General features: G+C 34.3%; 3 protein-coding genes and 1 long non-coding RNA gene across 7 annotated transcripts; 1 reads left to right on the top strand and 3 right to left on the bottom strand.

Annotated features, from left to right (window-relative positions):
- Window positions 1-6,679: 6,679 nt before the first annotated feature.
- On the bottom strand, window positions 6,680-8,155 carry LOC141539335 (uncharacterized). The gene is made up of 2 exons (XR_012481267.1): window positions 8,008-8,155; window positions 6,680-7,148 (listed from the first exon to the last, which is right to left on the bottom strand). It is a non-coding gene; the product is annotated as an uncharacterized LOC141539335 (long non-coding RNA).
- A 15,809-nt stretch (window positions 8,156-23,964) lies between these two features.
- Window positions 23,965-148,033, bottom strand: VMP1 (vacuole membrane protein 1). Of its 2 annotated transcripts, XM_074261965.1 has the most exons (12): window positions 147,915-148,033; window positions 118,230-118,331; window positions 115,811-115,946; window positions 114,736-114,826; window positions 112,776-112,886; window positions 93,136-93,303; window positions 87,330-87,461; window positions 56,747-56,827; window positions 54,360-54,476; window positions 46,460-46,521; window positions 26,138-26,240; window positions 23,965-24,836 (listed from the first exon to the last, which is right to left on the bottom strand). In XM_074261965.1, the coding sequence occupies exons 2-12, from the start codon at window positions 118,303-118,305 to the stop codon at window positions 24,693-24,695; spliced, it is 1,221 nt and encodes a 406-aa protein (XP_074118066.1). In that variant the 5' UTR covers window positions 118,306-118,331; window positions 147,915-148,033; the 3' UTR covers window positions 23,965-24,692. The 2 variants fall into 2 exon arrangements, with proteins under 2 accessions (XP_074118066.1, XP_074118067.1); XM_074261966.1 differs by lacking the exons at window positions 112,776-112,886; window positions 114,736-114,826; window positions 115,811-115,946; window positions 118,230-118,331; window positions 147,915-148,033 and adding an exon at window positions 96,486-96,607.
- A 1,823-nt stretch (window positions 148,034-149,856) lies between these two features.
- Window positions 149,857-160,362, top strand: PTRH2 (peptidyl-tRNA hydrolase 2). 3 transcript variants are annotated; one of them, XM_074261967.1, is made up of 2 exons: window positions 149,857-150,024; window positions 159,671-160,362. In XM_074261967.1, exons 1-2 carry the CDS (start codon window positions 149,915-149,917, stop codon window positions 160,227-160,229), a joined length of 669 nt encoding a protein of 222 aa, XP_074118068.1. In that variant the 5' UTR covers window positions 149,857-149,914; the 3' UTR covers window positions 160,230-160,362. The 3 variants fall into 3 exon arrangements, with proteins under 3 accessions (XP_074118068.1, XP_074118069.1, XP_074118070.1); XM_074261968.1 differs by lacking the exon at window positions 149,857-150,024 and adding an exon at window positions 150,310-150,437; XM_074261969.1 differs by lacking the exon at window positions 149,857-150,024 and adding an exon at window positions 154,381-154,504.
- A 3,231-nt stretch (window positions 160,363-163,593) lies between these two features.
- Window positions 163,594-239,997, bottom strand: CLTC (clathrin heavy chain). Its single transcript, XM_074261964.1, has 32 exons — window positions 239,503-239,997; window positions 213,838-214,045; window positions 211,386-211,654; window positions 210,149-210,310; window positions 208,810-208,923; window positions 208,045-208,218; window positions 205,343-205,540; window positions 203,464-203,664; window positions 198,577-198,729; window positions 194,936-195,058; window positions 194,341-194,478; window positions 190,705-190,869; window positions 190,220-190,400; window positions 187,518-187,681; window positions 181,964-182,089; window positions 181,108-181,250; window positions 178,283-178,517; window positions 177,887-178,009; window positions 177,632-177,777; window positions 177,119-177,302; window positions 176,732-176,924; window positions 175,958-176,115; window positions 175,645-175,809; window positions 175,368-175,475; window positions 175,113-175,280; window positions 174,850-174,999; window positions 174,618-174,749; window positions 174,399-174,509; window positions 173,228-173,398; window positions 172,345-172,566; window positions 166,921-166,996; window positions 163,594-164,650 (listed from the first exon to the last, which is right to left on the bottom strand). The coding sequence occupies exons 1-32, from the start codon at window positions 239,542-239,544 to the stop codon at window positions 164,526-164,528; spliced, it is 5,028 nt and encodes a 1,675-aa protein (XP_074118065.1). The 5' UTR covers window positions 239,545-239,997; the 3' UTR covers window positions 163,594-164,525.
- Between the last annotated feature and the right edge of the window lie 22,174 nt (window positions 239,998-262,171).

The raw sequence follows: 262,171 nt of genomic DNA, 5'->3' as shown, positions 1-262,171 counted from the left end.
TCTAATCAAAATGCACAATGTTTCTACCTAAAGCATTCCCACTTTTATGAATTTCTGACATCATCCTACCTGCCTGCAACAATTTTTTCCACTAAGACTAATGGCAATCAAATAAGTATAAAGTTTCCTTAGAACATATGGCACCCCAGTCCATGTTTTGTAATTATTCAATTCTTCCCAAGTATACTGTACTTTCCCTCAAGTAAGACCCCTTTTAGCTGTATGATTCAGTGCTCCCAGTCTCATGTATGCATCTTACATCACATGCATTTTAAGGACTGAATTATGATAACTTTTTCTTCCTACATCTAAAATTTATCAAGAATCTTTTCACCAAAAAAATGAAAACAAATGTTCAAAATTAAGATTGATTTGAATTCTTTCCAATAAGATCACAAATGAAAAGATGGCTAATTTGTTTTCAATTTACATCTGAACTATAAACCTGTTTAAATTCAGTTCTGACCACCATACTTATCACACTTGAACTTCTGTCTAAAAATCTGCCTTGAGGCTTTCTCCATATATTCATATCCACTTTTTCTTCTGTTATCCAAGTTTTAAGCAGCCAGTGTCTGTCTTGTTCTGGCACAAGGGATTCTATCTGGCTTACCAATGAAATCAGAATTTCAGTCACACGAAGTTCTGTTCTAAGAAATAATTCCACTTAAAAGATAGTATTATTCCCTAAAATATATTTGAAATCACAAGGATGTGGGATAGAAGATTTCTTGTTTTTAAATACTTTTCTATTCTGCAACTTCTTAGATGATGCAATGTTAACCTTATTTATTATGGCTATTACAGACTGAATCAGAACTTTTTCAACAGCAGGAAGGATTGCACAAGAGGTTAAAGCAAACAATGCAAATGCTTCTAGTTTCTAGGGAACTGAGTACAAAAGGCAGTATGGCCTCCAAGATATGGAAAAGAGACAATAAAAAGAGGGGAATGCCTTATTCTTTTAGAGAGCCAGTGAGGCAATAAGATAACAACAGAACTGCTAATAATTAAAAAAAAAAAAAACAAAAACAAAAAAAACAAACTAGCAGTTTGTTCCTGTTCCAGGAATCCTTTTTTAATCATGCCAGGAATTTAGAACACTTCTTAGGTTGTTTTTTTGTTTAATTTCTTAAAGGGGTGTTTTCTCAAGGACACAGTGAGTTGAATTGTTGTCACTGTGTAAATTGTCTACTGATCCCCATTATCTCAAAATTAATACTTCCAGTAGAACCTAAGCTCTCTTTGGGTGATGATTTTGTCTTTGTATCAGTCGCACCAAACACATAATAGATATTTAATAAATGTTTATTAAATGGAAATGAATTTAACGGATTCTTGCCTGTGGTAAAACAAACATGACAAATGGCCTTTCCCACTTTAATTTATCTAATTTCCATAGCAAGTAAACAAAGATTCTAAATGTTTGGGGACAAAATGTTGGAAATCATTGAGGCTGGGAACAGACAAAGCAGCCTATCTCTACTGGAAGGCAGGGCATAGAAACTTAATATTAGAATATATGTCATAAAGCAAATATGAGTATTTTCTTCATGAATGAAGTCAGATCTAGGTGGTCAGTAAGAATGAGACAGGATGTGAATTCCAAAGGATGAATAACAGCTATTTGAAATGGTAAGCAGATGATAGAGCTTGAGTATTAGGAGCACAATACAAGCGAACAAAGATTTCACATGGGCAAAGTAGAATACCCTCATATATTTAGGTAAAGGCTGAGAAAACAACACTGGATCCATGATTTCATCATGCACATTTCCTGGAATGATTGCAAGTTATTCTCACCACCTAATGTTTTTTACATATTTTTAAAATTTTAATGTATTTCTTTATACATAACTGAAAGTGATGTTATAGTACATGTTATTTACAACTGTGCAGTAATACATTGCAGAATAAATTATCTAGAAGGCAGCAATGTATTTTAAAAGTATAGCATTTATGGAATACATTTTTATATGAAAATTGGCTCTATAGTTTTTTCAAGTTATATTCTCAAAAAGAGAAAATATTAAAGAAAAAAATATATAAACACATGGATTTGATTCCATTAAAAACACAATTGGAGGAATCCCAGCCTTGGGTCACCACTTGCCTCCCAACTTCTGCAGAGGTTGGATGGTGCTGCCTGGGCCCTTGTTCAATATAAATGTCCACAACTCTGCTTCTGAAGGAAAAAAAAACAAAAAAAACAAAACCCAGGGACCAGTGTCTGTCTGTCCTGGGATTTGGTTCTACCCCCATTATACTTTTGTCCATGAAAAGTGGCTCATTATCTAGACTTGAGCTATTCTTGTCTGTATTTTTCCATAAGCTCTTTAAAGAAGTTTTACTCAACATGAAGGACATTAAGTAGGTCCCAGTACACCTTTGGCTAACTGTTTGTCACCCTCTTATTTGTACATATAACCAGCCCATCTCCTTTTCTGATCATACTTTTTTTTAAAAAAACCAATATCTAGATCTAAAGCCTAGGGATCTGAATATAGAGAAATGAAATTATACAAGGCTTGTTCTTGATTGTAAACTATAAATTTTGTAATTTAAAAAAAGTACTAAGTAACCCTACCCTCCAAAACAGACCTGAAAGATAATCAATCCACATTTAATTTTTTAAAAAAGGGACAGCATAAACCTCTGGCATACTCCATTGATACCACCTCTGTCCCCAAACCTACAAGACCATAGAATTTCAGGCACTACTGAAGCATCAGGCACATACCTGAAGATGTACTCAGTTCAAGGGGGCAAAGAATAAGATAGAAATAGGCAAGAAGATAAGAAGTACAAAAAGTTTCATTTTGGTCCAGTAAAAACAAAAGATTCAGGATGTAGCCTCAAAGAACAACCCACTGAAGGAAGCAAAGTGATTTAGTTCTAGAGTTGAGAGCCACAGAAGTTAGAAAAGCAGAAAGTTAGCTGTGGGGTATCAACGGATTTCAATGGACTAAGAAGAAAAATACAACTTTAAAAGACTATGGAACGTTTGAAAAGTAAAAGAAATACATGTTAAATGATGATGATACATCTCCCTGCTTGGTAGTTTGTGCAGACCTGAACAGCCAACTTGGCTCCAACCTTTTAGGAACAAAAATCTTCTGGAGATTACAAAGGGGAAGCATTAGTGGCGTTGAACTGCCACTGTTGGGAACAACTGTCTTTGAACTGCCAGCATGGAGCCAAAGAACTGAGGAACAGAAGGAATGGGATGGGACTCGAGGACAGGACACAGTGCATGTGAGGGACAATACAGCACTCCACCAAGCCTGAGGGAAAATGCACAGCATCCAACTGGAGCTAGTTTTGACCACCCAAAACTCAGTGGGGCAGTGATCTTAACTGGTGAACCACAAATTGCCCAGTGAGTGAATGAGATGCTTTAAGATTCTGTGCTCAAGGAAACCACAATCAGGGGGAAGGGAGTCAGGAAGTAAGAGATAAGCAAAACAAGGAAAGGAAAAACTAAAAGTACTAAATATTTTAGGAAGAAATCTCAAAGACTTTAAGAATAAACAGATAAATTAAGAAGGAAAATAGTGACAACAAAAGGACATAAGACCTCCTGATCCATAAATGAGTTCAGGCATCTATAAATAAATACTGAAAAAATAAAGAAAATGACCTAAAACTTCATGAGTTAGAAATCCTTGTAGAACTTGAGAACATATTATTATAACACATTGAACCTGAGTGAATTAAAAGAGACATGAGAATTAGAGCAAAAATAAGGATCAAAATAGAAAAACTGTTCTGTGCAATGGCAAATCTCACCAAATAAACAAAAGAGAATACAATAGATTGGCAATACAGATGTACTGATATGAAGAGCAACCTAGAAGAGAAGCAAAAAATGTAACATTGAAAAAAAATATGTTCATTGTGCAAGCAAAACATATTGATCTCGAAGGATGTATAGAAACAATCTAGGATCATGGGTTTCCTAGAAGACTCAACAGAATAAAAAACTTAAGGCCACAATGAAGGAAACAATAGAAGATAATTTTCCAGAACTTCAGAACACAGAAAATGAAATTTCAGTTGAAAGAATTCATAGATTACCTCTGGGGGAAAAAATACTCATGTGCAAACTCCCAAGATACATAGTGGCTAAATTTAATAATTAAACTCAAAACCAAAAATTCTGAAAACCATCAGGAAAAAGACCTTCAACTATAAAAGAAAAAAACATTAAAATAATGCCACTTCATCCTGGGGACTTATGCTGCAAATTAGGGGGAAATAGATAAATTAGAAATAGAATAATAAAACTAAACTTGATTCTTTGAAAAGATGAATAAAATTGGAAACTTGACTAAAAAGAATAAAATGGAAAATCAAATCAATAAAATAGCAAATGAACCAAATGAAATCACAGCAAAGCCAAAGAAATAAAAAGAATAATCAGAATATATTGTGCCCAGTTATATAATAATAAAACTGAAAGCACAAAAGAAATAGAATACATTAAAAAATATAAAATACCAAACTATCAAAAGACCAGATAGAGATCTTAAATAACACAATCTCAGAAAAGGAAATAGATCTACTTAAAAAGTAGCTACCAAAGGGAGGAAAAATAACTCTTCATTCTGATGCATTCGTAGGAGAATTCTATCAAACTTTTAAAGAACAGCTAGTACCCATACTTCAGCAAATATTCTCAACAACTGAGGGAAGAGTTCTATCAAAATCTTTTATGAGACAAATATAAATATGAGACAAAAATAATACTTAAACCAAGGAAGGACAAATCATGGAAAGAAAACTATAGGTTAATATTTTTAATGAACATTGACTCAAAAAATTTTAAACAACATCCTAGCAAATAGATTATAGTGATTTATCCAAGAAATCATTCATTATGATAATGTGGGATTTATATCAGGGATGCAATGATGGTTTAATATTAGGAAAATAATCAACATAAGTAATCATATTAAAAACCAAAACATTCCAAAGCATATGGTCATCTCAATAGATGCAGACCATGAAGACTGATCTCATCTCATTGCCCTAAAATTTTTCAAAAAAAAAAAAGAAAAAGATAAAAAGATGCCAATAGTGAGCATTTGAGAGGTTGTGGAATGATGGGCACATTAATATATTGGAGTAGAGCAATGCAATAGTACAACCATTTTGGAATGTTATTTGGAATTATGCAAATAAAATGATTAAGTGTTCATACCTTTTGAACTAGAGATTACATCATTGAGCTTATACCCCAAGGAAGCCATCAGTAAGAAAATAGTTCCCATGAACTCCAAAATATTTATAGCATATAGCAAAAATATTCATTTGGTTTTTGTGATGGCTGAGAATTGGGGAATGACTAAACAACTTATGGTAAATAAATAGAATATTACTGTGCTTTAAGAAATTTTGTAGGGACAGCTAGGTGGCTTAGTGGATAGGGCACCAGCCCTGAAGTCAGAAGGATATGAATTCAAATTTTATTTCAGACACTTAATCCGTCCTAACTGTGTGACCCTGGGCAAGTCACTTACCCCCAATTGTCTCAGAAAAAAAAAAATTGTGCATAATGATACAAGAAGCATGGGAAGATTCAGAGTGAAGAAAGCAGAGCAAAGAAAACAACATATACAGCAAATACAATAATAAATATAGAGAGATCAATGACATACCAAAAAATCAAAAGTAAATCTAACAAAATTAAAGATCAAATGGTACTTAAAGAGAAACAAGAAGCTACCCTCACCTCGTTGTTTAAGTGAGAGGTATTCAGGAACTTTGTACATGTTTTTTGACTTATTCAAGTTATTGATCAATTGTACTCATTTTTTTTAATCTGCTAAAAAATTAATGTTTGTCATATTGGACAGTTCTTGAGGAGGGGGAAAGAAGGAGTAGATGGGATACTATGGCATTGTAAAAAACAAAATATCAATATCTTATTGGAAAAAAGGGGGAGCTGCTTTCATTTGGCTTCCTCTAATACTAGGTTCAATACATGCTTCAATAAATTAAATCTTGGTTTTTGAGGTTGTCTAGGCAGACCCACTGTTTAAATGAGGCAATGTGACCACAATTATTCCATTCACCAGCAATACCATAGCTAAGATGGGGAGACTTCCTTGTATGATAACCACATAGTGGAGACTTGAAAAAATTGAGTGTCCTGGAGCTAGAATCTTCACAGCACTGGAAAGAGGAGGGGAGGGGGGAATCAGGGTGTAATGTTGGGTTTTGATGTAAGCCTGTGTCATGTCCTTAGATTGGCTAGTGTATCCTTGCTGCCAGTAGCATGGGATCTAGGGGAGATATGCTGAGTAGCTCAGGATTAGTGAGCCAGTAACCTGCATTTTGGATTTTTTTTTAAACCTTCTTTTGGATTCTGGGTATCCAAATCACGGGAACAGCTGAAATTGCTCTATTTTTGGACCACAATTTCTGTTTTGGAAAGGTTTGGGAGGCCATGGAGCACTGAAGTAAATATCTAGTCCATCATCCTTTTGCTCACATGAGCTGGTTGTAGCAGACCTTACTCTACAGACAAAGGAAGGTACAATAAAGCCCTGACATTGTCTTCTGGTTTGTTAAAAAGCATTAGTGGAGTTATCATTTAAGTCTCACTTAGCAGCCATTACTAAGTTGGCCCAGTTGGGATTTCACATGGTAATGTAGGAAAAGACCACTCTCAAACTTATCCTTCCCATCCAAGTTGGGAGGGGCACATGTTTATTCCAGCTCCTGGTCTCAGCAACAGCCAGTGGTGGTGCAGTCTATTGTCACCTAGTAAACTGCATCCAGGTTCTAGAGAGGGTAGTAGATTAAGGTTTGGCTAGAGCACCCAGAGATGAACAGAAGGATCACAGGAAAGTTATTAGACAAGGTCAGACCTGAATGTTTTTATTTATCCATCCAAACAGCTGTATATACATCCTTACGTAGTCCATCCATCCATCCATCCATCCATCATCCATCCATCCATCCATCCATCCATCCATCATCCATCCATCATCCATCCATCCATCATCCATCCATCCATCTGTTTCAGGCCCATATATGGGAGTGAAATTACAAGCAGATCATGTTAAGGGCATACTCTGGGTTCTATTCTCAGCTCAGCCATTTGTAGCCTCTTCATGTCATCTAGCCTCTCCACACCTCATCTGTAAAATGCAAAAAATTCCTTTTATATTCTGATGAATTCATGATCAGTCGCATTAATTTGCTTATTTCCTGCACTGTTGCAGATCTCAACTCCATAACATCTTCATATCCTGAAGTCTTTGTTTATAGCTTTTCTGTAATTCATATTATGAGCACAATAGGACAGAGTACTGGAGTTGGAGTGAGGAAGAAGTGCATTCAAATCCCAGCTTGAACACCTGCTAGTTATATGATCCTAACTGTGCTTGTTTCCTCATCTATAAAATGAAGGAGTTGGGTTCATTATAAATGGATAAATTACCACATGGTCCTCCTGGCAAGAAGGCAATCTCTTTATACTTCCCTATTTGAATGGCTATCTTAACACCACAATTGCTATTCCAGACTTTTCATCCTTTCTTAAACTTCTGCAAATGTCCCCTGCCCCATCTTAACTACTGAAAAAAATGATGAGACCATTTGCTCAGCGTTCCCTCTTTCTCTCCTCTTCCTCATTTTAAATCTCTCACATCACTGTCTACCACGTCCTCTTTCAGATATTTAGTTTCAGATAAACAGGTGGCCCTTTGACTTGCCAATGAAAACGTCTCTACATTTGTCCTTTATCCCATTGCCTCCTCACTTCTCCAAGCAAATTGCCCCCAATATTCTCCCCACCCTTTCTTATCTTTAATGTCTCCCTATCTATTGGCTCCTTCTCTGCCTTTTACAAACATGATAAAGTGCCCAATGTCCTAAAAAAAAAAAAATCCCAAACCCAACCCTCCTTTGATTTGACTAACCCTGCTGGTTATCTATCTTCTATCTCTGCTTCTTTCTTATAATAATAAAAAAAAAAAATCTATGGGCCTTCCTTACCTTCACTTCCTCTTCACACTCTTCTAAAAGTTTTGCAATCTGGCTTTTCACCTCGTTATTCAACTGAAATTGCTCTCTCCCAAGGCAGGCAGTCATTAAGCATTTTATTACATGCCTACCATGTTGGAGGCATTCTGTAAAGTAGGCACTGGCAACAGAGAAAAAGGCAGAGGCCAGACGGTCAGAATCAAAGGGGGAGGCAATCAAATAACTAAGTACAAGCCAAGCCAGGAAAAACGGGCGAGAACTAACACAGGTTAAGCACTGGAATTAAGAAAGACCAGGGAAGGCTTCCTGTACAAGGGAGGGGGGTGTTAGCTGGGATTGGAAGGAAGCCAGGGAAGTCCCGAGGCAGAGAGGGGAAAGAGTGAACCAGGTATGAGGGAAAGCCAAAGGGAATAGGAGAGGTGGGATGTTGTGTGCTGGTGGGAGCCGAGAGTCCATGAGATAGGGAAGTGATGAGGGGTGAAAAGACTGGGGTGTATTTGTCTTTGTGTGTGTGTGTGTGTGTGTGTGTGTGTGTGTGTGTGTGTGTGTGTGTGGTGTGTGTGTGGGGGCGGGGGTATGTGGGTATATGGCCTGTGTGAGGAGGGTGTGATTATGAAATGAAGAGCTCTGATAACCTAACAGCCCTGATCCTTCTTGTCCCTTTTCTCGCCTTTGACCCTACTGATGGACTCCTTGCCTTTCTTAGTTTTCATCAGATTGTTTGCTCCTCTAACTCTCCTTTTCCTTCAAGGCTTCCTCATCAATCTCTCTGACTGGATTTTAGCTGAGTCACTTCCTCTAACCAAAGTTGTTTCCCAGGGGCCCTCTTCTTTTCTCCCTCTGTACTGATTCACTTGGTGATTTCATCAGCTTCCATGGATTCAATCACCATCTTTATGAAGATGATTCTCAGTCCTGAACTCCAGGCAAAAATCAGTTGTTTTTTGAATATCTTAAATTGGATGTCTCATCAGCCACTCAAATGTGTAATATCCAAAAATGACTTACCTTTCCCAATCTTTTTCCCTTTCTAACTTTGTTATTCCTTTCAAGGAATATCTTTTGTTTTCCCCTGAGGAAATCTGGGTTAAGTGACTTGCCCAGGGTCACACAGCCAGGAAGTGTTAAGTGTCTGAGGCCAGATTTGAACTCAGGTCCACCTGACTGCAGGGCTCTATCCACTGGGTTACCTAGCTGCCTCAGATACTGCTCTCTATAAGATACCCAGGTCACCAATGTCAGTGCCATCTCTGATTCCTCACATACAAACAATCAGCACACTCATAGCAGATCTTGATGTTTCTACCTATCTATAAAATAGTAAATATATTCTCTTATCTCTACTCACATTGCCATTTCCTCTTTTAGAAAGGGCCACCATCACCTTACATCACATCTAGACTTCGATTGCCCCGTTTGACAACTCTAACCCTTCTCTCTCCACTCCAAATCATCCTCCATTCAGCTGCCGAAATGATTTTTATGTATAGATTTGACTGTCACCCTGATCTACTCCCCTAATACTTAAGAAATCCTTGTGACTCTATTCCCTTCAGGATCAAATACAAAACATTCCGCTTGGTATCGGCAGCCCTTCATAACCTGTCCCCTCCTATCTTAACAGTCTTATATTTACTGTCCTCCAAATGCCATGTTCCAACTGTATCAGCCTTCCTGCTCTTCTCACATACCAAACTCCATATTTCCACTCCATATCTTTGTACTAATTAAATCCCCCGTGCCTGGAATGCTTTCTGTCCTCCCCTATGCCTCTTTGCTTCCCTGACTTCCGTCAAGAATTTTATTTTACCCATTCTCTTAGAGCTCTCTACAATTCTCCATCACCTTTCTTCTGAAAGCGTCTTTCATTCACACTGTACATATCATGTATGTACATGTTGTCTCCTTTGGCATGACATTTGCATATTGTTGTTAAAATGTGATCTCAATAGCACCTCATACTTATTAGATTGGCTAAGAAGAAAAAAAAAACCCAAACAAAAAATAATAAATGTTGGAGGGAACATGGGAAAACTGAGACACTAATGCATTGTTGGTGGAGTTGTGAGTTGATCCAAACATTCTGGAGAGCAATCGGGAATTATACATATAACTTTGATCCAGCAGTGTCTCTACTGGGCCTGTAGCCCAAAGAGATCATAAAAAAGGGAAAGGGACCCACGTATGCAAAAATGTTTGTGGCAGCCCCTTTTGTAGTAGCCATAAAATGGAAACCGAGTGGATGCCCATCAATTGGAGAATGGCTGAATAAGTTGTGATGTATGAATGTTATGGAATATTATTGTTCTGTGAGCAATGACCAGCAGGAGGATTTCAGAAAGGCCTGGAGAGACTTGCATGAACTGACGCTGAGTAAAGTAGGTAAAGCCAGAACTCTGTACACAGTTAACAGCGAGATTATATGATGATCAATCATATTAGACTTGGCCCTTCTCAGCAATATAGTGATCCAAGATGATTCCAACAAACTTGTGATGAAAAAATGCCATCTGCTTCCAGACAGAGAGAGAGCTATGGAGACTGAATGCAGATGGAAGCTTACTATTTTCACCTTTTTTTGTTTCTTTGTTTGTTTGTTTGTTTTTTCCCTAGTGGTTTTTTCCTTTTGTTCTGATTTTTCTTTCACAACACTTGAAATGATTGAATGCTTGAAATGATTGTACATATATAACCTATATCAGATTGCTTACTGTCTTGGGGAATGGGGAGGAGGAAAAAAATTGGAACACAAAAATCTTACAAAAATGGATGTTGAATATTATCTTTACATGTAATTGGAAAAACAATAAAATACTATCGAGGAAAAAAAAGTGACTTTAAGAGCAGAGAGAAACTGGTGTTTGCATCTTTCTTAGTATCTTAGTATCATTTAGCCCAGTGCCTGAAACATAAATAAATGCTTATTGACTGACAGATTTGATGATCTCCTTCTCTCTAACTCTTAATTTATAATTCCATAATTCTCCATTGACCAGGGGTTCTTAACCTTTGGTTTACAGATGATTTCAGGGAGTCCATGAATTTTATTATAAGAAAGTTTGGCAAAGAAATCCAGTTGAAATGACTTGCTCAGAATCACACGGCTAATGTCAAGTGTGTGAGGCTAGATTTGAACTCAGGTTCTGCTAACTCTGCTGTGCCACCTACGTGCCCCACGTTAATTTGTTTTTAAAACTGATTGTGATCATTCTTTTTCAATTTAATTGGGTTAAATTTTTTTTGTCTCTTATCTTGTTTTATACATTAAAAAAATTTTTTTGGAGAATGGATCCATAGTTTTACCATACCATCAGAGGGATAATGATAAACAAAAAAAGAATCTAAGCTAAAAATATTGCCAAAACACTTTTGGGTTTTGTTAAAATTTCATTAGTATAGCAGCACATAGGCTGTCCATCTCTTATTTTATCATTGACCCATTTCTTTTTCTAGTCATGTATTTGCCTATGATATCTCTTGCAGTTTATTTTACCACTCTACATTTTTCCCCATGGTCATTTGAGGCATTATGATTATGATTTTAAGAGCTTAGTGTCATTTAACAGCCTTGTGGTATCTCTGGTAGAATTCTGTTATTAAAAAATTAAATATTTCTGCTGTTAAAAAGGAAAGCGCTTCCACAGAAATGATCAAATATGAATTATTTGAAAGTGCTATACAATATTCCAACGCTGAGCTATCCCACTAGTTTTCATTCTGGGCCTATCTAGTCTGTATGGGGGTATAAGTACAAGATATTTCTATCTACCCAATAGATTACAATCTCCTGGACAGCAAAGATTGTTTTTGTCTTCTTATTCTTAGCATTTAACATAATGCCTTGCATATAGTTGGTGCTTATTAAATGCCTGTTGGATTGAGAATGGATCAGAACAACTCTAATTTGACTATCCAAACATCTCATTGTGTTTTTATTGTTTTTCAAAAATATTGCTGTAAATTTCCATTGCCTTCCCCTCTCTCAATAGAACTCTTCCAAATTATACATTTGAACATGAACGAACTATTCTGTCCCTCTTGTATATCATCTTTATGCTGAGAGGTATGCTTCCTTATTAATCTTCTGAAGTAATGATCAGTCACTATATATATCAGAGTTTTGAAGTCTTTGCTGTTTTCTTTTAGATTGTGGACATTTGTGTATAATGTTCTCCAGGTTCATACCAATATATAAAATACTTATCAATTTATTTTTCCTGAATTTGTCTTTTTTTTTTTAAGCAGTATAATAATATTCCATTACATTTTTCTTTGTCCAGCCACTCCCTCAACTTCTGGCTATTCACTTCTTTTTCCCCCCCAGTAGGGGGTTATGTTTTTTTTTTCCCTACTCTGAAGAAGATTGGCATATTTTTGCATATAGGGGAAATTAGTCTTTGTATTTTACTTCTTTAGGTTATGGGTATAATTGGGGCACTGCTAAGTCAAAGGATCTTTAGAACTTAATGGTTTTAAAAACCAATTCTCAGCTCCAAGTGCATGTCTTATTTATCTTCTAACCCTTCTGACTTTTTTTTTTTTTTTTCATTTTTGCCAATGTAATGAGAGATGAAACCTCAGAGTACTTTTGGTTTTAAAATTTCTCTTACTAATAATTTCTTTTGAATTTCTCTTATCAGTAATTTGGACTGCACCTACTTATGTTCAATTGCTTATGTTTCTTATTTTGAAAACTGACTTATTTATTAGGAAATGGTTCTTGTTTTTATATATTTACAGCAATTTCCTATTATCTCTTGGATAGCACTATTTTTCAGTAAATATTTTAAATTTTTTTTTGTTCTTAACACCAAAAAAGCATTTCCTTATACATAGGGGAAAATGCAAAAAAGAGGATTCTACAGGAAACCATGAATCTCTATCTCATATTATAAATTTTTTAAAAGTATATATTACTTTTACTTTTTAAAGCTGTCCTGCTTGAATGTGCTGTCTTCAGAATTTTCTTCGGTTCTCTTCTGTGAATTTAAAAAAAAAAGTTTCAATGGCCTACTATCGCTAATCCTATCTTCCCCTTCATCTCCTACCTCCTACAAATGAAAAGTCTAGAAAAAGACGAAAAAATTCCTTATAACAAATAAGCAAAGTTAAGAAAACAAAACTATATAGCTGTCATGGCCAAAAATGTATGCCTCTTTCCATACCTTTTTCAAAATCACCTCTCTCTCAGAGGTAGGCATCTTACATCCTCATAGGTCCTCTGGAGACAAAATTTAACTGTTCTGCTTATTTTATTCTGCATCAGTTTGTGTCTTACCATTTTCACATGACATAGTAATATTCCATTATATTCATATACAATTATTTTTTGCAGCCATTCCTCAATTGTCTAAGAGGCAAAGGTACCCCTTAGAATCTAACCCATCTCCTCTCTTCCCCCCTTCTCCCCTTTGTTAATCCTTTCTGAATTAGTAAATTCATTTTGCTAGCAACTACTTGTTCCCTTAATATCACCCTTCTTAACCAAAGCCCAGGGCTTTTTCCTGCCTATTTTCCTGTTGAATTTGATAAATTTCTACATCACACTATATTCACGTGTGTGTTCAACACTTCTTTGTCCATTTTAGATGAAGTACATTTGATGTCCAACTCCCTCTCACCCCTTTCTCCATATTTATATGTCTCTTCTCACACACGTATGAGAATTAGTAGGTTTTATTCTCTTCTCCCTTCTTTGTACATTCAAATCTGTAAAACATCACAACTGATCCTCAGATTGTGTTTTTCTTATTTAATTCCCTCAGTACTCTTTGAAGACATTAAGGTTTTGAAGGGACACATTTCCTCTCTATTTTTTAATAGATTAATAATTAATAAATAATTGCACTGTATCATTGTATGGCTTCTTCCAATTGCTTCAGTAAATTTATTTTGTTAGGTTTCTATAGACTCCTGTGTTTATATTTTCAAATTTTTTTCTCAGCTGTTAGGATTACTAAGTGAGAACTCGGGTTGTCTGGATAGTGACGAGGTGAGACACGGTCCTGATTCCAGTGGAAAAGCTTCCGATCTAGATCTCAGTCTCTCTGACCCAGAACCGTGAGTAACGAGGAAACTTTGTTAAAGATTAAGTGAGCGTGCTAATAGATAAATAAGGAACTTAACTTGTTAAGGGCTAAACCAGGAATCTCTTATAGCTGAAATGGGGCAGATGTTAGCTATATTCAATCCCTGGACCTCAGCCGACTCAACCCCAGCCCCAGAAGCAACCTCAGCTCCACCCCCATTCAGGAGTGGTACTATAGAGAGTATAATCAAGATAATTGAGGAGCAGAGTTTACTTGTAACCTGGGTACAGATTGCTAAACTCTTGGCTGCATTAAGACGCACATCCCCTTGGTTCTTAGAGGAAGAAAAGATAGATGTAGATAAATGGAAGCTAGTGGGATATGAAATGAAAGAATTTCAAGCAAAAAATGGGCCTCGTTCAATTTCTGCAGAAGTATTTTATATCTACAAGATAGTTCAATTAGCCTTAAACTATCAAGCAAGTTGTAGAAGGAAAAGTTCTAAAAATGAACAGAGGAGGAAGTGTGAGGAAAAAAGGAAAGATCAAGATCTTTCCCTAGAGCAAGAGGATTTAAATGAGGAATTATGGTATGATTCTCTTGAAGAAGCTTCAACCCTGCCTAGAGAACAGATTATTGACAGGCCCACATCAACCCCACCTTCAGAGATGGAGGAAGAAAGAGGGGAAGAGGCAGAAACACAAACAGAATTGCCTGTGAAGCAGCCTAAGCCTATGACAAGATTAGAAAAAGCATTGGTTAAAGCTAAGAGAGAAGGACAGGATATAAGTGATTTTATACATGCATATCCTGTGATTGAAGAGATTGACTCTGTAGGTAAAAAAAGGAGAAAATATGCACCTTTAGATTTGAATAAAATTAAGGATTTGAAAAAAGGTTGTACCCTTTATGGGGCTACATCAGCTTATGTCAAAATGTTACTAGATGGTTTGTCTTATGAAGTCCTAACCCCGAATGATTGGAAATCCATAGCAAGGACATGTCTGGAACCTGGAGAAAATTTATTATGGCTTGCAGAATTTCATGAATTATGTAAAATTCAAGTCAGATGCAATTTGGAAATAGGAGTTAACACACAATTCACTTTTGAGCACTTAGCTGGTGAAGGTCAGTATGGAGAGAATTCAGAACAGACTGATTATACCATGACAATATATGAACAAATTGCTAAGGCTGCAATAAAAGCTTGGGGTGTCCTTCCTGGACAGAAAGATCGTGGAGAGGCTTTCACTAAAATACAGCAAGGTCCCAATGAACCTTTTGCAGATTTTGTGGGACGTTTGCAAACTGCTGTCAAAAGAACTATTGGAGAAAATTCAGCTACAGAAATAATGACCAGACATCTGGCTAAGGAAAATGCCAATGAGATTTGCAAAAGAATTATATGGGGATTAGACAAAGATGCTCCTTTAGAGGAGATCATAAGACGCTGTGCTACAGTGGGAACAAATGCTTTTTACACCCGGACAATGATGAACGTGGAAAGACAGGGTCCCTCCTGGCAAGGGACTTCTAGAGAAACTCGGCGATGTTTTCAATGTGGAAAAATTGGGCATCTAAGAGCTCAGTGTAGATATGGAGATACAGTGAGAAGACAGGGTGAGAGAAGACCTAAAACTCCATGTCCAAAATGCAACAGAGGACTCCATTGGGCATCAGAGTGTAGAATAATTCAGGGAAATGGGATGAGGGGCCCAGGTCCAGGGCCCCAGGCAAAAAAGACTTGGGGCATGATGGCAGCTGATGTTATACCCAAAGAATCTTTAGAAGGCCAGGACTCTGATTTAATCAACCAGCAGAAAAGCAATCACATGGCAGAAAGGGATTACCCAATCAGTCAGCCAAAAGGCAATCAGATTGCAAAAATGGATTACACTTGGGGAGAATACAGGCCTTTTAAACCAACAGGGCTGTGTCCAGTGCAAACAATTCCAATGTAATTGCCAGATGATGAGAAGAGATTTAGAAAGTGGTAAATAGAAGGAAATTAGATAGGTTAACTGCCTGGGAGAGAGGGTTTGCTTGTATTTCTTCAGCAGGAGAAGGAATCAGATGGGTGCCAACGAGTCATATTCGCCTTGTCCATCAGAGAGAGACAGAAAAAGAGAAAGACCTCAAAATAAAGGAGAAGATCTAAGAAACATCTGACACTGAAAGAGCATGGATAATAAGAAGACTGTTAAAGAACTTTAAAACCAGCAGGAATCATTGGACTTCCTCACACAAGATGAGACTAATGGACAATGGACTTATGGACATTTATAAATTTTCAATTTATGATTATGTTATATACTTCTAGCATGTGTTATGTTACTATGTTACTATATGCTTATGTAATTTATGTAATTATCTGTAATACTTCCCATATTGATGGATTTATGTTTCAAGGTTATTTATGTAATTATCTGTAATACTTCCCATATTGATGGATTTATGTTTCAAGGTCATGACTGTCCTATGTTCTAAATCAAAAGAAAGGGGGAGATGTTAGGATTACTAAGTGAGAACTCGGGTTGTCTGGATAGTGACAAGGTGAGAATTCAGGTTGGACAATTACAAGGTGAGAACTCAGGTTGACTTGATGGAAGGAGCAGGCTCATTGGCTGAGGTGGTTCTTCCCAGAAGCCCTTGCATTATCCCACGCCCATTCTCTGGGAGAATAAAAGAGAGGACTCCCAGAGATAAAAAGAAGACTCTGAATTGCATCAGGCTTGACGGGGCTCTCTGCAGGAAGGGAAGTCACTTCTTTGGACAAGAGTTAACAGCAACTGCCTGGAGACAACGGTTCGTTACAGGAAGAAGAATCTGTCTGAGAGATTTGAGTAGACACAGCAGATCTCTTCCCAGAGAGCGATCCAGCAGCTTCTGGAGACGACAGCTCGTTACACTCAGCCCTTGTCTTTTCATCAGAAATATTTCCATTAAAGGTTCATCATTTTCTCCCTGTAGGATTATACTCTGATTGCTTTGTAGGATAAGTCATACTCGGTTGTAAGGCAGAGTCTTTGCCTTTTGGAACATAGCATTCCAAAATTTCTTGTTTATAGTAGAAACCGCCGGATCTTGTGTGATCTTGACTCTGGTTCTTTGGTTCCTGAACTGTTTCTTTCTGGATCCATGCAGTATTTTTTCTTGGACAAGGGAGCTCTAAATATTGGCTATATCATTCCTGAGATTTTTTTTTTTCCCTCCAGAATGTAATTAGTAGTAAATTCTATCTTTACTCTGCACCCTGATTCTAATAGAGCTGGAAAGTTTTCATTTGTGACTTTTAAAAATAATGTATCCAGGCTTTATTTTAATTCATGGCTTTTAAGGAGCCCAATTTAAAAATTAAATCTTGACCTATTTTCCAAGTTAGTTCCTTTTGATATCCAATATATTACTTTTCCTTCCAATTTTCAATCGTTCCAATATTTTTAATATTTCTTGTCTCATGGAATCACAGATTTCTGTTTTGTCTAGTTTTGGGGGGATTCCTTTAGGTAAAATTTCTTACACTCTCTTTGATTCGTTAAATCAATTTTTTTAAACCTCTCGCTTTATTTCTTCTAGGTATTCATGTAGTTCTGGAAAATTGAGTCTGCTCATATTATTATTCCCTTCTTAGAGATCTTTAGATCTACATTTTTAAAATTATTATTATTTATAGGGACTGGCACACTCATCTCTCTAGTAATAGTATCTAAATTGAGTTTTTGTCCTAGTTCCAGTAGATAAGATTGTTAGGCCTTCTTGGTCTCACCATGGATCACCTGGGTTCCTGTACTAATCTTCTCTTCCCAGAATACATTATGATCAAATCATCTCTTATTCTTAACTATGCTAATTAACTAGGAAAATTAACTAGTTTCTAGTTAATTTTTCCTATTTTTTTTTAAATGATGTGACATTTTAGGTTTAAATCACGTATCTGTTTAGAGCTTATTGTAGCATATGTTAAGCTTCAAAAAGATAACAGATGCAGCTAGTGGTTCAGTGGCTACAGTATTGGGTCTGAAATCAGGAAAAACCTTTCAAATGAAGCATCAGATATTTCCTAACTATGTGACCATGCGCTTAACCTCTGATTGACTGACAGAAAGGATCCGATGGAGAAGAAAATGGCAAATCACTCCAGTATTGTTGCCAAGAAAACCCCAAATGGGGTCACGAAGGGTAGGACATTACTGAAAAACATGGTATATCTTACATGTTTAGAACTAATTTCTGCTGGATTGTTTTCTAGTTTTCCCAACATTTTTTGTCAATTACTAGTTGTCAGTATCCTTGGGGTTATGGGGCACTCGGCTAATATATTCAATCTGGTTCTAACCTATTGTTACATTGATCACATTTTCTTATTTTAAACTGGTACCAAATAATTTTGAATAAATATACTATTTTAGAGTAGTTTGCATTCTGCTAATGCCATGCCCACTCACTTTCATTTTTCATTGTCTCTTGAGATTCTTGTCTTTCTCTAGATTAATTTGTTTAGTTCTATAAAGTAATCCTTTGGTAATTAAATCAGTACTAAGTCTATAAATTAATTTAGTATTTTCACCGGGCTTAGGATGACCCATTCTTTTATTTCTGTAAAGTGTATTTTGTAGTTGTCCTTAGAGAAGTCCTGAGTGGGTGCTTAGTTTTTCCAGTAAGAATGATTTTTTAAAATGAATCTTCCCTTAATATTTTATTAGGATATTGAAAGGATAAAATAACAGATGTATGGTTACACGTGGTGGGGCTGGGAGGAGGAAAAAGACAAAGGGAACATAATATTGCAAACTCAAGTACTGAGAATCTGCCTGTCTGCTCCTCTATTAAGCTTTAGTATTGTAAGACTTTTGGGATACCCTGTATATAGGAATGGCAAAGATCCTAGTAGGGTTTTCCCAACTCCGAGATTCTAAATAAGGAAAGCACAAAATCCTGGCATCCATCTGACATGCAGGACCTCAAATGACCTTATCTCCAAGCTAGTCACACTTTTTCTCCCTTGGCTATTAGTAACATAGTGTGGACCACAACTTCAGAATTTAGGATAGCATAAAGATCAACAAGGAGGGAATATAGAGCCAAGGTGGCTTGAAAAGGGAATAAGAGAAGAGTTGGATTAAGCGTGAGGCTAACTTGGCTGCTAAAAAAAGAGATTCTAACAATTATGGATAAATGTCAGATGAAGGCAGCAAAACACAGCTACCGGAGAGGTGAAAGGCCCCTCAGAATTCCATGGAGGTCTTTTTTTTGTTTGTTTTAAATAACAGAAGGCAGGGTCGTGAAAAACAATCCTCTCTGGGATATGTGCGCTAGGCTCCAGGAGCTCAGCCAAGAACTGCGAACCTGAGCTGCTTGTTTCCAAAGGGGTAGAGGAGCCAAGTAAAGCTGACAACAGTCTAAACCAGTCATTCCTGAAACTCCAGGGAAAGACCCACCCATTTGGGACAATCCACAGTGGTCCCCTCCCCCTGCCCCTCCCCTCTTTCCCCCAGCATTAAGCAACTGTGTCCAGCTGGGTCAAAAGCTGCTTGAAGCTAGGAAGGAGAAAGCTTCCCCCACAGGAGGGATAGCCCGAAGGGTGAACCTTTGCCCTGCTACATAGAAGGGGGAGGGCAGGTGTCCAATGTGGACTCTTTCAGTGAGCCAGGCTGTAACCTCAAAATTCATTAAGAGTCATTCATAGAGTTTCCTTAGCTTCTTGGGAGCCTCTTAGTACCAGTCATAAGTCTCTGACCAGTGAGTTCATCATCTACTTTGAACATCCAATTTTCAAGGCTCAATTTACTTCACTGAGTGTTAAGTGCCTACTTTTGTAAAGTCAGTTATGAGATTAAAGAAGGGAATCCAGTGAAAAGGAGTCTCTACTCTCAGGGAGCTAACTTTCCATTAATGGATATATTTGCAGATAACAAAATCCAAGGTGATTTGAGAAGGAAGAGAGCACAAAAGGAATCACTGATTCAACCAAAGCCACTCCCAAAAAATTGGGAATACTTTTTTTATTCCCCAAATCAACATTAACTTGAGAAAGTTATAGACACTGGAGTATAGAGCCACACGTACACACACACAGTTTTTCTCTCTGTCCTTTGTTTTGACTTATTTGGAAAATGTTTTTAACAAATGGGTTGCTCAGGAAGTAGCAGAATAGGACACCTGGGCTGGTTATTTTATCAAGGGAATTTCCTTGTACACCCTATAATGTATAAAGTTGTTCCCCTTTTGGTTCTCCATTCGTAACCCAAAGCATTTCTGTGCTATCTCAAACTCACACTAAAACCATCTTCCCAGGTCTGACTTGAAACTTCCTAAAGCTAAGAGAAACAACGGCACTGCGATTGGCTTTCACAATAACCACAAAATCGGGCAACTTCATGATTCTTTAAATTTATTTTAAACTATGAGGAACGGAGGTCCTATATTTCAAAAGCGGTGGATAACTTGTGAATCTGGCTGATGAGGCTCTCTCTATGCTGTTTTATTCCTGTTTCCATGACTAGCTACTTCCTATTCTGATCGACCTTACTTTCTTTTGAGTTGAGGATTAGGGAAAGGATCTTATCCCTCAAATCCAACAGTTCAGAAGATATCAAGTATGTCTGGGTAGAGGGTGGGGACAATTTAAAAAATTTTGACTCATCATGTGTCAACAACCACAAAACAAACTGTCCAAAGCTACTGGGTCAAAAGAAATGAGAAAATGGTTGGCACATAACTACCACAAAGCGTTTCTAAAGAGATGAGTAAGCAGCTACCCAAGAAAAGTTTTTCTATAATCCCTTGTAGGAGTATTATAAAAATATGCAAATATATACAGGTTATTTGCTTAGATTCAATGTTTCACCAAAAAAGGCAAATCAGCTACCTTAACTGAACTTTCTCCCCCTCCCCCCCATGGAAAGCAGGAAAAAGGACCTTAGACCATCTTACAATGTTTTCTCTTTAATTGCTTCTAGGGAGCTCAATATGGAATACTTACCACTGGAAACTCTCAATACAACTTTCTTAAAAGAAGGCTGGATACAAGAAGTGGATCTCTCTGCTTCAGAGAACAGAGGAGAATATTAAGTCTCCTTGTTATGTCCAACTCTTCATAATGCTATTTGGGATTTTCTTGGCAAAGGTACTGGGGTGGTTTGCCATTTCCTTCTCAGGCTCATTTTATAAATGGTCAAGTGACTTGTTCAGGGCTACCCAGTAAATATCTGGGCCAAATATGAACACAGGAAGTCTTCAGTGGAGCACTGAAGTGCTTCAGTTGCAGCACTCTATCCACTACAAGACCTATTATACCTCTAACATGGACCATATAAACAGGACCAACTCTGGGCTCCTATAAAAGGTGTTTTGAATGGATTTGTCCCTCAAGAATTACTTTCCTTCTAATCCTGTCCCAAAAGTCTACATTAATTATTATTCTCTACTTGCCTTTCAAAGTTTCCCGAATACTTGCAAATGACAGGGTTGACATTTGGCACCATTTGGACCAGGCCAGTGGAAGACAAAACCAAATAAAGTTCAACTTTCACTTCAGGAATCATTAAGAGTACAGGATTAAGCAATTTATCTCAAAACTACTGAGTCTTCATGAGTTTTTGTGACTATGTTCCTCAAAAGTTCAGATTATAAGAAAACTGAATTGCTTTGAAGTCCAACATACTCTTCTCCCCAAAAGGAAGGTTACTATTCATCTACTCTGTAGGCTTTTTGTTTGTCCCTATTTACTTACAAGTTATCTGCCCCATTATACATATACATACATACATATATATATAGATAGTGAGTTCCCTGAAGGTAGGACCTGTTTTTGCCTTTCTAGGTACTTAAGGGCTTAGCATACAATTTTTAAGACATACAGATTTATTAATATATATATATTTTTTTTTCTTTCTTGGGATATTAAGTGAGAGTCACATAGCTAGGAAGTGTTAAGTGTCTGAGGATAGAAGTCAGGAAGACCTGGTGCTCTATTCACTGGGTCAACTACCTGCCCGAACAATATTTTTCTACAAATGACTTTCATTGCATTGGAAGATTCTCTGTGATTTCTTTGATGTGTTGTTTTAATACCTTTGTTTGAACATGACAGGATTTAAATGTGTGGGATATGAACAAAAATTTGTAGACTGATGCATGAAAAGGAACAGGAATGGAACAGACTTCATATGAATGAGTCACAAACAAATTTCCATAGATGCCGTCAAGTTCTTATTTTAATTTGTACAGATATAAAAGCCATCCATTTGTAAACCTCTCTTCCCACTAAGTTAGTGGGACATCCTCCTCTGCTTGTTGGTAAAAGAAAATCCAGGGACCACTTTTAATTTGTCTATTTTAGTGAACAGGACACCATAGTTTCTGAGAGGAACTAGGCAAGGAAATTAAATGATTTAGAACTGGGACATCTGATCATTTACTGATTATGAAGGGAGCAATTATTGGATTCAAAAGTGATTCATTTGGATTAGCCATCTAACACTTTCCAGGCAGTTCTGGAAAACTTAAAAGTTGTCACTACAGAATCCACCTCCTCAAATCCTGCAAGTTGATGGGTACACATGCAAATGGAATTTCTTGCCTTCTGAAAGTATACTCAAATTCATATGAATGAGACTTTCAAGGACTAGAAAATGCTTTAGGTAAAGAAAAAACTAACAGAAAACCTTCTTGACAAGTGACCAAAATCTGAATGTAAACAATGGGCCACTTGGAAAATAACAACAAAAATCCAAACCTTCACTTTTATAGATAAGTATCTAATCCCTATAGTTATTATGTGACTTTAGACAAATCCTTAAATCTTTCTCTGGCCCTCAGTGATCAGACATCCCAGTTCTGCTCAAGTGTTCTTGCTGGTTCCACCATGGCGTAATGATATCCCTTTGGATAGTTCTTTAATACACCAGAAGACTTCTTTTTTATCTATATTTAAGACCCAATACAAATAATTACACTTCAAAAAAATTCCTTGGAGGAAAACATGCACAGTAAGAAAGCAACAGCCCTTCCAAAACCACAAACTTGACTTTGGATAGTCAAAAAGGAAGCTATCTTCTTGCACAATAAACCTCTTAACTTATTTACTGAGTTGGGTCATGGAAGATATCAAAAATCTTCCAAACAATACTGTCTCCCTTAATGCTGCTCCACTGTGGCATGAAAGTGTTGCCATGTACTCAAATTCTGGATTTAAACCATGATGCTGGCTGATGTTTGAATGGGAACAAAGTTTGATGTGGATGGTCTGATGAAAGATACCAAAATGTCAGACAGCCCATCGACTGCTGTTGCCATGAGATCCAACAGTCAACATCAGTCTGATAAGCTATCTGACAGGACGGTACAGCCATGGAGATGTCACAGACGATGAGAGGTACAAAGTGGATATTCAAGCAGGATTGATGGAACATACATTGATCAATTTCACTTGAAATGAGCCTGAGGGAAAATATGATCTGTTGTTTGGTTAAAACCCAAATTCCATTCTAAACAAATAACCCGGATTACTTTTCCTAAAGGAAAAAAGAATGATCATTTCCCTCAAAGTTAATATGAAAGGACTAGGTCTCATTTGCCAGAAATTTCTGGGAACAACATTGGAAATAGTTAGACAAAGACACAAATTCATATTTGTTAGAATCAGAGCTTATGGTAATTTAAAGAAACAAAGGTGTGGCATTAAAAACAAAAATGATCTGATATCATGAAAGCAAATTTCATTCCTGGTCAGCCTGACATTTTTTCTATTTAAGTGAATCAGCAACCATTTCAAACTTTGAGCACTATTATCTAGGTTGGGTTAGTTGGAGATATCAAACACAGCAGGACAAGGCAGCCAGTCAGGTGGTAAAAGCTAAAAGACTGGGGGGGAAAAAAAACAAAAAACGAACCAAAAAAAAAAAAAAAAAAAAACAACTCAAGAAGACAGACACAATTCTGGAATGATCAAAGATGACTTTATATATAAAGTTTTTTTTGTTTTTGTGTGTGTGTGACTTCATTCTAAATATACAGAATAAAAAATGATGCCAGTTCACTTATGAGGCACCAGCCAGATTTTGCTTACACTGTTTTAAAATGTAAAAAGGCACCCCAGAGGTGTGCAAAGCATCATAAAATGACATTTTTTTTCTGGGTGGGTGAGGAAGGAGGGCTGGGCAGGATGGAATTTTAAATATCACCATGATAGGCATGCAAAGCTGTTATCCAATCTATTATCATTTATATACATTTTGATGATTTAGAAAAGAAAATGTACACTTATGTCAAGCCAAATAAACTTGATATATTTAGTGAAAAAAAAATTTTTTGAGGGAGGTGGCTTGAAGTATCTAATTGTATTGTTGTTCATTAATTTTGGAAGTAACTTAAGAGGAAATTAAATGCCACACACCATCCAACTCAGAAAACCCAACTCAGATTCAATTAAGAAAACTATATATCTTACCTTTACATATAAGCCTGTCAATTAAAAGTATGGACTAAATGCTTTCAAAAACAATTTTTTTTTCCAATACTGCCCCCAAGTCTCCCAGAAAAAAAATTATTAGTTTGGAAAAGGGGCAATTTTCCCCCTCTTTTCTCTGTTTACAATAATGCCAATTTAGTTAGAACCCATCAATTAATTATAGCTTCTGTGAATGGGCATGTCAAGTTGTATCAGCCTCATTTAGTTTTTTCCTCTGAGTACATTTGCTGCTGGATTCGCTTGGCATAACTTTGTGCCATGGAATTGACAATGGATAGGATGAAGTAGCACACCATGATAATGACTAGTTTTTCAAACATCCAGGACAACCAGTTTTCCCCCTGTAGGAATAAACAGAGAAAAAAAAAAAAAAAAAAAAAAAGCAAGAAAAGCTTTGTTAGTGGAGGGCAATAGAAAAAAGAATAAGAACTCTGAGCCTACGTTTCTACAAACATGAGCATTGGAACAACCTGAAATACAAATGGATACTAATTCATTACCTCTCCTGAGCTTGTGTCCACATGACCGTTATTCAGGCTCAAAGTAAGTGGCAAGGATCTGAGCCTAAAAAGGCCTGTGATGATGACCAGCAGCCATTTGGCCAAAGCCTTAATTCTACTCTCATTAACTTGTTATTGGGTTGGAAATAAAGCAAGTGTGAAATCATTTTATGTCATTCACTAAGCAAATGAGAAGTCATTATTCTTATACAGAACAGTTCAATTATAATGGAATTATCTGCAAATATAAAACTGAGAAGGCTGTAGGGGTTTTGCTCTTACTCCAGTATTTCTTTCACAGTAGATTGCTGAAGGAGACTCAAAAACATACTTTAAACAATCTAGTTCTGTCGAATGAGGGCAGCAAAGGACAACATGATGATTCTTTCAAATGCACTAAATCCAAGTTTCTAGTTCCTGTTTTATTCAGTCATCTTTTATAAGAAATTGGATGCATTAAATCCAAGTTTTTTCCCCCTAGTTTCTCATTCCTGTTCTATTCAGTCATCTTTTACAAGAAGTTGGATGTTTTCCCCCTTTCGAAAACTACTACTATGATTTCAACAGTTAAAGATCAGAGTCTTATCATAGTGCCTTGTGATTTATTTAATAATCAAGGGCTTGGTAAACAAAAACAAAAACATCTTTATTGCTTCCTTATTAGCCAAGTGAAACCTTAAGAATGAAAAAGAGCCACTTTTATTAATTACAATTACATTCAACACATTACCCAAGGCTGTGGGTTTTTATGTAATGTATTCAGAATGAATTTTTTAGCATTCTTATTTTTTTTATTATAGGTCCATTCAAGAAAAACAAAAATAGTTCTACTATAAGCTGATTTACCTCCTATGAACTCTTATCTGAGAATGAAAAACAAAGCAGAAGCAACTTTCTTTGGATAAACAACACTAATTTACATAAGAGCAAAGATAAATTCAAAATTCAGTGTCAAGAAACTTATATAAGAGATAAAAAGAATTCTTAACCTAGTTATAAAACAACCCCCATATTAATATCTAAAACAGGCAACTTTTTCTCTTCAGATTGTCTCCTTTCTATTAAGGATGCCGTGGCAAATATGTTCTGGTTAAAAATGCTTTGGCAGAGGTAAGAAGAAGGGAATGAGTTAAAAGTCTCACCTGTGGTATACCCTCCTCTGTCTTGTGGTGAAGCTTCTGCCGCTGAGCCTCCAAGTATTCTTGGAAAGGTTTCTGCAGAGAAGGACCTAGACTGGGGACAGCCCTGAAAGTAGGGTACAACCCACAGAAAGAAAAACATTTGGGGAGAAAGCAGAAAAAGATTTTTAAAGATCTGTTCTATTTACCACGCAGGCTTAAAAAGATAAAAGGAAAACCACAGAACACAGAAGAAAGATGAGTTAAGAAAAGCCAAGGCACAAAGAACTGATGCTATTATCTCTCTTTTCTGGAAAGGAAAAAGTTCTCTCTCACAAAAAGAGGCGAGAAAAACTGCTCCCAGCAAACCGATAGTGAGAAAGAAGGAAATGCATACTGGGAACACATTCTAATCTGACATTGTTCCTGCTGTTTCTTGAGAGAGAAAGAGAGAAAGACACACACAGAAAGATAAAGAGGAAGAGGGAAAGAGACAGCCGGAAAGGGAGAGAGATCTGCGGAGGACGTACACTACTGTAGTACAGAGAATAAAATGAATGACTTCTGAGAAGCCCCACATTTATCACCACCAGTTCCTGTAAGAACTGGTTTGAACCGATTAATAAGGAAATGACTTATGCTTGTGTCATCCCCAGTTAAAAAAGAAACTGCCCGCCCTCTCTCGGACTTGCCCCATCTTCTCAGAGGGGGCGGCCCTTTTCTCAAACTAAGTCCTTATTAGGACAATCTGTGCGTCATCCTTATCCAAAAAGAATGCATTAGCAAATTTAGGGGCACCTCCCACTAGTCAGAAGTCAGTCATTAACAAAGGAACAAAGAAGGAACTGTGAACCTTGAATCACTCCAAGCTTTATGGTGGATGATTTGCACAGAAACTACAGTACATTGCTAAACACCTTGTTCAGAGATGATTTGGATAGCGATCTCTGATAAGTTTATGTACTCTGAGCTCCCTCTCACCCATAATATGTGGAGGTAGTGCTGCTAAACCAGTTCAACAACTTATCAACCCAGTTCCTATTTTGTACACATGCTTGAGGGCATTTTGAAAATGGTAACTTGGGGTCACTTGAAATATAAAATATTTCTTTATTTTGTATTCCCCCTTTGATTTCCAAGACAAAAATAATCTTTCCCTTTGCAGAGGAAAGGGCATTCTATTATATAAATAGAATGTTTAATGCTCTCCCAATGTTTTTTAGCAGAAGACTCCCTTATTTTCTACACCTCTAAAAGGTGTGAAAAGTGGATTTAACTAGACATAACATCCACCAAAGAGGGAGGGAAAACCTTTGCCACCACTGACCAAAAGGCAACATATTTCTAACAATTCTATTATCTAATTCTAACTTTTTGTTTGATCTATATGATCAAACAATAAGTTATCTGTTGAACTCTTACTGAGTGCCTGGAACCATGTACTTTGGGAGACTGAAAAATTGAGAAAGATACAATCTCTGCCTAGGAGGAGAATTCAGATGAGGATTTTAATTGGGGGTGATAAGACACATTTACATGAAGCATTTCATGAACAAGACATATAATACAGTGCTGTGTAGTACCATATAAAGAGGTGTAGGCAAAATAGAAGGTGCTAACTTTGTAGTACTGAATAGCTGGTGGTCAGAAAAAGTAAGAACATTTTTAAGAAAGGTGAAGAGAACAGCAAAAACCCAGGAATGCCCGGGTAGTGAAGGGGTGTGAATGTGTATAAGTAACAGAAAGAAGATTGCATATTCATTCACTTAGTCTCTTTTCTAACTCTCAAGACAGTAGATTTTAAACCCTTCTTCCATTCTGCTAGCTACAACAGAAGAGGAAGAAATCTGACTGAGATGATCTGCTCCTTTATCAGTAGTGTCTCTTATTACAATGACAGAAACTGTAAATTTTCCTTCTAAGAGGATATATTTTTCACACAAGAAAAAGTAATTGCAATAAAATACATGTATAAGAGACTCTGAAAAAAACTGAGCCCTGTAAGATATTTCCTTTGGGAGCTGATTCATTCACTGGCTAAAAAAAAATTCTACTGAATGACTCGCAGGCAGAGTCATTCTAAACTTTGGGGAAACCCAGAGGAAGGAGATCATTTAAGGAGTAAATTATAAACCAAGACTGAATGCTAGGAAAGGTAAAATTATCAAATGGACTTTCTGGGGGGGTGGGAGAGATGAGAAGTCACATTAGGGATAAAGAAGGAAAAGTACACAGAATGGATAATGATCATTTAAAAATTGGACTAAGTACAATGTTTTAACATCTTCAGAGTTACATTAAAGTGTTGCAGAACATTATAGAAACATACTCAAGGAACAGCTTTAGAAGAAATATACTTGGACCAAAAATTATTAACTTTTCATACAAAGAGATACTGTCTATGATTCTATTTGGGGAGAAGGTAGATCATTATAAAAACTCTTTAAAGTACTAACTTAAGGCTTTCTTAATAAGTTAATGGTCAAAACTTCAATGTTTTCAAATCTATACATAAATCTAAAAAAGAATGAACTGAAATCTCTATTTAAGCTAGTAGATGTTGAATAACTTTATAAACTATTTCATCTTGCAGCTCCCCTTAAGTCCTTTGGTTAATATTAGCTAAATAATTTGACAATATAACTGGTTACTCTCATTTCTGAGCTGAAATCCTTGGTATATCAACAGCACTTTTGCATCAATGTTTTCTTCATTACTTTAAAAACTAGTTTAGTAATGGACTATAAAATGCCTGAAATTACAGCGCTTCCCCCTTCCCCCAATTGCTAAGGTGTTATTTAGGCAAACAATATATCCGTTCTTCAACCTCTTCCTTCCAAAGTAATTGTAAAGCCACAAATAGAAGCTAAAATGAATAGAAGGATTAGGGATTACAGCTTTAAGACTAACTGAAAATAGAAGCTGAGTTTGCTTATAAGTCATTTCTATCAGTGCATAATTGGTTTAGGCTATAGCTCAAGTGACATTTTGTAGAGAGTAGGGAACCTCCTGAGTAGGGTTGAGAAGATAACCTGCCTTATTCCATGTGGATGAGTTACTCTATCTGCCCATCAAAGGCAGTTTTGAGACAATCTGGAGAAAGACATACAGAGAGCTATTTTTTGGTTATATGTCATACTAAAAATACACTTAGATCACCCTGGCAAATAACCACTTGCCCTGGAAAAGCAACAATTTAGGAATAAACAAATTTGATATAACTTATTTTATTCCCTGTGTATCTTCCTAGGCTAGGAAAACATCTTTCAAATGAGTAAATTTTTAGCTTGGGAATAGTTTAATTTGGATAAATCTATCTCCTTCAGTAAATATTCTTTTGGTAACAATATAATGGGGCTTAAAACTGGGGAAAAGAGTTCCCCCCCCCTTTTTTGATGCCCATCACTGAATTAGCTGATAAAACAAAATTTTCTAAAAAACCAAAGACTTCTATCTATGGAAACTTTTAGAATGAGACACTGATACCAAGCAATCTTTGGGAAGAATACTATAATTCTTCCAGAGGTCTACTTATTTTCATACCTTGTCTATTGTAGCTCAGGTTTTTGTTATATACTACTCTCTGCTTGTGGGAAAAATTCATTGCTATTAACTCTTTGTATAATTGCTCATTCTTACTTAAAGCTTACTTTATTCTTCATATCCAGGAAAGGCTTAAAATCTTCCTGAGAACTATTCACAATTGGCAGAGGAGGTATGGTGAGTGGGTGGAATGATTAACTACTTGTGTTTTTCACAATACTTAATTTTTCATTCATTTTTTAATCCCAAGTACACACCCAATCCAAGCATGTCTAGAATTCATGGCTGCTCTTATTTTGATTTTTCAAGAGACTTTTCTTGCCTCTTATAACTCATTTAAGAATTATAATGCATTTAAGCATTCATTTAGTATTTTAAAAATAACAGTAAGAAACCATCACAACCTTAATACAAACCTCTTTTTTGGGATAAAGATATCAATATCAGCTGACTTGCCAGAAGTCTCCCTTGATTTGTTAGATTCAGTTTGGATTTTTCTGAGAGGTCTGAGCTTTATGCCAGTAAATGTCCCATAAAACATAGGAAACAATCCTTACTAAGAAATATACTGAATTCTGACATTTGTCTTATTTTTCTGACTTCCCAGGGTAGAGACACATAAAAATACCTCCTCATTGCCCCCCTACCCCATATCAAAGTGTGTCTAGGAAGGCAGAACAATTAAAATGTCTAAAATAACAAGGCAATTCAGGAACAAGTAAAACAATTTCTCTTGAATGCAAGCTTTGCTCTGACTCTGCTAGTCGCTCTTCAAAATACTGGGGTATCTATCAATATAGTTAGACAATTTACAATAGTTTTCCTGAAAAAAATGTTCCATGGGATATGCTCATGTCAATTCAAAGACAGGCTAAGTTTTGAGTCTTTTTCAATCTAAAGAAAAGCCATCAGAGCATCATTACAAATTAGAATTGTAGTCCAACTCGCTCAACTTACAATGAGTAAAATGAAGCCTGAAGAGGTTAACTTGCCTCAAAGAATTTAGATAACAAAACTGATTCAAAGCTAAATTCTTTGACTCCAGTTTCAGTCTTCTACTAGACATGGCACGATGTGTCTGGGTAATGGATTTTTAACTTTTTACTTGGAAGCCCCTTTATCATGCACTACTTTTTGAGTATTCATCTGAAAATTTGAATATGATTGATTCTATACTGTGAAGGATGAGGACACCAAAAGAATGAAAAAATAGATTAAAAATATATATATGGGGGGATGGGCAGCTGGGTGGCGCAGTGGATAGAGCACCAGCCCTGAATTCAGGAGGATTGGAGTTCAAATCTGGTCTCAGACACTTAACACTTCCTAGCTGTGTGACCCTGGGCAAGTCACTTAACCCCAGCCTGGGGTGGGGGAGGGGATATATATATATATAGAATCAGAATGCTCCTATCCAAAGTTGGATTTTATTATTTTTTAAAAAAGGATAAAATATTATTTTAATAAAATAATTTCCCAGCAGAAAATAATTAAAATAAAATTAATAAAATTAACTTTTTAGTCAAGAAGTATAAATAAAATAATAAATTAGATTATGATAAATAATTATCATAATCAAACAAGCAGAAAGAACACAGGATTTGAAGTGCTAGTTAAAATCCTCCATTTCCTTATCTATAAGTTATGAAGGTTGGACTAAGAGTATCTTTAAAATTCCTTCTTTCCATTCAAATCTATGAACCTATGAGAGAGTAATAGGGAGAACTAAAAAACCATAAGCATAAAAGTGATATAGGGATAACACAGAACATAGTTATTAAAGTAATGAATTCTCTGTTGAAAACACATACTGTCCCTTGGTATCAAGCATTTGGTAGAAGCAGAACAGTCAAGAACAGGGAGCAGACTACTAAGGGGTCTATAATGTGCCAGCCACTATACTAAGAGCTGGGGATATAAAGAAAGGCAAAACCAGCCCTGGCTCTCAAGAAGGTCCCAGTCTCATGGAAGAGACAAATATTCAAATAACTATAATTAATCAAACTACATACAATATAAATAAGAGATAATCTCAAAGGAAGGCACTAAGATTAAGGTGTGTTAGGAAAGGCTTGTTGCAGAAGGTTGGGTTTCAGTTGAGACTTTAAGAAAACCAAGAGGCTGTGAAGACAATGGCTCTAAAAACTCTACTAGCCTTAAAAATGGTTATATATATTTTTTAAAAGTGAAGGTGACTGACTTATTGTTAGAACAGAAGTTCCCCCCCCCAAAAAAAATCTTATTACATCAAAGGGAAGTCCTTATTCTTTCCTATCATTTCCCAACTTCTCCCCATATGTTCCTTATTTTATCATAAAGAAAAAATTATAAAAATGAGTCCTGTGTCTATGTCTCAGTGTTTTAAGCTTTGTTGTTTCCTTTGAATTAGAATTGCCATGGTACACAGGGATAGAACATTGAACTTGTAAGTCAAGAGAGATGGGTTTCAGTCCTGTTTCTGACATTTACTAGAAGACTATCCTTAGAACTCACATATACAAAAATGTTTATAGAAACTCTTTTGTGGTAGCAAGGATCTGAAAATTGGGTGGATGTCTATCAGTTGGGGAATAGCTGGATAAGTATGGTATATGAAGGTAATGGTTCTATAAGAAATAATGAACAGGCTGATTTGAAGGGGGAGGGAAACTGTTCCCTTCACTGAAACTGTGCTCCCTTATTATCACTGTGAAACTGTATTTCTTTTTGATCTCTGATCCCTTTTGGAGTCTCAGCCCCTCCTGGGGAAGGCATATGCCCCCCAGACAAGTTATCTTTCAGGGAAGCCAGAGCCTTTGATTCAATTAGAAATCTTGGTCAAAAAGCATCCCTTTGAATAGAAGATCTGGGCCGGATACTGAAAAGCATCTAAGCCTGGGAACCTTGGCTTCCTGAAGCCTCAAGACTCCTATTAAAGGGCAGTTACTGGACTCACTCCTTGAAGAGTCCCAAGCAGTTTGCTAGGACCCTGCCCACTGAAAAGGCATTCTCTTCTCAGTGCCAGATTCCATTTCCCTAATAGGACTTTGCCACTATAGAAATCAGTTTCTTAGCAAACTGGTTTATTATCCAATAATAAACTTTCATTTTTGTCAATTAGTAATTCGGAATTAAGTGAATTCTTTCACTTTGAACCTGCAGGCTGAACAAAAGGGGATTTTAACAACTTTCTTATTCCACTAATCTCATCACCACCAGAATCTAGGGGATACAAACCTTATCACAATGACAGCAGGATTATGTGATGATCAACTATGATAGATTTGGAAGAAGAGCACCATAGGGAAAATCATTTTCTTCAGATAAGGACAGATACCTGAGTACCTACTATATACTATGTTGTGACAAAAGAGATTTATAAATTGTGAAGTTTGTATGTGAACATACTTGAGACCCACAGTTCTTGTATACTCAGCTATGAATTTGACAAAACTGTTTCACAAGGGTATTAACACAATGCAAAGAAAGATATAGTATTACTTAGTAGCTACTGTGAAAAGTCATATGGTCTCCTCACTGAAGATCAGACTTTCAGGGCTCAGAAATAGCTGAAAGGCACATTAAAGACCATCTAGTCCAACTCTTTGAATTTGCAAACAAGGGAAATTAGAGCCCACAGAGATTAAGTCACACAAGCTTAAAGATAGAAGAGTTGGAATTTGAACTTAAGTTTTTCTGGCTTTATTTAAATCTTGTATCCTCAATTTTATACCAAAATGCACTTATCCATAAGTACATCAAGTTTCATATAAACTAGACTGAGTGTCACAGCATAAGATTTCTCCTTATTTCCTCTTCTAATTTTACAAGCTTTTCTGGGAGTGAAGCAAAATTTACAGCCAGGATGTAAGCTATGGAAGTCAAAAAGTATTTTAATGGAAATGCTGACATTTTTGTGCTGTTTTGGTCTTAGTGGGCACTACAGATTATGGAGCTGGAATCCCACTGCTGAACAAATTTATAGCTGATAAACCCATCTCAAAGTTTTACAAATCCTCTTTTCTGTTCCTTTAGCACATTTTAATCTTAAATCTAAATCCTTCAAAGAGTAAACTTCCTCTATTTCTCCCCTCCCCCTCCATCTAAATGTGTTTTAACGGTTAGTATTTTAATGACTTGTCATTTCCTGTGCTGATAAAGATTCTCACAGTATTTAACCATCAGTTTTCCTGGGGCTCAACCAATACCAGGGTATTATTCATGGGTGACTCAGAATGGACCTCAGACTCTTTGCCTGACTCAACTGAGATAGATTATCCTCCAAGTGAAACTGGACTCCCTACCAAGGTAGGATAGATAACTCAAGAGACAAAGAGAGGATTTATCATTCAATCTTTCTGAAGACATCAAATCTGGCTCTCATTAACATTTATGATCTTACATTTTAGGGTCTAAATAAAAATATATTTTAAAAAACTTAAGCCTCTGTTTAACCCAGAATAAAGTAACAAACCAAGAGTTAGAGATAACAGTAAACATCAACCTGTATTTCATATATAAATGCAAAACTGAATTAAAGTGTTAATTTCTCTCCTGACCTAGTGAGAACCTACTATTCCATACAGTGTTCCTGATACTGAAACGACTAAAATCTTAGCACTAACATGAAAATTTAAGGAACTAGCAGCTGAGAAACTATTTTTTTTTTTTTTAAAGTTCAGAAATGTGGTGATAATTCAAACCAAGGTAATGCAGAACCTGGGAGGGAAAAAAAAAGGTTATAGACTTGTCCAAGATCTGTTTGTTCAACTAGGGATAAGAGGTGGGAAATATTCTATTTTATTTTTAAAAGTTAAATAGTTTTCAAATATACTTGAAAGGTGTGAGTTTATAATTTCTGTTACTTTAAAAAATGTGATTTAACTGCAAGTTTTAGGATCAAAACATCTTAAATTTCATTTGCATCTGTGCCTCTTTCAAATAATTAAAACCTTCTTTATGTTGGAACTAGCCTATTGTGTATGATAGGGTATTAAAAACACAACACCAAAGATTTCTCAGGATTTTATGAGGACGGGATTCTTCTATAGCTTTATTTGGAGATGCCAGGTGTATTATTGTCCTTGCTTAGAACACTTCTAAAATAAGCTCTTTCAAAACAGTTCTTAGACAACCCTATTCGTAGCCATTTGAATTTAATTTTTATGAAATTAAAATGAAGACAAGACTTCCTACTGGAAGCAACAGGCTCCAGAAAATAGAGAAGAGCAGCAAACGACAAGAGTGTAGATATTTATAAAAGGTAAAGAATGGGCTCAGAGCAAAGCTAGCACTAATAACCAACTGAAAGAAACTGGCAGCTGGGTGTAATAAAGCTCTGTTAAAAATCAACTGAATTCTGTTATATAAAATAAAGGTCAGGGATCTTGTGCCAGCTCAACTGGGACACAGACGAAGATTAATTTCTCCCTATCGGGGCTTTTTGGCTTAGGTAGAGGAAGCTACTTTCTGAATGTGAGCTCCTCTACAATTCTGAGGGGGACCTATAAGAGATGAAGGAGCCAACAGAAATCAAAGAACAAGGAAAATACAGAGCATAATTTGTTATATGGTAAATTTAAAGCAGGATAAGGTACCTAGTTTATTGTAGTGAGACATAAGGTGAGACAACTAATGGAAAAAGCACTGAATTTGAAAACAGAATCTTGCTCTGCCATTTACTAGCTGTGACTGGTTAGGCAACTCACTCAAACTCCCTGAGGATTGGCTCCTTTTCTATAAAATGTGGACAATTATTGTGGACAATTAATGTGGACAAGTATTGTCTGCCTCACAGGATTGTTGTGAAAAAGGAAAACACTTTGAAAACTGAAAAGCACCATATAAATAAGTGAGTTATAGTTAATAAAATAATTATTACTTAATAGGGTGAAAGGAGGGAGTTCTCACAGGAATTTATCCCTACTTTAGGACAATTCCATTGTCCCAGAACCCAAGTTAGCTAGATGGATACTTAACATTGAGGTGCTCCTGGAGTTTAGAAAGGAAGAGAAGGCAATGAATTTACAGTTTAAAAATGAGACAAGCTTAAGAGAGATAAATTATACTTAAATATATGTGACAAAAACATACCATATATGAACATGTAGAGGATAATGGGATCAGACCTCAGATGATGAATAACAACAGAGATATGCCCAAGCTTAAAAAATAAAAAGGGCAAAGCAAAAGGATGAGCTAAATAATGACTGAAGCCAGTAAGGGAAGGAGACAGAAGCCTAATTTAGTAAAGGTTTTCATGGTGGACATAAGTCTTAAATGAAGTTTTGACAAAGAAGAGAGAAGGCTTTTTGGGGTACCTTGTACAATGGCTCTGAGGAAGTTTGGATGAACTATTATGTGGGATAGTAAGCTTTCTTTTAGCCAGAAATATACTAGGTAGAGACCACACAAAGACTAATCTAATCAGAGATTGATCGTATAGGGCAGGGATTCGTAACCTTTTTTGTGTATCTTGGATGCTTGCGCAGTCTGGTGAAGCTTATAGACTCCTCAGAATAATGTTTTAAAATGCATAAATATATATATATATATATATGTATATATATATATATATATATAGCAAAGGAAACCTAAACATACCAAAATATAGTTATTAAAAAAAAAAAGTGCATAGACCCTAGGTCCATGTTTCACTCTCCCCCTCCCCCCATTTGTATTTGGACATACTTCTCCAAATTGAAGATTTCAGGGAAGACAATGAAAATCATGACAAGAATTTGTGAGTAAACACATAAACCTAAACAATGATGCTACTTTTTTTTTTAAACAACCATTTGTATCAGTCTGAGATAGAAATGAAATATAATACATGAAAATATTCTCTGTAAATTTGAGAAGGGTATGAAATATTCACAAGTGAGATGTGGAATCAGCTGATGCTTAAAGCCAACATCAAATGTTTCCTTTATTGTAAAGAAATAGGTTGTTAAATTCACCAGCATATGTTCCTTAAATCTCAACTCAAAACTTCATATTCATAATGGTCCAAGTGACAAAAAGATTTCTAACAGAGAATTAGTACAGAAATTGACTACAGAACGGGCAAAGTTTGATTTTAAACTTTAGGGTTTCCATATCAGGTAGGCAATTCCTGTTAATGTAAAATTTTTCTATTTTCCACATCCAATTTAAACTACGAAAGAGAGCCAAATTAAAGATCTGTAGGCACCATGTAGAATTTACAATCTTGTCTTTGATCTCCAACCGTTTCCTCGGCCCATATACGTTTTATAATTATCCTCACTCAAAAGGCATTTTATGTTTAGAGGGTGGGTCAAGAACTAGTAGTAAAAGGTTCACATAGTTCATTCTGACCACTTGCCCTGCTGTGAGGACCAAATGATACAGAGACATTCAGCTGCAAGGGGCTACTCACTGGTAAAGATGATTTATCTTGCCACAGGCAAACCTCAACCTTTGAGGTCAAATGCAAGAAAGTTACTCAACAGCACTAGAGGGCTAAGGAGAAACTGGAACATTCTGTATGTGGTTTAAAGTCCCTCCTCCTTCCTCCACTCCCATCCTTTCCATGTTCAATGATTAAGTTATGGAAACAGTTTCTTGGTATGGTAAAATAAAACTGTGGACTTTGTCTTCCAATAAGATCTTGGCAATCTGACAATGTGCCAGTGTTCTGCCTATGTTACTTTGAGAAATAGCCCTACAATTTTGTTCTGGAAATTTCTACTTTATATTTAAATTTTGGAAACTCATTTCCATCAACATTTCAAAGTTGAATCTGCATGTGTTCTCTAAGATAATATCAAATGATCTTCCAATGAATGTTTTTGCTAAAGAGGGCTTGAGAATTCTGCTGAAAGATTTTTAAAGGATTCTTAATATTTGAAACAAGATAGGTCATTGATTTTATCCTTTGATTAGATCTGTGCCAAGTAAATAATATCAGTGCCAATCCATGTTGTTTGGAAATGAGTTCAACACTCCCCTTCCTTTCCCTTCCAATACTCCAGATTGCTTTAATTCCCTTGGATAGTGTTAATTGGACATTCTTCCACACTATTCATTTGATAATACAGCAAACCCAATTTTGTGGAAGGGAAGAGTTCAGGTATTTTTTCATTTGCTAATGAAAAGAATTCTTTCAATTGTAGAAACAACAAAGACAAATATTGTGTTTTCAGAATTTCATATGTGAGATATCAGCAAAAGAGAAAATCTATCTTGAACATCTAACAAGAAGGATTTAGTTCTCCATGAGGAAGCTTTCTCTTCCCAGAGCCCCTCTAATGACAGGCAACAGTACAGTCAGCACTCTATGGTAGAGAAACCAGAGTCAAACACTCAAGGAATAACCTAGTTGCAATGCCTCCTACCTCTCAGCAGAGAGTAGGTAGACTAGAGGTATGAAAGGGAAATTTTCATATATGGCCAGTGTACCGATCTGTTGACTTATTTTGCTTGACTATACTTTATTATTGGGAGGAATGCGAATTATTATTACCAAGGGGTAAGTGGTAGGAGTGTCAATGGGAAATGGCAGTGACATGAAAAAATCAATTAAAAAAAAAAAAAAACAACAACAAAAACAAGATTCTGTTCAGTCCAACAGCTTCATCTCCCATTCACCAAAATAGCTTCTTTTTGGGGGTTACTCCTTAGTTTCCTTAGCTATTCCTTGCCTTTTCTGAGTATAAACCTGGATTCAATACAACCAAATCTTGGTTATTTGGAAAGCTCAGTATCATATTAACTTGGGCAATGTTTTCCCCCATATAATGAAGAAGCTTTTCTTCAACCTAATGACAACCTTTTTCTTTCTTTTCTTTTTCTTCATTACATTCTGGCAATAAACTTTTATTTATTGTTTTTAGATTATACAAGTACAATCATAGTAATCATACTTCCACATTAGTCATATTGTGAAGGAAGACAAAAAAGTGAAAATAGTATGCTTTGATATGCATTCAGACTCCAGAGTTTTTTCTCTAGATGTGGATAGCATTTTCCACCATGCAGTTTTTGAATTTATCTTGGATTATTTATTGCTGAGAAAAGCTATCTATCACAGCTGATGATCACACAATTTTGCTGTTATGATGTACAATGTTTCCTGGTTCGGCTTACTTCAGTCAGCATTAGTTTATACAAGTCTTTCCAGATTTTTCTGAAATTGGCTTGCTCATCATTTCTTACAGCACAATAGTATTTTATTATATGCATATACTACAACTTGTTCAGCTGTTCTCCAATTGATGGGCATCCACTCAATTTCCAATTCTTTACTACCACAAAAAGAGATGCTGTAAATATTTATGTACACGTGGGTGCTTTTTTGATTTTTTATGATCTCTTTGGGATACAGACCTAGTAGTGGTATTGCTGGATCAAAGGGTAAGCATAGTTTTATAGCCCTTTGGGCATAATTTCAAATCACTTTCCAGAATGACTGAATCAGTTCACAGCTCCATCAACAATGCATTAGTGTTACAATTTCTCCACATCTTCTCCAACATTTATATTATTCCTTTTCTGTCGTATAACCAAACAAATTTTCTTTCTAGATAGATATTCCAAAAAAACTGCATTCCTTATATTTATCTTCTTAGATTATGTAAAAAGGGACTGTTCATCATCCATGTGTACAAAACCTATTTCATCAAGATCTATATCCTTCCCTGTACTCTTAGAAATGACTTTTATAGGGGGCAGCGAGGTGGCGCAGTGGATGGAGCACCAGCCTTGAATTCAGGAGGACCCGAGTTCAAATCTGGTCTCGAGACTTAACACTTCCTAGCTGTGTGACCCTGGGCAAGTCACTTAACCCCAGCCTCAGGAAAAAATAAAAGAAATGACTTTTATAGACAATTTCTTTTTTAAAAATAACCATATATACTGGAAGGCCAGCTAAAGGTGTTCTAAAAATTACATTTAGTTCTGATCACTTCTTACTTTAAGAACATCAGTTTTGTAAGGCTGGGTATTTTCTTCTTTATTTTGCATGGTATTTAGCATATTAGAAAATCACATGTTCACCTAAGAACACCAGAACTATGATTAATGTTATTCATTACAAAAGTGTCAGTGGTTCATTTTTCCCCCTGCCACCTAGGGGGAGTAGGAAGCTAGAACTCAGCTTACAGGATATCCTTAGTATAAATACTCTTCGGCAATTACCATATTCTGATGGTAAGTGAAGTAAAATGTCAGCCTATGGTGTTGTATTGTTGTTTTTTGACCTTTTGACCAACCTTCATGCTTCTAATAATTGCATATTTTCTCTGATGCCCTACAAGTAGTAAAACTTGTTTCAGGATAAAGGTTTGATATGCTATTGACATTTAATTATAAATTTAAGACCCCCTCTAGGAAATATTTTTATTTTAAGCCTTATTTCTTGATTTTAATTTCATTATAAGAATTTCTGATAATAGGTAAGAAGGTAGTGGCTCATTTTACAGATGAGGCAAGGTTTGGGTTTCTTTTTTGTTTGTTTGTTTGTTCAATTGAAGGGCTTCTTATCCCAATGACATCTTTAAAAAAAATAAAATTGTAAGAGATAGTCTACTATACTTAATAGTGGTCCCCCCTGACTTTTCAGAGTTATAAGTAGACAACTACAATTCATGTATGTAGGATAATGCTAGCTTTCATAGGGCTTATTGTTGCAATTAAATGAAACATAAAAATGTTAATCGAGCATATTTTAGTGATATGCATAATCATTGTTTAGTTGTAGTAACTAAGTATAAATGCTAAACATCTCACACTTTTTTGTAATTGGTGCTATTTTTATAGAAGCAAATAAAATTTTTTTCATTTTGTTAGTTTTCTGGTAACTCAGGTCACTAAGGTGAAGGGTTTTCTATTAATAATTTGATCATCAGTCTAAAATTTAAGTATGTTAAAAAACAAAACTCCTAGGTTGTGTCCTGTGATTTATATATTGTTGTCTGACCAATCTTTTTTGAGCATCACTGCCTCATCACAAACTATGCCTAACTACCCTTCTAAACTATAAAGTTTCAGCCTGCCTAGGGATATGCAGGAGGAGGTTTGAGAGCCAGAGAATTAAAGCAGCTGATTAAAAAAGACAGCAGAGATGGTACAGAAGAATCAAATCTGGATGTTTAGCTTCAGAAATTCTTAAGGCAGAAGCATGGAGAACAACCAATTGAAAAAATGGCTCTTGAGGACAGCTAGATGGAGCATTGGATAAAGTACCAGCCCTGAATTCAGGAAGACCTGAGTTCAAATTTGGCCTCAGACACTTACTATTTACTAAATGTGTAACCCCTAACAAGTCATTTAACCCCAATTGACTTACCAAAAAGAAAACAAACCAACAAACAAAAATCCCCCCCCCCCCAAAAAAAAAAGAAGAATTGCTTTTGATAGTAAGGCAGGAAATGGCAATACTTATAAACTTCATCCTTTCTGGGTGGGATGAATTTGGGGGGAATAAAAGGAATAAGAAGTTACATCACTCCTGCCTGTCTCAATAAAATGGGCATTCTTAAACATTTTGGGGGAATGGTGTCAGGTAAAGCCTATATATGAACTCCTTAGCATGTATGAAAATGCATAAAATAAAATTCATAGGGTTGCAAAGAGAGTTAATTATACTGAAATAAAGTTATCTAAATATTGTTTTAACAAGTTCACAGACACCAAGTTAAGGATCCCTGCCCTAAAACAACAGGTTCATCTCCAGTAGTTAACCTTAGACATAATGCAATTTCAGATCAAAGAAGAGATTTCTTTCCTTTCCAAATATATCTCCCCACCTAGATTTTCAAAATGCAGCTACTATAGAATTAACACAATGTTGTAAATTACTTTTAATTCAAGCATGAATTAGGTTATCAGATTCCTTAAGGGTGTTAAAAAGACTTGGAGAACTAGAAGGCACATTACATTGCATTGAGAAGAACAAGAGAAACAAGAGAAAAGGAAAAGTGATTACCACGGAAGGGGAAAATGGACAGTAGAAACAAAGCTCACCAACTTTTCAGTTTTGTTATCAAGACTGCACTGTTTTTATCTCTAGCAGTGCTAGACAAGCAGAATTTGTGCATAAAAGGAACTTTTTGCAATGTGTGGGGTAATCATGCAAGTTTAAATCTTACTGTGATTTCCTGTCAGATTGGCTAAGATGACAGGAACAAATAACGATGAATGTTGGAGGGGCCGTGGGAAAATTGGGACACTGATGCATTGTTGGTGGAGTTGTGAAAGAATCCAACCATTCTGGAGAGCAATCTGGAATTATGCCCAAAAAGTTATCAAAATGTGCATACCCTTTGACCCAGCCGTACTACTACTGGGCTTATACCCCAAGGAACTACTAAAGAAGGGAAAGGGGCCTGTATGTGCCAAAATGTTTCTGGCAGCTCTTTTCATAGTGGCTAGAAACTGGAAAATGAATGGATGTCCATCAACTGGAGAATGGTTGGGTAAATTATGGTATATGAAGGTTATGGAATATTATTGTTCTGTAAGAAATGACCAACAGGAGGAATACAGAGAGGCTTGGAGAGACTTATATCAACTGATGCTGAGTGAAACGAGCAGAACTAGGGGATCATTATACACTTCAACAATGATACTGCACGAGGATGTATTCTGATGGAAGTGGATATCTTCAACATAGAGAAGAGCTAATCCAATTCCAATTGATCAATGATGGACAGAATCAGCTACATCCAGAAAAGGAACACTGGGAAATGAGTGTAACTTATGAGCATTGTTTCTTTGTTTTGTTTTGTTTTGTTTCTCTTCCCAGATTATTTTTACCTTGCGATTACAATCCTTCCTTTGCAACAACAACAAAATTCGGTTCTGCACGTATATATTGTACCTAGGATATAGTATAAGATATTTAATATGTATGGGAATGCCTGCCATCTAGGGGAGGGGGTGGAGGGAAGGAGGGGAAAAACTTGGAACAGAAGGGAGTACAAGGGATAATGTTGTAAAAAAAATAAAAAAATAAAAAAAAATTTACCTATGCATATGTACTGTCAAAGAAAATGTTATAATTATAAAAATTAATTTAAAAAAAAAAAAGAAAAAGAAAAGGAAAAAAAAGGAAAAAAAAAATCTTACTGTGATTTTAACTGTGGGAACTATGGTTCTAGGTGTTCTCTTGGGCAGAGGCTAGCTAACTGTGATAGCCAAAATTACCTTTTTCTATCAGAGACTAGATTGAAATTATACAAAAAGTGTCATCATTCCATCCTCCTCTTGAGACTGACCTTCTTCTTTGCATTCTCCTTTCTAATATGAACTAATTATTTGCTTTCCATTGCTTCAACATTTATTTCTCTCTGCTATATCTTGGGAAATATTATGCAAAAAATGACAAGTTAAAAAATGTGGTTTTTTATTTACAAAAAAGATTTTTAGCTGGAATGAAGAAATATTTTCTTTGCATTACCAAGGATCAGTACCTTTGCCAACCCTTAAAATTTACAATGAAACCTAAATGATGAAGTAATTAATATTTGTTTTTTCTAAAATGAAAATTTTATCTCCTAATAAATGCAGAATGGGATAAGGGGAAAAAAATAAATGAATCCTCAGAAATGAAGTATTCAACAAGTTAGAGATTTGAGATTACCCAAGGGGAGAGTTTGTGAGGGTTATTAGGACAGACAACTTTATTCCAATTAGTATTCTACTTTTATAAGCATTATTTTCAATTAAGTTAAGTATTTTATCTGGTAATAAAAAGTAGACTATTTCCTCATTTTCCTTTCTGGAAGAGAATACTTCATCTATTTATCAGAACTGGGTCAAGGATATGAAATCACAAGTTCAGGCCTCCTATAACTCATCTTCTGTGTCAACTAAATCTCTAGCATTGGTGAGTCTGCTCACTAATTTTTAACATTTATGTTTCAAAAATCTAAGAAAAATCAACTGTTTTAAACAAGAATAATGGAGACAATATGATTTAGAAATGCTATTACTGCCTTAAAGATTAAAAAAGATATTGTTTGTAATTTAGTAATGAAGAACTAAGTGAAACAGCCAAGTTGGGCTGTTTATAATGTTTTATATACTATGTAACAAAAAAAAAAAAAAAAAAAAAAAAAAAAAAAAAAGATGAGGTAATCCCAGCAGACAGTGCTGGGGAAAAGTTGAGGATACCAGGACATTCCGACATCTGACTCCTGAGAACATTGTTAAACCATGACATCAACCATCTAATTTAATAAAAATCTGAATCTAGTAAGTCTTGAATATGTTAAAGTAACTTGATGAAAAACTATGTCCAGACAGTAGGAACACTGCATATTTGGAGGGGAAGGGAAGTATGGGGGAAGGGAGAGAACAACAACTAGTATGGAAAAGCATTCTTAAATGGAATTGAGTGTTGGTAGAAGAATGAAGAAGAATGTGATCAATTTAATTCTACACAAATTCAGGGAGCAAAGCCTGAGCTCTACCAATGCTTTGTTTAATGATGTATGGCAAAATATCTCTGTCTTTTTTATTTATGAGAAAGGAATCATGATAGCTTTCTCCATATGACTCTCACAAATGTAGTTAGTATAATAATTCTGTTAGTATAAAATAGATAGCAGTTATTTATTTTTGTATAATTGTTCAGTAAGACTGTGATATAAAATATCAACTAAAGCCTCCCTCAGTTGTCTCGTCATTAAGCAGCTTTCCCCCATTAGAATGGGAACTCCTTGACACCATGGACCTTGTCTTTCTTTGTATTTCTCCAGTGCTTAACACAAATGCCCAGTCCACTGTAGGGATTTATTAAAAAGTCTGTTGACTTTTAATTGTGGCAAAAGCAGAAAAACCTGAATGTCACATCCCTCTTTTATTAGTGTAAATAGCAGGTTTTCCAAGGTTCTATCACAAGGCAGAACAACAATTCCCTGAAAACACAGCATGGACCTTTCTTTGTGCCAAAAAACAGAGTATGGGCTTGATTCCTAGATAGAATAATTGAAGAGGCAAGGATGATTCACCTTTCTCCTTTCTAAAGTCAGTTAGTATACTCTTTTCTGTGGAGGAAGATTGTAAATTCCATACCATTTTTTCTTTACAGGGAAAGGGAACTAGCTACCAAATCATTTAATAACTTATTTCTCATAAAACCCTAGTCCCCAACTTCAAGACAGGTACATGTCCCAATGAATACAATAAGTGCTTCCCAAAATGATCTAATATTGAAAAAAGATAAGATACAAATTATTATCCATGCTTCTAATCTGCAGTTTAGGGAGTAATAAACTTGATGATAATTCTGAAAAAAGTATATAGTTCCTCAGACATGCCTTGTGAAACACCACTTTCAGACATATATATATTAAAAGTTACATTATTTTACATGTTAAGCAGTTCCAGAAATGAATGCATGGTTCATCAATTGCTTTTAAGAAAGTTTTTCCTAGAAAGACTTAAACTAATGCAAAATGAAGTGAGCAGAATCAGGAGACCATTATACACAGTAAAAGCAATATTGTACAACGATCTGATCAACTGTGAATGATAACTCTTCTCAGCAATACAATGATCAAAAAGAATTCTAAGGGACTCAAGATGAAAAATGCTATTCACATCAAAGAAAGAAGTGATGGGAGTCTGAATGCAGATTTAAGCACATGATTTTTCAATTTAGTTTTTATTTCCCTTTTGGGTCTACGTTTTCTTTCACAAATGATTAACAAAGAAATATGTTTTCCATGATGGTAGAGATATAACACATAAAACTGCTTACTATCTCAAAGAGGGGAGAACTGGGGAAGGGAAAAAATATGGAACTCAAAAAAAAAAAAAAAGTGTTAAAAATTGTCTTCATGTATAATTAGGAAAAAATACCTATCAAAAAGGGTAAGCTTTTAAGATAACTATGGTTACCTCTAAATATTAAATATTGTTTTCATATCAATTGTATAATCAAAGTCAGATGAATTATTCAACTAAACAAAATAAGTAGCTTTACTAAGCTGTTTTATTAAAATTAAGCCTATGCTACAGTGACAGAGTCACTTAGACTATACACTGAAGTTTGTCTGGCTCACTTTCTCATGTTAAAAGACTAGAAAATAAAAGTATTTGTTCAGGAAAGATATAGTTTATCTTCTAAAAATAAGAATTTTCAATGTTGTCTCAATACAGTATTAATTATGTGATATACAGATATCTTTTAGAAACAAAGATTTTTTTTCCCATTTATTTTATTTATACTCAATGTCTAGAACAGTGCCTACTATATAGTAGGTACTTAAAAAAATCTTTGTTGATTACTAATATGAGTTTGTACATTACAAAATTTATAAGAAAAATGGATGTGGGAAAAGGAGCTAGATTCATATGCCACAAATATAAGTTCCTCTTTCACTGGAATTATGTAGGTTTTATAATTTTGTAATTATCAAACATATTTATAAACCTTCAAGATTATTTCAAGTAACATGACTAGATGAAAAAGTAGCCAGAATAAATTTAAATAAATACTTGAATTTCACACTACTCTGCTGCAGGATAAAAGGGGGTAGGAGCTTTTTTATAAAATCTAAATCACTTCAACTGTTATCTAGAATTTATTTATTGAGGGCAGCCAAGGTATTATGCTAGGTATTGTGGGTAATACAAAGAATAAAAAAAAAAAAATTAAGTCCTTGCCCTCACAAAGCTTATAGTTTGGTAAAAGATGTAAGTTATACACAAAGCAACATAATTAGTTCTTTGCCAAAAAGCCTTTTGCAATTCCACAAATAAAAGTTTTCACAAAACCATTATCTCATTTTTCCTTTCTGCATGTTTCTTCTCATTCAAACAGTAAATATTATTATTAGTCTTATAATTACTCACCCAATGAGTGCCACCATTTGTTCTACTATGTGCTTGCTGAAAGTTATAATAACGAAGAGTTTCTGTAAGAAAGAAAACTTTGGTCAAAGGAATATTTACTCTATCAAAAGACATGATATCACAACTTTCAATGCTTTCTGTTAGCACTATTGAAAAGCAAGGATCCTCCCAAGAACTTTCCTAATTCTTCTTTTTAAATAATTTAACAGGCAAAAATAAATATGGGCAAGTGCTACATATCTATGATTTCTCATTTTACTCTTAATATTTCAACATTCTAAGAATTCCCCCCCCCCCCAAATGCTAGGAAATTTCCTTCCAAGCCAAATCAAGGTTATTCCCATATCTGGATGGGAAAACATGAGTCATTAAACCAAAGAGTGGAAAGAGCTTTTGCTGGACATCCATGGCATGACTCCTAATCAAAAAAAAAAAAAAAAAAAAAAAAAAAAAAAAGGAAAATGGGTTATATCCCACTCCTCCCCAAATAAAACTCTTACTTTCCCCCCTTTATTTATTATCACCTAACATCCTCTTACTCTAACTCTTCTTGCTACTGGTCTCCCATGATTGTGTAAGCTTACCACAACTAACTCACACCAAAAGCAGCTAAATTTCCCTTGTCCCTAGTGCATACACATCTTGTTCCCCATATCACCATCTGGCACCTCTCAGTGGACTTTGCACTCTAGGACATTGATCCATAAGTAAGAGCCCAATCTCCTGTTTTAAATAGGATCAAGAATGAATCACACAGAAAGATGATGCATGGATAGGTTGATCTGCACTATAGGCATTATTATATTTCCTCCCTCAACCCCTATAATCCTATAAACTTTCCTATTCAGATTAAAGGTATCACTATTCTTTCAGTCATTCAGATTCACAACTTAAATGTCATCTTCAGCTTCTTATTCTTCCTTATCCCACATATCCAATCATTGAGTAATACCAATCTATTTTACTTTTATAACATCTTTTTTTATCCATCCCATTGTCTCCAAACCTTAGAGTTATGACTCTCATTCAGACCTTTATCACCTTTCATCAGGACTAGAGTCTCTTAATTTGTGTCTCTGTCTTGAAACTCCAGTGGCTCTCTACTGATTTTAGGAGACAAGACAGCTTTATTTACCATCACAAATCCTGAAGAATGGAAGTAGTTTTTATTTAGTCTGAAAGAACATGTAAAAATCTCGTATTCAAACCTATAAACAGTGAATTTGAGTGCTCTTTCCTTTGTGTAGCTCTGTCTTACTTGAATCTAAGTCAAGACATCATTTGTGACGTCACAGGTCTTCTTTAAGAATGAAGCATGAACATCACACAACAACAACATTTAGGATCAAATATTTTATCTTTCTTTAACTTCTATAATACATATAATTACTTGTACAATAGCATATATGCATATGTGTGTGTTAATAAGCACAGACACATACGTGCCTATTTGTGAATAAGTAAATATACGTAGACTGGGGGTACAAGCATTTCTGAAGTACCAACTTATTCCAGAAAATCCAAATTATGGATATAATCCAAATGCCTTGACAAGTCATATAAATTAAATCCATAGAGCCTTTATAATACTAAAATGGAATATTGGTCTCTTTGGCTGAGGAGATATTAGGAAATACCTAACAAGTACTTCAGGATTTTTAGACCCATATTCTAAACTAGCTTAGAGTCATGGGTATAAATGAAAGTCATCTTTCTTAGGTGTGTGGTTCCAAATGTTTGCTACTTTTGCCATGTAATAAGGAGATATAAAAAGCTGCTATGACATTTTAAGTCACTTAGTGGAATCAGTCCGGGTCTGATAAATTTTTACTTATAGGTGTTTTCCTACAAGTATCCCTTCTGGTCCACCTTACAGACTTTAGACCTAATGAGAGTAATTCTAGATTTTTAGCTAAAGTAAGCTTGCCAACTATTAAAACCAAAACAAAACCCCTTATAAATCCATAAAAAAAAATGATTGTCCAAGCATAAGGTATTTTTAAAAATTATTATTCACTCCATATCAGAGATTATTTTTAAGGATGGATTAGCACATACTTATTACATATAGAAAAAAATTAGTAAAATAACAAAGGTTTAAAAATCTCTCCTAGAATTGAGAAATATATAAGCTATGAAACTCCCTTTACTAATGTAAATTAGCACCTGTTCAGCAATTTATAGCCTTAGAGAATTGTTTGGAACCGAGATTAATTGGATAGCTCTATAACTGACGAAGTATGCAAAAAAATTGTACAAGAAAATAAAATTAGGCCAAAGAATTCAATGACTACATTCTTGAGGTTTATGTGTGTATATTCAAATCAGACACATAAAAAATATTTAACTACTAGTTCTCTCTGTTCAATTATTATGCAAAAATATGAGAGTAGTGGAAGAATAATGATTTTTATCAACTAAGGCATATAAGTGACAATATCACAAAAAACAAGGAGATTATGGATTAAATAAAGATCATTTATGTGAAAGACTTCCTAGTACATTAAAAGCCTGCTAACTAAAACTATAAATCTTCCACGAATAAACATACTTAATGATCTTGCTACTTAATTTTACTTTCTCCAATCTATTCTACCATCATTATTTAATATTCAAAATATAGTGAGATATAGATCATGGCACAATTTCATCTCTCAAATACAACATAGTATTTTATCTTTCTCATAGCAGCCTGAATATTCATTGTGCTGGATATGATAAAATGATGTTTCAGACATGAAAGAATATGTCTCCCAGAGTCTCTTATATTTGAAGTCCAAATGGGGTTACTATAAAATAAACATAAGGCAAAAAAGCTGTCAAAACAGCTACATTCAATCACTTAAAAGTACACATGGTACATAGGAAAGGGAGTATAAAGGAGAATAAGGAGAATAAAGAAGCAGAAGAGCACAAACTAATGGAAGTGAACAGGTCTGCAAACCCTAGTGCAAGAAGCAGTCTTGAATAGTTCTTAGGGTAAGTGCTAATTAGGTAAAAGTTCTTATTTTGATCACTAACTGGAGAAAGTCAATGGCTGTCCTTAAAAGTTCAATGAACAAGTAGAGAACAGAAGGGAAAGAAGTATTTTTCCCTAGCATGAACCTAAGTCAACTAGTATTTTTCAGGAGAGGGATAACAGCTGGCAAAAGGTATCAATGCAAACTGCTTAATGCATTTATCAGAAAATTGTCTTAATTTAAGCTAAGGAAAAACATAAGGAACAAGAGGGGGGGAAATGAAGAAGTAGGTAGATTGCTTGAACACCAAAAAAATTTTTTTATTATTTCTTTTATTATCCAAGTAATGGTTAAAGATGTTTATAATATCAACTAAAATTGCTTACCAAGTACTGAGAAATGTTTGTTGCCTAAGCTACATCTGGATGTACATCAAGTTACATGCCTTTATGGAGTATGTAACTATGATACAACAGAACATAACAAACATACCCAATTTGCCTTAATGTAGGAGAAAAGTTAAATAAGATTCTTCCCCTTCAATGACAAAATGGTGTTAGGCTTTTACCCATATGGGCAAATGAATGATAATCTTTTAATAATCTTAAAACAATTACATGAATAAATGTCATGTTCTCTAATACAGGATGCTTTTGGATTACATTGATTTTAACAGTTTGTAGAAAAAAGGTAACTACATTGAAAAAGTGTTTAAAAAAGGACAAGTAAATAGCTGAGGTAGAGAAATCTGTGGTATGAAGGAAAGATATTATTTAGAAACAACTTGATGTTATTGTTGCAATTCAAGAGGTTTAAAACCACTCTCTTTAAAAAGTATCTTTGATAGGAGGATGGAAGGAATGGATAGGAGGTGGTGCAAGGGAAACTGAGAAAGAGCATCACATACCAACAACCTTTTATTGTAAGAAATCATAAATCAAACTGCCTAAATTTGATTGAATTAAGAGAGAGGAAAGTAAAAATAGAAGAAATTCATCAATTACCTCCTGAAGAAACCCTAAAGGAAAGGAGTCTGGAATATTATAGCCAAAATTCAGAGCTCCCATATAAAAGAAAAAATTACTTAAGTATCCAGAAAGAGTAGTTCATGGACCAAGAAACAGTATCATATAAGACCTGGAAACTTCTATTAAAAACAAGAGATATTGGAATATAAAATTCCAAAAGGAAAACAATACAGGCTTACAACCAACAAATACCTTTGTCTTCAAAGTGAAGGGTAATTATTGTATAGAAGAAAATAATGATTCTTTACTGGACTACTGAACTTTCAAATATTTCTGATGAAAAGACCAATATCAGCCAATCAACAGATATTGTTTGCTATGGGACTGGCAGTATGTTAAGCACTGAAGACTAAAAAAAAAAAAAAAAAAAAAAAATTAGGGAAAAAAGTTAAACATTTTTGCTCTCGAGAGACTCAAAGTCTTAATGGAGAAGACAACATGCAAATATACACTAAAACAAGCTACATACAGGAGAAATAGAAAACAATTAAAAAAGGGAAGGCCCTAGAATTAAGAGGGGTTCAGAGGTTCAGAAAGGCTTCCTACAGAAAACATTTTTTTTTGGTTGGGAGCTAAAGGAAGCTAAAGAAGGCAACAGGATAAGATAAATGAGAGAAAACATTCTGGGAATGATGGATAGGCAGAGAAAATGTCTGAGGCCAAAAGATAGTTTTGTTTCAGAAACAGACAGGGGACTAGTAGTGTCAATGGATCAAAGAATATGTGCTGAGAACTAACATGTAAGAATACTGAAAAGACACAAGAAGGATGAGAGTGTGAAGGGCTTTGAACATCAGAGGGCTTTAGGTAGAGCTTAAGCTGAGGCTAAGAAGGAGCTAAGATGCCAGACACATTAGTAGGGTTTATGAAATATGAATTTAAGAGTCCAGAGAAATCTGGAAAGGTAAATTTATTTGAGCAACTGGAAGAAGCTATATGATGATATAGTGCTAATATTCTAATAGAGGAAGAAATAAGTGTCCCTTCAGAACCTTAATGTCTTTGTAAGTTACAAAACATAGAGGGCCTAAGGGGAGGGACAGACTGGTTTTGTTAAGACGGTTTGGAGAAGAAAAAGAAGGAAAGGCAAAAGGAATGTGGATGGAGAAGACAAGGTTGGGATGTGCTATTTCTCATATTTGGAATGGATGAGGAGAGCATATAAGCATGGAAAAAGGGATGATTGATGGAAGAGGACTTTGGATGAACCTCATTCTTATTTAAAACAAATAGGTTAAACACATAGTTTGGTGTAAAAACACAACTAACTCAACCTGAAGGGTGGGGAAAAGGGAGAACAACACTGAGGTAAAAACCTTTGGCAAACAACTTCCTAATCCTGAAGGATGAATTAAAAAGGGGGATGGGATGTTGTTGATGGAAGAACTATAATTAAAAGGGTAAGGAAGGAGGAGGTTCATCATTTGATGGCTAAACAAAATGTGGTATATGAATATAACTAAATATTATTTTGTCATGAAAAAATGACCAAAAAAGACAACTTCTGAAAATCCTGTGTAGTATGAACTTCAGCTGAATTAGAAGATCAATTTATATAAGAATGACATTGAACTCTGATCAACACAGTAAACAAACCACATTTCCAGAAGACTCAGGATGAAATATCTATCCCACACACTTCCTCACAGATTCAAAGTACAGTAAGAACCGTAAATTTTTGACATGGCCTGTATTTACTTTGTCTGACTATATTTATTTGTAAGAGGTATTAGTTTTTTTCTTGTTCTCAAATTTTTTTTTTTTTAATGGAGAGAGATTTTCATGTTAATAGGGGAATATCTAATCCGACTTACTTGAAGGGATATTATAAAATTTAGATTATGGTGTTTCAGTTCTATTTCTTCACCTTCACTCTCTCTTTAAATTCTAATTAAATCTTTATTTCCTTGTATCCTTTATGTCCTGATAATTTCTCATTTTTTAAAATTTATTAAGATAGATTTTTTTCATTATTTAAAAAATAACCCCTAAATATGGGGTAATTTCTTCATTACTTTTTTTGGAGGCAACTACTTATTTACTTTTTAAAAAATGAAATCTGAAGTATTTGCAAGGCAAATATTTTATTGATATCTATTTTGCAGGAATACCTGTGAATATTTGTTCCTAGAACAAATTTTTTTCTAACAAGCTCTATATTCTGTATGAAACCCTTTCCACATTCGTTATAGTGATAAGATTTCTCTGTAGAATGAATTGTCTGATGGACAAAAGGATTATTTTTGGCTGGAGAATTTAGCACATTGCATTCATAAGATTTCTCTTCAGCATGTACTCTTTGATCTATAATAAGGGATGAGTGTTCATTAACAACTTTATGGCAACTAATGGCATTCATGAGGTTTCTTTTCAATATGAATTTTCTTATGGGCATGCATGAAGGCCTCATAATCATCTGCATAAGGTTTCTCATCAAAATGAATTCTCTGATGGTAAATAAGCTTTAAAGTTCTCATTAATGGCTTCCTCTAATTCACTGAGTACACTTGGATGAATTTCTGACATATCTTTCAAGTCTTATTTCATACTTCTAGTCTTCACCAAAAGAGAAATAACTAAATACTAAGCAATATAGATCAATGGTGTCAAATGCAATAGAAACAGTTCTTTATGGGTTGCATATTGACTTAAAAAAACCCACAAATTAATATTATGTTTTGATACATTTTTATTTTGTTAAGTATTTTCCAATTACATTTTAATATGGTTCAGTTTACATCTGGGAGTTTTGTGGGCAATGTACAGCCCAGGTAAGTTTGATACCTCTGATCTAGATGAGCTGTTCTACGTGAATTCAATATTCCATCTTTATCTATGTGTATTTTTCAGAAAACATCCCCCAGGTCTGGAATATACTCTATATGTCTATCTTTCAGAATCTATCTCTTGCTTCAAACCTCAATTCAGATACCTTGTCTGTGAGTCCTCTCCCTAAGCTCCCCATTGTTAAGGGCTTTCTAACTCATAGAATTACCTTTATTTACAGATTATGACCTGAATCCCTAAGGAAAAACTCCCTGAGGTCTGGACATTTTTTTTTTTCTTTAAATTCTAGAGCCTTGCATAGAGTATTTTAAAATATATTTATTCAATGAATTTTGCTTGCTAATAGAAAATGTTCATAGTACAATGCAAGACATACATTAAGAAAAAATCAGCAGAAAAGGATGACTACATTAACATAGGAAATCCTTTCTATCTACCCCATCTACCTTTATTTTCACAGCAGCCATTCCTAATGTCTCCTTATTTCCCTCCACTATCAGTTAGATCCACTGTCTGGTCTTTGTTTTGTTGTTGTATTTTCTTCCTTTTCTTCCCCCTGTTCCCCTTTATCGAACTTTATTTTAACAATAGTTTTGGCACAAGTATATTCTCACTTCTCTAACCACAGCCCACATCTTCTGGGCCAAATGGTAATTTTTTTTCTTCACCATTCTCCCAACACTAATATCTAGCTGGTTTTCAGTAAAGGATTTTGGTGCCATGGCAGGAAGTGCTAAATAGAATATATGTAAAAAAATGAATGTTACTGAAAGAAAATAGGCTCTCAGTTTATATCTGGTAAACATGACTCCTTAGGTAACATTTGTGGCCCCCAGTGGAACATTTCCAAATTACCAAAGATTCTAGGTAGATGAATTGACTTAATCACTAAGATCTGCAGTGGCCTTAGTGAATGGGTTTTAAACAAGGGGAAAAATAAGTTGAGGCATGTACTTTTAAAATAAGGAAAACTTTCCAGAAATTTACTTTCCTTTAGAGTACCTTAAAATTTCCAAGAACTCCATTATTCAACAGAAGATAGAATACTAACTTACCAAAGGGACTAGGGAAAGTACACTTCAGGTTTCTGTTTGGTCTTATGGACTAACACATACAGATACTTACCTGGATGTGCATTTTAACTACTGCTTTCCCAATAAGAGTTGCACCAAAGAATGTCCAAAAGGGAACAAGGAAATGTCCACATGTTATTCCTGCCAGATCAAACAGAGGGTTTGGAATCTAAGAAGGAAGAATGGGGGAAAATTGATAAAAGTAAAAAGCTCACACCTAAAATAACCAAAAAGGCATGCATTTGAATGTCTCTTTATAATTTCAAATCTATTCCATCTAAATCACACACACACACACACACACACACACACACACACACACACACATACACTTTCTGGTATTTAATATTACTTTGAAGTTATGAATTAGGTCAACAATAAGGTAGGATTTAAAAAACATTTCTACTAATAATATAGTACTAACATTTTTAGCTCTAAGCAAGAATATGACTTGATAGAATTTATAACTTTTTAGGTATTATAATTTATCTGTTCAAAAAAGATGCAATTCAACACACAAATACAGAGATAAGTTTACTGATACTTGTTCAGCTGCAAAATGGCTATTTAATTCTGTAAACTGTAAGACTTTATGGTTACAGGACATATTTTGAAATACTGTCAAGTATGATATTACAGCCCACAACTTCAGATACACCTTGAAAAGATGGTTCCAAGAAAGACTAATCATATCATACCTTTCCCAAATTTCAGAAGGCTAAAAGATGTTAATGAACAGAAATCAAAAACAGTTTTTGATCACTCTTCAAGAAGTTTACAGTCCTTTTGAGTGTAGGGTTAACCACTAGAATGTTCATGAAATCAAGTAATTTTCTTCTAAAATATAGGCAGAATAGAGTTAACTGGTTTAAAAAAGATGTCTGGGCAAATATTTTCAAAAATAAAGTACAACTATATCACAATTCAAGTATTATTTTACTAATACTAAAATTTAAAAAGCATTTTTCTTCTTTTTCAATCTTCATTGCTTCACATCATTACATCAGACAGAGTTACTGAATGTTTGACATAGAAAAGGACTTAAGAGTTTATCTAGTCTACTCCTTTTCAAATGACATGAAGAAACTGAAGTATAAAGACTTTAAACCAAGGTCTCATGTCTAGTATACTGGTGGCAGAGATCGTCTTATTTCCACAATCCTATATTCCCTTTAAATTCTTCACATTTATGCTACTGCCAGTTTACTAAGAACTAAAATGAACTTTAAGATATAATCTGGTTTAAAAAAAAAATCATAATTGGAATTTCACAATATTCACAATTCACAATTTTGTAGTCAGTGAGAGTCTCTGCTTTGGATGAGAAGTTATGGTCAAATAATTAAACTGCTTGGCATATATACTACCTATTCTCTTGGTAACTTTATAACTAAAAAAAAAAATAAAATTAGATTTTAGAAAACCTTTAAAGCTATATTTGAACCTCTAGGATTTTTATTTTTCTTGGCTTAGTGGAAGATTAAAGTAATTAGCAGAACTTACTTTCATTTGAAGCTCAATATGTGAACTCTTCTCTAAATATCATACTCAATAGGTAGAAAAAGCACACTTTACTAAGGTCATGATATGTGCACACAGTTCAGTACTAAACACTGGTGATAAAAATTAAAAGTCCACATCCTCAAGAAGTTTAAATTAAGGAAGAGAAGATCACATATAAATAAATATTTATATAAAATAGATACAAGACAATTTGGAAGAAAAGGTAGTATTTGAACTGATCACTGAAGATGCTAGGATTTGAAGGACAGAGGTCAGGAAAATGTACATTATAGATAAGGGAGACGAGAGCCTGTTGTGAAGAACAATAAACCATCATTCTGTGCTATTACTAGATGGTGGCTCAAATGTATATATTTGTTTTCGAATCTGTCAATCAAAAAAATACACGTATTTAAACCATTAATTAAATTTTACATGATTACTTTGTAATGGCTAAAAAGTCTTTCTCAACTACAGGCATTCCTAATAGACAATAACCACTTAAAACAAGTTACACTGTACCAATCTAGTTTTACCATGGAATGAACCAAACATTAGAAAATGGGCATAAAAGAGTCCATCTATACAACACCATGGAAAACACAAAGCTGCCACTACTTGATTAAAAGAAAGTTATTATAAATTCTTCATGGGGAAGATGCATTTTGACTCTTCTGCTCTCAATGAGGAAAACTATTTAAGTCTGAATTCATCATTATGTCATTGATGGAATGCGAAAATGTCAATAAACAAGACATCATTTCACCCCACAGAAAATAACTCATTTAATAAGCAAGAGGAATGATTAACTAAGGCAGAACTGGAGGCATAAAGAGAAGTTATTTATTTTCATTCTGTAGTATATCTTTAAAAGAAAATAAAATCAACACAAATCCCCATTATTGAAATTTCTCATTTTAAATAAAATTCACTTACTGAAGCACAGGCCAAAATTCCAAAAAATCCAACCTTCTGCACCATCTTCTGAACTGCTAACTTAGTCCGAGATGCTAAGTCCTAAAAAATATTTTTAATATTAGTGGATAATACGAGAAAAGACCACTCTTTGTTCAGTATGCTAATATCACTTCATTACATCTGTTATATACCATGTCAGGGAATACTGCCTTTCAACTTTGATGTTATCTGGACAGGGAAGATGTAATAAGATCTGATGAAATCTTCAAGATTCAAATTTAATAAAAGAACTTTAGTTCACAGTTTAAAGAACGGAAAGAAACTATATAATATCAACCTTTTATACTAAATATTCAATATATTTTAAAATATGGAAATTCTATTTTGACTATTTAGTATATTTATTTTTATAAACATCAAATTGAGAATGAACTTCACTATTCTGAAAATATAACTTGTCAGAATTTTGTGTTTATGAACATTTCTCCTAACAAGGTTCAAAAGTGTAGGTTTCTCTATTTCTCTAGTATTTTTATTAAGTCACTTTTGCTGATGGTTGGCAGTGATATAAACATCTCAAAACACTTGGCATGTGAACATTTCTAGGTTTCTATTAATATAACATAAAACATCATAGAATTCTAATTATTCTTATCAATTAAGATACCATTAAAGCCCCATTTTTAAAAGAACAAATATGAAATTTAAAAAATGATTTGTTAATACATGAACAGTTTTATTGTGTCATCACATTTACAAATGTTTAAAGAATCTTTTCCCCCTTATGGCCCAATAACTTAACAAAGACTCCAATCTTACTAGGATCCAATGATCAGCATATTTCAACTAGTCAGATCAAGGAAGACAGATAGCTAATTTAATCCCAAACCACAAGAAGGATGTCTGAATCCCATCCTTCAACAACAATGCTCAGAACTTACTTTAAAATTTTCAAGCTAGAATCTGATAAAGGATAGAGAAGGTCCACAAGGAAAAGTGTCTATGCATAGGGTACCAATACACTGTAGTTATATGGAATATTTAAAGAGAAAGAATACAGCAGTGACTTAGTGGTTCTCTGGGATACGAATTTAAAAATTCCCAGAAATTGACTTTAAATACAAAAAGACTAATGAATAAAAAGTAAACTTTATAACCATAGATTTTATTGCTTATAGATGTAGGTGACAAAGGATTTGTATTTCCACAGTAGAATTGGTGTTTATAAGAATAAAAATACAATCTGCCTTTTAAAAAGGCAGATTTAATAGTTTATTTTTTCCATGAATATTTCTTATAAAACAACAAATGGAAGATAGGCAATATTGGATATCAGAAACATTTTTTCCCAATTCACAAAAGACAACAAAAATCACCACATATACCTAATGAAACTTATATTTCCTTTAATTAATTAATTAATTTGATTTTTACAATAATTTTAAGCATAGGTAATTTTCAAACATTGACAATTGCAAAACCTTGTTTCAACGTTTCCCCTTCTTCCCCCCACCCCTTCCCCCAGATGGCAAGTTGACCAATGCATGCTAAATATGTTAAAATATAAGTTAAATAGAATATATGTAGATGTGTCCAAACAGTTATTTTGCTTTACAAAAAGAATCGGATTTTGAAACAGTGTACAATTAGCCTGTGAAGGAAATAAAAAATGTAAGTAGATAAAAATATAGGGATTGGGAATTCTATGTAATGGTTCATTGAAACGTATTTCTATGAAGACTTAATAAAATAGGTACCCTTACTTTAAAAAAAAAAAAAAAACCAACTCTTAAGAACTATAATAGCATTTATTTGTAAAACACCATCACAATAACAAAGGCAGAAATTATTCCTTCTTCTGTTCTTTTGATGGTAGTCAGAAAATCAAAGAGAATTCAAACTATTCTCTGAAATTGCTATTCAACTAAGAAAAACATTTTCAGGTTCTAAATTATAGCATCTAAAAGTTAATCATTAACTTAATCCTTCAATGTAGTTTTATTACTTGTAATTTATTTCCAAGAGGAAATAAATTATCTTTTCTTGAAGAACAAAGATGCACTTTTTTGAAATAAAATATACATATACTTCATATAAAAAGTTTTATTATATTTATATTCTCTCAAAAACACAATGAAATTAAAATCCCTTTATTATTTTAACGTGTCAATATTTAGTGGGAAATACAATTCTAAAAGATTATGTGAAATCCATAAATTGCTTAATCCTTGAATTTTAAAAGAAATGAATTATTTTAAAAAACATCTAAAAGTAATGGAATTGTTATAAAAGGGTTTCAAAACAAAATATATTCTAAACAATACTTAAGGGGCAAAGACAATTTTCTCTGACATTTCCAGATTCAAGATAAAAGCTATGTTACTAAATAATTTCAGTTGAATACTTTAATATTTTGAAAAGAAAATATTATTAAAAGTACTTCTACAAATAAGAAAGCTTCTCTTGCCATATTTTAAAAAAATTCTTGTTTTTATGCTTGCCAATCTGTACTGGTATATCATAGAATAGTTACTAAATATATTCTGATATAGAGATATTTCAGTTTGAAGTTATTTAAATTAATCAAATAGCAGTTTCAAGTAAATAGAAAATACAAGTACTAAATTTTAATCATTAATTCAAAAACTAAAAGTACAAATTTAAAGAAACGTCTTTCTCATTTATACCCCTTAAAAGTAATTTGTAATAGATGCTCTTGTGATGTCAATTGATTTAAGCAGCAAAATATTATAAAATTCTCACTTTTGAAATGATGACTATATTTATTAACTAGATATAATAAGTCATCAAGACATCCACAAGATTAAAAATACTCTTTTTCAGCGATTACAAAGAATAAACACAAAAAAAGAAAAAAATGTTCAATAAGGCAAACATTATTAAGAAAACCAAGTGGTAAGGGGACTATTTCTCTTCTTTGGTGTATAATCCTTTTTTAACTTAAAAGAAATAAAAGGATCACAAAGGAAAATACAATCTTTGTCCTTTGGATACACCCTTGTTTATGACTACACTGCCCATAAATTAATTCCCTTCCCTTCTTTGTAAAAGTGGGAGAACTATATGAAGTTATACATAATGTCATACATGGTTGATATACTGGTTAGTTTTGTTGAATGGGTTTTATTCCTCTCTATTTTTGTTATGAGGATGGTGGCTCTTTTGGAAGAGAAGGGAGATGTATAAAAACAAAAAAATTTTGAAGAAAAAATACTTTTAGCTGAGAGACAAAAATTAAACTAGAGATCCAAGACAAGCTAGGTAGAAATATTTTGCCTTAAAAAAAAAAAAAAAAAAAAAAAAAAAAAGAAAGGAAAAAAAAAAAGTTGAATCTCCTTCTAAAGAAAGTTCAGTGGCTTTTTAATTGAGTCTTTTACTTTTATAAGGAAAAGGCTACTAGGAGAAGGACCTGCTAATAAAGGGATTTCATAAATTTAATTCTGCATTTAACATATACTAACTGGGACTTTCAGTTCCTATAACATTTTGCTAGCTGTTACATAATGCTCTGAAATTTAAAGTTATATTTGCATACTAAATGATGGAAGAACATTTTAAAAATATAATATTATATTAATATAAATTATAATGTAAAATTATAACATAAAACCTGTAAAGTTCTCATAAAAAAGCAAATATATTATTTTTCATTCAAACTTATTTTAGTAAATTTTAATAAACCCAAAAATGTTCTAGATGAAGAAACTATTAATTCTCATTATTAAAAAGCTAATTTTAATTTGATGACATATTTAACTTAAAACTTAAACTTAAAACCTTTTTATTGTTTAACTTAAAACCTTTTTATTGAAAACCTTTTTCTCTTATTACCTAAATGCAATAAGTACTTTATTTTTATTTGCAGGCTAATAAATTTTAAACTATTTTTCATAAAATGATTTCAGTACTTTATATATATATATATGGGTGTGTGTGTGTATATATAGGTAGCCTCTGTATTATAGTTCTTATCAGTGCTAATTTCCAGAGAAGTATTTCATATCTATGATCATACATACTCTTATTAGTCTCATCAACTTATCTAAAGATCAAAAAGAATTATTTTAAGTATATGCTTTTCAAATTAAATAAGCTAAGGAATAAAAGATAATGGCATTATCTACATTATACAGCATTAAAATATTATAATCATAGTATTTAATACAATAGTATCAAAAATATTTAGGTGGAATAGGTTGTTAGGCTTATCTATACTTATAATAAGGGAGCAGTATAACCAAATCAAGTTGATTACTTCCTCAATTTACATTCCCCAATTCTTCAAAAATCTTGACAAAATTTTTTTTAAAGTTAGTAAAATAATCTAATTTCTCAGGATGCATAAGCCAGTTTCACAACTTTCATCTATTTCACAACTAAAGTGCCTGAGAAGAAAGTAATACTAACAAAGTCTATATTTAACGATACATTCTTTTACAGTTAGCAATTCATACCCCCTTCTACATGTTTTATAGAAATTAAAATGCAGTTACTTACAGGTAAATAATCTCTCTCCCTCCCTCACAATATTATGATTCTAGCCTTTCTTCTCATGTCTTTATTTACGACTCATTTTCCCTAAACTTTTCCCTCCATGTCACCATACTTGAGATTTTAAGGGTGGGGGATTCCAGCAACATACTTCCTTTGACTACAAGAAAATTTGGCCTGAGGAAAATTACTATATAAATACTTATTGGTTAGGATTAATTATCAGATTTCAAAATGATGACAAAAACCAGACAAGTAAGGTCTGAAAACTAGGACTATTACTACATACTATTACTTCACATGTGTTTTAGCTAAGAATTGGATTTCTGGTTAAATAGGCAAAAAATAGGATTAAAATTATTAGGTTAATATAGGGTTTTCATTAAAAGAATTAGGATATTTACTTAATATTGAAATTCTACAGAAAATAAACAAGCTTTGGAAAAATGTTTTAAATTGAACTATTTTTAGAAAATAACTTCTACAAGGTCAATTTGGGTTCTATTGTACCACTAATGCATTTTCTTGACTACTTCATGGAAGTCTATTCATTCTTTTTAAAATTCCCATATTTTAAAGTTCATGTCATTAGTTTTACAAAATATCAAGATATAGTAGAAAAAGCATTGAACTGGAAACAACAAATCCTGTGAATCAGAGCCAAAAGGAAACCTTTAGTCATCAAGTCTAGTCCCTTTATTATTGTAGATGGGAAAACTGAGACCTTGCTGAGAATTCCCACTCATTCACTTAACATTTAGCAACCTAACTTCTCTGAAGTATTTCATCCATAAAATGATTAACAGTAATCATATTACCCACATCATAAGCTTACTGCAGAGAAAAATACTCTATATAAATATGTGCAATGCTATGGTTATCATTATAGTGTTTCCTTTCCCCAAAAAGGAAGGTGAAAATTTTATTTTTATACTAAGGATACATACGTTATAGTCATTTCATCCAAACTACTCTCCAAAAAATACTTTAATATATTCATCCAAATACTTTAATATATTCATTGGATGAAAGAAAAAGTTAAGATTCATTATACCATTCGTGTCTAAAACATAAAATTTTTGCAAAGCATAATTTCTGCATTTCAAAGTATAACATTTGAGCTGCATGAATAAGTGAAAGAATACATTTGCCATATTACAAAAATATTCATGTCAAGCTCTTACATTCATGAGAAGTACGGCTGTAAAAACCAACACTGCTTGGAAAGCATTAAGAAATTCCTGATCTTTTTTTTCAAATAATTTCTAGTCAATCGTATGTGTATAAATATTTCCTAAGTCAGGGCTATCTTGAAACATTCTGAAATTTGAGAGAGAAGGATAATGGCCAAGATTTGGGGAAATTACCTGTCTTTTCCCATTACACAATGGTTCTTCTGCTGAGCCAGCAGAACAGGTGCTGGGTAATTTTTCTGGAGAAATCAGTAATGTCAATTAATGGCAAAAGCAAATAGCAAAGACAAACTGGTTCAATGCAGAATTATTGGTTATAAAAATTTTATGGGGAGCAGGCAGATGGCACAGTGGATAGAACACCAGCCCTAAAGTCAGGAGGACCTGAGTTCAAATCTGATCTCATATACTTAACATTCCTAGCTGTGTGACTCAAACTCAACTGCCTCAGCCAAAAAAAAAAAAAAGAAGAAGAAGAAGAAGAAATATATGGCCATTTTGTCCATGTCATGATAGAGATACCATTCAAAATGTTAGATTGCTTCCTAATTGTATACTTATAGATTACTTTAGAGCTAGAGAAAATGGCTAAAATAGTAATTTGTAGCAAACTATGACAATAATGTCATTTTAATGTCAATTTAAGCATTTCAACAATGAAAGCATATGAGACTTATACAAGCTATAGAACTGTATATAATTGTTCTTTGCTAATACTTGTAATAAAACAATATATAATATTGTGTTATCTCTCCTTAGAAGGCATGTTTAAAAAATTCTTAGCTTTCATTTTCCTCCCCCTTATTAAGGTTATAAGATCAATTTCACAGTCATGTTAGTTTTAATTCACAATCACTTTTAAATATGCATTTTTCCCTCTGAGAACTAACTCCTAAAATACATCAACATCATTTAAAATTATTACAAAGACAGGCTGGAATTTAGTCTGAAAATGGGAGGTTTTCTTTAAATACTTGAAGCTCAGATTTAAAAAGAGCCAAACAAGGACTTCATTGGTTTTTGAAAATTTTTATATTACAATGGACCTAAACACACTTAGAGGATAAAGACTGTTTGTAGCTAGGCATCAAGTTCTAGAGTTTCAGTGACCATTGTAAGACATTAACTTGATAGAATAAAATGCCTGTGATAATAAAGTAGAAAAAAAAAAAAAAAAAGTTAAAGCTTTGTTACCAATAAGTTGTAGAATATAAAGTATGCACATGTCAAATGAAAACAATTAGAAAATGACCTATGCATCAAGCCATGGAAAGAAATGAAACTTTAAAATTCTATTAGTTTTCATATTATTTAATGAAATTACTGAGGCTTTTCTTACATATTAATAAGCCATTGCATAAATTTTCAACTGCTTAAAAGGAGTAACTTTCATATTACTTTAACAGTAACTTTAGTTATCACAATAATAGCAAATAATTTTAATATTACTACATCTCAGAAATAAATGCTTAGCAACATTACTGTGAAAACAATTTCCATTCATTATATAATTATAATTATAAATATAAAAAATCTGCTTCATCTGTGTAGTAAAAAAACTCCTCACAAATATACAAGCAATTGAAAATGAGATACAAATAAAGACTTAATTGTTCTTTAAAGTAGCAAGAAATTCCTATCTTGCCGATTGAATTTAATAAATAGTATAAAATACTGTCAATAGCCTAAAAACAAAATTCAGATTTTTTTCCCTGATTTACACATATCTTCTAATATCTGAAAAAACTTATCTTTGTGGTAGACCATATGGCATTCCTGTCACATCTATCCCACCAAAAAACTATGTGAGATATGCCCCAAAATAGTTTCTTTTACTTTTAAAAAAATTAAATTTAGAAAAACTCAAATCTCTGTGAGCAAAATAGATTTTATTGTTCTGCCAAAACAAGGTGGCTGTGACTCCCTTTGGATAATATGCAGGAATAGATGGGTTTCCAGATAGAATGATATATTTAGATAACCAAATTAATTTTCAACATTATTTTCATGTTATTAGTAGACAGTGACATTTCTCAAACCCAGACAATAGTTTGGATTTCACAGGAAAATATTAACGCTTTAACTTCCTGAGAGCTTAATGGAATTATATGCAGGACAATTAGCAACTTGATAATAACTTGGATTTAGTACCCCCAAGGGGGAAAAAACGCAGGTTCAATAAATTCCATTGAAAAGAAAAACTTTGTTTTTTATAACAAGATGTTCATTCCACTGCAACTAATTTCCACATCTTTTCCCCTTAACAGGTTAACAGAAGAAGAAGAAATGACTTCTTAGAAGAAAAAGATCAACAACTATTATTCCAGAATGAGATTTAAGGAAAATAACATCAGAACTTTACTCTGAAATAAGAATTATTATCTGGAAGCAGTTGTACCAAATTGCTTAGACTAGTTTTGCAAATCTCAATACGTACACTATGACATCCACTACATTAATATATCTGATTACGTGAATTTTCAGTGTTGATTATGAACTCATATCTGGCAGAAATCCCCAAAGAACCTTGGATTTCTAAATATTAAAAATGTTTCATATAAGGCAACTAGGTGGCACAGTGGATAGAGGATCTGAGTTCAAATATAATCTCTGACACTTAACACTTTATAGCTGTGTGACACCAGGCAAGTCACTTAACCCCAATTGCCTCAGGAAAATTAAAAAAAAAAAAAAAAAAATTATGAGGTAAAAAATTTAAATCAAAGGAGTCAAAGCAGCAGAAGCATTACATTTCAAACATTTATTGGATTCTTTCTTCAGAATATATATTTTATATATTCTATAAATATATTTTATAGTTTATTGCATCCTTTGCAATACTGGTTCTTAGATAGTTAACCTTAACACTAAGAAGAAAAAAAGAGGAAATTCTTAAAATGCTGCCTAAATAAAGCTAATTACAAATATATTAAGTGCCAAATATTATGCCCAATATAGAAGATATGTATCTTTTAGATAGTTTGGAAATAAAGACTGAAGACTGTCTGCTTTATTAGCAGGGCATTAAAATTGTTACTTGTTTGATCTATGGATAATGGAAGCGTTTATGACCTAACAATAAAGATAGAGAATAGATAGAGATAAAGAGGAACACAGGAAAGTAAAATGTGTAATTTTGATTATATGAAATTCTCAAACATAACCATGCAACCAAAATTAAAAGGAAAGCAGTAGGGGCAGCAAGATGGTAAAGTGGATAGAGTACCAGCCCTAAAATTATGAGGACCTGAGTTCAAATCTAGCTTACACTTAACACTTCCTAGCTGTGTGACACTAGGCAAATCACTTAACCCCATTTAACTCAGAAAAAAAAAAAAAAAAAAAAAAGCAAGCAGGGAAATGAAGAAAGAGGTTTACAGTAAGTTTTTCTGATAAAAGCTTCATATCTCAATAGGGAACTGAGTCAAATTTTTAAAAATTAAGAGCCAATTCCCAATTGATAGTCAAAGGATATAAAGTTTTCAGAAGAAAAAAAAATCAAGATATCAATACACAAATACCACTACTACTTGGAGAAATGCAAATTAAAGTAACTCTGAGGCCCTATCTCACATCTATCAGATTGGTAAAATTACAGAAAGGAAAATGACAAATACTAAAGGAAATGTAGAAAAACTGGGACACTAATGCACTATTGGTGGAGATATGAACTTGTCCAACCATTTTGGAAAACAATTTGGACTTGTGTCCCAAAATGTTTATTCCTTTTCACCTAGCAATACTTGTACTAGGTATGTATTCCAAAGACATGAAAGAAAAGGGGAAAAGACCCATATGTACAAAAATATTTAGAGTAGCTCTTTTTGGAAAGTAAAGAATAAAATTTGAGGATTGGACAATCATTTGAGAAATGGCTGTGCAAATACTATTGCATTATAAAAAATGATAAACAAAATGCTTTCAGAAAAACCTAGGAAGAATTATTTGAACTGATGAAGTGAAGTAAGTAGAACCAGGAAACTATTTTACATAGTACCAACAATGATCATCTGAAAAAGACTCAGTTACTTTAAAAAACAATTATCTAAGATAATTCTGTAGTATTCATGATGAAAAATGCCATCCACAGGGGTAGCTAGTTTGTGCAGTGGATACAGCACCAGTCCTGAAGTCAGGAGGACCTAAGTTCAAATCTGGCCTCAGCCATTTAACACTTCAAATTTGTGTGACCCTGGGCAAGTCACTTAACTCCAACTGTCTCAGGAAAAAAAAAAAATGCTATCTACCTCCAGATGCTTGAACTCTGGAAATAAACTGATTGCAAATTGAAGTATACTTTTTTTTTTTGCTGAGGCAATTGGGATTATACAGGGTCTTTCAGCTTGAAGTATACTTTTTTTAAACTTTATTTTTTCTTGCTGGTTTTTGTTGTTGTTATTGTTGCAACATGACTAATATGGGGATGTGTTTTGCATGATTTCACATGTACAAATGATAAGCATTTATATAGTAACTACTATGAGGCAGCACTGTGCTAAACACTTTACAAGTATTAAATCAGTTGAGCTTCACAATTGTATGAAGTAGGTACTATTATTACTCTCATTTTATAGTTGAAGAGTCAACCAATAGAGGTCATATGACTTGCCCAGGGTCACATAGCTAACAAATGCCTGAGGCCACATTTGATCTAAGATCATCTTGATTTTAGGCTTAGCACTCTCTTCCCACACTATGTAACTGCCCTTCAGGGTGACACATACCCCCCCCCCAAAATAACCAGAAAAAGGTTTTCTAAAGGCAGAGTACCTAGATTCAATTCATACTTTGATGCTTATTACATAACTTCGGGTACTCAACCTTCACCTTCAATATAAAATAAAATAAAGGGATAATACCACAATAAAATGAAGGAACTGAACTAGATAGTCTCTAGGATCCATTCCAACTCTAGATCTATGAGCCTATAACCCAAAGTTATAATTATACTAATTAAATCTGATGGGTGCCTAGATTTTTTTTAAACCTGTGATTGTTGTTTTATTACAATAAAAGCTCCCAATAAAAAAGTAACTTTCATTACATTTGTAAAGAAGTTGATGTCAACTCATCATTAGGAATATGTAAAATATCAAAATATCCCTACAGTTTCTAATGAGCATTGAAATAGGGTTCTTTCTCTTGCCTAGGAATATCAGTAGTGACTACCTAATACTAAAGTCTCATATAATTTCATATATAAGATCTAATCAGAATTAACATTTCAAAAGCTATATGAAATAATAAATGCATTTTCTTTTTTTTTTCTGGATAAAGCAAAAAATTTTCCATGATTCATAATGTCCCAACAGAAAAACAATTTTCTATACTTTAGGAGATCAAATTTTAAAAAACATGTTTTGTGGGTCTTTTTTTTTTAAAGTCTTTACTCACTGAGTATTTACTTGTCACAATTAACAAATAGCTAGATTTTCTGATCGTCTGACTGATTGTTTTTGAATCTAAAGTGCAGGTGGTTGAATCTGCAAGTCCATAAAACACAATTTACAATAGTTACAGTATGGGGGAAATAAAAAGTTAAAAGACTGGTGATGAACTTGAAAGAAATATTAAAGGTTACTAAAACTGAGTCATTATGGGATTTGGTCAATTGTTTTGTCATGGATAGGAAACTTAGAGAAAGATAATGGAAAACTGAGATACATGGAAACCTTTTTAGGTGAATAAGTATAAATTTTGGGATTTTTCAAGAATCGGTAAGGATCAACTTTATTTATTAAAAAAATCCCAACTTTGTACATAGTGAAATTTCCATATACATGATATTAACTATTAGGATACTACAGAGATGGATAGAAAAATCAGTAAGTTGAGTTTTAGTGTAAGCTAATGTTGTTAGGGGGAAATAATCCAAACAAACTACAAATTATGGTTATAAGAAACCAATTAAGACCTAAAACAAGGATTATAGGGTGGTTTCCTGAATCATCAGTTCAATGTCCTAGAAGTCAAAACAATAGTTATTAGCAAGAAAGACACTGCAATACATGAAAAAAAAATCTGACCATTGACAAAATCACATTGTTTCTGCATCTAAAAATCCTGTATTCTAGTCAACATAATTCACCAAAGATATAATGGAACTGGCAAAGATGCATAGAAAAGTATTATGTGATCAAGAAAATGAAAGGTAATTAAAAGAAATTGGATTTGGGGGGATAGCTAACCTCTGAGATCAACATGGGATAGGACAAACATATCAAGTCATAACATATGTCTTGGTGCCTGTGACATAGAATGACTGGCTGGACAGATAAGTTATAAGTACACTACCACATGAGCATTCTTGTTTCCACTGTTAAGTTTACTTCTTCACAAAAGGTTAAAATGACCTTAAGAATTGTTTAAGAGTTTTCTCATAGAAATTTGAGAAACCTCAGGATAGGACAAAACAAATATTTGGATGATTAAAACATTAGATCTTCCTAAACTGTGCCTTTTATGTTACCTTCATGTTTATCAGTGTTATTCAAAAACAACTTACGTAATTAGATATGAATTGCATTTTTTTTTTTTAATTTACTCTGCTTCAGCTGAACGTACACTGCAATTGTCCCACCTTAGACTTGGGCCCTAGAACAGATGTTTGGGAGTACTCAAGCAGTTTTAATAGTGAGTAAGTCTGTATTCAGTATATTACTCATCTGCAGACTCAAGAACATAGGAAGTACAAGAGTTGGTTTGCCCAAGTTTCAGTAAAAGAAGCTTTTCTAAATTCATTTTACAAAAGGTCCTTGAAACACAAACCTGAAAAACTTCTTTAAGTTAGTTTAACAAAGGTAACCTAATGCAGCCCAATGCTTATTTTTTCCATATCTGTAAACAGGTGTGGAAATGAATAGAACAAAGCAAGCATAAAACTCTTATAAGTCAGTTGCCAATGTCTAAAGCAATCTAGCAAGAAAAATTTTAAATATTTATTACTAACACCTCTGTTAATCTTTTGTATTAACCCTTTGTTGTATTTTAAAGAGCATAATTTAATTTCTAACTTTAAATTGCTTTAATATACATAAACATTCTTTTAATTTAGTCATTCAGGGAGTCAATGGAGATATATTGATTAAAACTTTAAAATATCTTATTTAACAACTCCATTGGTCTTTCCCATGAAAAGGAACTGGTTCATTTCTTCATTCATTAAATATTCACATTCTCTTGTCACTCCTGTTACCTAAATTTATCATTTAAAACCAGGAAGTTCTAAAATATAACTTTAATGAAGTTTAAATTCCACTAGATTTTGTTTTAAGTTACCACATTTTGGCCTAAGATAACAGAGTTTTTAAATGGAAATGCACACATAGAAACAACTGGATGCTTCAGACTTCAGGAATGTATAATGTACAGACAAGTCTCCTGGTGGCCACCCATTTAATGAGCTGTATGAAATATCAAGTCTTTCTTTGTCCAGCCTGTTAACAGCAAAGAAATTAAATGATTTGAAAAGGAAAATGAGTGACAACTCAAGAAATAAAATAGTGGTATTCAAATGAGGTAATATTTTTAGAGTACTTAGCACAGTGCTTGGCACATAGTAAGCACTTAATAAATGCTTGTTCCATTTCCCTCCAAAATATAGTAAAACTTTCCTTTGGATTGGAAGCATCAAGGTTTTCACCATAAATAATGTCCTTGTGCTTCTTAGTCAATCAACTTAATTCATTAAATAGTTGCTATTTGTTAGGCACTGTATGTAGTACTGACAATAGAGAGGTCTTTAAAAAAAAAAAAAAAAAAAAAAAAAAAAAAAAAAAAAAAAAAGGCTCTGCTCATAAGAGCTCAAGTCTAATGGGGAGACAATACCCATACAAATATAAACTAATAAGATATAGACAAAATAAACTGGAGGTAGTCTCAGAAGGAAGGTGCTATATAATGGGCAGGTTTTGTTTTTTTTTTTAAACTACTAATACAAGCATAGAGTTGAAATATCCTGGTTTTTTAAAATCGTATTCATTATTCTATCCCTAAAAGAAACAAAGTTTTGTAGAGCGGGAAGAGATTGAAAAGTTGCTTTGGTCTAAATGCCTTATTTTTACTAAAGGAGGCATAAAAAAGGGTGTCAACTAAGTAGTTCGTTACAGAGCTGGTAGAACCCAAATTCAAAAAGTATGACTACAATGAAACTTCTGGGCAACAAAAACTATAATATATAGCACAACATAGAACTAGTAGTTCTATGTGCCACTGCTATAGATTCTGAATTAGTCTGGATTGTGTGAAGTATTCCTGTTCTATGGCTACACTGAAAAAGAAAAGAGCATGTCTGCCTGTGACTGGGTGTGGTGGCCAAAAGGGTGATCTAGTCCTTTGTTTCTGAAAAGAGAAACCCTGGTAAAGCTATCTCCCTTGGACAGAGTCTTAAAGTAATGCTAGAAAGATGTGTTTAACATGTGTCACCAATGCTCACTTACCAAAGTTCATCAGTTTAACTCTTTGCAAACAAGTGAATGATCTGTTCCCAATGACAGGAAGTTGTTCTATGGAACCAAAGCAGTTACAGCCAAGTTTAATACAAACCCTCTAGAGTCCACGTTGACAAATTCTTGAACAAGCCCTGTGGTTACAGGGAAGCTGGTTTCACTCTGACTCACTCCTGTTCAAACAGTTTACTGGAAATGGAGGGGAGGGGGAATTTTCAGAGAAATCATGTGATGGCCAGACAAACCACAACCAGTAAAGGTTCAGCAGAGTCAAAAACAGGTCCCAGCAACAACTGACACTCATGCCTTCATATGACACTTGATTTGAAAATGAGAACTGTTTTATCTCAGAACTTCTTCTACATTATTAACTATTTTCAAAGTTTATGCTTCTTTGAGGAAATAGGGAAATAACAAAGGAAATCAAGCAAAAGCAACAAGTAGGGTAATGAGGGCAAATGGCAAGTTATTTTTTGCAGTCAAATTGTGTTCTTTGCATAGATAACTATGAAAAAGCAAATTCTAAAGCACTTAATTAAGAAATAAATATATAAACTACTTCCTAAATGCTTCATTGAAATTTCTACATTCAAAAATCAAACTCAAATTCTTCAATTATCAGACATCTTAAAAATTCATTATTATCATCTAACACAGAAAGATAGGGTTGGGAATAGAGTGAATATGGCCTGGAGAATAGTTACTGTAATGCAGCTAAAGGAAAATTCAATAATCTTAAGGATAGGGAAAGGGGAGGAAAGGAGGAGAAAGGTAGGCTAGTCTGTAATGGCATCAGTAGTTACATTTTCATTGATAAAATGTCACTTGACACTTTAAACTCCTAAAAAGAATTTTTAAAAAATCTTATTAGATTTAACGTAGGTGTTTTTTTCCCTTTAGGCTGAGTTACAAAACAGCTGAGTTATAAATGGTTTTTAAATTTGCAAATATGAAGCTTCAAGATATGTTAAGTAGAAAGTTTTAATTATTTACAATATTAAATCCTAAATAGAACTTGAATAAAAATCCCTGGAAATAGGATTTAAAATCCAGAATTATACTACTTTATCATTTTGAATAATGAATTCAGACAGAGATCCAGTCTGGATTTATGTTTTCCAAAGTACAGGGAACTAACTTCAAAAATGAAGAAACTCCTTTTCAATAGAGGTCAATACCTTCTATTCTACAACTTGTAGTCTTGAATAATCATCTAAAGTGTTTCCATAGGCCGAAAGGTTAAACAACTTGTTCAAGGTCATACAGGCAGTACATGTCAGAAGGCAGAACTTTATGGCTTCCAGGACAGAATTGTAACCAGTATTGTCATGCTCCCTTCAATCAACCAAGAGAAAATTTCAAACACTTAATTCTAGGTATTTCTTTACCACATATCACAATATCTTATATTCTAGAACACTACCACAAAGAGTAAGATACCATAAAGGGGAAAAAAAATAACATGGCTTCAAGTAATGAATATTAAGTCAAATTGATGAAAAGAGATTATATTTACATTTCAGTTTTGTGATTTACTAAATAGAACAAGAAGTATACCAGCAAGAAATCAACAATTTATTATACCATTTTAAAAAATTGTTCTCCTTAACCAAGTTACTCAGAATGAATTTTTATGATCAAATAGGTTAAAGAATATATCCTTCAAGATAAAAACATATAACATTTTTTTACTCAATTATCTAAACTTTAAATTTAAAAAGAAAATTCTCCCCCCCCCAAAAAAAAACTTTATAAACAACCCAATCCTCCAACCAAACAAAATTACAGGGGAATTTAACTGGTTTGAGAATGTGGCGTCAATTTTTTGCAATAAATTACACAGTCTTTTATTCTTTATTGAATTCTTTTATCCCTGCATTTTTCTAATGCAGGGTTGACTTTAATAGACTACCTAAAGAGTCCCCAAAGAAGTATTACATAGATCAACGCTATATTTTATTTTATTTTTTTTATTATAGCTTTTTATTTACAAGATATATGCATGGGTAATTTTTCAGCATTGACAATTGCAAAACCTTTTGTTCTAATTTTTCCCCTCCTTCCCCCTACCCCCTCCCCTAGATGGCAGGTAGACCAATACATGTTAAATATGTTAAAGTACATATTAAATACAATATATGTATACATATCCATATAGTTACTTTGTTATGCAAGAAGAATCGGATTTTGAAATAATGTTACAATTAACCTGTGAATGAAATAAAAAATGGAAGTGGACAAAAACAGAGGGATTGGAAATGCTATGTAGTGGTTCACACTCATTTCTCAGAGTTCTTTGCTGGGTGTAGCTGGTTCTATTCATTACTGAAGAGAGTCACATCCATAGAATTGATCATCATATGGTATTTCAAAACAATATTTTACAGAGTATACCTTTAGCTCCTACTTTCAAATGATTATAAAACTCAGATATTTTAATCAATCCTTATAAATCTTGGATATTATATCTATATTCAACTGTTCTTGTCATAATTATAATTTTCTAAAAGAATAAGTTTCAAAATTAAGAAAATATTCCTAATGTAATATTTACAATATTAAATTCTCTAAGACTAGCCTCAAACACTTAATACTTTCTGGCTGTGTGACCCTGGGCAAGTCACTTTATCCCAATTGCCTCAGCAAAAAACAAAACAAAACAAAACAAAAAAAAAAAACCCTCTAAGACCACTAGATTTGGAGTCAGGAGAGCTAAATTTATATCTTTCATTTATAATGGGTCACCTTCACTTGTGGTTTCCTTCTCTGTACATACAACAAGAAGTTTGGACTAGATGATCTAAGGTTCCTTCAAGTTCTAAATCTATGATACTATTTCATTATTATTGTTATTATAGGTATTATTAATATAATATATAATTCAATAATCATCTTAAGAATAATTAAAATATTTACCTAGTGGCAAGCATGAAATGCCAAAACAGATCTACACCTCATTTAAAAATTGTTAGATTTGCTCAAAATCACTGATAGCCACAACGATATTTATTCCTAACAAAGAGATAATTCAAACACAGTAGAGAAAGCCAAACTATATTTTAAAAAATAAAAGAGCTCTACCAAATCAGGTTTCCTATAAGAATCAAGACCACAAATAATGTTTACTTTCCCTAACAAAATCAGAGATGTCCTTTACCATATGGTAAAGAAATGATAGCAAATTTTCCCCCTGACTTTTGCTCACTGCTATTAAAGTGGTCCTTACCTTCAAGAATCCAACATATACTTTCTAAAATTACTCACATATTACACTCACTCAGATGCAACCAATGACTGGTAAACCATTATTACCTATTAAATAATAAGTAGCAGAATATTTATAAAAGCAATATTGAAGGACTATGCCAAATAATCTGTAATGTTTTCTAATGTATAGAATATATATACTATACTATGAAACTAAATATACCTAGAGCAAAGTACAGGCCCTAGGAGTTTTGTTTTGTTTTGTTTTGTTTTGTTTTGTTTTGTTTTGTTTTGCAGGGGTGGGGGAGGTGGGGGGGCTAAGTGAAAGGATGAGAATCCTTCCTTCCTTCAAGTCTCAAGAAATATTTCTTTTTTAGTCTTAGTGCCTTCATTTCTCTTCCAATAAGGATGTGCGCCCTGGGAGAAATAGGATCATTCAGATTTTCTAGTTATATCTATGTGGCTTAGCAATTTTCATGGTGGTTAGTAAATACTTTTTATTTCATTCATTCAGGACATATCTTCAGACATCTGAATATGGTAATCATGTGTCTTAACAAAATTGTTTCTAGGTTAAAATATATCTAGGGGAAAAATGTTTGCATCAAATTATCACTTATAGGTTTCTGATAACCAATAACAAGTAAAAGAAGCTTTTAAAAAGAAATACTCTAGATTAAAAGTCAGTCTCCAGTGGGGAAATGGTCAAAATATATGAGCAAACAATTTTCAAAAGAAGAACTGAAAACCATTAACAACAATACAAAGGAATGTACTAAGTCACCAATAATAAAAGGGATGAAAATCATATCTCATAGTTAGCAAACTGAAAAAGATGAAAAAAGATATGACAATTAATGAAGGAGGAATTGCGGAAAGATAAATCACTCTAATATGAAGTTGGGAATTGTTACAAATAATTTGCAAAGCATTTTTTGAATCATAGTAAGAATTCCAATGCTAGGATATATATATATATATATATATATATATATACACACACCAAGGACAATAATGGGAAAAAGGAGGTTTTTAAATATATCTAATATATATAGTGACACTTTTTGTGGTAGCAAAGAACAAAATAGATGCTGATTAAATTGTCTAATGACTAAATAAGCTGTCACATGCATGTAATGAAAGAAAAAGCATGGGAAGACTTTTATGAACTGATACAAAACCAAAGTACCAGGAAAACTATACAGAATTATTAAAACAATTTAAATGGGAAGAATAACAACAACAAAATGACAGAAGCTGAATGTGTAACATCACAATAACCAAGTATGGATGCAAAGAAGAGCTATAAGACTACCTCACCTCATTTCTTTACAGAACTGAACAGGTATAGATATAGAATACTGTATATAATATCATTCTCTTTCAATGTCAGTTTTGCTGAACTATTTTCTTTCTTCTTTTCTATTCTTATATGAACTGAAGAAGAGAAATGCGAAATGTAGGTAATATAAAAACAAAAGAATAATACAATTTATTAAAAATTTAAAAAATATAAACCCTCAATTTCTGAATGCTTCACTATTCTGATAGTTCTCTGAATATGCTCTAGTTTAGCAAAAATCAAGTAATGAAAGCAATTTGGAACTATGCCCAAAGGGCTATAAAATTCTACATACCCTTTGACCCCATTCTGTATCACAAGGAAATCATAAAAGAGAGAAAAGAACCCACATATGCAAAAATGTTTTTAGCAGTTCTTTTTGTAGTGGCAAAGAACTGGAAACTGAGTGGATGCCCATCAATTGTGGAATAGTTGAATAAGTTATGATATTTGAAAGTAATGGGGAATGAAAAAAATGATGAACAAGCTTATTTTAGAAAGGCCTGGAAGGATTTACATGAACGAATGATGAGCAAAACAAATAGAATCAGGAATACACTGTACACAGTATGAGCAAGATTACGCAATGATCAACTATAAAAGACATGGCTCTTTTTGGTGGTTCTGTGATCCAAGGCAATCCCAATAAATTTTGGATGGAAAACACAATCTGAAGAGAGACCTATAGAGACTGATGTAAATCAATACATACATACTATGTTCACTTTTTTCTTTTTCTTCTGTTTTTTTTTTCTTTCTCATGATTTTTCCCTTTAGTTCTGATTTTTCTTACTCAATATGATTCATAAGAAAATGTGTTTTTTAAAAAATGTTTAAACATGTATTGGATTACCTGCAGTCTAGGGGAGGAGCTGGATGGAAGAAGGGAGAAAAAAACTTTGGAACACAAGGCTTTGCAAGGATGAATGTTGAAAACTGTGCATACTTTAAATAGTTTAAATGCATTTTTTAGATTAAAAAAAAAAAAAAAAAAAAAAAGGAGGGGCAGCTAGATGGCACAGTGGATAGAACACAGTCCTGAAGTCAGGAGGACCTGAGTTCAAATCTGGCCTCAGAAACTTAATATTTCCTAGCTGTGTGATCCTGGCAACTCCCAATTGCCTCAGGAAAAAAACAAACAAAAAAACCCCACATGTATAACCAGGAAAAAAAAAAAGAAAGAAAGAAAAAGATGTTCCTTTTAAAATAGCGTATCTAGGATTAAATGAAATATCTATTTCATATGTACATATTCATATGTATTTCAAGCCAGGGTTCTTCCATCCTGTCCTTGCATAATTGATTAAAAAAAAAAAAAAAAAAAGCCAGAAATTGGGGTGTTCATATTTATCTTCAGCAGCTAGGTGGTGTAGTATCAATAGAATGCCAGTCTTGAGTCAGAAAGACTGGTCTTTATTAGTTCAAATCTGGCTTCAGACATTTATTAGTTGTGCGACCCTGGGCTAGTCACTTAACTTTGCCTCAGTTCCCTCATCTGGAAAAGGAAATGGCAAACCACTCCAGTGTCTTTGCCAAAAAAAATTCCAAATAGGGTCACAAAGAATCAAACCAGATTTAAAAGACTGAACAATAACAATTGTCTCATAAAACATTCAGAAGCAGTGAAGGGGAAAAGAGATTTCCAGAAAGCCTTGGCAAAGATTCAACTAAGCCAGAACATCTCACATAAAGGCCTTTGACTCAGTAAAGGTAGAATGTACATAGACAAGTAGGTAAATTTCAGAGAAGAAGGAATAGTTGGTGCAATAAGGAAAAGCTTCATTATAAAAAAAATGTTCAGACTTATATTCTACCCTTGAAAAACCAAATGCATAAATGCCTTCCATTTTCTACAACTATGATATGCAACTGGATAGATAATTCCTAAAGCTGGTGTCTATCTTTTATAAATACTGAGAATGGACAACAAATTGGACCCAAAATTAAGTAGGAAAAAAAAAATGAGATGAATTACATTTGGAAAACTTTATCATATTTTTTACTCAAACTGAAACTGAATCTTCTCTCCAGAAACCCTTCTCTCTTTCTCATTTCTTTATTGCTGATGAGGATGCCACCATCCTCCTAGTCACCCAGGCTTGTAATCTTGGTAGCATCTTGGATTCCTTGCCCTCTCAATTACCAAGTCTAATCTGTTGCTATGGTCTATTGATTTCACCTTCATAACATCTCTCCCCTGATGCTGCCACCACCCTAATGCAGGCCTTCACCATCTTACATTTGGACCACTGCAATAGCCTGCTGGTGAGTTGGTCTACCTCCAATCTCTTTCTCTACTCATCCTCCCCTCAGCTGTCAAACTGATCTTCTTAAACTGCATGCTCAATTTAATAACTTATCATTTCCTCCTGGGTTCTGTGGGTTCCTTCAAGTCTTAGTTAAAGTCTACTTTCTGCAAAAAACCTTCCTCAGGTCTCCTTAATCTCAGTGTCCTGCCATGAGACATCCCCAATTTCTATGTGTTTTGTGTGTGACTATCTCGTTTCTGCATAGCTGTTTACATGACATTTCTGTTAGACTATGAGAGCCTTCCTTTTTCAGTCTGTTTCCTTCTGTGCACAATGGAGATGATAATAGCAGTTATCACACAGGATAAGTTGTGCAGAAGAAATGAGAAAATATACATAAAGAGCCATATTAGTGCTAATGACTGTGACATCACCAAAAAGAAATGATGTAATATAACAGAAAGTTGGCCTTTGTATCAGGAATACCTGAGTTCAACTTCTGCATGGAACAGAGATACTGCCAAGTCATTTCACTTTTCCATGTTCTAGAAGGTACTACCAATCCTCTTATCTAGGAGTTCCCTATAACAATGAAATAACAGGCCAAACTCTATATTCTATATTATCAAAGAGAGAGTATTGTGTAGAATACATGAAAAGGACATCATCAGAAGCTTTATGCTAAGACAAAAAGGTGGGCCAGCTCAAGAGGGAAGAATATCAGATAGAACCTCCTTTGATCCAAATGTATATCCAAAATGCAAAAAACAAAACAAAACAAAAAAACAAAACTAGGAGAGAATCCCTTAGTAGTACCTTGGATGGACCCCTTGTTGAGGATGTTATAGGTGCATATAGAAAAGGATCATATAAAATGAAGATAGTGTAGGAGAGGGGGGAGTATTTCCAACTATATTATTGGAGGAAAGACCTACATGGATGAGATCAGAACCTTTCAAATAAAGGTCATCTAGTTCACCATTACAACTTCTTGAATCTTAATTCTGACAATCAGTATAAAAGCTACTCTCCCCACTGCATATGATTTGCAAAAGTGGCAAACAAAACTTTTTTAAACTGAGTTATTTTACTGCTCTCTAACTGGAGAGGATCAGCAAATGATATCATCTTAGAATGCCTCATTGGAAGTAACATCGGGACACTCTTTTAGAGAGCAGTGTGCTAGTCCTGTGGTAAGATGTAGTTGAGATAAGACATAATCCTTGCTGTTAAAAGTAAGAAGGGAGAATTGACACAAATTATTAAAATACAAAATAACATAAATGTATAAATGTATCTAACATTATAAAATTGTTTCCTTTGAGGCAGAAAGTATAAGTATTATCCCCCTTTATTGATGAGGAAATTCAAATCACAAGAGTTAAAGTGATTTGCCATGGTCACATAGCTATGAAGCAGGAAGTATCAGAAAAAATATCTGAATCTTGGTTTCCTTACTTTAAATCTAGCTTCCTTTCCACAATACCATGTTACCTCTCAATGATAAATCCCTAACAGGGATTTAAATAAAGTGTTATAGGAGGTGTGGTAGAGAGGAGAGAAGGCATTACCAATTGTGAGGTAATCAAGAAGGCTTTAAGAAGAAAGGCATTAATTAAGTTTTAAATTATAGGAAGGAATTAAGTGATGATTGGGATGAAGAATATTTTTGGCACAGGAAACAGTGGAATCAAATGTAAATGGGAAAAGTACAAGATATATTTGCAAGAAAAAACTACTGCAGTTTAAGCTAGAAAAGTAGCAGAACAAACATGGAGAGCACAAAGTCCATTTTTTTTTTTTGTTTTATTTTCTTATTTATTAAGTAAGAGGGAACTATGACAAGTTTTTGAACAAAGGAAAGATATGATCACATGCAGGCAAAGAAAGAACATAGGAAGGGAGGTTTCAAGCATGGAGAGAGAAGAGAGAGATTGGAAGCCTGTTAGCAAGAAAGCTGTTATGATATTCCTAGCAAAAATGAGGGCCTCTATTAGGGTGAGAATAATGAAAATGGAAAGGAGGGAACTGATGTGAAAGGTGTCACAGAGGTAAGAATGTTAGGATTTGATTACTGACTGGATTTAAGAGCTGAGTGAAATGGAAGATAAAAGTTTCAAACATCAGAGACTAGGTAAAAATGATAATACTACAACAAAATAGGAGGAAGGGGGAATATATTAAGCTTGATTTGAAATATATTGAGTTTGAGATGTCTTGCATACATGTTGAGTTTGAGGAACCAGAAGGGCATCTAAGTAGAGTTGCAGATCAAGAATTCTACAATGAGGTGAAAGCCAAAGATAGATATCTGGTAGTAATCTGGATAGAGCTGTTCATTGATGCTACCAGAGAAACCAAAGTTTCTAAGAGAGAGACTAGAAAAGAAAAATAGAAAAGGCAAAAACCTGAAGAAACAACCAATTTAAGAATTGAGAAGATAAGAAGCTAAAGAAAATAGCAAAAGAATAATTAAGAATAATTAGAAAGTCAGGAAAGAATAATGTGGTATTTTGGAAGCCAAAAGAAAGAAAATACACATTAAAAAAAGGGTGGTCAATGATGCTACAGAAGAGTGAAATAGATAACTGAATCTAACACAGAGAGATCCCCTTATTAGAAGCAAAGAAATTACCTTTCAGATCTTTGTATACAGGAAGCATTTTGATTAAAAAAAAAAAAAAAAGGAAAGAGGGAATCCCAAAAGATAAAAATGGCAATTTTGAATATATAAAATGTAAAAGTTCTTGCAACAAAAAGTGATGTACCTAATTTTTTTTAAAAGGGAAAAAGATATCCTGGAAAAATATTTAGGAATGAAACGTCTGATAAGATTCTCATTTCTTCTAAGAGATAGAAGGAACCTATTAAAAAAACAAACAAACAAACAAACAAAAAAAAAAAACAAACTTACATGCTGAGACCTTTTGTCAGTTAGTCAATAAATATTTACGAAGGAAAGAGGAAAAGCAAATTGTTAAGTCTTAAAAATGAAAAGGGAGAACTCACCACTAATGAAGAGGAAATTAGAACAATAGTTAGGAGCTACTTTACTCAACTTTATGCCAAAAAATTCAATAACTTAAATGAAATGGAAGAATATCTTCAAAAATATAGCTTGCCCAGATTAACAGAGGAAGAAGTAAATAGTCCCATTTCAGAAAAAGAAATAGAACAAGCTATTAACCAACTCCCTAAGAAAAAATCCTCAGGACCAGATGGATTTACATGTGAATTCTACCAAACATTTAAAGAACTAACTCCAATGCTATATAAACTATCTGAAAAAATAGGGACTGAAGGAGTCCTACCAAATTCCTTTTATGATACAGACATGGTACTGATACCTAAACCAGGTAGCCTGAAAACAGAGAAAGAAAATTATAGACCAATCTCCCTAATGAATATTGATGCTAAAATCTTAATAAAATATTAGCAAAAAGACTACAGAAAATCATACCCAGGATAATACACTATGACCAAGTGGGATTTATACCAGGAATGGAGGGCTGGTTCAATATTACAAAACTATTAGTATAATTGACCATATTAATAATCAAATTAATATAAACCATATGATCATCTCAATAGATGCAGAAAAAGCATTTGATAAAATCCAACATCCATTCCTACTAAAAACACTTGAGAGTATAGGAATAAATGGACTATTCCTTAAAATAATGAGCATATATTTAAAACCATCGGTAAGCATAATATGTAATGGCGATAAACTGGAACCTTTCCCGGTAAGATCAGGAGTGAAACAAGGTTGCCCACTATCACCATTACTATTCAATATAGTACTAGAAACGTTAGCCTTGGCAATAAGAGCCGAGAAAGAGATTCAAGGAATTAGAGTAGGAAATGAGGAAACCAAACTATCACTCTTTGCAGATGATATGATGGTATACTTAGAGAATCCCAAAGATCTGCTAAAAAGCTATTAGAAATAATGTAGAACTGTAGCAAAGTTGAAGGATACAAAATAAATCCACATAAATCCTCAACATTTTTATACATTATAAACACAATCCAACAGCAAGAGATACAAAGAGAAATTCCATTTAAAATAATGGTCGATTGTATAAAATATTTGGGAATATGTCTACCAAAGGAAAGTCAGGAATTATATGAGCAAAATTACAAAACATTTGCCACAAAAATAAAGTCAGATTTAAATAATTGGAAAGACATTAAGTGCTTTTGGATAGGCCGAGCGAATATAATCAAGATTTAATACTATACCAATCAGACTCCCAAGAAACTATTTTAATGACCTAGAAAAAAACAACAAAATTCATATGGAAGAACAAAAGGTCGAGAATTTCAAGGGAAGTAATAAAAAAAAAAAAAAAAAAAAAATCAAATGAAGGTGGTCTAGCTGTACCTGATCTAGAACTATATTATAAAGCAGCAGTCACCAAAACCATTTGGTATTGGCTAAGAAATAGATTAGTCGATCAGTGGAATAGATTAGTTTCACAGGCCAAGATAGTGAATAAAAATAGCAATCTAGTGTTTGACAAACCCAAAGATCCCAACTTTTGGGATAAGAATTCATTATTTGACAAAAACTGCTGGGAAAACTGGAAATTAGTATGGCAGAAACTAGGCATGGACCCATATTTAACACCACATACTAGGATAAGATCAAAATGGCTCCATGATTTAGGCATAAAGAATGAGATCATAAATAAATTAAGAGGAACATAGGATAGTTTACCTCTCAGACTTGTGGAGGAGGAAGGAATTTGTGACCAAAGGAGAACTAGAGATCATTATTGATCACAAAATAGAAAATTTTGATTACATCAAATTAAAAAGCTTTTGTACAAACAAAACTAATGCAAACAAGATTAGAAGGGAAGTAACAAATTGGGAAAACATTTTTTTACAGCTAAAAGTTCTGATAAAAGCCTCATCTCCGAAATATACAGAGAATTGACTCTAATTTATAAGAAATCAAGCCATTCTCCAAATGATAAATGGTCAAAGGATACGAACAGACAATTTTCAGATGATGAAATTGAAACTATTTCCACTCATATGAGTGTTCCAAATCACTATTGATCAGAGAAATGCAAATTAAGACAACTCTGAGATACCACTACACACCTGTCAGATTGGCTAAGATGACAGGAACAAATAATGATGAATGTTGGCGGGGATGTGGGAAAACTGGGACACTGATGCATTGTTGGTGGAGTTGTGAAAGAATCCAACCATTCTGGAGAGCAATCTGGAACTATGCCCAAAAAGTTATCAAAATGTGCATACCCTTTGATCCAGCAGTGCTACTATTGGGCTTATATCCCAAGGAAATACTAAAGAAGGGAAAGGGACCTGTATGTGCCAAAATGTTTCTGGCAGCCCTTTTTGTAGTGGTTAGAAATTGGAAAATGCCCATCAAATGGAGAATGGTTGGGTAAATTATGGTATATGAATGTTATGGAATATTATTGTTCTGCAAGAAATGACCAACAGGAGGAATAAGAGAGGCTTGGAGAGATTTACATCAACTGATGCTGAGTGAAACGAACAGAACTAGGAGATCATTATACACTTCAACAATGATACTACATGAAGATGTATTTTGATGGAAGTGGATATCTTCAACACAGAGAAGAGCTAATCCAATTCCAATTGATCAATGATGGACAGAATCAGTTACACCCAGAAAAGGAACACTGGGAAATGAGTGTAAACTGTTAGCATTTTTTGTTTTTCTCCCCAGATTTTTACCTTCCGAATCCAATTCTTCCTTTGCAACAACAACAACAACAACAAAATTCGGTTCTACACATATATATTGTACCTAGAATATACTATAACATATTTAATATATATGGGAATGCCTGCCATCTAGGAGAGGGGGTGGAAGGAAAGAGGGGAAAAATTCAGAATAGAAGGGAGTACAAGGGATAATGTTGTAAAAAATTACCAATGCATACGTACTGTCAAAAAAAGTTATAATCATAAAATTAATAAAAATAAATAAATATTTGCAAAGTGCTTATATGTCAGACACTATGCTAAACATTGGGATCCTGGGATTATAACAATTCCTATCTTTAAACTACTTGCATTTTAATGGGGGAGACAACATATAAACAACTATGTATAATAAGCTATACACAGGATATATTGGAAGTAATCAACAGAGTAGGCACTAGAATTAAGGGAGATCTATAAAGGACTTCTGGAGAAGGTGGAATTTCAGTTGGTACTTAAAGAAAGTCAGGAGGTGGAGATAAAGAGAGAGAGTATTCCAGACATGGGGGGGGATGGTGAGGGAAAAAGCCTAGAATTTGGAAAATAGGATATCTTGTTTGAGAAACAAGAAATTTCTAGTTAATATCACTAGATTATGAAATGTTGGGGGGGGGAAGACGGGAGGATTTTTGAAGGGGGTGCTGCATGCATAGGACAGAGTACCATCTGTAGATATAGGAAGACTAAAATGGTGGATATGTGTGCATGCGGGTATGGGGGTAAATTATAAAGGACATTGAATACCACAGTGTTATGAGCCAGAACTCTGAAACAAGGATTCTTACAAGGTGTTAAATGGAATTGATAAAGACAGTGGTTATCTAGTTAAGCATGGTGCTTAATAGTTCTCTTAAGTTCAGTATGATTGATTTAATCTTACAACAAATAATGGTTTCCTATGATATAATGATTGATTTATACTCAGTGTAGAGCTTATAAGATAGGAGGCAGAGCCAGATTCAGTTTACTGTTCACTTTTGTGGTGGCTGGAGGCTGAAGCACAAACCCTTGGACTCAGACTCACTTCATCTCACACCACCATGGTAGCCTTTCCTCCTGGATTTTCTGAAGCCACTGAAACCAAGTCTCATCTGAAGGCCACAAGAAAGCTAGCTGAGCAACCAGGCAAAGGAGACAAAGACTTTTGGACTTTAACACCTGGTTATTCTTGTGGTGATTAATCTGCTGAAAGGAAGGCTGCCCCAAGATCTCCAAAAAACCAAACCAAGAACTTACATGATAGGATTTTATATTTGACAGGGTACACTCAAGTGTACTTGGGAGATAAAGGGATGCACTATGATCAGATTGTGATTTAGGAAGATCACTCTGACAGCTGAATGGAGAATGGATTGGTGTGGGGAGAAAAATCTGATGCAGGATAACCCAGGACAGGCTACTGAAACAGTCAAGGTGAAAAATGATGAGGTCTGCATTTAACTGAAAAGTTAAGTGACTTGCTCAGACACATAGAATCAGTACATAAATGAGGTGTGACCTGAATCCAGGTTTTCCTGACTCTAAGGCTAGCTCTCTATTCCTGATGCCTTTTGTTGAGAAGATCAGGTGACAAATGCAGGTAGACATGCTTTGTCAATTATAATGTTCAATTAAGATGATTGGTATCATTATGACTTCATAAAAAACTGATGAGCAAATTCAAAGAATACCTGATTTTAACCGAGCAAAAAAAAGTGTATGAACTGCTCAAGAGTAACAGGGAACTTAACTGCTTGTACAAGAACTAATATCAGACCTCTTCCCTACTTACAATAGTTTGTTCCTAAATTTTCCCCCCCTTTGCTTCAGCAAGCACATTTTGAAAGCAAATATTTTCTTCTATTAGAAAATATAATTACCCTTGGCTTAATTCCAACCAGTACCCTTTTAAATTCTGTTTGACTGAAAAGGATGTCATTTATATTATAAACAGTTACATGGAATTCTGATTACATTTTGTTAAAGTTACTTTTCTGTATCATATCCCCTATGCTAGAATGGAAGCTGCATAAAAACATAAAACAATCTTTTATTTAAACTTTAAAAGAATATATCCCTTACTATCTGGCACAAAGTTGCATATGAGATACATATATAATATCTGTTGGATCAAATCCTGAATTTTTCAAGGAATGGTTAATATATTTAGATTACCTCTAGCTGTTTCTTAATTCTCTTGCTACCTTTTTCTGTAATCATTTCTTTGCTTATTAACATTGCCATCACATTCATGAATACCGAGATAGAGGAAGGGACAGCATGTTCCAGAATGTTTTACACAAATAGTAAAACATTCATTGTTAGTACAACATTCAGAACACTGAGATAGAGGCAGAAACAAAAAGTCTGTGTTCTGTTCTAAAAAGCCTCAGTCATCATGATCTGGTTGGCCTAATTTAAAAACTTATATTTTCTCCCAGTTTTTATCTTAGTCTATCTCCAATTAGTATAGAATTGTTCTGGGACAGCAATTTGAACAAATCATAAGTCTTGGCAAACTTTCACTAATTTGATATATTCAAGGAAAAGACAACTGAAATCAGCAAAGTTACAGAAAGTATACATGTACATAGAAATATGTGAGCATACACACATTCTCTCACTCTCTCTGTCTCTCTCTCTCTCAGTCTCATAAACCTAGGAAGATTTTTCATGACATTGAATCCAACTCTCTTACTTTGTAGATAAAACAGCCTGAGGCTAAATGAGTTAAGTGACTTGCTCACAGTCACACAGCAGTAAGTATCTGATGCAGATTTGAACCTATCTCTCCTTGACTCCCAAGTCTAATTCTCTATCCACACTGCCTCTCATTTTAAGGTTTGCAAAGCATTTCATGAATATTTTCACATGTGAATGCATTTTTAAAGGAAATAAATACAGATTGATTGTTTTCAAGTACATTTAGCAACTCTGACAAATGTTGTTAAACAGATCTCTTAGTCAATTCATTAATGAATATTTAAAAATAGTGAATGTTTATGAGTAACTAGATGGTGAAGTGGTGAGCTATTTATGTGTAGTGAGATGCTTCAACAATTTTTTTTTTAAAGCTCCTTTGAAAATGTGAAGACAGACTTTCCCAGAATAATATTTAGTCTGTAATTAATTTGCTTAGAAAAGACTATTTTCCCCAGATGGCTCAAAAATAAACTTGGGCTCAGTCAATGTAACAAAAATTAACCAAGCACCTACTATATTCAAGGTGATGTTTAAGTGCTGGGGATACAAAGACAAAAAGAAAAGCCCTTACCCTTAAGAATCTTAAATTCTATTAGGTAAGACAAAAGATCCAAGCAACAAACCTAAATTTAGTTCAAAAAGTCTGATCCTATACACTTGCAACTTCAAACATAAACTGAAGCATTTGTACTCTTCTTAAAATCAGCTTTGTTATATTATCCTATGAAACAATCTAGGACAAACAAACCATCCTGTCCTTGTCTTGGCATATTGAAATTGAGCATAGGATTAATGAGGAGGAGGTCTGGGTTTGCTTCTTGACACTATTTTTGACTCTGATTTTTAAGAAATAAATTCACAAACTCCACTGTTAAATAATCAGAATCTGATTCTTTTCGTTTATTGAAGACTAACCTTACTCACTTTGATAAATAGTGTAGCATTAAGTTGCTCTGCTTTCTAACAGTGCTTGTCTTAGCTTACTTGACATTTTTAAAATGGTCCTTCCTTATTTCTTTATTCTAAGAGCAAGATGCTTGTTAAGTTTCAAGTGTATAATAGTCCCTCCTGAGACACATTTCCTTCTTTTTCTTCAGTAACTTTCTTTTTCAGAACTATTGTTGATAGTTTCACCTTCATTAACCTTTTGAGATAATTAGACTTTTTTTGATTTTCTTTTTTTAAAAGTATTCTTACTTGTGCAGAATCTGCATGTTCCAGCATCTCTTCAAATTCCTGATACTCCTCATCATCAGGTTCAGCACCTGACAATCGAGCTGCCCTGGCCATGAAATAAGGGGGAAGCTCTCCAATGGCTGTTCCAGCTCCCTGGGGGGGAAAAACACACATACATACATACAAAAAATATGAAATTCTGTTCTTTATATCACAGATAAAATTATATTTAAAGAACACCACTAGCAGAATTCTCTACCTGACTAAAAACACCAACCAGTAGACAACCTATAAGTAAAGCTAACTAGTATAACAAGTCTTAGGGCAGTAGAACATATATAAAATGTTGATGTTGACAACATTATCTCTTATAATAACCAACTTTGTAAAAAAAACAAAAACAAAAAAAAAAAAACAACTCTTATGTGTTTTACTGAACTCTACACCTATACCTATATACTCTGTGGTTATGGTAGCATTCTTTCATACATGTACTTTCATACATGAAAGTTCCTCAGACAATATTATAGGTTAAATATTTTCTAGAAAGCTTCCTGATCTCTTTGATACTCTTTAAACTCTCCTGCTCTTTGATATGGTTTAAAAACTGTTGACAAATTGTGCTCCGGAAGCTCAAGGAATATGAACATTACAATGCACAATCCTTTTCACCAGAGGAAAAAAATGTTTATTTCCTGAGGGCAATGAATGAATCACGATCCTATCTTCAGTTTTTCAAGTAATTTTTAAAAAAATCCACAATGCAAATTTACATGAAGGTACAAAACAATTAATAAAATAGCAACTTCAATTTGAATCCTTAAAAAACAAGGTGTCTAAAAAGTTTTGGTGCAGTTTTAAACTTAGTAGCTTCTTCTTATACTTATGATAATTCCTGAGCCATAATTAATTTTGTTTTGTTATTGTTAATTTTGTTATTATTATTATTGTTTGTTACTATTAATATTGCTTTGTTAGCCTACAGATCCTTCCATAAGGATTATCAGATGGTATGAATGTTATGCTTAAATATCTGGTTTTATGTGTTCAAATGCCTACTACACCACTTGCAGCTTCCCTTGTATAATCAATCATGCCATCATATTCCAAGCCATTCCTGTGTATCCATAAGTTAAATAAGACCTTTGAACAAAAACATGTTACTGTGCAAAAAAGATAAGCTAATACTTTGAGGGGAAGGTGGGAAGGAAAAAGAGGAGAAATTGGTGAAATATATTAAAGACAATATAGTAACATGGAAAAACAAATCACATTTTGCCCAGTAAAACTAGGACCAAAGTTAACTGCCACATTTTGCCTAAGGAAAAAAAAAAAAAGATAAAAGTTGTAAGAATAAACTAAACTTCTCTTGAAACTTGCTAAGTCACATATTTAACAGATCTGGAATTAAATTCTATGATTCATTTTAGGCTAATTGTCATTTTCTTAATGTAAGAAAAAAAGCATTAAATGGATTCTAGCAGCTGTTAACTGTCTTTCAAATCTGAATAACCATATTTATTGTTAGATTTCATTTTGCTCATGTTCTCCTATGGCAGCAAGGAAAAAGAATGGCAGCTACTAATCAGCATTCTTTTTATATGCAAATAAATAAAAAGGAAGTTAGTCATCCAGGCACCAATCTGAGAACACAATGTATCCAAAGCATGGAAGATTTTATTTAGTCCACTGTCTCAGTTCAGGATGTGCTAGCACTCATCATTGTATAATTCAAGCAACAGATTTTGGTTGTTTTATTTTTGTATTTTTTTTTTTTTTTGCAAAAATACAAAAAGATTTTTTAAAGTATGGTTCAAATGAAAGGTAATACGCTGAGAGGAAAAAAACTTCCTCAGTTCCAACCTATGTGATATAGAGACAACTGCAGTTAAACTTACAAGCTATAGTCTTAAAACCAAAAAAATCACAGTCAATTTATTATACTATTTGCAGTTAGTCTCCTTTCGTAAAACTTTATCCAGAGAGAAACTTAAGTAAAGTTTAAAAGATATACCACTCATTCATGGAATTTAAAAGGGTTATATTTTATATTATTTAAACATATGTATAATATGTATGTTATACATAACCAACACATACATACACACCAACATAACAAAATTAAATATTTTATATTATTAACAAAACTTCCTACTCCTTGAGCACACTTAGGAGTCAACCAAATCATTCTTCTGACCATCTGGCAGGACCAGGATCTATCTGCTCCTGTTGCCCCATCCCATCCATAGTGGTCAAGTACAAATACACATCATTTTAATGTGCTTTACAGATTTTGCTTACAAATTGAAGACTGGTGGCAATCCTGTGTTTAACAAGTCTATTGGCACCATTTTTTCCAATAGCATGTGCTTACGTTATATCTTTGTGTCACATTTTGATAATTCTTGCAATGTTTCAAATGTTTTCATTATTATTATTTCAATTATGGTAATCTGTGACCATTGATCTGACTGTTCCACTGACAGGTCTTTCTTCTCTCCTTCTGTCTTCAGACCTCCCTATTCTCTGAGTCATTAGGCCAATCTAATAACTCTACAATGGCCTCTAAGTCTTCTAGTGAAAGGAAAAGTCAATTGCTTTGATAATTTTTTTTATTGTCTCATTTTAAGAAATTGTCAGTCACCCCAAATTTCAGCAACTATCACCCTTATCAATCAGCAGTCATCAACACTGAGGCAAGACCCTCTATCTATGACTTGCTGAAAGCTCAGATGATGGCTAACATTTTTTTTTTTTTTTAAGCAATAAAATATTTTTAAATTAAGGTGTGGACAATTTTTTTTGGACATAATGCTTTTGTACACTTAATAGGCATAAACATAACTTTAATACGACACTGGAAAACTGAAAAAAATAATTGCTTTATTGCAATTTTTGCTTTACTATGGTAGTCTGGAATCCAAAACTAAAGACTTTCCTGCTTATTTCCTACACATCAAAACGTACATGCCCAGAAGAAATTAATGTGCTCAATGATGAAATAGGCCTCAGGTCAAAGCAAATCTGACTTAATGAATTAGAGGAGTACTTCAACCACATCTCACTCCTTAAATCCATGCCTTTCTCTCCATTCACCACAGCTGCACTAATTTAGGTGCTCCTTCACCTCTTATGTAGATTATTACAAGAGTCTTCTAACTGGCCTCACAGTATCCTGCCTTTCCATTGTCCAATTCATCCTTCTATAATAGATATCTGATGCATGAAAAGAGTGCCTAGGATAGTATCTCTCAACATACAATGATAGATAAGGGGACTGCAATAAAGAGACTATGGAACATGTGGAGCCATTCTATAAGAAATTCCATTTGGTTACGCATGTGGTAAAGAAAAGAAGAGGTTCTTTGACTGGGAATGGTGAGATTTAAAAAGGCCTGAGGATATTAATCACTTCCTTTTTATCTCATTTAATCTTTTAGCTACATTTGTGAACTCCTTAGCTCATAGCATACTATGAAAGACTCTGATGTAAGGGAAAAAGTCTTGGGACCTTCTTCCTTTCTGGGACCATATGACATGTGCATTTTGGTGGGCTCAATACTATATAGAAACTGAGTTAAAATTTGCATCTACTTCATCCTAGAGACCAAGGGAGAATAAGGCTTTAATGTTGGGGGGTAAACAGTATATTTATTGTTGCTCTATATATGGCTAAATGGAACTGGAGTACTAACAGATAGTTAGAAGGAACATATGTAATGATATGGAGACTGAAACTGATGGCAGAGAAGAGATGTACCCCACAAACCCCTCAAAAATAAGCTGCAGCATGTCTAGCTCTGGGAGTGCAAGTTAACAATACATTCCAAAAAGCTGCCAAGTGGATACACCTAAATCATAGGTATGACTATGTCACTTCACTTATCAAAAAGCCCCAGCAGTTCCCAATTGCCTATAGGATCAAATTAAAACTCCTGTTTCACTTCTAAACCTCTTCACAATTCAGCCCTAGCCTATTTTTCCTAGATTTAACACTTCCAACACAAAGCCTGTTCAGATCTCTACAAACTGTTGTAGCATGCCTCTGTCTATCTACCTATCATTTCACTTTATATATAAATATATATGTTTCCCTCCACCTCTCAGAGAATGAAATGTCCTAAAAGGAGAGATGGTTTTGTTTTGTCTTTGTAATGCTTGCTAAATGAATGAACCCATGTTCCAAGCTCTTTAACAGAACTTGGGTATCTCTATTACTATACTACTATACTTAAAGTAGTTATTCTATCTTCTTCCTGCAAAAGTTTAAAAAAAGACTCATCTTAAAAACTGAAAAAGCATTTTCTAAGCATTTTCGAAACCTGAGAGGGATTGTGAGATGTGGGAAGGCAAAAAGAATCTAGCAATGTAAAGAACTCTAGAATCAGGAGTATGGAGTTCAAAGCATGGCTTTGTCAGTTACTAGTGGTATGACCTTGGGGAAATGTGTTTTGTGTGTGTGTGTGTGTGTCTGTTTTAAAAGAGACATAAAAAAACAAAAAAAACAAACCTGTTTTTCTTTTTCTTATAATGTTTTTTTCTGTTATAGCCAATACCAGAGTTCAGTGTTTTCCAGCAGTATAGGAAAAAGTACTGTTATTTTTGGGAAGACTGAGGGGGAACAGTAGTAATTTTTCATTCTCATAACCTCCTAGGTAGATATGAACATGAGAAATTTTCATCAGACCCATTTCTGGGAAATCAAAATTTCAGTCACATGAACCTCTTACTTCCCTATACCATATTTGTGAAAGACTTTTAAAAATTAATACTATGGCCAATAGCTACCAAAGATTCTTTTTTTTAGTAGCTCTTTAGAAATTAATGTGTACAACCAATCAAAAAGCATTTATTGTTTTGGCCAAGCAATATGCTATGTGATAGACAAAGAGAACTCTACCCTTAAGATTGGGTTGTTAAAAAGTCTTGTTATTAGAAACAAGTGATCCTAGGAAATTGATACATTAAGAAGTTTATCTTTGGGATTCAAAGTCAATGAATTTCTAGCACTTCTGTAACAGATGGACTAAAATGCTTTAAGTAGTTTATCTATAGAGTATGAAATAGGTCCCCAAATTAGAATTACAAGAAAGTTAACTATCCATTTTGTAACAAGAAGACTTTCTCAACTTTGAAAACCTAAGCAACTTTCAAGAATCTAATGATGTCAGAGAGGAAACTTGGAAGGGTGGTATCAGAATGTGGAAATATCAGAAAAAGAAAGGAATCTGAATGGTACTTAGAAAGCAGCAAAGAAGTATTGAAAATTTTTGAGCAAAGGAATGATATGACTATACCTCATCAAATTTGAAGATGACAAAGAGCTGGGAGTAATAATTTAACACACTAGAGAACAAAGTCAGGCTCTAAAAAGATCTAGATAGGCCAGGACACCTTTGCTTTAGGAAGTTCTCTGTGATTATAAATTGAAGACAAGTAACCTGCATTGTTAAATTTCTTCAACTATGAATTCCCTCTGTCAATGAAATCACAGGTCTGGGGAAGCCTTTCCTAGTCTGTAATCCTATCAATTAGTAAACAGTGCAGAAAGCCCCCTCACATAACTGTGCTTTTATTCCCAAAGTCAGGATGAGTAGGAGACACTTTCCGTTCTATCCCTTCTTTGACCCTTTATTTCCTCAAAGCTATGATTTCACAGTCCTCTCCCACGCAGAGCAAGTTTTTTGTTTTTTTTTTGAGACTGTTCTTGTGACTTCATGAGTAATACTTCTGAAACAAATTTAGATATCTTTATTTTATTTCAAACTGAAACAAAAGTAGCAAACTAGCTTGGTTAGTTTTAGATAACAATAAATAGATATCTTACCCACATACAGGCTTCAAGCCTAACTTTTGAGATGATGGTCCATAAAGAAATAGATCCTTCAATACCCTCTTCATCTGGACAAATAATCTGATCAGGATATGGTGGCTCTGGGAAATTAACTGAGTTGCATTCATAAGCAGCTAGTGTAACTGAAGCTATATGTGGGCCCTGAAAAAAAAAAAAAATTTAAGCATGAAACAAAATAAGATGAATTTAAATATACACCACACCAATGACTTTCTAGGGCTACTTTTGTGCCTTCTTAGGTGTTACACTTTTATCCACTGAAGCTTCAGGCAACAGCTGGTTGCTTAGCTCCTTCCACTGTGGAGATGGAAAATCAGTATTTTACCCTTTATCTTCTGAATTGATTAAAAAAAACAAAACAAAACTGCATATTGTAACTTTAAAAGGAATTATGTCTCGGAGATGAACCACTACATAGAATTCCCAATCCCTCCATTTTTGTTTGCCTGCATTTTTTATTTCCTTCACAGGCTAATTGTACATTATTTCAAAGTCTGATTCTTTTTGTACAGCAAAACAACTGTTTGGACATGTTTACATATATTGTATTTGACTTATACTTTAACATATTTGACTTGTATTGGTCAACCTGCCATCTTGGGAGGGGGGGGGGAAGGAGGGGAAAAATTGGAACAAAAGGTTTGGCAATTGTCAATGTTATAAAATTACCCATGCATATATCTGGTAAATAAAAACTATTTAAAAAAAAAAAAAAAAAAAAAAAAAAAGGAATTATGGACATACTATAAAATGGACACCTGAACCTGAAAGAAAAAATCATCACTGATTCTATTTCTCAGTATAATAAAATTCAAAATGATCATATTTTAAATAAAAGAATTGAAATTTTTACCTCTATTATATACTAGACTCATAAACACAGTATAGCACTGTTATACAACAAACACATGAAGAAACTTCTGTGTCAAGTCAACTGTCTGGGCAAGTTTGTTTCCCTTTCTGTGTTTCAGTTCTATACAAAACAGGAATATAAGTAAGGACCTCTTGGCAAAACACCTAACATAGAATGGGTGGTAGAAGTTAGCCTAAGAAGACTTCAGTTCTAATCCTCACTCTGACATTAATTAGTTCTATGATACTGAGCAAATAATTTACTCCTCTTGATCTCAACTTCCTGATTTACAAATTGAGGCAACTGCACTAGAGGATATCGAAAATTCATTATTTCTAGGAGTCTTTGACCCTAAGGTTAAAGTGTAATACATCAGAAATAAATATATCATCAATTCAAGTATCAAAAAATGTATGTTTTAACACTAGATTTATTGACTGACATATTTTATTTTGCAACAATAGACATTTCCCAAATATTTGGAGAAAATGATTAATTAGCATAAAGAACTGACAGATCCTTAAACTTTAAGAGCATTATTAACACTGAATAGTTTGTTGTTTATCAAAGCATTTAACATGTTGTTGTATCTATTATTCTTTTGAGCTTGTTTTTTTACTCTGAATCATGCCATACAAGTCACCCCAGGTTTCTATGAATCCTTCCTCTGTCAATTCTTATAGTATAGTAATAATGCATGCAATTCATAACATAATTTGGTCAGCTACTCCCAACTGTTGGGCACATATGTTGTTTCCTGCCTTCTGCTATGACAAATTGCTATTAAGAAGATTTTTGTACACCTGTCTTTTCTTAACATAATACCATGAAAAATTTTATGGTTTTTTTTTTTTTGCACAGTTCCCAACTGTTTTCCAGAAGTGTCAAAAAGTAGTGAATTAGCAGATATTATACAATGTTTTAGTGACTTGTTTATGTACCATATATACATTTCTGCAGTTGAATTATTTAAATAACTTGTATAAAATTACTTTAAAAGTCCTTGGATATGCTGAGAATAGAAATCACATCTCTTCTATTTCATATATAATTCTTGTTCCTCATTTATAGTCACATATTTTAGGAAATCTTTAGATATATTTTCATATATACATTATGAGCTTTTGTGAATATATTTGAAAAGATCATTTCCCCATATTCTACAAGTTTAATTAAATTCTTATAAATGAAAATTGCTTATTGACAAATAAAATTAAGTGGCAATCAAATTAAAAGTAGAAAACTTGCTTATACAAAAATCTAATTTACTTATGTGCTGCTATAACATTTTACATATTACTATATTTATTTTAAGTGCATACCAAAAATAAATGAAGTTTTCAACTAAAATCTGCATACATGAATTAAGAAAAATTGAGAGCGTCATTTTATTAATAATTGAAACATATGAAGGGCTTTTTGGTGGAAATATCTCAAAAGATTCTTCCTATGATTTTTCATAAATGAATCAGTCTCTGAGAAGAGTAAGTGGTCTCTGTGTAAAAGAAAATCTCTGATCACACATGAAAGAATATATGGTTCCAATAATTCTTTAAAACTAAAAAAGGCCAGGCAGTGAAAGTAAGTATGATCCTATATTAATACTTAAAAGCATGTCCAAAAATATAAGCTATATTTCTTTCCTGAACTATGCCCAGGATTTTGTGGGATTAAATTTTTTTAAATGTGGTTTACCATTTAGTATTAGACCAATTAATTATTATTAATAGGTTATTTCATTTTAGTCTATGATGTGGATTTTATGCTTTTTCAAAGATTGTGAAATTTGAGAAACTATAAACTTATTACAACATAGAAATGTTATAAAGAATTAACAATGTATATTAAAAATAAACTTACAAAAAAAATTAACAAATTTTTATCAGTTCATAAGTATTCAATACTTCATATGTCAGAAACAGGCTTTTTAAAAAATCCAGCTCAAGAGGGATAACCAGAGTTAGATTATATTCATATTTTATAGGTATATACATGAAGCAAAAAGATTTTTACTGCACTATTATGCAGAAATTAGAAAAATTTGTGAGCTTATTATTTGTCCTACAGTAACCTGTATTACAAGTAAAAATACATAAAGCTTTTTTTTTTTTAAAAATTATAATCCCTTAAAAATGTTTTTAATGCATAAATTTCTTTTTAAATGCTATCTCTTTATGGGTAGGAAATACCAAACAAAATAGTGATGGATGTAGTAAAAATGAGAGTAAAATATATATGAAAATCCAATTATAAACAAATAGCTATAGGGCTCCAAAAGCTGAGAAGACATATATAAAATTCTCACAATGAACAAGTGCTAAATTGCCATTTATCAGGCTTCCATATGCTGGATTAATAGAATCCATGAAATAAGAAATGACTACTTTTCAATTACCCAAAGAAATAAACTGTTACCTTTTAGTTTTTATTTAAAAATTAGTAACATAAAAATATTTTACATCTCCCCTACCTTCCTCTGGACCTTTCATTCATTGAACTGAACAGACGTGCATATTTTCCCACAACTATTCTAATAAGTCAAGTCATGATTACTCAGCCTTATAATTAGATGTGGTGTTTCACAGGCAAAATGAGAACACTAATAACTCAGTCTCTTGTTCTTTGTTTTCCTAATAGGCCATTTAGCTGTCTGCTCAGCATTTGAGTTTGAACTTTGGCAGTTATATGGGTTGTCCAGGAAATTCTTCTTAACACAATAGAACAATGTTCTAAAACACAACATTTTAACCTATACAAAACAAATTCAAAAATAAACAAAACAAAACAAAACAAAAACCTTTGGAAATTAAAATGGTAACAGGAAAAGGGAATTTAGAAATGTTATATAAGCTCAAAATATTCAAGGACTAAACTTTTACTTTCAACTTATTTTCAGGACCATAATAATTTCAAAACAGACTAAAGAGACAAACAAATCACTTTATTTCCAATAAAATTGTAACATCTTAGTAGAGTTCATAGTATCTTGTGATCCTTCTGTGTTGCTCAGTATAGTGATTGTAAATAAAATCTACTCCATAAGCTCATTGACTGCCTATTTGTGACATATCTGACAACTGGTTCTGTTTCAGTTCAAAAGCCTGTATATTTATTCTCAAGAGCTATGTTAAATTATAATTTCCAAAGTTTTGATTTTGGAATAATTTTGCCTTGCCTAGCACAGAAGATGTAGTCCTTGGCCAAGCCATAATATGTTTGGGTGAAAAAAAAAAACAAACCATGATTAGATCGTGAGGTAAGATTTTGAATAAGGGTAAAAGGTATAACTGTTTTATGAAAAAAAATAACTTTACTGTATTTGGCTATTTTGGTTATATAGACAAAAATGTTATATTTCCAAAGGTTATCTTTTTGCATATATATGAGATATGGAAATTGAATATTTATTGACTGAAATAATTTAAGTAATAAGAAAAATCTGTGAAATTAATTTTGTTATTTTCAAAAATATATTGTGAGTTCTGGCTGGTAAAAGTTACTTGAGAATAGCTAATTTTCTATTCTAAATAAGTAGATATATCTGTCCTGTCTTAAATCACACCCAACAAGTCTGGAAATGAAGAGTCAAATTAGCAAGTACAAAGTGCCAGGCTCTCTCTTGAAAGTTTGGAAATACAAACATAAGCAGAAAGAGATCTTGCCCTCTCTGAGTTATGAAAAGGGAGAGGAAGGAAAAAGGGACAATGGTCTGAGAAAATTTGGGAGCCAGCAGAATGAAGAATTAAGACATAACTGGTTTGGGTTTGTTTTAAAACAGAGTTTCTGGGAGCCAATCAAAAGGAAAAGAGACAGAGGCTGACTTTATGATGTTGAGGGATGGATGAATTTTAAGGGTCAAAAGTTACTGAGACATTTTAAGAAGGACTGCAAGTTAGGAGTGTAAAACAAGTATGGTAGTAGAGAGGTCCTTATTAGGTCTGGCCACTAGAAGGAGTACAATTTATATTTCTATCCTTTTACTTGTTACCTATTCTGTCAGGCGATAGCTGGACAATGCTAATGGCAACTTCCCATGTTCAGGCAAAAGAGGCCTGGTTTCTACCAAAATAAATTTAGGGTCCTAACAAGGATGTGAGAAACTATGGTATTCTTAGTAACTCCATGTCTTCACTCATTGAAAAATATTTACTACATTATTGGGACAAAACAATAACAAAAAGAGTGAAAATGCTATGCTGTGATCCAGTCAGTTCCCACAGTCCTCTCTTGGTGTAGATGACTTTCTTCATGACAAGACTACTGGAACTGGCCTGAATCATCTCATTGTTGAAAAAAGCCAAGTCCATCAGAATTGATCTTCGGATAATCTTCTTGTTGCCATGTATAATGTTCTCCTGATTCTACTCACTTCACTTAGCATCAATTCATGTAAGTCTTTTCCAGGCCTCTCTAAAATCATCCTGCTGATCATTTCATATAGAACAGTAAGATTCCATAACATTCACATACTATAAGTTATTCAGCCATTCTCCAACTAATGAGCATCCACTCAGTTCCCAGTTTCTTGCCACTACAAAAAGGGCTGCCACAAACACTTGCACATCTGGATCCCTTTCCCTCCTTTATCATTTTTTTGGGATACAGTTCTATTAGAGACATTGCTGGATCAAAGACTATGCACTTTTTGATAGTCCTTTGGCCATAGTTCCAAATTGCTCTCCAGAATGGTTGAATCCGTTCACAACTCCACCAACAATGTATCAGTGTCCCAGTTTTTGCCACACTCCCTCCAACTTTCATCATTATCTTTTCCTGTCATCTTAGCCAATCTGAGAGTTTTGTAGCAGTACCTCAGAATGGTCTTAATTTGCATTTCTTTGATTAATAGTGATTTAGAACACCTTTTCACATCTGAAAATTGTCTGTTCATATCCTTTGACCATATGTCAACTGGAGAATGACTTGTATCCTCATAAATTTCAGTCAATTCTCTATATATTTAGAAAATATATTTTAGAAACGAGGCCTGTATCAGAAGCCTTGAATATAAATTCCCCCCCCCCAATTTACTGCTTCCCTTCTAGTCTTATCTGCATTGGTTTTGTTTCTACAAAATCTTTTAAACTTAATATAATGAAAATTATCAATTTTGCATTCCATAATATATTCCAGTTCTTCTTTGCCCATAAATTCCTTCCTTCTCCACAAATCTGAGAAACAGACTATCCTTTGTTCTTCTAATTTGCTTATAGTATCACTCTTTATGTCCAAAACCTTGCTCTCAAGAATTTAACACATAAAAAGAAGCTGAAAAAGAAGTTGAAGGAAAAAAAGGGAGAAGAGAACTCAGCCTAGGGTCCCAATGAGCCAGGGGCACAAAATTATTTAAGGAAGCAAGAATTATTGTTGATTTTATCTTGTAGGATGATTAGTTTTTTTGGAGCTCATAAAGTTCAGGTGGGAAATGATGAGATAAAAACAGAGTACAAATTCAAACCAAAGATATGGGAAAAATTCTCCTATATCCACACTCTATGTCCTCCAGTGGAAAGGAAGGGTCCTAATGACAAGGAGTACAAATCCATCCTTTTTTGCATCCACAGTACTATTCCTTTCAGTCATCCAAGTTTGCAATCTCAGTCATTTTCTATTCCTCACTCCCCAAATGTTACATTTAAAATTGGTCGCCAAATCTCGTTTTTATTCCCACAATATCTCTTGCAGGTATCCCCTTCTGTACACTCACATGGCCATCATCTTAGCTCAGGCCCTTATTACTATTTGACTAGATTACCGAAACAGACTTCTAATTGAATTCTCCAATTCGAAAATCTCCACATCATATCCTTCACAAAACTGTCAGACTGATTTTCCTATAATGTAGCTCCCTATTACCTTCTCTGTCTGTCATTTAAAGTTTTTTACTACCTGGGCCCAGGTTACCCTTCTAGTTTTATGACACAATATTCCCTTTTAAAAATTCTATAGTCTAGTCAAATTAGCCTTTTCTTCATAGGTGACCTTCTATTTTTCATCTCCATGCCTTTGTACTACCAAGCTCTGATGCCTGGAATGTATTCTCTCACCATTTCTGCTCATAACAAGAATTAAGCTCTCAAAGACAAGGATATGTTAATATAAGTATATAATTATGTATTGTCTGATTAACTAGAAACATGTATATGGCTGATTATATTATATATTGGATTAATTCTAAACTGCCTCTATTGACAAGGAATTCATGAAACTGAAAGTTCTGATTTTATTTTTCCATCCTATCTAAAAATCATAAGGAATTGAAAAACCACCAGAAAGAAGGGAACATAGAGCAATTTTAGGTTCCTTTCTTGCAAGGTATCTGCTTAAAAACAAAAAAACAAAACAAAACAAACCCTAAAATCAGGTCATATTAATAAGGAGTTTTTACTTACTTAAGCTTTTACTTTACTTAATATGTATAACATATTCTATGTTTCATATTATTTACTACAAGCATACTATCAAAACTATATATTTGAATTTTTATAATATCAACTTATAATCTGATCCATCCATACACAGAAATCAAGCAATTTCTCAAGGATAAAAAGTCCTGATCAGATTCTTTTAAGAGTAATGATATGCAATCAGAATCCTGTGAAGGATAAAAAACATTTGTTTGTCATATTCCATCACTAAAAACTAGGGATTTGTTAACTTCAGAATACAATTAATTAAGACTATTTAGGCAGTAAATAAAATGATTTACAGACAACTGTTTGATTTTGTAAATTATAAATCATATTGTTCTTTTTTTTAAGGAAGTTTGAGAAATTTGGAAATTTGATGCAAATAGACTGTAAATTTAAAATCTTTTTAATGTAATGTTTTCTTCTATCAAGATCAGAATAGAATTTCATAAAGATTCCATTTTGCAGTGAATAATTCTAAAAGAATAGAACAAAAAAGTTTTAAAATTCTAAAAGGGAGTTAAAAGTTTAGCCCATGTACAGTAGAAAAAACACTTAAGTATCCTCAATCAGAAATATGGTTTAAGTTCCCCTTTCATCACTTATCTTAATAAGATCAAAGCTATCTTCTAATCCTTAATTTTATTTTATTATATGTAAAATAGGGGCAATAAAACAACTTTCTCAACAGGTTGGATACTAGGTGATCAAATGGAAGCAAGGAATAAAAAAGTACTTTGTGAGTACAAATAATTGCTTTTGTTTGTAATTTCTTGATGTCATGACATGCAAGTGAATTAGAGGTAAGTGAGAAGGGCTATGCAAAGTCACCTGCTTTACTTTTTCCTCCAGAGCCATCTGTGTCCAGTGGCCAGATATAGATCAGAATGATTATAGATGGCCCTGAATGCAAATTATATAATTATATAAAAGGTACTACTATTATTGAAAAAGAGATCATAGAAAACTGTTACACTAAAACATTTTTGGTGAAGTAGTGAATTGATCTAACTATCTTGGAGAGCAATTTGAAACTATGTCCAAAGGGCTATCAGACTATGTATCCTTTGATCCAGCAGTGTCTCTACTGGGTCTACATCCCAAAGAGATCATAATGGAGAGAAAGGGATGCAGATATGCAAAAATGTTTGTAGTAGCCATTTTTGCAGTGGCAAGAAAATGGCAATTGAATAGATGTTCATCAGTTGGAGAATGGCTGAATATGTTATGGTATATAAATGTTATGGAATATTATTGTGCTAAGATGATTGAGCAGGATGATTTCAGAAAACCCTGAAAAGACTTACATGAAGTGATACTAAGTGAAGTGAATAGAACCAAGAAAACATTGTACATAACAACAAGATTATGTGAGGGACCACAATGAGGTGATTCAGGCCAGTTCCAATGGTCTTATGATGAACAGATCCAGCTGCACCCAGAGACAGGACTGCGGGAACTAACTGTAGATCACAATATAATATTTTCACCTTTTTTGTTGTTGTTTACTTGCATTTTGTCTTCTTTCTCACTTTTTCCCCTTTTGATCTGATTTTTCTTGCGTAGCATGATAATTATGGAGATATGTATAGAAGAATTATACATGTTTAACACATTTTGGATTACTTGCTGTCTAAGGGAGGAAGTGAAGGAGAAAATATTTGAAATACAAGATTTTGCAAGGGTGAATGTTGAAAACTATTTTTGCATGTAGTTAAGAAAAATTAAGAATTATTAAAGAAATTCTAGCTGTGGAGGAGAAAACCAGAAAATGTCAGGATTCTAGTCATTTGACCCTGGGTCAGTCTTTTAGTCTACCTAGATTCTAACCTATAAAGTCGAGTTAATATCACTTGTTTTATCTATGCCATAAAACAGAAAAAATTAAAGACTATATTTATGTACCTTCTAAAAAGCTTATAACATTATACAAACATAAGATATTAATGATGTAAATTTAACATTACCACAATTCAAGTACATAAGGATTTCCTAATAAACGATAATATCCAGAGGTCACTATTTCAGGAAGTAGTTTTCTCACATTAAATCATCACTTGTTTGATATGTGGTAGGGAGGAATTACTGTTAAAGTATAAGGGCTAGATAAGATGACTTCTGGGGTCTTTTTCTGTTCTGGCAGTCTAGCAGACCATAAATATTATACTTCAGATTATTTTCATAATAAAAGTATAATGTTTAGAAATCAGGCCAGACTACTGGTGAACTCTAATCTCTTTAAATCTACACAAAATTTACCCATAAAATGACTATGACGATTGACAAAAAAGAAATTCAAGAGAAAGACAACACCAAAGGGCACAACAACCAACAATTAAGTAAAAGAATGGCAGGAATTAGTTTCCCCTTGCTAAATAAAATCTTCCCCAACATCCCAGGGAGTTTTGGTTTCATTTTTTGACATCATGATGCCTTGCTCTCAATATGCAAAAATTAATATCTCTGGCATTTCTTAGAAGTTGAGAAGAAAGGTCTGATTTCATAATTAGACAAAAAAAATAAACACAGGAGGTGACTTCTCATTTTGCAATGCTTATTCACCTTTCTAGGAGTAGTAAAGTCATTGCATGCTTATCAGAGTCAGACAGAAAGCAAGATCAACATAGCATCACCTCTTTCTCTTTTTTCCTTCTTCTCATTACAGAAGTATTAATTGTACTTTAAACTAATAAGGATCTTTTGTGCTCAGACAAATTCCATGGCTTTCTGACCCCAAAGGGACAGAAAAATGAACATATAACAAGCATAAAGGATAGAAGTCAATCAATATAATTACATCTTACATCTTAAATCATTATAAAAGAACTGTCTGTCCAAATTAAAATGCATGACACCTGAGAAGAGAAGTGGGTTCTTGTTTACTATGGTATGAACAATTATTACAGTGTGATGATTGAAGTTATTTGAGATTATTTCATGTTTAGTTAAATACTTTTTCCTCTGTCCACATAGGCCAAGTTAAAGAGAATTCAAGAAATGTTTACATCACAAAAAAACAAAGCACTTAATAATCAAGTGAAGTAACCAACACATGTTTATTAAACAGCTATGTAGTAGGTAGGCACTGTGCTGGTAGGGATACAAAGTAAAATTGAAAGTCCTTCCCTTCTAAAGAGATTTACATTAAATCGATAATTACATATATGTACATGTAGCATAAAATACACATACATAATGTATATATAGTAAATACAGAGTAATGTAAGCAACTATGTACCAGGGAATTAGGAAAAGCATTATATAAAAGGTGTTTAAGCTGAGTTTTGAAGGAAGCCCAGAATTTGAAAGAAGTGAAGAAGGAAAAAACAGGAAATGGACTGCTTATGAAAAATAGTAGAAAGGCTGGTCCATATAGTATGAGAAAGAGTGCTTTAAAGGCCAAAAGAACAAAGTTTGTACTTGATCACAAAGATAATAGGAAGCTACTAGAATTTACAAATTAGGGAGTATCAGACCTGTGATTTAGGAATTTAGAGAAATATCTGTTTCTTATAAAGAAACCACAATGTCATATACTGGTTTTCAATGAATAGTATATAGTGATAATGAAGTCATCCAATGGCATGTTTCAATGACAAAATAACTATAACTAAAAAAAGGGAACGGTTCCAAGCCCTATACAGCATGTTAAATTTAGTTACACAAATACCTATTACTTAGCAATGTAATGAATACCTTCTCACATATCTAAATTTAGCATATTACTTTTTATATACTTTGGAGAGAAATATTTAAATGTTGATACATGCTTTCTGGTAAACAAGAGAATGTAGCTAATTACTATACTTAGAAAGTTACTGGATAGATAAATGCTTTGCCTCCCCCTTCTTTCTTGAACTGGTACAGCTGTGTCCAGAAGGGCCTTCCCAGTTGCTACCCACAATTATGAATAAAAATCAATCCAAATTCCCCATAGTTTTTGCTGATATCAATGGTAACAGAAAAGACAGCTAGGGACTCTTTTAAACCTATCCATTTTTTCAGTAACCTTTAAAGCTAGCTAGAAAACACAGTAAACAGAGTTCTAGCCTGGAGATGTGACAACCTAAATCCAAATCTGCTATCAGACACACAGTAGCTAAGTAACCCCTTACAAAGTCACTTTAATCTCTATCTCAGTCTCCTCAATTGCAACATGAGAATTATAAAAAGATGTACTTTGAAGAGCTGTTGTGAGGATTAAAAGAGATATCTGTGTAATATCTGTAATACATTTAACACAGTGCCTGACACAGCAGATGCTTAATACATACATCTTTTCTCCTTATTAATATTAAGGAACAGACAAGAAAAACAGCTACTTTAGAAATGTGTTTTCCATATGCTTAGGGATAAATATTTCAAGTATGAAAAATATTTTACCCCTTGATGTCCAAAGAAACTGAAAATCATTTTATATCTATTTAAAAAGATATTTCAAGAAGATGCTAGGCTACAAATGAAGAAGCCAGTAGACTAAGTTTCTTTAAGTTAAAAAACAAGATGTAAATTACAAGTATTGGAGCAAGTTTTTCTCAATTTTTATTTTTACAGTGATACTGACATTGTTAATATTTTTCATCTGGATGAAAAAGATAAAAATCAGTAAAAAATTGAAGATCTTATTAGTTACCTTAACCCAGAATAAAATTAAGTAATTTCAGCATGAGTAAAATTCATTGAGGCTTTCATTGTGTACTCAATGATGCCCGATTTATTTCCCATGTAATCATAGGATGGCAGACTTAAAAGTTATTTTGCAAGATCACTTAGTCCTGAAAGCTAACTTTCTCAGAAGCATTTGTTATGAATGCTTATATAGACTACATTTGAGGAATTTCAATGATATAAAATTCCCTATTCTTCTAGGATGGCCCATTTTACTTTCACACATCTTTAATTATTAGGAAGCTTTCATTCAGGCTAAACAAAAATCTCTGTTAACTGATTACCTGAAAGTTAAGCAACATTAAGTAATTCATGTTTCCCTACTATATGATTCCCTTGACTTATTGATTTTCAGATGTGACAGACAGAATTCACAATGAGAAAAATTGCAATCTAGAGAGGTAAGCTACCCTTACACAACTTGACTCTGTTTATCACTCACAGTTTCTTCTTTTCTTTGCAGTTCCTTTGCAGGAGTGGTGGGATAAATTGGAAAACAGGATACAAGGGAATTTAATTTTCAGGAGCCCTTCACAAATCCTAAACCAGGCAATGTCTCCATCTAGCGTCCAAATAGATTCACTGCATTGTACTTGAAAGCCAACTGAATTTAAAAGTGAGATCAATCTACTTAATAGGGATTTTTAGATAGGACAGAACCTGGTCATTTTCCTGTCTTGCAACTTAGTGATTCACTGTTATAATTTGAGTCTATAAACAGGATATCATGTGTTAATTTTCTTAGAACAAAGCCATAGTAGTTTTAAAAATAAAACACTCTGGTTCACCTTGTTGGTGGTTCACAGTTCCAATAGAAGAGAATTTTATTATAGGAAGGATCCCCACGGTTTCAAAATTTAACTTTAATCTTTAGAATTTGGAAAAATCCTTCCAGAAAAGTCAAACAGTGAATTGTAAGTTCTGATATATTCTCCCCAAACTGGGAAATCTTTGATTATAATCTCAGAAAGAGATTGCTACTTTTAAGTAAGAGCTAGCCAGATTATGTACCAGTAGGTTTGCTACTAGGTGATAAGTGTTTGTCATGGCTATCTATAAAATAAAGGTAAAATGTCTGTCTAAATCAATGGTTCTCAAACTTTTTGGTCTCAGCACCTCTATCCACTCAATAATTACAGAAGACCTTCCAAAAATACTTTTGTTTATGTGGGTTATATCTACTAACTTTTGCAGTTTTAGAAATTCAAATATTTTAGTATTATTAGGAAAATAATTTTGACCATGAGAACTCCTTGAATGGATCTCAAGAACTCTCAGGGACACTGGATTACATTTTGAGAACTTTTTTCACTAAGAAATAAGGAGCCACTGAGCATTAGAAACCTAACTACATAGATTTATGTGTAAGTAAGATTTATCTGTCAGCAGGATAAAAGTTAGATTAGAGACTAGCAGCAGAAAGGAAGACTCAGGTTGGTGAAAATCCAGGTTCATGATAATGAATGAATATTAATATGTGAGAACCTCTGTTGTAGAGGAAGATTACCATAAGTTTATTTCTTTTCTTCCCCTCAATGGGTAGTGTTAATAATGAAAAATAGGAACTACTACCAATCATGTAACCTTACGTCAAAGGTTCTCCCAAAGACCAGAATAAATTTCTTCTCTCATTTGGCAGCTAATTTACAACTTGCTGGATTTTTCCTCTACTCAAGTGGGGTTAAAATGACTTGCCCAGGGTCACACAGCTAGGAAGTATTAAGCGTCTGAGGTCAGATTTGAACTCAGGTCCTCCTGAATTCAGGGCTGGTGCTCTATTCATTTCTTAACCCATAAACTGATTCCTTTCTTTCTTTCTCAAGCACTAATGCCATGGTATATTATCTTCAAATATAATAAACAATAATAATTTATTTAATAATTTTTAATTTTTATAAAGATTTCTCCAGGTATGTTAAGCCTAACTACTTCTTGCTCTGTAAAGTTATGACCCAATCATCTGGCAAATGGATGAACATGAGTAAAACAGACAATAGGCAAAAGTCTAGATGACACACCATATATTAAAGTTCTTAGTTTTACTGGCACAATGTCTCACTTCAGGGACCTCTAATAGGCTGTGAGACTCCAAATAATTTCAGATAAGATTTTACAATTTTATACATCTGGTGATAAAACTGGAACTGAGGGAAGGAACACTTTTTACCCTGAGCATGACTTTTACTAGGCCAACAAACATTCCTGTAACATTCATGTTCCAGCTCTGCTGAAAGGAAACACAATGTACGTTTGCCAAGAAGATGATGGATCAGTTCATAGATTTATCGGAATTTACATGTAATAGAGGAAGAATATAATTTTTCTGGATGTTTTTACAAACAAATAAAAATTTATCAATCCCAAAAATCTTTTTAACCAACTGTCCCAAGGTAAAGCATGTACCTAATACAATAAATCAGTAGTCCTTGCTACCTGCTAGGCATAACTTCTCTGCCTGTAAGATTTAACAACAAAAACAAATAATAAAAAGACACATTTGTATTAGAGATACCAGCTTCAAAAATTCTTTGAATTTTCTAAGCTGTCACCTAATGGGGACATTTCCTCCCAAAAGGAAAAAAAAAGATGGAAAATGAAATGGAGAGAGCAACATGCTTTTCCTCTCTGCTCTATCTGTAAATCTGGCTACTAATTACAATCATTTTGCAGCCCTCCCTCTCCTATATTTGTAGCTGCTTTGACTAACCTTCAAGTAACTCTCCTAATTTTATCAATTATTTTAGTACCTGGTTTAGAGATTTCATCCCCATCTCGTTATCTTTGTCATCCTTTTTGAAATGTCAATATTAATGTTGACAACTTCCTAAAATATTTGATTATATACAATTACTTCACCAAAATTCCAGAGATCTCTTTCTCTTTCCTCCCTCTTCCAATCCACTTCAATCATACACCTATATGGTCATACCTTGGACCTTACATTTCAACTGCATCACCACCAAGAAACTGAAATTGACCTAGAATTTCTTTGCCAAATGACCTTCCTTCCTAACCTGTGAATTTTATCTTTGGGCAAGTGTACTTGCGCAAAACATTGATTTCTGCTCCTGGCTGTAGAGCTGCTGAGTGATACTTAAGAAAGATACAATTTTGAAGTTTTCACTCAGTTATAAATTTATGGCAACATAATCCCAGCTGGTTTCTCAATAATCTGATAATCCTTTTACTCTATTTTTGTGAATTCAAAATCAGAGAATGGTAGAGCTAGAAGGGACTTTAGAGATGATCCAGTCGAATCTCAATTATAGAAAATGAAAGTGAAATATTATCAAGATCTTAAAGCTAATAAATTGTAGAGCTATGGGTTGATCCTAGTTCTTTTACTTCAGTGCTCTTTCCAACACACCCAATTTTCCCCACAATTATTCTAAACCTCCTAATCTCCAAACACTTCCATTCCCATATTTAAGCAGATGATTTACTAAACTTTTCCCACCGTTCATTGTCTTGTCTTCCTCAGGGAAACTGCCCTTGGCCACAAGGGCCATTTGATAAAGAGGCACCTTTTTATATTTTGGCTCTATATTTTATTTCTATTAGAATGTAAAGTCTTTGAGAGCAAGAGTTTTGAGAGTTTTTTGTTTCTTATTTTTTTCATTTTTTGGTATTTACATTCCCAGTGCTATACTTGACACATAATATGACCTTAATTTATGTCTGCCTCTTCTATATCCTAGCTTCCTATATCACTGAAAAGTCTGAGGTCACTTACCATGTACTTCTTCAGCTTTCCTCTTCTATCCCTCAATATCTGGCATTACCAACATTTTCTTTCTTCAGTTCACAATAGTAATACTCTTGCTCTTAGCTAAAATTAATCCTTTTGCATTCCAATATCCTAATTGAAGATTTCACTTCAACCATCATTCATTCACTTTCATGCATTTCAATCACTCCCTCCACCTCTTCCCTACTAGCTCTTATTAAACCCTACAGGCAATTAGTTTTCGGCCCCAGCTATCCTACAGATAAGGCTATCTTGAAGATCACTAAAGAATTCCCAGTTGGCAAATCATGTCTCATTCTCTGATTTCTCTGCAGTTGTTGATAAGTCAATCATTCTCTACTACTGAACATTTTCTAATTTTAGTCCACTTCTTTCTTACTTTCTTCCTTCCTTTCTCTCTTTTTTTTTGCTGAGGTGATTGGGGCTAAGTGACTTGCCCAGGGTAACAGAGCTGGAAAGTGTTAAGTGTCTGAGGGCAGATTTGAACTCGGGTCCTCCTGAATTCAGGGCCAGTGCTCTATCCACTGAGCCACCTAGGTGCTCCATCAGGGCTTTTTTTAAAAGGTTGTTTCTTCCATCCCCACTGTAACAACCCAAGTATATGGAAAGAAGTTCTAGTCATTTCTTTTGGTGGGGTTTTTTTAGTGCCAAGTTTTCTCCCTTCTTTCATTTCCCTCTTCCACCAACTGAAATGATAAAACATGATTGGGGCAACCTTGTTTCACCTCTGGTTTTAGTGGGAATGCTTCTATAGCTTATTCCCACTACATATAATGCATGGTGGTGGTTTCAGATGGATGCTACTTATCATTTTAAAGCAAACTCCATTTATTCCTATGCTTTCTAGTAAGACATATAAACATAAAGTCATGCAAAACACATAGCGGCATTAGCCATGTTCTGAAATGAGAAAACATAAGAGAAATAAAGGGAAAAAAATGTTTTAATCTGTATGATGAGTCCATCAGTTCTCTAAAGTTGGTTAGAAATGTTTTTCATCAGGTGTCCTTTGGAGTTCTGGGGGAGGGGGGGTGTAACTGAATTGCTGAGTTATTAAGTCTTTCATAGTTATTTATCTTTACGATTTTGCAGTTAATATATACATTGTTCTCTTGGTTTTGCTCACTTCACTTTCCTTTGGTTTCTGACGGCTTCCCCAGGTTTCTCTGAAAATATCCTATGTTTCTGATGACTTGTTTAGCCATTTCCCAACTGATGGATATCTTCTCACTCTCCAATTCTTTCCAACCATAAAAAAAGAGTTTCTATACATATTTTTATACATATAAATACTATTCTTTTTTCTTTGATTTCTTTAGAGATAGATCTGGTGCTGCTGGGTCAAAGGATCAGTTTTATAGTTCTTTGGCCATACATAAAAATTGCCTTCCAAAATAAGATTAGTTCAGTTCTATCAAAAATGTATAAACTTATTTACTTATTTTTCCATATTTCTCACAACATTTGTCAACTTCCTTTTCTGTCATCTTAGTCAATGAGTGGTTTTAATTTGCATTTCTTTAATTATTAACATATGACTACTGATAGTCTTGATTTCTTCCTCTGAACATTGCCTGTTCTTAACCTTTGACCATTTATCTACTGGGGCTCTTATTTTTGTAAATTTGATTTGGCTTTCTACATACTTGAGAAATTAAACCTTAATTTGAGAAATTTGCTATAAAATGTCCTCCTGCTCCCAGTTTCCCGCTTTTCTTCTAATTTTTGCTGCATTAGTTTTGTTTGTGCAAAAACTTTTAAAAATTTTATATAATCAAAATTATTTTACAGTTTGTTTTTTTCCCAAAAAAAGTGAGTTCTTGCCCCAATAGCTAGAATCATTAGGTTACTGAGCTCATTTGCTTCTTTACTAATCAGCCATTCTACTTCTTATTCAGTATTAAATTGTTTTGATGGATACTGCTTTGTAGTATAATTTGAGTTACAGCTAAGTACCATTCTTACACAAATTTTTTTTTTTATTGATTCCTTTGACATTCTTGACCTTTTCTTCCTCTAGATTGGGGTTAAGTCCCTGGGAAGTAGAAGGCTCATAAAATCATTTGGTCTGACTCTGCCAAGGCAAGTGCAGATGACAAAAACCTTCTTGAGTTCTTTAAGCTGATAATTTCATATAGCCTGTGAACAATGTTATAAATATCTAAATGTTCCTCAGCAAAAAAAAAGGTTCCCCACTCCTGCTTTAAATTTTGTCATTATTTCTTCTAGCTCTCTGGTCGGTCTGATTGGTCTTACACTAAAGAAATAAATTAATTTAAGCAGTATTGTCATTTTTAAAATATTGGTTTGGACTACACATAAGGAATGAATATTTGTGCTCTGATCATTTAAATGTGTATTTAGTTGTTTTGTAATTGTGTTCAAATAGTTTCAGAGGGTGTTTTGACTACCAGATCTAAACTTATCTGTAAAAAGTAATAGTTTTATTTCCTTCTTACCTATATTTATTCCTTCCATATTTTTTTACTTGTCTTACTGCTATAGCTAAACATTGCAAGTATAATATTGAATAACAATGCTAATAATGAACATCCTTGCTTTACTTTTGCATTTACAGAAAAGGCTTCCAATTTATCCCTATTTCATAAAATATTTGTCCATGTCATTTTGTGAAAAGTCCCATTTATCCATATGCTTTCTAGTATTTTTAATAGGAATGGGTATTAAATTTTTCAAGGTCTTCTCTGCATCTATTAATATAATCAAATCACATTTATTTTTTTATTAGTTTTTTATTGTCATGATCAATTATACTAAAAGTTTTTCTAATATTATACATATTCTAATATTATATATTAAAATAGTTTTCTAATATTGAGCTAGTCTTTCATTTCTGGGATAAATACAGTCTGGTTATATATATATGAGCTCCTTGCAGGTATTTTATTTAAAACATTTGTATCAATATTCATTAGGAAAATTCATCTATAGGTTTTTGTTTTTATACTTCCTAGTTGGGTCATCAAAATAATGGTTGTGTCATAGAAGTAATTTGGTTGGACTCTATCTTTACTTAATTTTTTTTTTAATTTAGATATTATTAGAATTGTTCTTTACATGTTTGAAAGGTCATGTGATATAATACAAAAAAGTGCTAGAATTTCAACAAGATGGTATAGAGTTCAAATCCCATTGTCTGTCTTTTTATCTTTTCCATTCCATCATGTCTGTTTCAAAAATGAAGTCATGTGGACTACACTTTGTACTAAAGATACTGAACTAATGCTGAACTGCTTTTGTATTTGAAGGTGGGGGTGATAGATAATTTAGCAACACCTGAACATCTGAAAAAGAAACCTGTACTTGAATTAGAAAAAAATATGAGAAAATGTTCTTTATATGCTTGACTTAGAAAACCTTCCATTACAATTACATATTCTTAACACTTTACCAAAAGCATTCTGCCAATCTAAAAATAATTTTAGAAACGAAACTCTTTTCATTAACCTGAACTACATTCATCCTAAACAGTTTATGTTATTTATTTTGAAAATAAAATACTACCTAGAAAAAAAGAAAGAAGGCTTATGGGAAGTTTCAAAGATTGGACTTAATCTGTTCTATATTTTTTGCAGAGGATAAATTCTAAATTTCATTTTTATAAGACTATGTTTCATATTAAAATGCATTTTAAAAAATAAAACTGTGCAATTATAATGATAAAGCTTGGTTTGGAAGAAGGGTTGAAAAGATTTTTTCTTCACAAAAATTGGGGAACTATGTATGCGGAATATTATCAATTTAGGCTCAGTTGATACGTTGGTTAATTTTTCCTGAACTTTCTCTTCTCCCTTTCTTTTTCATTCCTTGTTTTAAAGGATGACTCAATAGGAAGAAATATATTTAGAAATGAAAGTAAAAATAAAAGATATCAATAAAAATTTTCAAATAAGTAATTAAATGTTGCTCTTACCAGATAAAGCAGAAAAGTATGTAGACCTGTTCCAAGCCCAACAGAAGACAGAATTCCTAAGCCTACCCAGTAGGCACACCAAAGAATCTTTTTCTCCATAAATTTCACATACTGAAAAACAAGAATACTACAATTTCAAAATTGCCTGAAACCACTTGTCAAATACATTAACTTAAAACAACAACTACTAAACTAAAAGGATCTTGTTCCTTTTTCTTATAAAACTTTGTATGTAATAGGAGAGGGGTAGCAAAAGAATTAATTATCATTTAGCTGAATTTTATCTTCTAAATTGTTATTTTCTTAAGCATAGCTATCATAAGTAAGAAGCCACCAACAAAGAGAAGAAATCTTTACAAGTCATAAATTATCTGAATTTTAAAAAACATGGAGAAGAACGAGAGGGGAAAAGGAAAAATGATAGCTATCTTTGTAAATATAACATGTTCTTCACTATCCAGATTAAAAAAATAAAATGTAAGATGACAATCACACTTAGGTATCCCCAATGCAAGTATGTTGAGAGGGAAAGAAAACCTGGAGTTCATCTAGACATGGACATTGGTGGGAAGAATTCCAGAATCAGGGAAGATTAAAAGGTGAAAAAGAGCTGGAAGAGATCTTAGGCCAGGGATTCTTCACTTTTTTTATATTAGGATCACTTTGGGAAGCAGACTGGTGAAATCTATGACTTTTCCCAGATAATTTTTTTAAATGCATAAAATAAATTAAATAGGATTACAAAGGAAAGCAATGACACTGAAACACAATTATCAAAATATGAAAAAATTCATCATCTCCAGGTTAAACCCTGATTTACAGATGGAGAGAATAAAGTACTTAGAACTTGTGAATTGCTTAAGGTCACACAACTAGTTAATGAGAACAGAATGTTTTCAAGACAAGTCTTTTGTCTAATCATAGTTCTATCTCCACTAGTTCTAGAAGTTTTGGCTTCAATGTCTCACTGTGGTACAGAATCTTCAGAAAGTAATTCCATTACTGAATAGTTTTTAGACTCTAATTTGGCAACTGCAAAGATTCTTTTTATGTTTGTTTGATTTTGAGGCAATTGAGGCTAAGTGACTTGCCAGGGTCAAACAACTAATAAGTGTCTGAGTCCAAATTTGAACTCGGGCCTTCCTGATTCTAGGATTGGTATTCTTTCCATTATGCTACCTAACCATCCCTAAAGATTGTGTTTAAATGTCTATAACAGTATTTTTAAAATCACAGAAGCCTCAGAATTGAGTTCAAGTGTTTAAAAATAAATTTAGATTTTTAGATCTACAATTTAGAACATACTGTTACTGCATATTTTAGTTGTGTTATTTTAATCCAAAAAGATGTTCTAAACCTTCTAACTATCTCCCAGTCACTTCACAGTTGTAAATGAATTTACATCATTATACAAGCTTATTCTCAAAATAATATAAAAATCTGTCTGGTACAAAATGAAAGTTTGCCTCATAAATAAAATGTGAGGATCTGATAATTCTCTGAAGATTCACAAAGCTGGGTTTTTCACTTTATTATCCTTGCTATTTTTGTGTGTTGATTTGCAACATGGCTAATATGGAAATATGTTTTGCATGTCTACATACATGTAACTGATATACTGTTTGCTTTCTCAATGTGTGAGGAGAGAATTTGGAACTCCAAATTTTAAAAAATATAACTGGGAATTATTTAATGTCAGATGAAAATACAATTTTTAAAAAGATGCACAATGTTTGGCTTGGGCACCATCAGAACAATGACATTTAGCAAACTCTCAAAAAGCCAAAAAAGATGTATAACAATACTAATTGCTCACACTTGGACAACTTATTAATATTTGTGCAAATATGTCACCTGGCTAAACTGATGGGAAATCTGAAAATTATGGTAGCCCACTGGCAAAAGTGATTTGATTTAACATATTGGGGGGCATTCAAAAGTAGATTAAATGAATTCTTACCTGTTGATGTGTTCCTTCAATATAATACGTAGCTGTAAGCATAGCAAGCAGGAGTAAAAAAGACACCACAATGCTTCGGCGATGCCACAATCTTAAAAATAAATAAATGATAATCAGAGTTTTTTGTAGTCTCAATGTTAAGCCTCTTTATCGTTGTCAAAATAAATCCTTGAAACTGTTGGGATAGCAAGCATAGAGGAAAATTACTCAAAACAAAATGAGAACCTCTCCTTCAATCCATAAATATTCTGCCTTGTGTAGTATAACGACAATCTAGCTTTCTTGTTTTGAATCATTTGAAGCCTTTCTTTCCTTATGCAATGTTCCATCCTACATCAGCTTAAAGTTCTATATTGAGAAAGCAGGTCAGGACTTGATAAGCTATGCAAAAATTCAACTTGCCCTTTATAACATTTGGAGCTACAAAATTTACAAGCACTAAGCTTTAAAGTAGAACATATTTCTAAAGCAATGTCCTCTTCTGGTACAAAACATTAATAAAAACTTTTACTACATACAAGGTTCAAGCATTTTTGAACCTTTAAACTTAATAGTTTATTCTAAAGCACACTATTTAAGGAGCTGACTTCTCGTAGGGCAAGGATTCTTTCTCTCTTTTGTGGCACAGATTCCTTTGATTGCTGGGAAAATCTATGAGACCCTATAATTTTAAAAGTAGATCAAATCTATATTAATTATATTAAAATACATTTATCATTAAAAAAAATTCATAAATTCTCCTCTCACTGCCCTCTCCCCAAATTCAGATTCCTGTCTTAAGTTCAGTTCAGAACTACTTAAGTCAAAAAAACCTAAAGCATTCAAGGTGTTTTCTAACTTATCAAATTAGAACTTGTAGTATAAGGTAACAAATTAAAAACTATAAAATGAAAATTGATAAAAATATTTGCAATGTTCAGTCTAGGTTTGTTTTTTTTTAAATGTCTCTAAAGAGAAAAATATGCTTCCACAATGATTTTTCCAAATGTAAATTATGGGTAAAATGGATAAAAAATATAGAGAGAATCTTTCAGGATTTAAAATAGCTTATATGAAAGGTGAAGAAAAGCTTTACTTTACGGTCCATTCCTTCAAGTTTATTAGGATTTCCAGAAAAAAATACTGCAAGGTAATGAGTGGCTGCCTCCACAGGACAATATTCAGCCTTTCTTCCCGATCCCGTCTCTTTTTTTCACTCAATGAAGAGGGGTCTGAAATAAAATAGACAAAAAAAGAAGGAAAATGGAAAATTATTTATAACAAAAAGTCATTCAACTAGCCTCTCAACTTCTTTTTTTTTTTAATTATTTTACTTTTATTTTCTAGTTTACATGTACATTAATTTTTTAAAACACATTTATGAATCATGTTGGGAGAGAAAAATCAGAATAAAAGAGGAAAACCACTAGAGGAAAAAGAAAAAAAAAGCAAACATAGCATGTGTTGCTTTACATTCAGTCTCCATAGTGCTCTCTCTGGATGCATATGGCATATTTCTCCAAAGTTTATTGAGATTGCCTTAGATCACTGAACCATGGAGTAGAACCACGTTTTGCACAGTTGATCAGCCCACAATCTTGCTGTTACTGTATACAATATATTCCTGGGTTCTGCTTGTTTTGTTCAGCATCAGTTCATGTAATTCCTTCCAGGTCTTTCTAAAATCAGTTTGCTCATCATTTTTTATAGAACAATAAAATTCCCTTACTTTCATATACCATAATTTATTCAGCCATTTCCTAATTGATGGACATCTATTCATTTTCTAATTCTTTGCCACCACAAAAAGAGCTGCTATAAATATTTTTGCACATGTGTGTTTTGTGATTTCCTTGGGATACAAACTCAGTAGTAGTACTGCTGGATCAAAGGGTATACACAGTTTTATAGCTGAGCATAGTTCCAAACAGCTCTCCAGAATCGTTGGATTATTTCCAAACTCTACCAACAATTAATTAATGTTCCAGTTTTCCCACATCCTCTCCAACATTTATCATTATCTTTTCCTGTCATATTAGCAAATCTGAGAGGTATGAGTTGGTAGATCAGAGTTGTTTTAATTTGCATTTCTTTAATCAATAGTGATATAGAACAATTTTTGTTATGACTATAAATGGTTTTTCATCATCTGAAAATTATCTGTTCATATCCTTCAAGCCCCTTAAATTAAGAGTGTTTATTTGAACTTTAAAACTGTAGTTATACAACAATACTATATGAGGATGTATTCTGATGGAAGTGGAAATCTTCAATATAAAGAAGATCCAACTCACTTCCAGTTGATCAATGATGGACAGAAATAACTATACCCAGAGAAGGAACACTGGGAAGTGAATGTAAATTGTTAGCACTACTGTCTATCTACCCAGGTTACTTATACCTTCGGAAGCTAATAATTAATGTGCAACAAGAAAAAGGTATTTACACACATAAATTGTATCTAGGTTATATTGTAACACATGTAAAATGTATGGGATTACCTGCCATCGGGGGGAGGGAGTGGAGGGAGGGGATAATTTGGAAAAATGAATAAAAAAAAAAAAAAAAAAAAAAAAGAAAAAGAAATAAAACAAACATGCCCCCCAAAAAATAAATAAATAAAAAAATAAAAATAAAAAAATAAAACTGTAGTTATAAATATTAAATTACAACTTAGATATAGCTGGCTTAAATGTTACACCACATCATATTTCTGTGCTTCGTTAGAGATGAGAAGCCTTGTTCAGTAATTCTAACCAATTTAAAGTAGTAAACTGCATTTGGATCTAAAACATGTTTAGAAAGTTATAGATGTTTTTATTCCTCAACTCAACTTACCCCAGACTTCATACTTCCAAACAAATCACCTTCCCTCCCTCTCCACAAGGGAGAAAAATGCACTCTTAGTTATCTTAGCTTCCCTCCCCATTCCTAAAACTTTGTCATCATTACCTACTTTTGCTTTCCTCTTTTTGGTTATAGAAGAAGAATTCTTACTCTTCAGAAAGGCTATATTGTCTCTATTACACTCTTTTCCAAAAAACCCTAAATTCAGGTTCTAGAGCCAATTTTTCCTTTCTCATAAATCTTCAATTTCTCTTTTATATTGGTTTCCTTCCCATCTTCCTATAAATGTGCTTAGGTCTCTCCAATTCTACAAAATCTTTTCCTTTGTATCTTTTACTCCAAAAATCTACCCATCCACCTTCTCTCTCTTCTTCTTACCTGGGAAAAAAGTATTTATATTCAATGTTGCCAATTCCCCACTTCCCAATTTCCCCCCACCTCTTATAATCAATTAAAAAAAAAAAAAATCCATTGCTGGGGAGGCGGCTAAATGGCACAGTGGATAGATCACTGTTCCATTATCAAAAGGTAATAATGAATTACAGGAATAGCATTTCTTTTATGCTGAATGTGTTTTCTTATAAGTATCAGAATTGAATCAGCACACAACACATTTCATTATCTCCTTGAACCAAAAAAATTTCAGTTCTAAGCTTGCCACAATTTACCTGTGAAGTTTCCATTGTGCTGTTCCTTGTTCATTCCTGTAAGTCTCTGTTCACAATTTTTTCCATTCTCTGCCATTTCATAGATCAGTCACTTTTGAGGATCTGAAAACAAAAATAAACAAACAACTTTAATAATACATGCTTTCTTTGTACCCATCTAGGAATATTTTATTTAAATTTTATAGGAAAGAATATTTACAATTTAAATCATGGCATCATAGTAGAGTTAGAATGTATTTGTCATAAGAAGCCATTTAATATCTGTGACCAAGTAGGTGATTTTGAAATCTAAAGCAGATATTACTACTCATTCAGCATCTTATCTGAATAAAGATAATATCAAAATATCAAAATTAAATATTTCCCTCTACTTACCAACAACCACCAAAGAGGAGCAAGGAAATTCTGCTTATGCAGACCCTTCTTTACATAGCTCTTCAGTGCCCACTTTCCTTATCCTTTATTTCCAATAATGCTTTTAAAGTAAAGCTCCTCCTGACCAATCTATTAAATTTTCCAACATGACATAATTCGCTCAGCAAATTTAATTAAGAACATATATTATTCATACATCATTATTATGTGAAAATTTTAACCAGAATTAAAATAAAGAGGGAAGGACGGAAAGTACCTACTATGTGCCAGGGACTGTGCTAAGTGATTCTGATAAAGAACAAGGTTCTGAAAGAGCAGTTCAGAATGTGAAAAATTCTCTCTCTCTCTCTCTCTTTTTTTTTTTTTTTTTTGCTGGGAGGCAATCAGGATTAAGTCACTTGCTCAGAGTCACACAGCTAGTATTAAGAATGTGGGGCTGCATTTGAGTTCAGATCCTCCTGACGCCAGGACCTGTGCTCTATCCACTGTGCCATCTAGATATCCCCTCACAAAGGTATTATCATAGCTAAAAGGAGTGCTTTATTTCATGAAAGGCAGACAGACTAACCAAAAAGGGATCTTGTAGGGGCTGAGAGTGAAAAGGTTCTAGTGAAAAAGGGATTTTTGTAGAGATGGATAAGGGAAAAGAACAAAGGGTGGGGGTTTAGAGAGTTAGGGAGAAGTTAGGGAGGGTCTTAGAGGAAAATGCATACCATGTCTACATCAGCAAGTACGTGATGGGAATTCAGGAACAAAGATATGCAATGCTGGTAATAGAGTACTTTTTTCATAAAGATTACTATTAAAGGTATGCTCTACCATAACTGCTAAAGAGAAGAGAAAGTCCCTAAACCACAGGCTCTTTGCTGATTGGCAGCATGTTTGATAATGAGGCTAACAATGACCCCCTTTCTTGGCCAGGTATAAGACAGCAATCCAGAGTTTTGGATGACATCCCAAGATGTCCTTGAAGGATAGCTTAGTGGAATAAAGCATATCAGGCCCAATTCCTTTTTTATTCATAGAAATACTCCAAGGTTATGCCACATCATTCCCAACAGCTATATTTTTAAGGACTACATCATGCCCAAGGTCAGGTGTCCTGGGGTTTCTTGAAAAGCACTTGAATCTCTACTGCTATTGGGGTTTCTATTACATCATTTCCCAGGGCTATAACCATCATTTTATTACAAATAACATCTTATCATGACATTCACATATAAGATGTGAATGCTTGCAAGATAAATGCTATTATTATCCTCATTTTAAAATTGAGAAAATGGAGGGAAGTGAAGTGACTTACCAAGCATCACATAGCTAACAAGCATTTGATCTTGGATTTGAAGTCTTCCCAACTCAGGGCCTAGCATATCTATTATGCCAGGACCTCTTAATCTTTTTTCCACTTGTGACCCCTTTTAGCCTAAGAAATTTTTACATGATCCTATCTCAAATATGAACTGAGGTATTTCTGGAAGCATGTGTGCATGCTGTGTGTTCAGAACCAAGATTGTAGTAAAGTTGTGCAATTTAACAAGCAAGCACTGCCAGAAACATCTTGGATTTGATATACCAAAAATATAGCCATGTGGTGATTTTACATTCTACAACATTGATGAAGTTGCTAATTGTTTCAATTAGTTTTCCAGCTGATTTCCTCGGGATTCTTTAAGTAAACCACAATAGTATGCAGATTCTCTCTTTTCTTTTTCTTGTGTTATTGCCATAGTATCATGGATGATAATGGACAACTTTGCTTTATCCTTGATCTTATTGGAAAGGCCCCTAGTTTATTTCTATTACAGTAATACTGGCTTTTTAAGATAAATAAAAACTAAGTGTTTTAAACAATGGGAATTTTATCTTGTCAAATGCTTTTCTACTCATATAATCACACAAATTATGTTGCTCTTGTTAATATGATCAATTATACTCATAGTTTTCTTAATACAATACGGTAATATAATATATTCCTAATATAAAACCATCCTGGTCATAGTTTATCATTTTCGTGATGTGCTGTTGCAGTATCTTGAAGATACCAACACACTTTTCAGTTTTCCAAGTTTAGAACTTGCGAATTGTACTCAACTGCTTGCTCTCCATCTTAGATAAGTCGTATCAATTGCCAAATCTTGCCATTTCTACACATTTTTCTCGAATTCTATCCCAATTTATACAGCTTCCACCTTAATTGGAATAGCTTTCTGGCTATTCCTCCCCACACAATCTTTTATCTTCTACTTCTTTCACTGGCTCTTCTTCATGGATGGAATGCAATTTCTCTAGATCTCTGCTTCATAAAATTCAAGAGACACCTAAGCACCACCTTCTATATGAAGCATTTCATGATTCCTCTTCTCTCTCATCTTCTAGTCCCTTCCCTCTGAGACTACCTAGGATTTAACTACTTTGTATTTGTTTTCCTTATATTTATTCTGTACATACCGAATATGTGTATTCTCATTATAATGTATGTTCCCAGTGAATAGAAAATGCTTCATTCTTTTTTTTTTCCCTAAGGCTGGGGTTAAGTGAAATTTTTTTTATTTATCCTCAACATGTGCTTAGTACATAGTAGATGGTTAATAAAAGCCTGATTGATTGATTAAGGTTGTTTTTATAAATAAAATAGCTTAAACAAGTTAGCCCAATTGGTTAGGATATATAGTTAAATGAGTCAAGACCATTTCAATTCTCATAGGGCACTTTATTCCTTGATTATTCTTACCTACCCACTTATAAGATCACAAAATAGACCCAGCAAGTCTGAAAGCTCTTAGGAAAGTGCTTTATGCATACTAAGCACTCAATTAAATATTCACATAATAAAATTTATATGATGAAAACTACAGGTGGAACACAATTGACATAGTATTTCCTGAATGCCCAGAAGGCAAAATCCAGAAAACCCAAAGTTATATCATAACTACACATGCACTGTAGCCTACACCTGTTTTATTAACAAAAAAGCAAATAACAGTATCAAATGAGTTGATTGGGAAAGTAGAAATTAGGAAATGAAAACAGTGAAAAATGGGAACTACTTGTATTAGCAAACTTAAAATGCTGTTTTAATGCTTTGTAATATTATAAAGCTATAACAGATATACATTTAAATAACAACATATAGAGAAGATGTTTGCAATGGGGAGAAGTTTGACACAATCTTAACCAAGTACTAAAAAATAAAGGGACAGTTAGGTGGCACTGTGGACATAGTGCTAACCTCGGATCTAGCCTCAGATCTGGGCAAGTACTTAATCTTTATTGCCTCAATTTTCTCATCTATGAAATGAGCTGGAGAAGGAAATGGTGAACCAGTCCAGTAATTGCCAACAAACCAACCAACTCACCCCCCAAACCCAAAAGAGCTCATAAAGAGTCAGACACAATTAAAAAATGACTGAATAAAAAAGGGGGAGCAGGGATGAAATATGTTCAAATGTTCTTAAAATATATCATTGTACCAAATTTATATAATGTAAAGTGACTCCCACAAATGTTTTGGGTATTTTATTAAGCTAAATCAATAAAAGGCATAGAAAATTATTAAGGGACAGGTCAATTCTCTGAGAGCCTCCACAGTTGTAGATCATAACATCTGAAGGAGCTGCAAGGCAGCCTTTGTTGACACAGGTGTTGAGAATCGGGAATGAGATAAATTGAAGGCAGAGGGAAAAGGAGAGAGGTCAGACAATGCAACAGCTTCTCAGTCAGAGAGATTAGAGAACAACAGCAACTGCCTCTCAATCTCCTTGTATCCATTCTGCAGGTCTGGGTTGGATGTCCAGCAACCATTGTCAGGTGGCTCCCGTGTATTACAACAGAAGTTGTAAGTAAGAACAGCAAGCTATACTATAATTCAATTCAACAAGTACTTATTAGTTATCTACTATATATAAGGCACTATGCTGTAAAAAAATACCACTTTCTTGCAAATAGAAGGGACCTAAGAAAAAACCAAAACAAGGGAGAAAAACTTATTATTCCTAAAGAGTTTACATTATGTTGGGGATAAATAAGTAAAAAGATAAGTTTATGCCAATTAATGTGGAAGAGAATAAGCACTAATAGTTAAGAGTGGTAGATAAAGGAGTAAAGCCAAACCTGGAATAAGAGACAGCATCAGAATTAAAAATTAAAAGGACTTGTTCAATTAGTTCTATTATAGCAGCTAGAATTGGCTGTAGAGCTTGGAAAGCCTAAAGGATGTTGCTTGAATGAACTTTTTGACTCAAAAGGGTATCTCATAAGCCTTTTCTTCCTCCTTTCCCTCCCCCACAGCACTCAAAACTTTTTTTCTCTTCTATCACCATCTAAAATTTAAGGTTCTCAACTTTTTCTGGTATTTAACTGCCTGAATTTAGCAATAGAAGGCCACATTCACACAATCATAAGTAATTTCATTTTTTCGTGAATGAAAATTTAACTACATCAAAAACCAATAATCTATAACCTAATTTAATGATATGTTAAAACAAAAAACAAAAAAAACAAACAAAAACCATGAACTACACATTTAGGATGCTTAAGAAAAATGTTTTAAAACTTTCTCTTGAAAAACATTCCGAAAAATTAAAAATTTTCCCCATCATTTCTTCTTCCCCATCTCCAAATCTTTTCAAGACAAAACAGTTTTAACCAAAACAATTTGGGTTTCTATGAGTTTTTATAAGAATAAAATTGTGAAATTATTGAAAAGCTGTTTTTAAAGTATTGCAACAGAATTCTGCTTTTAAGCAAATAATAGGTCTTTTGCACAATAGGTTACTGATATTTTTTTCTTCAAAATTTTTTTCTTCTTTTCCTCTAAAACTTAAAAAAATAAGTAATTTTGTTAGAAAGAAATCTTGCTTTACAAAATGGCTACATCAGTATACCATTTCACCAAATAGGCATTAGCAGCAATTTCCCCACATCCCCTCCATTTGTCATTTTCCTTTTTCTTTCATATTAGCCAATCTAATAAAGGTGTAATGTGGTAGCTCAGTTATTATTAAATTGGCATTTCTATAATCAATTGTGATTTTGAGCATTTTTTTTAATATGACTCAAGGCACTTTGGGTTATTTTGTCTTAAAACTGCCTTTTCATATCATTTGACCATTTATCAGCTGAAGAATGACTTCTATAAATTTGACTCCATTCTTTATACATTTGAAAAATGAGATCTTTATCAGAGAAGCTTGCTGTAAAATATTTTTCATCAATTATTACTAACTATATATTTTCCTCTATCCCATTTTTCTAGAGGATGAATTTTTTTCTTTTTTTCCCCCTGGTTATACATGCCATTCATTAAAAAAAAACAAAAAAAAAACAAAAAAAAAAAAAAAAAAAAAAACATTTCCTTATTAATCAGGTTGGGAGAAAAAAATCAGAGCCAAGGGGGAAAACTACAAGAGAAAAAAATAAAACAGAAGGAAAAAAAAAAAAAAAACGCGAAAATAGTATGTGTTAATTTATATTGTCTCCACAGTTCTCTCTGGATGCAGATGGCATTTTCCTCCAAAGTTTATTGGGGTTTTTGCCTTGGATCATTGAGCTGCTGAGAAGAACCAAGTCTTTCATTATTGATCATTGCACAATCTTGCTGTTACTGAATACAATCTGGTCTGTTTGTTTTGCTCAGCATCTATTCATGTAAATCCTTCCAGGCCTTTCTAAATATCAGCTTGTTCACCATTTTTTATAGAACAACACAACTCACTTGCTTTCATATACCATGACTTATTTAGCCATTCCCTAGTTGATGGGCATCTATTCATTTTCCAATTCTTTGCTACCACAATAAGAGCTGCTACAAACATTTTTGCACATATAGGTCTTTTTTCTTTTTTAATGTTTCCTTGGGATACAGACCAGACCCAGTAGAGGTAATGCTGGGTCAAAGATAAGCCCTTTAGGCATAGTTCCAGATTGCTCTCCAGAATAGTTGGATCATTTCAAATATCCACCAACAATGCATTAGGGTCCCAGTTTTCCCACAATCTCTCCAACATTTGTCATTATCTTTTCCTTTTTTTTTTTTTTTTTTTTTTAATTTTTCATTTGTTTGTTTTTTGGCCATCTGAAATGTCAATTAAGAACAGCAACAGCATAAGCCCCTATTAAAAAACAAACAAAACAAACAAACAAACAAACAAAAAAAAAAACCACACTCCCTCTTAATAAAGAAGAATAATTTGGGGATTAGTGAAGCATAACTTACTTTTATAGGGATAAGAGAAGATGAAAGAAGAATCTAGGATATAGTAGGTAGTAAGTGAGACCTGGGTTCAAGTCCTATTATTGTTCAAAAACTATCATTCTGAGCAATTCACTTAACCTCCCAGCCTAGGAGAAAAGTCACAAATGAAATCATAGGTTTGGAACCAAAAAAAGAAAACTTGTCATTTTCTTTTCTTTCTTTCTTTCTTTTTTTTTTGCTGAGGCAATTGGGATCAAGTGACTAACCCAGGGTCACACAGCTAGGAAGGGTTAAGTGTCTGAGGCCACATTTGAACTTGGGTCCTCCTGACTTCTGGGCTGGTGCTCTATCTACTATGCCATTTAGCTGCCCTCCACCATTAACTTTCATAAAAAGTTGGTATAACACAGATACTTGTATATACATATACACACATACAAAACCTGTGTGTACACAATCATATTATAGCCATTTCTTTTTCATTTGTGGCTCAGAGAAATTAATCAGTCAACAAGTATTACCAAACTCTTACTACATATATGCCAGGTTTAGTTCTGATCCCTGAAGAGTACACTTCTGTCCAAAACTTGCTCATTGCAGACTTTCTGGTTAATTAAGACAATTGAGAGATAATATGAATAAAATTTTGCATTTATTTAAAACAATTACTTTAGGTTGAATTTGGAAACTATATTGCATAACTTCAATTTTTTTTTTTCCTGTTCAGTGTTTCAGTGATAGTGTTGTTATTACTTGGATTTTCAAACTACTTTGGCCTTTGACACCGGGGCTTCAAGAACTCTAGATTTTGGAAGTGTGAAAATTGTAATATATGATTCCCCATGTGAAAGATGAAAAGATTTAAAAGTGTTTTTCTATATACTGTAAGAGCTATGAACATTTTAAAGAGAAAAGGAAAGAAATTATTTCCCAGAATTTTTATTAAAAAGTAGATGAATTCTCCAGTGTCATTTTGAATAAAATACCACAAATACTATATCTCATCTCTCAGCAACAGTTTTCTCTGAAGAAAAACTCTGAAAATAGTGATTTATTAGATCTATCAGGAGATAAATGGACATACAGAGAAGCATAAGAGGCAAAAATAGCTTCCTTTTGCTGAAAAAGTTAGTCTCAGAAACTGCTAATAATGTCTGCCTGAACACACACAGAAGACTAAAAGTATGTGGAAGGGAAAGTAAATAGTGATTACCTCACCTGTATTCTACACAATCCATAACCTCCCTTCTGTAAACAGGACAGTAATGTATAACCTATGTCATTTGATAGAAGAATCAGGGATTTCTCGCTGATTGTATAAATTTCTCTGTATTTCTAGTTCTGATCTCTTCCTAGAATTAGACCATTATCTTTTGAGTTCCAAGGTATTTTACTGACTAGCCTGTATGAGCCCAGTTCCTCAAGAAAACTCTCTATAACATACCAGATCATTAAAAGCTTTGCTTGAACACTTTTATAGAGGGGAAATTCACCACTCTCTGAAGCAACAAATCCCCTTGAACCAAAGAACAGAAAAAGAGATTCTCCCTTCCACAAGAAAAACTTTCAAAATACCTGAAGATAATTATCAGATCTCCACCAAGTCTTCTTTTCCCTGCAGGCTCCAGGTTCTAACTTATTTTGCAGGGTTGTTATAAGGTTGCAATAAAACAATACACATAACACACCTTAGAAATGGCAAAATATCACACACACAAATGTAATAATCTCAAGGCCCTTCATCTTGATTATTCTCTTCAGGATGTTCACCTTATAATACACGGATGCCACCTGACAATGGCTGCTGGAGATCTAACCCAAAATGGAATTCCTCTTGTGAGAAGATGACACAAGGAGACTGAGAGGCAGTTGCTGTTCTCTGACCTCTCTGAGAGGCTATTGCATTGTCTGACCTCTCTCCTCTTCCCTCTGCCTCCAATTTATCACATTCCCAGTCCTCAACACCTGTGTCAGCAAAGACTGCCCTGCACCTTCTTCAGATGCTATGATCCACAGCTGTGGAGGCTTTCAGAGAATTGACCTGTCCCTTAACAACCATATAATCAGGTATATTAGATATTTCCTAAAATGTAGTGAGGAAAATTGAGCCTAGTACTCCATATATGGTGAGACCTGGACAGATTCCAACTAGATCATCACTTCCCTCTTTCTGGACACTTTCTTACTGCAACTTAATATCACCCTAATTTTCTATCGTTTGATTTTGATTTTTTTAAACTTGATTTTTAAGTCCATTCTTCCCATATCTTTTCTGGATTAATTGCAGTCTCACATCCCCCATCTTATGAAGCTAATTTGTCCATATGATATTTTATCTTATCAGATTCCCACATCCTAACCTGAGGTCTATTATCCTGTCTTCCATCATTCATTTTTTAAACTGGCCTACAAAATTTAAGCATAATATCATTTATAAAGTGATCAACGTTACAGAAGAATTGATTATACAACACAGGACCAAGGAAAACTCTTCAGCCTTTCAACTAAAAAAACCACCTTTTCAAATCAATACTGAACTATTAATATAGCTCTACTCCATAGACATAGCGTGCCAACAAAAATCCTAAGTGCTAAACCAGATTAAAATGTAATTTGGAAAAATATAATAGCACATGATATTTGTGGCTAAGTCAAAGAAAGAATAATCATTTGTGGAATGCTATAGTAGTGATTAGTGTTCACTTATGGGCATAATAAACATTTGCTGAAATACCTTTCCCCTATATGCAATTAACTTAAGACATTCTCATGGGAATATAGCCTTAAACTATTCCTTAATTGTGATGTCAGACTTTATAATAACAAATAGAGCTATAGCTAAAAAGTTGCAAGTTTGTCCCTTCCTGTTTTCCACCACTTCTTAATAAGCATTTAAAGACCTCTTTTAAAAGCAATTTATTCTTTTATATCTGGTTCAAATTTTGGCAATTAAAATATAATGGGAGAAAAGACCAGGTGGGGGTGGGGGCTTCTGCTTTCAGGATATTTAATCTTATATTTTGCAGTTTATACTTTGCACTTTCCTTTTACTGACAAACCCCTTCCCAGATGGAATATGCCCTTTCTCCTGAGATCATTACAGTTTTTTGCTTTTTCTTACTCTGAAAGTCTTTGATTATTTTTGTGGTTGATGCTATCCCACACATACCCTTAACCCTTATGTGACACTGTACTTTTACAGTTCACTTACCACACACTACTTTGTATTAAGATCATTTATGCATAAGTTATGCTTAGATTTGTCATCTATATGACAGCAGAGTTCTATATTCCATACTGTATCACCCCAAGCACCTAGCACATAGGTTTGGACACAAAAAGGTGCTTAATATACAAAATATACCTCCATACTATAAAATTAAAAATTGATTTTCATTCTATTTTTAAGACAAATTTGATAATCTCTCATACAATGTGAGACTCAACTATTACCACTGAAACTTTACCTTTCACCTAGATTTCTAAAGAAACTTGCTTAAGGTCAAGCCTCTGTTTTGTAACTACCTCCATCTTTTAATTCTATTATTTTAGTTAGTATCTACCTCCTGGTACTATTCACTTTTGTCCACCATTTACTCAACCCAAATTCAAGCCAATTCAATCAAAGCTTTCATGACTTCAGACTAATCCTATTATCTAAGGATAACATCCAAAGAGGAAGTAAAGGACCTGAAGTGACGACTCCTTCCTCATTAAAATCTCTACCAAACAGGACTGTCTTACCTTTGCCACTCCAAATGACATACTGTCAAGCTAATTACAAGGAAGATATATCTAGGTTTAAAAGATTGTCAAGTCCTCACTTAGGGTCCCTGGAGAGAGAGGTGATTAATCCAATTTATTGGTTGCTACTAGCTTTACTAACAATAAATTGATCATTCTCAGATAATTCAGTTTTATTTTCTATAGTTCAACTGAAACTGAGGTTTGAGAGGAATGAAAAGAATAGGAAAAGGCAAGATAGTAAATGAACAAGTTCAAAGTTCTAATGATAAGAAATAAGTTTTACTAATCATTTTTAAATCATAGTTTCTGTATATAGACATGTAATATCTAGAAACAAACATTTCTTGCTTCCTACCAACATAAACAAACCTCTTCCCTAGGCTTTACTTTTCATGTCTCACAATCAGAAATGTTTCCTTCCAAAGATAGGCCACGATTATACTGAGTGAAAGAAGATAAAAAAAAAAAATTTCAAAATAATCTTTGAAAAATAATGTTACCATGCATTTGTAGAGTATATTATTTAATACATTCTCCCATACATTCCTTTATTTGGTCCTCACACAACCACATGAAGTATATAAGGACAATAGGGTTATATCCATTAAACAGATAAGGAAACAGACACTCAAGAGAATTTAAGTAACTTGCCTATGTTCACCTATGTGATCTCGGGCTTTTTATTCAATTTATTCCAAGTCTGGAAAGGCAGAATGACTGGTTTGAGTCTTGGCTTCCACACTAGCATTTGCATGGTAATAGTCTCTTGTCGGTCCTCAATGAAGACCTATTGGAAACCTGAATAACCCCTGCCTGATGCTGGCTTATAAATTCAACTAAAAAAAATCACTCTTGATAAAGAGGCAAGCCATTTGGAGGCATCTTTCTGGAAGGCAAAAATGACTCCCAACAGTAGGGTAGAAGTAAAGCATAATGTGGGACAGGAGGCACTAGGATCCAATAGAAGCAGGGACTCAAATCGCTAAACTTGTTCAGTTTCTAATGTTGAATCATTTGCCAAGTGCAAAAGATTTTGAGGACAATATGAGAAATGAAGGGGCATTTGGTTTTAATAGTTATGGAAATTAAATTGGAGAAATGAAATAAATTAGAAAACTGAAGCCCATGAGAACATCAAGGAATAATCAAGACTGAAGTTTGTCTTCCCCCAAAAGAATATAAGCAGGTGACTTGGCTGTCCTGTGGATAATAGCTAGGTTGGCAACTAGTAGGGATGGCTAGCCCTGTCTATAGGAGTTGCTTTCATAGATAAGAGCATTGAGTACAGAACTAAAAGCAGGATTGGTGATCCTGGGTGCTGTCATTTCCAGAGTTCTTATCATCATCCATTGGTGACTGTTGGTCAGCAGATATTGATGCTAATGGTAAGGACACTAGACCCTTTCTATATAATGATTTCTCTCTTCAATGATGGCTCTGAGGGCTGGGTAAGAAGCAGATCTGGTGGTCTCAGTGTTGTTACATTTGAAAATTAAAGTAAACTGACAATGTCAGAAAATGATCAATTCATTAGTTCAACTAGCAACAAACAATAAGTTTGGTCAATGACCTCCCTCAAAGACTAAAGACTTCAAAGTGCAGTTTAGGGAAATAAAGAATTAGGTAAGTGACAAAGCCAATGCAATTGATTACAAGGTAGATAGCATCATGAAGGTGGGAACAAGAATGGACACATTAAAAAAAGCTGACCTAGCACCTATCTGAAGCTAGTAACCACTTCTGTCATTAAGTAACACTTGATTGATTTATGGGATCCACTTATTTCCTGAGAACAGTGAACTAGGGATAATAAATTCCCTGGCTCCTAGGAAGGTTTGTTAGGAAGATCAAATTATCCGTAATTGTACAAGGACAGTCAAGTTTGATTAATATATCTTGTGGAAATATACCAGATTAGACAGATTAGACTGTAGGTATGCTAAATAAGTTTTTCTTTTCACTATGTTTTTAAAGTAACTCAGAGGGAAAGCTAAATTCCTGAGTTCAACTCAAGAATATATAGAGCCAAGGGCTTTAAATAGATGCAGACTCAATGATAAAATCAATTATATTGTAAAACCAATACAGCAGATATCTAAATGGTAGAAACTGGAGTTAATATTAATTTTGACCTTTTCAAGACAACACTATCATTAGAGTATAAAGAGATATGGTGGTCAAATTGGTGGTGGTTGACTGTTCTTTGACTTGTCTGGCATATGGCGCTTTCTATGTTTCTCTTAGTATGCCTTGCTACTTCAGCTATGTTGGCTTACCTATCTACCTAGATAGATAAATATCTATCTATTCATCTTTCTATTCTGTAATAGTGAGTATTAATATGGCTTCCAACTGAACGTAGTAGTACTAGTAAAGTTCCTGGATTTTGTTCTAATTCTTTATTGCATAGCATTCTCTCTTCTATGTATGATAAACTACTTGTTCCATACTGGATTCATACATGGAGAGCAATATTAGACTTCAAGCTCATAACCGTGTAAATAATTATCAACTCTATAATTAGCAGTGTTAATTAGAGGTGGTGTTGGAATGAAGGGTAGCCCAATTTCCCTATTGAGAATTCAGGTGACCTTAGAACAATGAAGGCCATATAGAACTACATAGCTAGATACTGAGCTCTAGGAGAGATAGATATTCATAAGTCCACATGAGCTCCCAACATTTTGTCTAAACTTCTAGAATAACACAAATACATACACAAATGTTATGTTTCTGATCCTGATAAGTTGGCTAGATAATAACAACTGACATACAGTACTTTGAAATAAGGGATTTTTAATGGTACCTTTAAGTGTTATGTGAGCTTCTATATAAAAAAAAAAATTATTTATAAACATATAAACTGCAATGGAGAAGATAACAAAAGAAAAAATAGCAGAAGCACAATTTAAGTGAAAGAATTCTATTTTAAGAATTTACCTAAAAAACAAAGAATGCTCAAGCCAGAGGCTGTTACCAGTTGCTTTAAAAAGTAGAAATGCCAAGATATATTTTTTCTCTATCTCAGAATGAAATGTTTATAGAACTGTTAAAATGAATTCACAAAAGGTTCTTTGTGAGTTGAATATCTAGAACTGTGAGCACAATTTCTCAATTCTACTCTAAAACAGCTGCAATATTTGTAAATCCCCAAACAATAATAAACTGGATAGTTCTATAGACAAAATTCATTTATTCAATTGGACATTGTTCAAAGGATATAATTTAGGAAATTAAGTTTAGGGGGATGGGGAGGGGTTATATTACTATCAAAAACAAATTTTTTATTACTTTATTATTTTGCCTTTGTTTGGCTCTGGCATTAAGCATTATATACAACTTCCAAAAAAAATTTAAAATTTAAGTAATATATTTTAATATTTGAAATAAGATATTTAAACTTTAAAACATTGAAAATAATGTAGTTAAAATTTGTGGTCTTTTTGACTTTTGTGATCTTAACGACATAGTTTATATCAGTTATTGGTGAATAATATGCTAACTGACTTTTTAGTCAATCAGCCAACAATAATTGATTATCTCCTATAGATAAATGACAACAGTCCTTGCTCTCAAAGAGCTTAGTATCTAATAGGGATAGGGAAGACAATATACAAAAAATTATAAATAAAGAAGTTATATACAGGATAAATGAAAATAATCAATGGAAGGAAGGTATTAGCATTAAAAAGGATCTGGAAAATCTTGTAGGAGTGAGATTTTAGTTGGGACTTGAAAGAAGCCGAGGAAAACAGGAGACATTCTTCCGAACAACAATCTAGGCATAGGGACCAGAATTAAAATGCCCAGTTGCGAAATGGAGTATCTTGCGCAAAGGATAGCAAAGAAGTTAGCTTTTCTAATATTACAAAGTAAATGGAGGTAAGATGAAAGAAGACTGGAAAGCCAGTTTATGAAGGGCTTTAAAAGCCAAACAGAGGATTTAGTGTTTGATCCTGGGGGCAACAGGAAGCCAGTGGAATTTACTGAACAGGGGAATGGCATGATCAGAAGTGCTTTAAGTACATCAATTTTGACAGCTGGGTGAAGGATGACCTGAACTGGTTAGAGACTTGAGCCAAGCTTATTGCAATGGTTCAGGAATAATAGGTTCCAGGTGTTGAAGACTTATACCAGAGTATTATCAGTTTCACAGGATAGGAGTATTAGGGTTGGAAAAATGTTGAGGAAGAGGTAAGGGAGTAGAATATGACACTCAGAATTTAGGACACAACCTCGTGACTGGGAGGAAGCAGTGCCCCCAACAAGTCAAAAGAAAATTAAGAAGGAAAGACTTTAAGAAGTGGGGGAGGAATACAGGGAGTTCAGTTTGGAACAAGGTAAATTTGAGATGTCCAGTTTGAGATGTCTAATAGGCTATTTGAAGATTTCAGGCTGGAGATTAGTGCTAGATAAGTAGATGTTTACATAGAGATAGTAGAGATTACAATTAAAAACATGTGAGCAGATCAAACCTATTACTGCTCTATACATTTAGGCCAAGGATAATAATATAGACCACAGAATGTCTTAAGAGACCCTAGATAACAATCACCTAAATCAACATTCTCATTTTACAAATTAAGACCCTGAAACCACAAAAAGTTAAGGGATTTACTGTCCAAGGTCACACAGCCAAATCAGGACTAGAAGCCAATATTCTTTTAGCATTCCAGCAGGAGTAGCAAACATTTATTAAATACTTCCTATGTTCTAGATACTGTGCTAAGTTCTTAGAGATACCAAAGGCAAAAATATGTCCCTTTACCTTAAGTTCCTATTCTAATGGAAGAAATAATTTGTAAATACTACATATATCCATTATATGGTATAAATGTAAAGTCTAATTGTTGTTAGTCCTTTGTTCTCAAAGAGGCCCAAGACATCAGGGAGTTGATGTCATGACATGCAATTGAGTTGCAATGAACTGAGGAAGGGCTGTGCAAGGTCACCTGCCTTACTTTCTTCTCCTGAGTCATCTGGATCCAGTGGCCATATATAGATCAAGATGACTGGAGATGGCCCCAAGATACAGTAATATCAAAAGTAAAAAATAATTCCCTTTATAATCACTCTTTTATTCCTTACACATAACATAAAGATTCTCTAACAACTGGAGAAATCAAAAATAGAAATTGACTCTAGAGACAGTTTCCTACTTTCCAACAAGAATTCTTCTAAAAGAAAAAAAAAAAATCTGTATGGCCAGTAGTTGGCTAGAGAGGTACTTTATGTACACATTGTGTTCCCCAAAAGGTCCTTAAGGGCTTCCAACTCGAAATTCTGTACTTTCAAAGAATTTAATTATAAAGAAAAAAAAAATGTTTTTTAAAATCTGTCGTGATAGTGTATATTTTATAGCAGTCATTTTTGAATTCCCTTATTAGTATTACCATTATTAGGAAAAGTCATGGTGTAAAAGGAAAAAAAGAATTAAGAGCTAAAGATACTGTTTTGATTATATAATCATGGATTTATTCTTAATTTACATATTGTACTTTCAAAATGAAATCACTGGTACTTTTGTTAAGTTTATAAACAATTATTATTTTTTCTTTCTTTCTTCTTCTTCTTTTTTTTTTTTTTTTTTTTACAAAAAAACCCAAACATTAAATCAGCTTTATTTAAAAAAAAAAAAAAAAAAATTCCTGTTGATGTCAGAACAGTGTTGGCAAACTAAGGTAATGAATGTTATCGCTGTTATCATTAAGTTTTTTGACATCAGCAATATACTAACTACTCAACAATCAGAATAATAATTTGTATGGGCTGCTAAAGTTCAACTAGTGTATTTAATCTTTAACCTTTTGTCATTATTTTAATAGCACTTAAAATAAAACTGAAGTAAACAAAGACAACCAGAAAATTTAAAGAAAGGTTACTAAATAAGATCAAACTCAAATCACTGGACACAAGGATATATGCTATTCTATGCAAAACAAATAGCTGAGGATGTGGGGAGAGGGAAATTTAGTATAAAATACTCTAAAATTTAATCTGCATAATTAACATTTTCTCCATCATTTTCTTAAGTCTCTAGATTATCAACAAATGAAGACCTGATTTGTAGTTTGCTAGTCTCCTAGCGGTAAATGCTCACACTGAAAATTTAACAATTGGAGGCTGTAGCACACTATTTGAATACAAACAACAAAAAACATTCTAATCTTGTGGAAGAATGAGTTTGAACAGACCATGGTTATTAATCTACTTAGCTCCTATGAGTATATATGGTAGTTGTAGATTTCAATAAGACAACTATAAACAGTTTCTAGAAACATAAGAAAAAAATAAATCCAGTTCACTGATGGAGTGTTTTTTTCTATCAGTGCTGAGAGATAAAGACAAAATTCAACTACTTTAGGCAAAATCAGAATACTGGATCATCTCACTCCTTGAGATTAGCATTTCTTTTTCACATTTCTGTGCCACTTCTATATTTTTTTCTGAAGGTTAATGACTTTTCATAAGAAAAATGATTTTTAGTGGTTCATAATTTTTTTTTGATCTTCAAAAAACCACTCAGGGGAACTACTCAATTAAATTCCCAAATTAGGGCACATTTTAAAAGCACTCATTTCTCGTAGATCTCATCATAATGGGTTACTACTATATTCTTGAACAAAAATGTTCCATCAAATTTATTTAATCTCATTAAATACAATATATATAAAATATTACATAAAAAGCATCACAGATTTCCATTGAGTTAAATAAGTCACTGTTCCAATTTTATTTTCTACTTAATTCAAATGTTTTCCAGCAAAAATTATTTACTTAATTACTTAATTTGGTAGAAAAAAATTCTGAATTTGTACTTTCACAGGATGAAAACCTGTCCTCAACAATTTGCCTTTTAATGTTAAAAAGAATGAAAGAAAGCCACCTTCAATTATCCTCAAGCAAAACAAAGGCTCATGAGGCTATTAGCAACTTGATTACAACAGTTGATTAATCTATGAAGGCTAAATCTAGAACTGGGAGAACCCTTTTTGAATCCTAAATCTGCTACTTCTTGGGTGACCCAGAGAAAGTCATATTTCTGGGCCTGTTTCTTTTTTTCCTAAAAAGAAGGGATTGGGATGGACTTTGTCCTGAACCTGACTTTTTCTTTTCTTTTCTTTTCTTTTCTTTTTTTTTAATTCTTTGCTCATATATCTTTATATCTCTCTTAACTACCAAATAAATCTCATCAGATTCCCCACTCCTAGAGCCACTCTCTGGTTCAGAAAACATTCTCAACATCTTGCTTTCAACATTTAAATGTGCAATTTAAAAGTTTTTAAAAATTAAGTCTTTACTAACCATGACATAAAATTAACTTTTTAATCATACTCAATATAGTTAACTCTAGATTATATTTATGTGGCTTATCTGTGGCAGTTTTAATTTCATCATGGCTTCTCCAGTTCATTATCCTGAGTCTTCTAACTTCATTTTCTGGACAAGGTCAAAGAGAAGATTCTTAACTTTAATTGATATCTAGCCATAATCACTGAATGGGTATGGCCTCAGTCAAAGGCCTTAGCTTAAAAAAAAAAAAAAAAAAAAACAACCCTCCAGTTTCAATCAGGGTTATCTCCAGTTATTTTGATCTACATCTGGCCATGGAATTCAAATGGCTCTGGAGGGGAAAATGAGGAGGGTGTCCCTCCCTCCCTTCAATTCAATTCACTTGCACATCATGGCATCATCACCCCCCTGATGTTATTATGACTCTCTTCAAGAAAGAAGGACAAACAACAACCATTTTCAGTTGACATTCAAGAAATACAAACTGATTTAAATATTTGTTGTTCAGTTGTGCCCAACTATTCAAGACCCCATTTGGGGTTTTCTTGACAAAGATATTGGAATGGTTTACCTATTCTTTCTCCAGTTCATTTTACAGAGGAGGAAATTGAGGCAAAAGAGGTTAAGTGACTTGCCCAGGGCCACATAGCTAGGAAGTGTCTGAGGTCATATTGGAATTCAGATATTCCTGACTTTGGGAACAATATTTTATCCACTGCCACCTTGCTGCCAAATAATGCTTAGGAAAACAAACAAAATCACAAAACAACTTCCAACAAAGAGATCGTGTTTCTGTGGCTGCTCTATTAATAAAACTTTTGCTAGATGACAGTTAAGCTCTCTTTTTGCTCTAAATTTTATGAACCTATGAATAAGCTATTATTATCCATTGTTGGTAATGGTCTGTCTAGCTCTATGTTCTCTGTTCTTAAGTTCTGAGTGTCAGAAGATTAACTTAATATTTATGTGTTTAATTAAATCTACTTGTCTTTTTATCATTCATCAACAAACATTTGCTGAGTACATTATACAAAATGTTACAAGAGAATACAAAAAACAATCTTGACCTTCAAGGAGCTTAAAATCTTGTAAGGAAAATACCAGATATACAAATTACTTATAACTAATTATATAGTGATAAGATCCTTCAATTTTTCCCCCAGAGCTGGGGCCTGATGTAAAGTGGGGAGTAAGAGAGGAATATCAGTTTTAACTAGCCTGCAAGACAATCCATAGATGGCTAAATAAAATTTTTAAGTTAAGTGCCACCATTGTTATCTGGTTCATTTTGTATTCTGTCTTGACATATTTGGACTTCTTTTAGTAATTCATAAGTATTTTAATAAATAAGACATTTAAATTCCTAATCATTCCCTTTAAAAAATTGTTTCCAATGATGCTTTCCTCTTCCTAATCCACCTCTCAAATCATTTAGGTTCAATGGACTCCTTTGTTATACATCCTATTCAAAGTTCTTTTTCAGTGCACTGCTATATGAAACCTTTCCTGATTTCTCTAGCTGTTAGTATTTCACTTAAAATTAGCTTCATGCTCTATAAACTTATACATATATGTATAATTTCCCTTGAAAGAATGTAAGCTTCTTGAGGGCAGGAACTATTTCATTTATGTCTCTGCATACATAGTAACTGGAACACAGGAATGGTTTAATAAATGCTTCCTTTTAAGAAACTGGGAAAACATTTTTATAACCAAAGGATCTGATAAAGGTCTCATTTCTAAAATATAGAAAGAATTGACTTAAATTTATAATAGTTCAAGCCATTCTCCAGTTGATAAGTGGTCAAAGGATATGAACAATTTTCAGATGAAGAAATTGAAATTATCTGTAGCCACATGAGGTGCTCCAAATCACTATTGATCAGAGAAATTCAAATTAAGACAACTCTAAGATACCACTACACACCTGTCAGATTGGCTAAAATGACAGGAAAGGATAATGACAAATGCTGGAGAGGATGTGGGAAAACTGGGACACTGATGGTGGAGTTGGAGTTGTGAACGGATCCAACTATTATGGAGAACACTTTGGAACTATGCTCAAAAAGTTATCAAACTGTGTATACCCTTTGATCCAGCAATGTTTCTACTGGGCTTATATCCCAAAGAGATCCTTAAAGGGACCCACATCTGCAAAAATGTCTGTGGCAGCCCTCTTTGTAGTGGCAAGAAATTGGAAACAGAGTGGATGCCCATCAGTTGGAGAATGGCTGAATATATTATGCTATAAGAATGCTATGGAATACTATTGTTCTGTAAAAAAATGACCAACAGGATGATTTCAGAGAGACTTGGAGAGACTTACATGAACTGATGTTAAGTGAAATGAGCAGAACCAGGAGATCATTGTACACAGCAACAAGAAGACTATACGATGATCAATTGTATGGCTCTCTTCAGCACTGAGATTATTCAAACCAGTTCCACTTGTGCAGTGATGAAGACAGCCATCTACATCCAGAGAGGGAACTTTGGGAACAGAGTATGGAACACAACATAGCATTCTCACTCTCTATTATTTGCTTGCATTTTGTTTTTTTACTCAGCTTTTCTTTTTAGTTCTTCTTGAATTGATTTTTTCTTGTGCAATAAGATAATTGTATAAATATTAGATCCAATATATGTGTATATATGTATTTCAACATATTTAAGATGTACTGGACTACCTGCCAGCTAGGGAAGGAGATGAGGGAAAGGAGGGGAAAATTTGGAATAAAAGGTTATGCAAAGGTCAATGTTGGAAAAATTACCCATACATATGCTTTGTAAATAAAAAGCTTTAATAATAAAACTTTAAAAAAAAAAATAAATGCTTCCCTTTTTGTGTGTTTGAGATTATATGTTCATATAACTTTCTGGTCAAACTTTATCAATATATGACAACAGTCATATATTGATATAGTTCAAATTTAGGGAGAATCTCAAAGATTCCTTTATGTACTCTTTATAAAAATTAAAGAAAATTACCATTTGATGGTGGTCAGTGCAGTTTTATATGGAATGACATTAAGTACCAAAAAAAAAAAATGCTTAAATGAGGCCCTATGAGTAACTTTATCTTCATATAAACTAACAACAATGGCAATCAAAGAAAACAGGTGTACAGGGTTTTAAGATTTTAAAAGCCTTCCACAGATCATTCCTACTCTTTTATCTTCTTCTTTTAGTTTTTTTGCCTACAAATAATGCTACAAATTTCTTAGCCTATTCTAAAAAAAAAAAAAAAAAAAAAGATCCAGGACCCAGCCATCCCTTCAAGTTCTTGTTCTCTTTTCCCTACCCTCACCAAATAAAATTTGAGGAAAAATGGTCTCACTGCCAAAATTCAAGAATAGTCTTTGCTAGTTAAATTATATTTACTCTTTAATTATTCAATCATCATTCTCCTGCAGTCTAATTTCCTTCCCCTATAACACCTGAAAGGTTTATCTATATACAAATTTGTGAATAAAATGTCAAACCTATGTTTTAAACACACAAAATTTCAAGAAATGTTCAAATTTCAAAAGTACAAAGTCCTCCACAAAATTGAGGAGAAAAAATGTTCATAGGATCACAGATCTATGACTGTTCAATTAAATCTATCCCTGGCTAATGTGCATATGTTTCCCTATGCCATATTGGTTTGCAGTTTTACTTTAAGAAAATAATAAATCCTATACCTAAAATGACCTACCTTTTTAGTTCTTTTGGAACTAAATGTTTTACACAAATATGCTTACATACCATAAATATACATAAATATTTCCAAAGTTAATAGGATTTAGAACTAGAAAGGAATTCAAAGATCAGAGTCCAACCCTCTCATTTACAATAAAGAAATTGAGTCCCAGGGAGGTAATTGAGCTCCCTAAGTTCACATAGGTGGCAGCAGACTTAGGGTTTATTTTAAGAGCTAAAATAAAATACAATCTTAAAACATTCTGACCAAAAAAGTAAGAATCGACTCTTTGGGAGAAGAGAGGAGAGAGAAGCAAGGCATTGCATATACTGTCAGACCAAAACAATGGAGCAATTGTTTTTACTGAAAGTTTTTTGAAATCTTTTGTTACAAAGAGTTGGTCTTTGGGCAAAGACAGGAAAGACTTTGTAGGAAATAAATGCAATATAGCAACAACAAAATAGTCAATTAAAAATATAAAATGAGGAGAAAGACATTTGAAAAAACTTCTCTATCAATTCAATTCAAAGATTGAAGATGATTATGGCTTGTTTCTCCAAATACGTCATAAACTTCTTAAGGTCAGAAATTCTATTTCTGTATTTCTAGATGCTACAATCAGAAGCTTGGTGATAGAATAATTAAGTAGAAAGCTATATAAACCATAAACTTGCCACAAAAGTATGCACAATAACATGTTTATTTACAAAGCTTTCATTAGGCATCAAACAGCCTACTCCTTGATCATTACTATAATTTTAAGACCATTGCTCTACCACTAATTATCAAGTCTCTCTCTCCTTTGAAGTTCAGAATATCCTCTCCTCCTAGTTTGTCAACCTTTTTAACACTTCCTGTTTCTTTAATGACTTCAGCATTGTGCTAAGTACTGGAGACACAAATAAAAGTAAAAAAGAAAGATGTTCCTTGCTCCTCAGGAGCTTACATCTTAATAGGAATAGGAATAGGAATAATATATATATATATATACATATGTTATCTGAAAAGGTAAAGACTGAGAGTAAGACTGTCAGAGAAAGAGGAGTTAGTAGTACAGTCAGAAGAGGGATGAAGACATGTTTGGCCTAGGCTTCTTCCCTAAATCGAAGGTTCCCCAGGAATCAGGCAAACAGAAAGTAAGATCTCAGGAGTCAAAGTACTAGAATTAATTTTCAATGCATGAATGTGTTTTCCAAAAGCTCATCAACATTTATCAACTTCCTTTTCTGTCATTGGTGCTACTCTGATGGATAAAAATGGCCTGAAATTTACTTTAATTTGCATTTCTCTTACATCAGTAACACAATAATTTTCTCATGGGTCCTTTTTCTTCCCACCTTTTTGTCTTTCCCACTCCTGGGCAGCTAATACCTTTTAGTTAAAATCAAGTTATAATACCCTTCAAATAGGTCTTTCAGGTTCTCCCTTCCTCAATGTAGCCTTCACAGCTAACAAAGTAATCTTCCTAAACAAAATATATAGCCAATAGTTATGAGATAAATAAATATCCTATAATTTATGAGCGCAATGGAATATTACTATATCATAGTACAGATAAATATGAAGAATTCAAAGAAGCATGGGAAGATGTGTATGACGTGAACTGCTTAAAAGAATAAAAAGAGAATGACTACAATAATGTAAAAAAAAAAGTCAAAGTCAAAAGAAAGTTGATCAAAGACAACACTTCATTAGAAATGTACTGTACTACCGAGGTTTAAGTTTACAACTGATAAACTATAAAAGTGCAAATAACATAGCATTAAGTAACTTTGCTTAACTGTTGTTAAGAAACATACTTTGTTGGCTGGTATGTTTGCTGAGAAGTTTATGCTACTTCAAAACAAATTTCATTTTATCAATAACTTTAAACATACATATTAATGATTAATAAAGAAGATGTTATCTGCCTAGTGTACACATCTGATTATGTCACTTCCCTGCTCAAAAATCTTCAATGAATCCCCACTACATAGTATAAAAGCTAAAATCTTTACTCTGACATCAAGGCTTTCCTTGTTCATTCTATTCCCTGGCACTGCATTCTACACTGCTAGTGCCTTCTTTCTGAGATAATCTTCCATTTGTACTGGGGGGTGTATGGATGTTTGAGAGGGCTAGCACCTCTATGTAAGAGCTTACTGAACATTTTGCACAGTTGCTCAACCACTTTTCATGTTTATCTGGCACTTAGCTCTCACCTGTGACTCCAAGCTCTTAGTAAAACTGTCTCAGAAGATGGGCTAAACCAAGTTGAGGGTAATAGAGCACAAATCCATCAGTGGGTTAGGATATGTCTATCCTAATCAGATGAAGACTTCCCCTTCCCCCCCAGACTGGATGAAAGAGAACAGTTTTTTCCAATAGCCATGAAGGCAATTAAAGCAGGCATTGTGGAGTGCTTAGAGATTGATGAGACATCAAAATCCAAGATCATCCACTGTATCCCAGGCCACTGTCAGTTGCTCTGACTTAAGTTTTGTCACTGGACTTCAATGACTCTGGAAGAGAGATTGAGCTTGATGACATGTAACTCTGCCTCCCTTAAATTCAAATCACCCATGAGTCTATCTTGATATTGCCCTATGTTGTCATTGGTCCTCTTAAAAAACCAAGGACTAACAACACTGTCTTGAATTTGCATTATGTATTTCATATATTTACAGTTATTTGCATGTTGTATTCACCATTAGAATGTGAATTTCTTGCAGGTAGAGAATTTTTTTTTAATTTTCTTTTTATACTTAGGACTGAGCACATAAAATGCTCTTAATAAATGCTTGCTGATTCAGAGAGCTCTTAATAGAGCTGAATGTTAGAGATAAATTACAACTTAATCTGATTATCTCCATATAAGAGGATAAATTCAAAAGAACGTTTTAGATGTTCAATCAAGAGACACTAAACCATAAGCCTACAAAAACTATGATGCAATGATAATTTGATAGTGTTTACCTGAAATAGCAAAGTCCATAGCAAAATTAACAAAGAAACACAGAATTCACTGTGTTCAATATAGCAAACTAAATCAGTTTTGAAGTTTTTTTCAGGGGAAATGCCAAGAAATTCATATAGCCTTTTTCTTGGGTATTGGACTATATGACCTTTAGGGTGCCTTGTAGTTCTAGATCTATGATCCTCCTCAAACGTTTTTGTTTATTAAGATTTCTTGATATCACCTAGAAAGGAAGTGAAGTAATTCAAAATTACTGTTCTGAAAGCTACAACAAGAACTCTTTTTTTATTTGTTGTCCAATCCAACCAGAAACAAACCTACACCATTGTTTAGGTGTCTTTTCCTGGCAGTTACCTGACTTTAATTAAAAAAAAAAAAAAAAAAAAAAGTTTTTTCAACAGTCACCAAAACCATTTGGTATTGGCTAAGAAATAGACTAGTTGATCAGTGGAATAGGTTAGGTTCACAGGGCAAGATAGTGAATAAAAATAGCAATCTAGTGTTTGACAAACCCAAAGATCCCAACTTTTGGGATAAGAATTCATTATTTGACAAAAACTGCTGGGAAAACTGGAAATTAGTATGGCAGAAACTAGGCATGGACCCACATTTAACACCACATACTAAGATAAGATCAAAATGGGTCCAAGATTTAGGCATAAAGAACAAGATCATAAATAAATTAAAGGAACATGGGATGGTTTACCTCTCAGACTTGTGTAGGAGGAAGGAATTTGTGACCAAAGGAGAACTAGTGATCATTACTGATCACAAAATAGAAAATTTTGATTACATCAAATTTAAAAGCTTTTGTACAAACAAAACTAATGCAAACAAGATTAAAAGGGAAGTAACAAATTGGGAAAACATTTTTACAGTTAAAGGAATATACAGGGGATTGACTTTAATTTATAAGAAATCAAGCCATTCTCCAATTGATAAATGGTCAAAGGATATGAACAGACAATTTTCAGATGATGAAATTAAAACTATTTCCACTCAAATCTTCAACATAAAGAAAAACCAACTCACTTCCAGTTGATCAATGATGGACAGAGGTAGCTACACCCAGAGAAGAAACACTGGAAAGTGAATGTAAATTGTTAGCACTAATATCTGTCTGCCCAGGTTACATGTACCTTCGGAATCTAAAGTTTATTCTGCAACAAGAAAATGATATTCACACACATGTATTGTATCTAGACTATATTGTAACACATGTAAAATGTATGGGATTGCCTGTTATTGGGGGGAGGGAATAGAGGGAGGGGGGGATAATTTGGAAAAATGAATACAAGGGATAATATTATAAAAAATATATATATATAATAAAAATTATTAATTAAAAAAAAAAAAAAACTATTTCCACTCATGAGTGTTCCAAATCACTACTGATCAGAGAAATGCAAATTAAGACAACTCTGAGATACCACTACACATCTGTCAGATTGGCTAAGATGACAGGACAAAATAATGATAAATGTTGGAGGGGATGTGGGAAAACTGGGACACTGATGCATTGTTGGTGGAGTTGTGAAAGAATCCAACCATTCTGGAGAGCAATCTGGAATTATGCCCCAAAAGTTATCAAACTGTGCATACCCTTTGACCCAGCCGTACTACTACTGGGCTTATATCCCAAGGAAATACTAAAAAAGGGAAAGGGACCTGTATGTGCCAAAATGTTTGTGGCAGCCCTTTTCATAGTGGCTAGAAGCTGGAAGATGAATGGATGTCCATCAATTGGAGAATGGTTGGGTAAATTATGGTATATGAATGTTATGGAATATTATTGTTCTGTAAGAAATGACCAACAGGAGGAATACAGAGAGGCTTGGAGAGAATTACATCAACTGATGCTGAGTGAAACGAGCAGAACTAGGAGATCATTATACACTTCAACATTGATACTGCATGAGGATGTATTCTGATGGAAGTGGATATCTTCAACATAGAGAAGAGCTAATCCAATTCCAATTGACAAATGATGGACAGAATCAGCTACACCCAGAAAAGGAACACTGGAAAATGAGTGTAAACTGTGAGCATTTTTTTTGTTTGTTTTTCTTCCCAGATTATTTTTACCTTCTGAATATAATTCTTCCTTTGCAACAACAAAAAAATTCGGTTCTACACATATATATTGTACCTAGGATACAGTATAAGATATTTAATATGAATGGGAATGCCTGCCATCTAGGGGAGGGGGTGGAGGGAAGGAGGGGAAAAACTTGGAACAGAAGGGAGTACAAGGGATGTTGTAAAAAAAAAAAAAAAAATTACCTATGCATATGTACTGTCAAAAAAAGTTACAATTATAAAATTAATTAAAAAAATTAAAGCTTTTTATTTTCAAAACATATGCATGAACAATTCTTTAATTATTTACCCTTGTAAAACCTTGTGTTCCAATTTTCCTTCCTTTCCATGACCTCCCCTAGATGACTAGTTCAATATATGTTAAACATAATAGAAATATATGTTAAGCCCAATATATGCATACATATTTATATAATTATTGTGCTGCACAAGAAAAATCAAATCAAACAAGTAAAAAAAAATAAAATAAAATAAAATAAAATGCAAGCAAGAAACCACGAACAGAGTGAAAATGCTACTTGACTTTATTCTTAATGCCATCAAATTAAAAGAGAAAAGTCAATGGGAGTATATTCTTTTCTTTTTTTTGAGTCTAAGCTTAAACATCATCAAATAAAATGAGCATTTGCAAAATCAAAAAACAGAAAAAAGATAGTACCCGAAAACCAACTCTATTATGCATAGTTTGTTTTTTTCTTTTTTAAGTATCAAATTCAACAGGTTAACTTTCAAAACTGTGCTCCTTATTTGTGTTTTGGTTGAAAAAGAAACCATTTTCACATATACTATAGAGATCATATCAACCACATATAAAACTGAGGCACAGTGAAAAGAATACTCAATAGTCAGTGCTCAGTCAGGAGAGTTGGGGTCTTAGATCAGCCTTTTCCATTAACTCAGTTAATGTTGGGCAGTTCTCTGAGAATTGGTTTTCTCTTCATTTACATGGGCCTTATATATAAGAAGAAAGTTAGATTAAAAGATATTTTAAGTCCCTACTAAGTCTAATATTTATGACTGTACCCCTCATTATGAATCAGCTGGTTTCAGTATGCATATTGCTATTTCTATGAGGTATTTTGACTACTACAAACCTCTGCTTAATTATATGCAAACATCTTAAATATTAGCTTCTCCTATATGTAGAGATCCTCAGAACCATAAATATTACAAATGTGGAAAAATAATCAAATTGACAATTACATTTTAACTCACTGAAGAATGGAATTTAGTAGGTATAAACTAAAATGACCAGTTCTAAATATCATTACATTCACATTTTTTTGGCTAGCACTTAGTATGTGCTGAAAAGTAAGGCAAAGGTCACCTCAGAAAAGTGCTTTATTTGCAAATGGAGTGAAAGAACACACTGTCAACAAGACACAGAATCTCCCTAAATGAGCCAAGGTGCTAATGTTCTGCACAACCACAGTCGAATCCTTCATGATAAGATATGACAAAATCTTTCAACAAATTAACATTAGCTCTGTTGACACTGAAACAGAAAAAGATTATTCTTTAACAGCAAAATAACATTTTTATGTTCTCAACAGCATGAGAATATTTTCCTTATGAGACAATAGGGGACTCATAGCAATCACAAAAGGTTTAATATTAAATACTAGTCTAGTGGTTATCTGGAAGAACAATATTTCTTTTATTGTTTCAGTCATGTCCAACTTTTCTTGATCCATTTGAGTTTTCTTGGCAAAGATACTGGAGTGGTTTCCCATTTCTTTCTCCAGATCATTTTATGGATGAGGATCAGAGGGAATGAGGGCTAAGTGACTTGTCCACGTTTCACACAACTAGTAAGTGTCTGAGGCTGCATTTGAACTCGGGTCTTCTAGACTCTTCTCAAGCCACAGTACCACCTAGATACTCTTCAAGAACAATATCCAACTTGATAACAGGAAACAGGGAAGTTAAAGTCCCAGAAAAAGTTCCCAAGTCGTTTGGTTAAACACACAATCAATAAATGAAACGTATTAATAGTTCGGCATGGTAGAAAAGGAAATGGATTTGGAAAAAGGCTTGAGTTCAAATCATGGTAGTGTCATTTACTACCTGTAGGACTCTGGGAAAATCATCTTACTTCTTTTCACCTAAGTTTCTTTAACTATATGAAGATTCAAATATACATATTACCCCAGGGAGAAAAAATACCTGTTCGGTTAATGAAATTAAAGCTAAAAATCCAACTAGAAGTAATCACCACCTAACAGGCATGTGTATCTTACTCTGCACCATTCAGCTGGGCGTCTCATCCTTTCAAAACTTACGGAAAACAATCCCTGGATTAGGAATCACAATGTACACAATATAACCCGCCCTTAATAGCAGATACCACCCACATTCAGTGGCTAAAAGTAATTGGTGTGGCCAATATACACAATTATAATACTATTAAAAAGTCTATCCAAGTTCTCTTTTCTTTCTGACAAAGTAATTTAACAGCAAAATGTCTCAAAATCACGGACATGAATTTCCTGTAGGGGTTTAGAAGGAGCTAGGCACTGGATCGCCTACAAGAGTGGAGGAGGAAGCGGCAAGGGCACCGATTGAGAGTCTGTGTGAGAATTAAGGGAGGAAAAGGGAAAAATGGATACAGTTGGGTTTAGGATAAGGGAAGTCATCTCTCTTCCTGCAAGGAGCGAGAAAAGGGTTTTTGCCTGCTTTGGTCTGGCCTCCGGAGATTCCGAGACCAAGCAGTTTCCCAACAGGTGGTTTTGGGAAGATCACAAGCCCCCTTTGCTCTTAAGCGGAGCTTCAGAAGAGTGAAAAGGAGGAAAGGGAAGGGGGAGGGAGAGGACACAGGGGGGTGGGGTACACACCAGGGGGAGGGAGGGAGACAGAGAGCAGAGGCAGTGACCCGGACCGAGAGGGAGAGAGGAGAGCGGTCCGGGAGAGAAGCCGAAGCCGGGGCATCGCAGGGACTCTTTGGCCGCTAAACCCGACTCGGCCAAGGCCACGATGACCGCGGAGAGCCGGCCGCTGCCCGCCAGCCCTGGGCTGAAACAGGAGCCCCAGAGGCCCGGTGAGGGAGCCGGGAAAGCTGAGCCGGCGCCCTCGCTGCCCTGGGGGCGGCGCCGGGGCAGAGTCCTGAGCCAGGAGAGAGAAGTGCCCCGTGACGTTTGTCCCCGTCTCCCCACCGCCCCGGGAACGTCTCCGCTCAGTTGGCTTGGGGGCCCCGCAGCGGCGGCTGAGGAACGCAGAGAAGCCAGGAGCGTTGGCACCTAGAGCCCGAGAGACGGCGCAGACCGAGGGAGCTCCAGGGTGGACGGCCGCTGGCTCAGGCCCCCGGCGCTCGCTCCCTCGTACCCTCCCTGATGTACGTACCCGGCGGCAGCCCCGGCTCCGGCTCCGGCTCCGCGGGAGGATCCTGACGGACTCTCACACCCGCAGATGGGCTCGAGCCAACCGGAACTTTCCCTCCTCATTTCCGGTTCACTTCCCTGCCTTCCCTCCTCGACTCCTCCTCCTCCTCCCCCGTGGAAACAGACGTCATCCCACTCCTCCCATGTCTCTTACTCTTCCCAATCTCCTGCCACTCTTTCTTAAAGTCTCTTCTCTTTCCCTCTCCCTTCGCGTCTCTTTTCCTTTCTCTTCCTCTCTTCTGCTGTACCCTTCCTCAAGAGAAGTTTACTTCCTCCCTTTACTTCACTTCCCTCTCCCGTAATGTCCCCTCTCCTGTCCTCTCTGATTGTATAAAGCTTCCTCTGGCCCTACGCTTTTCCTTCCCACGCTTCTCTCACTTCTGTCACTCTTCTTTCCCTCATTTCCCTCTCTCCTTTTCCCTCTCTTCACTTTAGCTTTCATTGTTCCTTTGTGCCTGCTTTCTCCCTTTTACTTTTCTCCCTCTTCCCTTCTCTCATTCCCCTCCTCTTCAACTTCCCTTTCTTTCCTTTTCATATTTTCCCATCTTATTTTCTTCCCTTCCCCTTTCTCTCACCTCCTTCCCTTCTACCCTCCTCTCTTCTCCCTCTTCATTCCTCCTTTCCTTTCTGTCATTCCTCTTTTCTCTCCTTTCTCACTCCTTTTTCCTCTCCCTTTCTCTCACTATTTTCACTTATTTACCCTCTCTCTCCTCCTCCCCTTCTTCCAGCTTCCCTTCTCTCCTTTTCATCCCTTCTTTTTCCTCCACCTTCTCTTTTCCCACTCCTTTTCTCCCCTCCCTTAACCCCTTTTCTTTGTTCTTTTTTCTTCCCCACCCGTTTTTCACTCTTCCCTTTTTCTCTTGCCTTTCCCCATTCTTTCCATTCCTTCTCTCTCTCCTTTCTTTTTTTTTAACAATTTTTTAAACAATTGCTTTTTGTTTTAAAAATATACGTATCACATTTACCCTTGCAAAAACCTTGTGTTCCAAACTTTAATCCTTCCCTTCCCCCCACCCACTCCCCTAAACAGCAAATAATTCACTACATATTAAACATGTGCGGTTCTTCCGTACAAATTTCCATGTTTATCATGCTGCACAACAAAAATCAGAAAAGAAAAAACAAAAAGCAAACAATAAAGTAGGTGAAAAGAGCACGTGATCTACATTCAATCAGAACAATCCTCTCTCATTAGATGCAAATGGCTGTCTCCTTCAAATCTTTTGGAATTGACCTGAATCACCTTCATCAGAATTGATCTTGTCATAATCTTGTTGTTGCTTCCCCTTCTCTTTTAAAGCTAATTTCTCTTTCCCCTTTTCACTTTCACTTCTAATCCGTCTTTCTGAATTTCCCCAAACATTCTTCCCAGTCTGGCCTTCCATCCAGCCTTCCTTTCCTTTTCCCACCTTCTTGTTTATGTCTTTATCTGTTCCTTGTTTCTTTCAGTCTCTTCTTCAATCAGTGAATCAAATAACAATGTTTTAAGCACCTCTGACACCAATCTAGGCACTGGAGATTCAAAAACAAAACACGAAAATATCGGCTTTCAAGAAATTTGTCATATATGGAGATGGCATGTACATATAGTATGTGTGCATATGTAGGATAAATACAAAATAAATGTTAAAGAGTATCTATTTCCCCTAAACAACTAGCAGATTCCCTCTCAAATAGTATTGATTATTTTTGCATTTATTGTCTAATATTTAGCCGTAGAAGGAAATGGCCAATCAGAACGCAGGAAACGCCTCCAAAAGCCCGAGGAAGCACCAGGCCCCGGACTTAGCTGGGTGGGATGCAAAGACTGGCAAAAAATTTCTGCCCCTGGAGTCCCGTCGCGTCTCCTAGAACGTAAACTCTTCCTACTAGAGATTCGTTGTATTTGCGTCCCGTGCCTCGATTGATTCTCGGAACCACGCATGTTAACTGGCCCCTAAGTTAAATGCCTGTGGACAGTGGATGGAAGGGAGTGGAAAAAGCCATCCGTTACGGGGATTGGAAGCATGTGAACCGTTTGAAAGTGGCGCTCGCGCGGTCTCGAATCAAGTTGGGAATTCTAAAAGGCGAAGGTGAAGTAGGGCATTCCGGGCAATGAAGGGCCGCCGGTGCAAGAGTACAGACGGGGAGTGGGTGCCGAGGAGAGAGGGTTATAACAAGGGTGCAAAGATAGGTTAGGGCCAAGCAGTGAAAAGATTGAATCAAAGGGTGGTTTTTAATTTTAATTTCCAAGGAGCCCAAAGAAGGAACTTCCTCCCCTCATTGGCCCGTCCCCTCCTTCCGACTCCTCCCAACCACCTGTACAATGATTCTCGCGAGATCTTGGGCCAGTTCTCGAAATTTAGCCACACTGGCCAAGCAAGGGTTAGGCTGATTTATCCCTCCATGAGATTAGTCCCCGGAACTGGCTGTCGGGTAACCCGGAAGAGATAACCCTCGCGGGAGGAGGAGGGCGTCGGCCGCGCTGAGCTGAAGGAAGGGTCAGGTAGGGAGGAAAGCCGGGAATCGGAGATAGGGCGGCCCTTCCCAGCCGGGGCTTCCTTTGCTCTTAGCCCGGGCCGGGAATGGGGGCATGAGGAAGGTGAGGGAGACGGGAAGGGCGAGCCCAACCTCCTCCGCAGGTGCTGGAGCAGAGGTCTCTCCGGCCGGGATGTGAAGAAGAGATAGCGTTGGGCCCTTCTTGTGTGCTTGGCAGAGCTTCCCAACTCTCGTTTCCCACCCAGCAGGCGGGGGAGCTGCCCGGAAGTCCCGAGCTTCAGCTCCAGGGCCGGGGCCAGTCTTCAGTCAGGGATGCTCCAATGGGCATCTGGCCTTGACTCCGCACTGCGGCTCCCCCCAACCTTTGTCCTCAAGCCTCCAACTCTTCCCCTCCCCCCCCCAGTCCCATAGCAGATGACTTGGCTCCCCCAGAATGTCTTTATCCGGACCTCTCCACGTGTTCGTGGTCTCCAGTGGCCTCCCGTGGCTTCACGAAACCCCACATGTATACAATAACGAGGCCCAGTCCAATTGCATCGTGGCTGCAGCCCGTGAAAATGAAGCTGTAACTACTGGCTATGGCTTCTGTCTTCCCATCCGCCCTCAACTTCTTTTTTCTTCATTTTCAGTCTTTTCTTGGCATCTGCGCCCTATCGTTTCCATTATGGCCTTAGCTATGGCCAAACTTCCAGAAGCAGGCCCTGCTTCCATTCCCTTACCGCCATTCTCTCATTTCCTTGCCTTACTGACACTATTCCTTCAGGTGTCCTTTTCTGTGTCTTTATCCCTTAGGATTTCTTCACCATTTTATATGGCTCTCATTCTAGTAAGGCACAAGAAACTCTGTTGGCTTCTGTTACACAATTTCTTTCCTGCTTTCCTACCTTCTACCATGATAGTCTCTAATGATCCTGAGTCTTTTTGGTCCAATCCAAGTTCATTGTATATCATCCCTTTGTAAGTGATTTCCAAATCTACAGATCTTGTTTCAGTCTCTTCCCTAAATTCCAGTACTTACATCATCAGCTATATGCTGGATCATCCAAACGTCTCACCAGCTTGTCAGATCTCAAATGTGTGCAAAATCCAATCATTCTCCTTAAGCTGACTGGTTCTTTGTCATATTTATGAGAAAATACACATTCTTTATATTGGCATTTAAATTCTTAAATAATCTGGTACCGATGTAACTTCCTATTACTCCTTCACAAACTCAACATTTCAGTCAGATTGTACTATGGCAAAGCTTCTTAAACTGACCCCATAGGGGGGGGAGGGGGTTTGCAAATTTGATTTGTTATCATTAAATGTTTGATTTGTATACTTATTTCATATATCCATTTACTTGGGGTCACGTTAAAAATATCTCCGGCAAAAAGGGATCACGAGTGGAAAAAGTTTAAAAAGCCTTGTGCTATGGGATTGTTGCTTGCCCTCAGTACTTTATTACCATTTATTTCCCTTTTCCCTGTAGTCTCCTTTTCTCTCTTTTTGATTTTTAACCTTTATCATGATTATATGATTATCAATTAAGCTCAATTTGTTATCCCCAGCAATTAGCATGGCATCTTTCACATCATTCTCAGTATTTAAGCAGGTCATCTTTTAAAAGCATGTGCTAAGTACTTCTTATATGCCAAGGTCTTGGGAGATGCCTTCTAATCATCTGCCTTCATCATATACTAACAAGATTCAGTAGAAGTAATCAGTTTATTCTCTCCATCCCAGTAATACTGAATTAAAGGTCAAAGCCCCTTCCCCAAAGCTAGGTGTCCATTTTCTCATTCCCATACACCTCAAACTTATTGATCACCTTAATGTCTTCTCCAGATCTGTTCATTTCTGTACCTTCTGGAACTCCTGCTTTAAAATCAGTAAATATCCTTCAATTTTAGACTTCTTTCTCTTTTAAGAATTTGTTCCTTCTTCTGGTATGACGGATGACAGTGCATCCCTAATTAAACTTTACAGAACTGGTTGTATCTCCTCTCAGCTACTGATTATCTATTCCTGGTCTAGAAATTGAAATTCCATTAATACTTGCTGACTTTCTATTCCCATCATTTGACAATTCTTCTTTAATGGTTCAATCTATCCAACCTCGTCACCTACTCCAGCTTCCTGTTGCTTTTAGTTTTACAATCCTCAAGTCTTGTTCCTTTCATGAGTATAGTTCTTAATCCATAGTCTTCCTCTCTATCCCAGTTTCTGCCCCTTTACTAGGGTACTTATATATTGTAAATTCTGTATCCCACTCAATGAACTAGCCACTCCACACCTTGCTTCTCTTCAAGTCTTCTAGAGCCTCTCTCTCTTTCTGCCTTCTCAGCTGAGGACCTTGACCTTAGAATTTGCCTGGAAAGTTGAAATCATTTGCTATAGCCTTTGTCTTCTATCTTTCTTTATTAGTCTCCTACCTTCTAAGCATCTTCACCAGCAATATGGGATCTTCACTGTCATCCATCCTCAAGCTTTTTAATCTTAAATCTTAAGTCTCTTCGTATCTAAATGGCACCTTCTTTGTTCCCTACAAATCTGTCCATGTTTCTTCTGTCCTTAAAAGATTCTACCTGCTACCTATAATTTCTCTCTTCCCCTTCTCAACTTTCTTGAAAAAAATTGTGATCTTTTCTCAGTCTTCACCTTTTTTACTGCTTCTACAGCAATTTATACATTCTCTGGGTTTTTATGACTCTGCTTTCTCTTGGTTCTACTCTTACTGTCACTTTTCTGTTTTCTTTGCTGGAATTTTATGTCATAACCATTAATTATAATTATCCTTCAAAGATTTTGTCTTGGACTACTTTTTTTTTCTTTGCTCTCTCCTTTAGTGATCCATCGGCCTGCATGGATTCTGTCATCAACTCTATGCCAGATGATTTCTAGATCTATAGCTATTTCTGTCCTCTCTGCTGAGTTTCAGGTCTTCATCAACTACCCATTAAACTTTTCCAACTGAAAATCCATAGATATCTCAACCTCAACAGAATTTGTTATCTTTTCTTCAAAATTTCTCATATTTTTAACTTCTTTCTAAATGTCAGAGCTACTGTCATTCTCCAATTCACCAAAATCAGAACTTTGCCATCTGCCTCAGCTCCTTACTTTCACTCACTTCAGAGATGCCAGTCAGGTACTGAATTTTATCTTTTCTCTATACCCTATCATGTATACATTCTTTTCATTCCACTTGCCCTGATATTACCCTAGTTCAGGCCCTAATCACCTCGTGTCTTAGCTATTATAGTAGAGACCAGTTGGTCTCTACCTGAAATCTCTTCTCATTCAAGTGTACCTTCCATATAGTTGCCAAAATTACTTTCCTTAAGTGCAGACCTAATCAAGTAATCTCTCCTCTTAAGCTCAGTTAATAAATTCTAGTAGCTCCCCATTGCTCCTAGGATCAAATGTAAATTTCTTTTTCAGCATGTAAGCTTTTTTTACAAACTCAGTACTTCCTATGTTTTGAATCTTCTTATATTTTACGCCCATTCATACATTATAAACAGTAAAACAACCATGACAGAGCCATGTAACAAGGACCTAAAGAAATTCAGTGATAAATACAACATATTCTCATCTCTTTCTATGGTTTTTTTTGGGGGGTTGTGTTCCCCCCCCCCTTATATTCTACTATTGCTATGCCATAGAAGATCTGTCCAGTGTGTTAAAGGATTTCCTTTATGTATTATTATGTTGGTTAACAGTACAGAATAGGATCATAAGTTTAGAGCTAAAGACCATCTTAGAGATAATCTGATTCAATTCCCTCATTTTACATTTGAAGCCCATTGAGATTAAGCAGCTTGCCCAATATTAGTTGGCTAGCATTTATTAAATGCCAGGCACTGTACTAAGTGGTGGGGGACACAAAGAAAGACAAAAAAGACCAGTTGTTGCTCATAAGTAGCTCACAGTCAAAATAAGGGGAGGAGAAGAGACACGCAACTTTGTACAGCATAGATTTACCTAGAATAAATTAGTAGTTGCAGAGAGAGGGTGCTGAAGTTAAGGAGGACTGGAAAAGGCTTCTTGCAGAAGAAAGTTTTCTTCAACTGACATTGAAGAAAGAAGGTAAGAATAAGAAGGAAGAGAGTTCCAGGCAGAAAGGATAACCAGTAAAAATGCAGAGTCTAGAGATAAAGTATCTTATTCCCCTAATAGGAAGAAGACCAATGTCACTGGCTCACAGAGTAAGTAGAAATAGGGAGGAAAGGTAGGAAGAGAGCACAAAAACAGCAAGTGGCAACGCTGGCAAGAAGAATATAATGTTAGCTGTTTGTTTCTAGTTCTTTTGATGGTCTTGTTAGACTTTCACAGGAAATGATAATTGTGTTATTCTTTTATTCATTTCTTGAACATAAACAGCTTATTTAAATAGTTTACATTAGTTTTGCCTCAACTGTCATACCAAATCTCTTAAGTTATTCTTTATTTTTTCTGCTGAGGCAATTGGGGGAAAGTGACTTGCCCAGGGTCACACAGCTAGGAAGTGTTAAGTGTCTGAGCTCTATCCACTGCACCACATAGCTGCCCCCTTAATTTATTCTTTATTCTGGTTTGATAATGATTTTGATCTTTACTCCACTAAGTTATTGTGTGAGTGTACATAAACAACTGACAAATATAAATTGATAACAAATTGATGTTTTCCTGCCTCAAAATATAATATAATCACTTTAATTTTTTATTATTTTGCATGGTTTTTGGCAGATCTATCACCATCTCTATTCCCAAAAATAGTATTCATGAGTCTTCTTTATGGTTTATAAGTTCTAAACTCTTCTGAGAGAGAAAGTGAGTCCAGGAATTAAAACACCTCTTATTTTTCCAGCATATATTTCTTTTCTTCTCTTTGCCCACCTATTCACTGAAGTCACTGAATATTAAAGTGTTGGGGGCAGAGAGCAAAGAAGAAGAAGTTGCAACATTAATATTGATAAGTGTACTACCAGGTAGGAATGACTGGGGACAAAAGAACCATCCAAAACAAGGATTCTAGGAAAATTTAAGGATAATAGAATATAGTCAGGGAAAAAAAGATTGCCTTCCAATTCTGAAATTCTGTGTGAGGACAACTGGACTCTTTTGCTTTCCTCCATCTTATAGCCTAAAAGGCCTGCTAGAAATAGGACTTACAGAACAGCAAAGTATCTGGGAGGCCATGTGGCTTAATACCATTTTTTTCTGACTACAAGTGAGACCTATGAAACCAGTTAGAACATATAGCTCTTCTGAAAATTGAAGTCTTTGCTTGAAATTGTGTGGGGCAAGCAATGTGGTTCCTCAGAAACTGTCTTGTTAAAGTAAGAGAAGCCTTAGGCCTCAGTTTGGATTTTTCATTCTAGTCAGCTCATTATCATCCCACTCCCTTATATTCTACTTATATTCTACAATATAAGGGATAAGTAACTGCAAAGAGTCAATCTAAACTAAAAGCTTTGCATAAGGGGATCTTGGGGAGGGGTTGGATAGTGCTTTTTTATTTAACTGAGCTCTTCTTGTATGAATTTGGCCTCCTCTTTCTGGACTTCTCAGAGGTAAGGACTGCCCACTTCTCATGAGATTCTAATAAAATCTTCACTTTGAGAGATCTCCCAAGTAGTCATTTTGGGTTAGGGTCTCTATGCCCCTCACAAAATGAAAATGAATTCTATTTAGACAAAAGATGTGCATATTTTTATGGGAAACCCAACAGAAAAACAGTGATCTAGAGAAAAGTTACTCAAGCTTGTGGAAATAGTGGAATTGAAGCAATCTTCCTGCCAATGCCATTGGACACAGTAGTTAAATCATTCTCTGTCCACGAGGATCTAGAACATGAAAACTGCTTAAATAAAATTACACATTTTTTTTTGCAAATGTTAAAAAAAAAAAAAAAGACAACTAGACAAGGACTTAAAAGGATCTGGATTCCAATTCCTGCTGGGCAATTTGTTTTGTCCAAAGGATAGACAGACCACATAAGCCCTTTTTCAGTTTATACATCTACACTATAATACCTTCCTGCCTCCATCACAGAGTGGTAGTGAACATCAAATGAGATAATCTCTCTTGAGTCTCCATTCCTATATCACCAGCTACTTATCGAACAAATCTATCTAAGAAATTTGTTGTGTCCAAGGTAAAATTCATTATCTAGAATTCTACTCTAAACCCATCTCCATCCCCATACTTCTCATCACCATTCTTATAGTTACCTAAATTCATAACCTTGGAGTTTTCCTCAGCTCCTCTATCCCTCAGATTCAGTATGTTGCTGTCTTGTTGATTCTATTTCCACAGTATTCTCAAACCCATTCCTTTTTCCTGTTACACAGAGAAGTGTTTCCCAGTACATGATAACTTCTAATACATATTAACAAGATATTACAAAATGAAAAGTAATCCAAAAGAGAATTTCAAGTTTTAAGTCAAGGTAATAAGCATTTATTAAATGCCTACTACATGCCAGATACTGTGGTAATTCTGGGGATAAAGGACACAAAAACCAGTTCCTGCCTTTGAGAAACTCAGTCTGATGGGTGAAAAACTTGCAAACTATGTAGAAACAAAATCCAGACAAGATAAATTGTAGATAATCTTAAAAGAAAGGCACTAAGATTAAGAATTGAGGAAAGTTTCTTGTAGAAAGTGGGATTTTAAGACTTGAAGAAAATTGGGAAGCAGAAGTGAAGAATGAGAGAATTCCAAACCAGGGACACAGTGAGCAATGAAAATGCACATAGTTGAGAGAGAAAGTGTCTTGTAGCAATAACATCTGGGTCACAGAATAAGTAGAGGAGAATACTATGTTAAAAAAATAATAATAACCAAGGTAGGAAGGGGCCAGATTATGAAGGACTTTGAAAGCCAGAGAGGATTTAATATTGGTGGTGAGTGGTGATAGGATTTGGAGTTGGGGATGACATGGCACTTTAGGAAAATAATTTTGACAGTTAAGTGGAGAACAGACAGGAGTTGGAGAAGAGGCTTGAGGTTGGGAGAAAATCTGTTGCAGTAGTGCAAATAGGTGAAGGGGGTCTGTTCCAGGATGGTAGCAAATGTCAGAGGAGAAAGGGGGGAGTTGTTACAAAGCTAGAGACAATAAGATTTTTCAGATGATTGAATGGAGGGGATAGTGGTGGTAACATTAATCTAGAATCAAGGATGACATTTGGGTTCTTGATGACTGGGAGTGGTGCTAAACTCAAAGAAGTGAAAAGTATAAAATAGCTGAGTGTAAAAACAGACACAGAAATTATATGACTATAAACATGAGACGATTCTTATATAAACTCAAACCTACATAATTGAAGTAACATTTATTTTTGATGGGTAGGTAAAGCCAATATAATTTTAAAGATGACGATTTTGCCTAACCTAGTTATTCTATGTCATCCCAATTAAATTACTAAAAATTATTTTATTGAATTATGGAAGAATAAAAAGGTCAAGTTTTCTTGAAATGGATATTTTTTATTTTACATTGGATCCTCTCTTATGGTCTGCTGTGTACGTGTCATTTTAAATTTTTATTTTATTTGTTTTCTGAGGCTGGGTAAGTGACTTGCTCAGGGTCACCCAGCTAGGAAGTGTTAAGTGTCTGAGACCAGATTTTGAACTCGGATCCTCCTGAATTTAGGGCTGGTGCTCTATCTACTGCGCCACCTACCTGCCCCTAAGTTTAAAATTTTTAAAAATCACCCCAAAAATAATAGTGAGGAAGAGAGGAGAGTTTGAGGAAAGATAGGAAATTCTGTTTCAGACATGTAGGTTTAGGAGTCTTAAGTTTACTCACAGATGTATATATTGATTTTTTTTTTTTTTTTTAATATTGTAGCCATACATACTTAAGAGGATGACTGGTACAATCATCCCTGTAGGAGGAAGCTGCTTTTTGTGAATGAAGAGATGATGATAATAGCTGGTATTTATATAGCATAAATTATATAAATATTTAGCAGTTACAATTTGCAAAAAAAATTTACACATATTTCATTTAATTTTCACAACAACCCTAAAACTATTATCCCCGTTTTACTAATGGAGAAACTGAGGTAGAGGACTTACCCAAGGTCACACATCTATGGTGTGAGACCATATTTGAACTTGTATATTACTGACTCCAGGTTCAATACTCAATCCATTGTACTGGTAGGTGCTAAGCTAAAACAAATTTGAAGAGGAAGGAAAGAAAACAATGGGGAAAGGTAGAGTATCAACATTAAACTCTTTAGAAAAAGTTTCATCTGGAAAAAATTGGTTGGATTAGTTGACATATACGGTACTTTCCAATCCAGATATATGTTAAAAGTGAAATCAAAGTTGAAGAATTCTTATAGTTTCTGGTGGATTGAAGATGATCACAAGAATTGTAAAGTTTGAATGTCAAGTATTGAGAGGACTATTTAGATGCATGAAAATGGTGCTAATGGTTTGGATGTGGAGGTGATATTAACAGAGGTGACGAATGACCAAGAGTTGAGGTTCAAAGAGATAATGGGAGGGAGTTGGAGGACAGCCAGGTTGCTTTTAAGTTCTCCTGGACCCCCTACTGTATTATAAGGCTTGCTTGACAGTGTGGAAAGAACATTGGCTTTGGAATTAGACATAGATCAAATCCTGCTTCTATCTCTTATAAGGTAATTAGCATTGTCCATGGGAAAGTGATCATATCTCCTCTTCTATGAAACAAAGAGACTAAATTAGATGATCTTCTAAATCCTCTGGAATATAGTAGTTTACCCACCCTCTGAGTCTCAAAGCATTGCCTTTAAGGACATTGGAAGATTTTTATATTTTTGGTTTGGGAAACTTTTTTTTTCCTTTTCTATCTAAAGCAAAGACTGGGTATATGAAGTCATCATGTGGTAATAAACTAAAATGCAGTAGTGACAACTGTGTCAGGGTATCCTAGCACATTGTTGAAACTACCTTTGCCTATCTACAGAGAGCCTTTAGATCCTAGAAGCATTTTGATGAAATATCCAACCCTTTATCTTATATGGACAATTGGCAAGACAAATTTAAAAACTGACTTTCTTTTGGGTCCAAGAACCCAAAATTGTCTAAATTGCCTAAATAGCTCTACCTTGTCAGCTTTAGGGCCTGAGGGAAAATTTTTGAGGAGCTGCATTCAAAAAATTGTTACTTTTTTTTTTTACATGTTTTCAGATATAGATTCAGAAATATGTTAGAAATTACATCAATGGGTTTATTTGTTGCTGAAATAGTTAACTATTATTTCTTTCCCTTTAGATTTTTTCCAAGTCTGAGCATGGATTACTTCGCTCACCCTGGCACACTTGGCCTGGCTGCTGGAGTTGCCTGTGGCATATGTTTGGGCTGGGGCCTTGGAATCCGATTTGGAGTAACCCCCAGGACCCCATCAATGAGCAGTACTAATCCAGTGAATAAGAAAAGCCCAGAGGCCCACACTGAAGCCAGCATCTTGGGAGAAAGTGGGGAGTTCAAGATGATTCTTGTTGTCCGCAATGATCTGAAGATGGGGAAGGGAAAAGTGGCAGCTCAGTGTTCTCATGCTGCTGTTTCTGCTTATAAACAAGTACAAAGGAGAAATCCAGAGCTTCTAAAACAGTGGGAGTACTGTGGTCAGCCCAAAGTGGTGGTCAAAGTTCCTGATGAAGAATCTCTGGCTGAATTGCTTACTCATGCCAAAGTATTAGGATTAACTGTGAGCTTAATCCAAGATGCTGGGCGTACTCAGATAGAACCAGGCTCTCGAACTGTCCTAGGAATTGGGCCAGGACCAGCAGATTTAATTGACAAAGTTACTGGCCATTTAAAACTTTATTGAGTTGCATTTTGTATGGTGGTGGGTCCGAGGGACTCAACTTCCATTTTGTTCTGACAGTAAAAGACAACCTGCCCTTTTAACTGTTTTTTAACTTGAGTTCCTGGAATGATAATAAAGTTTGTTCTGGTTTTCAGATTACCTGCCTCTAATTTTTCCAATAAGCACATCCCATTTGAAATAACAGGCTAATACTTTACTTTAAACACAGAATTGACGTATTGCTAAGCATCTAGGCAAAAAAAAAAAAAAAAAAATTCATTTGCAATGCAATTGATTTTTGATCCGTTGATGCTACTGTAGTAAAACATTTCCCAGTGTCACATCTGTGTACCTTACTGGAGACATTTATGATTTTAATGCTTTCTCTTCAACATATGTGGCAGTGTTTGGTGTGGCAATAATCTAGGGTAGTTTAGGGTAGTGTCTTAAGGTGAAAAGTTATCTGCCTTTGGTCTGTTCCATAAATAGCTAGAGGTAGAGAATGCTGGAAAGGGAGAGGGAAGTTGTTACAGTGAGAATGATGTCACATTAGCAACTGTCTCTAAACTGACTGTTTATGCCAGACTTCAAAGTGATGCAACATCATGTAACAAAGACCAGGTCAACTTAATCCCCAATTCTGTGTTACTTTTATTCTTTTTTCTTGGGCTTTTGTCATCACACAGCCTCAGAAGCGAAAAAGCGCTAAATGTTGAATTATAGTACTGTGGCTCAGCTCAGATCATGTCCAAATAGTGAGTGACAAAATGTGTCTAACCTATCAAAATCCTTAAGCTTCCTTCAGAAAGTTTCAGCTACTATAATGGTATAAATTGAAAATACAGAAATTTGCCCATATTTCTTGAAAGCAATTCTGTTATGGAATTTATTTTTTTTAAAATAGTATTTCCTTTCAAACCCACATATTAAGCCTATCACTTTTGTAACTTTACCTCCTTATTACAGTAATAATTCAAATGTTACAGAATTGAGATTTTTGAAATTCAATCCCAGAATAAGATATTTGCTAAGCTTACCTTAAAAGTTGATGGATATAGCAAAGCAATCTTGTGAGTTAGACTATGTCTTATCCCCATTTTATAAAGAACATGAATTCAAGATAGGTGGTGAAACAACTTGCCCATGCATGCTACAACTTATCTCACTTCAAGTTCAGGCAAGGTACAGGCTGTCTTTTAGCTATGGATAGCTATAATTCAGATTCCTGAATCTTGCTGAAAACAAGGTAGTGAGAGTTGTGTCATGCATGTTTTTCATTTTACAAACTATCCACTTATGCTGAATTTGTCCAGATATAATGCTGGAGAAATTTGTAGACTGTATGCATCTTAGGGGGAGGGCTATGGGGACTAAATGTGGATTCATCTTTTTAATTTGCTTGCTTGCTTTTCCTCTCTTCCCCCCCCCCCCCTTTTGATCTGATTTTTCTTGTGTAGCATGGTAGACGTGGAAGTAGGTGTAAGGGAACTATCCACGTTAGGCACATGTTATATTGCTTGCTGCCTGGGAGGAGTTGAGGGAAGGGAGAGAAATTTGGAACTTAGGATTTTACAGGGGTGGATGTTGAAAACTATCTTTGCATATATTCTGAAGACAAACTATTAAAACAATTACTTTCCAACATGTTATGTAATGAGCTATTAAGGACTGTACTGTAGCTGCAATTGGCAATCATTTTATAAATATGAATAAAGTATTACAAAATATAAACAAAAAAAGGTATGACAATACCCAGCTATGGATCAGAAGAGTCATGAATTTCTCGTACCATATTTTGTTTAGATCAAATTATATGACTGACTAAACACAGGAGCTTCATTTTAAACTAAGCTATAGCATAAAAGCAAAAACATCTGAATAAAATCTAGGATATACTTCCAAAATTGCTGTGTAGTTACATCTAACATAAGGGGTGAGAAGCAGCATAGCCAAAGAAGTCTTGATTTGGAGTCAGGAATACCAGAGTTTTAAGTTCTGTCACTTGGACACAAAAACTATGGCCCTAGGCAAGTCATTAAGTCATAAAAGAGTAGAGGGGATCTGCCTCAGTAGTGGGAAATTTCACACCAAGAATTTTTTCCCAAAAAGAAGGTACATGGATATAATGGAATACTTCCATTTTCTTATTGTCAAATTTGACCTCTCATGCCACCAGTTTCCTTACTTTAGGAGGGACCCAAATTAAATGCACTCCCCCAAACACTGAAATTGAAAGTAATTAACATTTGCACTTTGCAAAAATATTTTCCTTAAATGGGAACATAATATACATTTAAAGCCATATATACTCACAAAGTATAGTTGCCATAATATGCCTGGGAAAGGTTATAAGGGGGAAAATGAAAGATTACTTTCTTATGGAGTCTACCAGGTAGAAAGACTAGGGTATAGTAGAGAAATAACAAGATTAATGGTCTTTACATCTTTTATGTTAGGTCTCTGAAAATCACAATCTTGATGTTATCATGAAGAGAAATCAGGATCATAACTAGAGTAAAGAGAATTAAAAACTAAACCTGAAAAACTACTAACTGAAGCTATTAAGGTAAATATAGGGGGGGAAAAAGGGACCTGCTGTTTTATATACATTTCATAAAGTGACTTTTCTAGTCAATCTTACAGGTGTGTAGGGCAAATACCCACGTACAGAATAACAGAAAATATCTCATGCTAATACTTTTAAAGCAGAGACAAGACCATATTATTCAAAGGATCTGTCTTTTACTTATGTATAGGGTCTTCTTTTACTTATGTATAGGGTCTTCATAGATGGCTACAGAAGTTGGCAATTAAACAACAAAACCTGCTGGTTTAACTTATTTGTGTGCCAGTGATTTTTAGAAAATAATTTAATGCATTAGTAACTGCCATAAAAGGTAGCACTTTTTTTTTTTAAGTAACATCCCTATTTGGATGACCTGGTAGACTAAACATAGGTGACACAAAGCACTAACTGCATGTTCAAACAGGATAAAAAGTATTCGAGAGTCAAACATTTAAGTTTTTATTTAAAGCTAATATTAAGGCAATTTTTAACATACCTAAACATGATCTGTTAATTTAACTGAAATACTTGGATACAAATCTAAAGTATCACTCAGTTAACGTAGTAGATAGATTGCTGAAATGTAGTCAAATTTACATTGCTCAATTCTATACGGTACCTTAACTACAGGAATACACACTGTAGAATGAATAGTTCTGCATTATTTGAGACGGTCTTAATCTTTACTCATCCCTCTCTATTAAGATATCCTGCTACTATTTAAGTTTTAGCCCCAATGTGAAACCCTGCCACATCTGCTGATCTGGCTTATGTTAAAGTTAGGAAAATACATAATTAAAACTGCCATTATACAGGATATGTCCACAGTCCAGTAATTTATTTTAAATTTGAGTAATTTCAAATTGCACAACCAAAACTGAACAGCAATATTTTGTTTGAATTCTCTCTTCTGTACACTCAGTGATCTAAAACACCACAATATCCAACATACACAAACCTTGGGGAAGGGTTAGTAAATACACATGGATTGGAATCATGGTGCTCTTTGTTCCTGAATGGAATGGTCCCACAAAAAAAGCACAGGATACAGCACAACATAAGGGCATCTGTTACATATGGAGTGAGCAAAACACACTAGCATTTCTATATGTGTAACTTTAAACCTGCATAGGTTAGAGGGCCTTTTATGCTCATTTTAAAATATCAGGCAAAGTTGTCTGTATGCACTTTAAAGTAATTTGAAGAGCTATGCAATCCAACCAGTGTAGGAGATGCTGATTAGTGTTGTCTTTGTTGTCATTGGCAGTCCTGCATGGTCAAATACCGATTTTTGCTTTAGCTTTTCTTTGAATATACAATAAAACTTAAATGCATTTAGACAGTACATATTTTAAGCTGGTCGCGTACACTGAATTTAAGAGATTTGATATTAGAGTTGTTTTTTTTTTTTTTATAAACACTACAGAGTGCAAATCAAGTTCTTCACAACAGACTGTTTGAATGTTAAGCAGTTCTGTAAAGGAGGAGGGGGAGGAAAAAAGCCCACATGAACAAACATTTAAACTATTCCCCTTTGAAAATAAATTCTAAGATGATGTGGAATGTGAAATAAAGGTTCAAACATAGGTGATCCAAGTTTGCGCTAGGAAAAAAAAAAGTCCTTCATGAAACAAAGGTTACAAGAACACGAAGCAAAAACGCTTGCTTTTTTCCCTGTTATGAACTGAGAGGTGGGTAGGGACGGTGGAGTTTCAGTAAGAAGATAGCCAGCTACAGGATCCTTTTCTGCCTCACATGCTGTATCCAAAGCCAGGTTGTGGCTGCCCATAGGGGGGTGCAGTGTAGCCATAGCCAAAAGGTGCTTGTGGAGGAACTGCCACACTGGGCCCTGCTGTCAACATCAACTGTGGCTGACCTATATATATAAGAGAAAAGCAACTGTCATTGCCACATTAAAATGGGATTCTGAAAATACCAAAGGAAACTCAGTGTTAGAACAAATGGGCATTTTTATATGCAAACAAATTTATTAAAGAAGAAGCCACTTGGCAATATTTACAAATGAGAAGGTAAGCTTGTCAAAACCACAATAGTGATTTATTATTTACTCAACTATCTTTTACTGGCTGCTATATGAAAAGTACCAGTATTGTTTAAAAAGAGATGAAAGATAAATCCTTCCTTCAATGACTTTAGAATGTAAGAGACACAAGATGTATGCACACACTCATTCTATGGAATTGACACTTCTAGCACAGAGAGTAGGAAGAGTGCAAATTTGAGAATCCTATTAATTTTTTGAAATTCAGCTCAAAGGGGAAAAAAAATAAGGCTTTTCAATATGAGAGCAAGAGCATGAAGGGGGAAAAAAATACATACTGCTGGAAAAGCATCAATGTTCAGGAGGATAGAATCATCCAACTGAGTAAAAACAATAGGGTAATAAAAACTGGCCAAAAGTTCTATGTATGGCAATGTGCACCTAAGTGCTCAAATACTATTATATGACAACAACAAAATGCTTTTAGCTTTATTTTCTTTAAGCCAATAAAATCTGACTAATAAACACCCAACTTCTTTACCAAGATTATTTGGATATGCCATGTTCAGTTGAGTAATGCCTTCTGAACCCTTCTAGCAAAGATATGTTTCTAGCAAAGGGGAAATCTGACAAGAGATAGAAAAAAAAATTCCAAATATTAACCTTGAAATGCATGAGATTGAAGTAACTTAAGTACTATAGTAACAGTTTCCTCAGTGAGGCTGTTAGTTGTCTGTAGATATCTGTAGGAAACTTGACTTATTAAAAAACTTTTCCCTAAAGACACTTGTTCTATAGGGAATCATCCTCTCAGAACTAAAATCAACAAGAATTATTATACTTTAAGTGAGTATCTGCATGCCAGTGTAACAGTGAGAAAATTATACCAATTATATCAATCTATGTTTTATTTAAGTTCCTAAATTATCTAAACTACCTCAGAAATTTTTTTGCAACTAGTTCAATACAAATAATAAAAAATGAAACAGACACATATTACAAATTTCAAAAAGCTTTTAAGTTTAAATTTTCAGATCAAATATTCTATTTACCTTAGTAATTTAACCAAGAATCCATAATAAATTTCAAAAATTCAAAAAGAACCTATGTGCATATACATAGGTAATGGGGTACTCACATTAATCTAGGACACAGTGTCCATTATCAAGATTGGTCAAGATAATGGCCAGCTGAAAGTACATCAGTCATTGCTTGGGTCTAATCCCAATAATGACTGGCACAACTTTGACCTACTTTGTTTCCAAGCTAGGTTGGTTGAATCTACTTAGACTGATGTCCCCCTGCTTCCAGAAACTCCCCATAATGATGGGAGATTTAGTGTGAATAAATAATTGGCTTAAGCTTAATGCAGCTTAGAGGTGTTCTGAGATCAAGTGATTCAGTAGCAGTAGGCCCCATTGCTACCCTCCACCCCATACCAAGATTAAAAAGGTATGTATCATCATGCCTGGCAATAGTGCTATGTTTTTAAAAAATTTTTTTCCATAGGTAAAATTATTTGCTTTCTAAATATTCTTTGAGCTACTGAGGGTAATTTCAATTTATTATTTGTTTGACAGAACTTACTTTATTGACAAACAGAATCAAAAGTTTACTGGAGGTAAGCTGAGAGATGACAGCCCATCTTTAAGTCTCTAATATTAATTTGAAAATTAAATGTCATAAAGAAAGTGCAATTTTGCTCTAAGTTCTATGCCTAGATCCATAGAAGTTTAGATGGAATGTAAATTCTCTAATCCCTTCACTGTTAAAAAATTTGGTTGACTTGGATATGCCATCAGTGCAGGAATAGTAATTAAAAAAAAAAAAAAAAAAATTTTTTTTTTAACACTAAATGATCAAGCAGCATACTAATAACATGAATTTGTTAGTAGTAATGTTCAATATGAAAACAAGTAGTGACTGGAGAATTTTTCATGGGTTTTTGAGCGATGATAAATAACTTTAAATAAAATAAATACTTTGCTTTGTCTTTTCATAAGACTTCTTATTGGATGAAGGCTAAATTTACTTCTCTTCCTAGTTTATAGCATAGTTTTTTAGAGAAATTTAAATCCATCCACTATTTATATCAACTAATCAATTCACTTTTACTATTTATATCAGCAGCAAACTGGTATTACCATAAACGATAGGTTGCGTTTCTGTAGCCTGTTCCTCTTCTTTTCTCAAAGATTCGGAGGCATCTAGTTTATCCACCTGGAGGAAAAGTGGTAATGTTAATCAACACCCAAAAAGGCTTCATACACCTATTTTTTTTCTGGCAGAAAGTGGAAAAGCCTTAGTGTGTTAAATACTGTCAAAACCGGACTTGAAAGAACATTCTCAGGCCCCCTCAGATTCAAATGGCTATGGTCATACATCAGTCAAGGTCGTTTTTCAGCATTGTTGTTATAAACCCTCAAGAAGGAGGGATTTATAACTGTCAAAAGCTTACGCCAGGCTAAAACTGGACATGCTAGGATGCAGCCTGAGGGAAGGAGGAAGAGGAGAGGGAACCATTTTAACTGAAGTTTGCCTCCTAGTTAACTGGACCAAAAGAAACTGATGAATTCTTAGAAAAGAGGAGAGCATTTCTTACCAAAAGTAAGTAGCTTTCTAAAAATGTAAAAACCAGCAGGCTAACTTGGCAAAGATCAACAATGGCACTGTAAACTATGCTTTGTCAAAACTGTATCGCTCCTGATGACACAGGTTAAATCTTTCAAGACCTAAACGATTCCAGATTTCATTTTCTTTTCTTTTTTTTTTTTTTAAAAGGTTATATATTAATATTATGATTTCTATCTGGCTTTATTTTGACCAAATTCTTCTTGTACATATAATTAGACTTTTAAGGCCAGAAAAAGATTATGAAAGGCAGTATAGTGGAAAACTGACCTGGCTCAGAAGGGCCTGAGTTCAAGTCTCATCCAGTAGAAGTATGACACTAAGGCAGATTAATGCCTAAAGCTACTCAGAACAGCAATTGCAGAAAAGATGTTCATCCGAATTGATAAAGGAAGTTCCTCATATAGGAATGTTCCTTACCAATAAAGCATAGATGATGGCCCATTCTGCAAAAACTAATATATTAGCTATATTGATACCTCTAACACAACATGTGAAAGAAAGCAACAAGAACCCAGAAATAGGGCAGGGAAAGAATCCACTCAAAGGAAATGTAGAAATGGGGGATCAGGGATACAATAGGTGTGTGCATGTGTGTGTGTGTGTGTGTGCATGCGTGCACGCGCGTAGGTGTGTGCATGCGTGTAAGGGACAAGCTGTAATGTATTACTAGGGCCTGACCAACAACATAGGAGACTACAAAGAATAACTTTGATCTATTATTATTACACATGTATGGCCAAGACTCCCCTATCATATTATGTTTTACTTTTAGAACACAACATACATGGTTTTTCAAAGTCATGGTACCTTGATGTACAATAAAGGGGAAGAAAGTTTAGTATCTTTCAGAAAGACATGTGGAATTATAAACACCAAAATGTTATGAAAAGCTGTAATAATCCAGACAAGTAGATAGATATATGGCTGTTAAGTGTAAACCTTGGTTTTGCGGTTTCACAATGGCAAGCATGATAGCTAGGTTTGAATCCTGTCTCACACACTTACTAATAACTATTATCCTGGCCAAGCAACTGAACCTCTCTTAGGTTTAGTTTCTATACAAAATGGAGAGGATAGTCATAGTACCTACCTCAAAGGATTGTAGTGAAACTCATATTAAATATATATAAAATCCTTTGTCAACTTTAAAATGTTATATGTGTTAGTAATTAAAGCATTAGCTACTGTTTGATTTTCCAAAAGTTAACTCTGCCCACAGTGGATCCAATGGTGAAAAGTTGCCATGTACTTAATAATGTATATTAAACTATAATCCATAATAATTATGCAAAAGACCAGTTTGCCTACAGAAATTAAACTGTAAGCTGAAGGTCAACCATAGACTTCAGATGAAGTGGGGTTATCCTTTTCCCCAGGAAAGTGTTCTTCAAAAGGTAAAGAAAAGAATATCGCAGCCTGGATGTTTATGTACCAAAATACCCTAAAAAATGACACTAAACACTATTGTGTAAGCATTATTAAAAGTATCCAAAATTATAATAACTGCAAACTAAACTTTATCCATCAAAATAAATTCACAGCTAGAAAGTCTTAATAAAACTCTACACCATCAAATTAGTAACTTGGGGTCTTATGAAAACCCCCCAAATTAAATCATGCTGAGTAATTTACTCAAGCTACTATTTCTAAAAATCACAAATGCTTATGAATTTTTAAAGGGGGAAAGGGAATCTTAAGTAAATCCCTGTTTAAAGTCCACATTAAGGTGAAATGATCAACATAACTCCTGTTATAGAGAAAAATGGAAGATTTTAGACAAGCTAGAATGGTGAAATACCCAAGCACAGACATAGGCAGGCTGGGCACAGGAAAGGAGGAATACTGAAGGGGTAGCATCAAGCTAAGCAAAAAGTTTAGATTTTTTCCAGACACAGGGACAGCCTCTGGCATAGAAATATCCAATTTTAGCTTTCATTGACCCAGTTTGCTTGAATGAAAAAGCAGAGAATGTTTTAATGAACACAAGCTTTTGTTAAAAGAGCTGTAACAAAAGTTTCTGATCCTTGAATAAAAAGACAAGTAAGCATGTCACTGGGTTCAGTTCATCCACACTATTTGAAAGATCATTAAAATGTAAAAAGGCTTTTCCACAAAGACTGCAATAAGCTGCAGAGGAAAAGTTAACATGCAGTCAGTTATTTTGTGTATGTGTGCATGAAAAAAAGGCAAAAGTACTGAAGCAAGAAGTGAGGTCTGAAGATGGTTGTTGCCATACAGGCTCCCAAGAAACACACACAGCCCACAGCAATGCTTTAGAGTTTCAGAAATAGTGTGATGTAATTGCAATGACTGTTGTACATGCTCAGTTTAAACAATGCATACACTGCAGTTCAATTACCTGTTTTTCACACACACGCTTTCTTACTGCCTTGCTTACTAGCTGCTGAAGAGCCTCACACACAATGTATTTTACTCAGGTTTGCCCTAAGTTCCAGTGGTGATTTCATTTGGGTTCAATATAAGTCCTTCCAAATGCTTTTAAAAATTTGGGTCAACCTCCATCTGCTTTCCCAGCCCCTGACCACCAACCACATTTTCTGAATGTGACACAAGTTTTCAAAGTAGTTCATTTATATTGGGATGCAGATGAATCTAAAAGTCAAGGAGGTAGGGGCAACAAGCAACACTAAGTTTGATCTTCCTAGGAATAAACCAAAACCAGGAAGAGAACAAACTGATAGGGGTTTTAAAAGTATGCCCGATGACAAGAAAAAAAGAAAAAAAAAGAAAAAAAAGAAAAAAAAAGATACCTGCTGATACTGTGGTCATCATAAAATGAAATATTCCATGCTGGCTCAGCAACAAGATACAGCAAGTTAAATTTTATTAAGACTTATTCTTTAATAAAGAAAATTTTCACTTTTTTCCTAGAAAATGAACTAACACCATAAGAACTGGACACCCAGAGAAACATGAGGAAAGTCACTTCGGAAGCAGCTAGCATCTTCTCTCTACTTTCAGCAAAAAAAATTAGTAATAATCAAGAGATCAGAAACTGGATCACAGTCCTTCAATGTGAAGTAAGAAAAGCCATTAGGGCACATATTTTTCATCAACTGTCAGGCAAGGTTGAAAAAGTCAAACCAGAGGCTGCTTTAATTAAATTTGTTCCATTTATTAGAGAGAAAATCCTATGGTCCAGATACCCTGACAGAAATCTCTTATACATAACGTTTGGATTGAATAAGGAAAGCAACTCAACATCCTATTTTTTAAAAAAACATTTTTAAGAGACTGTGAACCAACTACTGATTAGCCTCCTGCCCTTCCTAAAGGACTATTAGCCGATTAGTAGCAAACATCTACTAATTTCCTACAGCTCTATTGTAGATATGTTTCAAAGGACTTGCAGAGGCTTTAGTGAAATTTTGTTGGGGGGAAAAAAAGCAGCAGCAGCAGTGTAGAAAAGGTAGGAAGGAAAAAAAAATCATGCAGATTTCTTAGACTTAGTCCTCCAGACTTAAAGATGGAAAAGAATCAACTTTCACCTTTTCCTTTATTGCATCAACCTGCAAAGGAATTCAGAAGGTGCAGCTTAGAAAAAATTAAATTCCATATTGAGCATAAAAAGGTAGAATCAGCAACAAAGATTTAGGGCAGAAATAATTCACCACTAAAAAGGTACAGGAGAAGTGAAAATAAAGGAAGCAAACTTTAGAGTTAAATCAGTTTAACTTCAAAGTCTATTGCAAAAAAGTGTATTTATACTAAATTATGTGAGAAGCAGCTTAATCCACAGTAAATAAATAGCACTTAAATTAGCAACTAAGAGCCCCTCACCACAATAGGATATTAAGCACATTAGAAGAGATCTCTATGATTAAGGAGAGAAAGTAACATTTCCTTGACTAACTACTTTATTTTTCTAAGCACTTTACTGATGGGTTTTTAATCAAACAAACTAACTAAACTGAATGCTCTGAAATCTAAAAAGTAGTTATTAAAGGGAAAAAAGCAATAGTAATTTTACATGAAGCATTAGAAAAATGTTCTTTTTAAAAAAAAAGGAATCAGGTATGCTGATCTGATGACTTACCCATAGTTTAGGCACCTATCTCATTCCTTAGTATAGGATAAATAGGTCCTCTTGGAGTATGGTAGGATAAAAAAAATCACTAGATGAGGAGGTGGGAGGAAGGAAGGTACTAAATCCTTCAAGAATATGACTTTTTGTCTATAAAGACATCTTTATCACAAGATCTAAAACCAAGCCCAGAGAAATTGTAAAGAGTAGAAAAAGGTGCCTTTACTCTAACTGTATTTATGTAAAAGACAGCAATTCCCAAAAAGGAAGCTTGGTAAGACAAAGAGTTTAACAAATTAATAAAGAATTAGGTCCCCTAGTTTAATTTACCAGTTAATGTACAGTTAAGTCAATTTCTTTTGATAGTCACTATCATCAGTTGCAGTCTAAAAGAAAAGTATATGGAGCTCCCTAAGGCCACAAACACACTATTACTACTACTGCTAAAAAAGGACATAACTGGCATCAAGGCAATTCATTTTATTACTTATAAACATCTGGCTAATGGACATGAATTATTACCTGAGATTTCTGAGTACTCAACTAGGAGTGGGACTGTTCTGAAGAAATGAGTTTCTTTACCAAGAGATTTTAAAAGGTGGAAGATGGGGGTGGAACTTAGAAGTGACCATACTCATGTATACACAAGGGTGATATTCTGAGAAGTCATTTCTAAGGAATACTCTGTTTCAGTGTTTTACAAATGTCAATGTGGGCAAGGCATTGGGCTGAGGGAGCCTCAGTAAATAAGAGTCACTTTTACAGGATTGTTTAAGTAGATTTTGTTTGTTTCAAATCAATCTCACTTCTGAAATCTAAGCCTGTTCAAATAATTTTACATTTGCTTGAAGCAATTATTGATGAATATGCTTAAAAGGTATCTCCTTACCTTGGACAAGTATTCCTTCATGACCTGGATGAAATAGGGCATGGCAAAGTCCATGATATTGTGCCTCCACGCAGTTTCCAAGACAACATCTGGTCTTAACAGATCATAACAGGTAAAGAGACAAGCTCCAAAGCACTCTCTCTTTTCTTCTTGCAAAAACCACTGTAGCAGCTCTTCTGCCAACTCTGTATCTTTTGATTCAGAGGCATACTGCATTGCATCCTAAGAAAAAAAAAAAAAAGGAAATTAAAAAAAAAAAAAAAAATCAACTACACCAGACTTCTAAGAAGGCAACCAAGCAACTTAAACCAATGCTTTATATAGGAGAATGGTAGAAGGGAACAAAATAAATTTTATTATTGGTTAAGAAAGAATTCCTAAAATTATAGTACATCAGGGTTTTTAAAATCATGAAAAGAACAAAATAAGCCTCCAAAGAAGACATGGCCCCCTCAAAATAATCCTACAATGATTTGAATCAAGCTAGATAAGAAAGCAGAACAATATTGCTTGCCCAGAAATTAAATTTAACCCCAGTTTACTACTTTAAAATCCTCACAAAGTTAAAGTAGGAAAAGTGAGGAAATGGGGAAGAAATAGCAGAATTCAAAAGATTTCACATTTATAAATTTATTTTGCATTAATTAAATTGCCCTGGTGATTAAAATAATGCTTTAAGAGTGAAATACTCTATCTGTCCCATGTAAGACTTTTGACATTTTTCAGGTATACAACAATGATCGTTTTATAGAACACAATCTGAAAGTATCCCTTTTTGGATAGAGATTCATAATACAGTTTTGGAAATGGTCTTTTTTTCAAGTTTTTTTTTTCTCTCTACTTTGGCTTTAACTCCTCTTCCTTTCTACTCTAATTTATTTACCTTATAAAGTCGGTCTTTCTTGCATAACTCTACACTCTGTTTCCAGCGATTGTTGCCTTTGAAGAGATATGCAGCAATTCTTCTAAACTCAATGAGCTCATGTTTCTCCAAACGTTGAGCAAGGGAGATATTATCAAAATTGTCATATGCATCTATTGACGTCCTCAGGGCCTTAAGGAAAAAAAAATTAAATAAAAATACCAACTTAATGTAACATTTTTAAAAGTTGTAATCAATTCTACCCATAAGACCCAATGACAAAGCCTGATGTGATGTTTTGTATCTAAACATTAGACATATGTATATAATCCACAAGTTTCTTCCATCTAATTCTCTTTGGACTATAAAAATGCTGATAAAGCAACGCTTTGAAGGCTTGATTTTCGTTCAAACATGCTCAAAACTGACAAACAATTTGGATTTGGGCATGAGGTTTATAGATTTATGCTCTGCAAATCAAGTTCTGTCTTAAGGAGATAACTGGTAAATATAGTAAGATATTCATGACCTGGTTTAGATCTACTGCCTGTTGACTTTATTGTCTTAATCCTCACTGAAAGGCTGATAGAAGCAAATATATGCCCTTCTGTAAGTAATCAGTCCAGTATCTATGTAGCACTTTGAAATATGTAAAGTATTTTACATGTTACATCATATGAACTCCACAAATTAAATACATATAGGAAACTTAAGGCTTGAAGATGATTTGCAGATGACTAACATTATTGGGTAAGATTTGGATCAAATACTTCATCATACCATACCAAACTGTCTCACTACTTAGAGGTTAAAAATAAGAAAATAGAGGGGGAAAAACACAATAAAATGACTAGAACTCTTATGCTAAGATAAAATTCTACTTTTTACGGATCAAAGTACAAACTTTAAAAAAAAAAAAAATTACTTTTATAATGCTATATAAGGGCAGTCAAAGCTTTCCCTTCCACCACCTACCAAAAACAAACCAAAAAACCCTAACAATTCCGCTCCAGTCATTTCAGCATTTATAGATGAAAATATCTTAAATCTCATAGTATCATTATTTAAGTCATATGAATAAAACTGAATTAGTGTTGAAGTATAAAATAAAAATGTAGGGCCTTCCAATTTCTTCTTTCCTATGACTATAACCAGTGTTTAGAGACTTATCAAACAACCAAAAATGTTTTACCTGATAATCTTCTTCTGTAATGAAGAGGTTATTCAATGATTCATTCACTGATTTGTTGTTATGGTTTTGAACTGAGCGTAGGTATGGTTTAACCAATGGAAGCTGTTTAACCTTTGAAACAAATTATAAAGTTAATGTAGCACAGTTAAAATGTTACTTGGAAAAATCCTCAGGGCTGGGACAAACACCTTCCAAATAGTATTAATTAAAAATCATTACCTTACTGAAATAGTTGACAGCACGAGTGTGATCCAACCTTGGAGATAATACCATCAGCAGGTCATTTAGTAGCAGAGGCTTGAATTCTAAATAGAATTGTATTGCTCTATAATATAATTCCACATTGGCTACCTGAAGTGGCAAGATTGAAATATATATGTTGGATTTATGTTTGTTTTAATTCAAAGAAACCTACATATAAAGACTTCATATTCTGGTGGTATATGTCTACCTTGGTTATGATATCTTTAAATTGTCCTTCTTTCCATGCATCTGTTGGATGATTCATCATAGTAATTATGGCATTATCATATTCTTCATATTTATCGTATAAAAATACCAGCTCTGCCCAAAGATGTGCTTGTTCTGCAGCCCTTAGCACCTGTATATAAAAAGATTAAGGTAGCAGTAAATGTAGACTAATATCAATTAGTACATTTTGAAAAAATTAGCATTCAGTATTTCAGTTTTAGCCATTTAACAAAAATGATCTACCTTTGGAATATTCACTCTGGACCAGAACAACTCCAAATGCTCCCTCATTTTCTGTGGCTTGAATTTCGAGTAGAGAATAGCTAATTCAGTAAACATCCCCATATGAGCTCGCTCAAGCCCCAGTGCTGCTTCCAACATGGTTATCAGTTCTTCAAAGTAGCCTCGATCCTGAAAGGAAAAAAATACACTATTCAAACAAGGGCTGCTTGTTGAGGTATGTGAGGATCATGCATGTCAAAGACCTTTCTTCATTACCTGATAGTAGTTTATGAGCTCCTCCAGTTCATCTGCATGCACCACAATATGAAGGCCACACATCTGGGCCAAGCGGAACTCTTTCCCATCTACACAGGCAAAGCAGACCTAGGGGTATGAAATACAGATGATTTTATATATATAAAAAAACAGGTACATGGCTGGTTGTTGATCTAAGGCAGGCATGGGACTATTGAAAGCTTACTCCTAGGAAGAGCTAAAGGCCTGAAAATTTATCCTAATTTTTAAAAAATTCTGAAATTGTTTTTCCAGGTACCTCCTTCCATGTTCTTGTGCTGTTAGCTTTCCGTGCCCCATCAACAGCTGCCTGATATTCACCCAAGTGAACTAGGGTAGATGCCAAGCGACCAAAATTGGAAACATTGTTGTATAATAATTTAGCAGCATCATACATTTTCTCATCATAACAACGATCACCAACCTGAGAAAAGAAAAGAGTTGATTATCAGCTTGAGGCATATTTTGATTCTCTTTCTACATAACTGCTTAACTGTGATTTGCCAGTTCTGGTCAGGATTAACAGAAGATCTGTTCAAGTGTTTCTGAAAGAAAGTAAACAAGAAACTTACTTGTTGAATATGAGCATTATTTGGCCCATTAATGAATTCCTCCAACTCTGCAAGGCGATTGGTCTTAGCCAGAGCAAAGATCAATTCCGTTTCTACATAAGACTCACGAGCCTTCTTGCGAGCCATTTGCAGGTACTTAACCAGTTCTTCCCAGTTGCCTGAAGATAGGAAGAAAAATAAATTTTTTGGAAAATCCCCATAGAAAGCCTTATTAATAAAGTGAAGAATCTTAAAGGGGTATTACTTAATTTCCTTTAAAACAAAGGAGCCCCCTACAGGAATAGTGATAGATTAGAAGATTGAAATTAAGCTGAAATTATTCTTTCTTCTTGCCAAAATAGCATAGAATTAATCTGTTTCTTTTCCTCAATAGATAAGGTTAAGAGAAAAACCCTATTGTTTTAAAAGGAAGGATTCCCACCCGCCCTCATCCCCATATTAGAAGAAAGACATAAGGTATATGACTCTTAAAATAACATCCTGTGTGAGTTTAAGTTTAAGCAATATACTTTCAAGTCTGTTTTTGCTTTTAAGACAGAAATGATACATGAGAATGCAATATAAATTTCCAATCAGATCTTTAGATCCATGATCTAAAGAAGGGAATTATCTCAGAAACTATTTAATCCAACCCCTTACACAGATAAGGAAACTGAAATCTAAGATTAAGTATTATGAGGCTTCAACACATTTCAGGGCTATTAACTACACAGCTTTAATTAGGGCCTACATAATACATGTACTCCTAAAATATGAGATCATTAGTAGTCATACCGCTAGTATTGGCAGCCTGAACAACTTCCATGTAAGATGAAGGATCATCAGCTTTGATATAGGAATCAATGGCTTCTTTCACCATCCCTTTCTGCAACTGAGCTTTTGCAAGTTGACTCCATACTGCAGGCTCATTGCAGCGTTCAGCAAACTCATATGCACGATCTAGGTTTCCAATATGTTCAATCAAAACCTGTGAAATAGATTTTAATAGGGTGAATACAATGCTAAATTTGTTCTCTTCTACTAGAGAAATAGAAAAAAAAAAAAAAGTAGGGGCATTTTGCCTCTTTTGTTGCTGTAACAAAGGTAGATTCAACTATTAACTGGTATGAAAGGAATATGAGATTAAATAATTAGCCATAATTAGCTGACTGAAGTTTTTACCTGCACTGCTGAAGTATTGACATCAAATTTCCTGAAAATGGCAAATGCTTCTTCAAACAACTCATTGCTGATTGCTATATTAGCAATGTCTGGAGCATCATAATTATCTAATCGGTTGATATATTCCATAACCCGGGTGCGATCAGCTTTAATTGCAGTGAGGATAAGGAGGTTTTGTAGATTCCTATTAAGGACAAATTAGCATCACTTGAATATAGTATATTTAAGAAACTATTAAGCATTTAAAAAAAAAAAAAAAAAAGAAACTATTAAGCATAAATAGGTACGATTATCAAATCTAAGCAAGAGGAGGGAGGGTATACAAATACTAGAAATATTCACAATCAAAGCCATACAAAAAAGGGACTCATTCTTTCAAGATTTAGTCAAGCTATAGCGACAACAAAAATAATTTAGCTGTATCTTTGCCAGCATTTTCAAAAGTGTTACACATGATGAGCTTCAAATAGAACGTACCTACAAACCTACAAAGAGACATCACTCACAACATACCTATGTTCACTGAACACTGAGTTGTCAAGAACAATTTTCTCCAATAGTTCAATGAGTTCATTGGGAAGGTCTGCAGTCATGAAAGCCTTGACAGTAACAGAAACCTCTTCAGGATCCTGAGTCTCAGACAAGGCTGTCTGTACAACCTAGAAAATTAAGAACAAGAAACTCAAGTTAAAGACCTGCTCCGCTTCTTCTACCCTCTGCCAATGACAAGAATAGCCAAGACAACCCAGGTATCACACCTAGTCTTACCTGGTCAATAAGGGGCCTCCTGTAAGGGTTGCTCTCTAAGAGAACACTACCCCAAAGTTCTGGATCCTTACGGCGAACCAAATAGCGGGAAAGACTTTTGAAGAGAGAGTTTTCATTGCAAACCTACATAACAGGAGAGAGAGAGAGTTTGAGACAAAGCTAGGTCTAATGTCCTCTCTTCCACCCACACTTCTTTTCCATCATTTAAAAGACCACCACAAACACTATAGCTCTAGCCATGACATAACCAAAGAAAAAAAAAGATTTTCAGTGATGACAGTTCTTTAAAAAACTTTTCCAGTTCTCAGAACTATCTAAACCCATCCCCACAAATTCTTGGCATATACAATTAATTGATTCTGATTTGTTTCTATTCACAATATAAGGAATACGCACATTAATAAGTTCCAGATCACACTGGCCACGTTCATAAGCCACACATGCTAAGTGGGGATCCCTCTTCTCACAATACTTTCCAACAACGCGACTATCATAATAGGGATTTTCACGAAGAAATCTTTCCGGATTATTGTTACTGTCAATGTAGATTTTAGCTAATGCATTATGAGTAGCAGGCTCTTCACAACCTTCATGAATCCTGGCTTCTAGCCAAGGCAGTAGAAGTTTTAATCTAGGAAAGAACAGACAAACATTTATTAAATACCCACCTGACATTTGGCAAAATACCTGAAATGTACTATTTATAAAGCATTCTGCCAAAGAGAATGCCAAAAGAAAATAGCAAAATATTCTTTTCTGATAACACAATTGCAATCAGTATAGATTATATGTACCTGATTGAATATTTAAGTGACTTACCAACTGAGCTTCTGAACCTACAAAGCTTAATAGCTTTGAATGAATGTATCACCCAAAAATAGCCACCCATGAGAGTCAATAAAAACAATTCGAAGAGGTAATATTAAAGATCTTAGCTGTTTAGTCAAGGACAATCTTATCTAGGACTACAAGTCAAAGGCCCAGAGGGTGAGCTAGACTTTAGCTTTAAAAGGAGTAACTAGTTATCTATGGCCAAAAGGAGAAGTGTTGTAGGCTTCATCCATACAATGGCTTTCCAGTGAACTGACCATCTCCATTTCTAACCATTACTTAAGTCTTTGCACAGGAATTACCAAAAAGAAAGTAGGATTCCGTTTCTAACTTATAATTACCAATATAGAATCACTGTCTTATTGTAATAAAATGAGTGAAGGTTGATATAAAGATTATACAACTATTTGTAACCCAAGCAGATATTCTATGTTACCTGGAAGACTTAAGTTTAATTACCTGAATTAACATTTCTAGATTAAGGCAATATGACAAAAATTTTTAGTGACTCAGACTTTAATTGACCATTGGTGAGTTAGTATTTGTCCTTTAAAAAGACAAAGGCAAAAGGATGAGAGAAATACCTGACTATTTAGATGAGACCAAGAGGACACATTTAAACTAATTTCTCTTACTAAATGTTAAAATATCTACTTCAAACAACTCCAGTGTCTAAAATGAATATATATATAATAATATATACATATAATATATATATATATAAAATGAATATATATATAAAATGAATATATAAATACTGTAATCTCAGCAGATCTTAAACCACCTATAGCACGTAATAAGCTTGTCACATTTTTTTTAAAGTACTTATTAAAGTATCTATTATGTTGGGAACTGTCCAAAGCACTTCACAACCATTATTTAATTTGATCCTCAAAATAACTAAAAGGTACTATTATTTTCATTACTATTTCAGAGCTGAGAAAAAGGAGGCAGGCAAAAGTTAAATGACTTACCCCGGTTCACATAGCTACTTAGTTAGTATCTGAGGCCACATATGAACTCAAGTTTCAATCCAAGTCCAGCATTCAATACAATGCATCACTAGCTCTTACAAAAACCTTGATATAAAGTTCCCTATCTAAATTTTAAAGTCTAAGATAAACTAATGTGAAGTGAATTAAGTAGATCAAGAGAATACTATACACACCAACAACAAGATTATGTGATGATCAATCATGATGGACTTGGCTCTTTTTAACAATGAGGTGATTTAGGCCAATTCCAATAAACTTGCGATGGAAAGAGCCATTTGCACCCAGAAAGAGAATATAATCACAATGTAATATTTTCATCTTTTGTTGCTTGCCTTTTAAAAATTCTCTCTCTTTTTTTTCTTTCTTGATCTGATTTTTCTTTGGCACCATCATAAATGTGGAAATATGTTTAGAAGAAATGTCTCTGTTTAACCTATATAATGTATTACTTGCTGTCTAGAAGAAGAGCGTAGGGGAAAGGGAGGGAGAAAAATTTGGAACTCAAAGTTTTGCAAGGGTGAATGTTAAACTATCTTTGCATGTATTCTGAAAAGAAAAAAATTCAAATAAAAAAAAAAAAAAGTTTTCCCTCTCTTAAACATTTAACTAGTTACCCTTATTGTTCAAGTTCCTTTACAAGAGTCGAGATAATACTCCCATTTATTTTTCTCTAGTCTATTAGTAAAGTATACTACTATGTTTAACCATAATTAGATAGCTAGCCCACCTCTACTACAAAAAGGAACATTTTTTCCTTGGTGATCAGGGAAGTTTGGGGAGTATATTTTAAGATATCATTACATAATCCTAGTATAAGGCATATTTACAACCTAACTAAGATGTGAAATTTATACTGCATATACTACTTGGAGAACCACCAGCTTTGAGTCTTTATGCAGAACACATGATTTCATATCATAAATGAACCATGTATCAAAGAGTGCAGAATTTTACTTTTCTCAGGAGTAATGTAGTAATATTAAAAATTGGTCTTCTATTAACTGCACTGCTCACATTGTGTATTATGTACTAAGTGTATGCCAAATTTCATCTATATATACTTTTAGTTCTCATAGGATATAATGTAGAACACAAACAATATTGTAATAATAAGTTATTTATCTGTAATTCATTTATAATAATTGTATAAACTTCCTCTTTTTACAAATAATTACTCTTTAAAGACTTGATTCTTGATTTTGTTTTCCATTCTAAGACTTCTACATTCTAGTCTAACCAACTGACTAAGTAGAAGTTATTATATAATTCAGAAGCAAACATTAATATACACTGACAAAGATATCTTTAAGCAAACAGACAGGCACGATCATTGGGTACTTTTCTAAGCAGAACTAGTTTACTTTATTCTTTTATCAAGATTAAGAATTTCCATACCTGTTCCTCTTTTCAACTTCAGCAACAAGCTCATCAGTAGAGAACTGACCTCTCACTACAAGAATCAAGTTCTTTATGACATCTTCAGAGCAATCAACATCAAGCAATCCTCCAATAACCACAGGAAGACGGCTTGGATTCACCTACAGAAAGCAGTGATATAATATTTTAGCAAGACGTCACCTGCAAAGAATATTGCTCTCAACAATATTTTTTCCAATTGTTTCAAGCAAAGGAATTCTCAAAAGGCTTATTTACAAATAGTCTACTATGACATATCACAGCAGCATATATTTGACATCAGATTTTTGAAGGCTATTGTCAGAACAGAAACCCTGCTAACTCCTATTAATTTATAACAGCAATAATGGGACCAGTCTAGCTAAGCATGGAAAAGCTCAGATGACTTTTAGACCTCATTAATTTATGAAACCAAAGGCACAATAAGAAAAATCTGCAATGCTGGGATAAATACAGTAATGGTCTCACTTGTCTTTTAAATTTTACTTTATTTGGATATAAGATTTTTTAGAAACCATTTTATGTAAAATTACTGAGGAAATTTTACATGGGCATGTGAATTCTTGAGCCAGTTTAATTTGTCTTTTGATAAAGTACAAGTAGGTATTTGATACAATGGCATAGGAAAACTTGAGCTAAAGGAATGGATGCAGTGTTTTCCAAAACAAATCATAATCCTACTCTTATTTATTACATACTCAATTTGCTTGTATTATAAGGGATTAGACAAGATGCTTTACCCACAGTACAAAAAAACAGGTCTTAATGGTCTCAAATCCCAGTGGGAGATAACATATATATAATCTTTGTATAATTTGTATAATTTGGTACTTACCTTCTGTACATAAATCTCGATATATTTTTGGAGATTATTTCTATATAAATACAGCACCAAGTCATGAACAAAGTCAAATCGATCACAAACAATGATGAGTGGTAACTGGTCTGTTAGTTTTGCTTCCTGAAAAAGAACACATATGAGAACACTTTAAATTTTTATTTTATGTATATCACAGGGTCTGTTTTAAGACATGACCATATTCTTATTAAATGCAAAAAGTAAATGAATTTTTCTACAGTAGTCTCATTTTTGGTATAAAGAGTATTCTAGGAAAATAAGGCAGAGTGAGTGTATCTTACTCTCATCAGAATTGGCTCAAAGAGGAAATAACATACATACTCAACTGGGTATAGAAATCTATCTTTCTTTACAGGAGAACAGAAGGGGAAGAAGTAAGAGAAAGAAGGGAAGGAAGTGACAAAAGAGAGGGCATATTTCAGAAGGGGATACTCAAAAGCAAAAAACTTTTAAAAGGGACAGGGGGAAAAGAAATAGATAATAAAGTAAATGGGGCAGGGGAGAGGGAAATAAGATAAAGGGCGATACAGTTAGCAAAAGCAACTAAAATTTTTTTTTTTAAGTTTCTGATGTTTCATTTCACAAACATATAGAGAACTGAGTCAAATTTCTAAAAATAAGAGCCATTTTCCAATTGAAAAATGATCAAAAGATAAGAATTTTCAGAGGAAGTAATCAAAGCTATCTAAAACCATATGAAAAAATTCTCTAATTCATTACTGATTAAAGAAATGCCAAGTAAAACAATTCTGAGGTACTATCTCATATCTATCTGATAGACTAATACTACAGAAAAGGAAGATGACAAATAATGTGTATATGTGTGTGTGTGTGTGTGTGTGTGTGTGTGTGTGTGTAGGGAGATTTATGGAAAATGAACCATTAATACACTGATGGTAGAATCGTGAACTGATTCAACCATTTGGAAGTATGCCCAAAGGGCTATAAAAACATGCATACCCTAGTAGTTCCTAGCAATACCACTACTGTGTCTGTAGCCAAAAAAGAGATAAAAAACAAAGTAAAAGGATCTATATGAAGAGAAATATTTATAGCAGCTCATTTCCGAGGCAAAAAAATTGGAAATTAAGGGGATGCCCATCAACTAGGGAAAGGCTAAAATCAAACTTGTGGTATATAATTGTGATGGACAGGATGTTCTCCAAAAACAAAACAAAACAAAAAATCCTGTAAAGACATATAAGAGCTGATGCAAAGGGGAATGTATTGTGTACAAAGTAACAGCAACATTGCAAGATGATCAGCTGTGATCTGCTGTGTGACATAGCTATTAATAGCAGTGCAATGATCAGACAATTCTGAAAGACTTAAGATGAAAAAAATGCTATCAATCCCCAGAAAAAAAGTGATAGTTAGCAGAATACAGATTGAAGCATACTTTTAAACTTTATTTTTCTTGAGGGTTTGTTTGGTTTTTTTCCCTACATTTTCTTTTACAATATGACTTTTTTGCCTGACTACACATGTATAACCTATCTATAGAATTGCTTGTCTTCTGGAGGGAGAGAAAGGAAGAAAATTTGGAATTAAAAGTTTTAAAAGCAAATGTTAAAAATTGTTTTTACATCTAGCAAGGGGAAAGTAGAATATTTTCCAAAAAAAAAAACAAAACAAAACAAAACAAAAAACAACCAAAAAACAAAAAAACCAAAAACCAAAAACAAAACAAAAAATTTTTTTTCCTAATAACCTGAGTATGTATGTTCCCAGGGTTATCAGTAAACTCACTAGCTACTATCTACACCCAAACAGTAATCTAACAAGTCCCTCACAAGGCAGGCCCTTCCCATGCCCACATTTACAAGACTATTAACGACCACAGGACAACAGGTATGACAAACAACTATACTTCAGAATTTGATTGCCACTGGCATTGAGTGTAGGATTAACACACTGGGATGTTGATAAATGCAAGAACAACACTTGAAAACTGCTTTAAATAAATCACTCTGCCAAAATCGCAGAGCTTTAATTTACATTTGTTGCAGATGGATATAACATTTAGTCCCTTCCCTTCCCAATTTATGAATTCTACTGCATCCATCCACTCAAATGCTTTTCACTCAACCCCTTCAATGCAACATAACGTCCATGAGACAGAACCATCATGTGTTGCTGTAGTAAGATTAAGGCCAGTACAGGCACTTAAAGAAAAGATGCCCTTTCATAAATCAAACTGTGTCAAGACATCCCAGGATATAATCTTACAAACTGACATGAAAGATGCTATGAACAGGTAGGAAAGACCTGCACTGGGAGATTTACCTGGTACATGTCCTGCACATTCCACAGACACAAGGAACAGCACAAAAAACAACAATTTCCATCAGGAATTTATTTACATACAGACAGACTAAAATTCCTCAATGAATGCTTTTAAGACACTCTGAGGAAAGAGAGCTAAGAAACCTACGAAACTTTCCTTAATGATAGGGTAATTTTACAAATAATTTATTAGAATAAAAATCTAATCATTGAGGTCTAATCAATAGTAACAATGACAGTCAACCCACAATGTGGGGTTAGGAGAGAGTAGGTAAATGGAAAATTATATCTAGGTGGTGACAATCTAAAAAACTATAAGGGTTGGAAATCTTAAGTTGAAGTCCAACTACAGATTTATCTTTACACATTTGAAAGTCTTTCAAACAAGCTAATTGTAAAAGTAAAAGAAAACTTAATACTATCATATACTATAACAATTTCAAGAAAGGAAAAAGTATTTCTATTATCTTGTTTTCACAAGGATAATTAAAATAATTTTTTCCTCAGTGAGCTAGCAATACAGTAAACCAAGTTATGTTTGTGGCACTATTTTTATATAAATATAATAACATACTTTTTGACTTTTAAGAATTTATCATGCTTGGAGATAATGTCAGATAATTTAATATTAAAGGGGTTTCTATAGGAAACTATACTAAATGCCATAACTATATATAGACTGGTTAAAATTAAAGACTTAATTAAAATTAAAATTTCTACAGTAAAGTCAGTATTTGAAGGAATGTAAAAATATAATTAGTACATAAAGTCTACTCAAAATAAATAACTAAAGTGAAAAGATATTCATCCGAATATTTTACTGATAATCCTGTGCAGGGCAAAAGGTAACTAGTTTTTCATCATACTATTTTACCATTTTAAATCAACTAAATCATTTAAGATTTTCAGAACAATTATACAGGCAAATGCAATTTCCATTTCCTATTGAGTAAAAAAGAATTTTTTTGGTTTTAGATTGCACCGAACTCTTACAAAGGAATTTCAAGAGAATATGGATTATTGCAAGCTATTAAATGTATGTCTCAGCAGAAATCTCTTGTTATTAAATATGAAGGAGAATTTATGGATATTTTTATCTCTTTTCTTTTTAATAAGAACAGAATATCTTAAGACTACTACAAACCAAACTATGCTCTCACTAAAACAGTTATAAGCAAAAAGCAACAGTTAAGAATAAAGCAGTACCAAGAAGGAAAAGGTAAGTTGGTCTGATGTCTAAGGATCAACAACATCACCTGTGCCCTCCTCCCCTAAACTGATCAGAGCCTGAAGACTGAGAAACATAAGTATTATTCCAATTCAAGCAATAGTGCATAGCTTGATGATCTGCCTTCAAGATCAAAATCAAAGTTTAAATCAAGTTAGACTGGTCCTACAGACAACAAAAATTATGGACTAAGAATGTTTATGGGGGTCTTAAGATAATTCCAAGGCTGACAATAAATCATAACTATACCATTTGCTTCTGATATAAGAACTTGATTGAAGACAGTGAAGTTGTCATACAAGTTGGCCAGAACCCCCCTGCCCTCCCAAACCAAAAAGGTACTTCACTGTTGATCCATAAAGACTTTGGTGAAATTGATGTTCAGACTAGGTAGAAAAGACAAGTAAGGTGACACAATACAATCCTTTAACCCTCAGTAGGGTTATAATCTGAAGAGGCCGTTCTGATTTTGATTACAAAACTGTAGCTCTTCACAATAACAATAGGCAAGAACTTTCATAGTTTTGGTGAATCTATTCCTACTCTAAAATTTAGGTTGAAGTTTTGGCCCTTGGTATAATTCATAGAATAGAAGGCTTTGAATTTAGTATTTAATACAAAATGTTTGGCAAATTCTAATGAACACATTGGATGAAAGATTAGAATTAATCATAGCTATATAGGTTATAAACTGCTTCCTTTCTCAATTTATCTGATAACATAGCATCCTTCAGTTATAGTTCTAAGTTAAGATTCTTTTGAAGAACAAATTATCAGAAGCTTTTGTAAAACCAGCTGGGCCATCTCTTTTTTTTTTTAAATTACAAATTAGAAGGGAAAAAATTGTGTGCTAATATTTCTGCAAGTTTGTAGAGATTAAAAAAAAATTTTTAGCAGCATATCAACTTTCCCCATTTTAATTATTTTTCTACCAAACACCTTAAGTGAAATAAAGTCTAAATTAAACTTTGACTATTTTAAGCTATTTGTATTGAAAGAAGCTAAAATTGATTTTTTTCCCCCTTAAAAATATCTATCATTAAGAGTCATCAACATCCAGAAAAGACCATGAAAGCTGAATATGGATCATAGAATAGTATTTTCACCTTTTTTGTTGTTGGTGGTGGTTTTTGCTCGTCCCCCCCCCCCCTTATTTCTTCTCTTTTGATCTGATCTTTCTTGTGCAGCATGATTAATGTGGAAATATGTTTAGAAGAACTGCTCATGTTTAACCTATACTGGATTACTTGCTGTCTAGAGGAGGGAGGGGTTGGGGTATGGAGGGAGAAAAAATTTGCAACACAAGGTTTTGCAAGAGTGAATGTTTAAAACTATTTTTGCATGTATTTTGAAAAATAAAAGGCTATTATTATTTTTAAAAGTGTGAACAAATAAAAAAAATGATCATAGCGCATACTAAAAAAACAAAACTAACAAAAAAAAAAAAAAACTATCATTTTAATAGTGACCCACCCAATAGTTACTATTTATATGAAGCTCAGTATTCACCATGTAACAAAGCAGTAGGCATCTTAATTTGTAGATTCTCTTCTGCTAATTACTCAAGCCCTACTTGCTATATTTAAATATGAAACTTATTTAATAAGCTGATAACTTTCAATAGCAAAGTCAAATGATCAAAGCCTAGAGATATTAGTGTTTTTTAATAGTAATGTAGATGAACTGGGTTAACAATAAACATGTCGTGCTGACACAAAGCAAAGCTACAAAATTTAACATCCTTTTAAAAGACCTTAAATAAATGAGATGAAGCTATGGACTTTCACATTTAAAAGTCTCAAGATGATAATTTTTTTCAAATGATTTTTATGGTCTACTTCTTTCCAGTTTCTTTCTCTATTTGAGGGATTGCCGAGGTTTAATTTGGAAGGAATGCTTTCAAGCACTCAGTTTTATAGGATTAGGGACAAAACAGTATTTGTAAAATCTCCTAGAATTAATGATTAAAAAAAAGAATCAATTACCTATAAACTTACTATATTCAGAAAAACTTACCTTGAGAAAGTTCTTGACACGCTCTGGATCATAGCAGTTGCTCTCTCGGCAGATTCTCTCTACCTCTTTGATCTGCCCTGTCTTACAGGCTGCCTGAATATATTTAAAGTGCACATCAGGGTCTTGACTGAAGTTGACAATAGATCCCAGAAAATAGAAAAGTCCTTAAAAAAGAAAAGTAATCAAAATTCATGATCACCTCTAGTTAAGAAAACATACATTATCATATACAAAATACATAATCTTCATGGAACAATATAATAACTAAACAAAAAAAATCAATTTTCAATTAGGATTCAAAAGACTTAATCTGTGAGAAAGGAGAGATATTTTGAAACTTCCATATTTAAGTTTTAGACTAAGCCAAAATTACTGAGTGAAAAGAAAAAGGAGCAATAGAATTCTTTAGATTCAGATGAAAGTGAAGATGATTAGAATTACCAGGAAAAGCTCTGAAGAAGCTCTGGAAATGTTTAAAGCTCTTACACTGAGGAACTCTAGAAAAAGGCGAATCTTAATATAGAGTTAACAATGAGCCAGTTGAATATTAGCTCTGAAAGACATAATGGCAAGCTAGAAAAGTTTGAGTATGCTCTATTTCTGTTAAAGCCTAGCTAACTCTGATGAGGTTTATTACCAGTATGGTAGCAAAACAATGAGCTTTCAAGCTCTAGCAACTCTCAAATTTGGGGGTACCTACTCAGATGATTTCTGTTGTGTTATCTTTTTAGAAATTGTAGTGCTAGCCACAAATGTGCAAACTTTTCAGGGAACTGAGAAAAGTATGATAAATTGCATGGAAATCAACTTCCTGACATAGTGGAAGTATGCACATTTGTGGCTAGCACTAAACTGTTTAGAAATAGCACAACAGAAATCATCTGAGTATGTAAACCAAACATACAGATCTCCAATAAGACCAAGTGTTTTACAAGTTTAATGAAAACTGAATAATCTACTAACACAAGTTAGAGTATTATGATTTGAGCATTTGTACCTGTAGAATGGCATACTCAAAACTCCTTTTGGACATTCTCTGATTATTTATAATAGAAAAGTATTTATCCAATAATTTATTTTCTTTCTTTCTTTTTTTGTTGTTGAGGCAAATTGGGGTTAAGTGACTTGCCCAGGTTCACATAGCTAGAAAGTGTTAAGTGTCTGAGACCACATTTGAACTCAGGTCCTCCCAACTTTAGGGTTGGTGCTCTATCCACTGCGCCACCTCAGTGCCCCCTTTATCCAATAATTTCTTACTCCTGAAATGTACTTTAACATTACAGTAGATAAGAAAAACTAAGTTGAAAATGCAATAGCTTTCAGATTCTAAAACCCCCTATCATCTACTTTAGAACATTTAGAAATAAAGGAAACCCTATATTTGATATCTTAAGAAAAACAAAACAAAAAACTGAAAGCTTCTATTCCTTTAATAATTGAGGAGAAATTTTTTGATTAAATTTCTTAAAGTGCTTTATCAAAATGTCATACTATTTGAGGAAATAAGTTTAATTATTAATTATGACAACTCATTAATCATTAAGTTCCAGCATACATATGTCCAAAACAAATAATCTTTCCTTTCAAAACCGGCCTTTCTTCTTTCCTATTATTTTATCAAGATTCAAATACTACAATTATTCTTCATATTTTCTTAGTCCTTCTTTATTATATTTCCAATATCTTTTCAGTCGCCAAATCTTGTCAATGCTACCATCTTAATATCTTTAGGATTAGTATCTTCTTACCATACCATCATTTCTCACTTAGACAACTCTAACAGGCTCCTAACTGATCTCCCTATTTCCAATTCATCCCCTATACAATTAGCAAAATTATATTCCTAATGAAAATCACATACTTCTGCCAAAAAACAAAAAAACAAACACAACCCTTTTCAATGGCTATATTATCTAAAGAATATGATAACCTGCCTTTCAAAGTCCTTTAAAATCTGAATCTTCTTATTTCATACCAACTCCCTTGCAAACAATCTATAATATGGTCAAACTAGAATACTAGCCATTTTCCAAATCTGACTTGCTTCCATGTACTTGTCAACACCTGAAAAATAATTTTTAAAAAAATGTCACATTGAAATATTTCCTGTATTGACATCAAACCCAGGTGTTATTCCTCCCCAAAAACTTATCCTGATTCTCTTCCAGATAGTCTTTGAGTGGTCCTTGAAACTCACAAGTCTACTTGACATGGAACTTAATTTTATCCTACACATGCAGTCTGCCCACATCTCATATTCTCCCAGCAGTATTTTGTAGTTTTTAAAGTGCTTCAAGAGCAAACAATCATCTGAAGTTGCAGTTCCTAACTTGCACATAATAAACACTTGTGTTTCACAAGAATATGTTTCACAGAACTCAAAATCTGCTGGGAAACCAATTAGTATTGCATAATGGTAATGAAATTGGCTTAAGATCTCAGTTTCACAGCTCTTCCTAAATTCCTCCCTTTTAGAGAATAAAATGAGAGACATTCTGTAAGTGTTCTCAGGTAAAAAAAAACAAAAAAAACAAAAAAAAAACAAAAAACCAAAATACATATATTTCCCCCCTCCCCCCAGAAATGGAGAGACTAAAGTTTTCTATCTAAACCAATTATCTGCCCATTACATAAAAGTATGTATTTTTCGTGGTTTTTGTTTGTTTATTTTTTTTAGAGAGTGTAGAAGTCTTAAACTTTACCTTCAAAACTTTTAAAAGATTCAAACAGTTCAATCAAGGACTGAGTTGAGAGCTGTTCATGATACTTGGAAGCCACCTGAACACAAATTTGTAGGTTTTGGCGAATATTGGCAGAAAGCATAGCCCTGAGGCACTCCAAGGAATCTTCCACAGATAAGGAACCAAAGTAATTGACTAACCACTAGAAGACAAAATGATGAAAAACGATCAAACAAAGTCAGTCTAGTGGAAAGTTATTGTACTATCAGCACAATTACCAATAAATATATTATGCTTACAATAATATCAGTTAAGAATGACCATGTCCACAGGGAGGACACAAATAAAATTACAGTGTATAGTGTGCATCCTTGGAGAAAACAAAAAAATTCAATTAGATCACAGACCTTAAGTAAAATTAAACCAATAGCAGGTGTGTATATATATATATATATATATATATATATATATATATATATATATATATATATATATAAAAGTCATACCTCAGGGTTCAGAAGATGAGTGTGAACAACTGCACGCTTAATATCATAAAGATCAGTAAAATGCTCCAGTGCACGCTGTAACAGGCCAGCCTTTTCACAGAGTTGAGCGATATGAGCCCGGTCATAATGTGTGAACATCTGGTTCCCTAAAATAGCATCTGCAACCTAGAAGAAGATACAAAAAGACAGTTTCCTTTAAGACTACTCATCCTGGGGGCAGCTAGGTGGCGCAGTGAATTCCTCCTTGAATTCAAAAGGACCTGAGTTCAAATCTGGGCTCAGACACTTAATACTTCCTATCTGTGTGACCCTGGGCAAGTCACTTAACCCCAGCCTCAGGGAGAAAAAAAAAAAGACTACTCATCCTATACCCAGGATAATGGTGACAGTATTTATAAACAATAGAGTAAATCAACTTTCATACAGTACTATATGTTGACTACTCATTAGTGTAGCAGGGTTATTTATGTTGAGGGACTAGATGAATGAATGTATCAATGGATAATAAAGGACTGGAAGAAAACAAGGGGGCAGTGACTTGCTAAAATAAAAGCATACAAGAAATCTAAAAAACATGATAGTTAGCTTAAAGATTTGAATGACAAATATGCACCAATGGGGCTAGACCCTTCTTTGAGAAACAGCATGGTACAATAGACAAAGGACAAAATTTGAAGACAGGAAGACCCATTTTTGACACAATGGCTCTGTAGCCCTGAGCAAGTGATCTGATTTTTCTGTGCTAGGCACATTTCTTAATGCTGTAAGTTGCTAAGTCACATCAGTACATTTTCCACCTAGTAGTTCCCTCCATTTATGAAATCACAAGTCATGTCCTTTCTCCCATACTTCTTTGAAGAGAAGGAAATTCATATTATTACTAAGTACTCTTGTAGACCACTGCCCATGTTCCAACTTCCATTTACTTCCTTCTCCATTTTTACCCCATCATAATAAACCTGTTTAACTTAATATTGTCTTTTTCTTGATATTTGTTCTAATGTTGCTGCCCCCAACCCTGGATTATTCCTATCATCCAACTCTTCTATTTCTATTCGTGTGCTGGTGAACAGTGTTTAAAGAAAAGAATCTGACTGGACCAAGACTATATAATGGGATATCACTGTATAAGGTTTACCCCAGTCTGCTATTGGGGAGTTCTTCCTAGAGCCTCGATTTTGTATAGACTAGCCTTCATTCCCCTCCCACCTAACCCCAAACTCACTGCTCTCTTCCCTTAAGTCCATGTGGCCTTCTCCTCTGCCTCCTACCCATTCCTTTTCAAGTCTCTTGTATGTACAGATTTCCCTCTTTAGAATATAAACAAGCACCTTAAGAGCAGAGATGGTCTTTCTTTTTTGCTTGTATTTGTATCCTTATTCTTAGTGCCTAGAACTTTATGAATTCATGTTTTTCCTTCCTTCCTACTCCTAACAAATTCTCTATTTTAACTCCCTATGAGGCTTTTCCACTGAGGACCTTACCTCTTGACTGAGGGAAAAACAAAAAAACAAAAAAAGGAAACCATTTACAATAAGCTCTTGCCATAGTTCACTACATTTTGAAAAGCCCTCAACAGAGTGCGCATTCTCTCTATGATTCCAGTCTGGTGAGCTTCCCTTTCTCACTAAGATTAACCCCTCACATATACCTATTCCTCTATTTCCTTTCAATGATCAGTTCTGTCTAATCTCCAATCTAACTCTACATGCTAGTTCCCTTACTGCCTACACAAATACTTGTCTTGAAAAATTATCACTATAGAACCTATATTCCCTCATACCAACATCCTATAGAATTCTTCCTTTTCTCAATAAAACATGTAGGAAAAGCTATCAACACTTGCTTCTCTTTGCATGTTCTACTCTCAATTGTCAACTCTGCAATCTGGCTTCCGACCTCATTCAATTGAAATGCCTCCCTTCAAAATTAATAACTGTCTTTTAATTGAAAAAATCCAATTTTTCACATGCTGATCCCAAAGTGTGGGTGTGCCTTAAGAGTCTGTACTGAGCCCTCTTTCTACATTCTCACGTGATGACCATCATTAGCTCTCATGATTTCAAATATCTCTTTTCAAATACTCCTGTGATGTTTAGGAAATTCAAGAGACATAATTTCTGAGTAATTAATCAATCTTATTAATAATTCTAGCATATTGCCAATAAAATGGTCACTGAATCTCTCAAATACCAAAGACAAATCATGGCAAGAGACTTACAGATTAAATGCTCTTGGAAAAGTGGGTGTTCCTGAGGGTGGCAATCAACTTGTGATTGGTTAACAATTAATGACAGAATGAATATTATGAAAAGTGGGTTTATTTCAGTGAGGGTCTTGAGGTACTGATACTAGGCACCCAAATCTTAGTCAAAGAGATTTATCAATTTCCGTATCACTTGGTCTAACAAAAGAATCCATATTTTCCCACAATGAGCATGAACCTACTCATTCACATAAATTTAGAATTTCTTTGTGGTCTTCGATTAGATCTTAGTTTAGTTAAATCTTTATTTAAGATTTCCCACTTTGGTTATTTTCTGAATGAGGAAGTAGAAAAAGAGAAAAACATTTGTCCTAATTCAATAATTAGTTATTAATGTATGAAAAAATGAATCATTTCTCTCACTCCTAAATCTATATCAATACCTAGTCCCCAAATCACCAAGTGCACATTCCATGGACACCTTAAATTCAATATGTATAAAAAGATTTCATCTCCCTACTCTAACCCACTCCTCCTCTAAATGTTCCTAATCCTAACAAGGGTATTAATATTCTCCCCCCTTTACTAGGGCTTGAACTTTAGTGTGATCCTTTATTTCTACCTCTCAGCCCATATGTTGCCTTTTTCCAAATTTTACCATTTCTATCTACACAATATTGTTTGCATTATCCACTTCTCTACTCACACAACTAGTTCAGGTCATCATCACATTTTGCTGAGATCCCAAAAGTCTTCTAACTAAATTCACTATATGTAGTATTTCTCATTCTCTAATCTACTTTTACCCAGCAGCCAAAATGTTTTTTTTTTTTTTTTTCCCTTTAAGTGCAGGTATAATTGGCACTCCTCTGATCAAACTCTAATCACTCTTTATTGCTTTTAAGTTTGTTACCAGAGCCTTCACCACACAATTGAGCTCAATCACTTTTTCAGTTTTTTTCATACATTATTTCCTTCCCCACATTTTATGATTTAGCCAAAATGGGCTTACCATTCTAATACATGACACTTCAATTCTTAACTCCATGCCTTTGTATTGGCTATTATCCATCCCTGAAATGTATACCCACCTCAACTTGCCTCTTAGAAACACCACTTTCTCAAAATACAATTCAAACATCAGGAAAACTTTTTCTAATCTCTCCAACTACAAGTGCCCCTTCTCCTTAGTTACCCTCCTCCCCCACACCAAATATAATCAATCGTCAAGCACAGATTCATAGATCTTTGTTTCCCTACTACACTATCTGGCACATAGTAGGTACTTAATAATGCTTAGTAACTGATTTAGCAGTAACAGTAGAGACTAGAATTTAGTTAAATTCTGTCTTTAACTTAATACACAGAAGAAGATACTTGAAACATTAAAAGCACAAGTTAAAAAAAAAAAAAAAAAAAAAGCAACATACTTGAGGGGCATGCATAAGGTTCATCTCAAGCAGCCTTGTTTGCAGGGGGCCTTCAGATGGGCGATTATTTTTCAGGGCATCGAGTAAAAATGCAGTACACTGCTGGATTAAATTGTATTCCATAAACACGTCAACAATCTGTGAAAGAGAAAAAAGAACTTGAGAATACTGCTACATATAAACATGAGAATAAAAAATCTGGTCTCATAAACAGAAGAATAAGATTTAGAGGTCATTTAAACCCAACTGCATAAATGATGATGCACAAACTTATGTGCAGTGTTAAACTGAATCTAGGGATCAAGAAATCATGATTAGCAGTAAATGTTTGGTTTGCATATCCATATACCTGGGGTCATGCAAAAAGGGGTAGTGAGCAGGAAAAAGTTTAAAATATCCTAATTTAGGGGGCAGCTGGGTGGTACAATGGATAGAGCACCAGCCCTGAAGTCAGGAGGACCCGAGTTCAAATCTGATCTCAGACACTTAACATTTCCTAACTGTGTGACCCTGAGCAAGTCACTTAACCCCAACTGCCTCGGAGGGAGAGGGGGGAATCAAAGCTAGAAACAAGCAAATATTTGAACACATTTACCTGTGTTATATCAGCAAGTGGTTCTTCATCTTGAACCAACATTTGAGCAAACTGTTGACCTTGATCTGGGCTAATCCTCATTACATTTCTCAATAGAAAAATCCAGTCTGGAGTATAACCAACCTAAAAAACAATTCAAAAGTAGAGGTCAAAAAAAGGGTTGTTTTCAAGACAAACTAAATAATAAAAACTCACTGCAGGAAGAGCCAAAAGATTGGTAGATTATGGTTACCCATCTGCTGAATTGTACTAACATTCCCTCTAAATAACTTAAAAATAACACCTTAAATCAAATTCTGGAGTGGAAAAGCCAAAAAAATCTCCTTCTTTGCAAGACAAAACATTTTTTTGGCCTAAAAAAACTAAGAGGTCATCATAAAAATGTGAAACCATGGTGGAGGCCTATTCAGAATCCACAGAGGCAGCAGAGAAAAAGCAACCATAACAGCAGTTTAAAGACCTCCCAGTCGAAAAAGGGTAAAGGGGTCCGAAAACTGGTCACAAAGAAATTACGGGGACCCCTCTGCTGGCACTGGGTACAATTGGTGATATCTGGCACATATATAGTATTAAGTCATGATTCCAGGGTATGAGGGAGCACTAGTTGTCAGTCACAAGGGAGCAGGGGCCCTGGTCACACTTTCCAAAGCAGAGAAATGCTTATGGCTGCAGGGGACAAGGGTAAACATAAAAGTGCAGTCCAGAAAAATAGATAGAAAAATATCTTTTCCAGTATTATATCACCTTGCAAGTATCAAAAACTTAGAGACTTTCTGAACTAGTTTGAAAATAGTACTACAAAAAAGCCTGAAGCTTGGACAGTGTCTACCTATCCACAAATGAACAGAGGCCAATTTTAATCTGCAGTTCAAAGTTCAAGAATTAGACCAGAAAAATAAGCAAATCAGAATAAAGGATGGAAGGCAAGAAAGAAGGAAAGAAAAAGAGGAAATAGAAAGGAAGGAAGGGGGAAAGAGGGAAAGGATTTGATCTTAAAAAGCTACGACTTAGATGGCGCTACAACTTGGATGGCACAGAAGACCAAGACAAATGTGATTACATTGTGAAATGAAATACATGTGAAACTACAATGTGAAAATAGCTACCAAAAAAAAAAAAAAAAAATGCTTGTTAGACCCAGACTACACTAGAATTCCTAGAAGAATTGATGAAAGCTTAATAGTGGTAGAGGAAAAATTGAGAAATGAAATGAAGATGATGCAAGAAAATTATAAAATGAGTAATTAACAACTTGGTAAAAGAAGTACAAAGAAATGTTTCAGAAAATATCACCTTAAAAACCAGAATTGGCCAAACAGTACAAAATTCCATTCAAGAGAAGAACTCTTGAGGGAGAGAGGTAGAATAGAGAAAATTTTCACACATAAAAGACAAGCAAGAGCTTTCAATATGGAGGAGAAAATGGGAGAAAGGGAAGAGAGATAATGCTCGAATCTCTTATCAGAATGGTGGTTCAAAGAGCCCCGCCCCGCCCCACCCCCTTGTAGATAGAAATGTGACTTCCCCAATAGAAAACTATGAGGGAGGGAGGTAAGAGAAAGAAAATAGGGGGAATGATAAAAAGAAGGGTGGATTAAGAGAGGCAAGCAACACAGACTTTTGAAGAGGGTTAGGATGAGAAATAGAACAAGAAAATGAGATGAAGGGAAATATGCTGTTAGTGATCATTAACTGAATGTGAATGAGATAAGCTCATCCATAAAATAGAAAATAGCAGAATGGATTAGAAAACAGAATCCAAAATTATAAAGTTTACAAGAGACACCACTTGAAATAAAAAGAAGTTAGAAGACTGGAGGGAGAAGAATCTAAAATGCTTTAGCTGAACAAACAAACAAACAACAAAAAAATCAAGATCTCAGAAGACAAAGTAAAAGTAAAATGAGACCTACTTCTATAGCAGATTTTTCTTATAATCCATATATAAGAAATAATGACAAAGTATAGAAGTGAGTCAAATTTATAAAATTAAGGGTCATTCTTCAATTGAGAGTCAAAAGACAGATTTTAGAAGAAACCATGAAAAAATAATCTAAATCTTTATCGATGAGAGAAAGGTAAATTAAAACAACTATAGGATACCACCTTATACTTAGAGAAATTCTGGAGTGGATAAGGGAAAAAAAAAAGGTATGCTAATTAAATACTGATGGCAAAGTCAACTGGTCCAACATTCTTAAGTATCATTTGTGACTATGCCCAAAGGGTTAAAAAACTGTGCAGACCCTTTTTCTGAGTAATACCACTACTAGGTATGTAATCCCAAAGAGATCAAAGAAAAAGGAAAAGAACTTATATGTACAAAAACATTTAGAGCAGCTTTTTGTGGTGGCAAAGAATTGCAAATAAGGGGAATGTTTATTAATTGGAAAATGTTGAATAAGTTGTCTCATATAACTGATGGATTGTGCTATAAGAAATAACAAAGGGGGTGTTTAAGAAAAACATAGAACTATATGAACTGATGTAAAGAGAAATAACAATCAGAAGATCATTGTATACATTAAGGAGCCATGTTGTAATGATGATCAACTGTGGAAAAACTTGGCTATTATGATCAATCATAATGATCCGACAATTACAAAAAACTGATAATGAAAAAAAAAAAAATGCTATCTAGCTCCAGAGAGAGAATGATGAACACTGAGGGTAAAGTATAATTTTCTTACTTTATTTTTCTTATCTTTTTTTTATTTTTAAATATGGCTACTACTGAAATATTTTGCATGATTTTACATATATAAATGATATAGTGTTAGTTTTCTCAGTAAATGTAGGGAGAATATGGGAGACAGAGAACTTGGAACTCAAAATTTAAAGAAAAAAAGTGCATAAAAAATAACTTACAATGTTAACCAAAAAAAAAAAAAAAAAAAAAAAAAGAAAAGAAAAAAGAAAAAAAAACCCAAACCCCCAAGAAATTTTAATTGCAACTTATTGAAAAAAATCTAAAACACACAACTTAAGCCAATAAACACTGGCACATCAAGATTCTTCTTCCACATAAAAGCCTTTAGTTTATTTACTTTGATGAATTAAGAAGTACAAATTGTAAACAGTCTACAATGCTTAAGTAAATGCCTAAGTAAAAGTTTAAAAGTTTTCTAAAATTCTGTAAATATTGATTTTGCTTAGAAAATCTTTTATAAAGCAAACCAGCCGAATTCATTTTCACATGATCAGCATTAATATAAGTCAGAGAAACTAGACACAGCTTAGAACATTTCTCTGGATCTTCATGTCCAGAAGGAAGGTGGAGCCCATGGCTGCCAAGGTTATCATTCCAAACTAAGAAGTCCACTGTACTTCCTCCAGTCAAGTGGAAAAAAATCAACAGTCCCAATTCAAATAACTTTTCAGCTGTGCAGCACTGACTTTGTCAATTAGCCTTAATTAATCTTTTATATAAAATGTTAATACCATACTTTCTATTTCATAGTAGAAAGTAATTTTTAAAGTTTTAAGGTATCACAAATTGAATTATTAAAGATATTTTATAATTTTCAGAAAACTAATCTTACTTTGTTAAAATTAATTCAACACATGTCACTTTATTTTCACTGAATCAAAATTATATGAACCTATGACAAATGGAATGAATTGAATTTCATTTAACTTACTTTTTTGGCATACAGTACAATCTTCTGTACTTGGCCTGTTTCTGCAAAGCACTGGATAACTTTATTTGGAACATTAGCCCTTAAGTACACACTAAGGGCCAATGTAGGGTCTACAGACTTTACTAGATCACCCAATTCTTCTGAACACTCCAGCTGCCCAAGAGAAGGGGGAAAAAAGAGAGAGAGAAATTCAATTGATCTGAGTCTCAGAACAGTTTTCTAAACTGTGGGATAAAATCTTCTCAAGGAAAGCACAAAATTTTAAAATGTTTTAAAATACAATTCCGACATAAACATCTATTTCAATAACAAAGTCTAATCAAGTCAAAAGTAAACCACAGCAAATTAAATCCAACTAATAGTAAATATAGCATAGCTATCCTATGATGATATGTACAATAAAGGATAAATTTCAATTACCAAATACTGAACTGTCACAGTTACAATTAATCATTGTTAACATAAATTAAGGTATCTAAGCTGACATACTACATTGGATATATATAAAGCATATGAATTCGTAAATCAGAAGACATCAGAAGTATTACTTGCATCATATAAATAAGGCTACCTACAGAACTGCTAAGAATAAAAAGTCTTATTCAGTAGTAGATGTATCAATGACTCTAAGTAGCAATAACTGATATGGCTGAAATGATTATGAATCATATACCAAACAGCTCTGAATGAATCTCTGCAGATAATACAATCCAATGGAAAACAAAACTAAAAATGTATATGAAGAGCTTTGCAAATGGATTAATGTGTTTAGATGTACATTTCTTTATGTAATTAATGCTATATACTTGAAACTAATGTTAGAAATATTACTGTGAAAACACATGGATTGCCAAAACACATTTTTAAATCTAGATGTAGGTCTATAGTCTAAAATGTGCATAGCTCCACCCTATGCTATCTAAATACATTGCATGCTTAAGACAATCATTTGTACAAGGTGTGAAGAGTTATAATGTAAAATGTATTATTGGAGAAATCATTTCTATAACACAAATAGTCCACGAAAAGTAAGGTTCTTTACAAATAAGATGCTATAGGACACAGCATAGGGCAATTCTATGCTATTAAAAAATATCGGCCCATCCATGCCAAAGTACTTTACTTTGAACTAAAAAGAAATTAGTATTTAAATCAGGCAAAGTAATCTTAGAACAAAAATTTCTTCCTGAAATTTATTTATACAGTCACTTAAGAACCTTCAACAAGCCCACAAAATTTGTGCAAAGTTCTCAAATATATACTCTGAAAGGGTTGATTATTCTATGCAATAAATTATGGATATTTGGTTTTTTCCACCTTCAATCTACATTTATTCCTTTTCTTTTTCTTTCTTTCTTTTTTTTTTTTTTTTGAGGCTGGGGTTAAGTGACTTGCCTAAGGTCACACAACTAGGAAGTGTTAAGTGTCTGAGACCAGATTTGAACTCAGGTCCTTCTGAATTCAAGGAGGAATTCACTGCGCCACCTAGCTGCCCCCTTTTCTTTTTTTTTTTAATTAAAGTTTTCTATTTTCAAAACATAATGAATGGATAATTTTTCAACAATGACCCTTGTATAGCCTTGTATTCCAAATTTTCCCCTCCTTCTCTTCACTCCCTCCCCTAGATAGCAAGCAATTCAATATGCTATACATGTTAAAATGTTAAATCCAATATAAGTAAACATTTATATAATTATCTTGCTGCACAAGAAAAATCTGATCAAAAAGGAAAGAAAATGAATAAGAAAACAAAATATGAGTGAACCAAAAAAAAAAAAAAAAAAAAAAGTGAAATGTTATATTGTGATCTACACTCAGTTCCCACAATCCTATCTCTGGGTGCAGATAGCTCTCTTTATCACAAGATCATTGAAACTAATCTCAATCATTTCATTGTTGAAGAGAGCCATGTCCATCAAAACTGATTATCGTATAATATTGTTGTATAATGATCTCCTGATTCTGCTCATTTCACTCAGCATCAGTTTATATTATAAACAAATCTCTCCCCACGCCTCTCTAAAATCATCCTGCTGATCATTTCTTTCTTTCTTTTTTTTTTTTTTGCTGAGTTGGGGTCACACAGCCAGGAAGTGTTTAGTGTCTGAAGTCAGATTTTATCTCAGGTCCTCCTGACTTCAAGGCTGGTGCTCTATCCACTGTGCCACCTAGGTGTCCCAATTGTTTCTTACAGAATAAAATTATTCCATAATATTCATATACCATAACTTACTCAGCCATTCTCTAAATGATGGGCATCAACTCAGTTTCTAGTTTCTTGCCACTACAAAGAGGGCTGCCACAAACATTTTTGCACATGTGGGTCCTTTTCCTTCCTTTAAGATCTCTTTGGGATTATAAATCCAGTAGTAACACTGCTGGATCAAAGGGTATGCACAGTTCGACAACTTTTTGAGCATAATTCCAAATTACTCTCCAGAATGGTTAGATCCATTCACAATTCCACCAACATCTCAGTGTCGAAGTTTTCCCACATCCTTTCAACTTCATCATTATCTTTTTCTGTCATCTTAGCCAATCTGAGAGGTGTGTAGTGGTATCTCAGAGTTATCTTAATTTGCATTTCTCTGATCAAATGACCTTTTCATATTACTAGAAATGGTTTTAATTTCTTCATCTGAGAATTATCCATTCATATGCTTTGATCATTTACTATGGATGATATTTGAAGGAAAAAGTGTTTCTTTGATGTATTTTCCAATAGCTGTCCTGAAAATTAAATACGACAACCTGCTTATTCAAAACTAGACTGGTCTGTAGAAGAAACTGATTTTTTTTTAAGGAACCTGCATCTTCAAAAATAGGATAAAAAGGAACCCATTTGCAACCAAAAAAATATAATGCATGTGGGCTTACTCCTTGTATACATGTACTGCATTAATAGATTTGTCCTATGACTGAAGTATTTGAAACTGGGGGGAAAAAATCCTCATGTTTTAGCTGTTAATTAAGGAAGACTTCTTTGGCCTGGAAAACAAAAGTTATCTATTTTCTGTAAGATCCTGTTTATATAGCATAGGATTTTCTGCAAAGATAAATAACTACTGTGATTTGTAGTTGAGAAAAGAACAGTAGTGGGTTGAATGACCAAGTTTAAAGGAAAGTGCTTCAAGAACAAATTCATTTAACGTACAAGAAAATTTAAAATGTTATCAATAAATCTGTATACTACCTCTACCTTATTGTTTTATAAACCAAATCATCACTGTACATACAAAATTAGACAATGATCAATTCTGATGGACAAGACTCTTTTCGATAATGAGATGATTCAGGTTAGTTCCAATGGTCTTGTGATGAAGAGAGCCATCTGCACCCAGAGAGAGGACTATGAGAACTAAGTGTGGATCACAACATAGTATTTTTCATTCTTTTTACTTGTATTTTGTTTTCTTTCTCAATTTTTTTTCCTTTTTGGTCCGATTTTTCTTGTACAGAACAATAACTATAGAAATACATATAGAAAAATTGCACAAGTTTAACATATATTGGACTGTTTGCAATCTAAGGGAGAGAGTGGGGGAAGGAAGAAGAAAATGGTTCTGCAAGGGTCAATGTTGAAAAATTATCCATACATATGTTTTGAAAATAAAAGGTTATGGATGTCCATCAATTGGAGAATGGTTGGGTAAATTGTGGTATATGAAGGTTATGGAATATTATTGCTCTGTAAGAAATGACCAGCAGGAGGAATACAGAGAGGCTTGGAGAGACTTAAATCAACTGTTGCTGAGTGAAATGAGCAGAACCAGAAGATCACTATACACTTCAACAACAATACTATATGAGGATGTATTCTGATGGAAGTGGAAATCTTCAACATAAAGAAGATCCAACTCACTTCTAGTTGATCAATGATGGACAGAAATAACTATACCCAGAGAAGGAACACTGGGAAGCGAATGTAAATTGTTAGCACTACTGTCTATCTACCCAGGTTACTTATACCTTCAGAAGCTAATAATTAATGTGCAACAAGAAAATGGTATTTACACACATATATTGTATCTAGGTTATATTGTAACACATGTAAAATGTATGGGATTACCTGACATCGGGGGGAGGGAGTGGATAATTTGGAAAAATGAATAAAAAAGAAAGAAAATAAAAGGTTAAAAAAAAACAAAAACAAAAACAAAACCCAAAACTCACTTTAAGTTCTTTCAAAATGACTGAGTAAAAATCTATAAAAAAAAAAAAAAAAAAAAAAAAAAAAAAAAAAAAGCAAACTACTGTAGCCTGTATTATCCTCAAAAGTGATTCATCTTCCAAAGAGCTCCTGGTATTATGCTTCTCACTATTAGAAATATGACTTGACTGCTGGCAGTGATGAGTATTGGAGGACTAATGGAAAGAATGATATCAATGCTTCTATAGTTCTATAACAACTTTATTTTCTATAATATCCATATCCATTAGCCTTTCCATTATTAGCAAACTTAAATGGTAAGAGATGACCAGTTTTATGTTTAAATCTCAATTTTAATAAGGAAAATAAGCTATGACAAATATATAAGGATGAAATTTCTGTGAATGTTAAGATAAGGTTTTGTTCTCTAAAAATGGGCAGTATATATTGCTCTGTCCACAAATCTGATTCTAAATTGCCCTAAGATTTCTACCATCTTATGTATTTTTCCTGGAAGTAAAGACCATACTTCTCCAGTAAAATAGTGTAAGAATTCAATAAGGAGATTTCAGATTCCATAAGTTAGCCACATGTATTAGTTACTATGATAATAATTCTAACCATTCCATGCACTATGTGCTTCTGTGTTTTCTAGAAATATATTAGGCATTCATTTTGAGTGCAATCTATTAATAGAAGCATTTAATTTAGTTAAACTAATATATGTTAACTCTTACCTTATCTTCTTTTAACCATTTCTCTAGCAGCTGTTTGCGCCCCTGTTGAAGCACAGGCCTACAGAGTTCTAAGGATTCATATTTGTTCAGTTGGCCTTGATCTAAAAGGATTCCAAAGTACTGGAGGAGAGGTGAAGTCTGACCTGGTTGTGCTGGAACACTCTGGAACCGACGAATGGTATCTGGAGTCCGTAAAATTCCCTTTAAGAAAGACAATTTAGAACAAAATTATTTTTTCCATTTACAAGTTCTTTGCTTAAACAACTCTAAGAATATGATACAAGTATAAATCTGTGACAAGTACCACTCACTCTTACAGACATATCAGGACTATGAACTGACTAAACTAATTAATGTTCTAATTTTAGTGTGCTTGAAACACTAAATATATTCATAAAGCATAAAGACAGGTAAGTATACTGTACCAATGTGTACAAAAGTACATTATTTACATTTAAAGCACATGAACCTGAGTAAATCATGACAGGATAAATACCAACACAGAAGCAATCTGTTTAGATTCAATCTTATTAAGACTGACTTTCCTCCTCTATAAAGTAGCAAAAAAAAAAAAGGCAAGTGATTGGAGAAACAATGAAAGGGAAAGACTGGGACAAGAATATAATCCAGTATTCTTATATTGTAAAAAAAAAAAAAAGAAAAGAAAAGGAAAAGGAAAAGGAAAAGGAAAAGGAAAAGGAAAAGGAAAAGGAAAAGGGAAGAGAAGAGAAGAGAAGAGAAGAGAAGAGAAGAGAAGAGAAGAGAAGAGAAGAGAAGAGAAGAGAAGAGAAGAGAAATTATTAATATGAAGTTTAAAAAAAAAACCTTATGATATCTATGAATGGATAGAATACAGCCATGTAAACAAGAACTAGAACAATTTATACCACAGTAAAGGAAAATAACAATAGACTTTAGAGTTCTAACCAATACCATAAACAATCATAATTTTAGAGGAATTATAGACCTAAGTGTTTATTACACCTCTCAGGAGAGAAGTGGTAAACTATAAAGTAAGGTACATTTCCAAATATGATTATACCACAGTCATGTTTTTCTAACTTCAGAAGGATGGGAAGTGAGAAAGATATATATTTTTTTAAATTAAAGAAACATTTTTATAAAGAAAAAAAAAACGAAGGGATTAGATTAGATCCTCTCTAAATCTCTTCATTTCTAAAAGTTTTATTCAATTAGTCAAATTGATGACAACTAGAACAAAGTGAATTTTTTTCCAGGTGAAGATTATCAGTATTCATCTTCAACTGTGAACAGATATTGCTCTGGTTTTCTTAAATTCTAGAAATTCATAGTATATTAGGTATAAATCAAACCCTTTCTGAATTAAAAGTAATGATATCAGCAAACAAACCTATAGTAATAATGCTAAGCTAAAAGAGTCTGAAGCAAATTCTCAAAAGTAAATAGGAATGAAAAATTGGCAAAGATAATAATGATCTAAAGAGTCCATATTTTAGGGATAGTGAGACCCCAAGCAAATATAGCAAAACTGTTTCTAAGAACTGTTGAATAAGCTCAATTTAGAGGTATGCTAGAAAATTACCTAGACTGTTCATGTCTTTTGCTACTGTAACAAATACAACTCAAAGAAGTCAAAGATAAATGAAAAGGTCGCGCAGATACATGGTATTTTTTTTGTAGGAATTTTAAAACTTTCGCCAATGGGAAGTAGTGGATGGAATAGCTGAATAAATTGCAGGATATGAATATAATGGTCTATATTATTTCACTAAGAAAATGACTACCAAAAAAACCTAATTAAACCCATACAGCCAAAATATATGACCAACAATGAAAGGTATTTGAAAGGCATATAAATGTTTTGGCCAATTTCAATGTGTTTTTCCCCAAAATTTACCTTTGGTGCATTAGCAGCCACCTTTGCTGCCTCTGAGTAATTCCCTTGTGCAAAGAGAGCATTAAATTTCCGAGCAAAAAGCTCTTCAGCTCCAGCTAAGTTGTTACGCACAGCCATTCGCAAAGCCAGATCAGGATTCTGTAGGACGTTGGTGATATAAGGAATTATATTCTCTTCTTCCACACACACTGATAGGACCTATGATTTAAAAATGTTAAACAGATAATTGAGTGCTTTGTAAAACAACTATTCTAAATATATTTAGATAGTACTAGTATTTTTCTTACTCGTTAATGAAATTAGGATTCAACACAATTAGTTATTTGGAAAAGAGAAGAAAAGTATTGGGAAAATCTGAAATTGGGAGTAAAATGAATCCTTTTGAAAGAAGTTTATGTCATGGTTCTTTATTTAGTAGTCTTGACTATTAAACTGGACAAAGTCAAATCAAAGTTCTGTATTTCCTTATAATTGACCAGCCCATAATTTTTTCTTATTTAGACTAAGCTCCAGATACTTTAAATTCATCTTTTGCCTCTAAAATGGCCCAACAGAAAAAACAAATAAATAAATAAAGTTTTTAAAATGGCCCAACAGTAAGTTATGGAACAATTTAATTCAAGTCAGATGAAAAGAGTTATGTTCATTAAATCCTGGTTTCCTTCAATTTAGCTTAAGTGCTATCTCCTATATCAAATCTATTCTTAGACCTCTCTAGCCCACAAATGCTTAGTGGGTCCCCCACCAAAATAAGTTATTTTGTTCATACTTGCTTTCTTTATATTTATGTTGTATTCTCTCTCCACACTTCATAAGCTTAACTGCTCCTAACACATTCCACCAACTCTGTGGCACTGGTTGGGCCACCTTAGTAATGTTATCATCCTTGGCCTACTAATCTAAACTATCAGAATATGATCCAAAAGGGCATGGTACTGCACTAGCAGATGTTAAGGTTCCACTTTTCCAATTCCCACAACTAGCAGTACATCAGAAAACTGAACACTGCTTATAAGAATCAAACACATAATAATTATCCACCAGTATTTCACATATTTTTTCCTTTTCAACTAAAAAAGATTAACAAAATTAACATTAGCCTGACTTCTTCTTTATTTTATTTTTTTATTTTTCTTTTTCCTAAGTGACTTGCCCAGGGTCACACAGTTAGGAAGTGTTAAGTGTCTGACACCAAATTTGAACTCGGGTCCTCTTGAATTCAGGGGTGGTGCTCTATCCACTGCACCACCTAGCTGCCCCCTGACTTCATCATTAAAGTAGCCTATTACTACAGGAAAGATATTCTGCAAAATGGATGCTGTGTTTCAAGATATGCATATTTGCCTCACATCAAAAATCTATTTTTAAAAAGAAAGCAGAATATTATTTGTTCTCTTCCTCTTCTCCCTCCATTATTACTACTCCTGTATCTAAAGATGAGATTAAATTCTAACCTTCCTATTTTCAACTTATACTTTCTACATCAAATACAAAATGCCAATCCTATAAAATTTATAAGTTATTTAATTTATTTTATTTTTTGCTGAAGCAATTGGGGTTAAGTGACTTGCACTTCCACACATCCAAGAAGTGTTAAGTGTTTGAGGCTACATTTGAACTCAGGTCCTCCTGACTTTATAGGTTATTTTAACAAAACTTAAAATACATTACTACTGATGCCCCTAAAATATCAAGACTGGTTTCTCCAAAACATTGGAAGACTTCTATGAAATGATGCAAAATAAAATATACAGGGCTTTGGAATATATAAGTTCTTTGCAAACAGACATTATTTCATTCTTTACATTTGTACTCCTGGCACCAGGTACATAATAGGCACTTAATATTGTATTAATTGACAGAACCAAGACAATAACATATAAACATATTTATACAATGGTTACAATATAAATCAAGTTAATTTAAAACTAAGAGAAAACAAGACTAATCAAAGTTATTTCAGAGCTCTGTTATATATTTATGTTATATATTTCAGAGCTCATTAACTGTTGAGGATTGGAGGTGGAATGTAGCTTATGGGGAGATTTGTTTTGAAGTATTAAGATAGCTGGACAGACAAATCTATGTCTATTTTAAAAGAAATTCACTATTTTAAACATCCACATGCTATTTAGCCTCAGAGTAAGGGAATCACAGAAAAATATAATCACCCATAATACAGCCAACAGTTATAAAAAGGAGAAAATGCTGAAAAAGTAAAGCAGTCAACTAAGATTAGTTTACAAACTATTCCTTAATGAGATGTAAGTCATATGTTTATCTATTAGTTTTGAGAAAAACAAAGGAAGAATCCTGAGATCCAAGATTCTATCAAATAATAGACTAAAAAATTCAAGTTTTAACCAAAGTTCAAAGTGAGTTAAAAATTTTAAGTATGCCTACTGAGGTCTTAATTAAAATGAATTGGAGGAGTAGCTAGATGATTCAGTAGATGGAAACATTTAGTATCTAGGTTAGTCCATGATACTTAACAAAAACATCAGTTTTCTTTAAATATTTAGTATTAATTTAAAAAATATAAACTAGTAGTAGGAAAAAGTTTTCACTGTAACTTAAATATTATAGAATAATGTATTTTGTATAGTAATGTGGTATTTTCTGCAGGGAAATAATCACTTTTCAAGACTATCTACTAGGTTTGTGTGTCTTTGCTCTTCAAAGATTATAGACAGATTCCTTACTTGTCCCTTTCTGTTTACACCAATAATTCCAGCTGTTGCTTCATGAGGTGCAGTAACAAAGATGGTTTCTCCACTGATTCTATTCATGTAAATGCAGGTACCAGTCTCCAGGTCATATAAGTGGATATAGCCATACTTGGTAATCAAGAATACCACATCATGTTTTTCACTGATCTGTATAAAGAAAATTAACACTTTAAAAAAAAAAAATTTAAATTGAAATCAGGTCACAGAGCATGCTTTATTTTGTAGAAACTTTCTTTTCAGAACTTTGACAAAATTTAAGTGTTTAATCCAGGGGTTCTCAAACTATGCCCTGCGGGGGTTATAGCAAATAAGCTGAGGGGCGAAGACAGAGTTTGAGTTTTTGTTTTTACTATAGTCCGGCCCTCCAACAGTCTGAGGGACAGTGAACTGGCCCTCTATTTAAAAAGTTTGAGGACCACTGGTTTAATCCAACCATTTCCAAAATGATCAGAATTGGTCATTTTTCTATATATCATATAAAAGAAACAAGCTTAAATTCATAATCAGGAGGACAATTTTTAAAAGTCACTTAAAACATTAAATTCAGTTAATATGCATAAATTGGTTTTGCTGTTTTGTTTTTTCTTTCCATACCCTTTAATTTTATTATTATTATTATTTTTTGGTTACATGAGAGTGCGCTGGAAAAGATTAGGGGAGAGATACTGGGATAAATTTTGGCAATATAAAAAAAGATCAATAAAATTATTTCTTTAAAACAAAATTCTCTTAACATACCTGCATTGCCACAGGAAAGTCATTTTGAGCTTCTGGAGGAAAAAAGACATCTACTGCTTTCTTTGGAAAAGGCTGATTCCCTGTAGGTGGGGTGCCAACTTCAATGATATGTAACTGTTCAACAAGACACAATCATATTTCCATAAGAATTCTCATGATGTCTGCCTTTTTTTTTTTTTTTTTTTTTTTTTTGGCTAAACAAAAATATCAACTGAAAACCAAGGAAATAGCTAGAGAACTAGAGTCAGTTTCTGATCATCTTATAGGAGTAGAAGGGAACACTAGCCTAGATCACCTTAAAATTATATATATTTTGGACTCCAAGTTAGGTTTTGGCATTTACATTTACAAAAAAAGTGGTAGAATACTGGGAATTCACAAAAACAAAGGTATAACTTAAAAGTCAAACTCAGAATGCAGCTGAAAACTAGTCCAAGCAAGAATCCTTTGAGGCTTTTTTCAGAGGCAGTATAAGGTTCCTTTGGTTATGGAAATAATGAAATGTTTTGCTTTTAAAAGGTTTCCTGTAGTACATAAAGCAATTAATAGTGAATAAATTCAAGAATAGATCTCAATTCTTTCAAGAGTGCTAGATCTGATCTATGCAATGAATGAGAATATTTTATCCATTAATTACTATATTATTAAATTATATAATTATTAAATAAACTCAAAGTTATTATAATAAACCACTTCAAAAATCTTTTTACAAAAGACAAAGTAGAAGGCAAAAACCACCACTGAGGCCCCCAAAAGAGTGTTAATGAATGCTTTATAGGAAGATATTTGTAGAGACAATATATTTTATGTAAAATGCTAGCTATTATGTGTATATTAGAGACAGAAGTCACTCAAAGTATCTTGTTCTTTCACTTACATAAAGTTATTTTACCCAAGATGTCAAGAGTGACTTTTTATTCAAAAAAAGTCATGAATCTACTTTTTCATTCTATCATTTAAAATCTAAATGGAAAATATGCCTCTGGATTCCTCTCAAGAAAAAGATTTCTAGCAACTTACTTTAAGCTGGTGACAGTACATTTGTCATAGTTAATGGTCATCACTTAATAGAGGCATTCAAATCATCTAATTTTTAGAAGATGTTTCAAAGCATCTAGAGAATGATCAAATATTTTATAGATATCAGAAGAAATAAAATGTCAGCAATAACCAGATAGAAATATGCTTTAAATTGCAGGAACACTGGAATTAAGGGATTAAGGAAGAGTGAATTTTGGGAGATAAAGACAAGTAGTTAAGCAAGTTCTATTTTTTAAAATTTGTTTGCTTAGTGTTTGTATATTTTTTTTCATTTCCATTTCAAGAAGCCAAAGTTTACCTTGCCTCCAGCTTGCCCCCTTACTGCAAAACAAAACAGTGTTGACTCTTCAGCATTTCCTTCCATCTTAAATTGTGCAAAGCTAGCAGCATGTCCTTCAATGGGCTGAGACACTTTTCTGTCTACAGAATAGAGTTGCATGGCGCCCACCACACGATTTTGCTGCAAAAAAATCAGGTTAACAAGATGAAATCTACTACATAATAAAACTTAATTCCTGAATTCATTAACATAATAATCAATGACAATATTTTATGACCATCAGAAATCCATTTCTTCAGAGATCTATTTCTTCTGTTATTGAACCATTTTCAAGACAGACTTAATACCTCACTGCTAACAATTTAGGACTGAAAACAGTATTTTCTCTATAGATGGCAACCTAATGATGTATTTCAAATAACCCTGTCAAAGAAAGATGAATAGGTTCATGGAATATTAGACACAGAAGGAACATTAGATAATGAATTCAATTCATTGTACAGGTGAGAGAAAAATCAAGGCACAAAAATTTAAGTATCTCGCTCAAGGTCATATGGAATCATGACTAATGTCCCGAGTCTCCAGAGTCCACCCACCTAGCTGCCCCTAAAACTCTCTATACTTCACTCTTTGACATAACCTCTAATTTGTAAAAGAATTCATAATTTAGGCTTAAATTTTTTTTTTTTTAAAGGCAGTTGATATGTTGAATATAACTATGTCTAATTAACTATGTTACAGGTTCTAGATTGGTGGTATCAGACTCAAATAGAAATGGATCCCCGTAAGCAAGCATATTGATTTTAAAAACCAAAAATTATCATCATTTCAATTTGTTTTTATTACATATTGTGGCTCATATGAATTAAGCCTAGATAGTCATCAGGCTTAGAATCCTTTATAATCATTTTTGTTTACTTCCCCAAATAAAAAAAAGGGAATTTAGACCAAAAGGAACAATATTGGGGCAGCCAGATGGCGCAGTGGATAGAGCACCAGCCTTGAATTCAGGAGGACCCGAGTTCAAATCTAGTCTCAGACACTTAACACTTTTTAGCTGTGTGACCCTGGGCAAGTCACTTAACCCCAGCCTCAGGAAAAAAAAAAAAAAAAAAAAAAAGGAACAATACTGTAAGCAAATTATTCCCATTTATCTGCAAATTAATCCAACTTCAGAAAAGCCTTATTTTTGAAATTTAGTGAATTCTGAACAAAGGACTTCTATTCCTTTCTAGTCTATATAAAATTGGAATACCTGTGCAGATATGCCAGTAAGAAGTAACCACTTCTGCTTTGCATCTGTACGATAGTTGATAATCTGGCAACCAGCAAGACTAGAATGCCGATCAAACATCTTCACTGGTTGTGACTCTCCTTCCATACTCCAGTGATAGACTGCATTGTCCGTAACAAGGGCAACAGTATTCAAAGAAATCCATTTCCAAAAGGTGACATCATCAGTCATGGTGTGAGCCTTCATTTTACTTTTCATTTCAATGTTAAATATTTGAAGTGTTTTCCCAGCTTTAAAATAAAAAAGGGAGATTTTAAAACCAAGATTCAGGGTAAACTGTAGTTTCTGTAGCTTCACATTCATCCAATGGAAAAGGCACTACCACACTATCACTAAATAGTAGAATCATTAAAATTTAACACAAAAATAACATCAAGGAGTTAATGTCTAACACTCTACAGAAAAGATTTGAAGCACTAAGTTATTCCTACCCAATGTATTATAAGCTTTAATTTAGTATTGGCAAAGTTAACTTTTCAAAGACAAAATATAGACAGAATTAAAGATTACCACCCTAGATTATTCTAATAATCTGATTATATAACCATCTAAGCCTTGAATTGAGACAACACTAACAAAGCACAACACTCCGACAAAAGGATGGAAAACAGGTAAACCTTATAACTGTGATTTGAAGCCAATTTTTTTTTTTTCCCATTGATAGCTACTTAGTTCTACGTGTACTAGCAGAACAAGTATATGTACCGATACAATATGATCTTTTAAGACTGGCATACTCCCTCTGACCAAATTTATGGAAGCTGCTTCTTGAAGAAAGAGGTTCCACTTAAACTCTGCCTTGTCACTCATACCAAGAAAAGGAATTCATGCTGTATCTATTTGGTTTAAAGTACAAAGGGAAAAGGAAAAAGAAATGCAAGGAAGGATATAATATACTTAAGGGTTAGGAAAGGTTTCAAGGAACATAGTTAATATACTGGAGGCAGGAATAAAGTTCAAGTTTCACCCCAATAAGACAGCTTACATTTAGTCCCAGAAGGAAGGAATGTGCCTTGAGTTTGAAAAGTCTCCAAAACTAGTTGCAAGTTTTCAGAATAAGGGCCCATATTTAAAAGTTAATTTGAAAGCCCAAAGTCCTTAAAATGTAATAAAAAAACAGCAGTGACGTATCAAAGACTGCATTTCTGGGCCAGAAAATATGTGGCTCCTATAAGATGCTCTTTTCCCAAGAGAAGAAGAAACAGCTTTATACTTGCTGCCATCTAACCACAGAGTTTAGAAAAGCTTTCCCTAAAATGTAAATGTTATTTCCATCCTACACAATATGCAAAGCACACTAAAGGCAAAAACCAGACTTGGAAAAATTGTGATAGTTATAGTCCTGTTTATAAAAAGTAGCCTGAAGTTAATATATAATTAACTACATAGGAAACTACCTTAATATGATATTGTTTTCTTCATATAAAGCGTAAGATTATATTCAGATAGTTTAAAAAAAAAGATTCAATAAAAATGCCTATCTACTATGCTATAGTAATGAGCTCTGGAACCTTTTCAACTCATTACATTTTCTTTTCATAGAACAGGACAATAACTAATACAATCTAAATTGAGAACTCACCATCTGCATACACATAAGAAAGCATTAAAAAATATAATAGTAACAATAAAGTTAGAGAAAGTATTCTAAGAAAATTATTTGAGTACCTTCAAAAGGCACTTCAATATAAAGTCTGTGAGGATAGGGACAGTGACTCATCTAGACTTTGTATCTTCCCTAGAACCTGCAGAAAGTAGGTAACTTCAGAAAGGGCTTTTGAAACAAAGAGGAAGAATCTAAGATGTAGCTAATTAAATTTAATCAGCAAGACTAATTATAACCACTGGATGAAGAGTTTCAACTTTCACACTGCAAGATTTAAAACAATTTGTCTGTTTAAAATTGTTACATGCTCTATAAATTCTGTACACTTTGAAAATTTCTTCCTCTTAAATCTAGTCAAATGATCTTAGCTTCCAAGGAATGTAAAATAGTGGTTCAACTGAAGTTACCAATGACAATCTCCTGTCTTTTCATATTAAAAGAGTTTGTCTGTAATACAGACCAATTATACTAACAGCTATCTACAGCATATTTTTACTCTAAATTTGCCTTAGGGTCTTACAAAGAAATAAGACTCAAAATTGGATAGGATCTCAAAAGTAATTTAGTCTCACTTGTACCTAACTAAAAATCCAATTAGACTTGTATTAAACAGTAGTTAACAATCATGTTTTGTAGTATCTTTGAAGTCCACAGACAGATATATTTCTAACATTAGGCCTAATCTTTGCCAATCTGTGTCATTTTAGTCAAATTTAACAAGTATACTACATTAAAGCCTAGAGCCCAAACAATGAACTTATACTTTCAATGAGATGAATTTATAATATTAAAATTGATTCTTCATACCTTTTAATGCAATTACTTTGCTAGCTGGATTCATGATGGCACTGTCAGCTGAAATGGGTCGACGAATGGGATTACTTGGATCATTCATATCAATGATTACCACTTGGGCCTGCTCTCCTACTTTTTCTCTAATGCAGATGAATTTGTCTGACTCCATAGTCAAAGTACTGAAGCCAATATTTGCTGGGTTGATACCCAGATTCTGGAGCTGAAAGAAAAAACAGGTCCATTAATATAGAAGCACACAGCAAAATAATAGTTATATAACAAATACCACTGCTACTAGCAAGTCATTCCAGAAAGATATTTAATTGAATACTGTAAATTGACAGATACCATATAGTTTTTCATTTGCCATAGCTAGAGCGCTGCTTACCCTGATTTCATGATTTCAAACAAAGCAGTGAGAGACAAAAAGTAATAATGGCTTCTGCTTTAAGAGAATCTCAGCGGCACTAAATTCAGTTCCATATATAAAACTGACACAGAATTAAAAACCATCCAAATACAAATCAGAAATAGTGAAAATGAGCCACAGCTAACAGTCATGGTTCTACATGAATTGCTGGTAGAATCTCCCTACCTACTCTCCATCCCAGGCTGCCAGTGTAATGTAATGTAATCTCTTAAGATTACATTTTTTTTTTTTGCAAGTATCATTTTATGCAAATTGTCCCTATGCACACAGAATATAAGCTCCTTGAGGGCTAACATTATTTCATTTTTATATCCACCTAGCACATAGTATGAATTTGTAAGCTTGCTGACTGATAAGGCATTTTAGAATACGAAGTCATCAATTTATCTCTCATGTACAGGGACTCCATGTACTCCGTTATCTCCTACAACTTCAAACCTTTTAAATGTCTAGGAGGGAGACACACACACATACACACATACACACACACACACGATCTCCCCTAAAGAAGCTCTGTTGAGGCAAGCATCTTATCTTTGTGTATTTGAGGTATAATACAAAACATACATAATAAAAAAGTAGTGCAAGATGTTGTGCATGATCTAACAATGTAAGGATTATTAAGGAACTAAGTAGATCAAGAAATGCTTTACAGCACTTGGGAAGAACCTTAACAGATACAGAAAAAGCATAGGTTTGAGGGAAAAGGAAGATTGCAGAAATAGAGAAATCTTTTATTTGGAGAATGTCAAAATAATAAATTCTGTTCATTATTGGATGATACACATAGAGATGCTAGAAAGAGTAAAGTATTATGACCCTGTCTAGTATATTTTTGAAAACCTTTGTAAAGAATCTAACCTGAATTCCAGTAGGCGATGAAAATAAATGATAATTATTGATATCAAGAGATCTGTCACACCTAGTTTTGGAATATATAAAAGTATAGTTATTTACATGAGAATAATACCTAGTTAAAGGCAGCTAAATGGGTCACAGGATGGAGCACTGGGACTGGAATCAGGAAGGCCTAAGTTCAAATTTGATCTCAGATACTCACTTGCTGTGCAACCCTAGGCAAGTTACTTAACTCTGTTTGCTTTAATCCACTGGAGAAGGATATGGTAAATTACATCTTTGCCAGGAAAATTTCATGTGCAGTATGGATCATGGGGTCATGAAGAGTTGTACACAAATGAACAACAGTGGCTGGTCATGGAGAACCACCTAAATTTGGGACACCTACGGGTGAAGTGGATAGAATGCTAGGCCAGGATTCTACTGGCTTCAGACTTAGCCAGTGATCTGTTTACCTTACAACTTTTATTTGCCTCAGTTATCTCAACAGTAAAATAGGGATATTTGCACTACATCCTAAGGTAGTTGTGAAACTCAAATGCGATAATGTTTTAAAGTACTTAGCAAATGAGATAATATTTTAAAATACAGCACCTGGCATATAAGTAGGCTCTATAAATGCTAGCTATTATTATGTTTAGGTTGACAATATCAAGTTATACTACAGAATAACTAAGTTATAAGATAACACTATGTTAGGACACCTAAGACTTTTTAAGCACCTGATCACTTTATTTACTTATTAAATTCATTTCCTTTACAATATTTTGGTCACAAGATATTCCTTATTCACAAGATTAATCTTCACGCAATGGAAAAATGGACTGCCTTGAGAATTATTGAGTTTATTCTCCTTGTAAAGTCCTGAAGCTCAATAATAACTCATTTGAGTGATAAAAGTTTAGACAAAATGGTCCTCTGAACTTCCTCCAATTGTCAGAATCCATGACTCCATTAGTCATGAAAACACCCATGCTCAAACCTGCTCTGATGTTAAGACCCAAAAAAAAGAATCTCACTCGTTTTAATTGTATAATGCCTTACCCTAACCCTTCCATTTCTGAGGCCTTATCTTCCTATTAAGGGAAGAGAAACAATGAAATATCTGAAGAAAGGCTCTAGGATGCCTTAAATGCCATAATAATCATGTGGCTCAATAATATGAATGGAGGAAACAATTTGTTGTTGATCAATTAATTATATTGATCAGTGAAGAACATTAAAAACTAGCATACCAATCTTTGAAATCTTTTTTGAGGAAAAAATAAAGTAGAGAATTAGATATTAACCAATTGACTTCAACAAATCCACATTTTTCTATATTCTCTACAAAATCCAAAAGAAACAGAATAATGTATAAAACAGTATACATAGAAGACATAAAAGAGCTATGTTACAAAATTACAAATTACAATTATAAAAGCATTCTAAATAATTGCAGAAACATTTTTCTCATGAAAGGCAGAGAAAATGACATCTAAGTATTATTCAATACTATACTAACTAAGCTATCATTAACTTATATAATGAGTCAGGAAAACACAAAAATAAAATTCATTGGAGAAACAAAAGGCCAAGAATATCAAAAGAGTCAAAAAAAAGAGAAGAAAGTGAAGAGGGAAGGGAGCCTATTTTAAACTATTACTACAGTATAAAGAATTATACTAATCATCAGAACAATTTAGTACTGGGTAAGAAATAAGAGGTTTATTAACACATTAGATTTGAACACATAAATGCTAGTAAAGATAGTAAGCATAGTTTGTGACAAATCCAAACATCCCAGCTATTTCAGAAAGAACTATTTGACAAAAACAAAAAATTGGAATATAGAAACTATATATAGATGTAAATGACAGAAACTAGGCACAGGTCATTATCTCACATTGGATACCAAGATAAGATCAAAATAGGTGCATAGTTTACATGATAATCACAAGAAATTAGTAGAGCAGGAAGAGTTCATGAGCAAACAAAGATATAGGAAAGTTCACAGAAAGCAATATGGATAATTTTGATTATATAAAAAAATTTATACCAACAAAAAACAATGCAGCTAAAATCAGAAGAAAAGCAAGAATATGGGGGTGAAATTTTTGTAGCAAGAGTTTCTTTTCTTTTTCTTTTTGATAAGGCAACTGGGGTTAAGTTACTCGAGGTCACACAGCTAGAATGCAAGGTCATATTTGAACTCAGGTCCTTCTACAGTAGGGTCAATGCTCTGTCTGTGCAGTGTGACTATGACTGTCCCCCATGAATTTTTCTGATAAAGCTCTCTTTTCTCAAATATACAGGGAATTGAATAAAATTTTAAGAGTAAGAGTCTTACCCCAATTGATAAGTGGTCAATGGATATGAATAGGCAGTTTTCAAAAGGAGAAACCCAAGCTATCAATATCAATAAAAAGAACGCTCTAAATTACTAATAAGTACAAAAATACAAATTAAAACATCTCTTGAGTTACCACTTCACATTCATTAGATTGGTTGGCTATAAGACAGAAAAGGAAATGGCATGCTAGAAGTGACATGAGCAAGTATACTAATGTACTGTTGGCAGAGCTGTGAAACTAGTTCAACCATTCAAAAAAACAATTTGGAATTATGCCCAAAGGGCTATTAAAGTGTGCATACTCTTTCATCCAGCAATATCACTACTATCTATACCCCATCAAGATAAGGAAAGAAGAAGAGGACCTATATTTATAAAATATTTATAGCAGCTTTTTTGGTAATAGAAAAGAATTGGAAAATGAGAGGATGCCCATCAACTGGAGAATGGCTGAATAAGTTGTACTACAGTTCTTTAAGAAATGAACAGATTTCAAAAATAACTTGGAAAGATTTACATGAATTAATGTTGAATGAAGTGAGTAGTATCAAGGGAACCCTGTATATAGTAACTGCAAGATTGTGTGATGATCAACTATGACAATCTTAGCTCTTCTCAGCAATACAGTGATCTAAGACAATTCCAAAAGACTTGGGATAGAAAATTCATATCCATATCCACTATGAAGATTGAATGCAGATCAAAGTATACTTTTTCATTTTTTTTTTTGTTTTTTTCTTTCCCTTTTGTTCCAATTTTTCTTTCATATGACTAATATGGAAATATATTTAAATTTATGTTACATGTATACTGCTTGCTGCCTGGGGGAGAGGGAGAGAAAAGGAAGGGGAAAAGAATCTGGAACACAAAGTCTTACAAAAATGAATATTGAAAATTATCTTTACAGGCTATCTAGATGGCACAGTGGACAGAGTACCAGCCCATCCAGCCTCAGACACTTAACACTTCTCTGTGTAACCCTGGGCAAGTCATTTAACTCTGTCTCAACCAAAAAAAAAAAAAAAAAACTATACAAAAGAGAGAAAAAATAAAATACTATTAAATGAAAAAAAAAAAAAGAAAGAAAGAACAGATACAAGATCAAGACATTCTCAGTTTCTTGGGCTGTTTTTGGTCTGTGTTTTCTTTTGCATGGCTAATATGGAAATGTGTTACATGACTGCATATGTATAATCTCTATCAAAGTACAGGAAGGAAAGAAAGGAGAGAATTTAGAACTCACAAATTATAAAAAAATAGTGAATGTTAAATTTGTTTACATGTAGTTGAGAAAAAAATACAAAAGAGTAATTCAATGACCCACCACAATTTCAAAGGAGTTGCGATAAAATGTTATTCACCACCAAATAGAAAATTGATGGCCTTACTATAGATTGAACCTTCAAACATAGCCAACATGAAATTTTGTTTTGCATGACTATGTAGTCATAAGATTTTTTTCTTGCTTCAGATTGGATGGAAAAGGGAGTATGGAGAGGGAAAGAATTTGAAACAAAAAGAGAAAAAAATCTCTGCTTTAAAAAATTAAATTAAAAAAGAAATTGAAAAAAAAAAAAAAAAAGAAATTGAAAAGAAATCCAATTGATCAGTGATGAACAGAACCAGCTACACCCAGAGAAGGAACACTGGGAAATGAATGTAGACTACTTGCATCTTTGTTTTTATTCCCAGTTTATTTTTACCTTCTGAATCCAATTTTTCTTGGGCAACAAGAGAACTGTATAAATATGAACACATATTGTATTTAAGATATACTTTAACATGTTTAACATGTATGAGATTGCCTGCCATCTAGGGGAGGGGGTGGAAGGAGGAAAGAGAAAAGTTGGAACTTAAGTGATTACATTAAATTCCACATCAGTCCTTGGGAAGAGCTACCTAAGAAGTAGAAATGGAATCAGAACAAGTCAAAACTATCATGCCAATTGGTGGGATCAGGCCAGTGAGTATCCCTTGTACTTTCTAGTATGTACAAGAAGGGTAGACACAGCTTTTTGAGAGAAATGGGGGGAAGGCAGGAGAGAGACAGAGGAGGGAAGAGAGGGGAGGGAGGTGGGGGGAAGAGACAGAGATAGAGACACACACCCAGGAAGAGGGAGAGAGAGAGGGAGAGGGAGAGGGAGAGGGAGAGGGAGAGGGAGAGACACACACACACACACACAGACATAGAGGGAGAGGAAGAAAGAGGGATAAGGGAGGGAGGAGAAAAAGGAAGAGGGAAGGTGGGAAATTTGTCACTACTATAAATGAGTTACTACAATAAGGTTTTAAGAAAAGCTTCTTTGATTTGTTCTTTGCTTATATACTGAAGAGAGTATGTCAAATTCTACTTTCTCTCTCACACTTCAATAACTTCGTATTTGTTTGTCTTAGATGGGGGGAAGGAAGGTGAAAAAATTTGGAACTCAAAATCTTACAAAATTGAATGTTAAAAAACTATCTTTACAAATAATTGGAAAAATAAAACACTATCGACAAAATAAGGATAATTAGTGAAAATAATACATGTGAAGAGTTATAGCAACATTAGCCATTAATTTTTCTCTTTGTTTCTATTTCCATATAAGCATTAGGCCTGGATGAATTATAATGGTTTATATTTCTCCTGTGGTTCAGAATATGTGACGGCATCTCCTAATTCTTACCTAGTATTTCACTAACTTCCTAATCTACTAAATAAGAAACACTATCCCTACCCTACCCCATAGCCAGGAAATCTGAAAAATGAACTTTTTTAGTTTTAAAGAAGTTGCTCCATTTATTTATTTATTTGAGGCAAATGGGGTTAAGTGATTTGCCCAGGGTCACACAACCAGGAAGTGTTAAGTATCTATCTGAGGCCACATTTGAACTCATGTCCTCCTGAATTCAGGGTTATCGCTCTATCCACTGAGCCATTTAGCTGTTCCCAGTGAACTTTTTTCAAAGTCATTTTTAAAGAAAACATGTACCATACCTCTAATTTCTGCTCTCATTGCAATAAGGCAAAGTATACACTTCATTCTCAATTAAAAGTACCTATCAAGTATTTATCTGAACTATGACAGTCAAGTCTCATTTCTTTATATGCAGACCAACAGCAAACAGTTGAGTCAAAGCAACTAGATAAATTTCAGAATTGTGAGCCTTATAAGTAAAGTGTAGACAAAAAGTCCAGGTAGAATTTTCAGCCTACAAACTAAGCCCTGTCTCTTCTCTCCTATTGTACTGCCTCCCTCCAATAAAGGAAAAGTCAATTCCTCAATTTTTGTTCTGCTACTCATTAAGAAGTTCAGTAAAACAGGAATAAGAATACCATATGGTAATTTGATAGAATGAGGTTTGATGATTACTTACTTCAGGTATACAATCCCTGTGTTTATAAATTTTTCTTCCTTCCTTCCCCCATCGCCCCCACCCCTACAATCAAAAGAAAAATTTTTTCTCAACTTCTAGGCTTAAGAGTTTAGAAACACAGAGAGTAAATGATTTGTGGAGAGTCATACAGCCAACAGAATCAAAATTCAGACTTCCAGTCAGTTCTCTATTCACTAAGAAATGTTGCCTCTTTAAGTAGTAGTAATAGCAATAGTAGCAGTAACAGTAATAGTAATTGTTATTGAAAAAAAAAAAAATTACATCGGACAAATAGGTCTTTTATTTTGTTTCTAAAAGAGTCTAGGAAATATCAGACAAAAAAAAGACTACTATATTCATTTAAACTTTGACCACAACTATGTGTTTCAGCAAGTAGAAACCACCTTAGTACATGGCCATTATACACCTGGAAGACTGCAGCTCCTTAAAAAGGTGTGGTGCCAGTTCATTCATTCATTCAAGATCCTGTGGAATTTGTTTTAGTCTGACTATAGAACAAAAACCTAGTTCCTAAGTATACACAGTTTATAAAGCAAGATATTAAAATAGCTCTACCAGGTTCTACAAAGCAATTTAAATGTCTATAGGATTCTTAAACTTTGAACTCTTCTTAGAATTTTTAAATAGCTAAAATAAAAACAGCATTACAAAGGAAACAATACTGAAATGTTAATGTAATTCTTTAATCAATTAGTTGTGTCCAATTCTACTCCATTTGGGGTTTTCTCTGCAAAGACACTGGAGTGATTTTTCATTTCCTTCTTTAGTTTATTTTACAGGTGAGGTAACTAAGGCAAACAGGATTAATGTCTTTCCCAGGGCCACACAGAGCTAGTAAGTGTCTGAGACCAGATTTTGAACTCAGATCCATCCTCCTGATTCCAGGGCAAGTACTTTCTCCACTATGCCACCTAGCTGCCCTTTAATAAAAATGAAGCTCTAATATAAGGAAGAACAGTTCTTGTTCACTTGTGTTTTAAACATAGCATGTTTTATCACTGAAGCATTAAGATAAGTATTTTAATGAGCTTCTGCAAAGATTTAAGTTGGACATAGCAATTGCATGACCTATAGTTAGTGTTTGGTCTAGCAGACTGCAAATGTCCAGTATATTCCTAGAGTAAGGCCTTCATCACTTTTCTTTTTTTATTCCCCTGAGGCTGGGGTTAAGTGACTTGCCCAGGGTTACACAGCTAGGAAGTGGTTTTTTTTTTTTTAATAAGTTTTTTTGACAGTATATATGCTTGAGTAATTTTTTTTTAATAACATTATCCCTTGTATTCATTTTTCCAAATTTTCCCCTCCCTCCCTCTACTCCCTCCCCTGGATAACAGGCAATCCCATACATTTTACATGTGTTACAATATAACCTAGATACAATATATGTGTGTAAATACCATTTTCTTGTTGCACATTAATTATTAGCTTCCGAAGGTATAAGTAACCTGGGTAGATAGACAGTAGTGCTAACAATTTACATTCACTTCCCAGTGTTCCTTCTCTGGGTGTAGTTATTTCTCTGTCCATCATTGATCAACTGGGAGTGAGTTGGATCTTCTTTATGTTGAAGATATCCACTTCCATCAGAATACATCTTCATACAACATTGAAGTGTACAGCGATCTTCTGGTTCTATTCATTTTACTCAGCATCAGTTGATGTCTCTCCAAGCCTCTCTGTATTCCTCACAGCTAGGAAGTGTTAAGGGTCTGAGATCAAATTTGAACTCAGGTCCTCTTGAATTCAAGGCTGGTGCTCTATCCATTGCGCCACCTAGCTGCCCCCCTTCATCACTTTTCACCTAAATTACTGCAATGGCTTCCTAACTGAATTTTCCTGCCTCAAATGCATCCTCCATTTTGTTTTTTGTACTCACACTCTAGAGGTTCCCTATTGCTTTTATGAAGGCAACCTAGCTCCAACCTATCTTTCCAGTATCATTATAGCTTATTTCTCCCTCCTCAACTTGATAATCCTGCCTATCAGATTTGCCTTTCTGCTGTTTTTCATACAAGACATGCCTATGACTTTGTATTTCCAACCTACTCCACCAAAGTGGGGTAGAATCCCTTACTACTTCAAGATGCACCCCCTTCTACAACTATGAGCCCTTTCTTAATTAACCCTCAATCTACTTTGTACTTTATATTATGTATTCCTGAAAAGCAAAGTTTGTATCATTATTTGTATATCCAATAGTACCTGGAACTCAATAGGTGCTGATCAATAGAAATTCCAGATGATGCATAAAAATCCCTACAGTAGAGCTTCAGGAAAATTAAGTTCTAGACCTTTATACAGAAACATGATTCTGGACTTTAGTGCCTAGATGATTCATGTGTAAAATGACCATTTTTTCTACTGAATTTACCAAAATAAACTTAAGTGTGATGGTTCTTTGAGAGACCTGTTTTTGCAATTAGTTTTTCAGCTCTGCAAGAGAAAGATCAAAATTCCACCATGTTTTCTCATCCTGTGTGAATCTTGCCCAAATCCTTCCATAAATTCTTCATAATATACCTACCCAACATATGTTGAAGCCATACCACTGTGGGATTGTCTGTCCATCTATCACTGTAAATTCTTACTATATGCCAAATCTCTTTTCCCAATTATATATTCCCTAAATAATCTATACTGCTTTGCAGCCCTAAAACCCACCATGCATTTTTTTTAAGGTCACTGCAATTCTGATATTTATAAAATTGTGATCTTCTGTGATCCAGAGACATAAAGTATAACTTGATGATCAATGCTATTAAACAGATAGCTGCACATGTCAGAGGACAATTTGCGATTATCTAAGCACTGTATAAATTCCCAAATGCAATCTATATGCTTTTTTTCTATATAATTTTAAACCTAGCTCATTTTCTCTCCAAGATACATATACTGATCAACCAAGTGAATAAACTGCCCATTCAACTATATAAAGATGGCATATATGTTTTATATCTCACTAACAGTGAGAAACTGCCTCTAATCAAGGATTATACCCTACTCCATGCAGGAAGTATATTTGCATATACCTTCTTCTTCTTCCTTTTTGTGTGTGTGTGTGTGTGTGTGTGTGTGGTTTCTATTTTATTTTTTTTTCCTTTTAAAAAAAAGTTTTATTTATGATGAATGTTGGAGAGGATGTGGGAAAACTGGGACACTGATACATTGTTGATGGAGTTGTGAAAGAATCCAACCATTCTGGAAAGCAATCTGGAATTATGCCCAAAAAGTTGATCCAGCAGTGCTACTACTAGGCTTATATCCCAAAGAAATACTAAAGAGGAGAAAGGGACCTGTATGTGCCAAAATGTTTGTGGCAGCTCTTTTTGTTGTAGCTAGAAACTGGAAGTTGATTGGATGTCCATCAATGGAGAATGGTTGGGTAAATTATGGTATATGAAGATTATGGAATATTATTGCTCTGTAAGAAATGACCAGCAGGATGAATTCAGAAGGGTTTGGAGAGACTTACATGAATTGATGCTGAGTGAAATGAGCAGAACCAGAAGAGCACTATACATTTCAACAACAATGCTGTATGAAGATATATTCTGATGGAAGTGGATATCTTCAACATAAAGAAGACCCAACTCACTTCCAGTTGATCAATGATGGACAGAAACAACTACACCCAGAGAAGGAACACTGGGAAGTGAATGTAAATTGTTAGCACTACTGTCTATCTACCCAGGTTACTTATACTTTCGGAATCTAATACTTAACATGCAACAAGAAAATGGAGTTACACACATATATTGTATCTAGGTTATACTGTAACACACATAAAATGTATGGGATTGCCTGTTATCCAGGGGAGGGAGTAGAGGGAGGGAGGGAGGGGAAAAATTTGGAAAAATGAATACAAGAGATAATGTTATAAAAAAAATTACTCATGCATATATACTGTCAAAAAATTTATAATTTTAAAATTTTAAAATAAACAAATTAATTAAAAAAATAATCAGTTTACTTTAAATAGAAAAAAAAAGTTTTATTTTCAATTCATGGACCAAAGCAAGCAGTCATGACACACTACAATTAAAAAGATGATTGTACATGAAACTACAAATCTATTATTTAAAATTTAATTAAAATTTTAAACCTCTTTTTCAATTTATTAGGATCTTTCAGAGCTTCTATTCTAATGGCATAGTCTTTTTTTTGTACATCAGCAAATATTTATATTTAATGTTAGTCAATAAATATTTATTTGCTAAATTTTAAGACTACAATATAAACAGAAACAAAGACAGTGCCTACCCCCCAAGAGCTTACATTTCCACCCTGCCCCCCACTCTAATTGGTTCTCTAAAGCTACTTTCAACCAAAACAATTTGCTTTCTTTATTATCTCAGTGGGGAGCCAACAGTAGAAAAAGTATTGGATTTGAAGCCAGAAGACCTAGATTCAAATTCTACTAGTGTTACAATCCATATGACCTTGGGCAAGTCATGTAGTCTCTCTGGGTCTGACAGGAAAATGAATTATAAAGCCACTGCAATAACCGTGGTGCTCCAGTGAACAGAAAGGTATAAACTAGATTTGACAAGTGGATAAGGTAGGAGAGAAAGTGAGGGTCTGATCACCAAAATAGTGAATGTAGTAACTGAAAGGATCATAGTGTCCTTGACAGTAACGAAGAAATAGGTAGATAAATAAAGAGATCTGAAATGAACATTACAGTCTATCCAATGCAAATCATCTTGTGTAATTTAGTTTATCCCACTCCAAATGAAGATCACAGAGTCCACCTTCCAAATGGCACTTGTCACAGCCACAAAGTGATCTTCTGGACAGCAGGTGGAGATTATTCTTCTGCTCTGGGTATCAGGTAATAATTGAGTTCTGACTGCCTTGAAGGACTAATAGTAGTTTGGCAAGGGGGAAGGTGAACTGCAATTCATCTTTTCATTCTCTAATTGGCCATGAACCCCACCTTGAAGACTACTTGTCAATAGGAAGTGTATCATTGGAAACATGAAAAAGCCAGTTACTCATTTATTTATTTATTTTTAGTGTGGCAGGCAATATCCCAATGCTAATTCCAGTATTCTGACTTGCAAAATCTAAAATTTGCAAAGTTTTTTCCTACAACTCATATAAGCATTTCTTGGTCTCCAATCTCAGTTGTATGTGTCTACAAATGGCATAGTTAAGATTGTCAAATTGTCTCAGAGTCTAATGATTAATGAAGTACTTAAACCATTTATGATCACATCTGAAAAGTCATCAGAATTGAGCTTTACTGTAATTTCCAGCTCCTGGAAAGCAATTCGAGTACTTCAAAACAATCATAGAAATACTAGGGAAGAACTCAGCTTAAATACTATAGCCATCTTGTATTTATGACAGTTACTAAGAACTGAACTGATGGTTTCACAATTAGTGCTAGACTGTACATTTTTTAAAGATTCTTCCTCTTTGTTCTGCCTGGATAGTTAGAATGCAAAGGAAATGCTGGCTTAATTCAACTGAAATATGAATAGCTATTTCGAAATTATGTACAATACCATTTCCGCTATCATAAGCTTTTCTGCAAAAAGAAAAAAAGTATTTTTAGTTCCTGACAAAGATTGTGAAAATAACTCTTACTACAGAAGAACTCAAATAGTCAGATGTAATTTTTTTTTCTTTTGATCCAGACCTATGATTTCATTGATATATCATTATAAGAAACTCCACTGGTGGAAACTACCATGGCATATGTAGATCTGCAATTTATTATAAGTTTTAGGCTTAAAGTGTTGCCTAGGGCAAAGTTTCTTAAAAATGTGAGGTCACCCTGATTTATAGGAAACCAAACCATTCTCCAATTGATAAATGGTCAAGGGATATGAACAGACAATTCTCAGATGATGAAATTGAAACTATTTCCACTCATATGAAAGAGTGTTCCAAATCACTACTGATCAGAGAAATGCAAATTAAGACAACTCTGAGATACCACTACACACCTGTCAGATTGGCTAAGATGACAGGAACAAATAATGATGAATGTTGGAGGGGATGTGGGAAAACTGGGACACTGATACATTGTTGGTGGAGTTGTGAAAGAATCCAGCCATTCTGGAGAGCAATTTGGAACTATGCCCCAAAAGTTGTCAAACTGTGCATACCCTTTGACCCAGCATTGCTGTTATTGGGATTATATCCCAAAGAAATACTAAAGAGTGGAAAGGGACCTGTATGTGCCAAAATGTTTGTGGCAGCTCTTTTTGTTGTAGCTAGAAACTGGAAGTTGAATGGATGTCCATCAATTGGAGAATGGCTGGGTAAATTGTGGTATATGAAGGTTATGGAATATTATTGCTCTGTAAGAAATGACCAGCAGGAGGAATACAGAGAGGCTTGGAGAGACTTAAATCAACTGTTGCTGAGTGAAATGAGCAGAACCAGAAGATCACTATACACTTCAACAACAATACTGCATGAGGATGTATTCTGATGGAAGTGGAAATCTTCAACATAAAGAAGATCCAACTCACTTCTAGTTGATCAATGATGGACAGAAATAACTATACCCAGAGAAGGAACACTGGGAAGCGAATGTAAATTGTTAGCACTACTGTCTATCTACCCAGGTTACTTATACCTTCGGAAGCTAATAATTAATGTGCAACAAGAAAATGGTATTTACACACATATATTGTATCTAGGTTATATTGTAACACATGTAAAATGTATGGGATTACCTGACATCGGGGGGAGGGAGTGGATAATTTGGAAAAATGAAAAAAATAAATAAATAAAAATGTGAGGTCACAACCCCATGAGGTCGTGTAACTGAACGTGGGGAATTATGAAATTAAGATTATCAGCAAATGTTTGAAGTATATACCTATTTTATATCTATATACCTGCGGTTACATAAAAAATTTTCAGTCTGAAATGAGCAGAACCAGGAGGTCACTATACATTTCAACAACAATAAATGTATGAAGATATATTCTGATTGAAGTGGATATCTTCAACACAAAGAAGATCCAACTCACTTCCAGTTGATCAATGATGGACAGAAACAACTTCACCCAGAGAAGGAACACTGGGAATTGAGTGTAAAATGTTTGCACTGTTGTCTTTCTACCCAGGTTACTTATACCTTCGGAACCCAATTCTTACCGTGCAACAAGAAATTTGGTTTTATACACATATATTGTATCTAGGTTATGCTGTAACACATTTAACATGTATGGGATTGCCTGTCATCTAGGAGAGGGAGTAGAGGGAGGGAGGGGAAAATTTAAAAAAGTGAATACAAGGGATAATATTGTTAAAAAAAAAAAAAAAAAATCACCCATGCATATATACTGTCAAAAAGAAATTATAATTATAAAATTAATTTTAAAAATTATTAGTCCAAAAGGGGTCATGCCACTGCTTGGTCTTTATCTCAAAGAGATTATAAAAGAAGAAAAAGGACCCACATGTGCAAATGTTTGTGGCAGCTCTTTATGGTGGCAAGGAATTGGAAATTGAATGAATGCCTATTAGGGAATGGCTGAATAAGTTATGGTATATAAATGTAATGGAATACTATTGTTCTATAAGAAATGATGAGAAAGCAGATTTTAGAAAAGCTTAGACAGACTTCAATGAACTAATGCTGAATGAAGCAAGCAGAATCAGAACATTGTACATGGTAACAGCAAAACTGTGTGATAATCAACTATGATAGACTTAGTTCTCAGCAGTACAATGAGCCAAGACAATTTCAATAGACTTGGGATGGAAAATGTCATACGCATCCAGAGAAATATATGGAGAGTGAATATAGATCAAAGCATATTATTTTCACCTTTTTGTGTTTTTTTTCCCCCCTTCTCATGGTTTCCCCCTTTTGTTCTGATTTTTCTTTTACAACATGCCTAATATGGAAATATGTTTTAAAATGATTATATATGTACAACATATCTCAGATTAGTTGCTGTCTTGGGGAGGAGCAAGATAACAGGGAAAAAACAATTCTGAACTCAAAATCTTACAAAAATGAATGTTGAAAACTATCTTTTACTAAAGTACTATTAAAATTTAAAAAAGAAAAAAGAAAAAGGAACCACAAGTGGGAAAAGTTTGTAACTGATCTAGGAAACTGAGAAGTTAAGTGATTTATCCCAAGAGTCACAAAGATTATCTGTCAGTTGCAGGACTTGAATTTTGACTTAAGTCAATTCTAGACACAATGCTACCTTTTCTGAAAGATTTAATGTATGGAATTCTTTATGATTTAATTCAGGGCTCTACTATGACATGATAATCTAATGCAATACCAAAATGCAGATAGCTATGTTTAAAGTAATTATCCTAGATCATTAATTTACCACAGTCCCATTTCACAACCTTGCAACATTCTCCAACAGAAGACTGACGATAACTTCCAATGAAAATGTGCTGACAGTAGTCATCCCACTGAGTCCTTCCTGGAAGTCAGCAGATTCTGTCATATGAAACTACAGTTGCTGAGTTCTTCCAAAAGAAGGGAAGAAAAATGCTGAAAAAGCAGCATTCCTTACAACAGGATATCAACTATTGTTCTCAGCAGAAAAAGTCCCAAAGGTTTATCTTTATGGAACAAATGAAAATTTTTAACTCCCTGATCTAACAATGTTAGGTAAGGTACACACTGTTCAGCTGAATTTCGGTATGAGAGCAGCATTAACTAAACTTGTTGCTATTCTATATGCTATCTTTTGAAACAGCTCATTTTACATAGGATACTGGAAAGACATGAAACCATTTGATAGAACCAAAAGTGTAAATTCATAGGCAGTACTTTAAGAGGTCAAAAATCTTTTCAGAAGCAATTATTTCTATCTATTATTCTACGAAACCTAGATGCTTCTACACCAAGTATTGTAGATTTTCAAAAGCCACGGAAGATACTATATATTTTGTCCATCTAGTTTGTCAGCAAAAACTAGTGAAAAGAATTCCTACCACCTAATTCTGAACTTTACTGAATACCAGAGAGATATAAGCACCATTAAGAAATACTTCATGAGATGTCACAAATGACTGACAATTCATTTGCTCTAAGAATTGCTCTTCCTCCATTACCATCTTCCAAACATTTAATCAAGTACTTGTAAATAGAAAGAGACTAATAAATAGAAAGGAGGTTTAATTTCTGAATGAGTCTCACAACAAAATAAATTAGGTATCTGAAAAAACAGTAACAAACAGAAGAATAATTTTACCAAGCCTATATAAGGCATCACATTCTCATAAAAATTCCATCACCGTTTATTTGAGTCATTTGGTTGATATCAAGCAATTTATTAATACCAATCATTTATTAAGTGCCAAGAAGGTGTAAGGCACTCTGGTGCTTATAACAAATGAAGCAATTTGTGCTCTGGTCTGCAATAGGGGTAAAGCATGCCCCCAAAACTAAGATAATTGCAGAAGATAAAGCTACTAACCCCCAGGAGATCAAGATAGACTTCACAGAGAAGGTGACAGCTGAGCTAATGCCCAAAAATTAGACGCCAACTCTGATGTTCTTTTATAAACAATCTTTGTAAGAATAGAAGTAGAGTTTCATTGGAGGATTGAAGAGTAATATTCTGACCTCTAAAATAATCCAAGGAAAACTTATTAAGTGCCATTCCAAATTAGAATTACAGGTATCAAATGTTTGAACTCCTAGGCTTAATAGGGCATTTATTAAATTTCTCATTTAAGCTTAATTTAAATTTAAAATTTAAGTTAAATTTATACTTAGATGAGTCCCATAACAATAGTGTTTCTATGGGTGATATAACTCAACCCTTTCTACCCTAAAAATGGATCACATTCATAACTACCCTTTGTTGACAGATTTGCTAGAACTCCAGTTATCCCTTGTACATCTAAGGGGTTGGGGCACAAACCCACCCCCAAGCTAGAAAATAATAGTGTTCACATGCAAAAAACCTAAGCAAAACTCAGATTGCATAATTTTAACTTTTGGTCAAGTCATATACCCACAGTAACATTCAAGTTCAAGTTGCTTTAATGAATGAAACTTACATCCTACTCTTCTGACATGGAAGTAATTCTTAACAGGTGTTCAAACAACCTAAAAATCTGGATAATATTAACATTTTCATATTGTATTCAGACAAAAATGACAGATAAGCCTGATTTACTTTCAAGTAATTTTCTGGTTCTATATTGTTACACTGTTATAAAACGGCATAGCAAAAGTAAATAGAAGAGCCGGCTTTGGATTCAGGAAAGCCTCTGGTTTTAAGCCTAGCTTCTAACACACATAGTATGACCCAAGGCAAGCCACATCTGTAGAATAGTTAAAGAGTTTCATCAAGAGAATAGGTCACGAGGTATCCCCCATACTAATGAAATCATAGTCCTGGCCCCAAAAAAAGGAAGGAGGAAAGAGATAGAGATTTTTTTAAATTGTTAGACCAAAAACTTTCAAGTATATTTGAAGGTTCTAGCAGGAAAAATGTAGTCACCACATATTCTTGACCAAAAAAGGCTATTATTCTATTAGGGAATACTGTATTTAGTGGTGATACACATAGAAGGAAAAGAGAGACAATGACACTTACCTAGTTAGCTCTAAAATCCTTCATCATATGGAATTGATCCTGGGAACATAACCTCATTTTTAAAAATACAGTAAGAGAAAAGGAGGGTTTATTAAGTGTTCCTTATGTACCAAACACTGTGTTTACAATTATTATTACAGTTATTATTACAATTATTATCTCAGTTAATCCTCATAACCACCCTTCAAGGTAGGTGCCTTGCCCAAAGTCACTCAACTCTAAAATGTCTGAAGTCAAATTTGACCTCAGGTTTCTCTGCCTCTGGGAGGTCTCGTACACTACAGTGCCCATGCTATTCAAATCAAGGCTTTTTGAATTATTTAAGTCTGGTCCATTTGTTCAATATTAAATTTCTTTTCAATATTAAAGGATATTCAAGGGATGTGTATTCATATCTTGTCTATGCAAAGTATGGTGTTTTGGATGTTTAGTGCCTTTTACTATTAAACTAGCATAAGTCCTTTGGTATATTAAATTAAAATGAAGGTGAATTTAACTTTTTTAACTGATGCCATATATTTTCAACATGTCATATCCAAATAATACTTTGTATTTCACAATACTTTACAAGGCTCTTTTTGAGAGTACTTAAGACAATAAGTAGTTAAGAGGATTAGACTAAGTGAAGTTGGAAATTGCTGGTGATTTTTTTTTTTTTTTTTTTTTTTTTTTTTTTTTTAATTTGAAGCTAAAGTGAAAAGGTAGATGTAAAAAGGTCCTGGGAATTTACATGGTATTTACAGTGGTATTTGGAAATATTAGAATGCAGATTATAATGCTCTGAAATCACTCCAAGTATTTCTAATAATTTTCTGTTTATCCAAAAAAGGAAATTTTAACATGTTTCACCAAGTCTTAAATAAATTAAACATTTGTCACTACAGGACCTGAGCTTAAAAATTCTATAGAAATAAGTACCAAAACAACAATCATGCCTCACAGTATTGACACACTACTAACATTAGCAAGTGAGGGGTGGGAAGAAATGGAGGGAAGATAATTGAGTTCCTAGCACATGAAAAAGGCCTTAGCAATTAAATGTAATTTTGTTATTTTCAAACTTACCTGAAAAATAACAATTCTTTTACAAATAAAATAGCAAACAGTACAGTTGGACACTTAGAACAGACTGAGCGTTTATTGTTAGTTCAAGATTAAGCCTTGTAAGTTCCCAGTATGTAAACTAAAAGCAATGTAACTCACTAGCTTGAAAGCCAATAAGCTTAATTTATATCTCCAAATACAATTATCATTTCATAGCAACAGATGTATACTAACAGAATAAAATGGACTTCCCTGAAACTTAAAATTTTTCCAAAAACTTTTAAAAACAATTCAAATTAATAGCCTCTTTCCATATACAAAAAAGTCCATAAAATTACTGCTTTTCCCAAAAAACTTGAGGACCTTATTTATCTGATTTTTTTAAGAACATGGAAATATTCATGGTTCTAACCCTACTCATTCTGGGTGAACCTATTACATAGCTTGATTCGAAAGGGATGATGGTGAAGAGAAGGTGATGGAGAGTTTGCTTTAGGAAATAGGATCTGGTTGAGTTCCACTAATATGATATGTCTCTATTCACATCCTTTCTTCTTCATGGGAAAGAAGAAAATCAAATACTTTCAATTACTGATGAACTAAAGCATTCTTGCCAGATAATGTAATTCTCTATTTTTTTTTTTTTAAACAAAGAAAAGGACATCCAATGTTCAAACACATGCATGCTACTAGATCCTATATTTGTGCTATTGATTCATGAAGTTCTATTGACTGCCCTGGTCAACGGAACTTTTTTTTGTTGGGTAAAACTGTTGTTAAATTCAGGTTATAAATGCTTAAGATGTTTTAGGTTAAGTTAAGTTAAAATAAGATGAGAAATTTTAAAATTGGTATTTCATACCACAAAGTCAGTAGTCAGGTAAGCTCTCTAGTCTGAAAAGATATGATATGCATTAAAGGCTAAACATCTAAACAAAGCTTTGAAGGCATTAACAAAAAGCATTCAGTCAAGATGGAGAGAGCATCTAATTTATTGTTTTAGTAAGTGTTTAAGGAGGTAAGTACTCTCAATTAACTTTTAATAAATTTATCAGATTTAAGAAGATTACTCCTATCATTTAACATGAAGATCTATATACAATCAATAAACTCACTCTTTTGTCTAGGGGAAGAAGACAAAATAAACCTTCAGAAGAGCATGTATAAAATAGTAATAAAGTAAAAAGGTTTTCTGTCCACTTAGCATCATTATATGGGTTTCATAGATTTTTGGGGGAACTATTTTATTTTTAAATCACAAGATCAAATTTAAATTGCAAACTGACTAAAGGCTAGTTTTTCTTCCAAAGATGAATTTAAGAAGACAGTCAAGAGATAAGTAGCCAGTATTCTGGCTACTTATCTGGTAGTGTATCTCTTCTGAAGAATATATTTTCCTTCTGTATTGGTAATGTTTCTACCACTTTTCCCCAAAAAGGACCTATAAAGACCTCCACATAGAATAATCTGACCTTCTTCCTGTACCTGTCTACCAAAACTTCTGTTTAAATACAGACCAATTTTGAGTCCTGTTATCTTCACCCAGCAGGCAGATGGCAGTTGCTGACATTTGCTTTCCCAAAGCACAACCCGGGGTTACATTCAAAATAATGTGTTAATATCTAAGTTGTCATATATATTTAAGAAGCATTGCTTATTATGCAGATGCAAGGAAATGGTGCTGGCTTATAAGCACGAAGGTAAGCCAGACCAACCCATAGAACAGAAGAGGAACATGAAAAGCTGGATAATGCAGTAGTACATGAGCACTTCTTTCTTGACCCTAAAATCAGCAATTACCAAAGTGGTATATGCCACCATGAGATAAGCTGCATAAGCTTTATTGTGGCTATTAGTATGGCAAAGAAACACTATTCTGGTGTACCTACCAATCTTTTTTTTTTTTTTTAATTAAATATACACTTTGAAACCAAGGCCAATACATCCTAGAGTCTTTGTTGTTACACTATTCCTATAATATCCAATAAAATTACTCACCTTAGTGGAATATTCTGAATAATTTTGTAACACTTAGAAGACAAGAAAATTAAGTCATAGAATCATACATTTAAAGTTGGAACTGTCCTTAACAGTCCCATACTCTTATTTTTACAAAGGAAGGAACAGACCTCTAAAATCATAACTATTAAGTGACAAAGACTTGAATCCATAAGTTCTTATTCCAAGCATAGCATTCTTTTCACTGTACTACCTCACTATTACCATATAGGTCTCCTTCCAGGATTAGGTGTATGATATTTACTGGGAGAGTTATCCTTAACTAGTATAGTCTAGACCCCAAATGCTATATGCTACTATTCTCTGCTTATCTTCATGCTATGCCTACTTAACTGTGATATGGCTTCCAATTCTCATCTTGGACATCTGCACTCATGATTAGTGTGATTTCTCAATATAAATATATACCAACTTAGATCCACCATGGTGACCACTGCTCTCCAACCATTTTCATTACCTTGTTATAACACTTCTATTCTCCCCCTTTTCCACCACTAGTACCACAACCAATAATCAAATCAGCCCTACCCTTCCTAAAAAGGCTATGTCAGTAGCTTGCTCTACTGCTCCATTCACCATCTATGACTTAGCAAGCACTCCTTCCCTAGCCACCATTCTCTAACATCTACTGTCTTCAACTATTTGAAAGATTCTGGAAGGCAAAGAGTATACTGCTTTTTGTATTTGTAGCCCTAGATCTTGCCACAGTGTCAGGAACACAGTAAGTGCTTAATAAATGATATTTTATTCATAAAACATCCACCTCTCCTTCAGAACTTTTTACAATATCAAAAGAAATGTACAAGATTTTACTACAACAAAACAATTCTACAACACCATAAGTACCAAAAAAATATATCATCCTTACAAATACCCTCTTGTTTCAATTAAAATGGCTTTTCTTCTCCCCCCACCCCATCCCAATATTTTATATATATATGTCTTTCACTCAGAATCTCAGAGGTCATCTAATCCAAACTCCTCACTTTACAAATGAGCAGGAAGGTTAAGTGATTTGACTAAGAGCACATACATAAGTACTGAGAATAGGATCTGAATCTAGGTTTTCTAATGCTAGAGTTGGCGCTATTTGTTCTGAAACATGTGGCCTCTATGGATAATACATGTTTTGGAAAAGGAACTGTGGTACTGGAGCTATAAAGTGATTGTCTAATAGTTTAATGAGGAAAAGATAACATACAATCTAACAAAATCTCAACATAACTGACTGAAGAATAGGTCAATTATTTGACCTTAAATTCAGCAAGAAAGGACATTTAACACATTAGGGTTTTATTTACATCTCTAAACTATTCACCTTGATCTTTTTCCCAATTTCATTCAAATATTAATGGTCCCTATCTTTGTGGAATTTATAATAGCATTTATATTATATTAAGATTTGTAAAACAGTTCTCATGTTATTTCATTTAATCTAATATTAGCAAAGTCACAAAGGTGAATGGTACAAGGGATATTTTGATAAGGCCAAGATCTGCCCTAGTAACAGATCTAAAGAAAAATATGCCAGATAAGTTTTTAGCTGAGTGGTAGCAATCCCACCGTATTTCTTGGCTAGCACTAAGCTAGCCCTGGAATAAACAGAGGAAATTTGGATAGGTGAAAATGTGAAGATAGCATTTCAACCTCAAGAGATGGTCTGTACGAGATAAAACTAGAAGATAATTGAGTAGTCTATTCTGACTGAAACACCATTTATTACAGGTTAAGGTCATAAATATAACTTAAAATAATGCTGAAGGCTTCAAAGGCCAAGTAGAATTTACATTTTATCCTATAGGCCACTGGGAGTACAGAAGAGCAAAAAACACATGGTCAAATTTATGTGAAGAATAAGTTGTAGAAAGGAGACAGGGATAGCAGTTAAGAGACTATTATGATGTTCCAGAGGTGATTAGTACCTAAACTAGGAAGGTAGCAGGAGAAGGAGGAAGAAGAAATGAATACAAAGTCTCAAGTAGAAAATAAGAAATTCATTAGTACATTGTCATAATTTTTCTAAAAAAAAAAAAAAAAAAGAATGAGACATATCCAAAAGATCTTAAAATATATATTTAGGTTCAATGGTAGGTTTTATATCAAGTCAAATACAAGAAAATTTAAGGAATATGGTGGCAAAGTTGAACAAACCACTCAAAATAATGGAATTCTAGGCTAATCTTGAACAAATCACATCAATTATACAATAAGGAACTGAACTGGATGGCCCAAGATCCATTCTAATTCTACACAGATGACCAATCAATTATAATCAGAAATAACTGTTCTAAGAAGTAGAATGAACATTAAGTGACCAAGTTAAATATCAGTTCCATAAGCTTCCAATAGATAATCTGTTCTCAGTCACAGAGAAACAAGTTCATTCTCAACCATCAACCATATCCCTTTTTGATTACACTTTCATCTCAAGAGATTATCCATTACTACAATTTAAATGACATAGATAGGAACTTTCTTTCCTGGCATGTACTGTGGTACACCTGCTTATTCTGGAGCACACAGTTACTGTAGGAACTGGGGACGAAGGTGAAAAAGAGAAGTCTCCCAATAATTCATTATTGCTTCCTGCTTCTAAATCAAACTTGCTCTGGCAGTTCTACCACTCTACCTACACATTTCATATCTTTATTCACCAGAGAAAAGAAAGGGAAACGCCAAAGGTAAGAGCAACTGTAAACCCAAAGAACCTGGGAATACAATGGCATCTGCTATATGTGCTTTAAAAAAAAAAAAAAAAAAAAAAAAGAGGACAACAGTTTGAAGGTTGGGAATAATAAAGTTTTTTTTTTCACTCTCTGTTTCTAAAAGAAACCTCCTGTTCCAAGAGAACCTTACACATATCTCTCTCTTCAATCCCTGGAATGTCTTCTCATGAGTTAAATAAATTAACTTTTACTGATGAACATAAAGCTTGTCAATAAATATAAGTCTATACAAATCAAGTTACAGTTACTAGTTTTGCAAACATCTTAAAAAAGGTTAAACAGCCTCTATACCAAAAGCACTGTTAATAAACTGTCTTATCTAGGTTTTGTGTGTCTTGAAATTATCCCAAATTACTGATGTTGCAAACTTACTGTCCTATATACTTTTAAAGTATAATGCACAAAACTATATAAAAGGAACCCTGTAAATAACATTGAAAAAAAAAAAAAAAAATCCAAGGTCTATCCTGTCCAAATCCAATTTGTGACATACCTGGCCTATAAAGAAATCAATGAGTATAAATTAGTTTTCGATTTTAAAAATCTTTCTACCTACTCAATACATTTTTATTAAATAAGAGGGTTAATGAGTATTATTTTACCGTTGCCAAACTTTAGAAAAAGGAGGATTACAGTTTGACAGATTATCTGGTAGGCTTTATTTCTGTAGTTCAAAAAAAAAGTCATATCTGCTTTTAAAAAAAGTTCTACATACAACGGTGTGAGAAACTGCACTGCAGAAAATCTGATTAGAATATTAGTTTTCATTTCTTCTTTCTGAGTCACATTTTTCACAATATGACCATAAGGCAGATTCCACCATTAAAATCAAATTTAATATTCTGGTCTTTTTGATGCTAAAGTGTATTCTGTTACAATATAGAATGCTTTCCTCCATCCATGCTCTGAAAACTTGGACTAAGTGTTGTTCCTAGCACCATTGTTTCTTTAGTCTTTCTAAATAGTTTCTTAAACACGGGTTAAAAAAAAGAAACAGTTTCTTTTTCTCTTGCAAATATCAACAAAGATAATTTCATTAGACTAAAAACAGTAGATTCTTCCAACATGAAGTTTGCTCCTCTGTCCTAGGTGTAGTAACAAGAGTAAAAGTTAACAAAAATACTCTTAAGATGGGAGGAAGGAGGAGTTCAATGGTTAGACATCACTGCCTGATATCAATAATACTTAAAAAAAAAAACAAAAAAAAAAAACTAATTTCTGATGAGCCTGAACTAAAACAGATTATTCATTTGGGAAAATATGGTTTCAGCCAAAGTGACAGAGGCCACTGTAGAGTGGGAGTACCAAGAACAGAGGCTAAAAAAGCCTATTCTAGACCACTTCCATAATGCACCTGCCAGCAGGCACCAGCCAGATTGGCCTGCATTTTCCTACTCAAGCCCTTTGGATAGACTCCTAACATTTGGGAAGGTCTAGGTAACTAAATGACAGTGAGAACTCGGGAATTCTGCAGGTCAATAGCAAGCCAGATTCTCTCCACCTGGGGGCCCTGTTCCTTTCTGAGATAACCTCCAAGGATGCCCCCAGCTCCACCGAGCTTAACCTGGCCTCGAGCACCAGCAGGCCTGGGTGACCCCTGGGCCCTCTCACACAGTCATCATCCCTGATCCCTGGAACTAGGACCGAAGTCACGCTTTCTAGTTTCTCTAGGGGGAGGGGAACATCCTCCTTTCCCCCAAGGACCTTGTGCCCGTGGTGTGCCCGGTGGCCATAGGCCCAAGTCATCACGCTCCCTTTTGGGGGGGAGGGGGTCCGGGAGCGGTGACCTTCCCTCTCCAAAAGCTCGGGAGAGGGGGGGAGGCAGACAGCTCCCCTCTCCCTTAGAAAGGTGCCCTTCCCGTCGCAGGGAGCCGCAGAGGGAGGAGGAAAAGAGCTGCTGCTTCTCCACCTACACACACACACACACACACACACACACACACACACACACACACACACACACCTCACTCTCTCATACATTTCAGGGCGCCAACATGGGGGGGTGCATAGGAAAAACGGGAAACAGGAGGTGACAACCCCCCCCACCCCATCCCTCTGACCTCAGGTGGGGGAGGCGACTCCCGGGGAAGAGGAAAGGCCTGTCCGGCTGCGGTGTGCGCAACACCTGACAGCAGGGCGGCCACGGTCCTCGCCCTCCGGCCTCTTCGCTGGGCTCCGTCTCTAGATCCCTCACCGCATCCCCCTCCCCTCCTCCCCGCCGCCCGCCTCACCCCTAGCCGGGGCCCCCGCTACGAGCCAGGCCTGGAGCCACCCACCCCGCAGCAACCCTAACCCTGGCTCGGGCCCTCGCACCAGCCCCCGACGGGCGGCCGGCCGCACCTGGAGATGCTCCTGGAAACGGATGGGCAGGATCTGGGCCATGGCGCCTGCCGGGGGCTCCTGTCCTGCTCCTGTCACTGGGGCTGAGGGGCTGAGGCCGCCGGGGCTCTCCGCGGGGGGGAAGAGGAGGAGGGGAGGGGGGGAAGTCGGGCGCGGCGAGGCTGCTCTCTGGGGGTGCAGGCGTGGGGGGGTAGCTGGCGGGCAGGCAGACGGACGGACGGACAAGCTCTGGTCGGGGGCGGAGGCTCCTGGGGTTGGGAGAGCCGCAATGGCGGAACCGGGCGCAGCGCAGACTCCGGAAACGGCTGAGCCCGGCGGAGGGATTTCTGGGAGAGCACTTCGGTCGGTCCCAGTGCAAAGTACTCCCTCCGCCTTATGTACCCCTCCCCCAAAAAGACGACGCCCGGCTGGGCGCAGGAATTCGGAGCGCAGTGCGCAAGCCAGCCGGGCTCTTTGCTCTGACCTGCGTCGTAGTCCCTTAGGACCTCGAGGGACTATTTTCTGGACTCATCACTTTCCCCTCCCTCTCACTTTTCCTCCCCAACCCCCATCCTTTTTTTTTTTTTTCATTTTGCCACATCATGCGACAAGGGTGGAACTACGTCATTTCCGTGGGCGGTTTGGGCCCTCCCACATGCTTCCGGGTGCACGTGATGCGGGTAGGGAGGGCAAGTAGCTCCGCCGCTGCTTGGGGGGGTGGGGAGGGGCTGCTTCGTTGAGCGCGGGGATCTGGACTAGGAAGAAGCCGCGGCGACGGCGTTTTGGGTCTTGTGAGAGGGAGAAAATTCCTTCTCACCCCAACCCATATTCCAGGGACCGGCCGGCTGAGGTCGGGGTGCCAGCAGGCGAGCAGTCCTGCGAGCCTCCTCCCTCTTCTCCCCGTGACTAAGGAAAACCGCCTCTGCGTCTCGAAAGGGCGGGCGCGGGGGCCTGGCCTCAACCCAGCCAGCTGCCAGCTCACCCCCGCCTAATTTCGTGGGTGGGTGCCCCTCGGGAAGATTAAAGTCCAAATGCACCTGCTCTGCCGGAGGGGGAAACTGAGGCCCAGGCCGCAGTCCGGGCTTGCCCTTTCATTCATTCATTCATTCATTCCACAGTTCCTGCTGCGGATGGTAGGGGGAGGGGAAGTTGGCGGGCACTTGCCCTAGACCAGGTGTGGATGAAAGTAGGAAATAAAATCTGATCCTTGCCCTCGTGGACCTTAGGAGCCCGCATTCTCCGGCCTTGCGTCAGAGGGCCTTGGGAAAGCACTGCGTTTTAAGTCTAGCATAGGGCTGTGGAATCAAGAGCAGTACCAGGGTTCACATCCCAATTTCAGTCACTAGTAATACCTAGCACTTACGTAGCACTTTGAAATTTGCAAAGCCCTTGTGCAAATAACTCGACCTCACCACAATCCTGGGAAATCAGGTTCTACAATTATTCCTGTTTTACAGGCGAGGAAATTGGATGGACATCATGCTGCTAAGTGTCTGTTGGCATTTGAACTCAGATCGTCCCAATTTCAGATCTTACACAACTGTGGCTACTTTTGTGACTTTGAGCAAGTCCTAGTCCTTATCTGTAGGCTTAACCGAATGATTGCTAGTCTGCTCTTGTTCTGTGACTCTCATTGGGAGGGTAATGAGTGGTGGAGCCTACCTGTGCACCTTGAACAGAATATGACTTTTATTATAAAGTGGCCAGTAGCAATAAACTGCTTGGAACCATTTAAAGTTCTGAGAGCTTTATCATATATGAAAACATGTTTCAACCTGATCTCTTCCCCCAGTTAAGTGAACTCACCTCTCTAGTGCGGGTAAAGATGGCTAAATTATGACAAGGATTTAAATTAAGCACAAAAAAGATTTAGAATATATTAACAAGCATTGACAATCACTTGAATATCTTTGCATGGTGCAGACCAAGAGGAAAGACATGATTTGTATACGTCATAATGATTTACATTTATATAACATTTATATAGCACTTATAAATCACTTATAAAAATGAGGGGCTATTCTAATCTCAAACCTCTATCTTTAAGGCAGTGAAAACTCTAGTTCTCTTTAATGCAGATGCTGTACATGAACCAAAATCCCTTTTTGCTGCATGCGCTGTGAACTTCAGCTCCTAAAATTCTATGCCAACAGAATACAAACTGGCAATTTCTCAAAAAATGGAAATGTTATAGATGTGAGCCCAGTTATATATAGCCTATCATTAGCCTAGCAAAGTGAGGACAGGTCTATTACCAAAAGATCCTCTACCTAGTACAGGCAACAACAATTTGGAGTCATCCACTGAAATGTAGAATGGTTATAATCCTGGTCAGTGGAGAAAATGCCCAGGCTGAGGAAATTAGGAATTTGGAAGAAGTAGAAGAAATTAGACTTCCTTTTGTCTTAAAAAGTATATTCTAGAAATTTTGAAACCATGGGGAAAATATTTTGTGGATAGAGACACAATATTAACTTTTAGTGCTCTTTGTTAAAGATAACTATTGTTTTAGGAACACAAAGTGTATTATATAAAAATTATGCTTGGATTGAAACAAGGTTTTCTATGTTTTCACATGTTAATTTGAATCTTGATTTGCCATAGTTTCCAAATATAGATCATTCTTTCATGTGACAAAGAAATCTGAAAAAGGAGCCAAGACCTTGTTACTATACTTCGGGAACAATTTGCATGGCAGAAAGCCAAGTTGCATTCTTGAACCAAATACCTGAAAATAATAATGAATAGTTGAACCCATCACCAGCTACCTGCTAGCCAACTCAGAGTTGATACCTCTGAAACTTACCTTTGTCACTCTTCTCCCCTCCCTGCAATATCTGTGTGTGTCTCACCATCCAGTTTCATGGTTCTGGAAACAAAAGACTTGGGTTCAAATCCTACTTATTACTACTTGTATCTATTTGTACAAATCACTTAATCTTTCTAGCCTTGGTTTTCTCATCTGTAAAATAAAGGAATTGAACCTTGTGTTCCAAATTTTTTTTCTCCCTCCTCTCCCCTTACCTCCTCCCCTAGAAGCACATAATCCAATATATATACAGCTCTTCTATACATATTTCCACATTTATGCTGCACAAGAAAAATCAGATCAAAAAGGGAAACAAATGAGAAAGAAAAAAATGCAAACCACCACAAAAAAAAAAACAAAAAACCCGTGAATATACTATGTTGTGATGGACACAGTCCCCACAGTCTTCTCTCTGGGTGCAGATGACTCTCTCCATCACAAGACCTTTGGAACTGTCCTGAATCACCTTAATGTTGAAAAGAGCCACATCCAACAGAATTGATCATCATATCATCATCTTCTTGCTGCTGTGTATAATATTCTCTTATCACCCAAATTCTTAACAAACTCCCTCCTTACCTGCTAAATTCCATTCAGTTGCTCTTCTCTTATTCTTTCCCATCCTCACTGCAACCACCGTAGTCCAAGGCTTTAATCATCTCTTACCCCACATATATTCCTTACTTGTGATCTCTCCACTTCTACCCAGATGCCAAGATAAACACAAGTCTGACCATGTTACTATCTGCTCAGAATATTTAAGTGACTCTGTTTATTTCCTCTACAAGCTTCTTAATCATCCCTTTCCCCTAGACCTTCCCCTCTTTCTAACTTTACTACTATTGTTGAAGATAAAGCAGCTTCCTATTGAGGTAGCTAAGTGGTACACTTGATAAAATGCTGGCTCAGTAATGAAGATCTGAGTTCAGATTCCATCAACCTAGGAGTCATTGTCAACAACTCATTCTCTTTCAACCCCAGTCTCTATGCCATATCAAGTCGCTTGCCAGTCTTGTCAATTTTACCTCCCTTAGTAACTTATCTCAAATATACACCCTTTTTTGACACTGCTATCACCATCCAAAGGCCCTTTATCACCACATGCCTGAATTACTGCAATTGCCTGCTGATTGGTCTCCCAGTCACAAGTCTCTTACTACTTCATGCCATCCTCCACTCAACCAAAGTGATTTTCCTAAAGTTTAGGTCAGCCCAATTCAGCCCTCTACTCAATATTGTCTAATAGTTCCCTATCACCGCCAAGATCAAAAAACATCTATGGTGTTCAAAGTCTTTCATAACCTATATCCCATCCCCCATCTTTGTTTTCCTACACTTTTTACCTCCCTCTTCTCCCACTATTTATTTAACCCCTGACACTACCTTCCTGCTATTGCTCAAACACACCTATCCTTCCCCCTTATGTTATCTACCTTGTACATTCTACATTTCAGCCAAATTGGACTAATCTCTATGTCTAGAACTTGACATTTCATTTCTGGGCTATATGCATTTATACGGTCTATAATGCAATCTCTGTTTTTGATATTTCTTCCATCAAAGTTCAACTTAGATGTCATCTCTTCTGCCCTCCCTTTCTCAACTGTTACTCTGCCTGGTTTCTCCTTTTCTTCCTTTACTCTTTGCTCTGTATTAAACTATCTAGCTTGCCCCTAATCCCCAGTAGAATGCCCTTGAGGACAGAGACTTTGATTTTGTATGTCGTTGTATCATCAGTGCACACAATTTAATAGTTTATTTTTCCCTGCAATAGTATTTTATTTTTCCAAATACATTTAAAAATAGTTTTCAACATACATTTTTGTAAGATTTTTGGGTTCCAAATTTTTCTCCCTCCCCAAAAAAGCAAATTATCTGATATAGGTTAAACATATACAATCCTTTTAAATATTTCCATATTTGCCATGTTGTACAAGAAACACCAAAAGAGAAAAATCACAAGAAGGAAAAAGCAAACAAACTCTCTCTGGGTGCAGATGAAAATTTCCATCCCAAGTCTATTAGAATTGTCTTGAATCATCACATATAATAGAAATTTAACAAATGGTTGTTGAATATTTAGTGGGTAAATACTGTAGATGTATTTAAAGGTTTCCTATGTGTCAGAAACTGTGTTAAATGCTGGGGATACAAATACAAAATGCAGATTTCCCTATATTCAAAAAGGACAAGATCACAACCCAAATAGAGGAATGGTGGCTAGGGAGGAATATTATAGTCTTAAGTCATGGGGATGGTAACTGGATCATTAGGATAGTTCAATTGACACAGTCTTTGCAGAAACAAAGGAAGGAATGGAATTATTTCCAATGCTTGTTTCCAGAACAAGGCAGGGGAGGCATTACCCACAGTGGCAAGACAGCTGGAAATAAATGGCTGGGATAAGGAATGACCTCACAGATGAGGTCAGGAATAACCCAGCTAGATGACCTTGCTAGGATTGCTGTAGACCACTAATGGGACAAGTGCCATATCTTTCATTGTCACACAGTATCCATGCTGTTTAAATAATTCCCTCAAAGTCCTTGTCTTCTGGCTAGTCAAGGTCTTTTTCCTGTCAGGAAACATCTTCTTAGTAGCAGAGACTTCTGCTACCAGTTAGTTGGAATCCAAGACCCAACTTCTCAAAGCCAGACAAGATTTGTCTATCTCAGGCCCACTTTTCTTTCATCTTTTCTCTGAGGAAGACACAAAGGAACAAGGACACACACTCTGCCAGGTGGGAATAGCTGTTTTTTCTGTTGGCACCAAGGAGCTTCCACACCCCTTACTGGAAGTCCCGAACAGCAACAGAGTTGTATGCCACACATTCTGGAATGGAACAGAAGCACCTTTTAAACTGATACCCTGCCCTTCACACCATTAGTAAATCAAGTAGTATGATTTGGGCACATTTGTCCATTTCCCCAATTCTCTTTGAAACAAAAATAAGACTTCTAAACATGAGTTAATTTTTATTTGGGGTGTTCTGCAAATCAATTATTTTCATAGCTTGCTTTTTGTTATTGTTGAGGCAGAATTGCTTCATATATCCCTCCTTCATTAAATTTTCATTAATGAGTAGTCTCAGATTTGCAAATTGTGTCATTTTTAGTTGTAGCTTGAGGCCTTTTGCTTTTTTCCCACAATTTCTTATAGAATTGAAATAGTCTTGTATTATTCTTATTCCTTTTCCTTTTTCCACATGTAGAATTGTTTGTTTCTCATTAAACTCATTCAGTTTTAACACTTTGTGAGATAAAGCTCATATGTAGGTACTTTCTTTCTACTTCCTACCACCTTACTCCTATCTACCCTAGAAAAGTGTGACCTAACAAGTATTTTCCTTTTCTACCTTCCTCCTCCACCTTCACTTCTGATCCCCTCACCTCTATGCTATAGCTAAGCTCAGAAAATCAGAGGACCAAGTTTCACTCCATACCTATAGTCTTTACCCTATGACACAACTATTGTGGAAACAATTGGCAGTACATCTGATCTCCTTAAACTTCCCATGCCCATTAATATGACAACATGAAGGGATATAGAAAAGATCAGCTTTCCAATGTACCTCAGGAAAGATCTAAACAAATGAAATGATGGTAAAGATAACCAAAGTAAGACATTCAGCTTAAAAAAAAAAAGTATCCAGAAGCTTGCAGAGTTTGGGAGAGGGGATGCACCAAGAGAGTGAGCCCAACCCTCAGTAAATAGGCTAAAGCTTTCCAACTTTAGCAACAAGTATACCTGGGAAAATCCAAATAGGGAAAAAAAACAGAATACAACAGACAAACAAAAGCACCATTGGTGGAGCTATGAAATGATCCAATCATTCTGGGAAAAAAATAAACTCTGCATACCCTTTTGGCCAGCAATATCACTATTATGCACTTATTTATACACACACATACATACATGCTCCCCACAAAGAATTCAAACTGAAAAAGGGCTCCAGCTGCACAAAATTTAGCAGTATTTATTGTTAAAGCAAAGTACTGGGAAAAACAGTGGGTGTCTGTTTACTGGGGAATAGATGATATATTTATCATGCAATACAGTAGGGAATAGGGACTAGATCTGTGATTTAAGAGGTATAGGGAATTCCCAGGTAAAAAAAACTTTTCCAATTCATATCTACAATTATAAAGAGTTATATATCATTAAGAAGTTACGTGACTTAATTACGATTTATATAATACTAACTACTATTTCAAAAGACTGACAATGATTCATGCTTCCCACTTCTTCACATGAAGATAATAGACTAAAGGTACAGTGAGACATTTCAGACATGGACAAAATGTAAATTTGTTTTGCTTAACTTTGCTTATTTATATTATAAGGAAAGGCTTTTATCACGTTGGGGAGAAGTAGGACATGATGATACTAATATTTTTTAAAATGACTGAAGCATTACAAAGTACATAGAAGAGAACAGAAAAAAGCTTAAAAGGGAACAGTCAAGCAAAGCAATGTTGCAAATATGCTAAATTCAACTTTTTTTTTTAATGAGTTGATAATAATTAAGATTCATAGTGTCATATACAGTCTCATCCTTGTTTTTGGAAAAGTTCATATAAATGTCAAATTTATAACAAAAAATAAATGAAAATTAGGAAAAATTATTGTGGTGTGTTATGAGAATTTTAGATAATATTTTTTCAAATTAATTCAATTTCTACATATTTTGGAATTTGAAGGACAAAGTTTAAGTTTCTTTTTCCTCATCTTCAAGTCAATGGCAAAGTTTATTGTAATTATAACACCAGTTGAAGCAGGCTAAGTTCCAAAAGGATCTAACAAAGAACCAGGAACAAGAAAACAAATGTATAGGAAAAGACAGAGATCTGGTTCTTCTTGTTACTGATATGCTAATTTTATGGCTTTATTTTATGGTAGAACTGAGAAGTCTAGTATGCACCTCCTCATTTGTCTTAGAAATCTTGTCATCACTGACCAACAGATTACTATCTGGAAGTTAACAAAGTTTCTAGGACTATATCATGGTATTCCTAAAGCCAGGAGACTTTAGGATGATTGACAAACATATTGTTGGAACAATAGCACTCCTTAGGTCTGGAGGCCTCAGGATGACTGCTGTTTTTCATCAAGAACTTACCATTTGACAAGAATTGGTGGGAAAACAAGAAAATAGTATGTTAGAAACAAGGAATAGATCAAAATTTCACACCAAGATATCAAGATAAGGTCTAGATGGGTATATGGCTTTAGGCAAAAAGGGCGACACCATAAGCAAATTAGAAGAGCAAAGAATAGTTTACCTGTCAGATTTATGGAGAAGAGAAGTTATGACCAACAAGAGACAGAGAACATTATGAAATGCAAAGTGGATAACTTTGATTACATTAAATTAAAGTTTTTATATGAACAAAACCAGTACAACAAGATTAGAAGGAAAGCAGGAAGCAACCCTTCCTAACATAGCTAAGCAGAATTAGTGTCTGTTACTTGTTTCAAGGTGGGCTGATAGCTAGAGGCTAGAGTGTTTTTGCAGAATCTTTTCAGTAAAGAGGTAAAATCCCAAAATAGACTACTGGCAGAATCACTGAGCACAGGGATTAGTTTTCTCTGTTGTTAGTTTGTATTTTACCTTATGGAGTTCCTTCTTTTTATTGTAACTTTCCTACAATTGGCACATAATTTATTATGTGGAAGTTTTAAGAATGAAAGGATTCTGAAGAAAGTATCTAACTTGCCAATTGTTCATCCCATGACCCAGAAGTTCCCATATCCTCAATTCCAAGTTCTCTGGGATCTTTTCAGTTTATATAGTATTATCTTCACAACTGTTAAATATATCCATATTACAAAAGAAACTGAAGTCCAGGAATTGCCTGCTGTCACATAATCAGTAAGTGTTGGAGATGAGATTCAAATCTAGTTCTTTCTCCATTTAGTGCAGTGTTTGTTAACTTGGGTCTTCAAAGGATCCATGAACTTAGATGGGGGAAAACGTGTTTTTATTTTTCACTAACCTCTCTAAGTGAAACCTAGTATTTTCTTCAATTATGAATTTTTTTTAAAAGAAATTTATTCTACAAGGGATACACAATACAAAAAAGTCAAGAACTTCTGGCCTAGTTTTTGTTTCTCCATATGCATCTAGGTAAAAGATTCTGCCACATTAAGAGGTATTATTAGCTTTTCTAAATGGAAATAGCTTTGATTAATTAAATTTGATTCAATAAATATTTATTAAGTAATTAGTACATGTCAATCATTATGCTAGTTACAGGAAATACAAAGACAAATGAAATAGTCCTCCTTGAGGAAATCACTAGTGCATAGATAAATATAAATAAATTCAAAGTAAGAGGGGCTGAGCACTAACAACAAGGGAAATGAGAAAAGATCTGGAGGCAATAAATGGATTATAAAGTCTGTGAAGGGAATTAAAAATATAGTCAATCTGTAAACAATATATAGGCAAATTATGAATGTTTTGAAATAGAGAGGAATTTGTTCTTTATCTTAGAGGCCATGGGGAACCTCTGATTCTTTTTGAATAGGTCAATGATAAAGATCTGTGCTTTAGAAATAATAATTAGATACTTATGTAGAATATAGATTGTAAAGAGAAGACACTGCAGTAGTCCAAGCAAGAACTAACAAGTATTTGAATTATGAAAATTATGGGAAAGTGGGATGATTGTAAGAGATGTACAAGTAGAACTGATAAAATTTGACAACTTACTGAATGTGGCAGGTGAAGGATAGTGATTAGCTCAGGAATACTCCAGTAGTCAGATGAAAATGTGATACTGAAGCCCAGTATATTTGAACCTATGGGAACTTGATAAAATATTGAGAGAGTGTGTAGAGATTTTCAAAAATCATTTTTATCACTACTTAGAATACCTAAGAAAATTTACTGATTCAGGTGCTATATTGTTTTATATAACAATATAATTATCTTATAAAATTTTCATAAATTTTAGGCTAATTAGCAATCTAGGAATTCCCTTAAAACATTTCCTTTATATTTTAATTTTTTATTTAAAAATTTCAATTTTGCTTGAAAAATTCTTGGGAATTTTTTCCTAGCAAATAGAAAAATAAGGTACTGAAACTGATTCTTTCATCAGAGAATTTACAAGCTGAAGCTATATTAACAATTATCAGATAGCATAAATGACATTATTTTGAATATTCTAGGAGATGAGAAAACAAAATACTAAGAAAGTGTGCTTATTGCACTTAGGAAACAAATTTTGGGGGGGATTGTAAGGGAGATGTAGAACACAGTCAAAGTGTAAATGGCTGAACTTTATTAATAAGATATATAAATAATACTGTGGGGGTCATAGGGCAAAAGCCCCTTGTTTGCACAGATTCTTTAGCTTGTGTTCGTTTTTGCCCTCAGGGTACACTGTTCTTTGGAGGAATATATTGTGTACAAGGTATGAGAGAGAGAAGGCACAGGATCCTAAATAGTTGTTGAATTTTTATGTTGTATGTGCAATGGAATATTTTGTTTCATTCCATTAATAAGGATTCCAGTGATTGGTTAGACTGTTAGCTTTAAATCTGCTTTAAAAGGTCAACTTTGATGCCCAAGCACTTACATTGCAAACATGGACATTTGCTTGTTTACTACTGTAAATGATTCTGTCAGATCTTAGATTTCTGGAATAAGTTTTAACAATGTGGCCAAGTTATCAGTAACTCAGGTAAATGGCCTTCCTTTTGTCTATATCTTATTACTAAAAACCTATCAATAAGAGAACATTGTGTGACTTCAGGGAGAAAGTCATTACAGTTAGCCAAGTCTATGGACTTGTTGGTTTATCTGCTACTTTTAGGATTGCTGTTCTCTATGGACTTGTTGGTTTATCTGCTACTTTTAGGATTGCTGTTCTCCTCTAATATATATGTGTCAATGAGGGGATGAAGAAATAGAGAGGCATCTCTCAGTACCCTTTTTATCATAGGGTTCCTTCATTTTCTTTTCAATTCCACTCACATATTTCAAATATGATCTGCAAAGTTCCGTGACTTGGAAGTGAGATTAGAGAATTGCCCACCACTATGACAATGAACTGGTCTGTATGCGAATTGCTTCTGAAAAATGCTTGCCATGGACAAAAGCATTTATATTGAAGCAGTATTTAGACACATGGTTTTTGCCATTTATCTGGCAGCTTTGAAGCATCTCTGATCCCTGGGGAGGCTGGCTTGAATCGTAGCAGGATTGAACTAAGTCTTTATCTTTTGAATAGCATCTGTGAGACCTTTTCTTTTTCTTTTTTTGAAGGTACAGGAAGGAATCAAACATCACATATGATCCACAAGTCATTTAACATTTAGTGAGTTCCTACTGTGTTTTGGGAAGTGGAGTAGGCTCTTTTGTGTAAGATGAAAGACATGGGAGGATAGTAATAACATATAGCGATAGATAATATATACATAAAAGAATGATTTTTATAAAGCCTTATGCAAGGCTTTGTAACCAAAATCATTGAACATGAAGCATTTGAATTATGAGTAACTAGCACTGTCTCTAAAAGGCTTTGAGATGCTCAGGATCATTCTTGGCCTGGACAAATTTCACTGTTTTAAAATTCTGCACCATTATCACAACCTTAAAACTGAAAAATCAAGTTAAAATAAATGTTAAAGGTAACTTTGAGGGGGAAAATGTTCTACAAAGAAATTTGAGGCTTCGTTGGAGTTTTAGCAAAGGAACATGTCTATTTATATCCTTGACAAAAAGAATAGCCAAAATGATTAGTGAATTAGCTATTTCATCCTTTGTTTTTTCAAAGAGAATGAATGACATTACAGGATGATGCCTTGACTTGTGCATGAACTGGAATTAAGTGAGGCAGAGTTGCCCAAAGTCATCAGCCTCACTTTCTTTTCCAGAGTCACCTCAGTCAAATGATAAGACACAGGTCAAGATGTTATTCCTTGTTACAAGGAAGAAGGGGGGAATGTTGAAAATGATTTTAGACCATTTAGAGCAAACATTATTGTACATTATTGTAACTATAGATGATTTAGGCCACTATAAAGACCTTACAATAAATCCTGAAAATTACTTTTGTATTAAAAACCTAACTCACTGAGGTGCTACTCTATTGCTTCTCTGTAATTATGGAGGTAACAACCCTATGTTCTTGAAGACTACAACAACAAAATTCAAACTCTGGAAAGTCTTGTTAAGCTGGACAAACTTCAGTGAGAAGTTAGGTAATGAATTTTCTATCTATATTGTCTAAGGACCAGCATAGCTAAATTCAGTAAGGATTATCACTAGGTTGTATGTAGGATGATGAATATTTTAGTCAGTTTGAAGACTGATCTGTATTGGCAAATAGTACCCAGACCAACAAAAGTCATAGATCCTAATATTAGTTTGTCCTTTGTCTCAAAAAAAAAAAAAAAAAAAAGAAATTTAGGATGAGTGCACACCAAAAAATGGTCTAGTTAATTTCTTGTTTTCTGTGGATTAGAATGAAAATAAGTATGAGTTTACTAGACAATGACTGTTTTTCATTCAAAATATTGATTAAATACATAGGGCGTGGAAATGTCATCTACACATTAAGTGACTTGTATTCTTATTATTTACTCTGAGACTGCTACTAACACTTCTGATCACTTATCTCAACAAGCCTCTGGGAAATAAAATAATAATCTTGCTGTTGCTGTGTACAATGTTCTCCTGGTTCTATTCACTTAACTTAGCATTAGTCATGAACTTATTTTTTTTATTAAGGCTTTTTATTTTCAAAATAAATGGATAGATAATTTTCAACATTCACCTTTGCAAAACCTAGTGTTCTAAATCTTTTTCCCTTCCCTTCTTTCCACCCACTCCCCTAGATGTCAAGTAATTCATATATATTAAACATGCAGTTCTTCTATACATATATCAGGCTACACAAGAAAAATCAGATAAAAAAGGAAAAAAGATGAGAAAGAAAACAAAATGCAAGCAAACAATAAAAAAAAATTGGTGAAAATGAAGAGGGAACCCCGGAACTCTGAAAATCCTTGAAGGAGAAAATCTCCTTCAACTCTGCCTCAGTGAGAGAACTCACCCCAAGGACAAACAGCTTCATCTTTGTTATCTGGGTGGGGTCGGCTCAATCCTAAAACTCATTGAATTCAATTTAAATTCTAGCCCTAGCTAAAACCCATCTAGGAGCCAACTTGGGACTCCACCCATGGGTAGCTAAATCTCTCATTATAAAAAGAGCCAAACTAAAATCCTCTCTTTGCAGAGGTTCCAAACATGCCACTTTATGCTATGCTTGGCACACCAAGAGCCTCTGTCCACTGGAATACTGTTTCCAGTGCCAACCTCTCTTTACCCTCACCTGTTTCCCTAACCAGACTTTAACCTTACATCCAATCCCCATAATAAACCTCTTTTATCAATCTAGGTTTTTGGGTCTGTAAATTCCTTTACAGGGAGCCTCTGCATCGCCAGAAGGGGGTCCCCAAAACTCCCAAAATCCACCCTGAACCCCAAACCTGTCATTAGACCTCATTTTACTCCCTGACCACCAGAAACCCTAATTTCATTTTGATTCCCCAAATCTAAACCTCATCAAAAATACCATATTGTGATCCACACTCAATACTCACAGTCCTCTTTCTGGATGGCTCTCTGTGAACTTATTTTTAAAAATATTTCAATAACTATATTTCAATATAAGTGATTGCTTATGTAAACTTAAGTATTTTGTTTTGAGTATTTTAAAATGTTATTTTGGAAAAGAGATTCATAATCTTCACCATAGAATGCTGATGATCAGAAAATTCATTTTCTTGTTTCTGGGTCCTGCTGCAGACTCATACACCAACACCATGGTTTTCAAAACGATTATTCTACAGCATAAAACAATTTGCAGCACAATATGGGATGGGGGAATGGGTTTAAAATAGCATTAGGATGCATCAAATTAGCATTATGAAATTAAACCTCTGCATGTCCAGTAATATTTGAAAAGTTATTTCAAAACATTTTCCAACTAGAGACTAATTCATATTAAAGACTTCCTGTCAGCAAAGTTCTAGGATAATATCTCCCTTTATAGTCTGAAGCAACTCCTAGCTAAAAGCAATGAGGTTTCTTAAAATGAAATAAATGGAATCTTTAGAAGGCCCTGAGCCAGAGAAAATGTTGGAAAAAGCATAAAACTTGGTGGATGGAGATCCTGTGAAACCCCATTTAGATATAATCTAATTTAGCATTAGGAAATTAGCAACATGTTTATTATGGCACCACATTTATTAAAAAACAAAAGGCAACTTAGCTTTACGTTATACACATTTGTTAAAAACTTTTGCACTCAGAAGAGCCAATTTGTCTAGCAAAGGCAATTGATTGGCTTCAATGGCATCATAAATTTTTGTAAAAACCCTATATTCTAAGCACTAAAGTCTATAGCAGTCTTTCTTTCTCCCAGGGCCTATCAAGTGCTTGTCAACAAAGTTTGGTTTGAACTAAGAGAAAAGATAGCTGCTTCCAGAGTTCAAAAGATTGCAGGTAAGCATAGACTTAAAAGGAAGACATATGGCTTCAATCATGATCATCTCCTTTTGAAAGACTTCAAAATCTATTCCTCTCAGCTAGACTTCTTTCCTGAACTACAACCATGAGTCCCTCTATTCAATGTCTTCTAGGAATTATTTCTACATTTTTTTCCTTTTTTTTTTTTCCCTGAGGTAATTGGGATTAAATGACTTGCCCAGGGTCATTGCTGAGGCAATTGGGGTTAAGTGACTTGTCCAGAGTCCCACAGCTAGGAAGTGTTAAGTGTCTGAGATGAGATTTGAATTCAGTCCTCCTGACTTCAGGGCTGGTGCTCTATCCACTGCGCCAGCTAGCTGCCCCACTCTTAGTATTTTTTAATCTGAATTCAACTTTCTCTAGAAACTAGTTTTCTCTGTGGAATTTCCATTTCTAATACCCAGATTGAAGGCCTCTTAAATCCCAGCTTCTTAAACTGTGAGATCTCATAATTGAATTTGGGGGTTGCAAAATTATGATATATCTATTTTATATCCCTTTATATGTGGGGTCATGTAAAAATATCTCAGACAAAAAGGGATTATGAGTGGAAAAAAGTTTAAGAAGCCCTGCTCTAAACCATCCTAGGCTTGTATCTTGCCCTCTGCCTCCATCACATCTAATTATCCATCAAACTTTATCACTATTTCTTTCATTCCATCTTTTATGGTCATCTCTTTTTTTCTATTATTTATTCTATTCTATTATTTTATTCTATTATTCTATTATTGATGACCTAGTCATCACCTCATACCTAGACTATTATAAATCTCCTAACCTGTCATATTCTGTCTCTGCACACCTCTAATTCATCCTATGTACCACTGGCCAAAATGATCTTTCTAAAACTGTTTTGTTCATGCTGCCCCATTGTTCAAAAACCTTCAAATGGAAAAGTCCAAATTTCTTAGCCTGGCATATCTCTCCATTTTGACCCTCACCTAATTTTCCATTACTCCCTATTCCTGGATTGACTGTCATTGTGAAGGACATTTTATTTCCTTTACAGAATTGTCACCACTTTACCTCAATCATTCCTGCTGTCAAAGACTTCCAAGATATCAAGAAACCTATAATCTGTAGCACTTCAACAACTCCCTGGAGTTGGAGACAAAAGCTATGTTCAAAAATATTTGCCATCCCTAGCTGTACCGGGACCTAAAACTATATTACAAAGTAACACTCATCAAAATATTTACTACTGACTAAGAAATAGAGTAATGGATTAGTGGAATAGTTTAGGATAACAAGACACAATTGTCAATGATTATAGTAATATAGTGTTTGATAAACCCAAAGACTGGCTTCTGGGATAAAAACTCACTTTTTGACAAATTACTGGAAAAATTGGAAATTTGTATGGCAGAAATTAGGCATTGACCAACACTTAACACCTTGTACCAATATAAGGTAGAAATAGGTTCATTATTTAGACAAAAGGGTGATACTATAAGCAAATTGGGAGGAGAGGAGATAGTCTATCTCTCAGATCTGTGGAGAAAGAATATATGGCCTAATAAGAACAAGAGAATATGAAATGCAAAATGAATAATTTTGATTATATTAAATTATATTTAAAAGGTTTTGTACAAACAAAACCAATGCAGCCAAGATTATAAGGGAAGTGGAAAACTAGGAGGAGGAATTTTTACATGCAGGATTCTGATAGAGATCTTATTTCTAAAATATATAGAGAATTGACTCAAATATGTAAGAATACAAGCCATTCTCCAACTGATATAGAGCCAAAGGATATAGGCAATTTTCAGATAAAGAAATTAAGGCCATTTCTAATCATATGAAAAAAATGCTCAATCACCATTGATCAGAGAAATGCAAGTTAAGACTACTCTGAGGTATCACTACACTCTCAAATTGGCTAAGATGACAGGAAAAGATAATGATAAATGTTGGAGGGGATGGGGTGGGGGTGGGGGGGAGAAAAGTGGGACACTAATACATTGTTGGTGGAATTGCAAATTGATACAATCATTCTGAAGAGCAATTTGGAACTATACTCAAAAGGCTATCAAACTGTGCATATCCTTTGATCTAGCAGTATGTCTATTGAATCTGTATCACAAAGAGATCACAAAAAAGGGAAAAGAACTCACATGTGCAGAACTGTTTATGGCAGCCCATTTTGTAGTAGCAAGGAACTGGAGACTGAGTGGATGCCCATCAATTGGAGAATGGTTGAATAAATTACAGTATATGAATGCTATGGAATATTATTGTACATAGGAAACAATCAGCAGGTTGATTTCAGAAAGACCTAGAGAGACTTACATGAACTGATGCTTAGTGAAGTGAATAGAATCAAAAGAACATTGTATTCAGCAACAATAAGATTATGTGATGATCAGCTGTGGTGGACTTGGCTCTTTTCAACAATGAGGTGATTCAGGTCAATTCTAATAGATTTGTAAAGGAAAGAGCCACTTGCATCCAGAGAAATCTTTTGGGACTAAATGTGGATTATAACATAGTATTTTCACCTTTTTTGTTGTTATTGTTTGTTTGCTTGTTTTTTTCTTTCACATTTTTCCCCTTTTGATCTGATTTTTCTTGTGCAACATGATAAATGTGGAAATATGTTTAGAAGAATTGTATATGTTTAACCTATATTGGATTACTTGCTGTCTAGGGGAAGAAGGAGGAGAAGGAGAATAATTTGGAACACAAGGTTTTGTAAGGATGAATGTTGAAAATTATGTTTGCATGTATTTTGAAAAATAAAAAGCTATTATTTTTTTAAAATCATGTTATCACTAATTGACATTTCAGTTATTTGATGCAATCGTAGACCTACCATCTGCTGATTTGTACCATGGTCTATGTTGATATAACCACTTTGTCTTTTTTTTACTTCATAGTATTTTTTCCTATTATACATAAAGATATTTTTCTACATTCATCTTTGTAAGATTTTAACTCTAATTTTCTCTCTTCTTCCTTCCACCCCCCCATCAAGACAGCAAGCAATCTAATATAAGATGTACACTGATGTTAAATGTATTTACACATTTGTTATGTTGTGAAAGAAGGCTTAGAACAAAAGGGGAAAAAATCAGGAAAAAGAAAAAACCAAAACAAGTAAAAATAATATGCTTTGACCTGCATTCAGACTCTATGGTTCTTTCTCTGGATGTGGTCAGCATTTTTCAACCTAAGTCTATTGAAACTGTCTTGAATCACTGTATATTATTAAGAAGAGCTAAGTCTATCATAGTTGATCATCACACAATGTAAGTATTTCTAGGTTTTTTTGAAATTTATCTACTCACCATTTCATATAGCATAATAGTATTCTATCATAATCTTATGCCACAATTTGTTCAGCCAATTGATGAATATTATTCAATTTCTAATTCTTTACCACCACAAAAAGAGCTGCTATAAATATTTTTGTACATGTGGGTCCTTTTTTCTCTTTTATGATTTCTTCAGTATACAGACCTATTAGTTAACCATATTAAGTCTTAAGAAAAGCAAAAGACAAACTTGCCAGGAATAAAGAGGACTTTGGGCAGATGTGGGCTTACAGATGATATAGACAAAAGATGTTACATGAAGGAGAAATACAACAGCAAAAATGATGATAGCATCAATCTCTTTGGATCTGATAATGAAGAAGAAAGTGAAGAAGAAAGAGAAGAAAGTCTTGCTCAGTATGAATCAGAGAAATCAAAAAAATCTGAAATTCCCTCTTCGGAATAATGGATGAGAAAGTTATGGCAAAACAGAAGGAATGTATCAGAAACTTTCATCTTGTTCTAGGAATCTTCTAAAAGAATGAATGTGATATGGCATCCAAAAATCTCAAAAACACTGTGTAACTGAAGATGATAAAGTTGAGAAGTATGCTGAAGGAACAGGTAATTGCCTTTGAAAACTATGTGTTATCCATAGATGTTGCTGCCTTGAATAATATTTAAAATCTACCATCCTTGAAAATTTAATTTATAAATAAAAGTTCTTGTAAGTAAAAATGAATGCATAGCATTTCTCCCCTGCTCATTTTACCTCACTCAGACATCTCCCTCCATTGTCTCCTCAGATACAGAGAGTCCTCCTTGACAAGGCAAATTACTCTGTGTCCCCAATTTTGTTCCCTCCTGACTTCTCTAGAAAATTGTTCCACTATTCTTCCCATTATCTTCCATCCTTGTCTGCTGTCTGTCTTTCTATTTCTTAAAAAATCCTCAAATATATCGGATCACTTTTTTTTTTTAACTACTACAATAATCTTCTAACTACTCTCCCTGCCTCAAGTCTTTCCCCACTAGCTCCCATCCTCCACTCAGTAGAGCAGCCAAAGTGATCTTCCTAAAGGGCATGTCTGAATATGACATACTCCTACTTATTTAGGTCCTTATTACCTCTGAGGTCAAATAAAAAATTATTTGAATTGGAAGCCATTCATACCCTGACCCCTTACCTACTTTTCCAACATTCTTACTCCTTCCCCTCCCCCCTTGCCCCAAGCACTTTATGATCCACACACAGTGTAGTTCCTGGAATATTTCATTCCCTTTCCCAACTCTTGTCTCTTATGCTTGGAAAACTCTCTCAGTCAAGACTCTGTTCAAATACCATCAGGCCTTTTCCTGTCCCCCCAGCTGCAAGGATTATCCTTGACTTTTCAGATTTCTTTTATCCACCCTGCATATTTCTTCTATATGCCTAGTTATTTAGTTTATTTCCTTCACTAAATATGCATTCCTTGAGAACAGGGAATGGATTTTTTGGTTTGTTTTTTGCTTTTATCTTTTCTTTGTATACCCTGTATTTTGCACATTCACTGACTGGTACATTGTAAGCACTTAAAAGTTTCTTGATAGACTGATGAATGACAGAGGCAAGAGTAAGTAGTCAAGAATAGGGAAGAGCTTGTCACTCAGTTTAGTTAAAACATAGGAGTCTATGGAGTAATGTGGAACAAAGTTGAAAAGGTAGATTCGAATCAGATTGTAAGTGCCTTAAATACCAAGCTAATAAGTATACTCTTTTTATCTTAGAAACAATAGGGATAATTTTGGCAGCTATGTAGAGAATGAACTGGAGAAGGGAGAGACATGATGATTTCTGTTTCAAACATATTGAATTTGAGATGCTTGTGGGAGATACTTGGATCATATGACCAGCAAAGTGACTGAAATTGCTTTCTTCCCCTACCCCACCCTCCTTTTTTTTCAGTCTTCACTTGTAATTTTAGTGGTGTGAAGAAATTCCCTGTAAGAAAACTCTTACCGGTGCAAATCAGCAACTTTTCTGAAACTTTTTTAAAGCCTTAGGAAATTGGCCTGGGATCACAGAGTTAGGATGTATTAGGGGGAGGATTTATACCTTAAATCTCTCAGAGGCCAAGTCCAGTTCTTTATCCAATATACTAATGGTTCTCAAAGTAAGGTCGAGAGACTCCTGCTATTCCCCAAGACCTTTCAGGGTATCTTCAAATCAGTGGATTTATCTGGAGGTTATATGGCCTATAAACATGAAGACTGAGTTAATAGTTCATCAAAGAGAATTGTACTTTTTTGCCTTAGAAAAACTGACAAATCTACAGATATGTAGACTTGCTATTTTGCTTTTATTCATCCAATATTACAATAACTAATGATTAAAAGACCTTCTTTTAGAAGAGTGCTTATTAACAAACATTAAGTGGTGCTGAAATATTCAAATTATTAAATAACTTTTTGAATCTCCTACCTTATCCTGGAATTATCCTGAAATAACCATTGTGTTTGCATTTTCAATAATAGGACAAAAGTAATGGTGGAAAAACTATTAATGCTTTAGCAATGATCAAAGCAGTGATACCAAACTATATTAGAAGTTACATTTTATCACTGGAAAAAAAAAGAATCCATTTTCATTTAAAATTGACCTTGATGAAGTAACATATGTGATTAATTTTAACATATCTCAACCTTTAAACACACATCCTTTTTTTTTTTTTAATTTAATTTTAATTTTATTTTATAATTATAACTTTTTTTTGACAGTACATATGCATGGGTAATTTTTTACAACATTATCCCTTGCACTTACTTCTGTTCAGATTTTTTCCCTTCCTCCCCAAACCCCCTCCCCCAGATGGCAGGCAGTCTTATACATGTTAAATATATTACAATATATTCTAGATACAATATATGTGAAGCACACATCCTTTTAATATTCTATCTGATGAAAGGGGAAGCATGAATAATACACTTCTGCTGAATAATGAGACACTATCTTGAAAAAAAAGGCCTTGTGCCACTGTTTGAGTTGAGAGATAATCTAGCCACCTTTTTCCTGGAACAGCATTGTTATTTGAAAGAACAAAAATCTGGTTACTCAGTCTTTGGTATTTCACAGACATTTTCTCAAGAACAAATGAAGGAAATTTCAAGGAAAAACAACCGACAGTATTTGTTGTCAATGATAAAATTGTAACTTTCTTTTTTTTTTCTTCTTTGTATTGTTTTCTTTATTTTTCTAGCATACATGTATATTAATTTTAAAATATGTATTTCTTTTTGAATCATATTGGGACAGAAAAATCAGAACAAAAGGGAAGAACCATGAGAAAAAAAAAACAGAAGAAAAAGAAAAAAATTGAGCATAACATGTGATTTACATTGTCTCCATGTTTCTCTCTCTGGATGCTGATGACCTTTTCTATCCAAAGTTTATTGGGATTGTGGTTGTATCACTGAACCACTGAGAAGAACCAAGTCTTTCATAATTGATCATCACACAGACTTGCTATTACTGTGTACAATATATTCTTAGTTCTGTTTGTTTTGCTCAGCATCAGTTCTTGTAAATCTTTTCAGACTTTTTAAAAATCAGCTTATTCATCATTTTTGGAGAACAATGATATCCCATTATTTTCACATAACATAACTTATTCAGCCACCCCCCAATTGATGGACACCTACTCATACTTTCCAATTCTTTGACACCAAAAAAAGTGCTGCTACAAACAGTTTTTCACATGTGGGTCCTTTTTTTTTTATGATTTCCTTGGGATACAGACCCAGTAGTAGCACTGCTGAATCAAAGGATATGCACAATTTAATAGCTCTTTGGGCATAGTTCTAAATTGCTCTCTAAAATGGCTAAATCATTTCACAATTCCACCAACAATGCATTAGGGTCCCACTTTTCCCACATCTCCTCCAACATTTATTATCTTTGTTATCTTAACCAATCTGAGAGAGTGAGGTGGTATCTCAGAGTTGTTTTAATTTGCATTTCTCTAATCAGTAGTAATTTAGAACATTGGTTTTAATTTTATCATCTGAAAATTGTTCATACCCTTTGACCATTTATCAATTGGGTAATGACTTGTAGTCTCATACATTTGACACAGTTCTTTATATATTTTAGAAATGAGACCAAAAATTGTAATTTTCAAGTGAAAATTAGAAATTTGAATGACTTGTATTCAGTATGAACTTGGTGACTTCCCAATGTTTAAAAGACTCTTCTAATGAGATTGATGGTGTATTTTTTAAAACATTCACTCTTACAAAACTCTTTGTTCCAAATTTTTTTCCCTCTCTCTCCAAGACAGCAAATAATCTGATAAAAGTTAAACATGTGCAATTCTTCTAAACATATTTCCACATTTGTCATTCCACACCAGAAAAATCAGATCAAAAGGGAGGGAAAATATGAGAAAGGAAAAAACAAGTAAACAAGAACAAGAACAAAAAAGTGAAAATATTATATTTTGATCCACCTTCAGTCTCTATAATTCTCTTTCTTGATGTGGGTGGCTTTATCATAAGTCTATTGGAATTGCTTTGAATCATTTCATTATTAAAAAAAAAAAAAAAAAAAAAAGCCTGAAAACATGCAATAGATTATACTTGTGGACCTCTCATGTTTGCAGAGATGTGGAGTGGGGATGCTGCCTGGTGTACTAATAGTGTTGTGCTTGGAGGCAGGAAGATCTAAATTCAAATTCAACCTCAGATACTTAGTAGCTGTGTGATTTGGGAAAAGTCACTTAACCTTTTTTGCTTTAGTTTCCTTAAACTCCAGAAAGAGTTGTGAAGATCAATGAGATAATAATTGTAAAATGGTTAACATATATACCTAGTATGTAGAAAGTGATATACAAATACTAGCTGCTACTGTGAAGAATATCAGATGCGTTCTTTATAATTTTGTAACATTCACTTTTGATTTTTTTTTTTGTGGTTGTTCTTTCCATTTACATTATTGTAGTCATTCTGTCTCAGTTCATATATATTTTTCTAATTTCTTTGTATTTTTCACACTCATCTTTTCTTACAGCATAGTAATATTCCATTACATTCACTTATCACCAGTTA

This window comes from Sminthopsis crassicaudata, chromosome 4 (assembly GCF_048593235.1).
Source record: "Sminthopsis crassicaudata isolate SCR6 chromosome 4, ASM4859323v1, whole genome shotgun sequence".
In the NCBI taxonomy this organism is placed as follows: Eukaryota; Metazoa; Chordata; class Mammalia; order Dasyuromorphia; family Dasyuridae; genus Sminthopsis; species Sminthopsis crassicaudata.
Note: the sequence above shows the minus strand (reverse complement) of the source record. Positions and strands in the feature narration are given on the sequence as shown.

What these genes read in the sequence shown, in the direction of transcription:
- VMP1 (XM_074261965.1), bottom strand. Translation starts at nt 118,305, where the DNA reads ATGGCAGAGAATGGAAAAAATTGTGAACAGAGACTTACAGGAATGAAC. An exon ending in TTGAAGGAACACATCAACAG is followed by an intron (nt 112,887 to 114,735) that starts GTAAGAATTCAT and finishes CTTGTTTTTCAG; the next exon opens with TATGTGAAATTTATGGAGAA. An exon ending in AACATGCAGATTCTGCACAA is followed by an intron (nt 56,828 to 87,329) that starts GTAAGAATACTT and finishes AATATTTTTTAG; the next exon opens with GACTTAGCATCTCGGACTAA.
- PTRH2 (XM_074261967.1), top strand. Translation starts at nt 149,915, where the DNA reads ATGGAAGGGAGTGGAAAAAGCCATCCGTTACGGGGATTGGAAGCATGT. An exon ending in GGGAATTCTAAAAGGCGAAG is followed by an intron (nt 150,025 to 159,670) that starts GTGAAGTAGGGC and finishes CTTTCCCTTTAG; the next exon opens with ATTTTTTCCAAGTCTGAGCA.
- CLTC (XM_074261964.1), bottom strand. Translation starts at nt 239,544, where the DNA reads ATGGCCCAGATCCTGCCCATCCGTTTCCAGGAGCATCTCCAG. An exon ending in CTCATCTTCTGAACCCTGAG is followed by an intron (nt 190,401 to 190,704) that starts GTATGACTTTTA and finishes TTTGTCTTCTAG; the next exon opens with TGGTTAGTCAATTACTTTGG. An exon ending in TGAAGGAATACTTGTCCAAG is followed by an intron (nt 166,997 to 172,344) that starts GTAAGGAGATAC and finishes CTTTTCCTCCAG; the next exon opens with GTGGATAAACTAGATGCCTC.